Genomic DNA, 254376 nt, shown 5'->3' with positions numbered 1-254376 from the left:
CAGGTGCCGGTCCTCACCTCTGCAGTGCTGCCGTCTCCTGTAGCGCTGCATGGTTCTAAGCTAAGTTTCCTTTCCTTTTCTGTTCTCTCAGATTTGTCCTCAGGTTTGAAGTGTCTGTGTTGTGCAGCTGGTCTGGTCTGTCTCTAGACAGTTCAGGCTTCACCCACTAGTTAAATGGTGGAGGCTCACAGCGACATACTCAACACACAAGTTTCTGAACTCTGCATGAGGGTTTCTCCGACGAAGTGAGGGCCGTGAGGCACAGCTCCCCGTCCCCCGGTGACCCTGCTAGGTCCACCTTCTTAGGGAAACCCTCTGCAGAGGAGCTGACAGAGCCAGGAACTTGTGAGTTGCGTGTGTCCACTCAGGCATCATTCATGCTTGTTCTGTAGGCAGTTCCTGTCAGAAGGAGGAGGCGCGGCAGGAGCGTCGGGGGGCGGAAGACGGTGCCTCAGTGCCTCTCTCCTTCTGACATTGTTAAAGAAAACACAACAAATTTGTAATTATGTAGGTAATTACATGTAGATAATGTCCTCAAGTTCTGTATAACCACTTTTTCCTCTCTCTGTGTTTGTTTCTCGTTCGTTGTTGTGTGTGTGTTTGTGTGCATTTGTCTCTTTCAAACAGGTGCCGGTCCTCACCTCTGCAGTGCTGCCGTCTCCTGTAGCGCTGCATGGTTCTAAGCTAAGTTTCCTTTCCTTTTTCTGTTCTCTCAGATTTGTCCTCAGGTTTGAAGTGTCTGTGTTGTGCAGCTGGTCTGGTCTGTCTCTAGACAGTTCAGGCTTCACCCACTAGTTAAATGGTGGAGGCTCACAGCGACATACTCAACACACAAGTTTCTGAACTCTGCATGAGGGTTTCTCCGACGAAGTGAGGGCCGTGAGGCACAGCTCCCCGCCCCCGGTGACCCTGCTAGGTCCACCTTCTTAGGGAAACCCTCTGCAGAGGAGCTGACAGAGCCAGGAACTTGTGAGTTGCGTGTGTCCACTCAGGCATCATTCATGCTTGTTCTGTAGGCAGTTCCTGTCAGAAGGAGGAGGCGCGGCAGGAGCGTCGGGGGGCGGAAGACGGTGCCTCAGTGCCTCTCTCCTTCTGACATTGTTAAAGAAAACACAACAAATTTGTAATTATGTAGATAATTACATGTAGATAATGTCCTCAAGTTCTGTATAACCACTTTTTCCTCTCTCCTCTCTGTGTTTGTTTCTCGTTCGTTGTTGTGTGTGTGTTTGTGTGCATTTGTCTCTTTCAAACAGGTGCCGGTCCTCACCTCTGCAGTGCTGCCGTCTCCTGTAGCGCTGCATGGTTCTAAGCTAAGTTTCCTTTCCTTTTTCTGTTCTCTCAGATTTGTCCTCAGGTTTGAAGTGTCTGTGTTGTGCAGCTGGTCTGGTCTGTCTCTAGACAGTTCAGGCTTCACCCACTAGTTAAATGGTGGAGGCTCACAGCGACATACTCAACACACAAGTTTCTGAACTCTGCATGAGGGTTTCTCCGACGAAGTGAGGGCCGTGAGGCACAGCTCCCCGTCCCCCGGTGACCCTGCTAGGTCCACCTTCTTAGGGAAACCCTCTGCAGAGGAGCTGACAGAGCCAGGAACTTGTGAGTTGCGTGTGTCCACTCAGGCATCATTCATGCTTGTTCTGTAGGCAGTTCCTGTCAGAAGGAGGAGGCGCGGCAGGAGCGTCGGGGGGCGGAAGACGGTGCCTCAGTGCCTCTCTCCTTCTGACATTGTTAAAGAAAACACAACAAATTTGTAATTATGTAGGTAATTACATGTAGATAATGTCCTCAAGTTCTGTATAACCACTTTTTCCTCTCTCTGTGTTTGTTTCTCGTTCGTTGTTGTGTGTGTGTTTGTGTGCATTTGTCTCTTTCAAACAGGTGCCGGTCCTCACCTCTGCAGTGCTGCCGTCTCCTGTAGCGCTGCATGGTTCTAAGCTAAGTTTCCTTTCCTTTTTCTGTTCTCTCAGATTTGTCCTCAGGTTTGAAGTGTCTGTGTTGTGCAGCTGGTCTGGTCTGTCTCTAGACAGTTCAGGCTTCACCCACTAGTTAAATGGTGGAGGCTCACAGCGACATACTCAACACACAAGTTTCTGAACTCTGCATGAGGGTTTCTCCGACGAAGTGAGGGCCGTGAGGCACAGCTCCCCGTCCCCCGGTGACCCTGCTAGGTCCACCTTCTTAGGGAAACCCTCTGCAGAGGAGCTGACAGAGCCAGGAACTTGTGAGTTGCGTGTGTCCACTCAGGCATCATTCATGCTTGTTCTGTAGGCAGTTCCTGTCAGAAGGAGGAGGCGCGGCAGGAGCGTCGGGGGGCGGAAGACGGTGCCTCAGTGCCTCTCTCCTTCTGACATTGTTAAAGAAAACACAACAAATTTGTAATTATGTAGGTAATTACATGTAGATAATGTCCTCAAGTTCTGTATAACCACTTTTTCCTCTCTCTGTGTTTGTTTCTCGTTCGTTGTTGTGTGTGTGTTTGTGTGCATTTGTCTCTTTCAAACAGGTGCCGGTCCTCACCTCTGCAGTGCTGCCGTCTCCTGTAGCGCTGCATGGTTCTAAGCTAAGTTTCCTTTCCTTTTTCTGTTCTCTCAGATTTGTCCTCAGGTTTGAAGTGTCTGTGTTGTGCAGCTGGTCTGGTCTGTCTCTAGACAGTTCAGGCTTCACCCACTAGTTAAATGGTGGAGGCTCACAGCGACATACTCAACACACAAGTTTCTGAACTCTGCATGAGGGTTTCTCCGACGAAGTGAGGGCCGTGAGGCACAGCTCCCCGTCCCCCGGTGACCCTGCTAGGTCCACCTTCTTAGGGAAACCCTCTGCAGAGGAGCTGACAGAGCCAGGAACTTGTGAGTTGCGTGTGTCCACTCAGGCATCATTCATGCTTGTTCTGTAGGCAGTTCCTGTCAGAAGGAGGAGGCGCGGCAGGAGCGTCGGGGGGCGGAAGACGGTGCCTCAGTGCCTCTCTCCTTCTGACATTGTTAAAGAAAACACAACAAATTTGTAATTATGTAGGTAATTACATGTAGATAATGTCCTCAAGTTCTGTATAACCACTTTTTCCTCTCTCTGTGTTTGTTTCTCGTTCGTTGTTGTGTGTGTGTTTGTGTGCATTTGTCTCTTTCAAACAGGTGCCGGTCCTCACCTCTGCAGTGCTGCCGTCTCCTGTAGCGCTGCATGGTTCTAAGCTAAGTTTCCTTTCCTTTTTCTGTTCTCTCAGATTTGTCCTCAGGTTTGAAGTGTCTGTGTTGTGCAGCTGGTCTGGTCTGTCTCTAGACAGTTCAGGCTTCACCCACTAGTTAAATGGTGGAGGCTCACAGCGACATACTCAACACACAAGTTTCTGAACTCTGCATGAGGGTTTCTCCGACGAAGTGAGGGCCGTGAGGCACAGCTCCCCGTCCCCCGGTGACCCTGCTAGGTCCACCTTCTTAGGGAAACCCTCTGCAGAGGAGCTGACAGAGCCAGGAACTTGTGAGTTGCGTGTGTCCACTCAGGCATCATTCATGCTTGTTCTGTAGGCAGTTCCTGTCAGAAGGAGGAGGCGCGGCAGGAGCGTCGGGGGGCGGAAGACGGTGCCTCAGTGCCTCTCTCCTTCTGACATTGTTAAAGAAAACACAACAAATTTGTAATTATGTAGGTAATTACATGTAGATAATGTCCTCAAGTTCTGTATAACCACTTTTTCCTCTCTCTGTGTTTGTTTCTCGTTCGTTGTTGTGTGTGTGTTTGTGTGCATTTGTCTCTTTCAAACAGGTGCCGGTCCTCACCTCTGCAGTGCTGCCGTCTCCTGTAGCGCTGCATGGTTCTAAGCTAAGTTTCCTTTCCTTTTTCTGTTCTCTCAGATTTGTCCTCAGGTTTGAAGTGTCTGTGTTGTGCAGCTGGTCTGGTCTGTCTCTAGACAGTTCAGGCTTCACCCACTAGTTAAATGGTGGAGGCTCACAGCGACATACTCAACACACAAGTTTCTGAACTCTGCATGAGGGTTTCTCCGACGAAGTGAGGGCCGTGAGGCACAGCTCCCCGTCCCCCGGTGACCCTGCTAGGTCCACCTTCTTAGGGAAACCCTCTGCAGAGGAGCTGACAGAGCCAGGAACTTGTGAGTTGCGTGTGTCCACTCAGGCATCATTCATGCTTGTTCTGTAGGCAGTTCCTGTCAGAAGGAGGAGGCGCGGCAGGAGCGTCGGGGGGCGGAAGACGGTGCCTCAGTGCCTCTCTCCTTCTGACATTGTTAAAGAAAACACAACAAATTTGTAATTATGTAGGTAATTACATGTAGATAATGTCCTCAAGTTCTGTATAACCACTTTTTCCTCTCTCTGTGTTTGTTTCTCGTTCGTTGTTGTGTGTGTGTTTGTGTGCATTTGTCTCTTTCAAACAGGTGCCGGTCCTCACCTCTGCAGTGCTGCCGTCTCCTGTAGCGCTGCATGGTTCTAAGCATGTATCATCTACTGGTTCGGTTGCATATTGCTTGTCCTCAGGTTTGAAGTGTCTGTGTTGTGCAGCTGGTCTGGTCTGTCTCTAGACAGTTCGGCTTCACCCACTAGTTAAATGGTGGAGGCTCACAGCGACATACTCAACACACAAGTTTCTGAACTCTGCATGAGGGTTTCTCCGACGAAGTGAGGGCCGTGAGGCACAGCTCCCCGTCCCCCGGTGACCCTGCTAGGTCCACCTTCTTAGGGAAACCCTCTGCAGAGGAGCTGACAGAGCCAGGAACTTGTGAGTTGCGTGTGTCCACTCAGGCATCATTCATGCTTGTTCTGTAGGCAGTTCCTGTCAGAAGGAGGAGGCGCGGCAGGAGCGTCGGGGGGCGGAAGACGGTGCCTCAGTGCCTCTCTCCTTCTGACATTGTTAAAGAAAACACAACAAATTTGTAATTATGTAGGTAATTACATGTAGATAATGTCCTCAAGTTCTGTATAACCACTTTTTCCTCTCTCTGTGTTTGTTTCTCGTTCGTTGTTGTGTGTGTGTTTGTGTGCATTTGTCTCTTTCAAACAGGTGCCGGTCCTCACCTCTGCAGTGCTGCCGTCTCCTGTAGCGCTGCATGGTTCTAAGCTAAGTTTCCTTTCCTTTTTCTGTTCTCTCAGATTTGTCCTCAGGTTTGAAGTGTCTGTGTTGTGCAGCTGGTCTGGTCTGTCTCTAGACAGTTCAGGCTTCACCCACTAGTTAAATGGTGGAGGCTCACAGCGACATACTCAACACACAAGTTTCTGAACTCTGCATGAGGGTTTCTCCGACGAAGTGAGGGCCGTGAGGCACAGCTCCCCGTCCCCCGGTGACCCTGCTAGGTCCACCTTCTTAGGGAAACCCTCTGCAGAGGAGCTGACAGAGCCAGGAACTTGTGAGTTGCGTGTGTCCACTCAGGCATCATTCATGCTTGTTCTGTAGGCAGTTCCTGTCAGAAGGAGGAGGCGCGGCAGGAGCGTCGGGGGGCGGAAGACGGTGCCTCAGTGCCTCTCTCCTTCTGACATTGTTAAAGAAAACACAACAAATTTGTAATTATGTAGGTAATTACATGTAGATAATGTCCTCAAGTTCTGTATAACCACTTTTTCCTCTCTCTGTGTTTGTTTCTCGTTCGTTGTTGTGTGTGTGTTTGTGTGCATTTGTCTCTTTCAAACAGGTGCCGGTCCTCACCTCTGCAGTGCTGCCGTCTCCTGTAGCGCTGCATGGTTCTAAGCTAAGTTTCCTTTCCTTTTTCTGTTCTCTCAGATTTGTCCTCAGGTTTGAAGTGTCTGTGTTGTGCAGCTGGTCTGGTCTGTCTCTAGACAGTTCAGGCTTCACCCACTAGTTAAATGGTGGAGGCTCACAGCGACATACTCAACACACAAGTTTCTGAACTCTGCATGAGGGTTTCTCCGACGAAGTGAGGGCCGTGAGGCACAGCTCCCCGTCCCCCGGTGACCCTGCTAGGTCCACCTTCTTAGGGAAACCCTCTGCAGAGGAGCTGACAGAGCCAGGAACTTGTGAGTTGCGTGTGTCCACTCAGGCATCATTCATGCTTGTTCTGTAGGCAGTTCCTGTCAGAAGGAGGAGGCGCGGCAGGAGCGTCGGGGGGCGGAAGACGGTGCCTCAGTGCCTCTCTCCTTCTGACATTGTTAAAGAAAACACAACAAATTTGTAATTATGTAGGTAATTACATGTAGATAATGTCCTCAAGTTCTGTATAACCACTTTTTCCTCTCTCTGTGTTTGTTTCTCGTTCGTTGTTGTGTGTGTGTTTGTGTGCATTTGTCTCTTTCAAACAGGTGCCGGTCCTCACCTCTGCAGTGCTGCCGTCTCCTGTAGCGCTGCATGGTTCTAAGCTAAGTTTCCTTTCCTTTTTCTGTTCTCTCAGATTTGTCCTCAGGTTTGAAGTGTCTGTGTTGTGCAGCTGGTCTGGTCTGTCTCTAGACAGTTCAGGCTTCACCCACTAGTTAAATGGTGGAGGCTCACAGCGACATACTCAACACACAAGTTTCTGAACTCTGCATGAGGGTTTCTCCGACGAAGTGAGGGCCGTGAGGCACAGCTCCCCGTCCCCCGGTGACCCTGCTAGGTCCACCTTCTTAGGGAAACCCTCTGCAGAGGAGCTGACAGAGCCAGGAACTTGTGAGTTGCGTGTGTCCACTCAGGCATCATTCATGCTTGTTCTGTAGGCAGTTCCTGTCAGAAGGAGGAGGCGCGGCAGGAGCGTCGGGGGGCGGAAGACGGTGCCTCAGTGCCTCTCTCCTTCTGACATTGTTAAAGAAAACACAACAAATTTGTAATTATGTAGGTAATTACATGTAGATAATGTCCTCAAGTTCTGTATAACCACTTTTTCCTCTCTCTGTGTTTGTTTCTCGTTCGTTGTTGTGTGTGTGTTTGTGTGCATTTGTCTCTTTCAAACAGGTGCCGGTCCTCACCTCTGCAGTGCTGCCGTCTCCTGTAGCGCTGCATGGTTCTAAGCTAAGTTTCCTTTCCTTTTTCTGTTCTCTCAGATTTGTCCTCAGGTTTGAAGTGTCTGTGTTGTGCAGCTGGTCTGGTCTGTCTCTAGACAGTTCAGGCTTCACCCACTAGTTAAATGGTGGAGGCTCACAGCGACATACTCAACACACAAGTTTCTGAACTCTGCATGAGGGTTTCTCCGACGAAGTGAGGGCCGTGAGGCACAGCTCCCCGTCCCCCGGTGACCCTGCTAGGTCCACCTTCTTAGGGAAACCCTCTGCAGAGGAGCTGACAGAGCCAGGAACTTGTGAGTTGCGTGTGTCCACTCAGGCATCATTCATGCTTGTTCTGTAGGCAGTTCCTGTCAGAAGGAGGAGGCGCGGCAGGAGCGTCGGGGGGCGGAAGACGGTGCCTCAGTGCCTCTCTCCTTCTGACATTGTTAAAGAAAACACAACAAATTTGTAATTATGTAGGTAATTACATGTAGATAATGTCCTCAAGTTCTGTATAACCACTTTTTCCTCTCTCTGTGTTTGTTTCTCGTTCGTTGTTGTGTGTGTGTTTGTGTGCATTTGTCTCTTTCAAACAGGTGCCGGTCCTCACCTCTGCAGTGCTGCCGTCTCCTGTAGCGCTGCATGGTTCTAAGCTAAGTTTCCTTTCCTTTTTCTGTTCTCTCAGATTTGTCCTCAGGTTTGAAGTGTCTGTGTTGTGCAGCTGGTCTGGTCTGTCTCTAGACAGTTCAGGCTTCACCCACTAGTTAAATGGTGGAGGCTCACAGCGACATACTCAACACACAAGTTTCTGAACTCTGCATGAGGGTTTCTCCGACGAAGTGAGGGCCGTGAGGCACAGCTCCCCGTCCCCCGGTGACCCTGCTAGGTCCACCTTCTTAGGGAAACCCTCTGCAGAGGAGCTGACAGAGCCAGGAACTTGTGAGTTGCGTGTGTCCACTCAGGCATCATTCATGCTTGTTCTGTAGGCAGTTCCTGTCAGAAGGAGGAGGCGCGGCAGGAGCGTCGGGGGGCGGAAGACGGTGCCTCAGTGCCTCTCTCCTTCTGACATTGTTAAAGAAAACACAACAAATTTGTAATTATGTAGGTAATTACATGTAGATAATGTCCTCAAGTTCTGTATAACCACTTTTTCCTCTCTCTGTGTTTGTTTCTCGTTCGTTATTGTGTGTGTGTTTGTGTGCATTTGTCTCTTTCAAACAGGTGCCGGTCCTCACCTCTGCAGTGCTGCCGTCTCCTGTAGCGCTGCATGGTTCTAAGCTAAGTTTCCTTTCCTTTTTCTGTTCTCTCAGATTTGTCCTCAGGTTTGAAGTGTCTGTGTTGTGCAGCTGGTCTGGTCTGTCTCTAGACAGTTCAGGCTTCACCCACTAGTTAAATGGTGGAGGCTCACAGCGACATACTCAACACACAAGTTTCTGAACTCTGCATGAGGGTTTCTCCGACGAAGTGAGGGCCGTGAGGCACAGCTCCCCGTCCCCCGGTGACCCTGCTAGGTCCACCTTCTTAGGGAAACCCTCTGCAGAGGAGCTGACAGAGCCAGGAACTTGTGAGTTGCGTGTGTCCACTCAGGCATCATTCATGCTTGTTCTGTAGGCAGTTCCTGTCAGAAGGAGGAGGCGCGGCAGGAGCGTCGGGGGGCGGAAGACGGTGCCTCAGTGCCTCTCTCCTTCTGACATTGTTAAAGAAAACACAACAAATTTGTAATTATGTAGGTAATTACATGTAGATAATGTCCTCAAGTTCTGTATAACCACTTTTTCCTCTCTCTGTGTTTGTTTCTCGTTCGTTGTTGTGTGTGTGTTTGTGTGCATTTGTCTCTTTCAAACAGGTGCCGGTCCTCACCTCTGCAGTGCTGCCGTCTCCTGTAGCGCTGCATGGTTCTAAGCTAAGTTTCCTTTCCTTTTTCTGTTCTCTCAGATTTGTCCTCAGGTTTGAAGTGTCTGTGTTGTGCAGCTGGTCTGGTCTGTCTCTAGACAGTTCAGGCTTCACCCACTAGTTAAATGGTGGAGGCTCACAGCGACATACTCAACACACAAGTTTCTGAACTCTGCATGAGGGTTTCTCCGACGAAGTGAGGGCCGTGAGGCACAGCTCCCCGTCCCCCGGTGACCCTGCTAGGTCCACCTTCTTAGGGAAACCCTCTGCAGAGGAGCTGACAGAGCCAGGAACTTGTGAGTTGCGTGTGTCCACTCAGGCATCATTCATGCTTGTTCTGTAGGCAGTTCCTGTCAGAAGGAGGAGGCGCGGCAGGAGCGTCGGGGGGCGGAAGACGGTGCCTCAGTGCCTCTCTCCTTCTGACATTGTTAAAGAAAACACAACAAATTTGTAATTATGTAGGTAATTACATGTAGATAATGTCCTCAAGTTCTGTATAACCACTTTTTCCTCTCTCTGTGTTTGTTTCTCGTTCGTTGTTGTGTGTGTGTTTGTGTGCATTTGTCTCTTTCAAACAGGTGCCGGTCCTCACCTCTGCAGTGCTGCCGTCTCCTGTAGCGCTGCATGGTTCTAAGCTAAGTTTCCTTTCCTTTTTCTGTTCTCTCAGATTTGTCCTCAGGTTTGAAGTGTCTGTGTTGTGCAGCTGGTCTGGTCTGTCTCTAGACAGTTCAGGCTTCACCCACTAGTTAAATGGTGGAGGCTCACAGCGACATACTCAACACACAAGTTTCTGAACTCTGCATGAGGGTTTCTCCGACGAAGTGAGGGCCGTGAGGCACAGCTCCCCGTCCCCCGGTGACCCTGCTAGGTCCACCTTCTTAGGGAAACCCTCTGCAGAGGAGCTGACAGAGCCAGGAACTTGTGAGTTGCGTGTGTCCACTCAGGCATCATTCATGCTTGTTCTGTAGGCAGTTCCTGTCAGAAGGAGGAGGCGCGGCAGGAGCGTCGGGGGGCGGAAGACGGTGCCTCAGTGCCTCTCTCCTTCTGACATTGTTAAAGAAAACACAACAAATTTGTAATTATGTAGGTAATTACATGTAGATAATGTCCTCAAGTTCTGTATAACCACTTTTTCCTCTCTCTGTGTTTGTTTCTCGTTCGTTGTTGTGTGTGTGTTTGTGTGCATTTGTCTCTTTCAAACAGGTGCCGGTCCTCACCTCTGCAGTGCTGCCGTCTCCTGTAGCGCTGCATGGTTCTAAGCTAAGTTTCCTTTCCTTTTTCTGTTCTCTCAGATTTGTCCTCAGGTTTGAAGTGTCTGTGTTGTGCAGCTGGTCTGGTCTGTCTCTAGACAGTTCAGGCTTCACCCACTAGTTAAATGGTGGAGGCTCACAGCGACATACTCAACACACAAGTTTCTGAACTCTGCATGAGGGTTTCTCCGACGAAGTGAGGGCCGTGAGGCACAGCTCCCCGTCCCCCGGTGACCCTGCTAGGTCCACCTTCTTAGGGAAACCCTCTGCAGAGGAGCTGACAGAGCCAGGAACTTGTGAGTTGCGTGTGTCCACTCAGGCATCATTCATGCTTGTTCTGTAGGCAGTTCCTGTCAGAAGGAGGAGGCGCGGCAGGAGCGTCGGGGGGCGGAAGACGGTGCCTCAGTGCCTCTCTCCTTCTGACATTGTTAAAGAAAACACAACAAATTTGTAATTATGTAGGTAATTACATGTAGATAATGTCCTCAAGTTCTGTATAACCACTTTTTCCTCTCTCTGTGTTTGTTTCTCGTTCGTTGTTGTGTGTGTGTTTGTGTGCATTTGTCTCTTTCAAACAGGTGCCGGTCCTCACCTCTGCAGTGCTGCCGTCTCCTGTAGCGCTGCATGGTTCTAAGCTAAGTTTCCTTTCCTTTTTCTGTTCTCTCAGATTTGTCCTCAGGTTTGAAGTGTCTGTGTTGTGCAGCTGGTCTGGTCTGTCTCTAGACAGTTCAGGCTTCACCCACTAGTTAAATGGTGGAGGCTCACAGCGACATACTCAACACACAAGTTTCTGAACTCTGCATGAGGGTTTCTCCGACGAAGTGAGGGCCGTGAGGCACAGCTCCCCGTCCCCCGGTGACCCTGCTAGGTCCACCTTCTTAGGGAAACCCTCTGCAGAGGAGCTGACAGAGCCAGGAACTTGTGAGTTGCGTGTGTCCACTCAGGCATCATTCATGCTTGTTCTGTAGGCAGTTCCTGTCAGAAGGAGGAGGCGCGGCAGGAGCGTCGGGGGGCGGAAGACGGTGCCTCAGTGCCTCTCTCCTTCTGACATTGTTAAAGAAAACACAACAAATTTGTAATTATGTAGGTAATTACATGTAGATAATGTCCTCAAGTTCTGTATAACCACTTTTTCCTCTCTCTGTGTTTGTTTCTCGTTCGTTGTTGTGTGTGTGTTTGTGTGCATTTGTCTCTTTCAAACAGGTGCCGGTCCTCACCTCTGCAGTGCTGCCGTCTCCTGTAGCGCTGCATGGTTCTAAGCTAAGTTTCCTTTCCTTTTTCTGTTCTCTCAGATTTGTCCTCAGGTTTGAAGTGTCTGTGTTGTGCAGCTGGTCTGGTCTGTCTCTAGACAGTTCAGGCTTCACCCACTAGTTAAATGGTGGAGGCTCACAGCGACATACTCAACACACAAGTTTCTGAACTCTGCATGAGGGTTTCTCCGACGAAGTGAGGGCCGTGAGGCACAGCTCCCCGTCCCCCGGTGACCCTGCTAGGTCCACCTTCTTAGGGAAACCCTCTGCAGAGGAGCTGACAGAGCCAGGAACTTGTGAGTTGCGTGTGTCCACTCAGGCATCATTCATGCTTGTTCTGTAGGCAGTTCCTGTCAGAAGGAGGAGGCGCGGCAGGAGCGTCGGGGGGCGGAAGACGGTGCCTCAGTGCCTCTCTCCTTCTGACATTGTTAAAGAAAACACAACAAATTTGTAATTATGTAGGTAATTACATGTAGATAATGTCCTCAAGTTCTGTATAACCACTTTTTCCTCTCTCTGTGTTTGTTTCTCGTTCGTTGTTGTGTGTGTGTTTGTGTGCATTTGTCTCTTTCAAACAGGTGCCGGTCCTCACCTCTGCAGTGCTGCCGTCTCCTGTAGCGCTGCATGGTTCTAAGCTAAGTTTCCTTTCCTTTTTCTGTTCTCTCAGATTTGTCCTCAGGTTTGAAGTGTCTGTGTTGTGCAGCTGGTCTGGTCTGTCTCTAGACAGTTCAGGCTTCACCCACTAGTTAAATGGTGGAGGCTCACAGCGACATACTCAACACACAAGTTTCTGAACTCTGCATGAGGGTTTCTCCGACGAAGTGAGGGCCGTGAGGCACAGCTCCCCGTCCCCCGGTGACCCTGCTAGGTCCACCTTCTTAGGGAAACCCTCTGCAGAGGAGCTGACAGAGCCAGGAACTTGTGAGTTGCGTGTGTCCACTCAGGCATCATTCATGCTTGTTCTGTAGGCAGTTCCTGTCAGAAGGAGGAGGCGCGGCAGGAGCGTCGGGGGGCGGAAGACGGTGCCTCAGTGCCTCTCTCCTTCTGACATTGTTAAAGAAAACACAACAAATTTGTAATTATGTAGGTAATTACATGTAGATAATGTCCTCAAGTTCTGTATAACCACTTTTTCCTCTCTCTGTGTTTGTTTCTCGTTCGTTGTTGTGTGTGTGTTTGTGTGCATTTGTCTCTTTCAAACAGGTGCCGGTCCTCACCTCTGCAGTGCTGCCGTCTCCTGTAGCGCTGCATGGTTCTAAGCTAAGTTTCCTTTCCTTTTTCTGTTCTCTCAGATTTGTCCTCAGGTTTGAAGTGTCTGTGTTGTGCAGCTGGTCTGGTCTGTCTCTAGACAGTTCAGGCTTCACCCACTAGTTAAATGGTGGAGGCTCACAGCGACATACTCAACACACAAGTTTCTGAACTCTGCATGAGGGTTTCTCCGACGAAGTGAGGGCCGTGAGGCACAGCTCCCCGTCCCCCGGTGACCCTGCTAGGTCCACCTTCTTAGGGAAACCCTCTGCAGAGGAGCTGACAGAGCCAGGAACTTGTGAGTTGCGTGTGTCCACTCAGGCATCATTCATGCTTGTTCTGTAGGCAGTTCCTGTCAGAAGGAGGAGGCGCGGCAGGAGCGTCGGGGGGCGGAAGACGGTGCCTCAGTGCCTCTCTCCTTCTGACATTGTTAAAGAAAACACAACAAATTTGTAATTATGTAGGTAATTACATGTAGATAATGTCCTCAAGTTCTGTATAACCACTTTTTCCTCTCTCTGTGTTTGTTTCTCGTTCGTTGTTGTGTGTGTGTTTGTGTGCATTTGTCTCTTTCAAACAGGTGCCGGTCCTCACCTCTGCAGTGCTGCCGTCTCCTGTAGCGCTGCATGGTTCTAAGCTAAGTTTCCTTTCCTTTTTCTGTTCTCTCAGATTTGTCCTCAGGTTTGAAGTGTCTGTGTTGTGCAGCTGGTCTGGTCTGTCTCTAGACAGTTCAGGCTTCACCCACTAGTTAAATGGTGGAGGCTCACAGCGACATACTCAACACACAAGTTTCTGAACTCTGCATGAGGGTTTCTCCGACGAAGTGAGGGCCGTGAGGCACAGCTCCCCGTCCCCCGGTGACCCTGCTAGGTCCACCTTCTTAGGGAAACCCTCTGCAGAGGAGCTGACAGAGCCAGGAACTTGTGAGTTGCGTGTGTCCACTCAGGCATCATTCATGCTTGTTCTGTAGGCAGTTCCTGTCAGAAGGAGGAGGCGCGGCAGGAGCGTCGGGGGGCGGAAGACGGTGCCTCAGTGCCTCTCTCCTTCTGACATTGTTAAAGAAAACACAACAAATTTGTAATTATGTAGGTAATTACATGTAGATAATGTCCTCAAGTTCTGTATAACCACTTTTTCCTCTCTCTGTGTTTGTTTCTCGTTCGTTGTTGTGTGTGTGTTTGTGTGCATTTGTCTCTTTCAAACAGGTGCCGGTCCTCACCTCTGCAGTGCTGCCGTCTCCTGTAGCGCTGCATGGTTCTAAGCTAAGTTTCCTTTCCTTTTTCTGTTCTCTCAGATTTGTCCTCAGGTTTGAAGTGTCTGTGTTGTGCAGCTGGTCTGGTCTGTCTCTAGACAGTTCAGGCTTCACCCACTAGTTAAATGGTGGAGGCTCACAGCGACATACTCAACACACAAGTTTCTGAACTCTGCATGAGGGTTTCTCCGACGAAGTGAGGGCCGTGAGGCACAGCTCCCCGTCCCCCGGTGACCCTGCTAGGTCCACCTTCTTAGGGAAACCCTCTGCAGAGGAGCTGACAGAGCCAGGAACTTGTGAGTTGCGTGTGTCCACTCAGGCATCATTCATGCTTGTTCTGTAGGCAGTTCCTGTCAGAAGGAGGAGGCGCGGCAGGAGCGTCGGGGGGCGGAAGACGGTGCCTCAGTGCCTCTCTCCTTCTGACATTGTTAAAGAAAACACAACAAATTTGTAATTATGTAGGTAATTACATGTAGATAATGTCCTCAAGTTCTGTATAACCACTTTTTCCTCTCTCTGTGTTTGTTTCTCGTTCGTTGTTGTGTGTGTGTTTGTGTGCATTTGTCTCTTTCAAACAGGTGCCGGTCCTCACCTCTGCAGTGCTGCCGTCTCCTGTAGCGCTGCATGGTTCTAAGCTAAGTTTCCTTTCCTTTTTCTGTTCTCTCAGATTTGTCCTCAGGTTTGAAGTGTCTGTGTTGTGCAGCTGGTCTGGTCTGTCTCTAGACAGTTCAGGCTTCACCCACTAGTTAAATGGTGGAGGCTCACAGCGACATACTCAACACACAAGTTTCTGAACTCTGCATGAGGGTTTCTCCGACGAAGTGAGGGCCGTGAGGCACAGCTCCCCGTCCCCCGGTGACCCTGCTAGGTCCACCTTCTTAGGGAAACCCTCTGCAGAGGAGCTGACAGAGCCAGGAACTTGTGAGTTGCGTGTGTCCACTCAGGCATCATTCATGCTTGTTCTGTAGGCAGTTCCTGTCAGAAGGAGGAGGCGCGGCAGGAGCGTCGGGGGGCGGAAGACGGTGCCTCAGTGCCTCTCTCCTTCTGACATTGTTAAAGAAAACACAACAAATTTGTAATTATGTAGGTAATTACATGTAGATAATGTCCTCAAGTTCTGTATAACCACTTTTTCCTCTCTCTGTGTTTGTTTCTCGTTCGTTGTTGTGTGTGTGTTTGTGTGCATTTGTCTCTTTCAAACAGGTGCCGGTCCTCACCTCTGCAGTGCTGCCGTCTCCTGTAGCGCTGCATGGTTCTAAGCTAAGTTTCCTTTCCTTTTTCTGTTCTCTCAGATTTGTCCTCAGGTTTGAAGTGTCTGTGTTGTGCAGCTGGTCTGGTCTGTCTCTAGACAGTTCAGGCTTCACCCACTAGTTAAATGGTGGAGGCTCACAGCGACATACTCAACACACAAGTTTCTGAACTCTGCATGAGGGTTTCTCCGGCGAAGTGAGGGCCGTGAGGCACAGCTCCCCGTCCCCCGGTGACCCTGCTAGGTCCACCTTCTTAGGGAAACCCTCTGCAGAGGAGCTGACAGAGCCAGGAACTTGTGAGTTGCGTGTGTCCACTCAGGCATCATTCATGCTTGTTCTGTAGGCAGTTCCTGTCAGAAGGAGGAGGCGCGGCAGGAGCGTCGGGGGGCGGAAGACGGTGCCTCAGTGCCTCTCTCCTTCTGACATTGTTAAAGAAAACACAACAAATTTGTAATTATGTAGGTAATTACATGTAGATAATGTCCTCAAGTTCTGTATAACCACTTTTTCCTCTCTCTGTGTTTGTTTCTCGTTCGTTGTTGTGTGTGTGTTTGTGTGCATTTGTCTCTTTCAAACAGGTGCCGGTCCTCACCTCTGCAGTGCTGCCGTCTCCTGTAGCGCTGCATGGTTCTAAGCTAAGTTTCCTTTCCTTTTTCTGTTCTCTCAGATTTGTCCTCAGGTTTGAAGTGTCTGTGTTGTGCAGCTGGTCTGGTCTGTCTCTAGACAGTTCAGGCTTCACCCACTAGTTAAATGGTGGAGGCTCACAGCGACATACTCAACACACAAGTTTCTGAACTCTGCATGAGGGTTTCTCCGACGAAGTGAGGGCCGTGAGGCACAGCTCCCCGTCCCCCGGTGACCCTGCTAGGTCCACCTTCTTAGGGAAACCCTCTGCAGAGGAGCTGACAGAGCCAGGAACTTGTGAGTTGCGTGTGTCCACTCAGGCATCATTCATGCTTGTTCTGTAGGCAGTTCCTGTCAGAAGGAGGAGGCGCGGCAGGAGCGTCGGGGGGCGGAAGACGGTGCCTCAGTGCCTCTCTCCTTCTGACATTGTTAAAGAAAACACAACAAATTTGTAATTATGTAGGTAATTACATGTAGATAATGTCCTCAAGTTCTGTATAACCACTTTTTCCTCTCTCTGTGTTTGTTTCTCGTTCGTTGTTGTGTGTGTGTTTGTGTGCATTTGTCTCTTTCAAACAGGTGCCGGTCCTCACCTCTGCAGTGCTGCCGTCTCCTGTAGCGCTGCATGGTTCTAAGCTAAGTTTCCTTTCCTTTTTCTGTTCTCTCAGATTTGTCCTCAGGTTTGAAGTGTCTGTGTTGTGCAGCTGGTCTGGTCTGTCTCTAGACAGTTCAGGCTTCACCCACTAGTTAAATGGTGGAGGCTCACAGCGACATACTCAACACACAAGTTTCTGAACTCTGCATGAGGGTTTCTCCGGCGAAGTGAGGGCCGTGAGGCACAGCTCCCCGTCCCCCGGTGACCCTGCTAGGTCCACCTTCTTAGGGAAACCCTCTGCAGAGGAGCTGACAGAGCCAGGAACTTGTGAGTTGCGTGTGTCCACTCAGGCATCATTCATGCTTGTTCTGTAGGCAGTTCCTGTCAGAAGGAGGAGGCGCGGCAGGAGCGTCGGGGGGCGGAAGACGGTGCCTCAGTGCCTCTCTCCTTCTGACATTGTTAAAGAAAACACAACAAATTTGTAATTATGTAGATAATTACATGTAGATAATGTCCTCAAGTTCTGTATAACCACTTTTTCCTCTCTCTGTGTTTGTTTCTCGTTCGTTGTTGTGTGTGTGTTTGTGTGCATTTGTCTCTTTCAAACAGGTGCCGGTCCTCACCTCTGCAGTGCTGCCGTCTCCTGTAGCGCTGCATGGTTCTAAGCTAAGTTTCCTTTCCTTTTTCTGTTCTCTCAGATTTGTCCTCAGGTTTGAAGTGTCTGTGTTGTGCAGCTGGTCTGGTCTGTCTCTAGACAGTTCAGGCTTCACCCACTAGTTAAATGGTGGAGGCTCACAGCGACATACTCAACACACAAGTTTCTGAACTCTGCATGAGGGTTTCTCCGACGAAGTGAGGGCCGTGAGGCACAGCTCCCCGTCCCCCGGTGACCCTGCTAGGTCCACCTTCTTAGGGAAACCCTCTGCAGAGGAGCTGACAGAGCCAGGAACTTGTGAGTTGCGTGTGTCCACTCAGGCATCATTCATGCTTGTTCTGTAGGCAGTTCCTGTCAGAAGGAGGAGGCGCGGCAGGAGCGTCGGGGGGCGGAAGACGGTGCCTCAGTGCCTCTCTCCTTCTGACATTGTTAAAGAAAACACAACAAATTTGTAATTATGTAGATAATTACATGTAGATAATGTCCTCAAGTTCTGTATAACCACTTTTTCCTCTCTCTGTGTTTGTTTCTCGTTCGTTGTTGTGTGTGTGTTTGTGTGCATTTGTCTCTTTCAAACAGGTGCCGGTCCTCACCTCTGCAGTGCTGCCGTCTCCTGTAGCGCTGCATGGTTCTAAGCTAAGTTTCCTTTCCTTTTTCTGTTCTCTCAGATTTGTCCTCAGGTTTGAAGTGTCTGTGTTGTGCAGCTGGTCTGGTCTGTCTCTAGACAGTTCAGGCTTCACCCACTAGTTAAATGGTGGAGGCTCACAGCGACATACTCAACACACAAGTTTCTGAACTCTGCATGAGGGTTTCTCCGACGAAGTGAGGGCCGTGAGGCACAGCTCCCCGTCCCCCGGTGACCCTGCTAGGTCCACCTTCTTAGGGAAACCCTCTGCAGAGGAGCTGACAGAGCCAGGAACTTGTGAGTTGCGTGTGTCCACTCAGGCATCATTCATGCTTGTTCTGTAGGCAGTTCCTGTCAGAAGGAGGAGGCGCGGCAGGAGCGTCGGGGGGCGGAAGACGGTGCCTCAGTGCCTCTCTCCTTCTGACATTGTTAAAGAAAACACAACAAATTTGTAATTATGTAGATAATTACATGTAGATAATGTCCTCAAGTTCTGTATAACCACTTTTTCCTCTCTCTGTGTTTGTTTCTCGTTCGTTGTTGTGTGTGTGTTTGTGTGCATTTGTCTCTTTCAAACAGGTGCCGGTCCTCACCTCTGCAGTGCTGCCGTCTCCTGTAGCGCTGCATGGTTCTAAGCTAAGTTTCCTTTCCTTTTTCTGTTCTCTCAGATTTGTCCTCAGGTTTGAAGTGTCTGTGTTGTGCAGCTGGTCTGGTCTGTCTCTAGACAGTTCAGGCTTCACCCACTAGTTAAATGGTGGAGGCTCACAGCGACATACTCAACACACAAGTTTCTGAACTCTGCATGAGGGTTTCTCCGACGAAGTGAGGGCCGTGAGGCACAGCTCCCCGTCCCCCGGTGACCCTGCTAGGTCCACCTTCTTAGGGAAACCCTCTGCAGAGGAGCTGACAGAGCCAGGAACTTGTGAGTTGCGTGTGTCCACTCAGGCATCATTCATGCTTGTTCTGTAGGCAGTTCCTGTCAGAAGGAGGAGGCGCGGCAGGAGCGTCGGGGGGCGGAAGACGGTGCCTCAGTGCCTCTCTCCTTCTGACATTGTTAAAGAAAACACAACAAATTTGTAATTATGTAGATAATTACATGTAGATAATGTCCTCAAGTTCTGTATAACCACTTTTTCCTCTCTCTGTGTTTGTTTCTCGTTCGTTGTTGTGTGTGTGTTTGTGTGCATTTGTCTCTTTCAAACAGGTGCCGGTCCTCACCTCTGCAGTGCTGCCGTCTCCTGTAGCGCTGCATGGTTCTAAGCTAAGTTTCCTTTCCTTTTTCTGTTCTCTCAGATTTGTCCTCAGGTTTGAAGTGTCTGTGTTGTGCAGCTGGTCTGGTCTGTCTCTAGACAGTTCAGGCTTCACCCACTAGTTAAATGGTGGAGGCTCACAGCGACATACTCAACACACAAGTTTCTGAACTCTGCATGAGGGTTTCTCCGACGAAGTGAGGGCCGTGAGGCACAGCTCCCCGTCCCCCGGTGACCCTGCTAGGTCCACCTTCTTAGGGAAACCCTCTGCAGAGGAGCTGACAGAGCCAGGAACTTGTGAGTTGCGTGTGTCCACTCAGGCATCATTCATGCTTGTTCTGTAGGCAGTTCCTGTCAGAAGGAGGAGGCGCGGCAGGAGCGTCGGGGGGCGGAAGACGGTGCCTCAGTGCCTCTCTCCTTCTGACATTGTTAAAGAAAACACAACAAATTTGTAATTATGTAGATAATTACATGTAGATAATGTCCTCAAGTTCTGTATAACCACTTTTTCCTCTCTCTGTGTTTGTTTCTCGTTCGTTGTTGTGTGTGTGTTTGTGTGCATTTGTCTCTTTCAAACAGGTGCCGGTCCTCACCTCTGCAGTGCTGCCGTCTCCTGTAGCGCTGCATGGTTCTAAGCTAAGTTTCCTTTCCTTTTTCTGTTCTCTCAGATTTGTCCTCAGGTTTGAAGTGTCTGTGTTGTGCAGCTGGTCTGGTCTGTCTCTAGACAGTTCAGGCTTCACCCACTAGTTAAATGGTGGAGGCTCACAGCGACATACTCAACACACAAGTTTCTGAACTCTGCATGAGGGTTTCTCCGACGAAGTGAGGGCCGTGAGGCACAGCTCCCCGTCCCCCGGTGACCCTGCTAGGTCCACCTTCTTAGGGAAACCCTCTGCAGAGGAGCTGACAGAGCCAGGAACTTGTGAGTTGCGTGTGTCCACTCAGGCATCATTCATGCTTGTTCTGTAGGCAGTTCCTGTCAGAAGGAGGAGGCGCGGCAGGAGCGTCGGGGGGCGGAAGACGGTGCCTCAGTGCCTCTCTCCTTCTGACATTGTTAAAGAAAACACAACAAATTTGTAATTATGTAGATAATTACATGTAGATAATGTCCTCAAGTTCTGTATAACCACTTTTTCCTCTCTCTGTGTTTGTTTCTCGTTCGTTGTTGTGTGTGTGTTTGTGTGCATTTGTCTCTTTCAAACAGGTGCCGGTCCTCACCTCTGCAGTGCTGCCGTCTCCTGTAGCGCTGCATGGTTCTAAGCTAAGTTTCCTTTCCTTTTTCTGTTCTCTCAGATTTGTCCTCAGGTTTGAAGTGTCTGTGTTGTGCAGCTGGTCTGGTCTGTCTCTAGACAGTTCAGGCTTCACCCACTAGTTAAATGGTGGAGGCTCACAGCGACATACTCAACACACAAGTTTCTGAACTCTGCATGAGGGTTTCTCCGACGAAGTGAGGGCCGTGAGGCACAGCTCCCCGTCCCCCGGTGACCCTGCTAGGTCCACCTTCTTAGGGAAACCCTCTGCAGAGGAGCTGACAGAGCCAGGAACTTGTGAGTTGCGTGTGTCCACTCAGGCATCATTCATGCTTGTTCTGTAGGCAGTTCCTGTCAGAAGGAGGAGGCGCGGCAGGAGCGTCGGGGGGCGGAAGACGGTGCCTCAGTGCCTCTCTCCTTCTGACATTGTTAAAGAAAACACAACAAATTTGTAATTATGTAGATAATTACATGTAGATAATGTCCTCAAGTTCTGTATAACCACTTTTTCCTCTCTCTGTGTTTGTTTCTCGTTCGTTGTTGTGTGTGTGTTTGTGTGCATTTGTCTCTTTCAAACAGGTGCCGGTCCTCACCTCTGCAGTGCTGCCGTCTCCTGTAGCGCTGCATGGTTCTAAGCTAAGTTTCCTTTCCTTTTTCTGTTCTCTCAGATTTGTCCTCAGGTTTGAAGTGTCTGTGTTGTGCAGCTGGTCTGGTCTGTCTCTAGACAGTTCAGGCTTCACCCACTAGTTAAATGGTGGAGGCTCACAGCGACATACTCAACACACAAGTTTCTGAACTCTGCATGAGGGTTTCTCCGACGAAGTGAGGGCCGTGAGGCACAGCTCCCCGTCCCCCGGTGACCCTGCTAGGTCCGACTTCTTAGGGAAACCCTCTGCAGAGGAGCTGACAGAGCCAGGAACTTGTGAGTTGCGTGTGTCCACTCAGGCATCATTCATGCTTGTTCTGTAGGCAGTTCCTGTCAGAAGGAGGAGGCGCGGCAGGAGCGTCGGGGGGCGGAAGACGGTGCCTCAGTGCCTCTCTCCTTCTGACATTGTTAAAGAAAACACAACAAATTTGTAATTATGTAGATAATTACATGTAGATAATGTCCTCAAGTTCTGTATAACCACTTTTTCCTCTCTCTGTGTTTGTTTCTCGTTCGTTGTTGTGTGTGTGTTTGTGTGCATTTGTCTCTTTCAAACAGGTGCCGGTCCTCACCTCTGCAGTGCTGCCGTCTCCTGTAGCGCTGCATGGTTCTAAGCTAAGTTTCCTTTCCTTTTTCTGTTCTCTCAGATTTGTCCTCAGGTTTGAAGTGTCTGTGTTGTGCAGCTGGTCTGGTCTGTCTCTAGACAGTTCAGGCTTCACCCACTAGTTAAATGGTGGAGGCTCACAGCGACATACTCAACACACAAGTTTCTGAACTCTGCATGAGGGTTTCTCCGACGAAGTGAGGGCCGTGAGGCACAGCTCCCCGTCCCCCGGTGACCCTGCTAGGTCCACCTTCTTAGGGAAACCCTCTGCAGAGGAGCTGACAGAGCCAGGAACTTGTGAGTTGCGTGTGTCCACTCAGGCATCATTCATGCTTGTTCTGTAGGCAGTTCCTGTCAGAAGGAGGAGGCGCGGCAGGAGCGTCGGGGGGCGGAAGACGGTGCCTCAGTGCCTCTCTCCTTCTGACATTGTTAAAGAAAACACAACAAATTTGTAATTATGTAGATAATTACATGTAGATAATGTCCTCAAGTTCTGTATAACCACTTTTTCCTCTCTCTGTGTTTGTTTCTCGTTCGTTGTTGTGTGTGTGTTTGTGTGCATTTGTCTCTTTCAAACAGGTGCCGGTCCTCACCTCTGCAGTGCTGCCGTCTCCTGTAGCGCTGCATGGTTCTAAGCTAAGTTTCCTTTCCTTTTTCTGTTCTCTCAGATTTGTCCTCAGGTTTGAAGTGTCTGTGTTGTGCAGCTGGTCTGGTCTGTCTCTAGACAGTTCAGGCTTCACCCACTAGTTAAATGGTGGAGGCTCACAGCGACATACTCAACACACAAGTTTCTGAACTCTGCATGAGGGTTTCTCCGACGAAGTGAGGGCCGTGAGGCACAGCTCCCCGTCCCCCGGTGACCCTGCTAGGTCCACCTTCTTAGGGAAACCCTCTGCAGAGGAGCTGACAGAGCCAGGAACTTGTGAGTTGCGTGTGTCCACTCAGGCATCATTCATGCTTGTTCTGTAGGCAGTTCCTGTCAGAAGGAGGAGGCGCGGCAGGAGCGTCGGGGGGCGGAAGACGGTGCCTCAGTGCCTCTCTCCTTCTGACATTGTTAAAGAAAACACAACAAATTTGTAATTATGTAGGTAATTACATGTAGATAATGTCCTCAAGTTCTGTATAACCACTTTTTCCTCTCTCTGTGTTTGTTTCTCGTTCGTTGTTGTGTGTGTGTTTGTGTGCATTTGTCTCTTTCAAACAGGTGCCGGTCCTCACCTCTGCAGTGCTGCCGTCTCCTGTAGCGCTGCATGGTTCTAAGCTAAGTTTCCTTTCCTTTTTCTGTTCTCTCAGATTTGTCCTCAGGTTTGAAGTGTCTGTCTTGTGCAGCTGGTCTGGTCTGTCTCTAGACAGTTCAGGCTTCACCCACTAGTTAAATGGTGGAGGCTCACAGCGACATACTCAACACACAAGTTTCTGAACTCTGCATGAGGGTTTCTCCGGCGAAGTGAGGGCCGTGAGGCACAGCTCCCCGTCCCCCGGTGACCCTGCTAGGTCCACCTTCTTAGGGAAACCCTCTGCAGAGGAGCTGACAGAGCCAGGAACTTGTGAGTTGCGTGTGTCCACTCAGGCATCATTCATGCTTGTTCTGTAGGCAGTTCCTGTCAGAAGGAGGAGGCGCGGCAGGAGCGTCGGGGGGCGGAAGACGGTGCCTCAGTGCCTCTCTCCTTCTGACATTGTTAAAGAAAACACAACAAATTTGTAATTATGTAGATAATTACATGTAGATAATGTCCTCAAGTTCTGTATAACCACTTTTTCCTCTCTCTGTGTTTGTTTCTCGTTCGTTGTTGTGTGTGTGTGTTTGTGTGCATTTGTCTCTTTCAAACAGGTGCCGGTCCTCACCTCTGCAGTGCTGCCGTCTCCTGTAGCGCTGCATGGTTCTAAGCTAAGTTTCCTTTCCTTTTTCTGTTCTCTCAGATTTGTCCTCAGGTTTGAAGTGTCTGTCTTGTGCAGCTGGTCTGGTCTGTCTCTAGACAGTTCAGGCTTCACCCACTAGTTAAATGGTGGAGGCTCACAGCGACATACTCAACACACAAGTTTCTGAACTCTGCATGAGGGTTTCTCCGGCGAAGTGAGGGCCGTGAGGCACAGCTCCCCGTCCCCCGGTGACCCTGCTAGGTCCACCTTCTTAGGGAAACCCTCTGCAGAGGAGCTGACAGAGCCAGGAACTTGTGAGTTGCGTGTGTCCACTCAGGCATCATTCATGCTTGTTCTGTAGGCAGTTCCTGTCAGAAGGAGGAGGCGCGGCAGGAGCGTCGGGGGGCGGAAGACGGTGCCTCAGTGCCTCTCTCCTTCTGACATTGTTAAAGAAAACACAACAAATTTGTAATTATGTAGATAATTACATGTAGATAATGTCCTCAAGTTCTGTATAACCACTTTTTCCTCTCTCTGTGTTTGTTTCTCGTTCGTTGTTGTGTGTGTGTGTTTGTGTGCATTTGTCTCTTTCAAACAGGTGCCGGTCCTCACCTCTGCAGTGCTGCCGTCTCCTGTAGCGCTGCATGGTTCTAAGCTAAGTTTCCTTTCCTTTTTCTGTTCTCTCAGATTTGTCCTCAGGTTTGAAGTGTCTGTGTTGTGCAGCTGGTCTGGTCTGTCTCTAGACAGTTCAGGCTTCACCCACTAGTTAAATGGTGGAGGCTCACAGCGACATACTCAACACACAAGTTTCTGAACTCTGCATGAGGGTTTCTCCGACGAAGTGAGGGCCGTGAGGCACAGCTCCCCGTCCCCCGGTGACCCTGCTAGGTCCACCTTCTTAGGGAAACCCTCTGCAGAGGAGCTGACAGAGCCAGGAACTTGTGAGTTGTGTGTGTCCACTCAGGCATCATTCATGCTTGTTCTGTAGGCAGTTCCTGTCAGAAGGAGGAGGCGCGGCAGGAGCGTCGGGGGGCGGAAGACGGTGCCTCAGTGCCTCTCTCCTTCTGACATTGTTAAAGAAAACACAACAAATTTGTAATTATGTAGATAATTACATGTAGATAATGTCCTCAAGTTCTGTATAACCACTTTTTCCTCTCTCTGTGTTTGTTTCTCGTTCGTTGTTGTGTGTGTGTTTGTGTGCATTTGTCTCTTTCAAACAGGTGCCGGTCCTCACCTCTGCAGTGCTGCCGTCTCCTGTAGCGCTGCATGGTTCTAAGCTAAGTTTCCTTTCCTTTTTCTGTTCTCTCAGATTTGTCCTCAGGTTTGAAGTGTCTGTGTTGTGCAGCTGGTCTGGTCTGTCTCTAGACAGTTCAGGCTTCACCCACTAGTTAAATGGTGGAGGCTCACAGCGACATACTCAACACACAAGTTTCTGAACTCTGCATGAGGGTTTCTCCGACGAAGTGAGGGCCGTGAGGCACAGCTCCCCGTCCCCCGGTGACCCTGCTAGGTCCACCTTCTTAGGGAAACCCTCTGCAGAGGAGCTGACAGAGCCAGGAACTTGTGAGTTGCGTGTGTCCACTCAGGCATCATTCATGCTTGTTCTGTAGGCAGTTCCTGTCAGAAGGAGGAGGCGCGGCAGGAGCGTCGGGGGGCGGAAGACGGTGCCTCAGTGCCTCTCTCCTTCTGACATTGTTAAAGAAAACACAACAAATTTGTAATTATGTAGATAATTACATGTAGATAATGTCCTCAAGTTCTGTATAACCACTTTTTCCTCTCTCTGTGTTTGTTTCTCGTTCGTTGTTGTGTGTGTGTTTGTGTGCATTTGTCTCTTTCAAACAGGTGCCGGTCCTCACCTCTGCAGTGCTGCCGTCTCCTGTAGCGCTGCATGGTTCTAAGCTAAGTTTCCTTTCCTTTTTCTGTTCTCTCAGATTTGTCCTCAGGTTTGAAGTGTCTGTGTTGTGCAGCTGGTCTGGTCTGTCTCTAGACAGTTCAGGCTTCACCCACTAGTTAAATGGTGGAGGCTCACAGCGACATACTCAACACACAAGTTTCTGAACTCTGCATGAGGGTTTCTCCGACGAAGTGAGGGCCGTGAGGCACAGCTCCCCGTCCCCCGGTGACCCTGCTAGGTCCACCTTCTTAGGGAAACCCTCTGCAGAGGAGCTGACAGAGCCAGGAACTTGTGAGTTGCGTGTGTCCACTCAGGCATCATTCATGCTTGTTCTGTAGGCAGTTCCTGTCAGAAGGAGGAGGCGCGGCAGGAGCGTCGGGGGGCGGAAGACGGTGCCTCAGTGCCTCTCTCCTTCTGACATTGTTAAAGAAAACACAACAAATTTGTAATTATGTAGATAATTACATGTAGATAATGTCCTCAAGTTCTGTATAACCACTTTTTCCTCTCTCTGTGTTTGTTTCTCGTTCGTTGTTGTGTGTGTGTTTGTGTGCATTTGTCTCTTTCAAACAGGTGCCGGTCCTCACCTCTGCAGTGCTGCCGTCTCCTGTAGCGCTGCATGGTTCTAAGCTAAGTTTCCTTTCCTTTTTCTGTTCTCTCAGATTTGTCCTCAGGTTTGAAGTGTCTGTGTTGTGCAGCTGGTCTGGTCTGTCTCTAGACAGTTCAGGCTTCACCCACTAGTTAAATGGTGGAGGCTCACAGCGACATACTCAACACACAAGTTTCTGAACTCTGCATGAGGGTTTCTCCGACGAAGTGAGGGCCGTGAGGCACAGCTCCCCGTCCCCCGGTGACCCTGCTAGGTCCACCTTCTTAGGGAAACCCTCTGCAGAGGAGCTGACAGAGCCAGGAACTTGTGAGTTGCGTGTGTCCACTCAGGCATCATTCATGCTTGTTCTGTAGGCAGTTCCTGTCAGAAGGAGGAGGCGCGGCAGGAGCGTCGGGGGGCGGAAGACGGTGCCTCAGTGCCTCTCTCCTTCTGACATTGTTAAAGAAAACACAACAAATTTGTAATTATGTAGATAATTACATGTAGATAATGTCCTCAAGTTCTGTATAACCACTTTTTCCTCTCTCTGTGTTTGTTTCTCGTTCGTTGCTGTGTGTGTTTGTGTGCATTTGTCTCTTTCAAACAGGTGCCGGTCCTCACCTCTGCAGTGCTGCCGTCTCCTGTAGCGCTGCATGGTTCTAAGCTAAGTTTCCTTTCCTTTTTCTGTTCTCTCAGATTTGTCCTCAGGTTTGAAGTGTCTGTGTTGTGCAGCTGGTCTGGTCTGTCTCTAGACAGTTCAGGCTTCACCCACTAGTTAAATGGTGGAGGCTCACAGCGACATACTCAACACACAAGTTTCTGAACTCTGCATGAGGGTTTCTCCGGCGAAGTGAGGGCCGTGAGGCACAGCTCCCCGTCCCCCGGTGACCCTGCTAGGTCCACCTTCTTAGGGAAACCCTCTGCAGAGGAGCTGACAGAGCCAGGAACTTGTGAGTTGCGTGTGTCCACTCAGGCATCATTCATGCTTGTTCTGTAGGCAGTTCCTGTCAGAAGGAGGAGGCGCAGCAGGAGCGTCGGGGGGCGGAAGATGGTGCCTCAGTGCCTCTCTCCTTCTGACATTGTTAAAGAAAACACAACAAATTTATAATTATGTAGATAATTACATGTAGATAATGTCCTCAAGTTCTGTATAACCACTTTGTCCTCTCTCTGTGTTTGTTTCTCGTTCGTTGCTGTGTGTGTTTGTGTGCATTTGTCTCTTTCAAACAGGTGCCGGTCCTCACCTCTGCAGTGCTGCCGTCTCCTGTAGCGCTGCATGGTTCTAAGCTAAGTTTCCTTTCCTTTTTCTGTTCTCTCAGATTTGTCCTCAGGTTTGAAGTGTCTGTGTTGTGCAGCTGGTCTGGTCTGTCTCTAGACAGTTCAGGCTTCACCCACTAGTTAAATGGTGGAGGCTCACAGCGACATACTCAACACACAAGTTTCTGAACTCTGCATGAGGGTTTCTCCGGCGAAGTGAGGGCCGTGAGGCACAGCTCCCCGTCCCCCGGTGACCCTGCTAGGTCCACCTTCTTAGGGAAACCCTCTGCAGAGGAGCTGACAGAGCCAGGAACTTGTGAGTTGCGTGTGTCCACTCAGGCATCATTCATGCTTGTTCTGTAGGCAGTTCCTGTCAGAAGGAGGAGGCGCGGCAGGAGCGTCGGGGGGCGGAAGACGGTGCCTCAGTGCCTCTCTCCTTCTGACATTGTTAAAGAAAACACAACAAATTTGTAATTATGTAGATAATTACATGTAGATAATGTCCTCAAGTTCTGTATAACCACTTTTTCCTCTCTCTGTGTTTGTTTCTCGTTCGTTGTTGTGTGTGTGTTTGTGTGCATTTGTCTCTTTCAAACAGGTGCCGGTCCTCACCTCTGCAGTGCTGCTGTCTCCTGTAGCGCTGCATGGTTCTAAGCTAAGTTTCCTTTCCTTTTTCTGTTCTCTCAGATTTGTCCTCAGGTTTGAAGTGTCTGTGTTGTGCAGCTGGTCTGGTCTGTCTCTAGACAGTTCAGGCTTCACCCACTAGTTAAATGGTGGAGGCTCACAGCGACATACTCAACACACAAGTTTCTGAACTCTGCATGAGGGTTTCTCCGGCGAAGTGAGGGCCGTGAGGCACAGCTCCCCGTCCCCCGGTGACCCTGCTAGGTCCACCTTCTTAGGGAAACCCTCTGCAGAGGAGCTGACAGAGCCAGGAACTTGTGAGTTGCGTGTGTCCACTCAGGCATCATTCATGCTTGTTCTGTAGGCAGTTCCTGTCAGAAGGAGGAGGCGCAGCAGGAGCGCCGGGGGGCGGAAGACGGTGCCTCAGTGCCTCTCTCCTTCTGACATTGTTAAAGAAAACACAACAAATTTATAATTATGTAGATAATTACATGTAGATAATGTCCTCAAGTTCTGTATAACCACTTTGTCCTCTCTCTGTGTTTGTTTCTCGTTCGTTGTTGTGTGTGTTTGTGTGCATTTGTCTCTTTCAAACAGGTGCCGGTCCTCACCTCTGCAGTGCTGCCGTCTCCTGTAGCGCTGCATGGTTCTAAGCTAAGTTTCCTTTCCTTTTTCTGTTCTCTTAGATTTGTCCTCAGGTTTGAAATACAAGGCAAAAAAAAAGGCTGCAGGGTAGCTTTTGAAAGCAAGAAAGTTTAACAACTGGCCAAATGGCTGAGTCATCGGCATTGATTCATGACCCTTTCAGCACTCACAGGTACATTATGATCAATTTGTGCTCTGCAGCAGAAACACTTAAAAACAGTCACATCATCCCTTTTGACTAGCCAAAACAGAAGGGCTTCACTGACTCATCTTGAACAGGTAATACAGGTCAAAAATAAATAAATAAATAAATAATTATATATATATGTCACACAGTGGAAATTTGTATTTATCTTGTATATTGTTTTTATTCTGATTTTTAGTGTTTATTTATGAGTGTCGTTTTATTTGCATGGTTTTATTCTGTTTCTATTGCATGGTTTTTAGTAGTGATGGTCCGCTTGAAGCTGAAGCTCCGGTGCGTGTGTCAAAAAAATCAACACACTGCTTCAGAAGCACTGTGTCGAAGCTTGATTCGTTTGGCCAGAGTCACGTGATCAGTGACGTCCGAAGCTTCATTTAGAACCTAACTGCTTCGGTGTCTGATTCAATGGTTTATAAGGAAGCGAATCATTCGCGGGATTTGTGGTGTTTTGATGGTGACAGATAGCAAACCACTGATCATTCCATTGAGAGATTTGGAGCCAGCGAGGAATAGAGGAGGTTCTGTTGTGTGGGAGAATTTTTAGTTGATTTTGGTCAGTTGGGTGGGTTTTCCAGCTTTGTGTTCTGGCCGTTTGCTTTTGTTTTGTGCGTGTTTATTATATCTTATAATGGGAAAAAACTTAAAATGTCAAAAAAAAATCTGCTTTCATAGTATAAATATCATTAAATAACTTTAGAAAAACTTCCACTTGACTCTTTACATGTAATGTTATAAAAATATATATTTTATTGTTTAATTAATCTGAAAATGTTAGTCTGCCAAATGTGCAGCAATGTAATCTATTTATTCTCTTCAGCTGATAGTTTGTGGGGCCCAGGTAGACTGTATAACTGCATCTCTACCAGTTTCTCTGCATTCCAGCCTCCTCTGTTCCATGTGAAGGGATTTGCCTTAAGGCAGGAGAAATGATCTCCACGAAAAGGAACAGGTTCGGCCATCGCACAGTGGAACAAATTCTCTTCTTAAATAAAAATGAGAAAGAGCTACTTTAAATGCATCATGTTTTTGTTCATAAGCATTTTCCCTTTCCATTTCACAATCAATTCTACCTCCAGGTCAAAAATATGTCTAGGAAAATTTCCCTAATATATAATATTATATATATTATATATGCTCACAGCAGAAGCATACTCCACAATGTGTTGTACATTATCATATGTATATTATATGTAACGTGGTATTTTTCAATTATTGTATTTACCAACATCAAGAAGTCACAAGCAAAGAAAGACCACGCCATGGTGCATGTTTAAACAAGAAGAGTTTACTGGTCAAAATTATTTATTAAACAAATAAACCACATTTTCTTAACCTCCCAAAAATAAACTTTCAAAGCAACGGCGGCCCAATATCAGTCATAATGAAGCAGTTGGTTTTATTTTGTGGATTCAAGCTGCTCTTCGTATTTTTGGCCACCAGATGTCACCAGAAAGGACTGTGTTGAAAAGCTTCGAGTAATGAACCGTTTTTCAATACAAGCTTCAGTGCTTCAGAAAGCTTCATTTGGCCATCATTAGTTTTTAGTGTTTTATGTGACATGGTTCCCTTTCAGTCGATTCACTCGGTACAACACATAAGTATGGGATATCACGCCCTCGCGTGTCCTGGCTGAAGAAACCTTTATTCACGCCTTTACGGCAGATGACGTGTGATGACACGCGCAAGGCCCCGCCCGCACATATAGCCGCTGCCATCACCGTCATCCCTCAGTTCTTACGCTCTTCACCTCGCTGAGAACACCTCTGCTGAGTTGGGCTAGCTAGCTACTGCTAGTTAGCTCCGTTGTCTGCCAACTTGAACCTAGCTTAACTGCCCCTGTTGGTGTTAGCCTCCACCGCCCAGCTGGTGCGTAGGCTGCCCGCGGAGCGCTATTTTCAAGTTTTTCTTGTGCAGCGTTTCGCTTTGCGTTTTGGGAATGGACTCCAAACCGAAGCGAGCAAAGCAGAAATCTTCTGTTCGCCCCTGTCCTCAGGGATGTGGTTTCTCTTTGCACGACAGCGACCAGCACGATGCCTGCCCTGTCTGCCTGGGGATCGTCCACGCTAGGAGAGCGTTGACGGAGCCCGAAGCTTGTGCGTTTTGTCGCCAGCTCCGACGCTCGACCCTGGAAAGACGGGTGACGTTTGTGGAAAGAGTGCTGGGACGCTCGGCTGTCGCACGGCATGACCCTCTTCTTTCCGAGTCTGGAGCCCCGGCTTCGTCCGAGTCCGAAGACGAAAATTTTCAGGTCGATGTCCCCGCGATTAGCTGGGCTGACCACATGGAATACGTTGACGGGTTAGCCGATGACGGACCGGAACCATGCAGGAGCGCTGACGGGCTTCAGCCTGGGTTGAAGCCCGCCAGCGCTCCCCAGGAAGACGATGACGTGCTGGACATCGGCCTGGACATCCATGGTTTGTCGGAGGATGAGCAGGAGAGCTCATTGTCGACCCAATATGCCGCCGCTGCTGCGCCGGTCGGCCACGATGACACCTCTCTTTTCTCCCTGTTTCGCCGTGCCGCTGAGAAGCTGCAGGTGGACTGGCCCTCTCCTCCACCAGCTTGGAAGCCGTCGCGGTTTGCGGGTTTTTTCCTTCCACCGGAGCCCGCAACGGCCAAAAACTGCCTCCCCATGTTCCCAGACTTTCTCTGCGAGCTAACAGCGTCATGGGACAAACCTCTGTCTACCCGCGTCACTGTGCCCGGCTATGGACAGTACATGGAATTGGACGGCGCCGAGGGAGCTGGTTTAGCTAACCCACCCCCTATGGAGCCGTCTCTGGCTGCTTATCTGGCCCCGTCCCATAACCATGGTGTCGGTGGCCCCGCAACTCTGCCGTCCAAGCACTGCAGATTCTCGGCCTCGCAGCTGGAGAAGATTTATCGGGCTCAGGCCGGCACCGCTCGAGCCATGAGCTCCGTCACCATGCTCCAGACGTACCAAGCAATGTGCCTGGCGGAGCTTGGATCGCTGGTTCCGGAGGACAGCCCGCTGTCACCTCTTCTTAACGAGGTTAGAGTCACCACGGATTACATCCTCCGTGCGTCTCGCTGTGCAGCGCTCTCCCTGGGCAGAGGGATGGCTTCGACAGTGGTGGCGCAGAGGCACCTGTGGCTGACCCTCTCCGACGTCCCTGATAGAGACAGAGCTGTGTATCTGGACGCACCAGTGTCTGCGGCTGGGTTATTCGGACATTCACTTGAAGCCATTCAGGCTAGATTCGATCTGAGGAAGAAGCAGACGGAAGCTCTGCGCGACATCATCCCCAGACGCCAGCCCCAGCCCAAGCCCACTGCTAGCTCTCACAGGCCCGCCGCTCCTCTGACAGCTGGCAAGAGACCGGCGCCCACTGCTGGAGTGGGAGGGCCGCCGGCGAGAGCACGTACTCCGGCCCGAGCTCCACGCCAGTCGGCCTGGGGCAAAGGCCCTCCCCCGGGCCCCCGACGGGACCCGACGCCCAGGAGGAAGAAGCCTCAGCCCTCCTAGCTGTGATTGCGAGTGGGGAAGGGATCCGGCAGCAGGGAGACGCTGCTCTTACCCCTCTGTTGCCGCACAAGAGGTGCCGCTTAAGTTCTGTTCAGGTTGTCAGCCCCAGAAGGCGCTGCACTTCCCTATCGCGGTCTCCCAAGCACATAACCCCTGCACACGGTTCAGATGTGTTGAATGTTCAAGCGACCACATCGAGTGTTCCCGCTGTTTTTCATTGTTATGCCCCGGAAAAGGTGCACCCAACAAAATGTATAAATGTACATGTTCCCATGTTGCAATCAATAAAGAGTGTTGTTTACTCTCAAACAATCTCAAATGCTCAACCTGCAGGCGAAATGAGCCAGGTCAGGCAGGGGATGCAGTCCCCTGCAGACACACTGGGGGGCGACGGCGCCCCGCCGTCAGTGCTGCAGGCCAGCCGGCTGGCTGCTCACTTCCCTCAGTGGCGCGCTTGCGCCCCCTCTCCGTGGGTGCTGCAAACCGTTGCCATGGGTTACCGGTTGCAGTTCCGGGTCAAGCCGCCTCGTTTCCAAAGAGTCGTGAACACGATTGTCAACCCCGAGGCAGCCTTGGTACTCAGAGAGGAAATACAGGCGCTATTACAGAAGAGAGCAATACGGGTGGTCCCCGCTTCGGAGACGGACAAAGGTTGGTACAGCCGTTATTTTGTCATTCCGAAGAAAGGGGGAGGGCTTCGTCCCATCCTCGACCTGCGAGTCTTGAACACGTACCTGCGAACGTACAGGTTCAAGATGCTAACACTCAGACAGCTCCTGAGTGCAGTCGGCCCGGGAGATTGGTTTGCGACAATCGATCTAACAGATGCTTATTTTCATGTCGCTATACACCCGAAACACAGGCAGTTTCTGAGGTTTGCATTCGAGGGCGTAGCCTACGAATACCTAGTGCTGCCGTTCGGGCTGTCGCTCGCTCCCCGCACCTTTACGAAATGTGCCGAGGCAGCGCTAGCGCCCCTCAGGAAGAGGGGCATCCGCATCTTGGCCTACCTGGACGACTGGGCTCTCGTGGCTTGCTCCAGAGAACAGGCGGAGACGCAGCTGTCGCGGGTTCTGTCACACATTCAGACACTGGGGTTCTCTGTGAACTTTCAGAAGAGCTCGCTAATCCCAGGTCAACAGATCGCTTTTCTCGGTCTGGAAATATGCTCTCTTTCCAGCCGCGCACGGTTGTCAGAGCACAGAGTGGCCGCGTTTCATCGCTGCCTCGCTCAATTTCAGCTGGGACGCAGACTGCGTTTCCAGACGATATTGCGCTTGTTGGGCATGATGGCATCTATGATCGCCGTAGTGCCGCTTGGGCTGTTGAAAATGAGAGCGTTTCAACGCTGGACTCTCTCTCACCGTTTGTGTGCTTCGCGTCACCTCCGGAGGAGGCTGCCGGTAACTGCGTCTTGCATGCTAGCTCTCCGTCCTTGGAGGGAGCCCGGGCTACTGCACCAGGGCTCTCGGATTGGGAGGGTGTTGTTTCGCAAGGTGGTGTCCACAGATGCTTCCCTAAGTGGGTGGGGAGCGCTGTGCGAGGGTGCGTCAGTGAGAGGGATCTGGTCCGCGGCTCAGCGCCAGCTGCACATCAACCACTTAGAGCTGTTAGCAGTGTTCTTAGCTCTAAAGCGTTTCCGTCCAGTCCTGCAGGGCCAGCATGTCTTAGTCAGGACGGACAATTCAACAGTGGTGTCTTATATAAACAGGCAGGGAGGAACACGCTCTCTTCCCCTGTTGCAGCTGTCTCGCTCTCTGCTGTTATGGTGCAGTGTTCATTTTCTGACTCTAAGAGCCACCCATGTCCCGGGCCACCTGAACCTGGGGCCGGACCTTCTCTCCAGGGGGGGTCCTCTGGTGAGAGAATGGAGGTTACACCCTTCAATAGTGGCTCAGATTTGGGATCTATTTGGCGAGGCGCAAATAGATCTTTTTGCTTCCAGGGTGAATGCTCACTGCCCCCTGTACTTCTCCATAATCGACCACGATGCACCCTTGGGCTTGGACGCGCTAGCGCACCAATGGCCAGACGTGCTCCTGTATGCATTTCCCCCAGTGGAAATGATATCTCCAATTCTGGAGAGGGTGCGTCGGCATTCCCTCTCTCTGATCCTGGTGGCCCCTTGGTGGCCCGCGAAGTCGTGGTATGCAGAAATAATCAGCCTGCTTGCAGCAAGTCCTTGGCAGCTTCCTCTCCGCAGGGATCTCCTCTCTCAGGCGGGGGGGGAAGTGTTTCATCCGCGCCCGGATCTGTGGCACCTTCATGCTTACCTGCTGAGAGGTTAAACTTGGTTGCTAAGGGTCTGCCACCTAGTGTGGTAGCGACGATTCAGAGCGCCAGGGCCTCGTCTACTAGAGGCTTGTACGCTTACAAATGGCGAGCCTTCGAGCGATGGTGCCAGGACCGCCACACTCTCCCATTTCAGTGCTCTATTGTGGATGTTTTGACATTCCTGCAGGAGCTGTTGGATAAAGGCCTTTCGTTTTCGACGATCAAGGTTTATTTAGCGGCTATATCTGCTTGTCATATCGGTTTTGACGGGGTGACACCAGGTGCGCATCCCCTCGCCGTGCGTTTTCTGAAAGGGGTTCGCCGGCTGAGGCCCGTGCTTAAGTCCAGTGTCCCGGCTTGGGACTTGTCTTTGGTGCTGGAGGCCCTTTGTGGCCCTCCGTTTGAACCCGTTGAGTCGGTAGATATGAAACTTCTTTCGTATAAGACCGCATTACTTCTCGCTTTGGCCTCGGCGAAGCGAGTGGGGGACCTTCATGCGCTGTCTGTGCATCCTGCCTGCACACAGTTTTCTCCTGATGGCCGCAAGGTCGTATTGCGTCCGAATGCCGCCTATCTTCCCAAGGTCATGCCTGCATCTTATAGTTCAATGGAGTTTGAGTTGCTGAGCTTTTGCTCCCCTCCTTTTGAATCTGAGGAGCAGAGGAGGGTGCATTCTCTTTGTCCGGTGCGTGCGCTACGCACCTACATTGAGCGCACTCGGGATGTGCGTTTGTGTGACCAGTTGTTTGTCTGCTTCGCTAATCCGAATAGAGGTAGAGCTCTGTCCAGACAGAGGCTGTCCCACTGGATTGTAGAGGCTATCTCGCTGGCATACAGCACCGGAGGTTTTGCGTTGCCCCACGGGGTGGGAGCTCATTCCACCAGGGGGATGGCGACCTCATGGGCTCTTTTTAGAGGGGTGCCTGTGGCTGATATTTGTGCAGCGGCTAATTGGGCGTCGCCGCACACTTTTGTGCGGTTTTATCGGTTGGACGTTACAGCCCCTTCGGTGGCTCATGCTGTCCTTTCTGCTGGGTCTACCACTCACTAAGGATGTGGTGGTCCCGTTCCGGTTCGGTGGCTGCTCTGCGGGGCGTGTATATAGGTCCCATACTTATGTGTTGTACCGAGTGAATCGACTGAAAGGGAACGATTAGTTATGTCTATAACTTCTGTTCCCTGAAGGAGAGGAACGAGGTACAACACAGGGTGGCCCCACTGAGCAGTTGGCTCGGTGAAGAGCGGCTATCGAACTGAGGGATGACGGTGATGGCAGCGGCTATATGTGCGGGCGGGGCCTTGCGCGTGTCATCACACGTCATCTGCCGTAAAGGCGTGAATAAAGGTTTCTTCAGCCAGGACACGCGAGGGCGTGATATCCCATACTTATGTGTTGTACCTCGTTCCTCTCCTTCAGGGAACAGAAGTTATAGACATAACTAATCGTTTTTATCCACTGTGGACTGGCTGCACATGGGACAAATTAGCTGATAGGGACCACCTGCTGAGGCAGGGGTGTGTCCAGAGGTGGCCTATCAGCTGTGTAAAGATCTTTTAAAAACAGGCTAACTGAGCACTGAAGGAGAGAGGTCCCAGACTGGAAGGTTAATGCGAGATGGCCAGCGTGATGCGGCGGCCTAGTCCTGACCTCATGGAATGGCAACAGTAAGAGAACGTGTGTGATTGGCAGCAGGGCAGAGGTTGTGAGTAGGGTCTGTACTGTTGTTTACTGGGTGCAGCTGGATTGGGAGAGGGTCGCCATGGCCATGAGCCAGGGCCGCTTCTGGGACCATTGTTCTGGCCCCTATTTGTTATTTTACAGGACACCGATGCAATGGGAGCTGTGGCGGTGGTCGCATGATGGATTTGGGAGCAGAACGCAAGCCGGGCTGGGAAGTGATGGGCCAGCGGAAGGACAAGAAGATGGGAGGCTCTTTCTTGTCTGCCGAAGACGAGGCTGGCGTGGACTCTGCTCTAAAGAAGGAATTCCTGGCCTGCTGATGGACCCATAATGAACATGTGGCATAATTATAGCAGGGTGGGTTTTAGTGAATGTAGTAGAATGTAGTTTTATGGGTTTTAGAATTGTTTTATTTAGTTTTAGTAGATTGACAACCTTTTATTACTTACACTTTAAGGGTGTTTTTATTTGTGCTCCCTGGCCTAGTAATAAACTGTTTCTGATCAGACCTGCTTCCTCTCTGTGCCCGTGGTATCTGACTCGCTTGCTCCCCCTTGTATTTTAAAGAATCTTTCTTTTTAGCGTGACATTCTGGCGCGACCGCTTTAGTGTTGCCGTGTTATATCTATCTATCTCACTCATTTGGTTATTCCTGCGATTGTAAAACTAGTTTTAATAACACTTTATTAATAATTTTTTATTAATACTTTGTCTCTCAGTATATCTTTCCCTCATCAGTTCTTTTAAAAAAATTTGATTTATTGAAATTTTCTTTATTGATTTAGAGGTCAAATGCTGATAGTAATATGCAATCAATACTTAAGGAAACTCTAATTTTGTTGGCTAAGTTGTGAAAACTAACACATGTCACTGTAACACACAATTCCCACTCAGAAAGGGAAAACACAGCAGATCCAGCGGTGTAGGGTGCTTTGATGACACCCTACATTTGCAGACTTTAACAGCTCTAATACACAGGTGCTGAAAATCGGGCACAAAGATTTTTATTTTTTAAGTTAAAATGTACATATAGCAGTAACAGGTTATGAATTTTTAAAGCTACAAAACCAACATATTGTATAGAAAGTCAAAATCTCCAGGCTTCGTGTTTTCGTCGATTCCTGTATGTGTGAATGGGGCCTGCTGTAGGCTGTCATGATTCACAAACTTCTGGCAACGTACAGTAATTATTCATGACAAATGACACCTACTGTGCGTGGGTGAGAGTACATCGAGTCATGTCGACATGTTTCAGCACGCAAGCCGTCCGCTCGTCTGATTCTTTACACTGCTAATTTCGTGGTTTTTTAGCAGGTTTTTCAGTTATGTTTCCACACATGGATGGAGGTTTCATTTTTTTCTGATCAAACAGTCTTCTACAAAGCAACGCCTACATCAGGTTATGCTTGTACAGACTAACTAGTTGCTTGCAAACAGATGCCTCATACTGGTACTGAGGGCGCAGTGTAAAGGGCGTCAGAGGATTACACCGGAAGTTGGTTTTTGCTTTCAAAGTAAAGCTTCATTATAAACTATGATCAGATATAATAGTGTAAGATAAAAGTTGAGTCTTAAAAAGAACATTTAACAGTCTGGTTTATCGAGTAGATTGCTTGTATCACAATTAGCAGCCCTGCTGAATTCTTTCTGTTTTTTTTAATGAGCTCTATATAATATATTCAGTCCAGCTGCCTGTTTTATTCTTGCATCCCTCCCACGCAGCGACGGTTGGAAATTATTTTGAAAACTGTTAACGGAAGTGGGATGTGAGGCGTAATAGCTGGTACTTGAACAGTGAGTGTTTTGCTTTACCTTCTGAGCAAGTGACAGGCACACGGGAGGAGGGAGAAGTTTTTTGTAGCTTCGCTTGCTCCTCTTCATCATGGAGACTCGGGCACATTTCACCCGTGAGGAAATTAACAGCACGGTGTGGGAAGTCCAGGAGAAATACACGCACCTGAAACAGATAGGGACCGGGGCTTACGGCTCGGTATGGTGAGTGATTTATCATTTACTGTGCACTGCAAGAAGTGTGTGTCGCATTTGGGGCTCATTCACGTTAGCTACACTGGCTGCACACAGTGTGTAGTGGGCCTGCGTTATATCCTGTACAGTCTAACATAGAGTGGTCGCACAATCAGTCAACTCATGTAGCAAGTAAGCACCTAGTGTCATATTATAGCACGACGACCACACAGCCCGTTATGTGGACCTTACAGTCTTATGTTTACCTGCAGTAGGAGTAGGAGTTATGATTGAAAGTCTGTATTAAAGATGGCCACTTTCCATTTTCATGGCATCATACAGTTACATACAGGACACAGTTAAACACCAGAATAACTGTTTACGTAAAAACGTGCAGCAATTTAAATGTTTTGTTTTCTCTTTTTTTGTTTTGGGTTCTTTTTTTGTTGTTGTTGATTTTTTTTTTAGCAATACAATTATTTTTGCAGGGGGATCGGGTGTCAAACCATTAAGGAAACTAGATACAGCCAACATCACTTATCATTGCATTTTTACAACCTCCCTGGTTTTTATTTGGCTAACTGGATACATACAATCCCTGATTAGGGTTTCTAAAATAATTTCTGTTTGCACAGTTGGAATGCTTCAAGTTTAGTCATGTAGCTGCCTTCATAAAATGTTAATAACTGTAAAGAACCATTTGAGAAGAGCTATTCAGAAAGCTCTAAAGCCTATTATTATATTAATATGTCATGAGGGATAAAATGGCAAATGCTGGAACAGTGGCAGCTGTCAAACACACAAGGCCATTGCTACGTTTCATATTGCTGTCACGTAAGTGCTCTTAAGAATAACCAAAGGTCAATATATTTGAAGAAAAAAGCCAGCCTTTTGCCTTTTATCCATTATTGTGTACATTAACCCTTACATTATTGTTGAAATCACTGATTTTCTTCACTGTCAAATGTGCCTTCCTAATGAACTTTACCACACAGTTGTTCTAACTTATTTTGACTAAAAATATAAACTCGTAAATTATGACAGCACTTAGTTTAAATTAGACTAAATTTAAAGGGCCTTGAGGTGACAGTTGTTGTGATTTGGCACTATATACATACAATTGAAATGAACTGAATTAACGGATAAAGCTTAGTAGGTAAAATTTTGAGAACTCTTTACTGACCTCAAAGCTCCTGTTGTCACAGCAGCAGTGTTCAGGCATGCTGACTAGGCTTTAAGCATAATAGTGTGGGAGTTATGATCTGTTAAAAAGCTCAGACTGGTCGACCTTTAAAAGAAGCAGCATCTCATGAACACCGTGAACATTATCTGAACCTACCTGTAAATGGAGGAGGGAAAGGAAATAACAAACAGAAGCACAGCCTGCAGTTTCGTGTTTTTTTTATTATTTTTTATTGTAGCTATTTGCTTGGCATGCATTAGCTGTTTCATGTAAAGCCGGCTGCAATATTTGACATTACTGCATCAGTGTTGTTCACAGCACACAGTGAAGTGTGCAGTGTGTGTTGGTGGATGCGGCTCCAAATAGCCTAACAAGCCTGTCCTCCTACGATTTGGTGCCCTGTAAACATGCACGTCAAGAGCTGCCAAACATTCACATATTGATAACTCTGTAAACCACAGACCACCACACATTTAGAGAACGAGTCCCACATACAGTATCTCTGTCTCACATCATCTATGCTTTTGCTTTGTGTTTCATGCACAGCCTCTAAGTGTGACTGAAACCCCAAAAATAGACTATTCAGTCGTTTTCAAATGGTGAACATTATAGTGAGACTAAAAGGTCCAAGCAACAGCAGCCAGCTAATGACTTGTTACATTATCATTCCCAACAGCTCAGCACTAAATGAGAAAAATAAAGAAAAGGTGGCCATTAAAAAGCTCCACAGGCCTTTCCAGTCAGAGATCTTTGCTAAGAGGGCCTACCGAGAGCTCCGACTGCTCAAACACATGAAACATGAAAATGTGAGTAGACTATACACTATGCATACTCAGTCGCTTTTAGGAAGTTGTGTTTTTTGCATTGTAACAGCACTGTGATGCAGTAGTATTCTGTAAATGAGCCATTGCTTGTATGTTTTAGTATTTGTCACCTGCTTCTTTCATTCCAACTAGGTGATAGGACTTATCGATGTGTTTACACCTGCCCTAAGCCTGGATGACTTCCAGGACTTGTGAGTATTCTTCATCTTATTAGCAAACCGCTCGGGGAAAGGCAGACAACACTTTAAATGATCTGCAGGTTCAAATGGACTGGTGCTTATACAGCACTTTTCTAGTCTAATTAAGAATTCAAAGCACTTGTTACTACTAAAGCCTCAGTCACACACACACACACACACACACACACACACACACACACACACACACACACACACACACACACACATTTATAAAAGCACTTTTTTCTATCCCTGAGCTCTTTTCTTTTTTATCATCAACAATTTTTATTTATTTCATTTTAAACTTCAATAACAGAACTTAAGGATAAATACATAAATAAATAGTTTAAAAAACAACAACAACAACAAAAACCAAAACAAAGGGAAGTTATCCTATTCTTTCTTCACACACCAATCCCCACACCACCACTCTGTCATTACTCCTCTGTTCTTCAAGTTACAGAAAGCCAGCTTGTAAAGGGGGACCAAATACAATCATATTGATGCAATTTGTCTAATAAACCATAAGTCACTTTTTCGTAAGACGCCAACTTAGCCATTGTCATTAGCCACTCTTCATAGGGAGGGGGGGTTCTTTTTCCGCCAATGCCTTAGCAGGACCCGTTTGGCCGTAGTAAGAGCCAAAATAATCCATCTTTTTGTATAACTGCGAAAATCTCCATCAGAAAGTTCTGTGGTTATACCAAGTATGGACAGTTTTGGTGAGATACCAAATCTCCTTACCCTACCAAATTAGTTGTATTAAGATGATAACTGCACCCATGATATTTTATATTTTATCTAATATTCCATTACACATTCCAGATAAGTATTTCAAAGATCTAGACTTTTTGATCTGGCAGTTTCTTTGGGGTAGCTCACTGCATCGTTTAAGTATTAAGAAACTTCAAGCGAGTGCAAAACAAGGAGGTTTTTCATTGCCTAATTTCCAATGGTAATATTGGGTGATGAACGTGAAACAACTTAGAGTTTGGTTACCTACTGCACCAGTTAAACCCATCTGGTCCCACATAGAGACGGAAGTTGATGGCGGTATTTCTCCCTGGATGGAGCTGTTTGATACCAGTCATATCCCTAAGCTCTTTTCTAACATTTCCGCACACACTCAAATTGCAGTGGCTCCATCAGGGGTAACTGGGGGTTCAGTATCTTGCCCAAGGATACATCAACATACAGACTGGAGAAGGCGGGAATCAAAACACCAACCTTCTAATTGGTGGATGCTCTACTCTGCCTCCTGCCACAGTCGCCACATTAACATGGTGCACATGCTGTCAGAGATCTGTTTTTTCTCTTTAAGCACTCGACACTAAAACTCTTGGAGGAATGCAGTACTTGCAGAAAAAATCTGTGGGGTTTTTCTAGTTTAGAGTGATTAGGGAAAGATTTTATAGTCAGGATCATATAAGATTACTCTGTGAGACATGTTGCGACATCTACTTGTAACGTTAAAGAAAAATATGACAACTTAATTTTTCTTTCACTTTCCAGGAAACATGTGAGCATGCCTGTGAAAGAGCCTTTCCCACACTGAAAGCACACTTTCTGTCTACCTTAAAGAGGACATATTGTCCTTTAATTGTCATGTATTATTCAGTGGGGGGTAATAATTATTTGATTCCCGGCTGAATTTGTAAGTTTGCTCATTTACCAAGAAATGAACAACCTATAATTGTTATGGTAGTTTAATTTTAATGGAGACATTTGCTTTCTCACATGCACAGCTAAGATTTAAGCTGCTGCTGCATCACATGAGGAGACTCTAAAAAAGGTGGAAGAATATTTTATTTGGAAGTTATGTAAACATACGCAAGTCCACCAAGCTCCTTGGTCAAAGGGAGACAGGACAGATTACAGCACAGACAGGGTGTGGAAGTTAAGAGTAGGATGACTTGCTAAGGCAGTGTCGTATATCATGTTTGGACTGTTAGGCTGAGGTAATTACTTTACTCTCTGCCTCAGGGTTGTCTCACTGCACCTCTCTTCCTCTTTTTTCCCCCCCCAGCTACCTGGTAATGCCTTACATGTTTACTGACCTGTCAAAGGTGCGGGGTCAACTCTCAGAAGACAAAGTCCAGTTTCTTGTCTACCAGATGCTTTGTGGACTCAGGGTGAGCCAAAGATGATCTCTACCAAACTTCAGAAATGAACTATATTTATATTCCAATGTAACTGTTTAACAGAGTCATGTCAGAATAATACTGTTGTATATGTTGTTCCAAAATTTATTGGACAAAGACGCGTTTTTTTGTAGTTAGCCTATGTACAACACCACTATGGCACCACCACCTCACCTTCATCTTCAGTTGCTAATTGGTTTATGGGGTCTTCCTATTTATATTCAATAACTTTAAAAAAAGCCTGCTGTGTTGGGTTGATATTAGGTGACTGAGTTAGATGTCTACATTCTTTGCCTTAAGAAACTCCCATTTGTCTGATTAGTTCAGCAGAGTTTGGCTGAATCAGAGCAGAGAACATAGCCCTGTACACTTCAGAATTCATCCTGTTGTTTCTATAAACAGCCACATCATCAATAATCACTAATGGTCCAGTTTCAGTGGCAGACAGACAGAAGGACAGACAGATTGATGCATACTCTGTCAATTTCACAAGGGAAATTGCTATGATACAGCTGCAGGATGAAGACTAAAAATATTATATTCTACAATTAAAAAAAACAACATTGTTAAAAATAAAAGTACCACAGGCCCAGAGTGAATACCCTATAATTTGAGGTAGTGCCAAAAATATATATTTACAACAGTAATTTAAAAAAGGGAAATAAAAAGTTAAGATAAAGCAAAGTTAAATGACAAAAGATTGGGATTGTGCAAAAGTGGAAATGGCATTAATAATTCAGTTCAGTTCATTTTTATTTCAAACATTTCAAACATGTGCCTTCACAATCATTACAAAATATCATTCCATTATTGTTTGAAAAGGAGTAGGCAGAAGTATTCACTTATTTGTCCCTACCCCCTCAAGTTTTACCTCTCATTCATTTAATTTTTTTAAATTTTTTTTATTTTAGTCTTAAATTAAACAGACAACATGTGAAACAAAAGTAAAGCAAAACAAAACAAAACATACATAAATCAAAAACAAGAAAATTAGCAAGCCCCACCACAGTATAGTTTCTTTCATATGAAAAATACAGAATGTGTATATTTGCAGATACACAAGTTATGGAAAAACAAAAAAACCAAAACTAAAAAACTAAAAAACAACCACAACACCATTTACCAGCAACATTACCGTCCTGGGTTAACCCCGTTTTCTTCATTCTTATACTTATTTAAAATTAGGTTTTTATATTTTACTTTAAACTGTTTTATGTTTTTACTGTCTTTTATTTCTTCTGTTAGACTGTTCCATAATTTAACTCCTGCAATTGAGATAGACATAGTTCTTAAAGTTGTTCTAGCACTTTGTATTTTTAAATTCCATTTCCCTCTTAAGTTATACCCACCTTCTCTTTCTATGAACAATTTGCAGATTTCTTTTGGAAGCAATTTATTTCTTACTTTATACATTATTTGCGCTGTTTTAAGCTTCACCAAGTCTTGGAATTTAATAGCTTGCATTTTGACAAAGAGTGCATTTGTATGGTCCCTGTACCCCACATTATTTATTAATCTAATGGCCCTTTTCTGTATTATAGTTATTGTTTGTGTGTTACTTTTGTATGTGTTTCCCCAGACCTCTACACAGTAGCTCATATATGGCAGTAGTAAAGCACAGTATAAAATGTGCAGTGCTTTTTGATCCAACATATGCTTTGCTTTCCCCAGGACGGCAATGCCCCATGCCAATTTCCCCCGAACATAAGTAATGTGTGGCTTCCAACAGAGCTTGTGGTCAATGATCACCCCAAGAAATTTTATTTCATTTAATCTTTCTAAATATACATTGTCAACACATATTTCTACTTTGATGTTTTTCTTTTGGTTTCCAAACAACATAAATTTGGATTTATCTAGATTCAATGATAATTTATTTATATCAAACCACTTCTTTAATATCGTTAATTCCTGTGTGATCATCTCCAAAACCTGTGGCAATTCCACACCTGAACACAGTATATTTGTGTCATCTGCAAATATTACAAACTTTAAAATCTCCGATACTCTGCAGATATCATTTAAGTACATAATAAACATTTTTGGACCCAGTACTGAACCTTGAGGTACTCCACAAGCTATATCCATCAAATTAGATTTATATTCATTTATTTGTACATATTGTTGCCTATTCCCTACATAGCTTTTTAACCAGTCCAAAACCACTCCCCTAAACCTGTACTTTTCCAGTTTTTTTTAATAGAATTTCATGATTAACAATATCAAATGCCTCTTATTATCCATACATTCCGTTATCTTTTCCATTAAATCTATCAGTGCCAAAGCTGTTGATCGGTTGCTTCTGAGCCCATACTGACTATCTGTCATTAATTCATATTTTTCCACAAAACTGTCAAATCTTTTTATGAAGAGTTTTTCCAGTATCTTAGAGAACTGTAGTGTATACAATACAGAAATGTGTGAGTGGAATCTGTCCTGATAGGTGTGTCATTCTGACCCAAAAAATGTTTGTCCAGAATTTTTACAGGCTCTAGATGTTTTCTGGCAAAGTCTAACCTGACACACATGTTCTTAAGTCTAGTGGCGTACAATTTGTTGCAAAATCTCTGTATTTCCAATCATGAGGGATTTTCTTGATTATCCACTTTTAAAAAATGATACAGCTGATTTCTCACAAGTTTTCTTGACTTGGCTCAATGTTGTGAAGCTGTTTTCAGCCTCATGTTGGCCTCTGTCACTTGGGCTATCGTGTTTAAAATGAGAGTGAAAAGCTGTGAAATACAAATTCAACTAAATCAATGTCACATGTTATTTCAAGCCTCACCTGGGATAAAGTTGCTTATGATTCAACTGTCAATTTGGTTTGAGCCTCAGAATATGGAGGACTGTGTATAAACAATGCTTTAATTCCTAAACAGTTAATGCAACACTTCTTTCAAACCCTTTGGATTAAAGCTGAAAGACTGCAATCACATGTTTTGCTATTTATTAATAATAAAAGATATAATAACAGATTATTAATAATTATCATAAATATTTCATGATTAGGATTTACATGACTGTATGTATCATGTAGCACATAACTTACAGAGAAATTACAGGAGAGTTAGCCTTTTTTGCTTTAAATGAGTCAATGAAACACACAATGCAATGGATATAATTATTAACAAGCCTAGTTATTATTTAAAAGGTATTTGCTGTGTGGCCAAACAGTTATTCATCAAACTCCTCTAATAAAACTTTACTTTGAATTTAGCCTAACTAGGCCTGGTAAAAACTGACAACGTAAACTAAAGTGTTCCTGCTCTGTTTATTCCTTTGCAGTACATTCATAAGGCTGGGATTATCCACAGGGTAAGTACAACTCATTGTCCCATTACAGGAAGCTGAGCTGTTTTGGGAGTACCTTTTTTCCTGTTTTATGATAAGTTGACTTTTTCAGGTTATTATCAATAATAATAATGATAACTTTATCTATATAGCACTTTTAAAAATCTGTATCACAATGTGCTTCACCAGTGTAACACAATAAACAAAGCACTGCACAAAATAAAAAAATGAAAAATTTCCGATCAATAATCTGTAGCGAGAAATAGGCGACTTCCTCAGGTCGGAGGAAGTGACTCACTTCTCCGACCTGATTTCCTCAGACTCAGACTGTAATCTGTGCAGGATTTTGTACCGCACAATGTTGTGACTCAGATTGCAGATTTGGTATTCCTCATGTTCTTTGGAAATATATTTTGTAATTCATTTGTTAAGCAGTCAGATGAAAGCGTGCCCAAACAAGTAGGATGACTTAACTCCTCTAATGCGTGTGCATGTCTGGAGCTGTTAGGTCACACCCTTTAACTCCAGTTCCAAGACGTCAAAGACCTGTCGGTAAAGTAAGAGCCACTTTTGGCTTCCTTATTCAGACTGGGTTGCTACAGCAAGTAGCTCCCCATGTTTGGTGCGGCAGATTTTTATGTTCTTCGTGACACAGCCCCAGAGGGATGTGTGTCCACTCCTGAGTTCAAACCAGGGATCTTTGGCTTGTTAGACAAATGTGCAAATCACTACACTGTGAAGTGTTACCCTGCTGTTACTCCTATAACGCTTAAAGCAGATAAATTTTTATCAACCCCTACTGACAGTGATACACTTCTCACACCTTATGTTGCAGCACTAACTGCAGAGTTGAGGCAGTGTGTCTTATAGTCATCTTGTAGTTGAGTCACGATATTGAAGTCCTTGTTTTAAGTCCCCACAACATTCTTGTGTTTGAGTTCAGCTGAGCCATGTGAGACCACAGGAAGCACGTGCACTAAAGCTCTTACTGGCTCTAGTAAGCGCCTGTGGTCCAATCACTGTAATTTCTTCTTAATTACCATTTGGACTAAGTAACCGTCATTCGACTCATTTTCTCTAACAGGATCTTAAGCCTGGAAACTTGGCTGTTAATCAAGACTGTGAACTAAAGGTATGTACTTTCTGCATTACTGCATATGAGAAGCAGTGAGATGATAGGGCAGCACAGGCAGCAGACACAGTAGGACTCAGCAGTCGATGTAATTAACAATATACAGGAGGTAGAAGAAGAAGTTCATTTACATACAGTTGTGCAAACCTACTCGAAATAATCCTGAAACGATAGAATCATTTGTTATTGTTTATATGAGATTGCCATATATATGTATGCAATATTTTATGTGTTTCATTAAAAGTAAACAGCCTGTGAGACACTAAGTACATGTTTGAGATTGTCATCCGTTTCATTGCTGCTGATACAGATCCTGGACTTTGGGCTGGCTCGCAGTACTGATGCTGAAATGACAGGCTACGTGGTGACCCGTTGGTATCGGGCGCCTGAGGTCATTCTGAACTGGATGCACTACACTCAGACTGGCAAGACAATTGTAGCTGTTACATATTCTTTCCCACCGTTCTCTCTGTCGTCTAGAGTTGGCCTCTTGGTGCTGTGACCATTTGTTGTTTGTTACGTGAAAACGTCTCGACACTCCAGCTTTCATTGTTGCATGTATGGTTCTTCAAGGGTCAGCAACTTTTGTAATCCTGTTCCTAGTTCCTGACAAATATTTGAAGTTGCATGGATGTCATCTTGAGAAAAGAAATGTTTGGGGGTTTTTTTCTCCTCTTAATCTGTTGACACAGATGGTCTGACAGTGCTGAGACTCAATGACAGAACTGTCACTGCAAACCCAGGATTTATGTTCCTTTAGGAGATAGTGGTTTTTCATTTTGTACATAGCATCCACAGAGTGGAGTGTAGCTGCGAAAGCAGCTCTGACAAGTTTAGGATAGTATTACTCGCTGAATATTCCCCCTTTCAAAGCACACAACATATTCAGCTCTCTGCTGTGAATAGGAACTGTGCTCTGGCATATAAATGCCACCTTCCTCATTCCTGCTGCACTCAGCTAAACTTATAACCCTCTTGGTGTTATGTATTCTTCATGATTTCTCACTAATGTTACTTTCCTTTGGTGTTTCTTGTAGTGGACATCTGGTCTGTGGGCTGCATAATGGCAGAAATGATCAATGGAAAGACCCTCTTCAAAGGAAAAGATTGTATCTTTTCTTCAGCTTGGTCCATTTACTAAACTTTACCAGCCTGTGTGATAAATAATAAGTTGAATAATGAATGTCAGTATGCAAAGAGAAAGGTATCAAGCACACTTTGTGAAATCCCTTTAAAGCTTTAATATCGCTTTATTAAACCACTGTAATAATATAGGAGATGGAAAGGTGCTTGATGACAAGCTCTATAAAGACACAAAATCAAGCACAAGAGGCAGTTACAGTATATTAATACAGAGTAAAAGCGGCATATTTCCCGAGTCAATTTTTTTCCCCCTACCTTGTTATAAATGCTCCTGCGTTTGTTATATTTCTCTTTTATGTTCTTATTTTGCTTCTGATGCAGCGAACTGATTTATAGCTCTGCTAGGAAATAAAGACATCACAGGTCTTTCTGTGATGTCTTTTTCCTTTATTATTCTGTTTTGCATGCCTGCTTCATATCTCTATGTTCTGCTCACTGAACCACGAATGTAAGAGTAAAAATCCTTGATTCTAATCTGTTTGCTATAAGACATGGACCAGCTGACTCAGATCATGAAAGTAACTGGTGTGCCCGGGCCAGAGTTCATCCAAAAGCTGGACACTCCAGAGGTAGGAAGAACAGTCATAAATATGCAGTTATGCACTAGGAGTACTATCTGCACAGAAAATTTTTACAAATGTCCATTGCCTTTAATGTTAAACATTTTTTTATAAGTGATTTCTCTCAGAGTGAGCATTAAAAAAGCATCATATCTCAGAAAGCATTTGAGCTGTGGTGCACTAGATCCTAAACTGAAACCCATGAAATTAGCATACAAAGTGAAAGTTCCACCGACAGCCCTCTGAGGTAGAAATGTACAGCATACTGCAACCTACAGTGACATACGGGAAATTTTGCCAGACTCTCATGTCCTTTTTTTCTTTACCAGATGTGAGTAGTTAAAATCTAGAAATTGTCCTGAGGGTGGCACTAGAGGAACAGTCAGGGCATTAATAAAAGCCTGTAGTAGGATGCATTAATAGGAAGGAAGTTAAGGCTTTTGGAAAGTCCTGTTTTGCAACTCTATAGGATTTTATAAATGGCCTTAGACTTGTTTCAGCACAATGCTAACAAGATGGCTCACATGCACAAGTGACGAATTGAATATACAGTTCCATCTTTGGAAGTCATATTTGCACAAGGACTATGTAGCTGTATATGAGTATGAAATCAAATATAGTTCTATCTTTGGATTTATTTCATTTTTGCAAGGTGAATAACAAACTATTCAGTTTTACAAAATAACAACATGAAACAATCAGCCTGTCTTTGATAAATGAAGACCTTTTTTATTATTTCATTTTGTAATCACAGTTAAACTAAATCATTGTTGCCATACTTAAAGATTGAATAAAAAATATTCTGTGTCTGGGTATTTGTGTTTGATATCTTAAAACAGGCCAGAAATTATGTCAAGGGCCTTCCTCGATATCCCCGAAAAGACTTCTCAATGTTGTTTCCCAGAGCTAGTGCACATGGTGAGATGCACCTTTTTTCCCCACATTTTTATTCTTTTTTTAAATCACACTTTTTGTTTCTTTCTTTGGTGTTTTTCTTCTTTGTATGGCTATAATTCGAAAAGTCATTCATGATACCCTGTTAATGAAAGCTTTTCCATTTTCTGGCCTGCTAAGTGATAAATATTCACTCACTTTTTCAGTTTCATGGTTTTTGTATTGTAGTAAACTGGTGCATTATTCCACACTGCTGACCTTTTATAGGCGTTGATCTGCTGGAGAAGATGCTTGTTCTGGATGGAGATGAGAGGCCCACAGCGGAACTAGCTCTAGAGCACCCATATTTTGACAACTTGCGGGACCCCGATGATTTCCCCAAACCACTGCCATATGATGACAGTCATGACAACGACACATTGTCCCTAGATGAATGGAAGCGTAAGTGGAAATCTTACTATGATAATCATGTCTCTATGTCTTCTCCCTAACTCCTCCTACATGTGTTAAACAATCTGAATGAAACTTACTGTGTAGACTGCCTTGGGTACCAGGATTATCAACATCTATATAAAACTTTTGGGAATTATTTTCATAACACTCAAATCTTTACAAATCCGTGTGCTGATCTCAAAACGAATGGTGATATTACGTCTATGTTACGTATGTGTTTTTGTTTGTAACTCATTTTTGCTAACCAATTTTTAATGCAGTGGCTCTTGGGGGCCACAGGAATATAGTGCCTGGCAAAATAGTGCCTGTTGTTGGTTTTTGTCTTATACAATGAATACATGGCTTGCAAAGAATAATAATAATAAATATATGTATACATTATGGATTGGGGTTTTTTTTGTTTTCTAACTATACGCGGTGATAATAAAGATAAAAAGATTAATATTAATAAATGAACATAATGCCATCATATATTTTAAATAATGTACTTGATTTAAGTTGACACCCCGTTCCCTCTTTTTATTTTTCTATTTTTACACAGGATTGTGTTTCAGGGAGGTGAAAAGCTTTGTGCCATTCCCACGGCGGGACTCCAAGAGGAAAAACACTCTGACCATGTCTCCATGATCTGATGAATGTCATGTAATTACTGATGCCCCAAACAACAAGCATACAACCAATTGTGCCCTTGTATATTCTAAGCCTGGATTCATCATATATCTTTTACTCAGTTATATAAATATAAAGCGCTATATAAATCCAATCCATTATTATTATTAGTTAATATCCTGAATCAGTGTTCAAAAGAGTAAAACTGTATCATCCCCTTTTTTTACGTAATGTGCAACTGTTTCCTAAATGTAGCTTGTTCATAGTGTTACACATTTCCTGTCAGTGGATTTTGGTGTGGATTTATTGTAACTAAATGCTACAAGGTTTCTTGTAAGATTTACTGCAATGTTGTTTTCCAATTAAAAAATTCAACATGATGTGGCCTTTCTCATTTGCACAGGAGGCAGCTGAGTTGAATCATCTGTGACATTGCTTGAATATACACTGGACAGGGTTGGTACATTAAGAGACTGTATGTGTATTCATGTATTATGAATATTGTTTCACAATGCAAGATAAATATGTATTTTAATACACGTTCTTGACAGTAATTAATGATGGTGCACCTCTGTGCACATGCTTTGTATATCCAAAGTGACTGGACACATGTACGTTAGTAAATCGTCCAAATATTGTTGATACTCGGGTTTAAATGAAAAACTACACTTTTCACTGACCCTGTGATCTCGCGCGCGAAAATCGTGGTCTAGTGACGTCAGGGGGGATGGCTAAACTTGTCTCGTTTGACTGTTGTCAAGGTAGCCCACAGGTTGCTCGAAAAAGGAAGTGAGACAGTTCTCTCTCAAAATAAATGAATGTAATCGCGTTGGAATGCGATATTCCGACTTTTATATCAGACAAGCTCTACAAATGGCATGTGGTACATCTAAATCAGATAACACATAAATAAAGCAATAAGCATTGTAAGTACAAGCATGAGAAAGAGTATCCCAACCCCAGATACTACTATTTTTCCTTAGATTGCAATGCAGTGAAATACTCTTAAAAGGACATGTTAGATGGGGAAAAGGGTAGATGACATAAGTAGGTGTTATTCAGAGTCGTGTTTGTGGCAGAAGAAAATGCACTCGTTCAATCTTGGACATTATTTTGAAATCTAACCGGAAGTCTTATTATGTTGGGTGATGTCGGTTTAGCTTACTCTGGGCTCCAAATTGCTAGCCAACTAGCCGAAGGAGGCTAGTATTCCTCCTTCTCTTAAAATTGGGCCGACAGTAGGGCTTTCTCATATTTTAATGTAGATATATTACTTTTGTTCTCAGTGAGCCGTTGGGATTGACTGCGTGCCTTCCAAGTGCCGTGCTGTGAAGAAACGGAAGCGCTGAAAAATAGCGAAATATACCGGCTATACCAGCAAACTGTGGATTGCTAACGGTAGCTATTAGCTTGGAGAGTATAGCAAGTAAGCCGCCTGGCTAGGCAACCATTACAGCAAAAGCGGCTTCAACCCACCGGGGCTGTCGAGTTACTCCTGTCAGTCAGTTGCCATAATTGGTAAGATGGCATACATTTGCCATTTTACTACCCTTTTGTGATCATTGACAGGCTTAAAAGTTTTAGCTAGTAAGGATTTTTTGTGTCATGCACCTTGTCAATGTTTAAAAATATCAGACAAGCTAACGTTAGTACTACCCAGCTTATAAAGTTAGCAGGCTAGCCTGCTTATAGACTCTCGGCACTTTCATGTTAGTGCCGTTACACTGTTGTTCTTATACCGACACGATGAAATGAAACCCACTGCATCAATCGTACAAAATCAACAACTGTTAAAAATTAAACCGTAGAAAATCTTTGGACAGTGTTTTTAAAACTGTAAATATGGCTGACATTTTTACTCCTGAAATAAGGACACCGCTCTGTTGAGGCTCTAGGATCCTTGAATCTGATTGGCTCTGAGTCGGATCATTTAAGCTTTCCCGAAAGCTGATTGGATTTGACCGCTGTGTTGGGTCAAGCCGTGATAGCAGATGCCAGCAGTTATTAACATATAGTCGAGAATAATCTACACAAGATTTTACTGGCCATGTGTGTTTTGTCAGTAAAGTCTGCTGCTCGGCAGCTAACGTAGTCATTACAGTGGTTTGTTCTGTTAGCTTTTGTTAGCTTTTGTAGGTGACTAAGAGTTTTGAGTTTAGATATGACGGACTGTTTTTACCACAGGTGCTACAGCCTAATATCACCACAGTATTATGTAATGTACGTCGAAGGACTATTTCAATGAGTTAAAATGTAAAGAACTTTAGCCACTTGGGCATTAGTGAAGTATTGAGACAGCAGAACAGAAGTATAGGTAGAAAATAAATGGGTAATGACAGCTAGTACAGCATAGACTCATAATAATAAGAAATGTTATGATTGGGATTGGCATTGGGAATTGAGCTTATGATATATATTTCTTCTGAGTGAGAACGCTGGTGTCGTATTTGAATGTTGCATCCCTAAATGCTAATAGAAATTTGTTTTTATGTTTATTATATTATTATTTTTATTTTATTTCCTTTTCTAACCAACAGGAGGAAAAGTGTGATTGGTGGCCTATGAGGAAGCCACGTCGAAAAGGCCAAGTGGCCGGAGGAGGTGGAGATGTGAGAAAGTCAAATGGGACATTTGGCGGGCGTGGGGGGGCCCGTCAACGATCACCATCCCCCTACAGCCTAAAAGCTTCTCCAAGCAGAGAAACGTTGACATATGCCCAGGCCCAGAAGGTGGTTGAAGTGGAACTAGAAGGTAGGCTTCACCGAATTTCTATTCTGGAGCCTTTGGAAGTCATTACTGAAGATGAGATGATGGCTCAGGACATTAGTGAGTGTAACAGCAACAAGGAGAACAGTGAGCAGTCATCGCCTCCCACCAGCAGTGCCCAAACAGCCCGCAAACCTGTCACACCACGAAGCCGCAGGAAAGACCCCAAATGTTCCTCTAATAAGTCGCCACCATCCTCCAAGAACAGTTGCCCCAATTCTCATCCGCCATCACCGGAAAAGCTAAACAAATCACAGTATCATCACATGACCCTTCCTGAACCTAAGTTTCGAGTGCTGGAAACCTTTACGCCAGTTGAGGCCCCTCCTCTGCCAGCAGCATATTATCGTTATATTGAAACCTCAGCTGAGGAGGAAACTGAGGCAGAATATGACATGGACGAAGAGGACACTGCCTGGCTGGAGATGGTCAACGCTGATCGGACATCAGAGGGTTGCTCAACTGTCTCAGCAGAAACGTTTGAGCGGCTGGTGGACCGATTGGAGGAGGAGGCATATCTGGAAGCCCGAAGCCGAGCGCCTTCTCAAAGCACTATTGATGATGATGCCTTCTGCTGCGTGTGCCTGGATGACGAGTGCCTCAACAGCAACGTCATCCTCTTCTGTGACTCCTGCAACCTGGCTGTGCACCAGGAATGTTACGGAGTGCCCTACATCCCTGAGGGTCAGTGGCTATGCCGCTGCTGCCTTCAGTCCCCTCAGAAACCTGTTGACTGTGTTCTGTGTCCAAACCGTGGCGGCGCATTCAAGCAAACGAGTGATGGCCGCTGGGCACATGTAGTCTGTGCTATATGGATCCCCGAGGTCTGCTTTGCTAACACAGTATTTCTGGAACCAGTGGAAGGAGTTAATAACATTCCCCCAGCACGATGGAAACTGACTTGCTGCCTGTGTAAGCAGAAGGGTCGTGGTGCATCTATTCAGTGTCATAAAGCCAACTGTTACACTGCATTTCATGTTACATGCGCTCAGCGTGCTGGGCTCTTTATGAAGATAGAACCTGTGCGAGAAACAAACATTAACGGGACTATGTTCTCGGTTAAGAAGACTGCTTTCTGTGAGGCCCATTCTCCGCCAGGACAAGAGACTGGGTCAGATGATGAGAGTGAGGGACGAGTGGTGGGCAGCAGAGGGAGGGCGAGCAGAGGACGGAGTGCCTACACTGAGGGTCCGACAACACCGAAAAAAGGCAGAAAGTCTGACGATGATGCCAAGACAGATAAAAAGAAGGGGAAAAAGAATTCAGACTCAACATCCCAACACACAGCATCACCACAAGTGACAGTGCCTCAGATACCCACGAGCAGGTTAGGTTGTTTGTTTTTTTTGTTGTTGTTTTTTTTCCTTTTTTCCCCAAAATAAGATTGTCTTCTGCAGTTAGCTTGAACATCTGATAAAACAAAGTTTATCAAAAGCAGCAAATTGTTGGAGATTTTTTGATCTAGTTGATATTTCAAATAACCATAATTCACACGTTCTACAGTGAGAAGCCTGAATTGATGTTTGCCATATTGATAGTAACATAATACTGCATTTCCTTCTGTTATATAGGCTGAATATCATCTGTAAAGGAATTATTCTGCAGAAGAAAAATCAGTTCATGCAGAGGCTTTATAAATACTGGTTATTAAAGCGACAGTCGAGGAACGGTGTGCCGCTGGTTCGGTGTTTGCACTCTAACATCCAGTCCCAAAGGAATACTGAACAGGTAAGAGCACAGAAATGAAGCCTTAACACTCTGTAGCTGTTTTTCTAAAATCATTGTTTGCCTTTAAATATGTTTTGATGTTTAATATGTTTAACTATAGTTTGTAGAAGCTTTAAAATGAATTGTACTTTATAGCCTGAAGTGGATGAGAAGATTTCTGCAGCAAGAGACGCACTGAGATATTGGCAGAAGCTTCGCCACGACCTTGAAAAAGCCAGACTTCTAGTGGAGCTCATCCGCAAGAGAGAGAAACTCAAACGAGAGCAGGTAACTTACAAAGATGAACCACCCTCACTGGTTTACATGCTTCATATTTAACGCTGTGAGTTCATCGTGTAAATTTTGAATTAAAAAAAAAAAATGTTGGCAAAATGAAGATCTGAAGTACCTTCAAAATGCAGTTACCTAAATAGTTCTCCAGTGTAATCTTTAGTTCTGTTATGTTTAGGTAATCTGCTTTTTCTTGGCCTGTCCTATAGCGTGTATATTGTATGTTGGCATGTCTTTGCCACATGATAATAAACAGGTGGCTGCTATAAACTGATAGGGAGGCAGAGCCGAAAGGAAAGCTATTCATATGAGATACTGGTCACCCAGTTTTGTATGGATCATGAATTGATTGTTGGAAGATTTCTGTTTTGAAAAAAGGTTTATAATGTTTTTATATATAAAAACATTTTCTTGGTTGGTTAACATTAAATCAGATCACTCTGTTTGTCTAGCCTAACCTTTTTTAGATTTGCAATTTCTGCGTAAATATCACATACATGTCTTCTGTCAACTGCAGGTCAAAGTTCACCAGGCAGCTCTGGAAATGCAGTTGACCCCAGTGTTGGCTCTGCTACGCTCTACTCTGGACCAACTACAGGAGAAGGACACAGCCCAGATTTTTACACAGCCTGTGGACATCAAGGAGGTCAGACATTAATTATAACAGATGCGCATGCACACAGTTTACATTGTGTCAGAAAGTGAGAGGAAGTGTGTTCCTCATTCCCCATATAGTTCAATTCCTTGTATCATATTGTCTGAGAATTTAGTAGAATTATACAAAACAGTAACAGTACAGTTTACAAGAATTTACATGTTTTTGTTTGTTTGTTTTTTTGCACAGTGCAGATGTTGTTGTAGTTTAAAACATGCATCCATTCTGATGATAACGTTTGTGCTGTCTTGTCCTCAGGTCCCCGATTACCTTGAGTTTATTAGCCACCCTATGGACTTTTCCACTATGCGCTCTAAACTAGAAAGTCATTCCTACCGCTCAGTGGCTGACCTGGAGGCCGACTTCAACCTGATGGTGTCAAACTGCCTTCTTTACAATGCCAAGGACACTGTCTTTCACCGAGCAGCACTACGTCTTCGAGACCTTGGAGGGGCCATACTACGACATGCACAGCGACAAGCCACCAACACTGGGCTAGACCTAGATACTGGCATGCACTTTCCAGAGTCACCCCAGAAAAGAAACTTTTACAGTTGCACCTGGGAGGATGGTGAGTCAGAGGATCATACTGTGTCTGTCTCTAGTGATTTGGAAGCTGTTGTGTGTGTTCAGTCTGTTATTTCTTCTGTGCCAAAGGATTAGGTTGTTTTTTTGTCAGTATATTCAGATTTTCTAGTTTTGTAACATGTTAATGCTTAAATACCAGTAACACCTTACTAAGAGAACACTGTGTAGAGAGTACACACTATTCTGTGTATACAGTGTACACACTGTGGCTGTTAACCATTATATAACAGTAAATGCTACTGCTACAACAGCAATATTAATACGTACTGCATCTAAGTAATGAAGGTGTAGTTGACAACAGAAATGAGGAGTTATCAGGGTTTTAACCAAAGATTTTGTAATGCCCGAGAGCTGAAAACATCCCGGGTACAAATATATCTTTAGAGTCCGTTAGTTGTTGTTTTTTCTCCTGCATTTTATAATAGGAAAATAAGTTAGTCAGAAAAGTATCCAATCAAAGTCGACTTTGATCACGTTGAAGATATGAATGGTTCAATCTACTTTAATACATGAAAAGTGGACAGATAACTGGCTAAACAACTGAAAGCAAAAAGGTTCGGTAATTGTTTTTTGTTTATTTTTTTTGTAAACATCTTTATAGTGTTATTAAATCTTGAACTGTTTTTATGTGCTAACTGGAATAGTAGGCTAATAAGATTCATTTGCTAAACTTATTGACTGAACTTTATTTCTTCCTAGGCTTAGTAAGTTGCTGGGCTTAAAATACATTTGCTGAAAACCTGGAAATATATTCGCAAAGCTTCATAGTACTTATAATTGCTGAGTAGTTGATGAAGTTCCAGGAAAATAGAGAGCTCTTGGGCTGAGTTTCTTAGAGAGAAAATGGCAGAAAGATGATTTTTTATTTTTTTTTTTTTATTCCTATTTATTCTATTTATCCCCTTTGTATATTTTATTTATATTTGTTTCTGTATTTATATATGTGTGTGTGTGTGTGTGTGTGTGTGTATATATGTGTATATATATATATATATATATATATATATATATATATATATATATATATATATATATATATATATATATATATATATATATATATATATATATATATATAACAATTCTGTAACTGTAACTTCGGTCGTTGCTGTGCTTTTTTTGGAAATCGAATTTCCCAGAGGAACCCACCCGAGGGATTAATAAAGTTCTATCTTATCTTATATCTTAAGTGTAGTGCTGGCAGTGGAAACTGAAACAACTCTTCATAGTAGGATATTTTGTATTTTTTACATTCTGGTTAGTTGGTCTGATTTTTAAGCTTTTGGACGTTTAATAATCCAGTCAATACTAAAATATATGACATGCAAGTGAGCCAAACACAAACTAAATGGTGTGTTTATTAATTTACATTATCAAATAATGGGTTTAGTAACATGCAGGAAAATATTTTCCTTTAAAAGCTGCCGGTACAGTCAGTTTATTCATTTTTTTCAACAGTTTATACATCGACTGATAGAGATGGATATGAGTTTGGAGGAAGAGATGGTTTAATTAGTATTTCTCACATTTTATACTCAGTTGTAGTTGACTCATGTTTAAGCAAATCATAGACCAGGGACTACAGATGAAAAGGAGTTTTGTATTCATTCTATCATGTACAATATATGTGGTGTCCATGCTAAATAATTATTCAGAATAAAATAGAAATAGCACTGCAAAGAGGGGAAATTTTTAACCTTTGAGATCTCTGAGAAAACAAGCCTGGCTGGTCATCTTTGTGAAATGTCAGCATTGAAGTATTATTATCATGTTGTACCTAAGTGTCTGTTTGGGCGCTAACCAAACTCCCTGCTGTGTTCAGTTGACAGCGTGTTGGATCCAGAGAACCGGCTGCATATGACAGTGGAAGAACAACTGAAGGAGCTGCTGGAAAAGCTGGACTTTGTCACATCGATGCGATGCAGCGGTGCTCGAACTCGACGAATCCGCCTGCTTCGTCGCGAAATCAACAGCATCAGGACGGGCAGGCAGGGCCAGTCCCACCGCCACATCCTACACAATGGACATCTCAAAGAAGAGGATGATGATGAGCAAGATGAGGAGGACAACGACAAAGACGCCAAGGCAGATAACGGCCTCACATCTTCAGACAAAGGTGGGCACTGAGAGAGACTTACAGCAATATTAAATTGCCAATTCATGAACCTTTAAAAAGCCACTTTTTTTCAATGAGACCAGTTGTGAACATGAGCTAACGGAACATTGTCCTCAGGTAATTGAGCCAGGGTCCCCCCCACGCACCAACCCCAACCACCCCACTGTCTCCAGTCTAGTAAGTAGGGGCCCACAGAGTCTCGTTAGCCATGGTTGCCTCACAAATCCTCTCTCCCAGTGAACTCTATGTCTGCACCTCTTCTATACATCACTCTCATGGACTCACCACTCTCCATGGCCACATGCAGTCATGCCATATCATCCCACTTTTGACTAAAGGCTAGTCTAGTCAAACAGTCTTGTGTCACCATAGAAGATGGCAGGAGAACTCCTGCTATTTGAGTAAAGAACGAAAGATACTACCATGTTACCATGTTGATGGTGTACAGTTGTGAGAGCAAAGTACTTTTTCACTTGTCTTGATAAGGTCCTCCATATCTAGAGAATCTGTCAATTCCCTCTGGACTGTGGTTAGAGTGTTGGAATGAAGTGTAAATCATTACAGAGTGACACCATTTTCCTGTGTGAATACTGCACCACCGCATCACACTACATACTAAATGGAGATTCATTTAAAACCAATGCTGAGTGAATTGGAATATCATTCGTTTCCTCTCCTTTCAGAGGACCTCAAACCCGCTTCGCCCCCGACACTGGAACCTACAGGGCCGGCTCCTCCTCCACGTCAGGGGGACACACCTCTTGAGCCTCCCACTCTGCGGCCAATCACAGGGGAGCCCCAGTCCCCCAGCTACTCCTGCAAACGCCTTAAGATGGACGGTGACCTCTCAAACGGCACCACAGAGAACATTCATTGCATTAGCGCACAAGAGCGGTCAACTTCGCCACGTCCCAGTTTGCACAGTGAAGGACAGACAGTGACCAACGGTCTGGCAGAGCTAGGCATCACCTCACGGCCCCCGATGGGGGGAGTCGGGCGACGGACCTCCGTGCTGTTTAAGAAGGCAAAAAATGGAGCTAAGTTGTTCAAAGTGCGAGACAATCCTGTGCTGAATGGGAATGGACCACAAGACGAGAATACAAGTAACAACTCTTCAGCACTCAATTCCATAGCCAGCACCCCATCTTCCACACCTTTGACCACTCCAAGCAGAACCCCACAGAAGAGCCCAGGACCCCCCAACCTTAATGAACTATGGACCTCCAGTCGAGACATGTGTTCAGATAGTGAGCCAGAGAAGACACCAAATCACACGCTGGAAAGTGGTGAGAAACTTTGCTTGATTACTGACGTTAAGTTTAAAGTGTTCTGCTCAGAGAGGAGAAGTGACACCTAAAGACTCGCTTGGAAGGGATCACATTTTCTGGATTGGGCTGACTGTACATTTGTTATTAGCTATTAATGCACTGATCACAGCATAGGAATATGTTTTTTTTTCCTAGGTCTACCTGATTGATCAGACAGTTAGCCCTGTATTGTCTAATGGATTTCAATATAACTGAGACAAGAGCAGACATAAGTGCTCCTTATATGTCATCTTTTCTGACTTCCCCTCCTGCTCCTTTGGCTCTTATCTGCTGCTGTTCTGATTGCTCTCGCTCTTACTTTCAGGATTGACCAACGGCTTTAACACGCACAAAGATAGCAGATCCGACTTGGAGTTTAGGTCTTGCCCAGTTCTCCACAAAGAAATGTAAGACATTGTGTGTCTGGTGTTCTTTGTGGTTTGTTTTGCTAACAACTGATAATAAAATTACAATATAATGTATTGTATTACAGCAACTCACCACCCAAACGCAGCCTTGGGAAACCGGCTCTTTCTAAAGTCCCCTTTCTGGAGATCATCAACGGAGACTCGGATTACACCGGTACTTTTTTCCCTCCTGTATCCCAAGTTCTCTTGAAGCTAAGTTGCATTTATGTCCTGATTATTTATTTAGTCGCTGAACTAATTTGAGTGTCACTGTTGTTTGACAGGCAATAGTAGTCAAACATCAGAGGATGAGATGGAGCTGGAACCACTGGACCTGGTTTGGGCCAAGTGTCGGGGATATCCCTCATATCCTGCTCTGGTAATTGCTGATCTGACTTAATATCACTATTTAATATGAGCGTTCAGCTCAGGGTGTAGCTTAAATTCCCTGTTGGGCTGTGTTTGTTTCAGATCATTGACCCCGAGATGCCTGAGGAGGGCCTGCTGCACAATGGGGTGCCGATCCCCGTCCCACCCAAAGATGTCCTGTGTCTGGGGGAGCAGCGGCAGGAGGAGATGAATGAGAAACTTTACCTGGTGCTTTTTTTTGACAACAAGCGGACATGGTGAGTTTAACATAAACATTGCTGTTATGCAATGCTCCATTTATCACATGGAGGTCAGAAGTGTTTGGTTAGTGAAACCTGATACATTTTCCACAGGTGTATCATGTGATGAAAAGACAAATGGTGGAAAGTTTGTTTGTCTTTACAAATAATTTGAAAATTGTTTGTAGATAATTCTTTAGATTTGAATTTTATTTTTAAGATTAAGATTTAAGATTTTATCACTCTTGATAAAAGGCTGTAATAATAATCCTAACCTCTGTCATGGGTGTTGTAGGCAGTGGCTTCCGCGTGACAAGGTGACACCCTTGGGCGTAGATGACACAGCTGACAAGCTGCGCATTATGGAAGGTCGCAAGTCCAGCATCCGCAAATCTGTCCAAGTGGCATACGACCGCGCCATGATTCACCAGAGCCGGGTGAGCCACAGCCACGGCTTTGTGGCTTCCGGGTACCTGTAGGGGGCCTCTGTGAGCACTGTGTACACCCACAGTTGGCCGATATGCATTTTCTCTTTGGTCTTAAAGCAGCAGGTGGAGCTGTTCCTGTTGCCGGTCGAATTCATATTCACACTGTGGTCCGAAAAGAGGTTGCCGTGGCACCGAGTCCTGGACTGTAGTTTATTACCAAACCACTAGTGTCTGACACACAGAGGACTGGTGTTTGCCTCTGTGTCATTGTTGAGGAGGTGGAACTCCTGACGTGAATGAAGTTACCTTTAGGTCCCGTGTTGCTGCAGTAAATTCCCCATTCAGGGTTGTATTGAGGTGTTGCTTACTCCTCCTGGATGTGCTGATGTAAAAGAATTCCCGTCTATTTTGTATAATGCTACTGCTGCCAAGGAATCAAGTAGTCAGAAGAGATTTGATATATTTATATGAGCTGCAGAAGACTAATGAATGCATCACTGCCATCTTTTATACAATAGCTTTTTACATTTAAATCTTTTACAGAGACAATTGTATATTATAAAGGCACACTTTGTGTACATATGTAAGTGTATTATCAAACTGAATTTAATTTAATGTTGCCGTTTTAAAATGCGTATTTCAATCAACCCACAAGGGACAAAGCCAGGCTGTGTATATTTGTGGAGATTTAATAATTCCTGACTTGCTGCAGTTTATTTAGCTTGTCTTTGATGTAATTTCAACTGTGTTGTGTGCGTGTATGTGTGCGTACGTTCTGGGCATACAACACAATGAGCCGTTGTTCTTTATACTTGTATTCTCTTTTTGATACAGAGAGAAATAATTTATTTATGGAAGACAGAACTATAGAAATAAAGCTATATTGGTTAAAGTTGACAAAAATCTTATTTAATGGCGTGAGGATTTAAAACCATGCAGCCAACATTTTTAAATGGATGACATCACATGTTTAGTTTCAGGATTTTACTTTAGACCAACATTTGCTGTCCCCACCTCCCAGAGGATTCTATTTATTACAGAGTTCCCTATTTTATCAAATGGACAAATACACCTTCATAAGCTTGTACTACCTGCATATTTTACCTGCTCACCAAATATTTTGTCTGTAACCAGTATTTCCTTATTTGGGGAAATAAATTCTATATTAAAAAAAGAAAAAAGCTTTTGGGATACTTACCTGGAGTTTTGTGTTCTTCTTATTTAATACTGATCGATAAAGCATTCATTGTTATGTACACCTGTTCAACTGCTTGTTATTGACACTATCTCATTGACCAATCACATGGCAGCCTGCTGAAGTTCAACCATCTCTAGGGTTTACAAAGAATGGCCCTCCAAAAAAAAGAAATCCTCTAGTTCTCTGCAAAAGAACTATAAATCAGAGGAGAAGGGTCAGATTGCTTCGTGCTGATTAGAAGGCAGCAGTTACTCAGATAACCACTTCTAGTGACCTGATATGCAAAAGAGCATCTCTGAACACACAACACGCCAAACTTTGAAGCCGTACAGCAGTAGAAGACCATACTTGGTCCCACTTGTGTCAGTTAAGTACAGAAAACAGAGGCTACAGTTCTCGCCCGGTGGCGCCAGTGTCCGGCAGCCTCGCCTCTGTCAGTGCGCCCCAGGGTGGCTGTGGCTACACTGTAGCTTGCCATCACCAGTGTGTGGATGTGTGTGTGAATGGGTGGATGATTGTGTATAGTGTAAAGCACTTTGGGGTCCTTAGGGCCAAGTAAAGCGCTATACAAATACAGACCATTTTATTTACCATTTACACAGGCTCACCAAAATTAAGAAAAGACCTGAAAAGCACCCCTTCTGATTTGGTGTAAACCCCACAAAAGCATGGATCCATCCTTTCTCCTCAACATGACAGTGAGGTCACTGTACTCGAATAATCTCCAGAGTCACCAGATCTCAGTCCAATAAGGCACCTTTGGGATGTGGTGGAACAGAAGATTCACATCATGGATGTATAGATAAGAAATCTACGTGTATGCTGCTTATCATGTTAATACAGACAAGAAATCTCTGAGGAATGTTTCCAGCACCTTCCTAAATCTTTGATACAAGAAATTAAGGCCGTTCTGAAAGTTGCAGCCTAGTACTAGTAATGTGTGCCTAATAAAGTGACCAGTGAGTGTACGTTCATTACAACTGCATTATCATTACAGCTTTCCTTTTATGCTTTATTTTAACATTGTTCAGCAAAGTGAAAAGTACTGTAAGTGTGAATGTTAAATGTATACAAATATAAAAAAAACACCTATAAAAGTTTCTTTGATGAAACAAACTGCAGCAGCTCACAAGTGCATCTCAGTCCTGTTATAGAGGCTAAAATTCCTAAATGACTCAGGACTGGGGAGAAAACAAAGACAGCTGAGTAACTGTCTCCTACACTGTCCCATTTATACCCAATTAGAACCATTCTAAGACAGTGTTTGTACAAATAAGTCTTTGAATTGAAGTGAAGACATAAAAGACTGAAGATTTTCAGAATTTCTTGCACATCTTCACTGTCAGTGTCCAGACTGCTGTCTTGTCAGGAGGAGGTAGTTGTGGCGGAGGGTTCGCAGCTCCGTCAGTCTGCCCAGCAGGCGGCCAAACCTCTGAGCTCCTCCTCGCGCTGCTCCAGCTTGGGCCCCGCACAACCTGGACAGCAGGTCCAGGATCAGTTCCTGCATTTTCTCAACACAGCTGGCTGCCTGCAGGGATGCGCGGTCTGCAGACAGGGACAGAAAGACAGAGACAGCTTTACAACAGCATCCCAGAAGCTTTGCTTTGCCAATTCTTAACTTGACAGCTGATTTTATTCCTGGTCTGACCTGAGCAGAGCAGCGCTGTGGCTGTAAGTAAGGTGTACTCAGCCTCCGTCACCCGCAGCGCAACCATGCTGTGGAAGAAGTTGAGCACTGGTGCAAAGAGATCCTCACTGCTCTCTGTTCACGCCAGCAAATGTGGAAAAAAAACATCTAATTCATTCATTGTCTGAGCAATTTTTCCACAGCTTGTCAGACTAAGGAGTGTATCTCTGTGTGTGTGTGTGTGTGTGTGTGTGTGTGTGTGTGTGTGTGTGTGTGTGTGTGTGTGTGTGTGTGTGTGTGTGTGCACCCACCTGAACCAATGAGTCCCCTGCTGTGGATGTTTTCCTTTGATTCTACGTCTCTGAGAAAGCTGTGTGTTGACATACTGAAAAGCTGCAGTGCTGATTAATGGAGAGAAAAAAAGAAAGAATGGTTATTTCATACAGTTATCTACTTGTGTCTCATCATCTTCCTCTCTCCTGGTGTTTTTTCACCTGGACTGGGGCTTGTTGGGTTGTGGGAAAACTGCTGGGCAGAGAGCAGGAACATGACGTCCAATGAAGAGATGGATAGCAGAGAAATCTGGTCTGAGAAATCCAGGAGGTCAAAACCTGTGAGAAGATAATTCTTTGTTGCTATTGTTGTTTTAATTCTTTAAATACAGAATCATTTTATATAACTTTGAACTGATATCAAAGTTCCTCCCTGGAGACACTGGCTATAATAATTCAGTAAAAGGACTAGATGTTGTAGTCCCTGATAATGCATTGCTTTAAATGGCGAGAATCTTGAGGGATGGCTGTTATGAGGAAAGGCAGCCCAGAAACTTTACCAGCAGCACACATCGTTGTGTGCCTCAACTTTCAGTCTTTTACCCAAGCTAATCTGCCATTTTTTGGGATTAGAGATTTGATCTAGATTATCATATTAAGATTTGGGACACATCATCAGTAGTGGACCTTGGATTCATCGGGTGTTTCAGCCATTATCACTAGACACCCTCATCCAAGGAGGCCCTGCCAGGGTTGATCAGGCCCCGGAGTGTGTCACTGGTTTATGCTAAATTGTTATTTCTCTTCTTCTTTCTTCTGTTTAGTTTTCTACAGTTTATTTTCTCCTATCTATTCACTGCAACTGAGAAATAATACTTACCTCTTTAGGTAAGTATTATTTATAGAGCCTAACTTCTTCAAAGGGATAGAAAAGGTGATAGAGAGAAGTAAGACAAAAGGGACAAGATAGGAGAGAGCAGAGAGGAGAGCCGGAAGGGGGGCGCCCGATCTGGCTTCCCGCACCTTCCTGCCTGTACGCTCTACCTCCCCACTGCCTCCCAGAAAAGGGAAGAAGAGCAGAGGGGAGAAGAGCGGAATATTTTATTTTCTCTCGCGGTTAGCTGACTGCCTTAGCTGCCCAAGTGATGTCAGCTCTTTTTAACCATAGCCAGTGACTGGTCCTCTCAGCAGTGTTAGCTAGTTCTCTTATAACCTGCTGTTGCGCCTGTCCTCTGATCCCAATCTCTCTAAGTAGTTTTGCTGTTGTACTGGCAACAAAGCCCCTGCACCCCACTTCCACTGACGCATCTTGATCTTCCAGCCTCTGTCCTCTGCCTCAAGTTGGCATACTGCAGCTTCTTACGCTCAAATGCTTCCTCAATTGCTTCCTCCCATGGTACCGTCAGCTCAATGACGTACGCAAGTTTTTGGGAGTTCGACCAAAGGACGAGGTCTGGTCGCAGAGTAGTTGTTACGATCTCTGTGGGAAAAATTAGCCTCTGATCCAAGTCCACTTGCATCTGCCAATCCGTGGCAACCTTTAGTGGGCCCAGGTCCGGGGTTGAGGGGCTTGTCCTCGACTTGGCTCCCGGACAAATGTTGATGACAGCTGACACTCCTCTTGGTTCGTTAAAGGTTGAGCGTTGATGGATTTTCTTTTGCACTCAACTTTCTCGGCTAGACACCTGAGGACCTGGTTGTGTCTCCATGTGTCTGCCCTGAGTAAGGCTAGTCCTAGAACCAACCAAGATGTACTTCAGTGTGGCTGGGACTGTACACAGGGGTCAGGATGGGTCCTTTCCAAACCACAGCTGCAGATTTATTGGGGAAGGTAACACATCATATCGGATGATGAAACTTAGTCTATTAGACTCCATTCCCCAGAATTCACTCCATGAGAGTTTCCTCTTTTCCACACTCTACCAATTCATCCAGCGACCCTGCTTGGCCAGCGCTACGGCTGTGGCATGTCTGGCTGTTTCCTCCTGTCGGCGCACCTCTTCCACCACCATTTTTTGATGTTCGGTTACAGATGCCTGTTGCCACCGAGGTGTTACTGCTCTAAGTCCAAATCCTCCTCTGCCCTGTTGGACATGACCCTCCACGTCACGATGCTGAAGAGCAGATTTGGCCTGTAGCACAGATGTGGCTGGGGTCCACTTCCTCCCCTTCGCTAGTGGGAGCAGTGCTTCTCACTATTGGGTCCCGGGAGTCCGTGAGTGACATCATAAGCCTCACTTTTGCACATTTTAACTCCTCTATCAGACTAGGCATAGGCAATGACAGTATCCCGTCGCGTAGAGTCCAACGCTGCTTAGGCATTTGGGAAGTCCGAGCCACTTCTTAACGTAGAAGCTCACTAGCCTCTCTAGTCGATTGGCATGATTGAGTGAGACCTCGTACATTGTCAAAAGCCACAGTAGTCTGGGTAATAACCCAAACTGGGTTCAGAGCTTCAGTTTCCCTGGGAGTGCAGTGTTGTTAATCCGCTTGAGGTCATTAGCCAAGTTCTGCCTTAGTTGTTCTAGTTGCCACGTATCATTGAGGTCTGCGTTATACTACCGTCCCAGGCTCTTTATGGGCTTCTCTAGGATGGTTGGAATTTGTTCTCCACTGATATAGAATTGCTCGGCTGTTTCCCTGGAGCTTCTGTAGCAATCGCCTAGTACATGGTTTTGTTGTTGTAATGATGGTCATGTCATCCATGTAGGCTCTAATGGGAGGAAGACAAAGGCCACTCATGAGTGTCTCACCTCCCACTACCCACTGAGATGCCCGCATGACCAGCTCCATTGCCATGATAAATGCCAGAGGGGAAAAAATGCAGCCTGCCATCGACTCCAATTTCCAGGTGCTGCCAGGCTGTGGTGGTGTTCTCAGCTGTCACACAAAACTGAAAGTAGGTCTTGACCAGTCCTGTGATGTGGTTCGGTATGCTGAAATAGTTGAAGGTCATCGACAAGATCTCATGCAGAACTGACCCAAAGGCATTGGCAAGGTCTAAAAAGACCACGTGATGGTCTCTTTGTTCTTTCTTGGCAGTTTGAATCTGGTGCCAGATGACGCTGGCATGCTCCAGGCACCCCGAGAAGCCCTGGATGCCGGCCTTCTGCACTGATGTGTCAATGTAGTTGTTTCTTTGCAGGAAAGTAGATATTTTTGGGGCAAAGACACTGAAGAAGATCTTTCCCTCTACGTTCAGCAGGCTGATCTGGCGAAATTGGCTGATGGATGAGGAGTTCTTCTCCTTAGGGATCAGAATACCTCCTGCTCTTCGCCAAGCCTTTGGAATAACTCCTTTCTGCCACATTACCTTCATCAGCTTCCACAGGTATTTGAGGACTCATGGGGTGTTTTTATAGAGCCTATATGAGATGCAATTAGGTCGTGGAGCAAGCATGTAGATGCAAACAATAATCCCCATCCTTCTTTCAACTGAGCTGTGAGATTAGCGCGCTATGGGTTTCGTTTGGTTGGCGGATGTAGATAGTATAAAGAAAATAGATCCAACACGAAACCACTAACAATAAGCTCTATGGATTTTTATTTATTTATTTTTTTTAAGAAACTGGATCATGATTTCTGGAAAGCCATACTGCTGCAAAGCACCAGCAGGAAAGTTTCATTTACTTCTATTATATTCAAGAGAAAGCAGAGATTTCTTCAACCAGTATCTCTTGTGCCAGCAGAAACATACTGATTCAATTTTGAGGACTGAGAAGAGACTGTAGGTAATAAGATTCTGGAAACTTTCTTGAAGCTTGTATTTTTTTTGTCTCATTTGAATGGGAGAACATCTCCCCTCTGATCCTCTTATCCTGCTTCTTTTTCAAGCAAATACATTATAAAGCTGAAACCTTCCCTCTTTCATCTCACCTGGCACTGTCCTGGCAAACTGCAGCAGCCTTTGTAGGCGGGGTGATACTACATCAGACAGGCCTTCCACTTCTTCTGGACACAGCCACTCAAATGCCTGAAGGCACACACAACAAAAGCAAGATGAGAACAAGAAAACTATTTTTGCACTGTATGTTTCTGGACTGGAACCTACCCTAAAATTGTTACTGTCCTGACCTCTGTAGAGCCTATGGGCCTCCACCATCCTGTCCACGATGTATTTCTGTTCTCGGGTTAAACTGGCAGACAAAGCCTGGTGCAGATGGAAATGAGCACAGCACACAGATTTGCAAAGAAGCACTCATGATTACAGAGTGAGAGACTAGACACGGTTTAGATTAATAATGAGGGGAGCCTAAGACTTTTAAAGCTGATACTGAGAGCTGTGTGAATAGCTGGAACACGTTTTATTTCAGTCCGTCTAATGCCTGTTTGAACCTCCTGGTGGCAGCAGAGGAAGAGTCTGTGATATTTCAGCCTTTCTGGGTTTGAAAAAAATATTGAAATAGCAATGCAACCAGAAATCATTGACTAAATAACCGAATAAATACAAGTAAATGTGATTATATTTATTATATCCTATATATACTATTTCAGTATGAACCAAAGTGGTGCGACTGACCATCAGGCTGATGCTTGAACACCAGCAGTTGCCATGGCAACAGTTGGCTATGATTCGTTCATTAGAAGGCCTTCGGCAGCTGCTGGGCTGGTGGTGGTTGAATTTGAGGATCATGTTTTAAGTCACCTAAATATAAAGGCAGCACTTTATAATGTGGCCTGTGACTAAGGGTGTAATTACCAAAGAATTCAGGAGAGTTTCAATGTGTTTTACCTGAAATTACAATGTAACAATGTGTATCTACAAATGCTTCCCAGTAGATACATCAGAATGAGGAGGTAACAATTCAAGTTTTCACAAGAAAGAAGAACATTTTAACTCTCAGGGAACTGCACCCTTAGTCACTGGCTGTATTATAAAGTGTTACCATTACCAAAAAATCCAGCGCTAGTCCCCCCAAAATTATGCTTTGTTAATGAGCACCATGTTAATGCTTTACTGAAAAGGTCCAGCAAATCATCTTTTTCCACTAAGCATAGTGAAATCTGAGCAGGTTTATTTCACTGAGACAGTGCCTCTTTTTTTAGTTTCACATGACCATTTTGCATTGCTGCTTGTTTCAGAAGCTTTAAAAACATCAGGTGGACTTGGAAGTCTTGTCAGAACAGCCAGTAAGATGTTCAACAGGAATCAGAGCAACCTTTTTGTTATTTACAAAAAGGCTGGATGGCCTTTTTGTAAATAGCAACCGGTTCACTCCCATTGGCTCCTTGGCGGGGTCTGGTGCCCTGGGAGCCCCTTCCAGGGGGTTGGGGGCCCTCAGGCCTCTGGCATCTGGGCCTGTGGCTCGGTTAACTCTGGCGCAGCTGGGTGCCGGCAGAGCCCGCAGGCACATCACTGCAGCCCCCTCTGGCTTCTGCTCCGTGGCTGCTTCACCCAATCACACACTTTCTCTAAACTGAGTGCATCCTAACTACATTCATACACATTCACATTCACACTCTTGACATGCAGACTGGAGGAGCCAGGGATGGAGGGACCACTAACCTTCCGATCAGCAGGTGGCCTGCTCTACCTCCTGAGCTACAGCCACCCACTGGCAAAGATGAGTAAACCGTCACTAGGTTTTGGATAAAGTGTACACTCACAAACCTGTCAAACATGCATTTGAAACATTAGCTACCATAGCAGTATAGTATTGCAACATGGCATTTGGGTCTTCTAACTAAAATAGGAAAATAGAAACATAAATAGTGCCATCATTGCCAGACCTGGCCCACATCTGGTTGACATACACCCTGCCATGACACCGGTCAATCAGAAGTGCCAGCTTGATGCCGGATCCAGGGAAGACCTATTTTCTATGGGCCTTTTTTTTTCTTTTTTCTTCTCTCAACAGGTGATCCAGGAGATTTTTTCTTTTTAAGTGCCCTTTCTCACACTCCCTCTTCCCCTCTGTTTTTCTTTCCTTCCCTCTCTTTCTTTCTTTCTCCTTTTCCTATCCCCCATGTCTGTCCCATGTGTAACAACTGAAAATAAAATGAAATAAAATAAATAATAATAATAACAAAAGTCGATCAAATGGACCAATACGGCAAGGCCGTGATGATCCACTTGGTAAAGTAAATCCATTGGGTATTTTTCTTGGCCTTCAGACAATAATTCTGATGGCTAAAGGACAAACGGGACAGGCAGAAAAAAAAAGGCTAGCAGGTCCTCAGGAGAGCTAATGGCATAGAAAGTTGAGTTAGCATAGAAGGACACCGAAGGATTGCACCACTACACAATCTGAGCCTTAGCAAAATTAACTTATGGTTTAATTCTGGGTTTTCAGGTCTTGTACTACATGCAGGAGGTTAGAATAGCTGGGGAGAATAGTGTCACCCTTCCTGGGTGATCCCTCAGATCTCAGGATGCAGATAGCAAGACATACTATAGATTTAGAGACTGTGCCTGGTGAGCAAAAGTAAGAATTATAGATTCTTAGGAGCAATTTTAGGTTGTTCTTTGTTTTGTTTTGTTTACCACTGGCAGCATGCAATTTCAAGGCAATTTGATGCTTCTATAAGCCTTAATCGAGCAATATATTCCTAGAACAAGTCTCCTTACAGATCTAAATTATGTTTTTAATTTGGTCTGTTTTGTTCTTGGGCACTTAAACAGCACTGGGGTAGCAGGAGAAAGAATAAGACATTTTCCAACGAGCATAAGAGCACCTATACTCTGCAATTCATGGGTTTAACAAAATGCTGTAGTTGGAGTCTGAGCTAGTGCCTTAATCAGGAGACAGTTATACTGATAAGTCTATTAAGATTTTGCCAGCTTTCCTTCCAGGCTTTAAATAAACTTTATTATCACTGTGCACTACTCTGGCACTTTCATTTCCTTATGAATTAGCATACCATGTAATCATTTGTATAATTCACCCATATTGGTGCTGTTAAAGTTGTTCCTGTATATTGTGTTTTATGTGAACTCTTGCTGCTATGCTGAATTTGTTTAGCCCATGTGGCACAATAATCTTGAACCTCGAACTCTGAAGTTAGGAAAGTATCCAATCGAGCACAGGTGTGCCGCACCTGTCCGGGTAGCCTGCTGGTAGAGCTGACTCTCCTGGTGTCTGTGTTCTCCTCTTCCTCTTGCCCTCTGCTTTTACCTCCTTTCCTCAGGCGTTTGGATTGGCACTGCACCTCAGTCAACAGACCTGAAGAGAGGGTAAAAAGTATTATTTTCTGCACAACCACAAAGTGACATATTTGTTTTTTGGAATCTCACTAATCATTTCTCTGATTACATTACAACCTCAGTCAATCAGTTTCTTGTATTTGAGCCTTACATTCAGCCAGCATTCCCACAGCTCGGCACTTCCTCAGACGGCAGTCTTGACACTTCCTCCTCATGTACATATCCATCTCACAGCTACCGCCACTCTTACAGTGATACACAGCTTTCTTGGTGACACTGCGTCTGAAGAATCCTGTAGCGAAAGGTAAAACATGACGCGCTGATGCTAAGAAGTAGAAAAATATGAAGATCAGAAAGCAATCAAATAAATACCTTTGCATCCCTCGCAGGTAAGAGCATTGTAGTGGTATCCTGATGCTTTATCACCACACACCACACACAGCTCATCCTGACCTCTGCTCTTTCCACCCGAGCCCATCCGGGACCTCCGCCCCATTGGCAGTCCTACAGATCCGAGGCCCTGAGCAAAGAGGCCCCCACAGTGGGGCTCGGGGCTCGGATCGCAAGGGGCCTCCAGGCAGTGAGGGCTGTAATGGTATGGTGGGTTACAGAGCTGAGAGGAAGAGGAGGAGGAGGAGGGAGAGGGGGCAGAGGAGGGTGGAGAACCATAGTGGGAGAAGGGCAGGTTGGCAGGACTATACTGTTGTTGGCTGTATGGGAGGAGCTGGAGGTCAGGGTCCTGCAGGGGATAGCCCAGGGGGTCAGCCAGCATATCTGAAATCAAAGTCCAGGGTCAAAAGTTTTAACTGGCTCTGTATGTTGATGAGAGATGACACTGATGTAGGATCACATAAGTCATAGGTCCACGTGTGAACAGAGCAGCTCTGCTTTCTGTTTGTCAAGGTTGGCCAGTTAGAAGAAAGCTGACTGGAGGAAGGGTGGCTTGTTTCAGACAGTATAAGTAAGTATAAGGCAAGTGTGATTCAAAGCTTCTCTAATAGAGTCCAATAACGGAAATATGGAGCTTGAAATGAACACAATGAGGTTTCCTTGAAATACATTACTCGGACAGCTGACTTTTTGATGTGGCCTTGCAGTTTAAACCCACTCTGTCTCCATACATACAAAATTTGTATTCAGATTTTCATTCCCTTGGTTGTGCTAAACTGTGAGAAACGATTCAAGTATAAAACATGACATTTAATGGAAATGGTCACTGGAGTAAAACCTCTATTAATCCACAGTTAAAGAATTATCCACCAGGAGATGAACCATTTATTCCAGTTGGAGTAGCATTTGCTAAAAGCTGCAGTGCTCAGCAGCTGTGACAAATCACTGAACCTTTTGTAAGAATCCCAAATCCAATAAAAGTTGTACACTGTGTAAAATGGAGATAAAAACAGAATGCATTGATCTGCAAAACTCATACACTACTGTTGTATTCACAGCAGAACACAGAAAACATCAAAAGTAAAGAAAAGAATAAAATATTTTTGAATGGCACCAACACGTCTTAAAACAAGTTGGGACAGAGCCTCATTTACGCCTATTTTGTTGTGTTTTTTTTTTCATTATGCAAATTTCCAGAAAAGGAGTTTTGCTCTTTGCCTCAGTTCACTTTAAACGAGCTTCAACCCAAAGAAGACGGCAGACTCTCTGAATCCCGTTCACATGTTGCTTCTGCTTCGCATCACAGAGCTTTAACCTCCATTTGTGGATGGCACAGTAAGTTTTCTTCACAGGCATTGCGCCTGTTATGGCCGAAGACCATATCCACCCAACGCTGACTGTCCCTTGTGCTCAGAGATTTCTCCAAATTCTGTGAATCCTTTGATGATAACATGTACTGAAGATGATTAGATATTCAGAGTTTTTACCAGTTTTATGTTGCTGGTACATATAGATTTATAGATGCAGTTTTTTGTACAACTCTCCCACTCTGAGATTCACGTTTTATACGCAGTCATGTTACTGACTTGTTGCCAGTTAACCAAATTAGCCTCCAGCCGTTTCATTTTAGTACCACATACTAGGGCTGTTCGATATAACGATATATATCGGATGACGATATAAAAACGTCTATCGTTTCATTTTACGCTATCTTTTGTTTCGTGGTGTCGCAAATTAAACTCTTTACGGCAATATTTTTTCATCGTATTGATGGTCACTGTAGTGCCTACATTAATTTATTAAAGTTCTCTCTTTCTCTTATATTTAATATAACCACGCCGGTTTTTATGCATTTGGTTTTATGCGTTTTGGTTAGCAACAACCACGGTAACACCATCGCGTGTCCGCTTGTTTATGTTCCACATAAACTTTTCACATTAAAGCTCAAGATCCTGTTGTGACTTTTCAAAATAAACTGAATCACGTGAAAGAGCAGATTATTTACGGATGAGAATTAAAAAAGAGCCACCAGGTGCTAAAAAATAAACCTTAGACTCAAACGTTAGAACAGGCTTTTCCTGTATTTATTACACGCCGTGTAATAAATACTCACAAAGAAAACGGCGGCTGTTACAACTTATGTCTAAAAATGTATCGTTTCATGCATCGGTTAAAACACTCGACTCAAGACGAGCTGCCCAAGATTCACAGAATTTACAGAAAATGTTACATTTTTGTGATTTATATCGTTATCGGGACGATACAATTCTTATATCGGGATATGAAATTTTGGTCATATGGCACAACCCTACCACATACTTTTGTTGACCCAATCCCACTGACACATGTTGCTGCCATCATTTTCAAAATGAGATCATATTTTCCCTAAAATGGTTATTTTTCTCAATTTAAACTTTGAATATGTTTTCTGTGTTCTACTGTAAATAGAATAACAGTTTATGAGATTTTCAAAGGATTGCATTCCATTTTTATTGATTTCTAACTTTTTTGGAATTGGCGTTATACAAACTGAGCTAACATAGATCACCCACAATGCTAGTGTTAGCGGCGCTAACGGCTGCAGACAGGAAGATACTGCCAGCACCGGAAACGTGCTCGCCATCTCCGAGCATGAAGTAAGGAGAGCCTTCAAGAGAGTGAACACCAGGAAAGCAGCAGGACCAGACGGCATCCCAGGTCGTATCCTCAGAGACTGCGCATACCAGCTAGCTCCTGTGTTCACTGAGATATTCAACATCTCTTTATCTCAGTCGGTGATCCCCACATGCTTCAAAGAGTCCATCATTGTTCCTGTCCCGAAGAAACCCCACCCTGCTTCTCTCAATGACTATCGCCCTGTAGCCCTCACCTCAGTAGTGATGAAGTGCTTTGTACGCCTGGTCAGAGACTTCATCATTTCTTCACTACCAGACACACTGGACCCACTACAGTTCGCTTACCGTCCAAATCGTTCCACAGACGATGCCATCTCTCATCTCCTCCACACATCACTCACTCACTTGGACACTAGAAGGGGGAATTATGTTAAAATGCTCTTCATAGACTACAGCTCTGCATTTAACACCATAATTCCCTCCACACTCACCACCAAGCTGGAGCATCTGGGACTCAGCTCATCTATGTGTCAGTGGATCTCCAACTTCCTAACTGGCAGACCACAGGCAGTAAGGATGGGCGGACATGTCTCAGCCTCCACCACTCTCAGCACTGGAGCCCCCCAGGGGTGTGTTCTGAGCCCCCTGCTGTACTCTTTGTACACATATGACTGTGTGGCCACTACCAGCTCCACCACCATCATCAAGTTTGCTGACGACACCGTCGTGGTGGGCCTGATCTCTGATAACAACGAGACGGCCTACCTGAAGGAGATTAGGAATCTGGAGAACTGGTGCCAGAGGAACAACCTCCTTCTAAACGTCAGTAAGACAAAGGAGCTGATAGTGGACTTCAGCACTAAGCAGGAGAGGAACTACCAGACCCCCGTCATCAACGAGTGCCCAGTGGAGAGAGTGGACAGCTTCAAATACCTCGGAGTTCACATCACGCAGGACCTGTCATGGTCCTGTCACATCAACACTGTGGTGAAAAAGGCCCGACAGCGTCTCTACCACCTCAGACGCTTGAGAGACTTCCAACTGCCCTCCAAGGTGCTCAGGAACTTTTACTCGTGCACCATAGAGAGCATCCTGGCGGGAAACATCTTAACCTGGTTCGGGAACAGCACCATGCAGGACAGACGAGCTCTAGAGAGGGTTGTGCGGTCAGCTGAGCGCACCATCCGCTCCGAGCTCCCTGACCTGCACTCAATCTACAGCAGGCGGTGCTGGACCAAGGCCAGGAAGATGGTGAAGGACCTCAGCCATCCCAACAACAGACTGTTCTCTCTGTTGAGGTCAGGAAAGCGATTCCGCTCCCTGAAGACCAACACAGAGAGACTGAGGAGGAACTTCTTCCCGCAGGCGATACGGTCTCTCAATCACACCACCACACAGTACTGACCCACACATATGGTTCTTACACACACACTGGACTTTCTGGACTTTGGTTTTGCACAACACTGGTCACTATATTCTTCATTTCCGGTTAATGCTTGTACAGCTGCTGTTATTGTGTATATATTTATTTATATTTAGATTTCTTCATACATTCTTATATAGTTCTATATTGTGTATTGTGTATTTTGTTGTACAGTTATTTTATTTTCAACTTTAATTTATATATTTATCTTTATCTTATTCTTCCCAGTTAAATTTACCCTTCATTCTAATTTGTGTTGTACAGTTATTTCATTTTTAACCTTAATTTATATTCTATTCCTTCCTAGTTAAATTTACCCTTTTTAATTTTTCATATTTATTTCCTATCTTATTCATAGCCTTTTCCTTTTTTGTTTTCTTTAGGTCACGAGCAGTTGTCCAAGCATTTCACTACATATCGTACTGTGTATGACTGTGTACGTGACAAATAAAAATTTGAATTTGAATTTGAATTTGAATTTAAAGATCGCTATCTTTAACCAGGAGCAAATGAACTTTTATCTGGAGTCACGATGATGAAATGATGAGAGACAAACAGCTGGTTTTAAGTGAAATACAGGATCATGCTTAAGGTAATCTTATAGTATCACACACCTGTGCTGCAACCTGTCCTCACAATTCATAACACTCCATCATTTTTTTTCCTTCTTCTTCTTCTTTCCTTCCTGCGTCACCACATTGGACCATCCCTAGCATCTCCTTATGTCACTACAGCCTCCTGACTGTATGTAGGATATTGTTATGATTACATCAGGCTGTGATCCACTTAAATAGCGCTCAAGTGCCATGGTGTAAGATTTATGACTTTAGGTGTAGCAAATATTCTTTCCAAATTGAAAATCTTGTCAGTATTGTAAATCTTTCACACACATACAGCATCTAACCTACAGGGAATAAGTGATTACACTAGCGTGACTGAAACATGAATGAACGTTTAAGGAAACTCTGTGACGCTGGTCGAAGTCAAAAAGCGTTCAGAGGAATGTGAATTTACGTGAGTCGTGACTGCTTTAATGGGTCTTATGGGATACAATAAAAAGCTGAGAGTGAGACCCTGTGAACTTGTTCAGACTGCTGAAACAGGATGCAGCTGAGAACTCCCAGTGCCATTTAGGATTTTTCTTTTTATTATTATTTTTCTTTTATTTTTTTATCCCCTTTTTCTGGATTCTTCATTTAGTCCATCATTCATTCAGTTCGTTGTTGGGATGACCTAAAACATGTCAGAGTGTGGGTCAGCTGCTTGTGTTTTGCAAGCACTGACTCCACTGAGAAAACATGTGTGACCACTGGCAGCCTCTTAAAGTACAGCTGGACTGTTCGACTGGGACTGCTGTGGGATCTGTTATGCACTGATTAAACAGAGAGCCCACCCAACCTTCAGGAGTTTCAGGAAATGGGAACTTTCGGGCTAAAACATGTTGGATGAAGATTAGGAAGGACTAGTTCATTGATTTTAATGTGTGTAAACCGTGTATATGTACACATGATAGTAAAATGAGTATATGTATATATAGTAATTTTACTACTATATGAACATATGTCTGTGAAGGTTCTCAGTCATCCAGGTCATCGTAGTCTAAGGAGCTTGGAAAGAAAAGCGTCTGGACTTCTTTAAGTTGCTTGAAGACCATTTTACCTCTCATCTGAGAAGCTTCTTCAGTTCTAAGATCAAATAGTGAAGAGCCCTGTGGGAGTGTCCCCCTAAGAGGGACAATGGACCCCCCTAATGATCCTCTACCTAATCACGTGAGCCAAGGTGTGAAAACAGGTGTAGGTCACATTCAGCCAAAGTTTTGGGTGAACTCATTGTGAAACCTAGCCCCACCCTATCATGTGATTTCCTGAGGTCAGAAGGCCCAGGATGTGAGTGGGCGTTAAGGCGTCTGAAGAAGCTTCTCGGATGAGAGGTGAAACGTCTTCAAGCAACTTAAAGAAGTCCAGACGCTTTTCTTTCCAAGCTCCTTAGACTACGATGACCTAGATGACTGAGAACCTTCACAGACATGTGTATACAGTATATAGTAGTAAAATGTGTATCACTATATACAGTACTGTGCAGAAGTCTTGAGCCACACCTCATTTCTCTACATTTTGCTTGTAATTGTATTAAAGTGGCCTTAGCCAATAGCTCTAAAGGCTTTCTAAGTCTTTCAAAGTGCTTTGGATATTGGCTGCTTTTTCACTCATTTTCAGTCCAGTAACTGCATTGTTTTTTCTTCAATTGCAAAGCCAAATACACTGACTTATAAACCATTCAAGCATAAAAAAGCACCTTCCTCAAGGAATGAACCAGACTTGTTTCTACACATAACAGACAATTTAGCAAATAACCGATTTTTAAGAGCAGCCTTTCACAAAAATCTACAAAATCTACAATAACTGTCCAACAAGGTGATTCCCAAAGAGCTGTTAGCTGAAAAAGTAGCATATTATGGCATGATGCATGCAGGGTGCCCTTAAAAATATGGAACTGGCCAAGTGGAGCAGAAAAAAAAAGAGTATACCTCAGAGGTCAGAAGGGAGGTACAACAGTGAGTATGTACAGCCATCTGTGAAACATGGTGGAGGCTGGGTCATGGTTTGGGGTGGCATTTCAGCCAGTTGTGTTGGATATCTTCTCAAAATGAATGGAATTATGAAAGCAAAAATGATCGTCAGACTTTCGTCCAAATCAAGTAAATGCATATTGGGGATTTTTTTTTTAAACATAAAATGGGACATTATAAGTCACGGTGTCCCCAAAGTCTCTATTAATAGACATCTCTATTATTGAAGCAGTGTGGGAATCACCTTAACAGAGAACAGAACAAAAGGCAGCTAACATCCAACAAAGCACTTTGAACGTCCCCAAAGAAGCTTGGAGAACTATTACTGACGTCTACTTAAAGAAAGCTGCCTAAGAGAGTTCAGGCTGCATCAAAGAACAAAAGATGATCATACTAAATATTAACTTTAGAGGTACGCAAAATTGTACAAACTCTATTTTTGCCTTATATACTGCATTACATACTGTATTTAAATGTGTCTGCAAATGTTTTCTTCCCCTTTTCTGACCAAAATATAAACAAATGAAGAATGGCTTGAGACTTGCACAGTACTGTGCAGAGAGTGAGGTACGTCTTCGAGCTCTGACAGAAAATCGGGCATCCTGCAGTGGTGCTGTAGCACATGCACATAAAGAGGAATTTCCAGGAGACAATATTCAAAAAATAAATAAATAAATCAAAGCAGCAAAGGTCGCCATATCCTGCCTTTTAACACTCAGTGTGGTTTGACAAGTGTTAAACCCTTTCACAATGCATGGAGTGAGCAACAGATTAAGTTAGTTTAGAACAAAGACAGGATGAAAGGAAACAGAGAGTGACTGTAGAGCCGCATGAATGAGAGCCTTTTCTGTGCGTGTCAGATAACAACCGAGCAGTCCCAACCATGCTGGCGACTCCACTTGAGTCACATTTTCAGAGTTGACTTCCCATTTTGAGTAAATTGATCATCACACATAAAATTGTTAGAGCTACCTTTGTTTCAGGAAGTAATTCAACTTATATCTTTGGCAAATAGACAAATCTGAATAGTTATATCATGGTTATGTGAAATCCATTCCTATTCCCAACTCTCTCTTTTAGTAACCTCAAAAATAAGCAACATAAAAACGCCACCCTGCGTGTGGTCAGTTTCTCCTCAGAGACCCCATGCGTGTCATCAATCATCAGTTGTGACTGAGGCTTCCTCAAAAGCATCCCGAGGAGTTCTGAGCCTAAATTACAAGCGTGTTTGATGATAAATGACAGAACATGTTGAGAGCTGCTGCAGCTCACATTTAGTGGACTAATGTCCCTGCTCTGATCAGCTGAAAGCCTACTAATGAACTCTTCTCTGTGCTTAATTTCCCCTCCTCGCTTTCATTCTCCCTGCAGATGTTTCCTGTCTTTACCCGACTAGGCGATGGGTTGGCTTGGTGGGGGGTGGAGGGGGAACTGGGGAGTTGGTGGGGGGGTGGTCCTTGCTTTCTCACTGTGTGACTGAGCTGCTGTTTGCAATGTTTGTAAACCATTTGAACGCTGTCTAAACACTCCTCAGCCTCCCTTCCATCCCACGCACGCTAGGGAGCCAAACAACACCAGCAAAGCACCTCCCGCAGCTCCCCCTCCTCCTCCCTTTCTCCTCCTTCTTCTTCTCCAAAGGGCAGGAGGGGAGACAACAGGGAGACTTTGTTGATGATACATGTCAGTATAAATAGATCCTCCGATGCACGCTCAGCCTCTCTGCATGTCGCGAACGCGGTGAGCCGGCTGATCCCCCTCAAGAACTGTTTTTTCCATGTCACTGAGTTCTCAAACGCCGTAAATAAAGGCTTAGCGTTCATTCATCAGCTGTCAGAGTGAATGAGGCTGCACTGCACACAGAAGGCAGTCGTATATCAGCGTGTAACAATATAAGCTATTTATGACCCACTTACTTAATGTCAATCTGTGTGACCAGTACACAGTGTCAAATCTGTAGACATAATAAAGCAGCAGAAGAGTCATCAAGTCTCGAGTGTCTTATGCAGCATGGATGCTCATTTTGCTGCCTAGAAATTGTGAAATTCTGCTCTCTCTTTGATTTAAATGTTCATTTCAAGCCAGCGAGGTTTAGATCAGCAGATTGAAAAATGCTAAAGTGTCCAAAACCTTCAAGGAAGTTCAGAACCTCTCAAAGTACAAATGGAAATTTATACAAAGGGGGATTTGGTTAGAGCAGAAGTGACAGCAGAAACCACATTTTCTTTCTTAATACTTGTCGCACTAAATTTTGTACTTTGTTTGGATTTCATCTGCTCAGGTGAGAAGAAAATCCTGTGAACAGTGTCCATAGTAACTGCTTTCTCCTGAAGAAATAATCCCATTTATTCTGTGGATTACAGGTTGATATGGAGACTGGCTCTGAAAAACGATGTCTCCCATTGAGCTCTTTACAGTAGCACTGACTGATCATTTAGAGAGTTTTTTGTAAAGCAAATGTCTGCACACATTCAAGTTGCATAAGGTATTAAATGCTTAAAGTCAGTTTTTCCTTTTTCCAGTGTCAATTTAGATATATTAATGCCCCACGAATGAGATTTAGCTTAGAATAAGAATCAAAAATCCCATCAGGCAGTGTTTAATATTTCAATTTCGTGGTTCTTTTAAGAGAAGCTGGAGAGAAAACAGAAGTAAAAGTAGATGAAGACACCAAAGAGAAAGAAGCAGGAGCACGAGCATGACTGTGGACTCACCGTAGTACTGGAGCTGCTCAGCGGAGCAGTAACCATCTGAGGTGCTGAGAAACCCCCCTGCCGTGAAGCTCATCTCCAGCTCGGTCCACTCTCTCATCTGGACAGAAAATCCTCTCTCTTTAACTAGTAATACAGGATCTATCTTCATACACACACACACACATACACCCAGAAACACACAGAGACAATTACTCAGAGAATTCTCGCAGATATCAAGGCTCTGGGAAGTGTGGAGACATTCCTCAATCCCCAGGATGCGTCCAGGTCTCTTAGCTGATATCCCAGCCTATTTTTAAAAAGCAGAGAGCAGCAGTGCAGCTGATCCTCTTGGTCGGTGGTGGATGATGTGCTGGAGGAGGGATTACACATCCCAGGGGGATAGACAAAAGGGAAAGTGGGGGGACACCGAGGAGGGACAGGGATGGGACTGTGTGTCCAAACAGCTGGACCTGACTGGGACGTCATAGATCAGAAAACGCTGGGGAAAGATGATGGCTTTATTCCTTGCATGTTGAGGTTTGTGTAACAAGAGTGCAACAGCTGGACTGGGCGAAAGAAACATTTTCCATTAATCTCACGTTTCAAATAAAAGAAATCTTCCTTAAAGTTTCCCTTCAGAATAAACAAACCTTGCTTCTTTTATTTAAGTTGTACCTAACTGTGCGCTGTGAACGTAACTGTCCATATTTGTCCTAAAGGCCTTGGGGAGTGTGTTTACTCTTCCTTTTGTTTACCACTGTTCTGTTTGTGCTGTGGTTAATATTGGACAACAGATTAGATTTAAGGCTCTCGGGGTCCTCCGCCTCCCCACAAATAGTTAACCAGACCAGGGCAGAGCAAAAGAAGTCGAGGCCTGCACCACCCGGAGAAGACGGAAGAGTGACCCCCATTACAGGCCTGTAAATCTCCAAGCAGGGCCGGTTGACACGCAACATGCTTACTGAGGATTAATAGTGTCCTCCCACCCGCCTATCATCTCTTTCGCTGGCTCATTATGGGAATCAGGACTGACTTATGCACAGCAGAGGGCTAAGGGAGAGCCAATCATTCTCAATGAAACTGTAGCCTTCACTGGTGCAATCACGATCAGTCTCACTGACAAATGAAACAGGAATGTAGCTGCTGGCTACACAGTGTGGTTTTTTTGTAAGTGGATGTCTAAAGGGTAAATTGATACATATGTGGTCACAACACTGTGGAAAAGTACAAACTAAGGCCTAAAGAAAAAGTACATAAAACAAAAGATGTGTCACACTTTTGAAAACTCTGACTTACCCTGATTAACTATAAATAAGGACAAACCGATTAACCCGCTGTGAGATTTGTCACAAAACTTTCCAGGGGGTCAAAGTGTGTTTCAACAGGGCAAGGGATTTTCATTGGAGCATTTCTAAGCATATTAGTTTTCTTTAGAAAGCAGCCTGGAGATTTTTGTTTAGAAACAAAAATGACCAGGATCAATAAAAAAACTGACCTTTATACCGAGCCATTGCACAAACCGCTGCTGTGCAATGTGTTATAACGCTGTGATGCTCGAAGTTTGTAAAATCAAATTAAAACTGAGGGTTATCTTCTAATTTACACACAGTATAATAACTTCAGCGAGTGCTTGAGCCGTCGCTTGAGAAATCAAGTGCCAAAAACGAAAGAAATCGCTTTAGACTTGAGAAAAAGAATCGCTGTTGCTCACAGAGCAGGAGATGGATATACAAAGTTACCCAAGCATTTCCAAAGTGTCAAGAACTGGAGAGAGAAGTATCATCAAGAACTTCAAAGACAGCCACAAAACACAGAACAAACCTGGGAAGGTAGGAAGAGAAAGAAGGGAAAGACTCTAGAAATAAAACTACCGGGAGATGTTTCTAAAAACTAACAGTAATAATTACATTCAAATTGACTTTTTCCGATAGATTTAAACAAGCAAGTAGCTGTTTAAAGCTGTTGGAGAAGTGTTTACTCACATAAATACACGTGTCAGTGATTCGCTCTTGCTTACAGGAAGTCTTGTTTTTTAACTCTCTGATATCCAGGGTCTGGTGTCATTCAACCAGGATCTAAAGAGCTCTACAAGGGCTTCAGAGTAAAGTTTGTGAATGCCTATGAGGCTGGTAATGGATTTTAAAAACTGTCAAAATATCCTAGAATTCATACTAGTACTTGAAAAAAAAATCCACAATTTATGTAAAAGATTTGCATGTGTACTTTGTGAAAAGAAAAATCTATAAGGCACCAAATTTCATAACAGGATCTCCGGGTAACTCAACCCCCTGCTGCTATCAAAGTGCAAGAAACAGAGGCTACACAAATCTGACCATGCTTGGCCAAAGGCTTTTCCTATGAAAATGATGATCCGAGCAAACCAGCTTTTCAGGAAAAGAACCTGATACCAGCTGTGAAACTTGGTGGTTGAAATGTTACACTGTGGTTTTGTTGTACCTCTTCTCAAGGACTAGGTAGCCTCATCTATGAATCCCATATCACAGTAGAGAGCGCAAAAAAAGAAAAAGGCCAGTTGAAGAGCCATACCTGAACCTACGCACGTTAGCAAATCCTCGGTGGAATGACTCAGTCAAAGTCTGAGAGATTTGAAATGGACATCATGAAAAGCCACAAACATCTTGCAGTAGAAGAGTGCACGTTGATGTCTAGTGAGTCTGTGGACACTTTTTTCACACTTTCTATTTTTCTTCCTTAAATTTCCTTGTGTTGTTGTTAATGTATATGACTTTTATCGGCATTGTTCCAAATTAAATCCAGTGTGATTTAATCAATATTGTTATTTTGGTTCATTTAAAAATCAGACTTACACAGAGCGCAAAAGGTAGTTCTGTGACCATGCTAGCTGTTCTCTGAAAATGTACTTCACAGTGTGAATATCGTGTCGCCAATCGCTGTTTAGAATCAAAGTTTACATGATGCCGATGAGGATTGTTTTGCAGGGTTTCGGCTGTATACAGAAGAAATGTATAAACTAAAAGGTGGAGACGATGAATCATGGAGGGAACATGAATGTCTGCAACCGATGTAACTTGCACATGGTGTTAAAACTATCCATTAAAAAGCCAGACAACTCCCAGGGTCAATGGGCTTCAATTATATCTTGATGTCATACATGCAGTGCTGTGCAAAAGTCTCATTACTTTGGAACTGAGTGGGCTTACATCGATCAGAGAGTTAGAAGTAAAAGGAACTTAGATTAACCTGAAAGGAACTAATACGGGCTAACTGGTAGTCGATACAATTCAGGAATTAAAACCAAAACTGACCTGGGGGAAAAAAAAGAAATATATTTTCGTTTTATTTTTTTATTTGTCTTATTCTTTTTCCTTCAGGGATTTGGATACAACAAGTATAGCATGCATATTATACACAAAAACACACTATTACCCGTTTCTTTTTTTTATCATTAAGATGAATTATTCTTGAATGAAGACATTGATCTGACACGTCAAATGTAGCCAATTGTGTTTATTGTTCCACCCCCATCTCTCTACCATGTGTTCTCAAAAGTGAACACAAGGTCAGGAGATGATGGAGGAAATCAAAGGTGGGGGGGAGTTGTAAAGAAGTGATTAAAGGACAGGTAGAAGGGGGAAAAGAAGGAATAGATAGAAAGGAGGAAAGAGACAGGGCAGAGAAAACCCCAGCAATCCCCTCTGAGCAAGCACCAGTGGGAAGGAAGAACTGCCTTTAAACGGGCAAAAACCTGCAGAACCAGGCTCAGGAGGCGGCAGTCAACCGCTGGGACTGGTAGGGGGGTGAGGAAGGGAGAGAGGGGAGAAAGAGGGCAGAGGAGAGGTGAAAATTAAGATGGAACAGAGGTGGAGGAAGAAGGTGTTACGACCTGGCTCAAAGGCCGCAACATAAAAAAGGAGACGAACACCAGGGCCCGTATCCCTAAAGAATCTTTGTGCAAAAAGTGGCTCCTAGCGGCCAAATTCTAAGAAAATTCTCAGAGTCATGACGTTTTCTTAGAATTTCCCCTAAAAGTGACACGACAATCCCAGTTAATATAAAAGCTATTCCTCAAGATTCCTAACGCTTAAAAGGGCTCCTAAGGCGAGATCTGCTAAGAGCAGGGAAGAGGACTTTTAGTGGCTTAGGAGTTCCCCTAAGCAGCTGCACAAAATGGCCAACAGAAGAGGCAGGAGAGATGTCCTGCAAACACTGGATGACAGGGAATTATTGAGATGCTACAGATTGGATCGTGCAGGAATCATGTTTGTGGTGGATCTCCTTAGAGATGCAATTACTTCACCAACTCGACGCCACAACGCTATTACACCGGAGACGAAAGTAATCACAACCCCGAGGTATTTGGCAACCGGGAAAATGCAACAATGCAGCAGTGATGACTTGGGTCTGCAATCACAGACATTGCTAAAAGCTGAGCCGTGTTACCCTCGTTAAGACCACACTGGACTTGTAACGTTGTGATTTCTACTTCATTAAGGACAGCCTCTTGAGATAGGCCATCTTGTTTTCAACGGGGTCCATATGGGAGTGAAAGTACAAAATATGCCAGCTAGGATATTAATATGAGCAAATAAGACACGAATCATTATTTGAACAGGGTGTAATGAGTTTAAGTTTTCACATATTTTAGATTCTAATGGCTATAACCCCTACAGATTACTATTCATTTTCCAGATATTTTCTTGAATGTGAAATATTATTTACAATTACAGTCAGCATAAGATTAGAGTATATAATATGTTTATTGATTTGAGGGTACATCCTTTGCTCATTATCACCAAAAGCTCATTTCCATCAAACTTGTAGGATCAACCAATCACGGCTTTTGAAATGATGACTCATACCTAGCAACGGGGTCAACCACACCTCCTCACTAACATAGGATTTTCCATCCATTCCTTGCTCAGAGTTCACTGAAAATGTTCTGGAATCACTTCTAAGCTAAAACTCCTGGCAAGGAATTTTTAGGTTAAGTTAGGAGCTCTCTGAGAGGATTCTCAGAATCTTTAGGGATACGGGCCCAGATTGTTAGTGAGAAGAGGTTTTATCTTAAAATGGAATACCAGGTTGGCTAAAATAGCTAGTGCCACCAAGGCAAAGACAAGTGAGCCTCAGGTATGCTTTTATCCACACCTGACTAGGTGTGGCCAATTAGCACCAGCTGAACACATTGAGATGATTAGGGGCTGCAGAGGGACGTAACACAAGGCTACAGCAGGTGGGGAAGCATGCCTTCCAACTGCTCATTTCTTCTCTGGATTTCTTGAAGCGTATGCTGCAGGTCTTCATGTATTTTCTCTTGTTGTTGCTTTTGCGCCTGCATTTCAGTGTTTTCGTGCTTCAAGTTGCTGAAGTTCAACATAATCCCCTTAATGAGCTCTGAGTTGTTTTTCGCCATTCCATTGATCCTATGCTGCATCTCTGAGCTTCGCTTTTCCACTTTTTCCTTTTCTCATTCTAGTTCGGTTGTTTTGTCCTTCAAAGTCACCGTTCCATCCATTCATGATGATGAATGGAGGGAACATGAATGTCTGCTAAAATAAAGAACACACTGTTTCTTTAAGAACAAAAAAGACAGCATAAACCGAATACTGTCAGTGTAGAGCACAGGTGTCCTGCAGGTTTTAGATGTGTCCTTGAACCAACACAGCTGATGTAAATGGCTAAATTACCTCCTCAACATGTCTTGAAGTTCTCCAGAGGCTGGTAATGAACTGATCATTGATTCAGGTGTGTTGACGCCCTCGAGGCCTGGAGTTCGACACCCCTGGTGTAGAGGATCGACATAAAGGACAACTCATGGCCATCTGCTGACATCTTCTTGAATTCAGTTGTGTACATCCACACAGAGCAGCAGGTCAGCTGATCACAGCCTGCACATTAATAAAATCTACTGAGTTCTCAATAGAAATTATTTTTGCGTTGTCATTCTTTTCCCCACGCTGAGCCATTGCAACCCATTTTAGGATTTCCCCACCTGCTCCATCCTACTTTAGCCCCTGACTGTGCACATTTTCCCGTTTAGAGGCAAACTCACTCTATGCAATGTAGGCAACAGAAAATAAAGAGATTGTTTTTCATTTTCATTTTTCTTTAGATTCAAGCTAAGTATAATCAGAATAATAAAATACTATACTAAAGTTTGTATTCCCATCTGCTGATTTTATTTTATCATTAGGTAATATAGCACAAGGTTCAGTTAGCTCTGGACAAAAATAGAAACGTCCTTCAAAGAGCTATTTTCACTTTCTTACTTTAAGTATATTTCACTGTACTTTTTTTTTTAAAATTTGAGTAGAGAAGTAGACTATTACTGGAGTATTTTTTAACAGTAGTATCTGTTCTTGTACCTAAGTACCAAATGTTTGCCATCTCTCTGACCAGAATCAACTTTTTGGGATTTCTTTACCTGGATGATTGAGCATGCATCGGGACAGCGTTTCACAGTGTTTTTCTATCTACAGTGGAACACTGCTGTGGAGGATGCTTTTACTGCATTGGCAGTGTCTTTGCAATCACCCTCATAATGAAAAATAAAGCTGTTGCCAATCAGCTTCTTTCCAGTTGATATGTACGGTGCATCAATTTTAAAATTCTTTTCTACATAAAACATGTTGCTGCTGATTTTTGGTCCAGTTCTTGTGTAACTTGGCATCTTTCATCTTTTGCTCCTTGTTTTCTGTTCTTATGAATGGCTTCTTGACAGCTGTCCTTCCACTGAGACCATTTCCGTAGAGGCTTCAGTGAACAGTGGATGGATCAACTGAAGGCCAGATGCATATCTCAGGTCCTGTATCGGATCTTTCCTGTTTCTTAAGGACACAACTTTAAGATGCTGTTCATTTGCTGTAAATATTTTATGCAGCCCTGTCACTTTTTCCTTTGTCTTCCACTTAGCCAGTTTCCAAACACTTTTGTTACTTTTCATATATTCAGCTAAAGAAATGAGAGTAAGTGATGTTTTTTTCTGCCTTTTCAAAATACTTTTTAGCCAGTTTGCAATTTGCACTAAAACAACTAAAAAGCATCTCAGTGGTGGGTTGCTGATGGATTCTGGCGTGAGAAGAAGTGAGTTACAGCTATTTCATTGTCAAAGGCAGTGTGTCGCATCTCAACATGCTAGTGTATGTCGAAATAAAAACCATGATAACAAACCATCCCTCTGACTCCCTCTGACCCCTGAAGAACGGAAGAGGAACAGGGAGCAGGCAGCGGCACTGAGAGTGACTCTAAATGATGGGGACAATATCTGAGAGCGTGTAAATGTCACCATGGATCTTCTGGAGGTGTCAGACTGTTGAACACAGGCCCCCACGGGAGTATCATAAAAAAATAAAATGAAAATAGGAAAATGGCAGGGTAAGGAGGGAAAGAGTTTTAGGTCACATTCACATCAAGTGTGGTTAGTTCAGTTGGATTCTGGAGTGAACTTTTTTGGGGGGATTTTGTGCAGCAACATGGCTCCAACCACATGAGAAGGGAGTAAACGGTTGTCTGGCATGTCTAAATAAGCACGAGCACAGCAAACTACAATTAACGCAGCGTTCCCTCCAGACCAACAACTCATTAGTCCTGAATCACTCACACAGTATAAGCCCAGAGATAAATTCAGCACATAATAAATCGTGTTCGGCACGTACTCTCCGTGCGATCGGCTCCCGTCTCTATCAGACAGCTGCTGGCTGGTAGCTGCAGCTCGATAACAGCCCGGACTGTTTACTGATCCTCGCAGGAAGCTGACACTCATACAAGAGTGGCCTCTGGATTTTGTGAGTAAAGTCCATAGCTTACGCCTCAGCATATGTAAGTGAGAGTGGCTGGGGGAGATTTAGCTATCACAAGGAGGAATGTAAATTGTCAAACATTAGTTATGTCTGCTCGGAGCATTTGTTTGAAACCGTATTCTCTACTCTGTGAAAGCTGCTGGTCCTCTAGTGTGTTCTATTTGCATTATTTTTCAATTCAGTTCACTTTTAATTTTTTATGGCGAAAATTCCCAACAGCAGTCGCCTCAAGGTGCTTTATATTGTCAAGTCAAACGACCCCATTTGAGCAAGCATTTGGTGACAGTGGGAAGGAAAAACACAAGGGTCAGGGAGGGGCAGCCATCTGCCTCAACCGGTTAGGGGTCCCCATTATAATTTTTCCTTATGTTCCACCTCTGAAATAAAAGACCACTAAAAAAGTCAAAGTTTTCTATCCATCCTCTTCTTCTCTTCGGGGGGTGATGGAGCCGATCCTAGCCACAAACAAAATTTTATTTAAAAAAAGAAAAAAAAAATAGGCCAGTATCCATAAAAGTCAAAAGATCGGGGTACAGACTGCCCGAAATGGTCCGCTTTACATTGTTGTTTTTTCCCTCCTGACTCTGTCTGACGTCAGTGAGAGTAGAAACGAGGCCCCCCTCGCCCACTGCTCAAACCTATTGCCAAACCTGCTTAAAGGGAGAGTGCAGTGAGCTGAAACGTCTTGTTTTAGACAGTGGATGAACTGAGAGGGTACACCCGGGTGCTAACTAAGGTAAATAGCTTAATAGTGAAGCATGCAAAACCATTTTAGCAGAGCCCAAGAATAAAAATGCAGCTAGAATTGCACATGATAGCTCACCTTTTCATGCAGCACTTTAAAATATAGTTGCTGGATACAGGCAATGAGCAATAATCTGTTGCAGCAACTCGTAGCCCTACACTTGGAAAAATGTTTTTCCTTTTGTTTCCAGATTTTTACAAGATCCAAAAGACAATTTAGTGCACGACAGCATCCACATTTGATCACTTATTTCATTGTTCAAGTTTCCTCTTTTACACGAACCCACAAAATCCATATTGGCTCTAATGAAACAATGAGGTATGAAATCTAGATTTGCTACATGAAAACACTGCTGTAGTTGGGAAGCTCTTTGTTAGGGTTTAGTTTGGTTACTTTTGCAGATAGTTAGAGGTTGGGGACTCACCACTGAGTTTTCCTGCTGTGCCAACTGTTTCACCGTCCTGTCACTTTGTCCAGCTTTTCCCATTTGTAATGTTGACAGCAGCCCAGCCTCTCTCTCCCTCACACACAGAGTAAACAGAACCTTTCACGTGAGATGTTTTTTCTGCACATGCTGATCAAAGATCTTTAGTGTCAAGCAGGATTCATAAGCTTTATTTTTTTCTTCGAGGAACACCAGGATAAATAAATGCATTTTTAAAAAGGGGCAACGTTTCAATTTAAACCTAATGTTTTAGTTATTGTAGTGTGACAGATGAAAAAAAACTAACTTTGCTTAATATTTCCCATAAGTGGCCTGTTTTTTGGTTGCACTCGGGACTTGAACTGGAAACAAAAAGCCACAAAGCTCCCTCCCCACTCGTCTCCCCTGCTCATACGAACTGGAATCGTCTCATTAAGAAATTCCCAGTATGTCGTGTTTATAAACAGCCTCTTGTTCGTGTCTGGTGATGGATGGATGCGCCCTATCACTGACTCTTCCTGCTAACTCCCCAACATGTTTAACAATCTCTCTGCCACTGTTTCACAATCGCACACTATTCACCCCCCAACCCCACACACACACACACACACACACACACACACTTACTGAACCCTTGATATGTTTTGTTCTGACCTTACTTCCTCTGTGGGTGGGCCCTTAGTGTTTTCAGTGGATTATATATGTTTAATAGTAAGAGAAAATGTGTGGGTACGCGTGGGTGTGCAACTCAGGGGTCAGTGTGAATCTGCTAATGAAGAAAAACAACAAAGCTGTCGAGGCCTCCCAGAAGCAGGTCAAACGCGGTCGCACTGGGGGTTCAGGTCAGCAGAGGCAAAGGCCGAAAGGTCATAATTAAAGCCAAGTGCAGACCTTGCCCTCTACTGGGTGGAAAAAAAAGAAAGAAAAAAGAAAATGTGCGTTGTCAAGAAAGTAAACTGTTAGAGACGGAGAACCCCAGAGAGTTTTTTTTTCTCCTTTCTCATCCTAAATGACTCAATAAAAAACAGAGACTTTACTCAAAGTGAAAGCAGCAGAGCAAATATGGTCTGGATGAGTTTAATCTTTTCAGTACTCTATCCCAAAGTTACATTTACCAGACCTGCAGGTACATACTTTTGTGCAAAACACTGAAGATGAAAATGTAAAACATGAAGGTACTGAAAATCTGTGCTAAGCGATGTGACTTCATCACCAGTGCAATAAAAACTGATCCAGACAAACAAATAAGCATGGCACTTGGTGCGACCACCAATTAAAACTGACCAAATACAAGTGACTCTTTTGTTCAGTTAGACATCACTACAGTCATGTGTACCCTCCCCGGAAAACACCGGATTCAAGTTACAGGAGGTATCAATTACAGAGATCAGGGCTTCATGCAGTGGTTAGCTAGCTGACAAATGGTTTGGCAACTTAAAGCACCAGAATAAAAGAGAAACCTCTCAGTGACATCATCACTCCAGGCAGCAAGTTTATAATATCACATGAGCGTTGGCATCATATTGAGAGCTCAGGGGCCATGTTCACCTAACTTCTTAGTAAACAAGTGGCTCCTGCTGACAAAAGACATCTGGGCTTGTTATAATCCTTAGATTTATCACGTTTTAAAAATTTAAAGTGACTGAAGTTCTTTCCACGGTATCGTTATGAAAGCACCGGGGCACACAAAGGCTCACAAAAGGCCATTACTAAAACAGGCGTCCCTGCTGTTGTTGGGAAGCCAATTACAGGAAGTTGAAAAATGTCCCCCCCGTTATAATAAAACTGATTAAACAGTAAAATTGTCATAATGGTAATCAAAGCAAATACAGGCTGATCACCTTTTCTGAAAGGATGTGTTATACTTTGCTACAGGTCCACCAAGCCTGCTTGATAGGAGATGGGTTTCAGTCCCTTGCTTGCTCACATGCAGCCGAGATGTTTTTACTAGAAATTTCAAGTCTGAGCTTGGAGACTTCAGTCTCAGGATGACGGGGATATTTTCATCCACGTCTGACACCCGAAACCTTTAACCGTCCCTTTAACGCTAAAAGTAAAACTCACTAAAAGTGAAGAACTTCAATTGCTGCTGTACTAATCACATACAAAACTTGATTGTAAACATTAAAGAGGCTGACAGCATAATAAATACATCTATAACACCAAGTCTCCAGTTCAGATCCTGATGGCGTCAGAAAGATGATTGTAAAGATCCGACTGACAGCGAGCATTCGGTCGATCACCACCGATGAGCTCTGGCTGTTCTGGTTTAGCTCCTGATAAGAGGTGCTGTCTCATCGTGGTTGACTTCCACCCGTGGCCGAGCGTTACGGTACATCAGGAACTGGACAGAGATCTGGATCACAGCGTTAAAGAACATAAAAATGTTTCGGTTTTGTTTGTTTTTAAATACAAAAGCAGACAGTACCAGAGGATTTCACTCAGAAGAGTACAGACTCCAGCTGCTTCCTTAATTACTCATTTCAGTGAATATTTGACCGCAAAGTAATGAAAGACAAACACCATAATTCATAGTACAAAAAATACAGTCTACTATTCAGCAAACACTGACTCCAAACTGGGCTGAAGCGATCAACCAGCGTTCACAGAAACACGTCCACTATACCTTCCCATGTCCCAGTGCCGATTATGGGCTAGCTTTAAATAAGCTGCATAAGACAGTGACAGCAGAGATGTACCCCAAGATAAATATTTACACGCACTACCCACAATTAGGGAACCACACTGATCTGATGTTTGCTAAATGTAAGTCATCATCAGGCTGCTCCCTTCTGCACTGTCACTGTTAACTAAAAACAAAACAGCTTGTGGCTTCATTTCAACGCAGTGCAAAGAAAGAAGTAGCCTACAGGCTTCACTGAGGCAGCTTTAACTGACTTGTTTCTTTCCTAACCATGAACCCGTTTCCCTGCAACTATTAATATGCCATATTGTGTTCAATACACAATCAACTAATCCCCACTAAAGAGCTCTGCTGCCCTTCCAGTCAGAATTTCATAAATATGTGCCACATACATGCAGCAGAGGCATGAGGCCCAGCCTCCCCGTACATGTTTTCGCTTCTCTTAAAAGGATACAATAAGGTCTAAACTGAGGGTGCCGAGGCTGCCGATGAGCCAGGGCACGTGGTGGATCATGTAGCTGCTCTCACCCTGGCCCAGGTCAGGGTTCTTCAAAAGGACGCTTAGACCATATGTAGTGTTTCCCAGGATGACCAGCGCGAACAGGAAGTAAGAAACTCCCTGTGTCGACTTCCTCTTGAACTGCAGGGGAAAACGAGACAGCAGAAAAAGGAAGTGAGGAAAATGTTGTGTTAATTTATTCACTTTTATTTACAAAGGAATGGATGACATTTCAACAGCCAATAAGTACACGGTTAGATGGATAAAGTCGAAACACTTATAGATTTTCTTTTTAGTTTTTGAGCTATCTACCAAAACATGCAAGTTACAGTCTCAGTTTAAGTGGGTGAGCAAGACTATGTGGGTTTACCAACTAAAATGCAACTGAATCAGGCTGACATCAGGTAAGAGACGAAGCAGTAGTAGTATAGCGCTTTTTAGTTTCGTTTTTAGCAAGGGAAACGGGCCGTTTCACTTGCATTTTCTCTTGTTCAGGTACAGCAAATTTCTTCTTTCACTTTAGTAAACATTTGCGAGCATGCTTTAGCTTACATATTGAACTTAACTGGATAATATTCTTTATTTAAAAGATAATTTAAAACTTGGAGCAGTACGTGGTCATGGAAATACTACTCTTGCTTGCCACTAGGACTTAAATAACCTTGAGACAAATTAAAGTAATTTTTCCCTCTTTATAACATTGGATTACTGACTACTGCCTACACTTTGCAGGATGTCGGGCAGAATCCTTTACACATTTATACCAGACCGTACTTTGTCATACTCACATTAGTGTATATCTGTGGACCTCTGGAACAGAGGTAGAGGACTGATGACACTGACCCAATGCAGAAACCAATAATCTCTTTAGTGGTAAAAGGCTGAAGAAACAGAGGGGGAGATGCTACTTTACACACACATACAAAAAAAAGTTTTCTTCAAATCAGTTTAGCAAATAAACAGGACTCACTGTGATAGAGCTAGTGCTAGAGGTTGAGAGCAAGGAGCGACTTCTGAACCCAGAAGAAATGATTTCCTTGTGGGGGCCTACATCTGGGAGTTGGGTGAGGCTTGTGGCAAAGCATAAGAAGCAGGATACGCCAACCACGAGCAAACGTGTCCTGCCTGGTGAAAGGACAACATATAAGTTACTCAATCAATTGACCAGACGACACCTCATCAGATAAATACAGGGTACACAGATTAACCTCTCGTCACGTCGATAGCACACAGGTCTAAAGAGGCTACAACATTCTAGGAGAGGTATTGGTTCTTCTATTGAAAACTGCTGGCAAACCACCCCCCCCAAAAAAAGCTCACCTTGAGAAGCTTTGTTCTTCAGCTTGTAGTACGTGTACATACTCAGCATGATCAAGTCAGCTGCAACGTAATAAATAGCTGTGTATTGCTGAATGAAAAGAAGAGAGACAAACAAAACGACACAGATCAATGGAAAAAAACGACTTTCTTAACACAGATTTAGCTGTTGTCATGGAATTTGCTTTAAAAAAAACAAAACAACAACAACCAAAAAGCAGTCTACAAATGCTGTATGGATCAGTATTTCTATGCAGCCCATTGCGAAACTAAAACAACATGACACAAATTTTACTGATCAAGAAATAGTTAGCTGACATAAACTTGAAAAGATAAGATAACCTTTATTAGTCCCACACGTGGGAAATTTGTTTTGTCACAGCAGGAAGTGGACAGTGCAAACGTTATGAAGCAAAAATTAGAATACTATAAGAATAAAATACTGTACACAGCTGTACAGAATAGAATAAAATACTATATACAGTAGAATAAACAGAATAAAATATACAATAGGATAAAAATAGAATACAAATGCTTAATACAACTGAGTAAAAGTACAACTTTGTCAGATAAAGAGTATCGCACTTAGTGTTATTGCACATGTGTGGATGTGTGTGTTTGATCAGTTTGAGTCTTTGTTGTGGAGTCTGACAGCAGTGGGGAGGAAAGAACTGCGAAATCTCTCCATCAATGACACAAAAATGACACATTTTCGACATTACACTGCAAACCACACAAAGTTGTTTTTTTTTTTTGTTTGTTTTTTTTTTTGGGGTGGGGGGGTGGGGGGGGGGATTAAATAAAAGAAAAAACCAGTGACACATAATTTCTGATGTTTTACAAACACCACTGAGCATCCACCACTGCTTTTGATATTTTCTACATTAAACTCCACTTAAGGATCACATCCCTACAACTTACCTGAAGCGGAAGCTGATCTGCCAAAAATGACCCAATCAGATTACAAGAGTCACCTCCCAACCACAACAGCAAAAACCAAATGGAGAGCGCTTGATCCATATTCCCACTTTTCCACGAGTTGTAATACTGCCTGTAATCAGAGGCAGTATTACAATCAGCATTACTGATCTGACTATTCAGAGAGAGATGAGATGGAAATATACAGGTCACTTAGTTCAGTTAAGGTTTGCTCAGAGTCACAGACACCAACATAAAAACTTACGGAAATGAAGACACCAGGAAGCAGAGGATGGACAGGAGGCCCAGGTAGACGCTGGCCATATCTCTGGCATCTTGGGCACATTCCCCAAGGCCCTCCCAAACCCATTTGGACCCATTAGGACACAGAGAAGTGAAGTTTTCTGAAGTAGTCCATCCAAGGGTGGCGCGTGTGAGGACTCCGTCTGTGGACATTGTTCTTCAAGCTGACCGACGCCTCTGTAAAAACAACACCTTCAGCTTATGAAACCAGATCTTCACTACACAGTCACTATGATAGCACAAGCGCGGAGGACACTACCGACAACATCACATAAGGACCTCAAACTACATGCCGTTCGAAACAAAAATGAAAACAGCCGCTTCACTTCCACATTCAGCTAGCATCGCCCTAAAACTATTTTCAGACGTAATACAAAAACAGATAACAAGAAACGGTCTGTTAGCTTAAGCTGCTAAGCGGCAGCTACCTGATAACCGTTTACTGGATCACGTGCGCGGCTTTTACGTGGATAACATCACCAAACGACCCCACTCATAGTAAACAAAGTGCTAAATTTATCTTGCCTGGGAGGTGTCGGCGGAGTCCTCAGAAGAACAAGTCAGAAATGGCAGGTAAAAACGAAGCAAGCGAGAAACAAACAGGTTCAGTGTGAGCTGATTGGTGGAGCGTCAGAGCCGTGAGTCACGAGTCACGTGATTACATACTCGTCATATGACCTGCGGTGCAAATTAAATGAGCTGGTCCTTTAAAAAACAAATTCAGTTTGACCCAGACGCGTTAACGCATTGATTTTAAACCAATATAATTTATCTGTATTTTGGTTATTTATAATGTCGACAAATTATTATATAATAAATACTTTTCTGATTCACACAATTTAGTTGTGAAAAGTGTATTTAGACGAAGGGACATGCTTACAGTACGTTTTCCCGTTATTGTCACATACCTGCAGAAGTGAGGCTCACACATTTCACATACTCCCATCACATATTGCCAAGTCCTGTTAAAGTGGTTCATTTGCTTACATTAGTTATTCTAGCCTTTGTAGTAGACCACGTCACCAATATTTACTGTATTTGAGTAAGCAGCATACACACGATAATTACATCAATACAAGTTAATCCTGCTGTATGTTAGAAAATAAAATAAAAGGAACTTTAAACTTCGACAGGACAACTAAGGCAATTTTATTAGAGGTGGCAAAATAACCTAATATTATAATAAAAATATTTCTGATCATTTGCATATTCCGCAACTAAATCCTACCTGAAAAGCACGATGAACTCCAACGTCAGATGTTGAACGGGAAAGCAGAGAGAGGACTCATTTCCTATTTTTTTTTTTTTTAAACACTCCACGATAGCGTCAGCTGACTGTCAGATTGGCGACTCAGCATCTAAAGTCTCTGTTGTCAGCTCGCGTGGCTTTTATTAACAGGCTTCCTAAGTTTCCGATGTCACGTGGTCCTCGGAGACCAGTTTAAGCCATGAGGAGACGCTCAAGTTTTATGTGTCAGAGTCATTACAACACGCAGAAACGCTGAGGTCGGTGTAGGACTTCCTCTAAAGGAACACTGCATCAACTCAAAAGAATCTAAGAGGAAATTATTCCTTTTTACTGACTGAAGTCTGTTTAATGCCTTTCAGATACTTTAATGTAGACCTGGAATGATGAAGGTTTTAGGTTAATAGAATAGTTACTCACTCCTTTAGTTAATGAGCCTGCAGCTTTAGTAAGCCTGATGATGTGCCAGAGTAAATTATTGACTGCTGATGTTACAAATGTATCAGATATTGTCTGTATAGTCGCTATTGTTGCCGGTAAACGTCAGGCTTTTTGTGCTTTCCTTGTGACAGGTGTGTAACTGGACTGGAGGCTTTCTATAAAGAAATGTAGCTGTGACTGCTGTGAGCGGCACCATTCTGGACAAAGGAATATCCTGAAATCCAACCCGTAACAGGTCTAAACTAGAATTATCCGTCATCATAATGACAATACAGCAAACTCTGATAACCTCAAATCTATTCCACACAACACATTCTCTTTGTTATATTTCAAGAACAGGTTTTATTGATGACGCACCCAAACATTAATACGGCAGGAACACCTTCAGTGAGCTAGATTCTCTTATTTACACAACGTTTCCACAAAGTCATACAAATACTTGGTAGGCTTCTTGTCAAAGTATATATTTAATACATTAAACAGAACAGGGGGTTTCTTTGTTTTTATAAAGCAATTGTCACAACAAATCTACATATGAAAACGGATGATAGAAAAGAAACAACCTTTTCCTAACTACTGCAAAACAAGTTCTACTTCAAAATCTTTCCAAGCGAATCTGAATGTCCATGAAATAATAAGGGAATGCAGCTCTTCCATCTTTCAGTCCGTAAAGAGTTCTCAGAAAAGCAGATGTCTAGTGTAGTTGAGAGTAATTCTTTCAAAAGCCAAGGATGAAATAAACCAAGCTTCTTTTACAGAATCTCTCATCTGTTTTTTGTGTTTCCTTTCTCCAAAGAGAAGTGTGGGATATGAGGAAGGCAGTTTTTCACTTCTCTCATTTCCTTCGTGATGAGGGTCTCACTTGATGTGGACCACTTTCTCATCCGTTTTCAACCGTTTGCGTCGGGGCTGTATGAAGTCGTCCTCGGAGTCGTCTGTATTGTCGTCCTCCTTTTCTTTTTCTTGCGGAGATTCGGGTTCAGCTGTTTCAGGAAAGCTTTGGCCTGGGAAGATCTCCTGCAACTTCTCCTCAAAGTACAGGCTCACTGCCTTGCCGGATATCGCCATCTCTGATCCCACCTGTCAGAGGAGGAAGAGGAGGAGGTGGGAAAAGGAGTGACATGAAGGAAGATTGTGTGAGAATGCCATTGGGCAGAAAGAATGAATAGGTTGAAGCGGGAAGGGGAAGAGGAGAATGAGGAGACAAATTAGATCTGGTTAAGACTCCTGATGGCGGGGTAACCCCGGCTCAACCTTGATGTACAGAGCAAGGATTTCCTGCCTCCCTGTCCCACTGTGGCTCCCTGAAGCATTCCCACAATAAATGGAAGTTGCAAAGTTTTAGTGATCTAATCAGCCAGTAGGGTCAAATATAGTATCTGACTATTTAAAGGTTGTTGAAATCCTCAGACGCTCACTATATGCACAAGGCACACACGTGCATGTCAAATAGAAACAAAAAAGCCGAAATGTAACAGCCTCCACCCTTTCCAAACAAACAAACAAACAAACAAACAAACAAACAAACAAACAAACAAACAAACAATAAAAAAAAAGTAGTAGATAGGCACTGGATGCTCTATGGCTTACACGATAAAACTAAACAGACTTAAAGCCATCAACAGTCAAACAGAAACACTTTTAAACAGATTTATTTTGATTCTCCAAACACCCTCTCATCTGACATACTTTTCTAAACAGTGCGCAGTCAAAATGACACTTTAATCTTCATACATCATCTAAGGAAATTCTCTTCTCTTTAATAAAGGGGTACAACTTTTCTTGGAGCCTCAGTGGGAGGGGGCAGGAGATCTGCACTCCATTTGAAACGGCTTACCTGTGTATTAATCTGTTTCTCCTCATCATAAACCTGGATTATTCGAGACATCTAAAAAGGGGCAATAACATTACAACAAAGACAGTGAAGCAGCAGGGGGAAAGAAAAGAGTTCACAGCATAGGCAGGTAACATAATAACAGATCAGAAATCTGTTCGGGCCTTCTGTGCTCGAATACAAAAGTGCGTATCCCCATTACTGCAGAAATTAACAGCAGGTAAAGATCGCACAGGATACAGGAAGCCACACGCAGCTAGTGATAACTTTAGTGAATACAAGTTTAGCTCTCTGGCATCTTTTTTCCTGTATCAACAACAGTCACATTTCTTGTTTTAAAGCCCCAATTTCAATGTAAGTTTACATTAAAATGTAAATCGTACAGAATGCAATGAGAGTTATTTGTAAATCTCATAAACACAAACAGTGAAACACAGAAAACATCAAATGTTCAAACTGAGGCATTTTACTGTTCCACAAAACAATATTAGCTCAATTTGAATTTGATGGTAGCAACACATCTTTTTTTTTTTAAAAAAAGAAAAAAGAAAAAAAGAAAGTTAGGACAGGACCATGTTTACCACTGTCTAGCATCCCCTCGTGTTTCAACAAGAATCTGCAAACATATGAGAACTGAGGAGAGCTGCTGCTGGATGTTGGGGAGAGGAATGGGAGAGGAATAAGACCTGTTGCTGACACCAAATTGAAAATGAGAAAATAAGTCCCAGTTTAAACATTTTATGTTTTCTATGTTCCATTGTGAATGAAACATGGGTTTATGAGATTTACAAATAAATGCATTTTGTTTTGGTTTTTTTGTTACACAGCATCCCATACATTTTTTAAACTGGTGTTCTTTCTCTAACAGAAGCGCATCTCTGATGTCTCAACCACTGGTATGTAATAAATGTATCTTTGGAAGCGACCACAGCATTTAACATGGGCACATATGCCATCAAGCAGCAGTGAATTCCTAGCTGGTCACACCTTTACCATTTTCCTCTTTCCTGACTCTCCCCGTTTCCCAGCTCACTTCTATCCAAATGAAGACAAAAAAAAAATGCCAAAAACGATAAACTATAAATGAATGACCTAACTTTATATTTTGCGACTATCATAATCACTGGAATGACTCACTGATATTTGGCAACTCTCACTGAAAACCAGAAAGTATTACATTCCAGCTAATCACATGATGTTTTGACCAACATCCTTCACAGATGAGAACCATACTTGCTGTTAATTTCAGTCACATTATATTACACTGCATCTATATAGTGAAGCCATGCTACAAGGCTCAGTGTTCACAGTCAATATTAGCCAGAACTGTAGTCCAGACTTCCTGATAAACCACCAGCATTTCAGTGCCACGAAACAACAAAAATAAATACATCCATGTGTAAAAATGCATTATTTCTCCTAAGGAGAATGTAGATGAACATTATGTGAACTGTATTAAAAATAAACAGGTAATCACAGCCATCCATTAAAAAACAAAAATGTGGGGTTTCATTATAACGCAGACGGTGTTAACAGTCACACGGTGTTCTTGCAGCCAGTGTAAAAAGAGCACAGTGACACTCACTCCATCCTTCAACAGCCAGTGTAAAAAGAGCACAGTGACACTCACTCCATCCTTCAACAGCCAGTGTTAGTGTACGAAACTGAACACACTCTACCTAAACACCCAATTTCCCCTCGAAATACCAGGCAGTGTTCATAATCAGGTTAGACAAATATGACGGTTTGCCTTTTATTGTTTGACCATGAAAATGGTCAAATAATTCAATTTTTTGAATCGGCAGGCAATTCAAATATCAAACCATATCAGTCTAACCCACGTCTGCATGCACACACAAGCAGATGCCATTCCCTGAAGCAGTCTCAAGACTCATGCTGCTCACCTCGTTGTATTTCGCACAGTTTTTGAAGACCAGGCGCATATTGGACACAAACTCCTGGACAGACTGGTAGTACTGGGAATTCCGCAGCTGCAGCTTCTTCTTCACCTTCTTTAGGTCCATGGGCTGCTTGATTATCTTGTAATAGTTGGGTACCTAAAAAAGCAGGTCAGATAACATCTCAAATTATTTCACATGACTCCAAATATTTTTCTTTTGGTGAGACGTAAACAACGTTTTTAGATTGTAAAGATTTTAGAATTTAGAGATTTCCCCAAACCCCAACAGCAGATCAGACGTTTAGAAACAAAGATGCATTTAAACACTGTCATAACCCACAACTGTGGTAGCAGTAAATTGCAGCCATGCTATAGTGCAGTCCAATATAAATGGGCATACAGCAAAATGAAACCCATTATTAGCACAGCATGTTTGAGTAACTTATACCGAATACATGCCAAAGAACATGTGAAATAATACGGTACAAATACATTACTTTACACAAACTTGTGTGGATTTTGATATCTGTCGCAGGAGATCATACCCTTTGGACCTAGTGTCGTAACTTCTAAATTTCTAAAATTCTAAGGACAAGAAAGAGCAATGAGAGGACAACCTCAGTTTTTAGATGGCCTCTGGCCATGAAAATCAAAATACCACTTCACTTTTAAAATGTTAAACTTTTTCTTTCAGCATTTCTGCCTGTATTTGCAGCTTGACAGTAAGGACAGGTAAGAAATGTGAGGCGAAAGCAAAGAGGAAGACCTGCAAAAGGCAGGTGGCTGGGACATATAAATGCTGTGGTCACATTGGCATGTGCTGCAAACCACCAGAACACAGGAAGATCCCTCCCGAAGAATCAGTTAAAAATATAAAAGGTGGTTCTATATGTGGTAATAAGAGCCTGACAAGAACAGAAATTTTTCAATACATCAGAAAAAAAAATTGTAAGAAAAAAAAATTTTAAGCAAAAAAGTGGGGTAAGTGTATCCACTGAGACCACAAGCTACCGTCAGTTCTACAGTAATCGTATGGGCTCAAAATGTGGTCATAAATATTTTGTACTTGTAAAAAAGATTTGTATGTGTAAAAAAAAAAAAAATTGTGCGTGCGTAAAAAAAGATTTGTATTTGTAAAAAAAATTTGTGCGTGCGTAAAAAAGATTTGTGTGCGTAAAAAAGATTTGTATGCGTAAAAAAGATTTGTATGCGTAAAAAAGATTTGTGTGTGGACTTAGCCCAAAAAAACCCCTGCAAGTTACAACTACGAATTTTGACCCTATTTTTCTTCCTTTAAGCTGATTGGTCAATGTCATGTCAATCACAAATTAAACAATCCAATCAGAGAACAGATGGGTTTGGCTGTCGGAGGGGCACTTTTTTGAACTGCAGGTCCTTGAAGGGTAATCTCTATATAAATATCCGATAGCAGTTAGGTCCCCTTACTTTCAGCAGCTGTTGAAAGGAAAAAGTTGTGGTATATCAGTGGTTAGAAATACATTATTACTTTAGGATTAGTTTAACACAACGCCAGGGCTGACCCGGGACCATTGCTGTGAGTCACAGCGCGCAGCATAAAAGTACTTTCACATCGGACGCAGGATGTGCTGCTAATGCTAACTGCTAACTAAAAGCAAAGGATCCAGAATTTGCTGCTGGCTGCTGAGCTCTGAGTTTTTACAGCAGCTCTACCTGTGCTAGATGCACCTGCTCCTTGTCGTTTTTATCTCTGACTTTATGTGAACTACAATAGTTTGTGGTGTTTTTTTGCTAGTTCTTTAAATGTTCAATAAAAACATGTATGCTAATTCATAACGAAGAAAGCTTTGTAATGAAGACTGTCATTTCCAAAACACTGCCCGCCCCCACCCCGCGGTCCGCAGCGCTGTTGAAAAGGCTGTGGAAGTCCCTGTATTAAACACGTAGTCCTGTGACACAAAAATCACCAAACTCGGACGACCACACTTTTTTCCTTCGTGGTGATGAAGGAAAACGCTGGGTTGGCATGTAAAAGGGCATTTATTCCCTTCAAAGACCTGCAGTTCAAAAAAAGCGCCCCTCCGACAGCCAAACCCATCTGTTCTCTGATTGGATTGTTACATTTGTGATTGACATGACATTCACCAATCAGATGAAAGGAAGAAAAATAGGGTCAAAATTCGTAGTTGTAACTTGCAGGGTTTTTTTGGCTAAGTCCACGCACAAATCTTTTTTACACACGCACAAATTTTTTTTTTTTTCACATACAAATCTTTTTTACAAGTACAAAACCGATTTACAAGTACAAAATATTTATGACCACATTTTGAGCCCATATAATCGGACATTTATTAATTTTGGAAGAAAAACAGAAAATACAGGAGTTAATGTCAAACAACACACGAAATGAGGAACAATTAAATTTTGCTAACAACACAAGGAAGTAGAATCTTCACAGCAGCAATGGTGGTGCAGCACAGCTGACACAGTGCTACTTACAGAGCTAGGAACAGGTTCCCTAAAGCCCACGCTGAGCTCATGACAGAAGATGTACAGCAGGAGGCGTTCACATTTCTGAGGACGTAAGAAGAGAGAATTAGTTGCCTTGTATCAGTCACATCAATGTGGATTACTGTGGTTGTTTTACTGACCCTTTGGTCCTCAGCACTCAGGCCCGGCTCTCCTTTGCCCTTCCTGCTATCATCACAGTACTCTATTTCAGGGTTGGTTATACTCCGACAAAACGTGCAGAGAAAGTCGCCCCTGTGACACACAAATAACACACAGCACATTCAGAATCGCATGGAAGTGTGTTTGGGGGTTTAAAGAGATCAACGCGTCTGCTGGTATCACAGCCTGTGACTATTATTCGGCTATTATATTACTAATGTCTTTCTTTTTTCTGTTGCATCTGTGACTTCCTGAAATCCACCCAACTACTTTTTATTTTAATTTATTGTGCTTTTGAAGTTTTATTGCATCTATGTTTCACAGAGTGACCTTGTAAAAATAAGATTTTAATCTAAAGCATTTGGGAGATCTGTAATCTTTTTTTAGGGGACGTCCAATCAATAAAATAAAATAAAACTCCATTGTAATCACTTACTTTGGAAATATTTTTATGGTGGGTACATGGCATTTCATGTGAAACACTTTGGGGCACCGGTCACAGCACAGCAGATCACCGCCATTGATACAAACAGCACACCAGTCTTCATTTGGGTCATCCTCTTTCCCTTCAACATTCCCGGTTCCAGTAGAAGCCTCACTCCTTTTGGTTTCTCCCCCCTTATTTGAGTTTCCATTAGTGAGTGGAGCGACTGTCGTGGTGCTGCTGCTCTCTGTGGCTGACGAGGTAGTGGAGGTCATTGTGGTTGTGGAAGAAGATGACGCGGCTGTACTGGAGTCATTGAGTCCAGAACAAGGTGTCTCAGACTGAGGTTCCGTTTTGATGCGCTCGCCTAGAGCCTTGAGAGCGTCTTGGCCTGCAGATACAGCTCCCACTACAGGATGGGGGCTGTTCTCTGGACTGCTCATCTTCAGGGGAAAAGCACACACAAAGCAGTGTTTTAATGCAAAACGACAATATTTGACAAAATAAAGACACTACTCTAACTAAATACAGCTTTGTCAACAGTGTTATCATATCACTTTTCTGTTGAATTTGCAGTGCTGTACTGCAATATGATATTATCACATTACAACTGTATATATCATACCATGCAGGCACTCCTTCCAGCATCTTTCCCCCGCTCTGTCTTCAGAGAAGAAGCTGGACAGCTATAGCTGTCATCTGTACCAGGCTCCTGCTTCACCGTCACCTGCTCCACTGCTGCTCCACCTCCTGGCCCTCCCCTTCCTGCAGAACTACAGCTGAAACAGATAAAAACAAACCAAATTTTATCATGCTTCCTCATTTATATATAATTGACTTATGAATAAACCTGCATAACTGGAAAAGAACATGAATTTTGTTCTGACCCAGTCGTTTTTGTAAAGCATTATTTTTAAATAGATAGGCTAGAGAGGGTTATTTCATTTGAAATAACTTTTATTTGTTCTGCACTCTTATTTTCTCTGTCCAAACAAACCTTTCTATTAATAAATGCAGAACAAAAACGCACGATTTCTGAATCAGAAGAATGGAGATACAAGAAGGAAAATGCAAAGTTGTCTGACTCCCGTTCCAGACCACATACAGTTCTCATGTTAAGATGTAAATAACATAGCAAAGATTAAAATTACAGTTGCCAAATTTAACATCACATTTAACAGTGAAAACACTGTGAAATAGAGCACCTTTAATACATCTTGCCTAGGAGAAGCAAAGACTTCCTGAAACCCTGGATCTACAGAGGAGACACTATTTGTTTTCTGGTGATGCTCTGATAGGAGCATCATCTTATATCAAGTTGAGTGCAGCTCAGACTTTCAACAGGTGACTAAATCAGCCAGTAAGATGTATTTGTTTTAATGTGGTTGTGTTGTCAGCATTTCAAAGATGCTAAAGAGTCCTTCAATTAGTTTTAATACATTTGTCTGAATCTCAGCACACAGCAGACTCCTGTACACTCATCCTGTGCATTCATCCTGTTGCCTCCATCGGCACTAAAATCATCAGTGTGCGAGCATTTCCACTGATTGCCCAAACTATAACAGAAACACCGCTTATCTTGAAAGATGAGATGGTACAAAGAGTAGTTGCTATTTATCCTCCACAGTTTTCTTTGTCCATCATTTTTACAGAGGTAGCTTTTTTATTGCATCAGCCAAAATCCACAATTCTACTTCACATCTTTGTACAAACAACAACTCATCAAGCATTGTTGACTGTTCTGTTCAGTCATTTTCTTTACAAAGCAATTTATCACACCCATTTATCAGGACATTTTCTCCTGAGTGAATGATTTTGCCATAAAACAGAAACAATAGTCAATACATCCACAGCAGATTTTTACTTAAGCTCCTCACAGCATCAGGATTCAATCTTAATCTAAACGACCCCTTTTTGTACCTAAGCTGGACCGGTTTAGTGTCGATTAGTCCAATTACTTTTGAGCTGATTACTGCACATATAAAAAGCATTTTCCCACACAGTTCTTTCAATATTAAAATAATACCACAATATATTCATATTGTAGATCTTATATGATTATATTATCGCTACAGATGTAAATGATATAAATGAAAAATTTTACATTATTATGGACCCAACACTATGCTAAAGGTCATGGAAACACTTGTAAATCCTTTCTCCTTGCTAATAAAATTTTGACTTATGTTGTCTTACCTGCCCCTGCTGCCTGTGCTGGAGTTGCTGGAAGGCCGTGCTGGCGTATGGGAATTAGACACACCTGCAGACATAAATGAAACAAGGAACAAAACATCCATGATCACCTCTTTCTCTGGGTACACATTAAAGCTCTTCAACATGTACACAGCACTTAAGCAGGGAAAGAAAAGAAAGAAGAAGAAGAAAAAAAAAAAATCAGTGTCATTTAGATCAAAGGCTAAAAATCCAAAGCTATTAATGCCGCCCGAATATCCCATAGACTGTATGTGATTTAAAACTGCAACAACGTTACAAATAAAACATTAAATGATATTTTAAAAAGACATGCGGATACCTGAAGATCCAGGAGAGTGTGTGGATAGTCCGGGTGAGGGGTTCATGTCCACTGAACCCAGCTGAAGCTTGCTGGCTGTGATCCCGCGATACATAAGGTCTCCAAGGTAGTTGGTACCTGCATCCTCCAACTACAAAAAAAGTAGAGCGATAGAGAAAAGTTAGTGAAGAGGCCAAAAATAAAAATAAACAAATAATGAAATAGTGATATCCAACCAAGGTAAACACCACCAGCTACAGACACATGTAATCGCAACTAACTTTACCATTCCTGGTCACATGACACATTTTATGTAACTATACAAATTCACACATTGCTCATCATGTTTTCAAATATCTAATTTATGAGTTTTTTTAATCTAAGCTTCACAGATATTAAACATCTTTCAGTGCTAGTGATTATTGTTGGGTCTGTGTTTCCACAAGCCCCGCTGGTTTAGAGACTTATTCATCATGAAGAAAACAAAACAGTCAGCGATCGATCGATGTACTTGCAAGGGAGGCCTCGTTGGCGTCTACCACAAAATGACCCCAACGATGGCCTCCGCTTGCTGCCTTTTATTGGGAAAACAGTTCACACAATACACATCACAGCAAAAGCACCACCCACGTAAAACCCCCAAATGGTTACAAAGACAAGGCACTATGCGTGTGTATGTGTAAACATCTGTGTGCGTGTGTGTGTGTGAGATACCTCCTGCTGACCAAAAGGGTCATAAAAGCAGGAAGCAACATCACAAGAAACAGATCTTCCAGATAGGATGTGCCTGTGATAAAACACTACAGCCCCCGCCCAGAACCTCGAGAATCTGGGTGAATGAATTCCTTTCATCACAGAGTTAAAACAATGTAGAGATGGTAAGCATAAAAATGACAACATTTAACAATTCACTCTAACAATTATACAACCAGAAAACAACATATACAAACTTTATACATTTTAATATTTATTGCGCAACTATTTGCGTTTTTTTTAGTGCTGCGATACACAATTTCCTAACAAAGAGTTAACACACACTCCTCAGCCTCCCTGGGAAAGTCTATGCCAGGGTGCTGGAAAGGAGAGTTCGTCCGTTAGTCGAACCTCGGATACAGGAGGAACAATGCGGTTTTCGTCCTGGTCGTGGAACACTGGACCAGCTCTTTATCCTCTCGAGGATACTCGAGGGTGCATGGGAGTTTGCCCAACCAGTCTACATGTGTTTTGTGGGCTTGGAGAAGGCATTCGACCGTGTCCCTCGGGGTGTCCTGTGGGAGGTGTTGCGGGAATATGGGGTGTCTGGCCCATTGCTACGGGCCATTCGATCCCTATACGACCGTTGCAAGAGCTTGGTTCGCATTGCCGGCAATAAGTCGGACTCGTTCCCGTTCCTGGGCTCCGCCAGGGCTGCCCTTTGTCTCCGGTTCTGTTCATAATTTTTATGGACAGGATTTCTAGGCGCAGCCAAGTGGCGGAGGGCTTTCGCTTCGGTGGCCTCAGAATCTCATCTCTGATTTTTGCGGATGATGTGGTTCTGTTGGCTTCATCGGGTGAGGGCCTCCAGCTCGCACTGGAACGGTTCGCAGCAGAGTGTGAAGCAGCGGGAATGAGGATCAGCACCTCCAAATCTGAGGCCATGGTTCTCAGCCGGAAAAGGGTGGAGTGCCCACTCCGGGTCGGGGATGAGTTCCTGCCCCAAGTGGAGGAGTTCAAGTATCTCGGGGTCTTGTTCACGAGTGATGGGAGAAGGGAGCCGGAGATCGACAGACGGATTGGGGCTGCAGCTGCAGTAATGCGGATGCTGCACCGGTCCATCGTGGTGAAGAGGGAGCTGAGTGTAAAAGCGAAGCTCTCAATTTACCGGTCGATCTACGTCCCTACCCTCACCTATGGCCACGAGCTGTGGGTAGTGACCGAAAGAACGAGATCGCGGATACAAGCGGCAGAAATGAGCTTCCTCCGAAGGGTGGCTGGCCTCTCCCTTAGAGATAGGGTGAGAAGTTCGGCCATCCGGGAGGGGCTCAGAGTAGAGCAGCTGCTGCTCCACATCGAAAGGAGCCAGCTGAGGTGGTTCGGGCATCTGACAAGGATGCCCCCTGGGCGCCTCCTGGGTGAGGTGTTCCAGGCATGTCCCACCGGGAGGAGGCCCCGGGGCAGACCCAGGACACGCTGGAGAGATTATATCTCTCGGCTGGCCTGGGAACGCCTTGGTATTCCCCCGGATAAGCTGGAGGAGGTGGCTGGGGAGAGAGCGGTCTGGGCCTCTTTGCTTAGGCTGCTGCCCCCGCGACCCGGCCTCGGATAAAGCGGATGAAGATGGATGGATGGATGGATGGAGTTAACACATTTTATATAATTTATACTGATTAAAAAAAAAAAAAAACAATGTAATGAAATGTAATGTAAAGAAATGTTGATTGTTAATCAACTTTATTTTGAAAACTGAACAACAATAAAATGTGCTTACCTGAATGGGAGGGATCTCAGGTACGCAGGGCAGGTTCTCGGGATTGGTGACGGATGGGATGAGCTCAATAGGACCCATGGCAGGGTTTACAGGGCTACGGTGTGCGTGGGCGCCGGCCATACTAGCACTGGTGGGACTCGTGGGATTGGCATTATGCAGGGATGCAACCGGAAAAGGTCCTGCATGCCCTGGATTAGAATGCTACATGGAAAAAGAGAAGGGAAAGTATAGAGGAAAAGGAGGGAGGAGAGGAGGGAAGCAGGTCACTCACTGAGGTTTAAATAAGAAAAAAAGAAATCTTTGTTGTGCAAACAACATTGCTGCATCATCATGCATTTGAATGACCACACATGCTGCACAAGACAAATTAATGACAAAGTAAGAAAAAAGTGCCAAACCCCTGATTGTAGTAAGAAACGAAACCTTTGGTGGCTCATCTCAGATTCTATAGACATCTGGACACAAAGAAAAAGGGGCTGGATATAGTGGAGCTTCTCTTACCTAGTCGTGCATGCAGGCAGCAAATGTACATTTTTATATTGTAAATGGTATTTTATACAGTAAATGGTATTCAAGAAAATTAATGTGTACAGATACACTGGAGAGGTAGTGTTAAGCAGAGCTGAGGAAGTCCTTTGCAGCCTTCTCTGGAACAACAGTTTCAGATTTCCTTTTCAAGGAATCATTAATGGTGTGTTTGGATGTTATACTTCATCAAATTTAATTATCATTTGTGTGTAGAAAATTGAATTTAAAAATTCATTTTTCCATAATAGCACAGCTAAATTTGAAATTAAAACCTGAATGACAAACAGTTTTAAATGGACTTTATATAATAACCCTGGCTTAATTATTCTAAAAATCAATTAACTGCATTCATTTCAGGACAAAAAAAATGTTTCGCTGCTTTTCTGAATGAATAAGACTGTTAAATTTACGAGAAAAGGTTTTTACATGTGTATCTGTTAAAAATCTAACGTGTTCCTTTCCTTTAACAGTGGCTTTTCAACCTTCTCTAAAAACCCAGTTATACCCTGCAATGCATGCATCATATAGAATTCAATTTACAGGCTTTTTTGAGTTTTATTATTTATATTTTTATATTCAATTTTATTTTCAGTTCAAGGAAATCTACTGTTAAAGAGCAGTTCATTGCTCATTGTTCATTGCAGGGAGGCTGCAGGTAGAGAGGCAGGGTACACGCTGGACAGGTCTGTGACAAGCTAATACAGAGGGACAGGTGATCTTTTACTCACATCACACCTACTGCAATTTAGAATCGCCAATTAACCTAATATGCATGTGGGAGGAAGCATGAGTGCGCAGAGGAAACCCAAATTGACACAAGGAGAACATGAAAACTCAAAGTGCTAACCACAATGCTACACTAGTAGCATCTCTTAAAGCCAAAGTCAAAGAAGAGACTCAATAATTGCCTTACTTATTCATGGTCTTAACATCGACCACAATAACCACGATTTTGGTCACAATCCAGCAGCTCTACTCACAACTAAATAAGTATTTATGTAGGGCTTTATATCCAACATCATCCAACAGCAGATTTCTTATTTTAAGGAGACAATAATCTTTTAATGCACGAAAATTGACGAAAATAAATGTCAATTTTCTCCTGAAGGTGAATTCCTTGTGCTTCTATAAAATACGTTATGCATTTTAGCAAAAAAAGAAAATAAATATTACATTTAATAGTGCACACATATATACACAACACTTGCTTTTGAATTTTGCTAAAACCTTAACATTTACAGAGTTTACATTTCTTAAATTAACGCCACTATTCACCCAGATAAGCTTTAGTGATTCTGTTACAGTCATACATGAAAGCAGATGGCAGAAAATACACATCTAACAGCCCGTTTCCCTCACAGGAACCTTTGTTGAGACTTCAATCTTGTTTCCAGTGTTAACTGCATGACTAAAAGGTGTCATCACATCACAAATCGGCCAAGTACACAATATATCAAGTCTGGTGTCTGAAACCATTGAAGTAAGAATGCAAGAAAGGGATGAAGTGAATTTGGATTCAAAAAGAGAAAAGGAAAAAGTGGTCCGCTCTCTTTGGGCTCATCTGGTTAAATGATGATTATACAAAAAATAAAAATAAAAATCTGACATTCACAGATATTATCCTTATTTTCTATATGGCTTGCATATAATTTGATAGATTACAGAAACTTTTGTTTGCCCCACAATAAAAAAAAAAGAAGTAGCATCTGTGAAATTATGTCCATTTTTATATTAGTGGGTGACATAAAAATGAAGAGATTTCTATGTAATGTGATCAGTGGATATTGCAGTGTAATTAGATTATTAATATTTTATATTCTTACATGAAAATGGTAGTTACATTTTTCTATTTCAGTTTCTTCTTGCACATACTGCAAATTGAACTTCAGCTTTGATTAAATGATGTAATTTAACCATGCTACTATTAGAAGAGTGAAGATAGACGGCTGCACCATCGGCTGTTAATTTAAAATGAATATCCATCTATGAATCAATGACTTTTACAAAAATACTGGCGGTTGCCAGTGGTACCCCTCAGACTTCTATGAACTTCAAAATCTTACGTCAGCTTGTTCTCAAGTTATTGCATTCATGAGATTTGGTGACTCGCTGATCTAGAGGCCCAGGTCAATGATATTCAAACTAGTCAGAGATTTTTAGTAGATACACCTTTGGCATCAATTTGAAACTCATATGTCATTTCGTTCTGGAGTTATCACATTAACTAACTTGGGAGTTCATGAGGCAGACCCGCCAGGGTGACAACAATAACCCATTAGCTTAACGAATCAGAGGTACAAAGACACCCATCAAGATCAGTCTAAACTCAGACTGATAAAGGTGGGGCTGATGTTTTCTTTGGTAAAGGTTGAATCTGGACAAACATCCATAATTGTATTGTTTAGGAAGTCCTGATAGTGTCTTATAGAAAAAACGGTGAGGTTAATAATGTTTGAGAATATTAAAAATTATTAACCTCAAAAATGCCTTTATTTCTTTAATACTAGACTTTCTTACTTACACTCCTACACTACATACACACACTCCAATTTATTAGATGCTCAGGCAAGCAGACCTGACCACCTGGTAGATAGGTTGCAACAGCAGAGCACACTGGATGCCACTCCTGTCATGTCCTTGCAGGGGCTCCCCCCCAAATAATATACTGGATATTGTTCAAACTACTTTCTTAAGTCAGCTATCAGGCTGCTTAATATCAGCCTTGCTCTGTCTATCTATACACGAACGGTATTAAGAATGGCATTTTTGGTCAAACAGCTGTTTACCAGTCACATTTAATAAATTAATCTAAATGTGCCTTACATAATAAAATTACACCTGTTCAGCTATTTCCATGTAGTGAAACTAGAGTGTGTTTTGTACTGACCTGTCTCTGTAGCTGCGGCTGCATCATCGTAGGATACTGCTGTCCATTATGTCTCGGCTGACTGGTGGGCATTCGACCCGGCGATGGGCCAGGTAGACGCATATGGTGTGAGGAAGGGTACAATGGGGGGCCCGGCCCCCCATTCATACCCCCAGGCCCTCGTGGTATCTGCTGCATGCTGATGAGTCTTGGGGGCTGGTGGAAAACAAAAACAAACCTTACAGACATATTCGACTCCTGTTCTAGCAAACATGGTCGCCAGAGACATGTCAATGATGATGATTAATGCTCATATGGCAATCACTTCAATCATTTATTCTACGGAGACACTTCAACTACTACAGCTTCTCAAACTTCTAGAATTCTACTTATTCCCAACAGGAAACATGTTTTTAAATTAAGTCTCACTGAACTTTTTTGTCTAAGTAAATGTTTTTTGCCAGATTTGAAGCCAATAAAAGTATTTAAGAGGTATTGCAGCATCCATCCACACTGCTGACACAGAGGTTTAGTAACACATTATTTTTTGCTACACTAGATTTACAGTTTATTCCAAAATGGCCCCTTAGCTGGGAATGATTTCATACCTGCTGCTGAACCATGGATGGGCCTGCCTGCCTGGATGCAATGCGCATCTGTTGCTGTATTTGCTGCTGGTGTTGCTGCTGTTGTTGTTGGTGCTGCTGCTTCTGGTGTGCATAAGCTGCCTGCTGCATGTGTTGCAGTCTGAGTTGTGCCAGGTTGATCTGTCCTGGGTGTTTGCTGGGGAGACCTTGAACTGGGGATATAGGTGGTCCGCTTACCATCACGGCGCCGGGCGGCTGTGCAGGTGGAGGTGGTTTCTCAATAACCAAATTACCTAAAACAAGAGGATGGAGGCCAGTGAGCTGAATTTAAAGAAGCACACGGAATAAACGATCCCTTTATTTACTTAGAGCAGTGTCTGTCACATAGAAATAAACAGCTTGTAAGAACATTAGACGAAATATTCACTAGAACAAATCAATACTTAATGCACTGACATGGTAGTTGATGAGGTATAATTTGGGTATACATTTCTCTCACCTAGATTAACCACATTTTTGGCCCAGAAGGTGGGGTCACAGAAGAAGCGCACAACTCCGTTGGCCTGGGGTGCTGGCTCCAGTCTAACTTTGAAGAGCTGGCGTAGCTGATACAGGATCTGCATGCATTCATGCACACACAGAGAATAATGTTCTTCAGTTACAGAGCCTGGCTAAGCAAGCAACAAATATTATGTTTATCAGCAGGCCCTTTGGGAGCATTACTCAACAATCCCACAACAAATTTATCTCAATTATCACATTTGCTGGCTATCTTGTGCTAGGCGGTTAAATTCACATGGCAGAGCCATCCATCCACATACAAGGGGATTAATTTTGCAACTATATCAATACAGCTTGGCCAGCAGGGTACAACAGGGACAAAAATACTCTTCTTAAATTGCTCCATTACATAGAACCACAGGCAATAAAAACACTAACATATAAGCTACCCTACCTCCTTATATTAATTGCAATTCACACGTGATCACGATCATTAGGTCATGTGACTAAAATATTCATTAAAAGAAGATCAAACACTTTATATAGTATGATTCTTTGGATGTACGGGGCTTTGGCATCCGCTTAAAGCCAAATCCAATGCTTTTTCAAGTCTGCTTTGTTCAGGCCATACAGTTAGCTCCACCATCTCCACTGCTGATCATCTGGAGCTCTTGAGAAACATACCAGCCTCTTGCTGTAGAGCAGTGCTGTGCTGCTGCCAGTAGTGATGGCCCAGTGGCAGAAGTTGAGCACATGATGAATCTGTTGTGCCAGTTGGGTAGTGTCTTTATGCTGAGCCACAAGCCTCATACTGCGTTCTTTGGTCACACTCTAAGACAAAAAGAGAGATTATATTGGTTAAGAAATTGCTACTCAAAGAGTCTAAACACTCCAGCTGAATGAATAAGTCATGATCAAGCCAAATCTCCCTCAAGGCAAAAATAAAGCACATGCATGGAAAAGGATTAGATCCTTAGATTTGATTAGATTAAAATCTAACAATCCCTGCAGGTTGCCTGGGTTACTGCGGTAGAGTTTAACAGAAAATAGCAAAGAAAAAAAATAAGAAAATAGGCACAATACATGAAGTGTAGAAACACAATGTGAAAAAGGTTCGGCTAACAAAATGCTTGCATCTATGAGCCGGGCTCCAGACATAAAAACTCTCGAAAAGCCTTTTGCCAACCACACGTCTTTAACTGTGCAATTTCAGTGAAATTACTATGTTTCAACGCTGTTACAGTGAGTCGCCTGGCACAGCCTGAGCTCTCATAAATTCGTTCAAGTACTGCTGCTGTAATTTCAATCCATTCCACCAAACCAATTATGAATTTGCAGCAAATTATTAAGTTCTGATCCAGACTAGCTTCCACTAATATTCTCTTACCTCCAACTGCTGCAGCAGAGACTTTCCCTTTTTGTTGATTTCATTTATAAGAGTAAAAACTGCAATTTTGATCTCATGCTCCACCTTCCTGTGTGTCTCATTAAGTTCTTTTAACCTGGGTTAAGGTAAGCAAAAAGAGGACACAAATGATTTACATAGAAATACCAGCCAGAAGTATATACATCCCCCAACTGTGTCAACAGGTAGCACTGGTTATGAAAAAGTCGCACCTGCTTTGCACCTGAGAGACAGAATAATGGACAAAGTTCTTCTTTTCCTGTAATTTGGCCATAGTGGTGTCAATGATGCTTTTATGGTTCTGGAAAGCCTCTTCCAGAAACTGGTACCTGGGAGTTGAAAGATAACATCAGGAAAAAAAATATAAGAACAAATGACACAGTACTCAAAGAACACCAAATCATACACGCACAAAATAAGGGTTCATGGCAGGTTGAATCACCATGAACCATGTTTACTTGTCGTTCTTCTTGGCTTATTGCACCCTTAAAGTGAATTAGCAAGACATGTGCTCAGAGCTCATCAGAAGAAGCCAGAGACGCTGACTGTTTTATATTGTGGATTGTCATTTATGCTTAGAAATATATACTCATACATGCTTAGAGTTATATAATCAATTGCATATTGATAGGATGTCTGATCCTTAGTAGTCTGCAAAGACTGTGTGTGCCTTCCACAGGGTTCTGGCATGCACACACATCCTAAGGTCATGAGAGAGGTCGTACCTTCTCTTACTGATTTATGGTATAGGAGGGACACCTACTCTGTATATGTTTAAGTATAAGAGCCCTTTGTTTAGGTGGACCGCTGGACTCCTGGCACCAGCTTTGGGGAGCATGCTACACATGCTTGGATTTCCCCTTGTGGGGAAAATTAATTTATTAATTAAGTTATTCTATTCCTGTTTTCATGTCCTGTTTTATGACCACTGACATTAAAAGTATCGCTCCTCATTCATTTTCACAGTTGCTTCAAAATAAGTGTGTAGATAAATACCTGGGGGGTTGCTAAGATAGCTGCTGAGTGGGAACGGTTGTTCTAGATAGACTTTGATACCATCAAGTTGCAAACAACTTTCAATTAGAGGGCAGACGATTTATTAGTTTTGTGCAGATAATGGAAAAAAGGGTTGATGTTCCTAAAGGTGAGTCTCTCTTTGGAATAATTGAAACTGATAAGCATAATTTGATACAAAAACAATATTCTCATTATATTACTACTGAATCCTAACCTGCTAACCTGTAAACAAAACATTTTAAAGCCTCATGGCAGTATGTACATTAAATTTGGTGTGTCAATATGAAAGAGGTGCAAAATGCCCAGACACCAGTGGCTGCCAGCAAAGTAGGCAATCATTCTTAAACCTTAGTGTGCTGGGTTACTGCAGTAGCCCAATGTTAGGATTATTGGGGTAAAAACAAAAACACACTGTGCAATTAGTCACACAAGATAGAGACACTTTACCACATAAGAAAGCTGAAAGACAAGCAGCTGACAGATGAAAAAGGCATGTGCATGCTGAGCTACCTGTGCTCCTTGTGCTCCAGCAGCTGGCAGTCCCTACAGGTTAAAGTGTCACATGTCTCACAGAAAAGCTTCAGTGGCTCCTGCTTGTGGATGGGGCAAAAAACGGGCCTCTGTTCTGAGGTGCTGACAGACTCTGTAAATACACACCAGAAGAAGACATCATGAACACTCAGGAAAATAGTGATACTGGCAAGGAGTGAAAATGACCACAAGGAAAAAAAACAAACAAAACAACACAAGTCAATGGAAGATCAAACAAGACTGCAAAGAAAGAGAAAATAAGACAGAAGCTATAAGAAAACTAGAGATTGGATCCTCTCTCCAGCCTGAGGGGTTCCATCGAATCCATGAGATCTGCAGCACTATTACCATGGCAACAACCAATCAGCTTTACCACAGACACTGCATGTCAACTACTGTTTGCCTCATTCAGTCTTTTGTAATGTTAGCCTCACTAAGTAGCAGCCAAAACTTCACTGTAAGAGTCGGAGTCTTACCAGACGCAGCATCAGCATCCTCCTTTGTACGAATTTTGTGGTCCTTTGTGATTTTCACCCTCTGGTGGGCCTCCACACAGGTTTTACACAGCCACTCTCCACACTCCACACAAAACCCTATAGTTCCTGCATTGTCCTCACAACTTGTGCACACCTTGGAAAGACAACACCAATTAGCACCTAAAACAAAGTATCAAAATGTGGTGATATCATACCAACATCATAATCTAGTCTTCTTTTTTTTTTTAAACACCATTTTTGGGACAATGTAACATTTTGTGCTACCAAAAAAAAAAAAAAAAAAGTAATAATCCACCATTATAAAACATATTTTGACAAAGCATGAACTATCAAATTCTCGCTCTATGGCGCAAATACACCAAAGATATATTAATACAGAATTATTCTCACAGTAACTCTGTTTTGTAGGTAACTTGTTAAAACTGACAATAGTTTACAATTTATTTTTCTAACACTAACATTAAAAATAAGTGAAGGTTTAATCTTGGAAAAGTGTGAACTATACACAACTCTAAAAGGTGTTGGGGTATTTAATTCTGAAATGTTGTGGGTCATTTTAGTGGGTCACGAGGTGCAGGAGTGTGGTTTTACTTGCAGCAGTAAAAGAAAACCAATGAATTCAAACAATATTCAGCTTCTTCACTGCAACATAAATCTGCATTTTTAAGTTTTAAGGATGATCTGGTAGTCAATTTTGTGTCATCACTGAAAGATACTCATTTGTTTTGACAAATAACTGAAAATTAAAATAATATGATTACAACTAACTAAGTCTTCCACATTAAGATACTGGCAAAATTCCTGTTTGAAGAATCTAAATGACTCTTCAAGACTTGTTTTGGGAGACTGAACTAATGCCATTTTCATATGTTTTTAACGGCACGAGGATGGAAAGCCGGAGTGAAATTAGAACCTGAAAAGGTATAATCCAGATAAAAATTACCTCGTTTTGGTAAGCTGTTTGCACTTCCACAGATCATGTAATGCGCCTCAGTTTTGTCACTTGCCAGTTTTAAACAAGAACTAAATAGGATCATTCTGATTCATGTACGGACTTTTAAATATTACCAAACCCAGATTACAAGTACTTTAACTTGAACGCATCTACTTTGAATTATTGTATTTATATCATGACAAGTTGAAAATATTGAGGAGAACAACATGTAGCATGGTGTAATATTGCTAAAAGAAATTTTATGTAAAAAAAAAAATTATTTTTTTTTTGGGGGGGGGGGGGGGGGCTGTGTAGGTGTCCTTTAAATTTTGCATTTAAAGGACATGTATCAGTTTGACAGTCTTGTAACACTGTTTAAGAGTTCTAGTTTTCTTTCTTGACAACCTTTTGATTTTGACTTTGGTTTATTTTTTCCATTGTAATCCAGTCTGAATCAGGGATTATGGTAATCCTTGATATTCTGGATCACAATAATCATTATCCTGTTCAAACTAGAGATTTGATATGGATTAAAAAAAATTAGCTGGGTCACCTGATCCTATCTGATTACATGATTCTGTTGTTCCTTTGAACTAGATTTCAGGATTTGATCCTGTCTGATTGGATTAATACTACCAGATTACTTTTGAAAAACTGGACCCTGGTAGGGGAAATTTAAAATCCAGCTGATATTTACAACTTCCCTAACATCTAAAGATAAAGCTTCTGAAAGGAGCCTTGGTGTTTTTACTTGGCTTTTATCATGTCACAGGTCACAGTGTGGAGTTTGCATGTGCCTGCTTGGCTTTCCTCGAATTTCTTGCCACCGTCCAAAAACACGTGTGTTAAGTTAACTGGAGATTCTGAAATGGTTGCAAGTGTGAATGTGAGCATGGATGATTGAATGATCTCTCTCTATTAGTGATGTGATAGACTGATAACCTCTCTAGGGTAAATCCCGCCTCACACCCAGTGCCAGCTGGGACAAGTTCAAGCTCCCCCACTTACAACCCCAAATTGGATAAGTGCTAAAGCAGATGAACATTCACAAAGGATTTAAAATAAAAGCATACTAGAAGGTACCATCGCAGCCCACAGTTCTTCAGGAACAGGTTTACTGTCTCACAAAAACTGGTTTGAAAAACAAAAACAAAAAAGAAAAGAAAAAAAAAAAATCACCATAGTGGGTAACAGACGGTTGAACATTAACTAGAACCAGAAGAACAGGTGTCAATTAGGGCTGTGCAATATGACCAAAATCTCATATCCCCATATAAACATTTCTTATCCCGATAATGATATATATCATAAAGATTTCCCATTTTCTGTAAATTCAGTGAATCTTCGGCATCTTGACTTGTGTTTTCAGCTGGGTGTCATGTTCCTGGAGTTGAGTGTTTTGACCGATGCATGAAACTATATATTTTTAGACGTAAGTTCTAACGGCCGCCATTTTCTTTGTGAGAATTTATTACACGGCGTGTTGCGGGGAAAAGCTTGTTCTAACATTTGAGTCTAAGGTTTATTTTTTTACCACCTGATAGCTCTTTTTTGCTTCTCATTCGTAAACTCTCTCCATGCTCTTTCAACTGATACTTTCGTAGGTGGTTGAAGAAGTTTGCCGTGTTTGAGTCTGTGGTGGGGACCGGTTTGTGGCATCATTTGCATAGTACAGTTTTCTGGTCCGTGTCAGACTTTTCATTACCAAACCAGGTTCTCGATTTGTTTTGACTGGTCCTTCTGTTTGGAGCTACCCGGTTCTTCCTCATCATTACTGGCCATGCTGGTATTCTCATGGTGACTATAAGTGCCATTTATAGTTACTTCATGTTTTTATTTGAGGTAATTTGTCCTGAAATTTGATGTTTGAGAATATTGTATTTTGTCATCATTTCAGTTTATTTGGAAAAATCTCAACAGGATCATGAGCTTTATTGTGAAAACAGACGCATAAAACAGTCACGTATCTGTCCATAGTGTGGTTATTTTAAATATAAGAGAAAGAGAGAACTTTGATAAATTAGCCACTACAGTGACCATCAAAATGATGAAAAAATATTGCTGTAAACAGTGAATTTTGCGACACCACAAAATAAACAATAGCGTATAATATGAAACAATAGAAGTTTAATATTGTCATATCGAACAGCCCTAGTGTCAATGTATACAACTTGAATGAACCTTAACTATCCTTCTAGTCACAAGAATTTTTTAAAGCCATGCCATTTACTGCACAACAGCAATCAGATGAACTCATCTGATTTTGGTAAATGACAGCAACCTGAAGTGGATATGCTAGCCTGGAGATTTAAAGTTGCAACTCTTAAACAGTGCACGTCTTGATCTGTGTGACTGTTGCTTGGCAGCCACCTCAGGACTGTTTACAGCTACTTATGTGACATTTCCAACTATTTATTGATAAACATCAATGAGCAACTTGTTTAGAAACTGCAGCTTAGAAAAAGATCGAACATTTTCATACACGAAAAACTGAATATGTGCATCCAGTATAGTGCGTGAAGGAGGACTGTACTTGGGACAGTGAGGGGCATGACGTGCGACTGTGACAACATGGGTAATAGGTCGGATAGGAGGGACCTGCAAAAGGAAGAAATCTGTAACTAGTTGGCCCAAATTATTGCTGCAGTGGCAAATGGCTGCCTATGGATAACTTTTGAATCACGATTCATAGGCAATGGGACAGTGGAACCTGTGGTGGATGTGAAAATGGTTGAACGATACTGAGTTATTTCTGTTATTTTGTTTATCCAAATGCAGACAACAGGAATGAGTTGGTGTAACAAAGGCAACTCTGCATAATCAGATGAAAGTTTTTAACTAGTTGTTGAATATGTATTCTTACTCAGACGAACTTGTGGCACAGAATGAGCAAAATATAACATGTTGAATATGGGTCTGAGATACAACCCATTAATGAGTAATGTGTAATGAGTCTATATTATCCATGTTTACCAACTCACTTGAGTTAGTGTTACTGTATGTGCGTGATGTAATTTTCAGTTTTTATATGTTCACAACAAAAAGGACTGGATCCTTTTTGAGATTATTTTAAAGAAATTAAAAATTTCAACCTCAGTTGAGATCTTGCCAAACAGCAGACAAAAGTCTTCAAGCACTGGTCCAAATACAAACAAACCAACCATGTCTACATACCTGTGCAGCCTTTTCATCTGATGTGCTGGTGGCCTCTGTAGTATCTTTGACAAAGTAGTTGTCAATAATATCACTTTGCTTGTAGTCCTGGTGGCAAACCGAACACCGCATGACATTAACTAAAGACAGAAGAGAGAAAACAAGGAGAGACTGGGGTCAAAGAAAGTCAAACGTTCAAACACTGGACTGCAGATCAGGTCTTAAGCAAAACAAGTGATACTGGCTGATATTTAGGAAAAAAAATGGAAACAAGCCAAAGCAGCAGTCACCATCAAGGACAGGCCCATATCCAATTTATGACCTGGCTTATTAAGCTAAGAAAAGTCCTGTTTCAAATAAAAGGGAATAATAACCGTCCTTCAGCAGACTGTCTTATAATTTCTTTTAGGTGAATTCCTGTTGTTATTATGAATTCTTGGCACACTGGAACATCCATGCCTATTCATGGAAGCTAATTGATTTAGTGCTTGTCTGCAGAAGATTCAATCTCATCAGTCTTGGCATTTTATTAGCATATTAAATCACATGGTCAGAAAACAACGACTGTTCCACTTAATCATTTTATCTGGTTTTGTTAATGGAATTACTGCTATAATCAGATGCCAACAAATAATTAGTTCAGCACTTTCCCACACAATTTCTAAATCTAATATTAGTCACAAAATGAAACTTAAAATTAATTGGTGTAACAGAATACCCCTCCTCTACCTCATAAACCTATAAATCCCCCCACCCTCCCTCAAGCCAGCTGAGGTATAACCAGTGTAAACCGGTTTGAGCTGGTCTACACTGACTTGAACAGCATACGGCCGGTTTGTGTGAGCTCCAGCTGCATGAGTTGTTGTGTGATTGGTTGTGAGAACAGATGGACTAGAACTGTGTTGAGAAACCCACACAACCATACACAAAAGTACACACACAAAAACAAATGCACCACACTGATGTCACTTTGAACTGGACCTCAGCTCCACAACTCTATATATGCATAAACAAGTAGAAGCTTATTTTAAACTGGACAGGGCTCTCTGTCAAAAAAAAAAAAAAAGAAAAGAAAAAGAAAAAGAAAATGCGAGGGGAAAATAAAGCTACAGCATGCTAAAACACACACAGGTTGATTCAACTAATTAAATTAATTATCCAAATCCAAAATTATCCTGCAGAAGTAACTTGCATTAGTAGACAACAACAGGTTAACCACAAGTGATCCAGGCAAAACAGATCCATACCAAGAAGATTAAGTCTGGGTATGAAGCAAAGCTGAGCTTAAAAGTCCACATCTAACTTTGTACATCAGATAAAGCATTACTCAGTAACACCGTCAGCTACTTTTGGATATTTCAGTAATTACATCTGCAAGAACCACTACAGCACAGTTCACAACTGTACTGCAGCCCTGACCCTCTGTCAGACTGCAGGTGCTAGCATGTTTTGGCAATGGTGCCATGCAGAGAGCATCGTCTACATGTGCACTGTCAGCAGGGGGCAGTGTTAAAAAAATATTTTGGAACAACTTTTAATGTTGGCTCGTCTTGTGGTTTTGCTCAGAAGAGCAACAGAGAAGTCATAATGCACCAAGAACTTCTTTGCAGTGAAATGAAACCGAGCAAGAAAAAACACAGTCCACTGTAACCACTTTCTGATATGTGACTTTTGGCATTTTGGACCTCTTTAATATGAACTTTGCCATCATCGTTTTTCCTGGTTGTTTATTTTGTGTTATTTATTTTGAAGACTGCACTCAAGCACATTTGCATTGGCTGCATCCATCACTCTGGAGAGCCAAACACCTACAGACACAAATATAGTTCAGGTCAATTTACCCAACAAGGGTCTGAAATGCAAATGTCTGAAATTATTGGGTCTCATTACTGGGTTTGCCAGCTAACTAGTACATAGTCTGTATTGATATGAGACAACACTCCAGCACAGCCACCATCCTGTGTCCTGCCTCTTTAAAGCTGTATCCAGGCAGCTCACTCACCTAAACCGAGTATTTCCAGTAATGTGTGACCACATTTGAAACAGACCAGACTTTCTTGCTTTGTGCTGGATATGAGAGAGGAAAACTGTGGATACTATCCCAATCTGATTCTCCCAAACTTGTCTTATGTTCATGTGTGAAAAAAATTCATAATAAATTACAACAGCTATTACAGCCAACATTATAAATAAGAAGTATAAAGGTTCAGACACAAGAATGAATGAATGAATTCATCAGCATACTTATCTATTAACTTTCCCCACATTAGTGAATGTGACTTCGGAAATAAAATAAGAAGAAGACATGCCAAACCAATTACTCTTTTCTTTTACCCATTGCTTTGAATGAAACCAACCTCACCATTAAGCAAACTGGTGTTGACACTTATTACTATTGTTATTATAATAACAAATTCATAATAGATTTTGAAACTTTATGTTTAGGTTAACTGTATCAGACTGGAAGCATCTGTTTTCTTCCTGTATGCGTAATTTACTACAGCTACAGTTAAACTTGTAAAAACAAGGTGATCTGTTTTAAGCAAGTTTTGTCATTTAACAATATCTTGTACCACCGATTCTGAACTTTTAAAATCTCTACCCCTGCATATACTGTAACCTCTACATACAAGAGTGTTTGGACAGCATAACTACCCCTAAAAAGCAATGCCTAAATTAAAACTTTGATGTTTTATGACGTTTTTATAACAACACTCTTTTATTACAATACACTGATGTCAGCCTGCTAAATGTAAAAATAGTCATATTCATGAATCAGGCCCTATGGGTAACCCTGCGCACAAAAAGAGCAGATCTTAACAAATCACTGTGATAACAATAGACAACTGATTCATACAGATTCTGCATGACCTTTCATATGAGATAGTTTACTGATTACTTAATATGGTTTCTTGAAATTTTCTTTCAAGTTCAACTTTGACCTTCTGCGCAGACAATTAAGGTCAAATCCTTAGCTAACCTAGATACTCATGTCCCCCAAGGCTTAGTATATTCTTGTGAAGTTTGAAGGCGATCCATCAAGAACACTGGGTAAGAAATTTAACCAATTTTCACATTTGGTGTGATCTTGACCCAATTTAAATTAGCTCACGCTCTTATTGGCATCTACCATCAGACAAAATTTGAAAGTGAGTGGAAAAAAGAGGAAAACTGTATTCTTGACGGACTCACAGATGAACACTAAAAAAATAAAAATAAAACTAAAACTAAAAATCAATAAATAAAAAAAACCCACTACAACAACAAAAAACCCTCTTCAGCTTTGATCTCTTTAAAAAACTGTTTTGATGCAATGTAATAATCTCAAAGTTTATAAAATATTTGGTTGTAGTAGTAAGAATTTTCCCTGTAACCACTGAGAGCAGAGAGTTTATTATCCATCACTGAACCTGGCTCAGTGCTGTAACTGGGGCTGAGGGGACATTTGTCAAATCAAATCAAATCAAATCACTTTTTATTGTCACATCACATGTGCAGGCACACTGGCACAGCACATGCGAGTGAAATTCTTGTGTGCGAGCCCCACAAGCAACAGAGATGTGCAAACACAACAACACAAACGAGCAAAATACAAGAATGGCCAACCTGAAACTACTAAATATATGTACAATATATAATAGTGTATGCATTTCTGGATGTGTATACTAAATATTTTCCTACGTGTGTGTGTGTGTGTGTGTGTATACACATTTTTACAAATTAAATAGTAAAAAAATAAAATAAAATAATAATAATAATAAAATATATAAAATATACAGAGTTGAATATGTGCAAAACAAGTGGCATTTATATACAGTATGGAGTGCATAATGTTAAAGTTCCAGTAGTGAAGCTGAGGTGTCTATGTTTTGTAATGTTTTATATATTAATATCACATGAATCAATGATTAAAATCTGGTTACTAAGAAACTTTTTACAGGATGCACCTCTTAAAGTGACAGTCGTCACTCTGAGACGTGCCTATACTGCACCACTGAACATGCACTTAAATCTCTCAATAGTTCCTCCAGCAGAAAGACAGCAGAAGGAGCTAAAATAGGACCTCCCCCTAACAAAAAGGGTTCTAAGAACTGTAACCATTCCTAGTTCCTCCAATGCACAGACACAGAAATTTATGTGTGTGTGTGTGTGTGTGTGTGTGGGGGGGGGGGGGGGGGCACTTCCTCCACATGCTATAAAACCTTTTCTTAACACAAGGTCTAAAAGGCACCATATGTTAACAAGGGGAAGCAACCCTGCTTTGTTTTCCTAAACACCAGCCCAGGTATGACTGAGTGTGGCAGCTAGAGTCACAAAAGGAACATTCAAGACTGAAAATATAGAAGTCCCACTGAACAACAGTATATTCCCTGATGAGTGAGAGGCCATGTGATACAGAAGGCAATATTAGGGTCACTCCTAAAAACAGAACTTAGACAATGTGATATTAAAAATGACTCAAGAAAAAAAAAAAAAAAAAAGAGCTTGGTGACAGGTATTGTAAGAGATAAAACTGTGCTCACATAGCTAAAGATAAATGAAGAATTATATGAGTATAACTTGTAAGGTCTTTTGGATGAAGCAAGAAATACAACACTTGTCTAGCGTAGACTGACAGGAAAGTGATTGGTTTAGTTATACACTCTATCGACAAAGGTATTGGACAACACCGTCGCCATAGGTTTGAATTTAGGTGTTTCAATCCCATTACCATGTATGTGTAAACTCATGGACCTAGCCAAGCAGTCTGGCTTTACAAGCATTTGTAAAAGAATGGGTCATTAAAAACATCACAGTGAGTTAAAGTGTGGTACTGTGTAGGGCTGCCACGATTAGTCGACTAGTCACGATTACGTCGACTATCAAAATCGTGACGACTGATTTAATAGTCGACGCGTCGTTTGAAGCTTTGTAAGATCACAAAAGACGCAGGAATGAGTAGTAGGATTTAAGAGTGTAATAACGGACTGAAACAGAAGAGGGCAGCACTGCATGTACAAGGATGCCAGCTGCCGTTAAACCCTGAAGAAGAAGAAGAAGAAGCAGCTGTGTCCAAGAATTCATAGCGCAGCCCAGCTCAGTTTCCAACGACGGCGGCAGCTAGTTAGTTTTAAAATTACTCTTATTATTCTTTCTGGGTCACAAAATAAACGTTGAACATATTTCCAGGCGAGAATGTAACTGTATAAACCTCAAATATCTGCTCAGTTTATCAAGACACCACATATTTTCAAAAACGCGCCGACGTTTTCGGAGACGTCAGTTACCCACTAGCTCGATAGCGAGCCAGGGGCTAGGCTCACTAGAGCCCGTGAGAACACCGGACTCCCGGCAAATTGTTTTCAAACCCACCGCCTCTTTCGCTACTGAGGTTAAACATACATAAGTCACTTAGATAACTTAAACATGTTATTGTTTGGCTTTTTTTAGTATTTTATTTGTTCCTGAGTAAATCGGTTTGGCTGAGATTAAAGTTATAGTTTTTACACAGCTGAATAAACGTCAAGCAGACAGCTGATTATCAGAAGTGTGAGATGTTCGAGAATATACTCCAGTGTCCCGTTATATTTTAGATAACAAGGAGTTTATTAAACTTCATCGAAACAATCTGTAAATTTCATTAAAATTTAATAAACTATCATCTTGTCTTTATTTTTAGTTAAGACATACCTTAAACACATAAAGCTGTAAGCTAATGATAGTTATATAAGAGCAGATGCATGCTGGTGCAATATGCTGTACGTTTTACGTCCAATGGATGCATGATCTGATTAGTCGACTAATCGCAAAAATAATCGGTGACTAGTAGACTATCAAAATAATCGTTTGTGGCAGCCCTAGTACTGTGTGTTGATACTACCACTGCAACAGGTCAGTTTGTGACATTTCTTCCCTCCTAGACATTCCATAATCAGCTGTAAATGATATTATTGCAGAGTGGCAGGTTTTAGGAACCATGTTAACTTAACCAAAAAGAGAAAGGGGAAGACTGTAAAGTTACAGAGCAGGGTCATACAGTGCTGTGGTGCAAAGAAATCGCTACTCCTAAAGATTTGAACTGGCAGACTTTTAAACCTTGTCAGGCATTAACATCAGTACAAAAACTCTGCACTGGAGCTTCACAGCAAGGGCTTCCATGGCTGAGCAGCACTGGAGCTTCACAGCAAGGGATTCCATGGCTGAGCAGCACTGTGGGTGGCTCAATAGTTTTTTTCCACACAGTGTATTTTGTTGCACAGTAAACTTCGGTAATTAGAGTAACTCATGGATGACCTTCAAATTCATATAAAAATCAGTCCAATCCAATAGGGTACCAGATAATCCATCCAACAAAATGTCATACAATGACAGAAAAGTCACACAGTTGTTAAATTCTTGACAGCCTGTGTATAGTTTGCTGTAGTAGCATGTTTACAGCTGTATACCAGCATATGGTGAGTTGTTAAAGTGTTAGTCTGGGAAGACCAGCCAACCCAGAGCCCTTGCACCAAGGAAACTGTGTCTGAAGATTATTTCACTGCCATCCTCACATGCTGATTCGTGATTTTGGATAAAACCCAGCAGATGAAAAGCGAGTCTTGTCCATCAAGGTATCATTAGCCAGAGTCTACCAACACAAAGCCTGGTCTGCTTTCCTGTTTTCACTAAGCAGACATGGCACAGCTGCAGTTTTGATCAAAAGTCTAACTCTGCTCTCAGGATAAAGCTTTTGGTACACCAGCTGAAACGATCAGCCCAGGGGTGCTCTTGCTAAGCATCTGACAATCAGGCTTACCAAAAATCTATCAGAACCCAGGAGCCTACATTAGTCAGACTTTAGGATGTGTCCACTCTTACAGCTACAAAGGTAGCAAATATGGTGACAAGAAACACCTTCACTGCATCATTATGTTGCACCGCATTTACAGGACCTTATCTTGGAATTATGATTTTTACATCACATACTAAGTGAGCTAATCAGGGAAGATAAGGGAAAATAGCATTATCAAGAGAGCTAAATACATGAAAAGATAAATTCCACTTTATAGCAGTCCCTGCAGTTGCATTTCAATGACAACTTAGCACTCACATGTCTATTAAGTGCTGTACACACGACAAACATTTGGGTTTCTAGAAATCAGAATACACGCGTATAAACATTTTCAACTCAATCTCTCTGCAGATGAATGCTTCTTTGTTACAAGTTGTAACCGAAGCCTCGATTATACTCGGATGCGGACACAGACACGGACATATGAAGACACCACGGTAGAGTAGTCATTCCTGTTATGCTTCTTATGCACAGAGTATGCAGTGGTGCATGAGAAGCAGCAGCCCACAGTATTGTGATCAGCATCCATCCTATGTTTTAGCTGCTGTCTACTGATAAGTATAGAAAGGAGCCTGCTGAAAGGAAGCGAGACCCCTGCATAGCCGCCGCCTTCTTGTAATTCAAGCGGTTTTAATTCGTGTTGCTTACTGCTGTTTCCCATGTTTGTTACGGTGGACATTATTAATTCGTGGCACTTAGGATTCTCACCACGGACAGACAGACTACCTACCCAACAACAAGCTCGTCGTTTTGAAAGGTCAAGAGTCAAAATAAGCAAACAGGTGCCACATGGTCCACTTCAATCGCGATCGTTTACCCTTCCAGGTGCTGAATCCCAAACTTCCGATGAACAGCGTTAACTGAGAACAGATGAGCGACCCAAAAAGCGGCGAGGCCTGCTTACTTGGGGATAAACTCACCTATGTGCGTGTCCGTTTGTCCGTGTGGTCCAGGAACCTGTACGCTTATCTGTCTGTCTGGTTGCGGGATACATTTCAGGCAAAAGGAATGCAGACAAGGAAGAAGTTTTGGTTCACAGTCTCGGCTCTGAAGACTTTGTTTACACACTGCGCACGTATCCAGTAAATTAATAGGAGTGGATACCGGCGTGGCCGCAGAAGCCGCGGGAGGGGGGGACATTTTAGCGGCGAGTCCACCGACAGGAGCATCCCCGACAGCTTCAGCCGCAGTCGGCTCTGCATTAGTGCTACTGGTCCCAGCCGGGCTAGCGCTACCGTTGGTTTCTCCTCCCGCACCAGCAGCCCCGCTGCTGCCGCTGCTACTGCTGCTGCTGCTAACGTCTCCACCTTCACTGCTGGGTGTAGGAGCCTCGTTTGCGTTCTCACGGGGCTCGCCTTCTTCGTCCCCCTTTGTATTTGTTTCTATGACTATTACTGCATTATCGGTTTTCGTCTCTGGCGGCTCAGTATCTTGAAGTGAAGGCACGGAGTCCGACTTAGCAGACGTTTCCATATCCTCTTCGCCTTTGTTATCCGCCATCTTCCTTCCTCTTAGAACCGCTGCACATCCTGCGTAACTTCTCGAATCAGGAGTACGTGTGGACGTCATGACGTCGACGCCCCTTTGATTTTCTGCACACGTGATGCAATCTGGGATCTGTGCATGGGCTGAAACACTTTCCGAAAGAACTAAAAAGGCGTTAGTAGAGAAATACTATAAAGTAAATTAACAAACAAATGTAACAAATGTAAGTTTGTTGACAGCCGATATATATATATATATATATATATATATATATATATATATATATATATATATATATATATATATATATATATATATATATATATATATATATATATATATATTCAATTCAATTCAATCTTTATTGGCAGACTACATGTCCATAAAAACAAGACAAGAAACACACACACACAACTCCCCCCCCCCCCACACACACACACACAACACAAGGTATACCATTAAATATATGTATATAAATAAGTATATAAAGCATTTGTAAAAATATAAAACCATAATATACATAAAACACAATTACTTAAAATAAATCAATAAATACACAAACACTTTAACCAGTGCTTTCTGAGACTGGATGAGTAACGGGAACCACTCACTGTCGGATCTGTAAGTGCTAAAATTATACTGTTACTCGAACCATCCAGTCGTTCTCTAAAACTGAACATTAACTTTCTTAAAAGTGCTTTAAAAGTCCAGACACCCACAGCTACAAACATCTGACTGGCACTACCACTTCTAGGTATCCTGCAAAGGATTCTCATCGCATCATTATGCAACATGCAGCTTCTGCATGCTACATTGTTTGTAGGATGACCACAAGGGGGCAGTATATAGCGGTGTGCAATACGCTTTAAACAAAGCCACTTTAACTGGAAGTATATATATATATATAAAAAAAAAACACCCAGCACGCCCCTGCGGGCGGTTTATCCTTCAAGCTCGGGTCCTCTACCAGAGGCCTGGGAGCTTGAGGGTCCTGCGCAGTATCTTAGCTGTTCCCAGGACTGCGCTCTTCTGGACAGAGATCTCCGATGTTGTTCCTGGGATCTGCTGGAGCCACTCGCCTAGCTTGGGAGTCACCGCACCTAGTGCTCCGATTACCACGGGGACCACCGTTACCTTCACCCTCCACATCCTCTCGAGCTCTTCTCTGAGCCCTTGGTATTTCTCCAGCTTCTCGTGTTCCTTCTTCCTGATATTGCTGTCATTCGGAACCGCTACATCGATCAGTACGGCCGTCTTCTTCTGTTTGTCTACCACCACTATGTCCGGTTGGTTAGCCACCACCATTTTGTCCGTCTGTATCTGGAAGTCCCACAGGATCTTAGCTCGGTCATTCTCCACCACCCTTGGGGGCATCTCCCATTTTGACCTCGGGACTTCCAGGTTATACTCGGCACAGATGTTCCTGTACACTATGCCGGCCACTTGGTTATGGCGTTCCATGTATGCCTTGCCTGCTAGCATCTTGCACCCTGCTGTTATGTGCTGGATTGTCTCTGGGGCATCTTTACACAGCCTGCACCTGGGGTCTTGCCTGGTGTGATAGACCCCAGCCTCTATGGATCTTGTGCTCAGAGCTTGTTCTTGTGCTGCCATGATTAGTGCCTCTGTGCTGTCTTTCAGTCCAGCTTTGTCCAGCCACTGGTAGGATTTCTGGATATCAGCCACCTCCTCTATCTGCCGGTGGTACATACCGTGCAGGGGCCTGTCCTTCCATGATGGTTCCTCGTCTCCCTCCTCTTTCTTGGGTTTCTGCTGCCTGAGGTATTCACTGAGCACTCGGTCAGTTGGGGCCATCTTCCTAATGTATTCTTGGATGTTCGTTGTCTCATCCTGGACTGTGGTGCTGACACTCACCAGTCCCCGGCCCCCTTCCTTCCGCTTAGCGTACAGCCTCAGGGTGCTGGATTTGGGGTGAAACCCTCCATGCATGGTAAGGAGCTTTCTTGTCTTTATGTCAGTGGCTTCTATATCCTCCTTTGGCCAGCCTATTACCCCAGCAGGGTACCTGATCACGGGCAGGGCGTACGTGTTGATGGCCCGGATCTTGTTCTTACCATTCAGCTGACTCCTCAGGACTCGCCTGACCCTCTGCAGGTACTTGGTGGTTGCAGCTTTTCTAGCGGCCTCTTCATGGTTCCCATTTGCCTGTGGGATCCCCAAGTACTTGTAACTGTCCTCTATGTCTGCAATGTTGCCTTCTGGTAGTTCAATCCCCTCAGTTCTGACTACCTTCCCTCTCTTTGTTACCATCCGACTACACTTCTCCAGTCCGAACGACATTCCAATGTCATTGCTGTATAGCCTGGTAGTGTGGATCAGTGAATCGATGTCTCGTTCACTCTTGGCATACAGCTTGATGTCATCCATGTACAGGAGGTGGCTGACAACTGCTCCGTTCTGTAGTCGGTATCCGTAGCCAGTCTTGTTAATGATCTCACTGAGGGGGTTTAGGCCTATGCAGAACAGCAGTGGGGACAGAGCATCTCCTTGGTAGATCCCGCACTTGATGGTGACTTGTGCTATGGGCTTGGAGTTGGCCTCTAGTGTTGTACGCCACATCCCCATTGAGTTCCTGATGAAGGCTCTTAGGGTCCCATTGATCTTGTACAATTCTAGGCATTCCAGTATCCAGCTGTGGGGCATTGAGTCATAGGCCTTCTTGTAATCAATCCAGGCAGTGCACAGGTTGGTCAGTCTGGTCTTGCAGTCTCGGCTGATTGTTCTGTCTACAGTAGCTGGTGTTTTGCGCCTCTGGTATTCTTGCCAATTCCTTTCTGTGTCCCGCTCATGTATTGACCCATGTGCCTGTTCATCTTAGCCGATATGATGCCTGACAGGAGCTTCCATGTAGTACTGAGGCAGGTTATTGGTCGGTAGTTGGAGGGGACCGGTCCCTTCTTGGGGTCCTTGGGGATCAGGACCGTCCGGCCTTCAGTTAGCCATTCCGGGTGTCTCTCGTTAACTAGCAGCTGGTTCATTTGTGCTGCCAGACGCTCGTGGAGTGCAGTCAGCTTCTTCAGCCAGTAGGCGTGAACCATGTCGGGCCCTGGTGCTGTCCAACTCTTCATACTGGAGACCCTTTCTTGGATATCTGCCACTGTGATGGTTACTGGACCCTGTTCAGGGAGGTCGCTGTGGTCAGCCCTCAGATCCTCTAGCCACTGAGCATTGCCGTTATGGGTTGCATCCTTCTCCCATATGCTCTTCCAGTATTGCTCCGTCTCCAGCCTTGGTGGTGCTGTTCTCTTATTGTTCCCTTGCCACTGAGAGTACACCTTTGCTGGTTCTGTGGAGAACAGCTGGTTTATTCTCCTGCCTTCTATCTCTCTGGTGTACCTCCTCAAGCGGCTGGCCAAGGCTGTGAGTCTTTGCTTGGCAGTTTCCAAGGCCTCAGGTATGGACAGCTTGCTGTATTTCTTATGCGCCTTCTTTGTCGCACCTTTCTGCAACTCCGTTAGTTGGCTAACCTCCCTCCGTGCTACTTTGATCTTGCCCTCTAGCCTCCTTCTCCATGGAGGGTACTGCCCCTTGTCGCTGTTCAACTTGTAGCCAAGCATCTCACTGATCACTGTTGCCGTATTGTAGATCAGCTTGTTAGTGTCGGTAATCGTGGTTGTAGGTATTGCCCGTAGTGCTGCATTAACATCATCTAGCAGACCTTCTGAGGGAACTTCACGTAATCTTGGTAACCGGCTACGCGGGATCCAGGTTTCAAGCTTGGCCATGATCCTATTTTTCAGGTCAGTTCCTCTCGCACTCAACGATCCTTCTCCTATCGCACTTGGGGCTATGTACCCAATCTCGGGTGGGGGTGATGATATCTCCCCCCTGACCTGGCGTCCTGACTCCTCCTTGCCGTAGCATTTGTGTTGTACCTCGTCAATCTCTAGCTGTGAGAGCAGTCCCTTCTTTCGAATGTTATGTTGGAACACTGAGCTACTAGTTGTTTCACCGTCATTGTGGATGTTGGGTATCGAAGAATCCATAGGTCCCTCATCCTATTCATGTAGCCCCTTCCGCCGGGGTTACTTGCATAGTAGCATTCCAACAACGCCCTGTTTTCGTCTCTTGCCCACCGATGCCTTCTTGTTCCAGTAGCCCACTTTTCGTCAGGGTTCCCTGGTTCCTCAACATCTGACGCGGACCTTGTTGATCCGGGTGACGTCCGAGCCGGCATGCCTTCATATTTATCTGTCTCGCTCATGTCTGCGGTAGGCTTGCTTAGCATAGGGGGGTCTAGCCTTAGGACCCTTACTGGATACAGACGCCCCAGGCAGGAATCGAACTTGCGATCCTGGTTCCTTGCGATCCTCTGTTCCAAAGGCGTGTAGTCTAACCACTACGCTATCCATATATATATATATATATATATATATGGACGATCTGATTTCCTCGTGTCAGCATTGTTCCCACATCATCATAATTAATGTTGTTCCAGGTTCAACATTGCAAGTGACCAATCACCTTCTTGTGACGTCATTCCTTTGCGACTTCGAAATACCCGCCTTCGAGTATTTCGAAATACAAGTGAAGAAGCGAAAAACCGCCGCCTGTCCGCCGAATTTGAAGTCAATTTAGGATACTTTCCTTTAATAAACGGTAAGCATTATACATATGTTCCTCACTTGGCTTGCTGTTTGTTTGCTAGCGATAGGCTACTTGACGACAGCATTAGCTAACCAGTGTTCTCTAGACCAGCGTTCCCCAACTTTTTGGGTGTTTCGTGGCCCGGGGGTTGGGTCAGGCAAAATTGCAGTAGCTTCCCTGATCATTTTACAAACATAAGTGAAGAGAATCTGGACTAAAAGGCCTAGACTTATGGTTGTGTGCTGAATCTATGAATCAAACTATCACCTGGAAACATAATTAACTGGTCCATAGCTGTGAAACTGGACATGAGTTCTTGATTCTATGGAGATTAACAGTAATCCAGAAATTTACAAATTTGTCCCAGGGACATCGCGTAGATGTTGTCCCTGGGACATCGCGTAAATGTTGTCCCTGGGACATCGCGTAAATGTTGTCCCTGGGACATCGCGTAAATGTTGTCCCTGGGACATCGCGTAAATGTTGTCCCTGGAACATCATGTAGAAGTTGCCCTGGGACATCGTGTAGATTTTGTCCCTGGGACATCATGTTAAAGTTGCCAGAGACATACCATATGAAAGTTTAGCTTCTTTTAGCCCCTGTTTGTTTTATATTATTTTATATATATATATTTTTAATATTATATTTAATATTTACATTGTATTGCAAAAAACCCCACAACAAGTTAAAATGAATTAATGAATATTGACTAATTAAACCTTCGTTATTTTTCCACCAGAAATGGACGACATAATTAGAAGAAGTGTTCTGAATGACGAAAAAAAAAGAACTGGAAAAGACACACAACTTTGGTTGCATGTGTCACAATGCCAGGAGGACCCATTCAGTGTTGTGTTAGAAAAATTGAACTCATTAACCCTTCATGGACATTATAAATGTTTAAATGTTGCCTCAGGTAAAGACAGGAAAAGAGACTATTACAAATTCAACTGCATCAGAGCTGGGAAAAAAAGTCGAAACAGCTACAGAGCAGTGGGCTGTAAGGCCTATGTTTCATTTAAAGTACTCAAATGTTGGAAAGACCACACAGTCATCGTGCAGCGTACATATGATAAGCATGATGGGCATGATCCTTCGGACCCAAAAGACGCACATTTCAACAATATTTCCAGTGATTTGAGGAGGAAGATTGAGGAACTGCTTTCCCTTGGAACTAAGCCAGCCATCATACTAACCGAATGTCATAAATGGGCCAAAGAACATGGACACAGAGATCTTCACAACAGAGAGCATTTTGTCACACCACGTGACATTGACAGTGTTAGAACCTGCATGATGAGGAAGAAGCACTTTAACTGTGGAGACAGTCAAAGTGTACATACCTTACTTAATGGAAAACATCAAGAACATGTTCTCTTCTATCAACCATACACATCTGACCAAGAACTAATGATTGTTTTGCAGACACCTGTAATGAAATCAAACATGGAGAACTATGCAAAACAGTTAGTATTTGTTGACACCACGCACTGCGTTAACCAGTATTCATTTCCCTTATTCACACTTGTTGTAAGAGATGATCATGGGCATGGAGTCCCTGTGGCCTATGCTATTGTCAGCAACGAAAGTCAGAAAACCCTGGAAACTGTTCTTGGAATAGTTTGTGAGCATTTCCCAACTTCCCCGAGGTAAATAATACATTGACAGCTATTGATTTTGAAATAATTCCTTTTCAAAAAAGTTATAACATGCCAGAATCTAATGCTATAGCTGCAGCATGGGCTGCAAAAAACTTTCCTTTCCAGTTGTTAAAGTTATTCCTATAGGCTGTATGCAGTATTTTATATATCTACTTGTGAGTTGAAATGTTTAATTTGGCATTGAAGTGGTGCTTTGAGATAGCAAAAACATTTTCATACTGTTTAATCTCATTTAGTGTTTTCTTTTTTTCTGTAGAGCATTTATGGTTGACAAAGACTTTGCGGAAATAAATGCTTTGCAGAAGGTTTTTCCAGAGTCAGCTATCCTTCTATGCTGATACCATGTCTTGCAGGTAAACCACATTGTTTTCTTTTCACGTTGTCTAAGATGCACCTGAAACACATTTTTACAACAGGGTCCTGTTGTCATGATTTGCCTCATTGTGATATTCACCTACTCAGGTTAATGAATATAAAGGGATAAAATGTTGAGTGACTATGTCCATCCATTTAAGACCACAGTGCACTCATCTTCTGGTGGCTGCTTCCCAAAGCTCTTTTTGACATTTAAAAATATGTTTGCCTGGTTGATTTCTGTAATGCACAGGTCCTCTTGTCCAGTGAGTGACAAAGTTATTTTTGGACGTCAGCTTTCTTTTATGCTTTTTGTACAGCTGCTCCTCTGTCTCTCTCTCCAGATTAACTTTTTTTCTCTTACATTCACAGGCTGTTAATCGATGGCTTTCAAAATCAGAGTCCGGGGTCCATGGGCTTTCTAACACCCAAAAGAGAAATGAAATCATTTCTTTCTTTTGTAAGCTGAAAGCTTGCACATCTGTAAGTGTAATTTGTCTATTTCACATTTTGATTTCTTGATTACACTAAGAGCATAATAACTTTCAGTTGCTAAAAAAAGTTACAGAGAGATACAAAATAGATTTTTGAAACAATTTCTAAAACTGGCTTCTTATCTTGCTTATCAAAACAAGTACTTAAGCTGTGCAGAACATCATTGTGTCACCCACTGTGCAGTAGAACTTGTGAGTGGGATTCTTTCACAGACAGATGCTGAAACCAAATATGCTTATAGGTTTAGTGTTCCTTCTTAGCCATTGTAAGGGAAGAAATAATTGCTTCTTAATACAAAAACACGACATATTATTAATAACTTAAAATTCTTAATGTTATTCAATAAAAGGAAAAGGGCTTCAATACATAATATTAAAGATTTCAATAGGTCTGTTAAATGGATTGAAATATATTCTGTTGCATCCAATTCTCTTAGGAGGACGACTTTAAAGCCACATCAGCAGAGTTCTGCCAGACATTTAAGCAATACCCTTTGGTGTGCCAGTATTTTCAGAAGCACTGGGAAGGCATTGGCCACATGTGGTGTGACTACGGCCGTCGCTTCAGTCACGCTCGTTCTGAAACAAACAATGTGATTGAAAGGTATGATTTATTATTTTGACCTCATTCAATTGTATTGCTGAAAAAAAAATATTATGCTTTAATCCAAGAGGCTAAACTGAGTAGGTTCGTCATGTCATTGCCAGAACAGGTTTTAGGCAAATCCTTTAAATTCTAGCAGCGTTTTTTATGTTATCACAACAAAAAACAGAGTAGGTGGATTCAGCATCGACATTCCAACAGTCTGTGAAAATGAATGTGAACAGTCGATAACCACTGAAAGAGAGACATCCTCTGGAGAAAATGAAAACCTTTTGGAATACAAAACAAAAAAGAGAAGAGTTAAAGCTAAGTATATGCACAAGTAGACTTTTGTGTGACATTTCAAAGGGACTGCATCCATTACTTCTGTTTATTGAAACCTAAAGCTGAATAGCTGTCTTAACTTTCTGCCAAGGAACAGTTGAAAAGAAATTGTTTGGTCTCTCAAGCAGTTGTTATTTATGTGTGTTATTCATTACTTTGGCTTGGTTGCTGTTTTTGATACAAATTCATCTGTGCCCATTGTAATATTTTCATATGTTACTATTTTTATATTGCTATGCATTATAAATAAAGGATTACTTATTACTATTAAAGGTCTGCATTTGTAATTGTTGGTATTATTTATAAAATATGCGCTCTTAAGTTTTTTGCTCCATAAAATGATACCTGTCACTTTTTGGACATAGAGTATCAGCTGTTGAGAATCCTGGCTCATACAAAATAGAAGTAAAAGGTTTCAACATCCAGCCTTTTTATGATTAAATACAAAGTGTAATAACAGAGTTATTGGGGTGTGATTTTGTTAATAGTTAGTCTTAAGTATAAGTTTAATAGTAATGAGTAAGAAAATATAGCCAGAATAATGGAATGAGACTAACATCTGACCTCACACTGAGATTTGGTATGAAGTGGCATGTTTGTGCTAATGCTGACATTGGGGCTCAGAGTTCCTCTGTGTGTAAATATTTGTGAACATTAACTTGGCTAATGTCCAAGGGTTTGACTGCTTTCCTGTTGGATTGTATCACAAAGAACAGGGATAAGAGCACCAGTGGCCGTGCACACCCTCATCTCTCTCCTTCACCCGATCATTAGTGTTGGAAACCGGCATTAGCTCAGAGTAGATTAGACTTCAGTATAGTGCAAGTGATTTGATTTTATGATTATTTGATTCAGTTTTTTCTGTGTTCAAGCTCAATTACTTTAATAAAATATGTTGAATTCAAACAAATAAATAAACAAATAAACTGTGGACATTACCCTTTTAAACCTTTCTGAAACAAGACAGGTAAAAACCAGTGTATAAAAGTTTACATAGGTATAAATAGCTCTAACACTTTACTCCAGCCTGGCGTCCACACATGTGGACATCACATTTTGGGTTATTTAGACCAAAATACTAAATCTTGATCAACAAGTGCCTGATATACAGTTATGAGGACATTATACTGCAACTGTTCTATCGAAATTTCAAATTAATGTCCTCATATGTGGCTCTCATTTTTCTCAGAAACAAAAATTAGGTAAAAAAACCAAAACCTGGTAATTCTTTCTTTTTACATTCATCGGGTTCCAATCGGCCCAAATATCAAAGAGAAATTAAAAATGCATGCCATGGAAGATTTCGGGTCTTAGGGGGTTAAAATGACCAGACCCCTCCGGCCTGTTTTCCAGGCCACTAAATTAAACCCAGTCAATTACCAATTGAACAGAATAAAAACCTACGAGGTCCACTAATAGTCCAAAAGTCCAAATCTTTAATAGAAAAGACAGGCAGAACTCAAACAAACAATAATCCAAACGAGGAGCATATATAAACACTGGAAAGTAAATAATTATAAGTTATTAAATCAGACTAATTAAATACAGTAAAACTAATAAGGGAAGACGAACACACGGGAAATAAAAATAACAGTGTAAACATACCAAAACTCAAAATAAAACAGGAAAGCTACTACAAACCGAGTGTGACACAATTACATTCATATTGAAACATATGTGATAATTTTCTTTCTTTGTAGCATTTTTAAGATATGTGTTAGAACAGTCATTATGCTGTTTGGATTAGGAACCAATCATTTTTGCCAAATAGTTAACACAAACTTAGAACAACAATGAACAATTTTCAAGATTCTGATTTACAGAACAAACAAAAGTCACAAAAGGTTTCATTATTTAAGAGACAAGATCAAGTTTTTCACAAAGGAATGAAATGACAGAATCTAGTGCAGCGGGGCCAAAGGTGTGTGTCAGCAAACTGAAGGTTGAGGAATCAGTCAGCTCATGTTTAAGATTGTGTTGGATTTTGAGAAGAGTCTGTCTGTTATTAGAAAGTAAGATTAACAATGTTACACCAATAACCCAAATACGGGGAAATGACAAATAATACCAAAAAAGATACAACTTTCATATTGTTTTACTAACTTACTTTGTCATATCAGCACTTGAATGGTCGATGCCTTTACAGACCATGTCTGTTGTGACATCGCAGGCCAATCTTCCGGCAAACCCGAGGGCTAGCTCCCCAGCCTCCTCTTCACTCAGAACACTAAACACTGTTACTTTAGTTTTGGCCTTCTTAGGCCTGTCAAGAATCATTGCGGGCAGTTTGGCTTTACGGCCCTAAAAAAGAAAAAGTGCAAACACCAAAAGAGCAGAGAGAGACACACACACGCGCACAAAGTTAAATGTTTTTGTTTACATGGTGTAATTGTGTATGTGTTGCAGCAAATGCACAATTTCCAGCCACATTGTCACTTCATTGATACGAGTAACCCGGATTTATTTCAGGTGACATCAAAATCACGAAATGTATACCTACCCCAATCAAACCTCTGAAAACATGAACTGACATGTTCTCTGCGTTGATTCTGCGCTTGATCTCGTCTTCTGTTATTGTGTAGGTTTTCTTTTTTGAGCTTGGTACAGATAAGCGACCATGCACTCTGTAAACTGTACTAGTTCCTCCTGAATCAGTTTGGAATTCTGTATCTGCATCGATCCTGTCAACAGCAGCAGCATTATCTGTACTCAGACTTGTGCCGTATACTTCTGTTTCTTTTTCTTTGTCTTCAGTCTGTGTACCTTCATCTCTGACTGTCAGTCTTCCTATCTCACTGTTACTTGTCGATTTGCTGCAGATGTTCTCTCCCTTAGGAACTTTTCCTTTGTCATTCGCTGCCTGATGCTTTCCCTGATGACATTCTTCACTGGCTACTTCTATTGCTCCTCCTGTATAGCCACCCACTATGCTGCACAACTCCTTTCCCTCTGCTGTGCTGCACTGTGCTGTTACATAAAGAAGAATGATATAAACAGCACTATATCAATTTAATTGTGAAGAGAAATCCCCACAATACGACACAGTTATGTCTAAAATAGTTTTGTGTAAAAACTGGATCTTGAAACGTCCACTTTAATTACACAGTCCTGGTGTGCAAAGGCAAAATTACGAAAAAAAAATTCACTTTAAACATTTTTGGACGTTGTTTAGTTATATTGTGACTTACTCTCACAGAAGATACAGATGCCACAAACAGACTTTGAACAACGCATGTGCTTGTATGCACCACATTTCTGGCACTGCACCTGTGAATTAAAAAAAAAAAAAAGAAGAAGAAATAAACAAACAAAAAACAAATGAACAAAGTCCATTAAATAAACAATCTATATGGCTAAGGACATGTCATAGTGTACCCGGTCTTTGGCTGCAATCACACACCAGCACTGACTGCACTTCCTAGTTCGATCTGCAAAATATAATTTGTTTAAGTACAAGTTACATTTTCCAATGTTAGAGAAAAAGAAGGCAGCTAATTTTATCTTTACCTATTGAGGAAAATAAGTAGTGGCAAAGTCGGGACCTGAGCTTTGTGATTTCAGTGTTGTACTCCTCCACTTGTGTTTTACCGTCAATGAGAGATTGGGCAAACTAATAATTGACGAAGAAAAAAAAAAAAAAAGAACAAAAAGAATTAGATTAACAAAGAAATGTTTGTTTGTTTTTAACCCCCCCCCCCCGAGAAAAAAAAAAAAACAGAGCAACCAAAGCAAAGCATTACTGCTGAAATGGTTCAATCTACAAAAAAAATTGAGATTTTACCATCCTGCCTCTAAGGCTTTAAAAACTGAATAGGCAAAAATGTAAACATTACTTATATAGGTTAAAGCTATAGTTTTCAGTACCATTATGACATGCACTCCACATGAGTTCCCATCCTGTTGATGTGGGTGGCTCACATGTGACAAGGTCCACTCTCCAGCGCAGCCTCTTGCTGAAGCTAATGAGCTGAGAGATCGCAGTTATTACAAATAAAAAGCATATAGAGAAATCAATAACCACGTTCGGTAATGCTTTCAATTAAATTAAATATGTTATGTTAATTATGTTAATTAATTACCTCCAGTTTTTCAACACCGCACTTTTTCTGACCTCCGACTCGCCAAATGAATTCATATAGACTATGGTCCTCTTGGGTATGTCACAAAACTGTTTTGTAAAAAGATGGATATGGTAGGCTTGGGCCTTGAGAATTCCTAATGAGGGACACTGAAAAGTATCATGCACTAGAGAGAGTGCAAAATCTGTGCAACTTACAAACAAGGTCCAGTGGCTGCCGTTTTCCAGACAGGCTCCAATCAATTTCTCATACATCTGAAAGATGTTTTTCTGGAAATAATGTGACAAGTATGTTTTTCTGTCAAGAATGACACTGCAAAACTGCAAAAGCTTGTCAGGTGAGACTTGTAATTAATTCTGCAGATACACAAACATATAGAAAGTGTCATTTTTGGTTTACATTAATTAATTTCTATAGTGTGTACAAAACAAATCAAGACCACAGACTCAACACGCACCACTCAATTTTTGGTGTTCTTTATCAGTTGGCCAAGACAGAAATGTTTTAATCTGTGTGCATTGCTTTTGAACAAGTCTTTACACAGAAAAGGTTTCAGAAAGGTATTTTTCAGGTTCTTCTGACAAGGCTTCAATTTTGGAAAATGCTGTTTGTTTATAGTGGCAACTTATAAACCCTTTGTGATAAGAACATAGTTACCACAGTCCAAGTCATACCTTCAAAAAGTATGCACTTTGTGCTCTTGTGGACCCATCCAAAATTTTTCCAGTGATTTGGCTTGGTATTGGATAAATGTGAGGGAAATTCTATAAAAATAACATAAATACACCTATGTTTTCAAATACATTACAAAAAACGTAAACATGCTATGTCATTATGATCACACAAGCTTTTCAACATACCTCACACTGCAAATAGATTAGGCCATCTATTACCTTATAAAACAAATAAATAAATACATATAAATAAAAACAGAACTAAGGAACACGATTCATTAAGTAAATTGTACAATAAAGTGTATTTAAAGCAGAATTTAACATTAGTTTTATGACAACATAAAAGGATTTTTATGTCAAGAGGTACCTCATCTGAAATGTTAGTCTGGTCAAACAGGGATTTCAAACTTGAAATACCAATAGAGTTTGGTCCAGCTACTCCCACAAGGTAATCTGTGAGAAAGCATATGCTGTAGTCAACAGATATCATTTTCTTTTTGCATGCTGCAACCATCATCCATTTCAGTCTTCTAGGAGCTTTGTCTGGTTGTAGTTCTTTTTTCTCCTCCTCTCCCCTCATCTATTAATTAAATTGTTTTCTGACCTTCCTAACTGTTTCCGACCTGTCTTCCCAATGTGATGTTTAAGCAATATATGTATGGTCAGAAGGGGGTGAAATTTTCATTGCAGTTGTACGTGTAACATTGCATGTGATAATAAAAGGCTTGATTGGTTGATTATTCAACATGAGTTGACATTTACCTGACATTGTGAAGGAGTCACAGTTTCTGTAAGGGTGTAAGAACATAACATGTGGATTTGTTACACTTCTTTTTCACAAGTTAATAACAATCAATAATTTTCATTCCATTATTTACAAGCTATCACACGATGTCCCTGGGACAACATTTACACGATGTCCCAGGGACAACATTTACACGATGTCCCAGGGACAACATTTACGCAATGTCCCAGGGACAACATTTACGCAATGTCCCTGGGACAACATTTACGCAATGTCCCTGGGACAACATTTACGCGATGTACCAGGACAAATTTGTAAATTTCTGGATTACTGTTAATCTCCATAGAATCAAGAACTCATGTCCAGTTTCACAGCTATGGACCAGTTAATTATGTTTCCAGGTGATAGTTTGATTCATAGATTCAGCACACACTTCTTCACTTGTATTTCGAAATAATCGAAGGCGGGTATTTCGAAGTCGCAAAGGAATGACGTCACAAGAAGGTGATTGGTCACTTGCAATGTTGAACCTGGAACAACATTAATTATGATGATGTGGGAATATGTATATGTATACATCTTATTTGACTGTTGGAATACAGCTGAATGATTCAGCAATCACTGACACTGATGCTAAGGCTGTAGGGGTCTGATTTGTCTCCTCTCCTATGAATGTGTGAAATGAGACCTTTACACCAGATGTTAGGACAATATCCTGACTGGAGGATCTTACTGATCAGCTTCTGCATCAACTAGATGAATATCTGCAAACAAGACAGGAACATGACATCCTGCCATGTTCTGTGTTTCTGTGTTTCTGGATGTTTGCCTTTTCCATGTGCTTCCCTGCCTGTGCCTTCCTGTTTGTCAGTGTGAGTGAGTTCTGTCTCTCTTTTCAGTTACATCCTGTCTTATTGTGGAAGTCATTGCCTTTGTATCTCATCTTGTGTTTCTCTTCCTGTCTTTGTTCTTAACCCACCTTTGTTATTATTTGTCAGGGCCTAATTGTGTCTACCTATTCCTTGTTATCTTCCTTGCATGTCTGTGTGTTTTTCTGTCTTTTTTAAATTTGTTTTATTTGTTGTTAGTTTTGAACTTCCTCTTAACACTTGACACCATGACGTAACATTTAACTTAGCAGTGTGTTGTAATATTCTTCTTTTTAAAAATTGATTAACATAGCTTTGTTTTGAAAACCAAGTAACTTGGTTCATTTGTTGTCTTATTGTCTTATCTTTCTGTGACCTGACTTTAATATTGACCACAAAGTTCTGACAATCTCCAAAATCATAAATAATCTGCCTTTATCTTGCAGAGTCATTAATGTCAGTAAAAACACGTTTGACGTGGAGCTGGAGTATCTGCATTAGCAGGCTAATAGCACACCACAAATTTACACCTATCTTCATTAAATGACATTCTGTCTCCACCATCTTCTCCACCACTCATCCAGTTTCCTCACTGTGTCCAGTTTATGAGTCTGTAAGACTATTATGGCTTAAAGAACAATACACATTTAAACAATCCACGTGTACCACTGAGAAATTCTGCAGTACTATTATTTATGATGTGAATCCCAAATGAAAACACCATTCGCACTGGAGGACTAATGGGTCGCTTAGATTCCATCTCGAGATTTAATAAAAAAAAAAATCATGATTTCATAAATCCTCAGTCAGATGAAATTGCCTAAAAGAACAGAGTTATTTAGCTCCTTACTTTTGTCACCTAAGCTTCAAAGTAAATTATTTACTTCAAAGTCTTTATATTACCAATAACAAGGTGGGGTCTGCTCATGTGAGAAGGAGAATGAGGAAACAGGCGTTTTAAGAAAGTATGGTTTTATGAAGGGTTTTAAAGGGCTTAGGGGCAATAAATGTGTCATTTGTTTATTATAATAGAAACATTTATAGTTAAATTCTGGCCAATAGTGTGATACAGAAAGAATGATAACCAAACATTAATGATTAAGCCATGTTAGGTATCAAAGACTGGATGGAAGGCATTTCTTTAAGCAGACGACTTAAGCAAGTCTGAATAAGCAAAAAGTATGGAAGAAATTGTTTTTTGAAAATTAAACATCGCAAGGAATCTCTATTACTTGTCTCAATAATTTAAAAGGGAACAGGATGCAGTTTCTGCTTTGGTGGATGATAGGGCCCTTTGGATCAAACAAATACATTTTAAATTCAGTGTTAAGAAACTGCACTGGGGTAGAAGAACAGTCAGAATGATGTCTTTAAGTTTACCAAATTTAAGGGAACATGAGTGATAAAAGGAAAGCTATGATTAAAAATACAGGAGAAATAATAGACTAATTTACAGATTTGGACATACTGAACTAAATAGTATAATATTCAAAATGTGTTAAACTTTACAAATAGATGTGACCCACATGGACAAGAAACAGTAGAGAATGTTGCCTCACTGTCAGAAATATGAGGCATCTGATAGATATTTTACACTCAAGTACTCAAGAAATGAGTAATAGTAAGTCAGAATCTTAGACAAGCTAATTCGGCTAATAGAACATTGGGACTATTTCATAGAGCACCAGGAGGGTCACACACACAGAATTATAGCATTTCATGAATTAATAATTAACTGCCCAATAAAATATTCATCAGTAAATGAATTTTCAAATGAATTTTTAATGTATTCTATTTATTAAGACATCAATAAAACAATTAATTATTTGATAATTCAATGCTCAATAAAAAGAGGAGTTAAATCACTCTTTAAAATGTTAAAAACAGATTTTCAAAATGTCTTATGAAATAAAATTTAAAGATAGAAATAAATAAATGGATTCCTAAATTAAATTAGGAATCCAAACTTTTCTGAAATCTAAAATAATGCTTGTTTCCCTTTTCGATTCATTCTCGTTTCCCATTAGCTATTGGACTACCCTCTCCGATGAGGCGTCAAAGGTTTGGTAAAATAATATGAGCACTAACAAGTTGTGTAGGGTCATGTTAAGATTGCACAACTGGGATGTGACATTGTACCATGACTAATTTGCTTTGTTTTATTCACAAAGACCAAAAGAGTCATGGAAAGGTCACACGGAGAAGGTAATCAAATAGATAATCCTGTAATAATAAGATCATTGATTTATTGTTTAGACTCAACATACTGCTGAGGAGGTCAGGGTTTCCAAAATGGAGAATCCAATAGCTATGGAAAGGAAATTGAATTAAAAAGGAGGGATGGTATCATCATTTTAAATGTCAGAAAAGTTTTTAACTCCATTTACCCATTTCTCTTATTAAATCGTATTTTTTTTCAACTATTTTGAAAATCTGTTTTTAAATTTTTAATTTCAGGCTACTTTTTAAATTATGTTTTAACAAGCATTTCATATATTTTTCTTTAAACCCCTTTTCAGGTTGAGATATTTCATAATGGATTAATAGTTTGTAGAAATATGTATTTTTAATCCCTATCGATTGATCAAATAATGAATTACTTTGTTAATGACAAAATAAAAAGAGGACATTGAAAACGTGATTTACTAATTAATGTTTTATTGCACATTTAACTATGAATTCATGGCACGCTTCAAAGAAGAAACATCAAGATAAACACTCCATACCATGCGGTGGCGCTAAAGTGCCAATTCGAAGAAGACGCGAAATTAAAGAAGAAGAAAGGGGACACTTGGATTTTGAGTTTATTTAGCAGAAAGCGAGACAGTTCAACAACTGAACGATATATAGACTGATTAAAAATGGCCGGGACGGCTTCAGTAGCTGGAGAAGTGTTTGTAGATGCTCTGCCGTATTTCGACCAAGGTTACGATGCGGCAGGTGTGAGAGAAGCGGTGAGTAAGCGGGCAGTTCGAACACAGCGTGTTAGCTAACCATGCTACATGGCACACTGCAATGTTTCAGCGGACACTGTAAGTTTGATATCTGAAGCTGGTTCATTTGCTCTGTTAACCAGACTCGTGTCAGGACAGTGTCTTTATTATATAGATTAAATGAAGTCTTGAAAAACCCATTTTTTATATATTTTATGTTATAAAAAAGCGAAATAGATGTGTCGATTAATTGAATAGTTTTTCCCTTTTCCCATTTTTAAGAATCGGTTCTTGACAGCCACCCTTCGACTGAGATAATTTCTCATGAAGTGAACAGTAGATTGGTCAAGTGATGGCCCAGATGTATCTCTCAGGTCCGGTGTCAGGTCTTTGCTATATTTTTCTAATTTCTTAAAGACATGACTTTCAGACTCACTAGATAGTTCTTAGGTCTGCCACTTCTTGTTTTGTTCAATTTCTTCAAATTTCAGAACAGGCAGAGAAATACCAAATCTCCATTTAACAGCTCTTTGGCAATCAACTTGTTGACCCAAAACAATATTTTATGAATTCCTTCGGGGTTTTTCTTTTAATTTCTTTTTATTTTGTAGATTTAACAAAAGAAATGGGGGGAAAAAATTAGATGTTATCGTAAGAGGCTGCTGGTGACAAAGTATTTAAACATACAATTTAAGTTGGGTTTTCTCACTGAAAACAAGTGAGAAAGCAGCCCGTGTCCAAAGAAAACTTTTGAAGGATCTTCACAAAGCCTAATATATATTGGTGTCAGTGTTTTCAATAATTTCTTCGTGGTCACTACTAAACACTTCCCTGATCAAGACATTTCCCCTGGATCCTCCATTGGCTCTCATCACATCTAAGGTACACAGATTACTGCTGTTTGTGTCATGCAGCTCTACAGGGAGTGCAGAATTATTAGGCAAGTTGTATTTTTGAGGAATAATTTTATTATTGAACAACAACCATGTTCTCAATGAACCCAAAAAACTCATTAATATCAAAGCTGAATGTTTTTGGAAGTAGTTTTTAGTTTGTTTTTAGTTTTAGCTATTTTAGGGGGATATCTGTGTGTGCAGGTGACTATTACTGTGCATAATTATTAGGCAACTTAACAAAAAACAAATATATACCCATTTCAATTATTTATTTTTACCAGTGAAACCAATATAACATCTCCACATTCACAAATATACATTTCTGACATTCAAAAACAAAACAAAAACAAATCAGCGACCAATATAGCCACCTTTCTTTGCAAGGACACTCAAAAGCCTGCCATCCATGGATTCTGTCAGTGTTTTGATCTGTTCACCATCAACATTGCGTGCAGCAGCAACCACAGCCTCCCAGACACTGTTCAGAGAGGTGTACTGTTTTCCCTCCTTGTAAAGCTCCCATTTGATGATGGACCACAGGTTCTCAATGGGGTTCAGATCAGGTGAACAAGGAGGCCATGTCATTAGTTTTTCTTCTTTTATACCCTTTCTTGCCAGCCACGCTGTGGAGTACTTGGACGCGTGTAATGGAGCATTGTCCTGCATGAAAATCATGTTTTTCTTGAAGGATGCAGACTTCTTCCTGTACCACTGCTTGAAGAAGGTGTCTTCCAGAAACTGGCAGTAGGACTGGGAGTTGAGCTTGACTCCATCCTCAACCCGAAAAGGCCCCACAAGCTCATCTTTGATGATACCAGCCCAAACCAGTACTCCACCTCCACCTTGCTGGCGTCTGAGTCGGACTGGAGCTCTCTGCCCTTTACCAATCCAGCCACGGGCCCATCCATCTGGCCCATCAAGACTCACTCTCATTTCATCAGTCCATAAAACCTTAGAAAAATCAGTCTTGAGATATTTCTTGGCCCAGTCTTGACGTTTCAGCTTGTGTGTCTTGTTCTGTGGTGGTCGTCTTTCAGCCTTTCTTACCTTGGCCATGTCTCTGAGTATTGCACACCTTGTGCTTTTGGGCACTCCAGTGATGTTGCAGCTCTGAAATATGGCCAAACTGGTGGCAAGTGGCATCTTGGCAGCTGCACGCTTGACTTTTCTCAGTTCATGGGCAGTTATTTTGTGCCTTGGTTTTTCCACACGCTTCTTGACTATTTTGAATGAAACGCTTGATTGTTCAATTTTGAGACTGCTGCATCCCTCTGCAAGATATCTCACTATTTTTGACTTTTCTGAGCCTGTCAAGTCCTTCTTTTGACCCATTTTGCCAAAGGAAAGGATGTTGCCTAATAATTATGCACACCTGATATAGGGTGTTGATGTCATTAGACCACACCCCTTCTCATTACAGACATGCACATCACCTAATATGCTTAATTGGTAGTAGGCTTTCGAGCCTATACAGCTTGGAGTAAGACAACATGCATGAAGAGGATGATGTGGACAAAATACTAATTTGCCTAATAATTCTGCACTCCCTGTACAGTCTGTAGTAAGAGCAGTGCCATAACAGGAGAGCTGACAACAGAAAAGCACTCTGACACTCCCACGGCATTGTGTGCAACACCATTTGGCAAAAAACAGTTACTCATTCAGCACTTAAAGATTTTTCTTAAATCTTACAAAAATATGAAGGTATCTATCTATTGCATATGTTTGGATTTGATTCTCTTAGTATGTGAGCAGTATTTAATGTTTTCTTGATTTGCTGTAAGTCGGAGTCCATTAGACTAGTACAGTTTTACAGCAACATTTATCTTTCTTCTCATATTTTTCTCAACTTGGAGCTCAATGACTCAATGACTGTACTTGTCCAGTCATTGATCTCCTTCATGCTCAAGAATAAGATTGCATCTGTCTTTAGATCAACAAGACAAACATTTGGATAACACTCAAAAGGGACATCAAATCCTGTACATATTGTTGCAGTAGAATATTTGAATATGGCAGCAATGGGAATGTTTGATTTTCCACTAGTCTGTTATCAGAAGTTATGTTCTCTAAGGGTCTGATTCATTTTTCCATGTGTATGAAAAAAAGAGAAGTGTACCTTTTAACCAATAAGTATTACCCCACAGTTTCAAAACTGATGAATTCCTAATTAAAAGGCTACACCTCAAAGAGTTTCAGTTGTCGAATAACAAGAAGTGAATTGTGCAACTCTAATGCAATTCATTTCAAGTGAATTTCCCAGTGGCTGCAAAATATTCCCCGTGCCAAACACGAATCGTGTTTCTTCCTTCAGGCAGCAGCGTTGGTCGAAGAAGAGACCAGAAGATACCGACCTACAAAAAACTACCTGAGTTACCTGCCTACTCCTGATTTCTCTGCTTTTGAGGTGATGAACTCATCAGAAGTTTAAAACCTTCTTAGTGGTTTCAGCTGCTGACAAGGAAATAATGGTGCTTCTTCTTTGTTCTCACCCCCTTCAGACAGAAATAATGAGGAATGAATTTGAGCGGTTGGCAGCTCGGCAGCCGATGGAACTCCTGAGTATGAAGAGGTAAATCCTGCCAGCTGTAAGAGCCTGATGGTAGCTTAGCTGCAAGTTGAGCTTTTTGCTTATTTGCCACAGAGGAAGAGAGATGCATTCATATAGTCAACCTACTACACTGCTTCTAAGTTCTTTCTAGGCTGTTCACCCATTCACTGATTTACACTGTAAAGTTGTGTTTTTAATGCAGTGTAGTCTCGGGGCCCAAAGATCACAACCATTCATTTAAAGTTTGTCAAGGATGATGCAAAATATGGTCCTTAAATTGTTGATCTGCTGTTGTGCAGTCCTGTGAGTTTTTGTCCAAAGCTTCAGCTGTTGGTCACATTTGACTTAAGAATATTTTCGTATACAGAGGGTTCATGGTCAACTCAGTGACTGCAAGCTGCCCAGGCCCTGTGGCTGCAAAACAAGCACAAATCCACCGTGCTTGATAGTTGATGTGAGGCACTTGTGCTGATGTGCTGTGTTTGGTTTTTCCTTTGTTACAGAAGTGTTTTGGTTTGTTCAAATGCAACTTTTTCTAATTTTACTGTCATAAACTTTAACATTTAACATGCTAATCTAGGATTGTAGCATCGTTTTAACAAACAGTCAAAACTTCAGCTCTTATAGAGGTGCTCACAGGTGCTGATGAGTAGTTACTAAATTACATTTGAGTGGCATGATACAGTCATAATTCATATGCAAGCATGATGGATGTACTTAGTTTTTCACAGGATTTCATAGATTCTTGTGAAAAAACTGTTTTTATACAACTTGACTTGCTTTTCCAGTAGTAGCTGTATCCCTCCCCTTCTTTAATTACACAACTGTTCAAGTCACATGCCGTATCATACATGATTCTGGCACCACATTAAAAGAAAAAGAAAAAGAAATTCAACATTTTATGTAGCACTTAAATGATTTCCACATTTTCAGACAGGTCGGTTAACTCAGCTTTTGTTGTTGTTGTTTTTTTTTTAATGTACGTTGTTGATAGTATTCCAAAATCTTTGGAAAACGGGGTAGTAACAGATGTGAGTGAAGTTGGCCCCCCACCTTCTTCAAATCCAGCAAAAGTGGTGTCACATGTTTGTGCTGGTTTGTGTTGCAAAAATGTTTGTTTGTGCCACTATCATTTCAAAGATATTAATAAAAGTTTCTAGAAGTCATCTAAGGTCAGGAGGTAGATGACTTCTTTGGTACAGTAATGATGGTGGAGGCTTCAATACATGTGGGAACGACAGCCTGACCCTAATGATGTGTTCAAGATGTCTGTGAAGACCTTTGTGAGTTCCACAGCATAGTCCGTCAGTGCTCGTCCAAGGATGTTATCAGGACCTGGAGCTTTGCTTGTATTGATTTTGGCAAGAGATCTCCACACACTGTCTGGGGATTGTATCACCACGGTCTGCAGAGTGGGCTTGTAGTCTGTGATGGTTTGTATTCCTTGTCACTGCCTCTGAGTATCTCTGCTATCGCTGAAGCTTTGCAAAATCCTCCTGGATTACTGCCTTTTCATCTCTGATGCCACGTGACAGGTTTGCCCTTGCTGTTCTTAGGCTCACCTAATCCTCGGCTCTGAAGGCTGCATTTCTCAACCTTAGGAGCCTTGGACCTCACCTGTGAGCCATGGTTTCTGATTGGCCCGGACAGTGATAGCTCTGGTCTCTGTGACATCATCGATGCATTTTGGGATGTAGGCAATGACAGTTTCAGTATATTCCTGAAAGTCTGTGGTGTTGTCGTGTGTGGCAGCCTTTTTAAAGATCTCCCAGTCTCTGGTGGAAAAGCAGTCTTGCAGTGCCATCAATTTTGTCTGATTTGGGTAATGTGGGGGGGCTGGTTGACCTTCTGGCCTTTAAATTTTCTTTAATATCTTTAAAATGATAGCGGCACAAACAAAAATTTTAGCAGCACAAACGTTTGATACCACTTTTGTTGGTTTTGAAGAAGGTGGGGGGGGGCAATTTCACTCACATGTAACTTAGTATTTTTCTGCTATTTTTTTTATTTTTTATTTTTTGCCTTCATTTCTGTTTGTTTCACACGTTAAAGTTTAACCCTCTGCTGTAAAAGGCTGTTGGGGTATTATCATCACTAAGTTTGTTAATGCAATAACTAAAGAAAGAAAGCAACATAGCAGCTACAGACGCTATCATAGGTGCATCTACTAAAAATCTCATGAGTTCTCGGTGACCGCAACCTCAAGTTCAGAGGTCAAGTTTTCTGAAAACCTTGTGAGAGCGATAATTGAAGAACCCAGCGATGTAGGATTTTCAAGTTGATGCCATCGGCGTGTCTACTAGGCAGAGGAGTAGCACTGGTGATCACCAGTATTTTAATAAATGTTTTCCTCATTGAGGTATGAGTTGCCGGCGCCCTCATCAGGACAGAAGAATGACATTACAGCGTGGCAGGAGTGCGTGAACAACTCGATGGCCCAGCTGGAGCACCAGGCGGTCCGTATCGAGAACCTGGAGCTCATGTCGCATTATGGAACCAACGCATGGAAGGCCTACAACGAGTGCGTACAGTCTCCAGATCCAGTCTGCACAGTGTTGATGTCTGTGGGGAAATACTGCTAACACGTGTCGTGTTTGATTTTTTTTTTTTCTTCAGCAACTTGGCCTTCATGATCGAGATGGCACAAAAGGAACTTCACAAATTCAGGTGAGTTCATTGCCTCAAACCTTTTGCACCAAAACACGGTGTTTAATGTGTTTTAATATTTATCTGTTGGTGTGTTTGTTCTGCCACACAGGAAGCAAATTCAGGATTTGAACTGGCAGCGTAAGAATGATCAGTTGGCAGCAGGAGCCAAACTCAGAGAGCTGGAGTCTAAGTATGTTGTTGGAAGAGTTTACGTTTGTATCATTGACGCACAGAAGTTTTCCGTCTGTTTTAACATCTGTATTTGTGCCCTCAACAGCTGGGTGTCACTCGTCAGTAAGAACTATGAGATCGAGCGGGCAATCGTTCAGCTGGAAAACGAAGTCGCTCAACTCCGGCAACAGCAGGGAGACGAAAACAAGGAGAACATCCGACAGGACTTTTAGGAGCTACTGATCCCGCGGTCGGATTCCATCTTGGCTTGTGAGGCTAACAGGACTAAGAAGCAACCTTAGGACTGAAGTTTTTTTGCCGCGTTCCAAATGCGCCCATGAATCTCAATTTGCAGCACACAGTTTACCACTGTACACCTTATTCCAGTGTAAAAACACGACACAATACATCATCTTTTCACAAACGGAAAGTCGAACACAATAAAACGGCTTTTGTTGCCTCACGTGGTTTGGTAGGACAGGCAGATGAAATATCACATGTGACATTATTTAGTCTGTTGGCTGTAAATGCTAATGATATTATAGCATTAGCGTTTAGTGTTTTGTCACATGAGCTCATTTCGGAAGTTTACATCGACCTGATTCTTCAAGCTCTCTTCCAGCTCAACAGTGTGTTTGGAAAAATGTACATAGTTTGTTGTTTGAAGCCAGACTCATCTTTATGAGCTCCAGCATGACTTCAATTAATGTAATTTTTTAAAGCGGTTTTAATAAATTGAACTTTTCTTATATTGTAGTGTGAATTTGATTGAACTCTTAATATTTCCCTTTCTTTTTTAAACTTGGTCTGATATCCATTATATTTTATTCTAATTTAAAATCATAAAACACACCAGTTTCTTCTTTCCTGTGAGGCACAGCAGCCTTGGTTAGCTATATCCTCCTACAAGGGGGCCTTGGTGTGCTCTTTTACACAATACTCTTACAGTTCAGTCTTTCAGTTCATGTACTGTTCAGCTGAAGCTAGTAGCTTTAGCACTTCTCCTGTTAAACCAGCTTCCATCTGATTGGCTGCCGCTCACAAACAGAAGAACATCAGGTGAGTTGAGCTGTCTGCCTCAGATGACAATTTTAAGGGGATCTCCACTCACCAATATCACACAGGTAATAGAAAAAAGCTGAAACAGAAACAAATGCAGTCTAAATCTGACCTTTAGGCTCTCAGGGAATACTTGAGTTCATGACAGGAAGTAATTTAATAGCTTCCCTTTTTAAACAGTCAGTGTACACAAGGTTGAAGGAATATTAAACATGAGATTAGGCTAGTTAGTATCCATAATAACATATCAACACGTGCATGTCCCTGTATACTAGACTCGTTTATTGGCAGCAGCTTTACTGAGTGCAAGATCATTTATTACACCTAAGTGCACAAATATCCGGTGACAGACTGTTGTTGGCTAACTAAATTACAGCACTATGCACAAATTAGTGGGATCCTTGACAGTGACACGGGGTGGGAAAATGTCAAGAAACCAAATTAAATACAGGAATTCTGCATTTGCTTTATAATATCGAGAAGCTTCTGTAAAGGCTTCACAGTGTAGTGGTTTACACATTTTGTTAAGAAGCAAACAATCTTCAGTATGCTTCTTGGAGGAGAGACAAATGTTGAGGCATCCCTCAGGAAGATATTGGACCCCCTGTGTCCTCTGATGCACCCGTGTGAGGGTTACACAAAGTAAAGAGAAAAACTACGCTTGTAGTAAAAAGCTCAGAGTAGAAAGGTGATGTATAAGTGCAGCACATTTTCTACCCGCTGTGGTGAATAAGGGAGCAGCTGTCAGCATCCTTCCTTTGTCTGTTAAAATGATGTAATCATTTCTCTTAATGCCATATTAATTAAAAAAAAAAAAAAGAAATTCAATACTACCTTTAAACACATTACTTAATGAAAATGTCAGGAACTTACTTTGACTCATAAACCTTTAATTTAAACAGCTCGTCACCCTGGATAGTACATAGCGTACTACTGGGTTCACACAGGAATAAAAAAAAGGTAAATCTGATTTATTATTATTTATTGCCACGTTCCTCACACACACACTGTGTATAACAATCCTTTCGTCTGCCCCACCCCCCCCAATACTGAATTTATTCTTCGATCACAGACAGAACGAACATCAGAATAAATTCAAGTCTGTGGCAAATCAAAAAGCCTGGCTGTGCAAGATTGTCTGTAGTCATGAAAAGCCCGATGTCCAGCATAGAAAGGAGCTAGATAACGTAGTGCTTAAACCACATATGAGCAGCTTCTACATACACCAACACCTGGAATGGATGGAACTAAAGAAAAATCCCAACAGAAATACTGATACTCATGCGTTTTCGCTTGTCTCTTACAACATTCACCCATCTCTCACACACACACACCAGTTTGCAGGCACCGTTAAACTCTTTGCAAAGATGCTAGAGGGTTCTCCTTAGGAAAAGTTATCCAATGTGACTGAAATTTTGACTATGTGCAAAACTTTGTGGACAGCCACCGGTAGCAAGAGTAGCAGAAGGTATTTTTGGCCATGCTCCAGTCTATATGCTGAGAGTGTTCAGAGCTGGTACTAAAGTAACAGCGTCTGGCAGGTTTTGGTTCTGGTCCTGGCTTCCTTTACTCTGGAGGAACTTCTGTCGATGCCGCTCCTCCTGACGCTTCTTTTTCTCGAGCCGCTGCTGATCTTTCCTCTGCTTGTTGGAGACCTAGGGGTGAGCGAAAAAAAAAGAAAAAGTCAGTTATCCTCATTGAGTAAAGTTTAAAACTGCTAAAGCATGACCAATGCTGCAAAAAGATATTTCACAAGTTAGGAACACCAATGTGAATCAATTTCATGTATAATGTGAAGTATAAAATATTGATTTAGCTAGACAGGCTCCTTTATAATGCAAATAATTAGCAGGAAATTTGTGTCCACAACCTTGGATTTTTGAACGTTGCTGCCCTCTGCTGTCTGGATGGGATCACTGCAGTGAGCGGCTGCAGCTCTGCAGGCTGAACAGGATCCAGAGGCACACTGGCCCTGGCAGGACTGGCCCACCGCAGAGCCAACAAGCCACTCGGCGTTGATTGTCGCTGCACTCAGTTGGAGTAAGTTTTCCTCATCACCTGAGGCAAAAAAGATATAAACATGCAAATACAATCAGATCTGTTTCTGTTAGTGTCATACTAAGAGTCTTAGTTCAATGCTGGGATGTTTATGTGATCAACACAACTAGCTGTGAAAAAAAATCCAAAGCATTCATGATTCTGATGATTATGTTGCTTTCCCTCACAGAAGTCTACTTGTTCCAACAGCTAATAATTTAAATGTAACTTCTAACCCTGGATCCCTCGATTCTTGATGGAGCTCAGGATCACGTTGTCCTCCTCTGACGCTGAAGGAGAAGACTTTTTGTGCCTGTCTCTCTGACCGTCCCCAAACTCACGCTGCTGTCCATGTGAATTCTGCATATTCTGGGAACAACAATGATAAGAAAAACATCAGAAAAAATCTAGTAGAAGACGGCTCATTGGGTGCAGTGTTGACATATAAAGACGCATGCTAGATGAGAGCTAACTGTTCTTTAAGTACTGGTCTGGTAGGACACCACACCTCTATGCGGAGCTGAGCAGGACTCTCAGAGTTGTCTCCTATCCGTCTCACGCTGTCATAATGGTCTCCATAGCGGTAGGCAATGTGCAGCTCTCGGCACACCTGCTTCTCTGAACCGTTGATCTGCAACAAAAACACAACATATAAACAGCGTGGTGTGCCACAGAGACATCATATAACAAATTATATTAGCGCACAAGATCAGGAGACATAATTTGAAAGTGTCTGCTCCTACCTCCCACAGTGGAGTGTTGAGCTGATGGATAACCACTTTCACCTGTTGACTGCGAGCAAACGCCACAATGGCATCGTTTCCAGCAAAAGTACCAGGCTGAGAAAGATTGGCCACTGCAAGGAAAAGAAGCACAGAGTTGTTACTGCCACAACTGCTCTCTTGAACTTTCAACACATGACTCTTAAAGTCTGTCTGTTAAAATGACTAAAGCTGTCCTATTGTATATATTACTATTTCCACATTTTTACACTAAAAAAAAAGTAAACTAAGAGATCGTATATTTATTTTGTGACACCCCGTCCCTCCCACAGGCCACTTACATACATCTGTCACTCAGAAGCAATAACCACCAGAGGTCACTGCAAAGTTTCTGGTCAAAACTGCATCCCACTGAACTCAGCTGTCTGTCTGTGCAACTATATTGCCAAAAATATTCCCTCACCTACTGAAATCATGGAATTCAGTTGTTTCAATCACTTCCATGGCCACAGGGTATAATATTCAAGCATGAAGACATGCAGACTGCTTTTACAAAGATTTGTGAAAGAATGGGTTGCTCTCAGGTACTCAGTAAATTTCAGTGTGGTACCGTGATAGGACCTGTGTAACAAGTCCAATCGTGAAATTTCCTCGCTACTAAATATTCCACAGTCGGCGGATGCTGAGGTGCATAGTGCACAGAGGTTGCCAATTTCCTGCAGAGTCAAGCACTACAGACCTCCAAACTTCATGTGGCCTTCAGATTAGCTCAAGAACCATGTGTAGAGTGCTTCATGGAATGGGCCTTCATGGCAGAGCAGCTGGATTCAAGCACAATACACAGTGTTGGATTAAGTGGTGTAAATTGAGCCATCATTGGACTGTGAAGCATTGGAAACAGTTCTCTGGAGTGACGAATCACACTTCTCCATCTGGAAATTTGGTGGATGAGTCTGGGTTTGGCAGTTACCATCAGAACGGTATTTGTCTGACTGCATTACGACAAGTGTAACGTTTGTTGGCGGGGGGGTTATGGTGTGGAGTTGTTTTTCAGAAGTTGGGCTTGGCTCTTTACTTACAGTGAAGGGAACTCTTAATGATTCAGCATACCAAGATATTTTGGACAAACTTTGTGGGAACAATTTGGGGATGTTCCATCGTGACTATATAACAATGCATAAAGCAAAGTGCACACAGACGTGGACCTTGCCATGTGTTTTCTTTCTTCCAAGTTTCTCTTCCAAGTTTGGGTTGAAAGAACTTGACTGGCCTGTACAGAGTCCTGATCTCAACTCAACAGAAAACCTCTGGGATGAATTAGAGTGGAGACTGTGAGCCAGGCCTTCTCGTCCAACATCAGTGTCTGACCTGACAAATGTACTTCTGGAAGAATGGTCAAAAACTGCCGTAAACACTTCTAAACTCTTCCCAGAAGAGTTGAAGCTGTTACAGCTGTAAAGGATGTGCTGACACCATTTTAAACACTATGGATTAAGAGTGGGATGTCAGTCAAGTTTGTATAGGTGTGAAGGCAAATACTTTTAGCAATATAGCGTAGGTACCGTTATAGATTGTGGATTGCAAGTTAGAGTAAGTCTAGCTAATCACATTGTTTTCTTGGCATATGTAGCCAATGTTACCCGCTTGCTTGTTTTTTTCTTACAGTGCTGTGCAAAGGGAACGTCATCCTCAACAAAGGGCTCAAAGTCTTGTCGATGGGATGTCATATAATCAACAGTTTCCTGGCGAAGACGCAGGTGGCCCCGGGAGTGACCCTCTAACTGGTCGCCTAGAGCTCTGAACAGACAATTCCTAAAGAACAAAAGGAAATGACAAATGACTGCCTGTGGTTGAAGGGTTTAATATACAATCTTTACCAAAATGAAGTTAAAAGTTGTTCGAATTTTTAAATCAAAGAGAGCTGCTCAGCCTTATTTTTTTCCAAGCATTTTTGAGCCCTCATAACTGATTATGTAAAGGATAAAGACAGGGCATTTTTAGAACAGATTAAATACATTTAAGCTCTTTTAAAAACTGCATCCAAAAAAATTAAAAACAAATCCAGGTGCTCCGATCTAAAGCCAGAACTGTTTTTTAAGATATCACCATATGGGATGTGGTGGGCCAAGTTATAGGATATGAACAATCTCCTATTTACCTACATTGTGATACTAAGCCTCATTAACTTGACACGATTCCCTCTGAGTCAAAACTATTTTTAATACCGCAATAAGCTAATGCAACCTACAGACTCAACACTGGTGTTCACATGTTCACAAAATAAGTTCACATAATATTTTGATCACTTTGAAATAAATGAGAAATCAGTTTAAGCAGGACCACACAGAGAGAGCAGGTCTGATATTCTGGCTCTTACCCATCTCCAGGGACTTCTCTCAGCTTGAGCCCCAGTGCTTGCAGCTGATTGGAGAAACTGACAAACTCTGCACCTTCATCGCCATCCTGAGGGCGGTTCTTGCGGTCTTTTGCGATGGCCCGGCGCACTGCCCTTTCATCCCTCTTGCGCTCCAATTCACTCTTTTTATTGCTCCGCAAAGATTTGTGCGTCTGTTTCCTCGACATGTTGACTGCACTCGTGTCTGCAGGCCTACAACACCACAGTGCGTCTCCCTGTGGCAGCGAGCAGGCGCTTCATGAAAGACTACCACACGTCTGTAACTTTCTTTTTTTAATGACAGAGAAATAGTAGATTTTTTAAATATTTCAACCAGACGGCATATTAGATCATTCTAGATTTTATATATATATATATATATATATATATATATATATATAGTTTCTTGAAGGACATTCAAAGCTCTTCTTTGGGGTTTGTGATCCCACACTGCTTCAATAATGTCCAGGTCTGGGCTCTGGGGAGGCCAGTCCATGATTAATAGTGTTCCCCTATGTGTTTTTCTATTGACGTATGCTTTTACAGTGCGGCAATATGTTTGGGACCAAAATCTATCGGTTCTGTTATGTGACTGACAAACTTTCAGACAGTCTGACTGTATGAAAGCAAAATAGAAAGAAATGAGGGGTGGCTCAAGACATTTTCACAGTAGTGTACCTTTACTTCAAAAAGGCAGCATAAACTTTTTATTTTCATTTCTTTAATATATATATATATATATATATATATATATATATATATATATATATATATATATATATATATCTGTCAGTATTATCTCAGGTAATTTATGACGTTTTGTGACTTTAATTCTGCCAAATAATATTTTGTTTTTTCTTGAAAATTAACAATTCCAATTTCGAAACTTTCTGGATTTTTCTTTGAAGGATATCCCCTAACCCGGCTTTGTATTTTTTTTTAATTTTATATAATTGTTTATTTTTCTTGGCCTGTAAACATAAGCCGTGATACACTTTAGAGAAAACGCACCACGTCTAAAACGTGGTACGTTTTAGATATAAACGTCCAATAGTTTTTTTTTACTTCCTTTGTTTGTACTGAAGCTAAATCATTTTACTTTGCTTTCTTAAATGTAGCCAATTAGTCAGCAGTATGGAAGCTAACTAATAAACACTTAGAAACTTAAGTGGGTACGGAGTCACTCGCTATCTACTTAGCTCAAACGAAGCGTTTTCGGCAACAGCTTAGCTGTTAGCTAGCATTAGCGGCTAGGTGCAGAGTACTCAACAGCTGGAGAGATTACATAACAAATCACCTCTTGTCTTTATCACTACATCATGACACACCGAGTAACTTAACATAGTTGACGTGCTGACACTTACCTTTAAAAAAAACTCTGATTGACGAGATAACCAGTTTTTGTTTTTATTATGTTCTAGCTCAGAATAGGAAAGTTGTGATTGTCCGTTTTTGTTTACAACTGAGGTTCCGCGTACGTATATCCGTGTACGTCAAAACGTACGGAAGGAGAAATGGGCCAAACCGTAAATGCGATTAAAAAGGCTTGCAGTAGCAGCAAATTTTCTTCATTTAAACAAAGTAAACAAACAACAAGGAAAAAAATGACAAGACTCCAGTATATATCTCTCTTTCTTTCTATCTATCTCGTGGTCTTTAAATTCACCACCTTCCGCCTTCTTAATGTCTTCTAAGGCTACTCACAACCTACTCATTTTAATGACTCCATGCAGTTGATGAATATAAGGCGGAGTGGGCTGAAAAGTAATAAACAGGATGTTTGCAACGTTAAGAAAAACAACATCAACAAAAACAGACACAGATAAAGAAAATAATCTCAAGAGATAAAACTGCATAAAACTTTTTTTATTTCCAAAAAACGAGACAAGAAAAAACATAAAGGAGCCATACGGCTCTGTGTGTGTGGGGGTTATCATGGGTAAGTGCTGGCATTGTGTGAACAGATGTAATGGCCTACAGGCTATCCGCGTGCTTGTACGTGTGCAGCACTCAGCGCCCGTTACCTGAGTGAAACATAGGAGCCGTCAGCCACGTTTGACTCAAAGGACAACAACTCTGTACTGTATGTGCACGAGCAGTGTGTGTGTGTGTGTGTGTGTGTGTGTGTGTGTGTGTGTGTGTGTCAGTCAGCAAGGCACATCATGTTTTATGATAAGAGTTTCTATTTTTGAGTTGATATCAGAACATCATGTGAAAAAAAAGGCCATTTTTAGCTGACTTCACAATTTTACATTTATGACTAAGATAAGATAAGATAAGATAATCTTTATTAATTTGTTGGGTTAAGGCTGCCGACCTTTGCCAGCACCATCTTACCCTTCGACCATACATACATTACAACATCACATGGGGAAGTCAGGTCAGAGAGGTATAACAATGGAAAATGCACAACATGAGGAAAGACGAGGAGAAAAAATAACTCCCCCCAGACTGAGCTCCAACAGGGAGATCAGTTTGAGAAAAGAAAGAAAAACACCTCAGCACATAGGACATGAATCAGCATATCTCACAACATAGAAGACATAAGCATCGAAGGCGTTTGGAGGGGGTGGGGGGTGAGTGTAGGTCTGTGTCAGTGTACATGCGTATGTGTGCGTGTGTGTTCCGTGTTCAACCGAGAGAAAGTGTCCCTTCACCCAGTTAAGCAAAAGTCAACAGTCTTCGGTCGACGCGGGTGGCCTTGAATGAGGAGGGAGAGAGTCACAACACAGTCTTGTTAGCTAAGGGAGAATTTGTTATTCCCGTCAGCTTTTGCCTTGAGCATCCAGCTGGCGCCAGGGGGGCCGCATGAGATGAAGATGGTAGCTGTTTTGGATGGTGCGAACAAACTGAATCCAATTTTACAGTTGGTCTAATGTCCATCACTGGTCACCAGGTCTCTCAATTCCCGTTGTTCTTCTTCAAGATCTTATCCATATAGCAGAGCCATGAGCTTCTCCAAGATCTTGTCCATATTGCGTTCAAAAACACAGTCTGAGTACTCACAGCCCTGCTCATCATCTATCATGTCGGCCAGACTTGTGGGATTTTGAACAGCTGTAGCCGCTTCTTGTTCTTCGATAAGCCATCATCATCATCATCATCGTTTATTTATATAGCACTTTAAAAACACACAAGGCTGACTAAAGTGCTGACCAACAGAAACATAATAGATACCATAAGAATAATAAATACGATAAAATAATAAACATAGCGAAAACAATAAAATACAAGTCAGTCAACCACTGAATCAAAAGCCAGTGAATAAAAATGCGTTTTCAATCCGGATTTAAAAACCATCACTGATGTCGATTGCCTAATGTGAAGAGGAAGATTATTCCAAAGCTTAGGAGCCATGATAGAGAACGCTCGGTCTCCTCTCAGTTTCAACCGTGATTTGGTGACTGAGAGCAACAGCTGCTCAGCTGACCGGAGCGAACGAGTGGGGACATAGGGCTTCAGCAAATCAGACAGATACGCAGGTGCCAGACCATTTAAAGATTTAAAAACCAATAAAAGAACTTTAAAATGAATCCTAAATTCAATTGGGCGCCAGTGCAGGGAGGCCAGAACCGGAGTAATGTGCTCAAATTTCCTTTTACCAGATAAAAAGCCAGGTCCGAGCCAGATAAAAAGCCAGGTCCGAGCCAGCTCCAATCAGCCAGAACTCTGTTATTGTGGTTCCGAATTGGTAGATGTCGTTCAATCTCCATCGTTGTATTAACAGACCTCTCTGCATTGAATCATATCTGTTATTAACCTCTGTCTCTCTTCCACAGCATGTCTTTTATCCTGTCTTCCTTCTCTCACCCCAACCGGTCGCAGCAGATGGCCGCCCCTCCCTGAGCCTGGTTCTGCCGGAGGTTTCTTCCTGTTAAAAGGGAGTTTTTCCTTCCCACTGTCGCCAAAGTGCTTGCTCATAGGGGGTCATATGATTGTTGGGTTTTTCTCTGTACCTATGAAGCGCCTTGAGGCGACTTTTGTTGTGATTTGGCGCTATATAAATAAAATTGAATTGAATTGAATTGAATCATCGAGAGTGTTGCCAGACACACGACGCAACCGAAAATCGAGTATCCAGCAGCAAACGTCTCCGCAGGACAATCAGGCTCTCCCAAGCCTAGGAGTTGTCGGTTTCGTTAAGGGACCAGTTGATCAAATCCACAATTCTTCTTTAGGTTTTTAGAGAACAAGTCTGGGAGACTCTCTTAGGGTTAGAGAATAAGCAAGACTATACAAAAGACATGAGAAGCCAAGCAGGAAAGATAAGGGAGAGGGAGAAGGAGAAAGTGTGACCGCCTCCACCAGGAGCCAAGAGAAGAAGTCTTTTAGAGAGCATACCATCTCTGTCAGCTTCACTGCCTTGCTCAAAGGCTTTTTTGACATGACATGGTTGTTTGTATAGATAACATCTGCAAACCATGGCTATGACCCACAAGCCACCACTTCTTCGTCTTTGTAGTTTGTTGAATTTAAACTTGATCACCACAGCATCCACTGGTACAAAATCGGGAGCTTTATTATATTATCATTATAGTTGTGTCCTTTTATTTTAATCCAGTTGAAGGTTGATTTACTTGTCTGACAATGGATGGGATGGCCACTTAAATATTTTTCAGTTTTAGTAAATTTGCATTCAGCTTCATGTTTGAAGCTGCACTCATAATCATGACCATTCAGGCTTCAAGTCCTTTTTTTTTTTTAACAGTTAAATGTTTACATTACCCCCATTCTACCCCCTGTAGATTTTAATTAGAGCCTACTACACTGGTGCCCATCTTGGCTGCAGTTTCTTCACGAGGGGCGAGGTTGAAATGAAGTAATACTAGCAGGAGTGTGCCTGTGGGTGACAACAGCAGATGTTTTTAAAATCTGCTCCACCAGAGACAAAGGGTATGAGTACAGTGGTTAGTGATTATTTTCTTACAGTATTTGTATTTTAGATTTTATTTGGGCATGCATAGAAAATTGGAATACTGTACAACAGTTCAGTCTGTTTCACTACTTTATTTGGGATGATTGCTGTCCATGGTGCTGAAACAGCCACCCTTCCCTGGAGTGATTACTTGGTTTTTATGACACATTTTCCTGTCAGTTTGTTGTTTCTCTGGTACCTAGGTTGGCAATACAGACTATACTTGAGGGATACAGGAAATCTGGATATACATATTTGAGCTGCAGGCTGGGATATGACAGTTATATATTTCCTTTGATTTGATGGTTTGCATACTTGCAAGGTCCACCTCTCATTTCTGTATTCTATATAGCAACTTGAAACTTTTACCATGGAGACAATAAGAGCAGATGCTTTCAAATAATACATCAAACAGGATGTTTACTCAGTGAGCTCAATGAGCCATGGTACAGATGTCATGCCACACCAGAACTAGTCTTTGAAACCACTGGCCTTTATTATTTCCACCAGTAGAATATTATCACTATTTTGCAGAAGTTTCGACGTTTTCTGAATTTCCACACTTTCCACTGTAGCCTAAACAAGTAATCCAAATGACACCCCAAAACAAGTTTTAACCTTAGGCTCATTTTGGAAATGTAACAAGCGGCATGTTGTGAGCAGAAATGGTGCAGAGTCAGAAACAGAGGAGCAGCAGTGTCTGGGGGAGAAGTAGAACACAAGGCAGGCGTGTGTGTGTGTGTGTGTGTGTGTGTGTGTTAGGGTTGGGGGGGGGGGGTTACTGTGGGGATAAAGCAGGTTAAATCATGATGACGAGTGCCATCGGTGCCTCTGCCGGTGTCCTGTAAATAACGAGCCTACAGGCCTTTGCCTTAAAGCGGGCTTGCAGTTCTTTCTTCTCACACCGCCCACTATACACAGATTCTCTCGCGCGCATAGAAGCGCGAACGCGAAAGCGTGCGTGCGCGCATGCACTAGAGGTGGGAGTGGATGCTCGTGTAGCTGCTGGAAGCCAGGATGGGATAATCCTGGCTCCGGGCGTTGATGCAGCTGCCGTTGCTGGATACGGAGTGGACTCGGGGCGCAGGGTGGGTCTAGTTCCCGACTGGAGCTGTGTGGACCCCGTGTCGATGTTGTCAAGCGTTCCGAGAAAGACGAGGGCGATGGCCGTGAGAGGAGTTGGTGCAGCTCTTTGAAACGTCCAGGCAAAAGAAATCGACCGTCTTCTCCCATGGAGGACACCGGCATTAATCTGAAGCGCAGAACCGGTGTGGAATAACTTAGGAAAGGAGGGAGAGAGGATACCGGGGCACTCCGTAGAGGATATCAGGGGAATCCTTCATTCATTTTCTTTATGGTTTCTTTAAACTGGGATACAGCTAGAGACGCGAGTGAAGGAACGGATCACTTTTGCCTCGGTGATTAGGAGAAGACTGCCTCCTTGGATCGAGCGGCAGCCGCATCCGACCTACCGTGGGGGGGTGGGGGGAGATCAGGATACTTGGATGGAGAGGGCGCAGTGAAGGCTAGCGGCTTGCCGTGTGTAGGAGGGGACGGAGGGAGACCGGGCAGTTTGAAGGGACGGGGAGCCAGGAGCGGCGGCGGCGGCTCCATGAGCTGCTCCTGCCGGGACAGAGCGCCCAGAGCCCAGCCGGAGCGTCTCCACCGCCGCGGGTAGAACCCCGGGCAACAGGACGGCGGCCAGTTTGGAAGTTTTGATGCATATGATCACAACCACCATGATTTTTATGATTCTTGGTGCTTCAGTTGTAATGGTAAGACACCTTCACCTCCCTCGGCCACGATCTTATTTCCTCACTGGGCTGAGAGCCTCCCGATTTGACAGAAATGCCTCAAAAATGTAGGCCTATCACATTTTCAAGAAACTACAGCAGGCCTATCACTGACACGAGGAAGTAGGTTAGCCTACCTATAATTACCTGCCGTCATAAATAAATAATCTAAGTCCGTTTGAGGCAAGAGTCCCCCCTCTTAGAATCGGGAGGATCTGCCAAGACTATTTTCACTCATGTCTCTGTGGTCTTTATAGCCTGCTGTTATTTATCCTAATAGCACCTAATGAAAAGAATTATTCGCTGTCTGTGGTAATAGCCTAGCCTATTGCTTGACATGTCCCAGCTGACTGGAATGGTTCTTTGCAGGCGATAGCCTGTTTAATGGACATGAACGCACTACTGGATCGCTTTCACAACTACATCTTACCGCATCTACGAGGGGAGGACCGCGTCTGTCATTGCAACTGTGGAAGGTAAATGCCATCATCCAGCACGATATTCGGGTTAAACATGGTGTGCTTCATGGTGTGTGTGCACGCGTGTGTGTTCTCTTCTTTAGTCGTCCATTCTTAATTGCTGAAGAGGCCTCGAAGATTTCCGGCGGTGAAGCCAAACCTGTCGGCGCTCTCACAGGCTACACGACTGTCAGACCCGTTATTATTCGCTCGATCTCACGTTTGATCGCCGTGTGCTGCTTTTTTCTTTTTCTTTTTTTTATACCACCGGTGGCGGTGAGGATTTCTGATTTTGCTCCATACACGAAGGTGTATGTCGGAGCCATAAATAGGTAATGAACTACGAGCGATGTGAGGCCGTTTCAAAAACAATCTGAGCATCAAGTGCGCCGTGCTATTCACACGCAGGCCTACACGGCAAGAATATAACCTGCTGGGGCCAATTATGATCCTAAGTGCCGAAGTGAGGTGGTTATGGCTTAGGAAGTGCTACAGGGCTGAGGGAGCTGGCTGCTCACCAGCCTACCTGTTTGCTGTCACGGTGAGAGCGGGGATTGAAGTGTGGAAAAACAACAGCATGACACTCATTAATGTATTAATTTGGATTTAATGAGCATTATTACGTGTTTTCCATCATCATTAAGCACTTAATATGACACAGGCTAGATATATGGGTGAGCCATGGCACAAGTGGGCCTCTGTGTTGTGTTTTTTTCTTCTTCCTCCTAACTCTCCTCAGTGCCTGAGGGTATGGCAACAATATTAGAGCAGGATTTAAAGTAAGACTCCTATTTTACAAACGGGTGCACACCTATAGTGTCCTCATGTTGGATCCTGATTGGTCTGTGCTCTGCAGACAAGCAGCTAGAAGAACACACAGAGGCTTTAGAGGGAAGAATTTTCACTATTCATATTGGTGCAAGCTGAACAGATGCACACTCAAAGAAAACAGCAGCCCATAGTGTTCATGCTGCAGTGAGGGGGCTGATGTGTTAGCAGTTCATTAGCAGCATTAAGAGGGCAGTTCCACAGTGTGTGTGTGTGTGTGTGTGTTTTCTTAGCCTCTAAATCCAGAAATGGGTCACCATCAATCATAGGCAATTATATTATGCTTGTCCAAGTCAAAGTTTTGAAAGGCGTCTAATACATGTGATGTGATATAGTTTACTCAAGGCCAAAAATAAAATAAAATAAATTGCATGTTTGGGTACAGCTCTGAGATGAGATGATGCATCACTGATGGGCTTTTTTTCCTGGAATATTTAGACAGGCATGTCATGTTTGCTACTGCTGAGAGGCCAAAGGGATTTCTTTCAGTAAGTAATGCAAAAAGACTAATGATTAAAAAAACCCTTCTCATATAAGTGATCAAATAAACCTCCATGCTAATGAACAGTATGCACAGTAAAACCTCTGCTCCTCCTGCTAGTGCTCAGGTAACCACAGTGTCTTTCACTGACCTGGAAATACTCCTGAATGAGAGCCAGTCATCTGTTTTCACACAAACAGCAGAAACGTGGGATACGTGGATGAATAGAGCAGAGCGTTGACTTCGCCTGCCTGCCCTTCCATCCATGAGGCGTGGAGGTGTCGGGACGCCCACAGTGCTCACCTTATCAGGCTTGAGGACACAGCCAGTGTCATTTTATTTGGCAGTGCTCATGCTCTGTTTTGGATGTGGTTGTAGGATCTATGATGGGCTCAAGCCTGGCCTTAGAACAGCTGTATCCGTGATGGGGAAGATACAGGAGTGGACTGCGTGTGTTACACAAAATTCTTGACCTGATTTTTTTTATATTGGGGGAGGGAAAAAAGGTGCACAAGAAAACTTATGTGCTACAAGAAACTTATAAGTATTTCAGCAAGGTCCTTCTTCAGGGGAAATAAATGAATCTGGATAGACATTTTGGGTTATCATTACACATTGCTTAGCTTTTTTTTTTTTTTTTTAGATGTTTCCCTGTTAATGGACTTCAGAGGCTGCTTTGATCCCCCATGTGGTCATACTTCTTTAGCAAGATGCTTCAGGTGCTCATCTGCAAGATCTATTTGTGTTTTAAAGTGCTGTAGAGTTCCTGCAGCTCAGTGTCCAGAGATTATCTGTCAGTCACGCAGCGTGGGTGGAATTTACATTAATGAAGTTCAAATTTGTGCTTGTCTGTAGCTGCTCATGATACAGAGAACAGAGTCATACCTTAACTTTTAACGCACTTTTAACAGTCTTAACTACAGTAATGTCAGAGACAGAGAAATCTAATCAAACAGTTGCAAGCCATTCAGATTTACAGAAGTTAGAAGCTATTTTAAATTGCTGCAGCATGTCTTTAGTCTAGCAGGTCTTCACAAACCTCCTTCGGTCCAATCCTGCTATCAAAGTAATGTCCCAAAGAGCGTGAGTGCATCTGGACTCACTTCCAACAGGTAAATCTCTCAGCTCCCACTGCGTTCCCTCACCGTGTTTGTCAGACAGCTGCCTGTGTTGTTATATTGAAAACGCCTTCATCCCCTCCCAGGAGGCCAGGCAATACCTGTATAGTGAGGCTTTCACATCAAGTGAATCTATTTTACAGTAGCGGGGAGGGCAGTTCTGGACAATGAGGCAATGTGATAGCCATAGCTAGTTACTTGCTACAGTAGTGGATGTACAGAGCTTTATGGATGTTCTTTTATTCTTTATTCAGATCCTACTGTGTGTATCTGTATATATATATATATATATATATATATATATATATATATATATATATATATATATATATATATATATATATATATATATATATATATATATATATATATATATATGTATACTCTCTCTCTGTCTCTCTCTATACACATGTATATATACACATATGCACTGGTATCTGTCTATGTATCTCTCTCTCTATTTCTCCATCTACCTCTCTCTCTATATATATTTACTTGTAATGCAGCATAAGCTGTCCTCTTCCTCTCTGTGCATTATGGGTGGAACATTTCCATGCGTTCCCCTGTGAGATGTGAACACCTGTTTAGTAGCAATCAGGCACCCTGTGAATTTGTGGTAAAGGTATAAAATTGCCTTCTTTCTTGCTTCTCTTATTTGGAGCAAATTAAAGAGACTTTCTAACAGGAGCTAGTTTGGCTTTAAATTACACTTTTAATTCTAAAGTAAAGTGAAAAAACAAACAAACTGATGTTTACAAGATCACACCAGAGCACCCAGTACAGTTTGCATTATATACATGTCCTATTTGCTCAGGAAGGCATTTATTGAGCTGGTAGAATATGGGAGTAAATGCCTTGCTTAGAGGCACTTCAACTATCGTCACTGAGAGAGGCAGAAACCCTTCTGTGTTCAGTCCTTGAGCTGCTTCTCCAAATTTAAAAATCACAACTCCGCCGTGAATTTTTCTGCCTAAAGTGCAGCCCGGAGATACCCATGGGTTCCCTGAGAAGGCTTCTGGGGTTAACAGCAAAGTGCGGATTTGTGCAATCTTATCATAATTTAGAAATCTCCAGACACCCCCCTAGTTAGAAGGGTTATATAAGATGCAAACATAGAGCATAATTAACTCTTCCATCACTTTGCCCTGTCTGCCCTCGCCCCCAGGCATCATGTCCACTATGTAATCCCATACGATGGGGACCATTCCTTGGTGGACTCTTCAGAGAACTACTTTGTGAGTGACAGTGTGACCAAGCAGGAGATGGACTTAATGCTGGGACTGCTACTGGGCTTCTGCATCAGCTGGTTGCTGCTGTGGTTGGATGGAGTCCTACACTGTGCCGTCAGGGCCTGGAGGGCGAGCCGATACTACGGTAAGATGGACGCTGCCTGCTGTTTATCTGCTGCTTATACGCAAGCTCAGCAATACTTTAACATCATATAAGTTTTTATTCATTTTAGTTGAACATCCTGAGGCACAAATGCTTGAAAGACTGGAAAAAATGTAATATGTAATGAAATAACGTGTATTTTATTGCAGGGTATTAGCAAAAACGCAGAAAGATCTTTTCGTGTAACTATCCGCAATGTATCTGGATCTCTAAGTGCTTGCCAGGTTAACGCAGCAGTTGGTAGAGCTCTGGAAAATGACCTTACCCCCATTGCTTGGCCCACTTTTGGCTCTTCTTGCTGATTTTTTTCTCAGTTTACTGCGACCTCTTGGAAAAAAAATCACAGCGAAACCTTCCAACTGCGATGATTCAGACGTAGGCACATCAGACAAACCAGCTGAGCTGAAGCTAAATTTAAACGGCTGTCCTCTTTTTCTTCTTTTTTTTGGACAGTCCACATATCTCACACCTTATTTCACTAATAATACTTAATTTGTTTGCAGGAAACAGCAGTCATATGCTCATGTAATGGCACTGTCATTAAGTGTAATTTCTATGCTCGGGATGTATTCAGCTCATTACTTGATAGGACAACATAAAATCACTCTTTAATGTTGTCTTTCCCAAACTGCTGACTCACATTAAACTCCCTGCAGGTATGTCATTTTTAAATACATTAGTGCAATCACTTGTGTCTATTGCTGCACGCTGGTATGTTATTCAGCATCGGCCTCTGAGCCCGAATGTTGTGTTAGCATTAAGCCAAACTGAACAGCTGACATCTTCGCTTGGATTAAAGTTCACATATTTAAGCTCAGTTTACCTGAGAAGAATTAAGCCTAGTTCTAGACTTAAACTTACTTATTTTTGCATTGGAAGATGTGTGTCCTTTTAGCCTAGGGCTAGGTTTACATCAAGTGTTTGGATAAACGGCTCACCCAGAAAAGTTCTGTTTAGGGTCTGTGATAAGTTAGAGCTTTAATGATCTCATTGGGGATGCTATAAGAGCAAAATTGCAATGCAAGTAAAACAGAATATTAATGGGATTTTAAATATGTAATATAGATGATGCAACCTCCAATTAAAACCTCCATTCGGTTGAACTTAATTGGGACGACTAGACAAAGTGGCTTTGCAGGGTCCGACTTAGCAAATTAACAATTATGATTATGACATTCGTGGCTAGATAACTTCCTTGTTTGAAAGTTCAGCCAAGCATAAGTGTAGACTAATAATAAATAATGAACATGCGTAACACTTTTCCAAAACAAGTAAACAGCGCAAGAGGAAATGAAAAACAAAACTTTGGGGAAAATGTATGGCAGTGCTAAAGATAAAGCTGAGTGTTCAGAGTGGATCTATAGGAAAACCCTAACTTTGCAAGCCTGAGATGCATTGACTTTGTCCTTTAAAAGGTTCCAATCTCAACAGGGATTTTCCAAGCAGCAGTCATGGGGTTAACCAGTCACACCACATCAGTTGTTCAATTTCCAGGTAGGCTCTAAATGGAGATGAGGATTTAGGTAATATGGTAGATTTGATTGATTGGCCTGAGAGCAGTGCTCTGAAACAACTGTAATATGTTGAAGTCTCTTCTACAATGACTGCAGATCTAGAGCAACGTGACATTTATGGAGGCTCCAAAAGAGAGAAAAAGAAATCTCAGCTTAATAAACCCCTCTTCTTAAATAAAACTTTATTCCTTCAATAAAACGTTTAATGACAGGCCTGCATTTTTGGTTGTGTTACATGACATCGTTAATAATGCTATGTGGAGATTTGTGCATTGTGAGAAATTTTTCTGTGCTGACATTTTCACTTTGCTTTACAGTTTGGTTGAGTTACATAAAAATGGAATCTCACAGTCATACATCCCAAGTCTAGCTTCTTATTACAGAACAATCAGGGACCGAGGATAGACACGTGAGGAACTCCAGAAAAAGTAAAGACCGTTTTATCTTTTTGTGCATTTTGCACCACATCTATGGTGCTAAAAATATTCAGATAACTGGTTTAAATACTTACAAAGGTGTAAAAGGCAAAGGTGTACTAAAATAACTTTAGTTGTACTGACTTTCCAGAGTTTCTGGTAGTGGAGTAGTATCCACTGACAGCTTTAAAGCGGCTCCAGCATTTAACTCGTTAAAGAATGACAATTAGACACTAAAATTCAAAAGATTTTGATGACAGCTCCATAGCAAATCTGTAAAGGTGCATGATGCATCAACACTTCTTGTTTATGTCCAAAAGTGAAGCCAACTTATCTCAGAAATAAGAGCTGCCATCTTGCACTTGTGAGTGTCTGCGCTGTAGTAACTGGGGACATTGTGCCGATGCCCCACTTAACACAGGATTTAATGGAAGTTGATGTCAGCAGCACAGAAATATTTTGGCTTCACTTTTGGGAAGCTGTTGTGACCTCCATAGTGGTATTTATTTTCTCATATAACTTTCATTTATTCCAACATGTATTATGTTTGCCAATAACAATGAAAAACAGTTCATAAAATCTACATCTGCTATTGGAACATCTTTGTGATCAAGTAGTTGTGTTTTCCCAGCTACACTGACAGAAAACATGAATCTGGGCTCTTAATTATGAGTCTTTCATAGTAGACATATCAGCCAACGCCATCAACAGATCCTCTGTTCTGTTCATCTCTCCCACTTAGCCATGTGAGTGTGATATTAAGCCAGCACGTTCAAGATCAGAGCCCAGAAACCAAAGCAGCTGAAGCAAATTCAGCCATCATTATACTTCCATGTTATTTTGGTTGTGACATATTAAAAAATGTCAAAAAAAAAACCAACCTCCACTGAAGGTATTTCCAGTAATATGCTGATTGGACCTCCTCTTCAGCTGAAGGTGGGTGGAGCTGTCCTAGGATTTACGTGAGGTCACCAGACTAAATGAACTACAAAGAATGGCTGCGCTCCATTTGGCTGTGACGCTTATTAAGCAGTTGCAAGGTTGGAAAACCTTTTTAAATGGAGTCCAGGCGTGATATGAGGTGGCCAGTTCAATTTAAATCAATATCAGTCAGTTAAAGCAATCTTTTCAGAGGCAGTACCTTTTTCCACATGAATTCAGACATTCACTCACACACACACACATAGCAACATGAAATATGTGTTTACTGAGATGCTTTTAACACGGACACACAGACTAATCAGTTCACGTTAGCGTGTGTCATTCTGTATCTGTAATAGAGCTGCCGTGTACACCACACACTATACAACACCGTGCACTTGAGAAAGCTAACAAGAGAGGCATTTCAGTGGAAGGTGTAACTGGAGGTTGTAACTTTGTGAGTTGGATTACATGGATACTCTAATAGTCTTTCTAGCAGCAAGTTTTGCCACTTGGAAGCAACATTGAAATGGGCTGTTATTTGGAAAGTTACTTTGAAGCATTGCCTAAATAAGCTTTAATCACAGTGGTCACTAAGACATAAAAACTGCATGTATAGAGTCACTAATCCAATCTGATAAAAATGCTTATAAAGTTTCTGACTTTGCTCCAAATGATGGTTTTAAAGAGCTCTTTCCCCTTTGGAAATGATACTTCTACTACCATCTTTGCTCATCAAGTGCCATATCTCCGGCTCTCCAAGATCTTTGCTTAAAAGTATAATAATGAAGCGCGTGGGAGCATCAGCGCAGTGGATGACAAAAAGGAAAACTGTCACCGCTGATATTACACTGAATGAATGCGGTGGAAGTCCTGGAAGTTAACTGATTAATGAGGGAAATCTGACCAAACCATTTTTTATTTTAAAGCAAACACTGCTGTGGTGTGATCATCAGTGTGATACACAGTGATGAGTGACAAATCAAAGAAAAAGCCTGAATCTGTGAGCCCTACAATGAAGGGATCCAGTGCCTCTGTGATGCTCCGTTGTATCCACTTAGCACGACGGGTCACTGCAAATCAATTCAGAGATATCCCAGATTTTCAACCTTCAAGAAAGCAATCCACAGGGCAGGAGATGTTGCTAAAGGGATTCACAGGTATTAAAGCGAGTCTTTATTGTCGGTTATTCTTTTAATTTGTCACCCATATGTGTAAGAATACACACACAGCAATCACCAAGACTGGTTTAAACCAGGCTTGAAAAACAGAGAGTGAGATGACTTCACTCCCACCATCTGCTGCGCTGTAGAGAATGCTACATTCCCACATACCGTGTGTTTAAATCCAACTGAGTGTGATAGTTGCCTCTTTATTTCCCTCTGTCGGCACGCTCCCTCCCTGAAATATCCGTCTCATTTCTCTCCCCATCTCCTCGTGACAGATGAAGGATGCATGTTACTTTTGCAAAAGAAAGCAAACGCGGCAGATTTAATGAGACAGAGCATGTGCTGTACAGCTCGCCGGCACCGTTAGGCCTATGCGCCTGTGCGGGCTCGAGCAAAGAAATGAAAAAGCTTTCAGTGGTGCCAAAGTTAAACAGCCACTAGACGCACGTGTGAAATCATGACATGACAGCATGAAGTCCCTCACAGCTCACGATCATGGTGGGTTCTCAGCCTTTTCCCACCCCGCCAGGATTGAAGTCATGTTTGGAAACGCTCATGAACATTTAGCAATTCTTTTGCTGCAATTCAGCCGAGTTTGGAGGCACCGAATGTTGAAACATGGAGAAAACTGCACTATCCTGTTGTCTCTATGCTGTAGCGGGTACAGAGAGTTTGGGGCAGGCCCCACGATGAGGAGGTGGCCTGGATCTTCAGTTTTCAGGATAAAGTAGATGATATGTGACCTGGATACTGGGACCGCCATGGAAAAGCTCCCCAGGCGGGATGGGAATCTGTCAAGAGCTGATCAAAGAGTGACAGTGATTTTAAAATGCACTAATATGGGGCTTTAGGATGGAGGTTTTACCATTCGTTTGCAGCTATAATGAACAACGTGCTCGAATAGTAAAACCTTTGATGTTTGCTGGCTGCTGCTGCTTTGCACAGTCATGGAATTGAGAACAATGCTGGTTTTCTGCAGTGCATTAGTACAACAGTGCAAAAATCATCATAAAAAACACCCAGGGAAAGAAGAACATCCATATTCATTAGCAGCACTTATAGAATGGGGAGAATAGTTAGGGCTTTTTTGGCACTTGGAGGGAATACCCCTCATTTCTCTGTATGTGCCAGTGCTAGGTCACACTCGTTTAGCCTCCCCGAGATGAGGAGCGAAGGTGAGGCTGACAGAGCGGGGAGGAGAGTGTGTGTGATGGTGGGGAGCAGGATGGAGATGCTGTCACATCCCCACCCCCACTTCACACACACACACACACACACACACACACACACACACACACACACACACACACACACACACACACACACACACACACAAACTCCCCTCCAAAGCTAAAAATAGAACGAGGGGAAGAGCAGCTGGAATAGCAAGTGAGAAACGCGCACACACACATGCGCACACACACATGCGCACAAACACATGCGCGCACACGCACTCACGCATACACAGCGCACTCAGATGCACACTGTTCCCTTTTTTCCTCCTCCTAATTCCTCGTCTAGCTCCTCCCTCTCTCCCCCTCTTCTTCACTTATTGAATCTACTCCTGTCTGTTTCCTTTACAGTGCTTCCTGCTGCAAATACATTTCCTGTTATTGCTGCCTTGCCGTGAACGCCTAACTCGAAAGGCCAAACGGAAAAAACGCAACAACGATCACACAAATTGAGAAAACGATGACTTAGCACCCCCCCCCCGCTCTAAATTTAAAGCATAACAATTGTATCTCTGCCTCCCTCTTCTCCTGCCATGCCATTATCATTCCTCCGGACTCAATCTCCACCTCCATCCTTTTATTCAAATGAGAGAAACCTGTCTTGGTTGCCCCTTTTCCTTTGGATACCCTTCAGAGCAGTCCTTGTGGACAGCATACCCATTCACAGCTATAAATAACTCTCCCTTTCTCTCCCTCTCCTCCTCACCTCCTCTCATCCACAGAACACTTCCCCCCCCACCAGCTCTTGCCTAACTTCACCACCACCCCCTCTTTTCTTGCTCATCCTCTAGCAGGGCCATTTGCTATACTGGGTTTGCTGTCTGGGGCTCTCCCCTCCTTCTCTCTCTCTGCTGTCTCTGTGGACCTCGCGCCGCCTCGCCGGCTCCAGTTTATAACCTGACAAGCACAAACGTCTGCCCCGCCACTCCCCTCCTCACATTATGCACCTCGCATTTGCAAAAAAAAAATAAAAATGAAAAAAATAAATTCTACTTTGTTTCCAGGCACAGACACAAATTTCACGCCAGGTCGGCCTTTGAGACGCGTATTCTGTACGTGTGATGTGATGGCTGCTAATTGGGTGGAGTCAGATGGATCCGTTGTGTCTTAAATATGTATAATGTCATATGTGAAATCCATTTTGGTGTATGGCAGCGATGCCAGGACACAGTCACCGATGCAACAGTCGAAGCACAAATGTGAACGCTCAAGGGCAATGCCGCGGCGCGCGTGAAGAGTGACGCCATTTACAGTTCACATGCAATATTTCAAACTTTCTTCTTCTTCTTCTTTTTTTTTAATTCTCGTCTCGGTTTCTCCGTCGTAAACAGCTCGCTTCTGCTCCACAGAATAAAAAGCTACGTTTGTTGTGAAGACAAAATAAAAATGTAACATCGTTGTGCAAAATTCACAGACATAAACTGACTTTTATTTTATTTTATGTGTAATGAAATGTGATATATATAAATTTCCTTTCTTTTCATTACGCTTATACCAGGCAAAAGAGGAACATTACTCGTCTGATTCTCTTTTTGTTTGTTTGTTTGTTACATTCAGCTCGTCCATCTTTGAGACTGTTACACACAGTAAGTTTACCCGTTTGGCCATCGAAACATTTAGCCCAGAAATTTGTTCATTTCAGAGCAGAAAAGTGACGCGTGAGCCATCACGGTTCTCGTCATCTTATCTCCAAGGATGAAAAATAGAAACTATTAAAGGACAAATCGACGCGCAAACCTTTGCTTTTAAAGCCAGTGTGAGTCAGGCCAAAATGTATTTATATTTTCAGTCAGTTTCCAACTGCACAGTTTGCTCATTTCAAGTCCCCCCCCCCCCACACACACAAATATCTTTACTGAATTAATGCAATTAATGCACAGATGTCTATAAAGAGAACAAACAAGCAAACAAAAAGTCGACTGAGGATCATCTTGATAAATGATTCTCCATTGCAACATGTTTATCGTGCACAACTGCTTTAGAACACGTCTGGAAATCACAAAAATGTACTAACAGATAGATCATCAGATATCACTGACACTGACGTCACATCAATTTTAGCAGCTGGATTGTAGATAATTCAGGAAGAGCCCCAAATACATTGGAAGAGTGAATGTTTCCTCCTGATAAGTAGCCTATTTGTCTTATTTAATTCTTCTAATAAGGAGGGTATTTGTCGGCAGATATTACAGTGCAAACAACACCTCGTGGAGGAGGTTGACTCACACTCATGTAAATATCCTAATAAACAGACACACCAAAGCGTCATCATGCAGGTTGTATTGGCAAATTTCACCAGTATAAACTAATGGCATTTACCACAAAGGGTTTTTTAATTTTTTTTAATTTCAGTTGGTTTTGTAAATACAGATTCTTGATTTTTTTTCTTCTTTCTAGTTCATAAAAGTTTAAGAAAGAAAGATCATGACGTTAAGGTCAAATAAAAGGAGGTTCATGGGTCTGAGATCAGTCCAGCTTGTGTGTCTGGTTGCTGATATGCCTTGTATACTCTAACTGGATTTAGAACCAGAAAACCAGGCTAAGAAGGATTTTAGGATTTTACACTATTGTGTGTGTTGAGCTCATGAGTGTGTCGTCTAGCTGCTCGGCTTTGGTGTCTTTAAACGCTTGCATTCAGCTTCTTACATCGACACAACTGCATGTGCGAATGACAGTGCAGCTTAATAAACCACATACTCACGTCCCCATACTTTGTGTTAACATCATCGCTGAGGCATTTTCTTTAGTTCCACTGTCTAGCAGCTCAGTCTTTTGGCTATTTTTATATGAAATATTGACATTTTCATGTTTTTGGGTCTTTTAAAAGGCTCAAACTCTGAGTTCCTCCATTACATATAGAAACGACACAGAAAAAAATGTTTTCACATTTAATTTCTCATTCCCATTGAACATTTCCTATTTATGTTTCATATAAGACTTGAATACTCCCCCTCCTCCCCCTCCTCCTCCTCCTCCTACTACTACTACTACTAATAAAAATATTTATCTTGAAACACTTAAGTGTACAACCTGAAAGTTGAAGAAAGAGGGTTAAATGATTTTTTAAACTGAATCTAGGGCAAAATTCATACAATACTACTACCACTACTACTACTACTACTACTACTAATAATAATACTAATAATAATTATTATTATTATTTTATTTATAGGCGCCTTTAAGACCCTCAAGGTCACCTTACAATAGCACAGAACAGTAGCAACAATACAATATAATAAAACATGGAAAAATACAATTTAAACATAAGGTAAACAAGAAAGAGAGGGGGAAAAACAAGCATGAAAGTATAAAAGCTGAGCAGGGTAAAAATGGACTAAGATGTATAATGACGTGTATGCAGTTCTGAATAGATGGATTTTGAAACGTGATTTAAAAGTAGAGAGAGAGAGTTTGTAGTCCGGAGATCTGGTGGAATACTAACATGTTACATATAGGAATTCGGGGATCTATGTGTTGCTATAGTTTTATCTCGATTAGTGGTTCAGCTAAAAGTACTTTGAATGAACTTTGTTAGTATCCTACTGTACTATAATCAATGACTGGCAACTGATGCAGAACCTCGGTGTAATTTCATTAAAAGTACTGCCCTAATTCTGACTTGAAAGCGTCACACAGTTGGTGCACATTTGTTGCCTGTACTTCCATGATGTGACTCTCCCGTTTTACCGCATCCCAGGTGCTTCATTGGATTAAGATGTGGAGGCTGTTTGAGTGCAGTGACCTCATTGTCGTGTTTAAGAAACCAGTTTGCAATGATTCGAGCTTCATGAAATGGCATTATTTGTGACATGGCATTATTTTGGTGGAAAGCAGCCATCAGAAGATGGGTACACTGTTCAAAAAGGGAGAAACTTTGTCATTACACCACCAGCGGTGTCAAGGCAGGATGGATCCATGCTTTGATTTTGTTCACACCAAATTGTGACCCTACCATTAAATTTGTCGCAACAGACATCAAGACTCATCTAACCAGACGACGTTTGGTGAGGCTATGGTAATTGTAGCTGACAGGTGTGGTCTTCTGCTGTTGCAGCTGGTTTGCTTCAAAATTTTATATATGTTGTGCATTCAGGGTGCATGCATGGCTACACGTGGTTATTTGAGCTACTTAAGTTTTGCTACCAGTTCAGAGTAGTCTGCCTATTCTCCTCTAACACCAAGACATTTTTGAGAGCTACTCACTGGATATTTTCCCCTTTTCAGACCATTATCTGTAAACCTTAGAGATGGTTGTGCAGGAAAGTCTCAATAGATCAGCAGTTTGTGAAATACTCAGACCAGTCTGTCGGGTACCAACCACCGTACCCTGTTCAGAATGACTTAAATCACCTTTCTTCCCCATTCTGATGCTCAGTTTGAACTTCAGCAAGGTGTCTTGACCGTGGCTAAATGCATTGACTAGCTGCCATGTGATTGGCTGATTAGATATTAACAATTCTCAACAATCAGATGAAGAAAGGGATAAGGTTATTAACGACCCACAACATTTTTGCTTTTTTTGTATTTTCAGCTTGATGTATGAGCAGGTAAATCGGCCCGTGTGATTCCATATCCTCTGCACTTTTGCAAACAAATTAAATTATGACTTCCAATAAAAAATAAATGACTTACTCAGTCACACGTAACTTCTTTTCATCTTTCTTCTTCAGATACTCCATCCTGGTCATGGCTGCCCCAGTTCTGCAACCTTCGAGACCTCCGTCGCCGAGCCCAGCTCAGACAGCTGGAAGACTCCAGTGGCAACATGGTCCACATCAAGCAGAAGCTCTACCACAACGGCCACCCAAGTCCCCGCCACCTCTGACTTTAAAACAAAACAAAAAAAAGAATAAACTAAACAAAAATAATATAGACGACCCCTGCCCCTCCCCTTGTACCCCTCTTCTCCTCCCTTCTAAAACACCTGTGACCCTTCCCAGCTGCCCCAAGGCCAACTGTTGCCTAAGAGACCCTGAAAACTACCCTCCCACTATTCATAACATGGCCCCCAAAAACCCCAATGACAGGACTTTCTTTTGACTAAAACCAGTCCCTGTCAGCACCTAAAAAAATTAATTTATCAATTAATTAATTACAAAAAAAATCCCAAAATGGAGCAAGATGACGATTATTTGTTGCCACTAAAATCTTGTCTTACGTCCATGTCCACCATTGTGGGAGGAAGAAGAAAAAAAAACATTTTTAAGGGTGTTTTTTTCTGTATAGAGACATTTTCTGTGTTCATTGTTAAACTTGGCATGCTCTTTTAGAACAGGGTAAGATGTGGGTAGTGTATGGAACGGGGCGGCAAGACAGGTGTCATTATATATACATATACACATATATATATATATATATATATATATATATATATATATATATATATATATATATATATATATATATATATATATATATATATATATATATATATATATATATATATATATATAATTTTTTTTTTCTCTATTGGGTGGGACCAGGATTTTGTTGGCACAGGGTAGGGTGAGTGAGGCTGGCGGGTGGGTGGGTTTTTGTGACGGTTAGAATGCTGCTTCTGTAAATAGTTATAAAAACAGGCAAGTGGGATCTGACAGTGTTTAAAAAGGGGGGTGGGAGGTGGGAGAGGGGTGTTGGGGGGTTCTGTGTGAGTCTTTCATCAGTAGAAAAATTAATGATGGGACTGTGGGTAAAGTTTGTAGGAATGGGAAAAGCAACACGAGTCTGTTTGGAAAACTGGATGTGAAACCATGTGATTTCTGCTAAAAACACACACACACACACACACACACACACACACACACACACACACACACACACACACACACACATTAATTAGCTTTGTTACTTAGTGAATTAACTGAATGTATTAATTTTTCCTGTAAATATGTGAGGGAGAGGGGAGCGAGCATGGTTGTGATCCGGGTTCTCTTTGCTACATTATTGTTGTTTAGTAGACACTGGAGGAGAAATAAATGCCAGCCAAGATGAGTCAGTTCAACACATTTACGCACACACACACACACACACACACACACACACACACACACACACACACACACACACACACACACACACACACACACACACACACACATGCACACACGCCTGCTCATGTTCCGCTCACTGTGGGGAGCACAGTTCAATTTTCTTTATCCAATTCCCTCTCACTTATCAGGAGCAACCAGCCTATCAGCAGAGGGAACCCTCACCCAGCCCCCCCTCCCCTCACCCTCTCTGTCCAGACATTGCTGTTGTGAGGATGAAATGTCTGTTTTATTAAAAGTGCCATTGAAGCACAACAGTGACCTCTGATGTTTGATTGTGTCATTCCAATCATATGAGCGCAGATGAGGACGCGTTCTCATAGCGAGGGGTGATTTCAGAGCACCACCAACAGACTGATTATACAGAGAGGTCCTGCTGACAACTTCAGTTTGGTTTAATATTATTCAAATAGAAATTTCTAAAGCACTGACTAACATCACTTCTGCTGTGACTAACAATGCCAGTGACACCTGGATGCAACTGAGAAAAGCCCTCCATCATTATCCAGTGGAGCATAATGACAGCTTGTGGAGGCAGCGAGGACATTTAGAAGAATACTTTGGCCCTAATGTATATGCTACCAGATACATGTCCTTCGGTCGTCATCGACAGATGCTGGCTCCACGTGCACTCACAGTGTCTAATTGTGCATAAGTTGACATATTTTAAACGAATGCTTCATTTCAGTCTGGAAGCCAAAAATATGTTTTATGAGAAGACGGAAAATCTCCACTTTTGTGACAAATTATTGATTCATTTTGTTCCAGTTATTATTAGGTTAAACGCTGTTTTAAAGTGTACACACAGTCAGACTTTGGAAACAGCACACGAGTATAAGGAAATACAGGAATAAGGAATGCAAAAGTTGGCCTGTGCCAGTTGTTCGAACATACTATAGCCCAGAATCGAAAGATTATTTTTATCTTGTTGTTTACAGCACATGAAATATACCATGTTGGTAAAAGAATATAGTATCGCTATACTTACAGCATGTGATCAAAGTGGTTATTTTGTTGGCTTTAGCTTATGAACTCTGATGTGCTGAAAGAAACTTCCCATCTTCATTGCTGAGAGTCTGAAGGGCAGACTGACAGACTGTACATAAAAGATGGTTACGCCCCCACCTTGACGTCACCCATTGGTTTAGAAAGTCCAGTATAGCCCTCAGACAAGCGTGTTTTCCAGCTGCTTTTGCTCAAATGGAAGCAAATTGCCAATGCAAGGTAGCCATGTGCTAAAACATTTACAAAATGATAATGTTGTACTGAATAAGACTTGAAACTATCAACTGTATCTGTAAACTGTTTCCTGTAAACTCAACAGGAAATTACTTACAGACATCAAAGAGTGGAGAGCGAGACGAGGGAGTTGGCCGATATCCCCATGCTGGTGTTGTCCAGCATCGTGTCTGACCAATCAGTTAGCATTAGCCAAGAATTAGCTAATGCTATCTTACAAATGATCACAAACAAACCAGCATGAGTAACTTAAATTTGGCTGACAGCAAACCTAACTTGATAAAATATTTGTTACATTGAATAAATTAATAAATAAACATTTGAAATCCTTAATATTTGCTCCAGAAGAGAGTTTTAAATAAACAAGGGTATCTTTTTCTTTTTCTTCCTATGACATCACAACAGTGTGACTGGTCAGTAGCAATGCTCATCCTGGACCAACATTATTATGACGATGCAGGAACAATAGCACCAGGGGGACACCAGAGACACCTTGTCCAATAAAAACCTTTTTGCCAGCAGAGGGGTCGTCCCCTCATGGCCATTAGACTACAGGCTTAAGGCACTTCCACACTGACCTTTTTTTTTTAGACTCTGTTTTGAAATCCTTTTTTTGTGAACAGGTTAAAATTCTGACATCATAATCTATTTATATCAACCTCGGTTCTGGAAGAACTGCTGAATTCTTAATCTCCTTCTTCTTCTCCCCACATCTCCTCAGTGAGAGCTGCTACACCATCACCAACCTATACTTATGTACATTCAGGCTTGTTTAAATTTGCCAATGTCTACTCATTCAAGCTACATTGGTATAATATAATCTGCTGTACTGCCAGTTGCTATATACTGTAGTCCAGCTTTAATTGCTTCTCTGTGAGTAGCAGTAGCTACTGACTCACCCCAAGTAAAATCTCCATGTTGGTGTCGTCCCTACATCATCTCTAGAGAGGACAACATCTAAGCCCTCCTCACTGACTATGTCACTGGACTCGGTTTCTTGCATTACATTAGCAGCTGTCTCCCTCTACTCACAACAGATTCTTGTATGCTGGAACCTGGGATAACCTTCAGCATCTATAAGAGCCTCAGTGCATGCAGTATGTCCTTCAGCTTAAGTGCAACAATATCTGGACCAACAGACCAACTTGGCCTACTCAGTCAGATCCTTCACAGGCTCAGCCGCTCTCAGCATTTTGTCCTGTCAACATTTGATTCAGCTGGTTCTGTTTCATGTACGCTTGTTGTTCTAGCAGTTAATGCAGCAACATCTTTGCTCTCTTTAAAGATGGAGTGGCTGCTTCCACCTGAAAACTACTTGTTGTATAGTTGGGGTTCTGTCTTAATTTTGTGCAAGTAAAGCAGCTTGTGCTTGCTCCTTAGCCATTGCCTTGCAGTGTGTAGGTGCATAAATAAACTGCAGTGATGTAGCAACGAGACACAGTTGAAAATGAATGAAAAGAATGAAGCAGTCAGGGTTGCACTAATTTCAGATTCAATGTATATCGTTAATTTTGGAGTGAAAAACTGTAGGACTTGTACAAAGTGTGACCAAGCAATGAGCAAACCATGCATCACATGTGCCGGAGTACACTTGCCATGCCAAACCTGACACCTGCTTCCATCAGAGGTTGTTTTCTCTGAACACTGCGCTGCTTGATGGCATCATCATTGTAAAGGTAAGTCAAAACTCCTTGCAGGAAACACATTTGTTGCCAGGCTGGTTTTGAATTAGTGAGGCTAGGTTTTTACAATTAGATGTGCTGCCTCTGTGCTTTGAAATGTCTGAACCCTCCTGCCCTTTGTTCATCTAGATCAGCTTTAAATTCCTGGCAAAAACAGTCTGCACAATAGTCACTTTTGAGCTTTAACCCTATCTGACCTTTAACTCCATCTAACCATACCTAAAACTTGGTATTTTCACAGAGCAAAGTAATCTGCTTGTGTTGCTGGGGACATAAACATCATTTCATAAAGGCTGTAAACGTGATACTGCACCACTGTGGTTTCACAATTGAAAGCATTATACACACTACAATGCAACTCGAGCTAGCAAAGAAGTGTCTGGGGACTATTACTTCCCTTTGCGGTGGTAAATCACCTCAGCCATCCAGAACCAAGACAAGCACTAACTGTCTCTCTGCAGTTAGGGGGCCAATGCAAATTTGTCAAGTACAGCTAAACCATTTTTTAAAAAAGTTTGAAATCCCATCCACGTTGGCATTAAAGGCCCAGTCATTACCCACTTCATGACCTTTTTAGTCACAGCGGTGACCTTTTCATGGCCAACAGTGTAAACGGTAAATAAAGCACCAATAAAACGCCAATGTGTCGCTTTGCTCCCAGTGCAGTACAGGAATGCACTGAGGGTGCCATCGAAGTCCTCACTACTTCACTCCCGCAATGCAAAAATCATGACTCATAAATATATGATCAAAAAAACAGGGCATCATCACCATGCATATGGCACTGCAGCTGAACTCACTGTGGCTCGCTTACACAAGAACGCGTTAGCTTCATCTGCGAACAGCAAGACGCTGCAGAAGAGAACATCAAGGAGAATGAAGATTAAAAACAACATTTACTTAATTAGCCAGTAAAAAATAAATAAATAAATAAACCCCATACCATTTCCACATATACCACTATAACAGTCTATCATATTCAACCCTATTCAAGAGTCAGTATTTAACAGCTGATTCGCATGATCTAATTCATTGATTGTTAATGGAGCACAATAAAGTGCTTCCCCCTCTCCTGCTGGTGTTGGCTCGCTCAAACACCTTGTGGCAGTGACTCCATTGCTCCCCATGGGTGCCACGTCCCCACCTGTCACAGTGGCACAGTCCATGCTTGAATGGAGAGCCAGTTTCTGAGAGGAAATGGAAAAAGAGGGAAAAAATAGAACAGAATTTCACTGCCATCTTAAAGATATAAAGTAAATATTTATTTATTGTTATAAGCATTATAAATGACCGATTACATTGTTTTTTTTATATAATTTGTATATGCCAAGGAAATATTTATTCATAACCTGTGCTTTACAGTATTGTGATACCATCACTCATCATGGTAACCTTTTTTATTTTCTTCATGGAGTCATTTTGAACTAGAAATAAAATGCATAGCATTACATAGATTTATCCCTGACAAAACCAAACGCAGTGTTAATCAACACTACATAAATTGACAGCAACAAAAAAAACTTTTAATTATTCAAAAGACAGACAGAGCCATACCTTTGTGAGGAGAGTTGCTTCCTGTCCAGATGTACTAGGATGTATTCTTACAGGACTTTGTTCTGCTCAGGGATTCAAGTCGTCACAGGTAATTCCTCTCGTTTCTTTCAAAGTTGCTTGTGTGAACTAGATAAAAGTGGAGTCAAGTTAGCTTTATTTGTGTGGTACATTTCATACACAGGGGAACTTGGTGTGTTTTACAGTAAATGCATAAAGATAAAAGATTTCAGCCTCTTATAACACACGAGAGGAGAGAGAGAAGACTATGGAGTATCTCGGTGGCGTATGTATCGTCACTTCATTTAGTTTTAATTCTCTGTACATTCAGGAGCTGCGTAATCTGATTTTAGCTATAGTGAGAAGGCTGGAACATCTATATATAGACTCGAGTGCAGCATTTGGTATTTTTTGTAACAGCCATTTCATGTGCATGTGAATATGGGCTGAAAAGTACATCAGAATGATAAACCATGTCCACTCAGGCTTTTATGTTTGAACTTGGAGCATAATTATAACTTGCAGAAGTGAAAAATAGTCAAACCAAGCCTGAAGATAACCATAACTTTGCTTTTAGATATACTAAAATTAATGTAGTCATTCATTCTTAACAACACATTGGTATTTCAAAGCATCTCTGAAAGCGTTTGCTTCTTTTTTTTTATGTTACATTCAAGAAATCCTCTCAGAGTCGGCCTGTTTGGCAGAATCAACAGGATGCATTACACATGGCACATGAATAGACAACTGAAAGCATTTATTTTATTTTGAAATTTTATGCACTTCCAAGTTGATGTTGGAAAACCCACGGAAAGGCTATAGATTTCTTAAATTCAGTTTTATTTATATAGCGCCAAATCTCGACAACACTCACCTCCGGGTGCTTGATATAAGAGAAAGACCCTGGAATTATAGTATAGAAAACCCTAACAATCAAACGACTGCCTCTAAGTAAGTGGAAAAGAAAAACTCCCTTTTAACAGGAAGAAACCTCCAACAGCGCCTGGCTTAGGGAGAAGTGTAAACGTGTCGTAATCGTTTCAGAGCAGTTAAAACTTTCCTTTCTGTCATTTTAAAGCAGTTTACACATTTAATCACTGAGATATTTTAATATAAGCAAAAGAAGCACAATTTCAAATGAACATCTCAGTTTTTCTACATCATAAATAAATGTTGTTTCAGTAAATCAAAGAAGTGACACAAAAAACTCATATTAGTACTCAGTACTTTACTAGTGTAAGCTAATTTATGGAGCCCTAACTCACTAAAATATCCTATTTGGCCACACATCCTGCATGTAATTCCTCCTTGTGATGATAATGATCAGCGACAGTTGGATTTTATTAGCAGTACAAACTAGAGAGCAAATTATTTTTCCTGTTTGGAAAACAGTTAACCTGGAGGTCTTTCAGTCCAAGACGATGCATTCATCACCCACCCACAAATTGTTGCTGCCATCAGGGTCAATCAAGCAACCTATGCTAGAAAAAAATACATTTTTGAACGAATGAGGATCACTGCCTCCCACAAACTCCTACAGTGCTCCTGTGGTGAAAGTGTGACAGAGCCTGACAGGTCAGACAGAGATTAAGCATGGCTGTGAGTTTGTCCCAGACTGAGATGAAGGCCCTGAATCGCTGCCCAAACACTGCTCCTGCAGTCCTGCCAGCAACGCAGCACAATTATCACACTGACTGCTGCCTCGATGGCAGCTCCAGTCACTGCTGCCCTGTGAGATTCCTGCTTAAAGCGCTGCTGAGTGAGATACTAGAAGATAACATAGCAGTCATTCTGAGGATTAAGGAAAGAACAAAGTCATTTCCTCTCTCACCTCATAGACTCAAGGACAGTCTGTCTGTGTTCAGCAGCTTTCAGGTTCATCTGTTCTGTGATCAGATTTCTGGTTCCTGTAGAGCACAGGTTTTGGCCTCTGCTGCCACCTTTTTCTTACAGCTGCATTTTATGTTAAACGTTAGCTGGAAAGAAAAAAAGAAACAGATATTATTTAAATGTATATGTTTTGACCACTCCTGGCATTGACCTACTTTTAATTAGGGTGGATTTGTGTCTTTTGTCCTGTCCTCCTCCCCTCACCCCCAAACCAGTTGTGGCAGGGAACCTGGTTCTGCCACAGGTTTCTTTGTATTAAAAGGAAGTTTTTTCCTTCCCATTGTCACCAAGTGATTGGTAAAAGGCGTTTTTATATAATTTTAGTATAATTTAGCATGGAAAGTATTTCAGTGGAAACAGTTGCTCTGGTTTGGGGGTAATTTTTGTGGCTGCTTTTATTAAGGCTGTTCCTCATCGAGCATCTCTTGTTGTCTTCCATGAATATCTTGTTGTGGTCGCTGTAAACAAGTGCGTATAGCCAGTCTCTCTCTGAATAAATAAATAATTGGTTTTGTTGTTTTGCCACTTGGGGGCAGTTGAATAACCTGTAAACACAACATATTATTTTCTTATTAAATAATGATGGTGCAAAGGAGAGCAAACAGTTCCCTGTTTGTGTGATATTTAATGGGAGCCCACCTGCTGTATGTAACCTCTGACGCAGTGTACAGTAACAACTTGAAGAAAACACATGGCACTGCTCAGTGCTCTACCGTGTTTCACCAGCTAGTTAGACAATGTGGTCGTGGTGTTGGAAATGGTGTCAGGTCTCTCCTAAAAAACACCTCCTGCTGCCAAAAGCAACACAATTGAGGTTTGGTGATCCCAGCAGCAAGTTAGCTAAAATATCAGCATTGTTTTTCTTTTATCATAGACTTCACTGCAGTGTTATAACTAATGAGGACTGCCCCATTTAGCTGATATTTATTACTGGTGTCCATTTAAAGGGAAAACTGTTGCCTGAGCTCAGCCACACAGACTACCAAGTTGTGCCCTCTAGAGGTGGAACATAATGTAACCATTTACAGTCACATGCATTACTTTTGGCTGAACCTGGTATAAAAGGCCAAAGCGATGGATGGAAAGGAGGTCAAATTCTTGCTTGCTCACGTCCTCTCTTCTACTTTCTTCCTCCACTTTCCATTTTCTCCTTATTTTCTCTTCTTCTGCTGTCCTTCATCAACCTGACTTAGATTTCCTTTGCTTCCTTTTTTATTCTTCTCGTCTTGGCACTCTTTTTGTCACTTTGAGTGCGACATTTTACTTTTTCATTGAGCTATCTCTGTGAGTCATTGTTTGTTTTTTCAAGCTGTCCTTTTAGCTCTGTAGGATATTTGTCTCCATCTGTTTCATCTTGGTCAGGTTCTTCAGCTTTATCCATACCAGCATTATTTCAGTCTTTAATACTGGTAAATGTCTCCAACGTTATCCTTGGGGTTTATTAGATTTTTTTTCATGGCCCCAGTGAGCTGCATGTACAAATAGGTTTTCAGGGTGAGGTTGGCCACTACAGGTTCACTATGATGACCCTCCTCAGTTTTTCGGGACATGTGATTCAGGGTTGGATCTGTCATCAAGGGCTGATTGTGGCCTAGAGTATACAGGGAACTACCCTGGCCACCATTTCTCTCTCTCCTCCTCTCCTCCACATGGCAGACAGGCTTCTGGGCTGATGGCCAGAGGCAGTTTGCTTGCTCATTCAAGTGTACATACCACACCACTGATTTACTGAGTTTACAGTTTTTATCTTTTTGTAAATAAATAGTTCATGCTTAGCGTACTTGCACGAACAATCTCTTTTGTTGCAAGCTGGAGACACTTATGGATTCCTCCCGAATTTAACATCGTAAATTTTTCATGCACTTGAAGTTACACCCAAACACTGATCTGGTTTTAGCACAGAGGTAAAAACAGCACACAGAAAACACACCAACTGTTTAAACAGAGACGTGTTAAAAATATCAGCTCAGCTCAGCAACAGACGTACATTTTCTCTTTAATATTGGTACAGGGACAACAAAAGGCTGGAAAAGTAAGAAGCACTAAAAAGAAACAGCTGAAGTTCAGTTTTGCAACTAAGTAGGTTAATTGCCAACAGATCAGTTACACCATTGGGTGTAAAGAACATATTAGAGCTGCAGAGTTTCTGAGGATTGAAGATGGGCAGAAGTTCATTAGTCAGCAGAAAAACTGGGTCTATAAATTGTGGAAAAATTTCAGAATAATGTTCCTCAATGTAAAATTGTGGAAATGGTGAGTATCTCGTCTTCTACAGTACATGGTATCATCAAAAGATCTTATCTTCTATAATCTGGAGAACTCTCTGTGTGTCATGGTCCCAGGACTTCTGACCTGATGTTTTGAGTTTTGACATTCTGTATTAAGTTCATTTGTATTCTTAAGATCCCTAGGTTTTCTGTTCAGTATTGCTTATTAGATTTCCCCCCTGTGTTGTCCTCTGTGTCTCCCTCTGTGTGACTGTGGATATAGTGATTTGAGTTATTGCGCTTTGCTTCCACACCTTGTGTGTTCTCTCGCTCTCTGCCTCTCTTGGCTATCTCTGTGTACTTTCTGTGTTATGTTTAAGGTCCACGTCTTGGCATCAGCATTTTCACTTAGTGTCCTTCCCACTCTGTCATGTGTAATTGTCCTCAGCTGTGTTCTCCGTGTTCTTCCCCTCACCTCGTTACCTTCTGTGTATTTATGTCAGCGTTCCCCCTCTGTTCCGTGTCGTGTTATCCCTCATGCTGTGTGAGCCTTTGTGTGCCTCTCTGTGAAACTTTAGGTTATATTTTCCCAGTTTAGTTCATCATTAGTTGTATCATTTTCCTGAGTCTACAATAAACTGCCTTTTTGAGTTGATTCACGTGTTGCGAGTCCTGTATTTTGGGTCCAATCTCTTGCCTGCACACAGTGATTCATGACACTCTGAACAAGGGACAAGTGTGAAAATCAATATTAGATGACTGTGATCTTTGAACGTCTTCAGGCAGCACTGCGGCAGCACAGTCGTGACTATTTCATGCAAATCCCTGCATAGGCACAGTTCACTTCATCAACAAGTGCAGGTTAAAGCTGCAATCATGCAAAGAAGAAGCCATATGTGAAAATGATATAGAAATGCTGCTGTGTTCTCTGAATTAAGACTCATTTAATATGGTTTAAGGTAAAGTGGAAAACTGTTCTATTCTCATGGGCACATCTGGAAAGGTGCCATCAGTGCTGAAAGGCTTTAGGCCAAAATTTACTCCCATCCACAGGGAAGGCCTTGCATATTTCAACAAGCCAAACCACACAGTGCACGTGTTCATAGTATAAGAGTCTGGGTGCTAAACTGGCCTGGTTAAATCCTACATCAGACAAGAATGAGACAACATTCCTCTCCTAGAATTCCAGCAGTTCAACTGGTCTCCCCCATTCCCAAACATTTACAAACTATAAGGAAAGGAGATAATACACAGTGGTAAACATGGCCCTCCTGTCCTAACTTTAAATCTGTTTGCTGCTATCAAATTTAGGATGAGCTAAAATTGTACATCTTCTCTGTTTTCTCAGTTTTACTGTAAATAAAATATGTGTTTATGAGATTTGTGAATCATTGCACTCTGTTTTTATTTACATTTTACACAGCATCCCAGCAATTTCAGAATTAGGGGTTTGAAAAGAAGATGCTGTCATCTTGACCCCTGTCAGTCAGCAAAGATGGGCAGTAACGCGTTACTTGTAAAGCGTTACTGTAATCCGATTACTTTTTTCAAGTAACGAGTAAAGTAAGGGATTACTATTGCAAAATCGGTAATTAGATTACCGTTACTTTCCCGTAGGAACGCTGCACTACTGTGTTGATTTTTTTTGCGAGAATGTCTCATGACAGTGACGTAAGCGAGTGCAACATTTGTGACAACAGACGTGTGCAGATAAACAATGGATAATATATCGAGTGCAGAGAGAGTATGAGCGTGCAGCGTTTAAAGCGTGGAAGTACTGACCTTACTTTGAGTTTGATTCCATAAAAAGTGACAAAAACATTAGCGTCCGCTGCTCACTGCGTGGGAAGAAAACTTCTTTTTACAGCGAAAAACCCCCTAAACTTTCAAGCAAGCGCAGAGTGCGCTACAACGTAATGGTAAATTCACAGAGAAACTCGCGGATTCTTCAACTGACCGCTGCGGCTCACCTGCACCAGGGCAAACCTCCGCCTACCCAACTCCTGCTTTACAGGTGAAAATAGAGCAACAGGACCACTAGTCTTTGATTTTATTTATTTTCTGCTGTGTTTTACTTGCATCTATTTGAAAGAGTGAGTGTAAACACAGAAAAAATATTTTATTTTATGTGCTGGAATGTGCAGAAAATAGGTTTAAATGTTAAACAAATTTCTTCCAGTCAGTGAATGTTGCATTTAATTTAATTTTTGCTTGATGCATACAGTTAAAATATTAAAACTAATAAAACAAGTTTTAAAAAGAGACTTTTCCATTTTTTGGGGAAGTAATCGGTGATTAGTTACTGATTACTTTTTTCAAGTAACTTGACCAACACTGGTGGACAGGCAGGGTGTTCCTTGAGATGCTTCATGAAACTGCAACCAGCATGTTGGAGTGACGTTCTGGTGACTCTGCTCTGTATTACGAAAATAAACCATGTAAAAGAACGTAAAACATTTCGGATTAACTTAAATTTTGAAAATATCTTAAAATATGGTGTCTTTATAGATAGATAAATAGTATTAATTTCCTCATATAGCAATGATTAGGGTTTTGGGACAAAGAGACCTGATTACAACCATAACCTAAGATAAATTACTCCAAACAACAACCTTGCATTTTAAAGTATGTAACTGACCCGACAATGAGAGTTGTGAAAGAGTCTCATACATATGCTACTTTCAGGTGCTGTCGGAAAAATATGAATGAGTAATGATTAAACCTACCCCTACGGCCCAGCTAAGTGATTAAGCAGAGTTTCATACATGATTGTTTAAATGTTAAAATGTTCTCGTTTCATGCTTCACGTAATTCTGCACGAGCTTTAGAGCAGACTAATATGCTTGACGAATTTAAAGAAAGAGGGGACGTGAAGGCAACAAAAAAGACGTTCCCTGCGTCAAGCACGTAGGGGGCGTGGTCTCGGCTTACATCAGGAGCACAGACAGCAGCAGCAGTTCACATAAAGTGACCGAGACTATTGTGGCTGTCAGAAATATCCAGGCAGAAACATGTCGGTGGCGTGTCTGAGTAGAAATGTTTTGGCTTTTAGGAATTCTAGTGTGATGGTGGTAAGTAGAAAAAAAAACCCCCAACAAAAAACATCTAATTCGGTATTTGAAGGCTTCACTGACGTAACTATTAATGGCTTTTTTGTTGGTTCGTGCACTGTTTACTTTTTTGCTAGGCTACAGGATATTATCACAAAGTGTTTATGCCTATGTGTAGCATAGGCCTTTTTGTATCCTATGCCTATGTGTAAATCTGACAGTACTTGACAGAGTCAGCTGTCAAGCGAAAACTGTCGGATAACTTTTTCTCCTCGTAAAGACCTCTTTGTTGAGTGGTAGTGCACATAGGTTATACACTTCATAACTTCTAATAAATATATCAGCTATTAATGCATTAAATTGATATTTTATTGTCCTGGAAGAGTCAGTTAGATAACCAAAGTCCGCAAGGTGATGTAACGCTTTCAGTTCAGTTCTTTCAGGCCTCCACTAGGGGGAGACTCCATACTATCTTACACAAAAGGAGCGTACAGTAAGTAACTGTGTTGTGTAAATACACAACGCGACAAAGACTGATCTGAGGGCATCTAAGTGTATTGTCTGTCATTATAACTGTAAATTAAATGCCCTTGTTGCTGTTGTTCATACGAGGGAATGCATTAGCACTCGTACTAGATAGACTCTTGTATTCCAGGATACTCCCAGATTAGTTTTACATGGCACCACCAACAGGAATGTCACATCATGAGGCGTCCCTTTGTACATATCTAATGTTTTTAATCGGACTGTACTGTTGTACTGTTCTTATTCAGATACCTTGGTAATGTTCAGTTCAGTTCATTTGGGATTGTTTGTTTACTATCTGTGGTACAGATGGTGCGCCATGCTCAGACTGCAGCTGCTCCGGCTCCTGAACCCAGGATCAAAAAGTTCCAGGTTTACCGCTGGGACCCCGACAAGTCTGGAGACAAACCACGAATGCAGACGTACGAAATCGATCTCAACACGTAAGTCATGAACTGGTCATTGAACAGAAGGCTGCTGAGCAGTATGTTTACTTTTTACTGCACGTTTTATGCCATTGTCTAATCTACTGACGTGTCCTCATTATTACAGCTGTGGGCCGATGGTTCTGGATGCCCTCATTAAGATCAAGAATGAAATAGACCCCACGCTCACATTCAGACGTTCCTGCCGTGAGGGTAAGAGAGGCCATTTGGATTCTGTTTGCACATAATAATGTGAACAATTTCTGAATGAAAGAAATCAGTGACTTGGTTTCAGACTGACTGTCTGTGAATATCTCAAATATCTTCAGGTATCTGCGGCTCATGTGCCATGAATATAAATGGAGGAAACACTCTGGCGTGCCTTAACAAGATTGACGCCAACACTAGCAAACCCACCAAAATCTACCCGCTTCCACACATGTATGTCGTCAAAGATCTGGTGCCTGTAAGTACTGCTAGTCGAGAGAACCCATCTAAGTTTAAAAACAAGCGACGTGGAAGAAAGTATATTACAGTTTATTACATTCATCATGTGTCTCTCCTTATTACCACCAGGATATGAGCAACTTCTACGCGCAGTACAAATCCATCGAGCCCTACTTGAAAAAGAAAGATGAATCTCAGGAGGGGAAGGAGCAGTATTTCCAGTCAGTGGAGGACAGACAGAAGCTGGTAGAAAAAGAAAAAAACTTATTCTTTTAATCTCTACGTGATTCACATGGTTAACACAAGCAACATTGAAGCCATGTGTCAGTACTGTATAACACGCTGAGAACTGATCGCGTAACCCAGAGATGTCAAACTTATTTTACACTGCTGACCACATACAGCCAACTTTTATATGTAGGCCAGACCAGTGAAACTCCACTTTCTGTCAGTCTTCAGAAGTTTAACTACAGATTTAATCAATGGGATATCTTATTATAAGATGAAGAAGCTTCATTTCAACAGTGTGCCTTGGTTTTTCTACATGATGAAGAAATGCTGCTGTAGTAAATTGAAAGAAATCTGTCAGCCTGACTCTTTCGGCTTAAATTGTAAGAAGTAAATGTGTAAAATTACAGAAATCTATAATGTAATTACTTTGCTGTATTGTGAGATGTCATGGGGGAACCTTTTGTCATTAGGAGAAGCTGTAAAACCTGAGAAATGCAGTTAAAAGTCCAAATTTCTGTCTTTCTTCACACTGGGCCGATTCTGGCCCCCAGGCGTCATGCTTGACACCTCTGGTTTAACCATTAAAATAAATAATTAATTTGGTAGCAACGTTTTAGGAGCTGTTGCTAATTTGATTAAACAGGCAGAATAAGCTGGTATTTGACTGTCTAACATAACAGGATGGCCTGTACGAGTGCATCCTCTGTGCCTGCTGCAGCACCAGCTGTCCCAGCTACTGGTGGAATGGAGACAAATATCTTGGACCTGCTGTCCTCATGCAGGTAGGTAATATATTATATTATTATTATAATGTTAGGGAGATAGCTCTTTTTTTTTTTTTTTAACTGCTGGTGGAGATGCCATTGATACTGAATTTGGTGTCTTTATCCCACAGGCGTACCGGTGGATGATTGACTCCCGTGATGAATTCACAGAGGAGCGCCTGTCTAAACTTCAGGACCCCTTCTCGCTGTACCGCTGCCACACTATCATGAACTGCACTAAGACTTGTCCCAAGGTGCTCCAATGTGACCAAACACACACTTCCTCACAGTTAAGACTTTCAGTTTCTCACTCTGTCTGACTCACTTCTCTACAGGGACTCAACCCGGGAAAGGCCATCGCGGAGATCAAGAAAATGATGGCGACTTACAAAGAGAAGAAAGCAGCAGCTTCATGAGCGTGTGAATATGAAACTGGCTCAAGATCCACTGAGAATACCTCAAACTTAGGAGGCCAGCTGTAAACCTTGCTTAGAACTGTACATTTTGTGCTCTTGATGAGTGTCTTATGTGTTTGAATGAGTCCAAGTGTGTTTAAGTGAACAGGAAGATGGAAATTCTGAGAAAAGGACGCTAGAAATGCCGTACAAGTGTTGCGACATGTTGGACTACAGTTCTGCTTTTTGCATGCTGTACTACATTTGCTTGAAATTGTATCAGCTTGTTAATATTTATATGCATAATCATTAAACTCGAGTAAAGCTTGATATGGAGACCATGCTCGTATGCTGATCACCTTTGTAACTTGCATTCCTAGGGAAGGATAATGAGATGAAAACATATCAAATGTTTTGTCACAGTGACATAATTTTCTGCTCATGGCAAAGAGGAAGAAATAACCTATGGTGAAAAATCTGCACCTGTTGTCATAATGACAACAAACGCTACCCGAATTCTAAATTTTGATGTCCTACACCTACAAGCTGCCCAACAGCTACGGGGCTGCATGTGTTATTGGTCTGTAGTAAGCCGATTTCACTGTGTAAACGAGAACTTTTTTTTCGACCATAAATATTCTTAGCAGAATGAGTAGTGGTAAAATGTTACCAGGTAATATTACACCCATGTTATGCTAAAGCCATTTACACACTGTCTCCATACCAGCCTTTGTGGTGGTGCTCTGTCATACTGCACATTCTGGTATTGATCCAACACTAAGTAAATACAGGGCCAATATTGTCGATACCAGTACCAATACTTTTAATCTTTAAAGGTACCGACGCTCTTATTGGTATTAGATACCAGCTATGCCAGAAAGAGCAGTGTGTCATGAGTTTGCAGATTTTAGACACATTCTAATGACCACTAAAACAGATTTTTTTTTTACCTCCCATAATAATTAGTTAATACAGTAATTCACACCTTTCAGTTTTGCATGTATGTTGAAAATGTGTTTTTTTGAAGACCTGAAATGTGCCTGTCTCTAACCAACTTTAGGTCAGCTTCTCTTGTTTTAATGTGTTGTAGGCTATAAATAAAATAGAGATGACAGTCAATGCAAAAAGATTCAAATATTTTTAGTAGCTCATGTTTCAAGTATATGATTTCATTGGCAAGTAAATAATTTATTTAACACATTTATTAATTTATTATTAATTTATTTAACTGCGTGGTGAACTTGGATAGAAACAAAGTATTGGTCCTTTCGCGCTGGTATCTATACCAATAAGAGCGTCGGTATCGATATTTGGATTGATCCACCCAAGGGCGTAGATTTGGCATGGACGGAAGGGACATGTCCCCACCAATATCCAGCAATTATTGAATTTTCCCCACCAATAATTTGATCTCTTCGAGTACAGAAAAACTCTGTTTAGTTTTAGCAGCGCCAAGCCTGCGCTGCAAGGAGGAGAGGAGGATGGCAGCGCAAAGGAAGAACCTGGATATAAGAAAGTATTTTTCAAAGAAACCTGTAAGTCACTTAAAGTCAAGTTCACTCATAAAATGTGTCCGTCATAATAACGTTACAGGCTATGCTAGGCTTTGGCCCACATCAGTCTAAAATTGTAACCATGAATAACGTGTTTTGGAAACTAACTGCACAACAGGCAGCACTATTAGTTATCTCAGTCTCAGAGCAGCATTTCTAATTTTGATTGAAACTGTCAGAGAAAACGGCAGCCTCGAGCAAGCCAGGATATTAGTTTACAGAGGCTGTTAAAATTATACGTCTAACCTTAAAATTTCATCCTAATGGTACTGAGATATTCATAGGGTTAATTTTGAGACAATATATCATGAAGTAGCCATGATTTTGCAAATATTCCACCTTGTAGTGCAGTTTGCAGAAATTGTTTTAAAAATGCACTCACCCAACAAACATTACTGATGAGTGACTCATCAGTAATGTTTTTATAGTGTGCCTAAAATGTTGCATAATTTTGCTGAGAAATCTTTTACTTTGTGGTAATTTTAGATGAGTAGTTTTATGGACAAAACCCACCAGGTCATTCAGTGTTCCCTTAGTGCTAATGTATATAAGAGATGTTGGTGTAATATAACTGAAGTAATGTTGTTAAGTCCTTAAAGTCATATTCTTTTATTGTCATGACTGTATTTGAAGCTATTTTTTATTTTTGTATGATACCTGATTTATATGGAATATGGCTGAAGTAAAATACATTTAATAGTAATTTAACATTATATAATTAACATATAAAACTATGAATTGCAATTTTAAACGGTTTAAAAGCATGTAGAATAGCATATGTAGGCAAGTATATATTCTCCCTTTTTATCAAGAAGCAAAGACAAAAAGGTGGTTCGGTGGTTGAATCATCCGTCCCCACCAATGCCAAAACAAAATCTACGCCCTTGGATCCACCCGCCTCTACTCTTGGCGATGGCTGAATACGATTGGTTGGTATTTATATTTAATTAAACGGGTTTTCCAATATTAGGTCATAGCATTTTATTTGTTATTTTTGGCCATTTAATAAAAATGTAAACTTTTCTTTTGTGTAAGGCCAAAGTTAATTTGTTGGATGCCAATTTTCATTCTAGGGACATGTAATCATGACGTGTTGTTTTTGTCATGATATGCGTGATCCACATGAACTGCACCTAAAACAACAACTGTTCACGCATATCATGACGGCTTTATTTGGAAAAAGGCGCCACGTGAAAGAAATGAGCAGATATTTGTGGTCCTTACCAAACCAGCAGTAAACATCACCGCTTCGCGTACCACGCTCTTTAACTTAATGCTATTTCTGCGTCGTCACAATTTTGGACGAGGAGGCTATCCGTAGACATGTGTCATTGTAGTTTAGGTCGCTGCATGGTTTGAAAGAAGCTTTTATGACCGGGAGCAGGAAACTGTTTGTCATTAACATTATGATGGTATGAGAGGTATGCGGGATCTGACGACGGGATGAACGGGAGCGGTAAGTGCGGATGCTTTAAAGGGAACGTTTCCTGCAAACATACACACTGTGTTTGCTAACTGTTAGCCACAACTCTGTTATCTCGCCGGCTAGATACGGATAAATGTTGGCCACTGATGGCAAAAACTAACGGTCATCTTCTGTCAGCTTGCGTACTAAGGTCCCACTTTCTTATTTTTTTCATTTGATCGACTGTGTACTATGTCAGTATAGTGTCAACAAAGGACAAAGGGCTGCTAATAAAGATAAGCATCCAGAATTACTGGAAATTCAACTCTAATGTGAAGCGAACCACCTTTCATTTCTTTATATTTTTGTAGAAAAATGGGAAAAAGGTGCAGCGATTTATCGAAAAATGTGCAAACGTAAATGAAAATACAGTATATAAGGCAGCAACCTAGTTTTTACAGTTCTAGCAAGCTAGGAAGTAACCTTTATTCTTCAGCACAGTCTGAACTCTGTTAGGCATCTTTCATAAAAATGTCTTTAAGTAGTCTTCAAGAATAGTTCTCCAGGCTTCTTGAAGAACATTCAAAGCTCTTCTTTGGATGTTGGCTGCTTTTTGTTCTGTTTTCCGTTTAGATGATCCTACATTGCTTTGATAATGTTCAGGTCTGGGCTCTGGGGACAGTCCAGTTCATGACTGATAGTGTTCTACTCTGTGTTTTTCTATAAATGTGTGCTTTTACTGCACTTGCCATTGCCATAAACCCATTGCCAATCAGACATTTTCAATTCTATGCATTGTATGGCAGGTCAAAATCTGATGGTACTTTGCTCCATTTATAATTCTATCAGTTTTGACAAGATCCCAACACCACTAGATGAAATGCAGACCCAACCATAACAGAAGCCTCACCCTGTAGACACTCATTGTTTACCTCTCTTCTCACCTCCTCCATACTTACTGACAACAGTCACTCTATAAGACCTGCTGCCACTGATTTTTCGGTCAAGTTCTTGTGAAATTTCAGCCAATAACATAATACCCTGGAGATGAATTAATGCTTATCCCTTTAGACCTTGGCAATCTAAAGACTTCACCATTGCCCTACTTTTGCTACTTACAAAAGCACTACAGAAACTACTGTTTCCTCAATTTACTGTTACTTATGGTATTGCTGTTGTATCTGCTGCAGCTGCAGATACTAGCACCTTTCAGTTTGTGTGCCCTTTTGCAGTTTCATAAAGTATTGTTTGGGCTCCGAGTCAGTAAATTTCACTGCTGTTGTTGCTAAAACTGTTTCTAAGTTGCTAAGATGTAACAAAGGAATTTACTGGCCATATCAGGATGGCAAGGTTATCCTTTGGGTGTACGGACTCTTGGTCCCGGCAGAAAAGCCCAGTATTGGGTTATTTAATTTCAAGGATTTGTTTTTGCATCCTCAGCTCAGATGACTGTCTTGTGTCTGTCTAGTCTTTTTTTTTTTTGCACACAGGGCATTTCCTTTTTGAGACACTGCAGAAATTTTACTCTGTGTAAGTTCTGTATTATCGTGAAATTGAAAGTCTGGGCTTTCTTAAGTTTTGTAAAGAGATGACACCTTACATGGGTGACATATTTGAATGAGTTGGTGACTCTTAACCGGATGAAATCAAGCACTGATTTTTACAAAGAAAATTGGTAGAAGCTGGTGAGTAGCAACATGTCGTTAAATGAGCCATTCCAAATAGTTAGGTACACAGAAAACCGTGGTGAATGACTTCAAAATCAAGGCCCACTGTGGTGAATGAATAGCTGATACTTTACAGGCTTCTTTTGGTTGAGTATGGCCTAGTTCGACCAAAGTGAGCATGTGATTTGGTCAAATTGCCCAACTTGGATAATCCTCCACATGACTGCAGTACAGGCATGGCAGAACAGATGACTCGGTTGTTTCTTGTGGTCAGGGTAGTGTGCGTGTGTACATGCGTGTGTCGTACATCATATTCTTATTATGAACATGCAGCAGTTATGGTATCATGCACAATACATTGTCTTAATGATAACTTGATATGTGCGTGTGTTTCTTGTTTTTCCAATCAATATCATCTTGGTCTTGAAATGAAATGAGGTAAGCAACTGTAAGTCTTTCTAGAAGCAAACCCTGGTAGTCAGGAGTCATGTTGAAAATTATTTTGACAAAGCACTGTTTTCAGTTTAATTATAATTTTAATAGAAAGACAGAAGTTTGATATAAACCAGTTAAAACATTTGGCTGTAAAAGGCATTTTTCCCCTTAAAAATGTAGATTTTTACCTCCGTAGAGTTTCTCTCTTTTGTTATCTGTTGAAATGTAGTTAAATGTAGCTAAGGTGTACTGGGACATAAACTAGATGGGTAGGTGATCTGGGAAAGGCGCAGATTAGCCCTCTGCTATCTCCACTTTGTCTTTTATCTTAGCAAAGCACACGATCAGAAAGGCAGAGAGCAATCACTGTTTCTCAGCTAGCACTGTCCACAGTGTTGCAGCAACATCCAGTGTATTTTAAGATAGCTGGTGGCGCAAACAAGCACAGAAACGTAATTGTGTTGCTGTGTTTGTGTGTGTGTGTGCGCGCGCGGGTATGAACCAGATTAACTCGTTCTTTTAGTTTTCAAACAAGGGAAAGCAGCAGTGTAATGTCTGTGCCAGAAAACAGCTGTGAGGTATTGAATGGCCCTCATACTGTGCTCAGGTGCGATTTAATTACTGTGCCGTTCCCATGGTTACCTCACCCGGGGCGGTGGGCGGGTTGCACTCTGGCTGTTAGCTACCTTTATAATAATAAGATAAGATTCCCCTTTCCCCAGTACATTTTTTAATGTAACTGTCCTGTCCATTTGTCCGCATGCGTAGTCTCAGATATGATAAAAAAAAAAAAAACTAGATTAAAATAAATAAAAATGAACGTCCTGTCTGCAGTTTTCCGGGTGACGTTTCGTGTGACGGGTTTGTTTCAGAAGCCGGTTAGACTCGTAAGCATGAAGAGCCCGGATCAGTGCAGGCTACAGGGAGCCGAAGCACCACTGCAAGGTGGTCTGATCCGTAACTTTCGGGAAAAGGCTTAATTTTAATCGCGCTTTGAGGGTAAGGTCAGTCTATTCCTAAATTGTGTTTTCAAATTAAAGGAATGTGGTTTTCTTTTCGATACGAGCCAGCTGTTTGGAAGCGGAAGTCTGTTCTGAAAATAGCGTCGTTTATTGTGCTTTTGTTTTGATTTTCGCTGTTATCGGTATGAGTTTATAGCGAGCTTTTCACCTCTTTCGCGCTGTAAAGTTAATGTTTTCGTAAAACCTCAAAGTGTTTCCAGCTTAATGAGATGCGCGGATTGACTTTATTAGAGTTTATGGTGACTCTTGAATCTCCTAAAAATCATATACATTGTGATCTTACTTATTTAGAAGTACACAGATGAACAACTGTGAGATGTTTTTACCCGCACTGTCCTGGACTGGAGAGCTCTCCCTGTTCAGTTTAGACTACATTGCAGAGGCAAAACATTTTTTAATATTTGTATCTGAATTCCTGCTCAGGATGTCTCACATTAAAGAAAGTCTTCTTCAAGTTTGCGGCATGGACCGGACACAAGCTTTGCACTGCGTTTTGTCAATATTGACTTTGAAGGCGCGCGTGTGTGTGTGTGTGTGTTTTATGCTGCTTGGTTCATGTTAATGTTTTAACAGACGCACCATTCACCCTGCATATCCTGTTCTGTAGGTAGTGTGGTGGAGCCGCAGAGCGGACTCCCCTCACCCAGTCCTCGAGACCCCCTACTGAGTCCTGACACACACATGGTAAGAACCTACTCAGTGTTTCTGATTCCTGTTGTGGTGTGTGTTGTTTGTTATCTAGCTGTGAGTTAGATAGATATAGAAAAGAAAAGGTTAAACTGGGAAAATCAAATGCTGTATAAGTGAAAGTGCAGAAACTGATGACTTGATGTTGTGCCCAGCACCTGTCACCTGTAGATGCAGAACTTGCGTTGGTCTCTGTGGCCTTGTTATAAATAACTTCTATCATTTGTGGTTTTTAGTATCACTTCCAAAGACAATACAAGACACAATCTGGCTTCCTACAGTGGCTTTTTAACATGCAATGCCACCAATGATAAGTTGACTAGATTTATGGAAATGAACCGCTGTGTGGATGTGAAAATGAGTCTGATTTTGAACCTGAAATCCTGTTTGGTTCTCTCTCCCACCAGGATGTTCAGGGGTATAAGTGGGTGCGCTGGCGGGTGTGGTTGTGTCGACTGGCTGCCCTGCTGTCCTTAGGGCTCCTCCTGCTTGTGTTTCACTGGCGCCCACGGTTTGGTGTCTTTGCCCGCTGCAAGTCCTGCCCTCCGGCTTTGGCGGATATTCTGCTTCTCAGAGTGAGATAATCAAACAGTTCCTACACTCAAAAAAATGAAACGTTGACTTTAATTAAAATTATTTTGTCAACAGGTTCCACGAAATTGAATTATGTTAGTTTAAAGCAAAAATCTTTAGTTCATCTAATTTAAAAAAACTACTTAAGATTAACAAGACATATTTAAGACTAACTAAATCAAGTTATGTTGTATGAACAAAGATGATATATTTTCAGGTTAGATAGTTTAGATTAGTTACTTCAACACATTTCTTATTTGTGGCAGTAAAATGTTAAATTTAAGTTAGATTAATTCAAATATTATATTTTCAGCCACCTTGTGCTTTATTAATTAGTTTTACATAAATCTATTTTGTCAACAGGTTCCACACAAATGAATTAAGTACATCCAACTTATTTTTTAAAATTTCTTTTATTGCCAACACATTCAGTGAGCATTTGTGTAAACCCAGTCCAAAATAAAACACAACAGCTCATTAGGGTTAGTAATTAACAGTATGTAGACAGATGCAACATCAAGACTTTAAATTAAATGTCTGTATCTACCAGAAATAGAAGAGAGAAAAAAAAACGCATTGAAGATCACATAACACATTGATAAGATGACACTTGAGTTATGCACATGTGATGCTAGTAAGGTCTGTGAGTGTTTTTTTCTTTTAGTGTCTAAAATGGATAGCAAAGTTGCTATTTGCAATGATTGCTTAGGGTCAGTCCAGTAACACAATGCCAATGAAGTGCTTTCCTTTAACAATGCAAAGTGAAGTGTCCACCTCAACAGCCACAATTTTAAAAAAATTTATGTAACAACAATAATAATAATAATAATAATAATAATAATAATAAATAGTCCACTGATATTAGCAATCAAAGAAAATTACATCACCATCCCAAATAAAACTTTAACAAAACATGCCAACATTATGGTCTAACAATAAAACAGCTTGTCAGCGTTCAGTTTTTTTGCAACAGCACAGCAGTAACCATTTAACACTTGCCACTGTCAACATTTATTTTACTAGTGTTTGGGCAAAAAACTTCAGATGTAAACATTTTAACATGGAAACAATTGTTCGTCTTTAAAAGTCCACAAAATATACATTCATCCTGCATTCCCAACTTGGATGATCTGATATCCTCGTGTTGGTGTTGTTCCCAGACCATCATGAAAATGTTGTCACATTGTTGTGACGTTATTCTTTTGCGCGCCAAGCCATTCGTGCATTTATGAAATTCCAATGTTGCAAGGACAATATCAATTCTGCTTACTGTTTATTAAAGGGTTACGGTTAGGGTTAGGGTCAGTTGATCGGCGGACAGAGGCGGTTTCACGCAGCTTAAGTACAGTTTTTTGTTTTACGCCGGTTTTTCCCGAAGTCGCAAAAGTATGACGTCACAACATTCTGATTGGTCACTTGCAATGTTGATCCTGGAACAACATTTAGTATGATGATCTGGGAACAACACCAACACGGGGATATCAGATCAACCTCCTAACTTACCCTTATTTTTAGTATGTATTGCAATTACCTTTACAATGCACACAATGTAACACAAACTGAATATGAACATATTTCCACCTCATAACAATATGCCTTGAACGCTAATATACACACCACCCTTCAACATTTCTGGTGCAGTATCATCTCTCAATTAAATCCTTTAAATCTCAATACTTTTGATTGTCTCTTACTAGCCCCCCACAACAGTAAAATCTCTCAAATTGTAGTAGTTTACAAATTTTTTTAAATGTTCTAAATTTCTCTTAAATGTAATTTTCCCGTTATCTGTCATTTACAAATTACCATTTTATTCCCATTCAGCCTCCGAAAAACTTCTGTCCATCTGACAGAACATTCATCATCCAAATTAAAGGTTGGCTTATTCATTCAGTGTATTCTTGAGCAACTGTACCTTGGTCAAGAGTATGCTGACATACAGATGAAGGAAGAGCTTCTGAAGTACTTCAAAGAAAGCTTTCAGTCTTGAGGTTAACTGAGATTCAGTGCATATATCCCACCCATTAAGAGTGCACATGCAGAGGCCAGGTCTTCCAGGTCATGCAGGACACACTAGATGGTTATACCCACATCGGCTGGAGGAGTGCTGGCATCAGCTCTTTCGATGGTAAAGATAGCAAGGGTAATTTGTTCCAGCTCCCTCTGAACAGCTGTAGCTTAGACACAAAAACATAGAAAAATGGCATCCAGTTTTAAAAAAAGAAAGAAAAAGGGCCAAAGCTACCCTTTAATGACGTAAACACAATATTAGGAACATGCACCCCAGTGTGCCACTATTTCAGACTACAGATTCAACGATAAATATAAATAGTTTGGGTATACAAGAAGATTTCCCAAAACATTTAAACAGGTTCCATGCAAATTACAACAACAACAACATGCAACAACATTAGTTATTCAAAATTTGGTTTAATACAGATAAAAAACTAAACTAAAATTACCAACCAATTATTCTTTGAAGAGGATGCTTGGGTCTTCATTCAGGTAAAAAGGTAGTGCCCTGAGGACACACTCCCTCCCCTTTTCAATACTTTCCTTCTGTAGAGAGTGGCAGAGATACAGGAAGAGAAAACAGATATACTTTAGGATGACAGAAACTCACATTATACGCAAAATGAATGACATATCCACTGCACAGATAGACATGTACACAAGACCAACTAATCATCACATGGACATGAATAGTTAACCTGTTGGGCAGGGTTTCCACCACATTATATATGTCCATAATGGAGGTAAAGACAAACTAATACATCATCTTTTTTGCATTCAAAACATAACATAAAAACATTCACTTCTGGTTTAACCTAAATCAAGGGATCAGATTTTACATATGTTTAGGTAATTTAAATTTTCAACATTTTGAGTACCAAACTTTGTCTTGCTTAATATAAATGTAAGTGCACTGTGCAGCTACCATACACTAGCTGTTTAAATTTGAAAATGATCTTATTAGCCATAATATTTTGCTACCAACAGAATAACGCACCTGTGTGGCTGGGGCCAAAGTTTGTCTAATTTTCTTCCCTGCAACGCCTCCTTTTTTCTTGAAGACTTTTATGAGCTGGTCAGTGTATTGGTCAAGTTGTGTAAAAAGCCTTGGAACATGTGCAGCAGTAGTAATCCTCACATATTCTGCTTCCACCTGAAAATATGTCAACAAACACAACATACTGTACTGTAAATATACATACTATATGTACACATATACAAACTAAAACTAATGTAGTAAGACCTCATTAAAGCAATAATTTTAACACAAACATTTACACAAAATGCTAATGGAGCCATTACAGCTTTTATTGTTATTTATCAAGTTCCAAAAAATATTGATCACAGCTGATCTGAAAAGAATTTCATGCCTCAGGCCCTTGAACTGCAACCTTTACCATGGTTCAGATGTGGAGAAGAAATAACAGGGGCATGGGATGGGTCACAAAAGAAAACTTAACTTATAAAACAGTTTTGTTTTTAAAAGTATAACAGTTCACATACCACATACAAGCTCAGCAATACCACATACACCACATCAGTATAGGAGGGAGCAGGTAAAGGCAGGATCTGAGATTTATAAAGTAAAACAAGAAATTCATTACTTAATTTCAAGAAGCAAATTATTGTTTGAATTACAACTAAATAAAATACTACTCAGAAGAAAAGCAAGAGATTGACACTGCCATGTGCTAACTTTCTATAGAAGCAATTATCACCAGGTCTGTCGACCTCCATTGTCTGTCCACTCATATGTCTTGAATAATTTTATTAAAAAAATTAAGTGTGTACTTTCACAAACTGTAATTTATAACTACATTGATATGTATAACTCCGCTAGGAAACATGCTGTATTTACAGACCATTTTTACATAATACAGATTACTGATAGAGCAGAACAATGGTGTCACAGTGGCTTTCGCCCTTGACTTTTTGGATTTTAAATGTCACTTTATGCTATCCTTGCTATCCTATTCGATATTTCCGACTCTCGGATTACAGAAAAGGAATCCCAAGAAAGCAAATGGAAAAATAACCCCTTGAAAGAATAACCCCATGAACCCCTGTAGCTAATCCCTTAATAAAACAAAAAACAATAAAAATGTTTCTTACACAGTCCACAAAATAAGCATGTCCAGGACCCAGTAAAACTAATGTAAAACAAGCGCACGCAAACGATATAACATGTCTTGTAAGACAAACGCAAAATATAACCATGCTGGACATATAGATACTACACAACATAGTCAAAGAAAAAAAGTGGTCTTACCTCTCAAAGAAACAGTAGCTTGGCGCCAAAACAGCCTTTTTCAGTTAAATTTGAAGTCTTGCGCATGAGCAGGCACAAGCCGTGAAACCTTCTTGTTCTGCGCGGTTTCATTACAACTGTTTTTGCATTACTGCCACCTTGTGGCTATACAAGGTATATCGATCCTAATTGACTTAACTTAAATGTTATGCGATCAAGTAACACATTAGTATTATGTACGTTGAATAATAGACACAATTACGTAGACTTGATTAGAAAAACATATGTTAACTTAACAAAAACATATATTTTAAGTAAAATGAAAATAAATAATTAATATACACTGAACAATCCACCTCATTCATTTTTTTGAGTGTATGCTGAAGTAAACTCAACCTGATGGCTGGCATTATTATCACTGCCTATCACTTTGTTCCACATTGTCCTTGCAGGACTTAATCTAGGCTTCTTATTGCAAAAACTGGCTTGGTCATAGAGTATTAGTATATGTATTATGTATAGTTGTTTACACATTCTCCAACAAAAGATTCCAGGAAGAAACAAAAATCCTTTTGGGGTTGCGTCAGGAAGGGCATCCAGCATACTAGCGTAACTTTACGTAACTTTTAAAAAAAATATATGCTCGCTAATATATGCAATGATAGTTCCATTCCAAAGTTTTAAATAGGGCGTCATCTCCAGCTTTGTATTCCTGGTGTCCTGCATTCACAGTTTGAAACAAGCTTTTTTAGCTCCTCTCTCATTAAGACCAGCTTCCTTTTACGCCAACTGTCTTCAGATTGGCTGCCAAATGTAAACAGAAGGTTTGAACAGCAGGTGGGTGAATCACTGAAGTACTGGAACTTTTTAGTGAAATACTCCTGCTTACACTAACCTGAACAGTTATTACTTTACTTTATTTTGTGATGTTCTGATCACCTAGATTGAATGGCAGTTTTCTGTTAGATACTTCCTGTCTTGCTTTAAGAAAGTGTCCAGTTTCCAACTCTAACTGGTGAATTTGTGTAACCTTTTCCTTCAGGACAGTTTTGGCCAGCAGCATGTGGTGGAGGTCCTTACAGAGGAGATGGAGGAGGGAAGGTGAACTACTTGTCTATATATTCACACAACACCCTAAGCCTTTCAACTGTGTACATATATCTAAGAGAACTGTTAAACAAAACTAATCTAACTTGGTTGTTTCTTTCCAGTTTGGAGTTGCTTGGACAGTCAGAGGATACCGAATCCAGAGATACAGTTCAGCTGTACAAAGAGGAGGTAAAGCAGATGTTTCAGCAGAACCTTTTGTCCTGAACGGTACTTCTCCAAGATCTGACAGCTTTATTGTGTTGCAGAAAACACTGCTGCGGTACTACCTGTTTGAAGGACTGCGTTATGTCTGGGTGGATAGGAAAGGCGCGTTCTGTCGCGTTAGGTACGGAAAAAACTATAATGCAGTGGGATTCAACTAAACTAGACTCATGAGTTTGTGTGTCTTAAATAAAAAGAAGAACATACCCCCAAAACTCACTCTTTTAATAGTCTAATGCACTCGTTGTGTTGTGGAAAAAAAAAGTGGATTAATTTGTTTTTATAGTGTCCTCAATGAGGACTGGACCTGCAATAACCTGCATGGCTCCCAAAAGGGACTGAGTCCCCTGGAGCAGAGCTTTAGGTAGGAAACACATGGACACAACACATTCCCTAATCTCAGAGGACCATGCTGAATAATCAAATGCACGATTTCTTTCAGGAGAACCATATATGGAACAAATCTTATTGATGTGCCTGTGAAGCCTTACCCAAAGCTGCTGTTTGAGGAGGTGGGATACATGATTACCTTCATACCGATTTCTTTTTCATTTGGCTTTTAAATATTTGATGTAATAATTTATTTAAAAAGCTCACATGATGCATCCAGTTATATATATTTTTTAACATATTTTTTTCACTCTTTTTTTTGTTTCTGTAGATCCTCAACCCATTCTATGTGTTCCAGATGTTCAGCATCATCCTCTGGATGGTTGATCAGTATTATATTTATGCCATATGTATATTTATTATCTCTGTCATCTCCATCGGTATCTCACTTTATGAGACCCGGAAGGTGAGCCTGTTATCAGAAACACTGGAATTGTAACTGACTGTGTTTAAGCACAGAAACGAGAGAATAATGGTATTTATGTTTTTGTGACCAGCAAAGCATCACGCTTCGCAACATGGCCCAGCTAATCACAACCGTCACTATTCGCAGAAAGTCGGGAGGTGAGGGGTATTTTTGTTTGTTTGTTTTTTTAAGCAGATGTTTTATAATATGAATTTACTTTTTTTCCAGAAACACAATTATTTGTGGAATGTTTAACTGATTGATACTTAAAATAACTTTGACAGGAGTCCACTAATGTAATTCATGTGAAGATGGAAGAGCAGTCGATATGCTCAATAAATAATAAATAATATTAAAAAGTTTTAATTGTTAAAGCCAAGACAGTCACTGAGAGGAGCATGTTTATCAGTTAAAAACACTTCGATTTGCTGATGAGATAAAAAAAATAGTGTTCAAACTAAATGAAACTCATTTGTGTCGGTAACAGTTGCTAACTCTTAAACCACAGATGCACCCTGTTAAAACAGAATGTCAGGTCTGATCATTTGGACCAGTTACAGTGTACAAGTAATTTGTTAAACGGTTTAACTGGCACATGCTTGTCCTCCCTTTATGGTCCTCTCTTTATGCACCTACGTGGACAAGGACCTTGACAATGTGCTTTACCGGCTGTAGTTGTGTAACTTTGTTATTCTATCTCATATACAAACATGTTCTACTAAGCATCGCTGAGTGCAAACAGAAAAACTCCCCAGGGAAACTTTAAGCTGTTCCCTTGAGGCAAAAACCAGCTGAGCTTTTTGTTTGTTTAACTAGTTTGCAAAAATATCCAGCAGCTATAGAAATGTAACAAAAAAAGAGAGAGTGAGAAAATATAATTTGGTTCCACATTGCCTATAAGGTTACACATGCAGAAACAGAGAAAAGTACTACATTAAGCACATTAGTGCAGGACTGGTCACGAGGACAAACATTTGCAAAGGAAGTGTGAAATTATCATGTTCAGTAGGTTTTTGATTCTGACCAGTCACTCCAGAAGCCTTCGCATAGACATCTGTACTGGACTGTGTGTTTTCTCAGAGGAGGAGTGTGTGAGTTCAGTGGAATTGGTCCCCGGCGACTGTTTGATCATCCCTCAGGAAGGTATGCTGCTGCCCTGCGATGCTGCCCTGCTGGCTGGGGAGTGTCTTGTCAATGAGAGCATGCTCACAGGTAATTAATTGACCTTAACAGCACCTAAAGACATTTTCAAACAGCCATTTTGAACTTTTCTAAGACATCCTGCAGATGTGCACGTGAGAGCAAATGTTTGGACATTTTATTTGCCAGTCTGTGTAGTGTATGATAGCTCTGTGGCCCATATGATGTTTTAAAACGGGTAATAGTCGGATGAATTCGTAGATCTTGCATCATGCCTTCAGTGTGTTCTAACCAGGTAGCACCCTGGCCTAAACCAAACTGAGTCGTTCCAGTAGTGAGAATAAATGTGAGGCAGACAATTTCCTGCTTTTTGAGAGACGACAGTTTCTAACAATGTCCCTATGTAACTATCATAACCAGGTCCTGACCCGATTCTCCGCATCTGGAGTTAATGTGTGGAAAAACAAAATCGATTGGCTGTGCTCCTCAGTCGTCATGTTATTTGCTCGTCGTGCCCACAAGACTAATTTAAAAGTGTTATCAAGGCTAGAGTCAAGTCACATTTCACAACCTTGAGTGTAACTAAAGCAACAAATTGGCCATCAGAAGGGATTTTCTTCACTTCCAAACTACTTTACATGTCAGTGCTAGTTATTCAATGAATGTTTAGTGTAGGAGTCTGTCCAAAAGAGGGTACATAACTTGCTTCAGACACATTTTTATTATTTGACCAACTAATGGTCGTGGCGCTTGGTCATAAAGGTGTGTTACTAATTCTTATTATAGCCTGACTTTTGAGGAATGTGTGCAGTAATCTGCTCTTGTCATCTGTGTCCAGGCGAAAGTGTCCCCGTGCTCAAGACTCCACTGCAGGCTAGTGATAGGAAGTACAGCTCAGACACTGAGCGCAGACACACCCTGTTCTCCGGTACGCAGCTCATTCAGGCAAAGGGAGGAAGACCAGGAGGCGGTGGGGCTGTTGCTGTTGTTACAAGCACCGGTGAGTAGAGAAACCGATGATGTGACTCGTTCTTTTAGAGTTTATTTTGCAAGTTGAAGGGACCCTGTGATGCTTTGACTCCATGCAGAAATATTTTTCACTGAGGCAAGACGGATCAGATTTTCCTGAAGTGATTAATAAACATGAGTATAAAGAAAATATAAAAGGGTTTACAGTTGCAAATAATTATACATTCAATATATTTTGGCACTTAAACTGTTTATACACCAAGTGAAACCACTTCTGTTTGTATGTGGATTATCCACAGGGTTTTTCACAGCCAAAGGTGACCTGGTCAGCTCCATTTTATATCCTCAGCCAATCGACTTCCGCTTTTACCGAGATGCCGTCAAGTTCCTGCTCATCCTGGCTTCAGTTGGTAAGAGCTTTAACAGCAACCTGGTTATCATTGAGACATGAAGCCTTTTGACCCAATAACAAGTTTTTCCAATATTCCCCATCTCACTGCTGCAGCTCTCATTGGAACCATTTACATTTTTGTGGTCCTCTATAGATCAAATGTAAGTGGCATCTCTAGTGACTGCATGTTTTGCTCGCATAGTAAAATACTATCACTGACATGTGGTTGGATGTGTATCCAGGTGACCTGGGCAGAGCTGGTTATTAGGAGTCTGGATATTGTAACCATTGCGGTGCCTCCCGCTCTGCCTGCTGCCATCACTACTGGCACAATCTACGCTCAGCGAAGGTTGAAGCAACGTGGCATCTTCTGCATCAGTCCACCGCGCATCAACATCTGTGGCAAGGTCTCACTCTTCTGCTTTGACAAGGTGAGGAGGGAGAGTGTTGCTAGAAGTGTGCTGTGTACATAGAGATGAACCACAGCTACTTTACATGTTGCTTTGTACATCTGTTTTCTTAGACAGGAACATTGACAGAGGAGGGTCTGGATGTGTGGGGAGTGTTGGAGGCGGAGCCTGCCGGTTTTTCAGAGCTGGTGCCTGAGCCCAGGCTTTTGCCTCCGGGGCACCTGAGGTCTGGCTTGGCTTGCTGTCACACTGTTGCGCTGCTGCGTGGCCAGCTCCTCGGAGACCCTTTGGAGCTTAAGATGGTCGAGTCCACTGGTTGGGTATGTTACCGTGTTACTTATTTCAAAGTGCTTGAGCTCGTATGCATCTCATTTAAAAATTTGGATTTTTTAAAAATAATTGATGAAAATGTATGCTTGGAGGCTCTTTCAGTTTCACAATCTGAAAACATTAATGGGAATTGGAGTTCATTTTTTTTCTGATTTTGCAGACTCTTCAAGAGCCAGATGGAGATGGCAGTGTGCTAAATGCAGAGTTTGGAGGCCACAAAGTTTTGGCAGTAATGAGACCACCAGATCAACAAGCTTATGGAGCAGTGAGTATCCCTGTTATCACTGATACAGGTTGATCAGTAGGATTTATTAAAGCGAATGCTTACTGACTGTAAAGTTGTTATATGGGCAGCGGTTGTTTTTCAAATAGTTGCTCCTGTGTTTCGGCTGCTGATAATGAAAGATGTACTTGGTTTGTGCCTCTTTTCTAATGCAAGACAGTTGGTAAGCAGATGTAGCCAGGGCAGGTGGATAAATGAAAACGCGTAAGCTTAAGCAGCGTAATTTTTTTTTTGTCTGCTTTGTCTGCCATTTGGAAAGATCAAGAACTTGCCGAAAGTCTTCATTTATTCTTTCATTTTGCTCTCAGTCCACGGATGAGGCGATGGCAATTGTACAAAGGTTTCCCTTCTCCTCAGCCCTGCAGAGGATGAGTGTGGTGACAGTGACCCACGGGGGGCGCTCAGCTCTTGCTTTCATCAAAGGATCTCCAGAGATGGTGGCGAGCCTCTGCCAGACTCAAACAGGTTCAAAATTGACACAAATCATAACTATAGCTTTAGTGACATTTACTCACGTTTTGTTTTTTTGCAGTACGTTTTCCTATTTTATGACATTTGTCCAAAATGGAATGTTTGCATTTCCAGTTCCAGCACAGTTCTCCAGCAAACTGCACAGCTTCTCCAGTGAAGGCCTCAGGGTTCTCGCAGTCGCCTACAAGCCATTAAATGTGAACTCTAACTTAAGCACCATTGAGCGGTAAGAACATAGTCTATATTTCTGGCTTAATTGTGGCACAAAAACTTATCCATTTTTAAAAAAATGATCTATAATAGTTTAATATGTTTGCTGATCAAGCTGTTTGTCCACAGAGGGGAAGTAGAGAAAGACATGCACTTTCTGGGTTTGCTGATGATGAAGAACTTGGTAAAGCCTGAGAGTGCCAAAGTTATCAACATCCTGAGAAAGGCGAACGTTCGCAGCATTATGGTCACTGGTGAGGAATGTTTTTGTATTCATCACTGACCGTGCAACTTATATTTCTTGTTATAAGATAGTAAGTTGCAGGAATCGACACAGATGGGTTTTTTAAAAGTCTTTTTGTCCCATCTTGTGTGTCTTTTTAACCATAGGGGACAATGTTCTAACAGCAGTTAATGTAGCAAAAACCTGTGGGATGGTGGGATCTGACGAGAAGGTGATATTCATCACTGCAACCCCCCACACTGCCCAGTCCATGCCCACCCTGAGGTTCAGCCTGGAGGAGGAAGCGGCTCTTTCTGGCCAAAGTTCAGTAGAGGTCATCACTCAGGTTGGTCTTGCTTAAATGGGACACTCCACTCTGGATTGTACTCTGTTGCTAAAATGTTTGTTACAGTCATACTAGCAGCTATGAAATTATGAAACGGCTACGTTGTGAAAGAGTTCCGGTTGAAGTGTTGCTCACTGATGTCACGCCTGGTTTCTGTGTTTGTGCCTGTGGCCTGCAAACATGGAAGTAAATGACCTCAGTGCTCAAGTAAAGTCGAGGACTCATATTGTTGCCTGGTTATAGTTCATTTTTAATGGAAGCAAATTTGTGCAGCTTTGAAGGCAAATGAAATGGTATGATCTTCATCTCTCTCTCATGTCAACACATTTCTAAACAGCTTGAATGCTTTCTGTTTCTATGACAGTTGTATGCATAACAAGTCCAGCTATGGCCTACTTTTTTTCAACTGGCAGGATTCATTCGAGTTACTGTTACTGATGTCTCTCCTCCTCTCTCAGGGTTTGTATCAGGGTGGTGTTGTCTATCACTTGGCTATCAATGGCAAGTCCTTTGCTGTCCTCTGTGACCACTTCCCTGAGTATCTGCCGAAGGTAATGGAAACTGTGTAAACAGGAATACTTTGACAGTGCACCGCACTTGCACGCTAATGACTTTAACCTGCTGTCACTGCAGGTTTTGATGAGAGCCACGATATTTGCACGCATGGCCCCTGACCAGAAAACCCAGCTAGTGAAGGAGCTGCAAAAACTGAAGTGAGTACAGTTTCTGCAGCATACACAAACTAGAAAGGAGTTGACACATAAGGAGAACAAATGGGAAATAAAACAGAGTAGAAATATAATGAAAGGGAATCATTTTTATAACATTAACTGTGAAATACTGCTACTGTTTCTGAAGCTACCGAGTGGGGATGTGTGGAGACGGGGCCAATGACTGCGGGGCACTAAGAGCTGCTGATGTCGGGGTTTCTCTTTCCGAAGCTGAGGCTTCAGTTGCCTCACCTTTTACTTCCAAAACTGAAAACATCAGCTGTGTGCCCCTGCTTATCAGGTAAAGACTGAGATTAAAAGCCTAGAAAACACAAAGCAGATGGGGGAAGTCTTTTTGAAAACCAACCAAACTTCTCATTTGTGTCTGCAAAAAGAAAAAGATCTGTCCTTTTTTTTTCCCCGTCCTACTCTTTTTCCATTCAGAGAGGGACGATGTTCTCTGGTCACCTCCTTCAGTCTCTTTAGATACATGGCCCTCTACAGCCTCATTCAGTTCTGCTCCGTCATCATCCTCTACACGGTGAGTATCAGCAGATCACAACTCCCTCATCTTTCTCTGCTTTGTCCCCGTAGATCACCTTAAACATGAAGCTGCAATTTATTGCCAGCTTTTCATCCATTGTAGAAATAAACCAAAACATACATTTTATGGATAAAATGACTGAAATAAACTAAAAATGTATGAAAATATGTGTATAAATAACTCATAATAAACGTTACACATGTTTCAGATAAGCAAAGACAAAGATAACACAAAACAGGTGTAATGATACCTGCATTTTGGTAGGTCTGGATAGCCAAAAGCTATCCGGCTATCCAGACCTACCTGGCCCTGTGGGAAATGGTTATTACCCCCTCTTCATCCCACCCTCTATATTAATTATGAATTAATGTGATTAGATGCATTTTTTTTTTTTTAACGATGAGTTCAGTTTCACACCCAGGCCTGATTACTAGCAGATCTGTTGGATAAAGAAATAACGTGACCTGTTTGACAAGGCGAAACAGGCAAAAAGATCTCAAAAAGCAGCTTAAAAACAAATTAATCAACATCTATCAGTCTGGAAAGGGTTAAATATCTGATGGTTTGGGACTCCAGGGATCCACAGAGAGAGACATGATCCACAAATGGTGAAAACTCGGAACAGTGGTGGACCTACAGTGGCAAGCCTACCAAAAATACTCCAAGAGCTCATTGAAGGTCATCCAGGTCACTCATGCTGGAAAACCCTCCGCTTTGGCTGAATGAAAGCAGTTCTCCGAAGAAAAGTTGAGCAAAGTTCCTCCACAGCGATGTGAAACATTCATTGCAAGTTATCACAAGTGCTTGATTGGACTTCTCGCTGCCAAGGGTCAAACCCCCCCCCCCAAAAAACAAAACAGTACAACCTGGTCTACAGGTAGTGAGAAATGAATGTGGCCAAAAACTTTAATAAAACGGCATGAGCGAAAGCACACTGCATTCTGTTCAGCTCTTGTCAAAAAAAGCAGTTTTAACTGTTATTCTTAGAAGCAAATGGAAATGACTATGTGTATGTGGAGCTCCAACTTTAAAATGTGGAAAATGTTCTTTCACTTAATATTGAACACTTTGGTAGCCCATAAAATGTGACCTGTGCAGTCTCTTAACACCAAATGCCAAACAGAACCACAGTCCGGTTGACTTGATCTGCATGAAAACAAAACAAAGTCCTAAATCATACAAGTTTGTTTTGTTTGTTTTTTTCTCCCCTAAATAATCATTCTTGATGTGTGTCCAGGTGAAGACGAGCGTAGCAGACCAGCAGTTCCTGTATTGTGACATTCTTCTGGTGACTCTGCTGGCCATTGTGATGGGAAGAGGAGGCCCTAGTGAAGAGCTGTACCCTTCCAGACCCGCGGCTAGTCTGTTGGCCCTGCCTGTACTGGGCAGCCTCTTCATCCACACCTGCATGATTGCTCTGGGCCAGCTGGCTGCGCTCTTCATCACAACCTCAGAGGAGTGGTCAGCAAAATAGCTTTTATTTCTCATCAGACTGCCCTCAAGAAAACTGTTTACGTTGACTTCTGTGTGTTCAGATGCAGATTTAGAAAAAGAGCATCCCACGTGTTCTGCACTTTAACTCTTATTTGTCTCTTCCTTCATTTTTAGGTATATTCCTCTCAATGCGACTGAGGTCGGAACAGCCAATCTGCCAAACTTCGAAAACACCTGTGTGTTTGACATATCTGGTTTCCAGTACATCATCATGTCAGTGGTGGTCACCAAGAGCTACCCCCACAAGAAACCCCTCTACCACAACAGTGAGTCAACATGTTCAAATGCCAAAGGAGGATGATTTCAGTTTGGGAGGGCGATACATTTGGACAAATTTAGAACTATTCATGAAAGTCATACTGAGTTCAACATTAGTGAAACTTATCACTGATGCAGGACAGTTGAGTCACAAGTGTTTTTTTCTCTCCTTTTCCCAGTGGTTTTCCTTATCCTGCTGTTCGTCCAGTTTGGTGTGACAACCTGGCTGGTGTTGTATCCTGGGGCTGTCTTTAGCCGGTTACTTCAACTGTACAACATCTCTGACATGAATTTTAAATTGCTGCTCGTTAGTCTGGCTGCTCTCAACTTCCTCATTTGTTTTGTCGTGGAGGTGAGTGATTTGTACGGAGCTTCCCAGATTCCCCGTCTGTTAAACTACACAGCAAAATCAACGAAATCAGACATCTTTAAAGTGGCTGTGATAGAAAGCTCGTAATATTCTAAAGTGAACATGTTTGCTAGAATAAGGCCCTACTGTAGACTTTTTTTTTTTTTATTATAGCACATTTTAAAAGCAGCAGTGCTGACCAAAGGAGTGATGTGACCATGCTTTCTGATGCCTGTTAAAAGATGCACAGCAGCATTTTGGACTAACCACACATAGTCCACTCTAGAGGTGTTGAAGGCCTGAATAAAGAAGATGGGATTTTTCTTTAGCGAATTGATGTAACAACTGTGGCCACATTTGTTAAATAAAATAGATAAGCATCTTAAAAAAAATAAAAATAATTAACAGTGAGGGAACAATAAGAAGCAAGAGGGCACACGGTGTCAAGGTTTGTGATACCATCTTGTAGACTGTTAAACGGAGGCTGCAGTGGGACAGAGGGATCAAATTAAATGGGGTAATAGTAATAATGATGCTTTCATTGCGATACGATACTGTGCAAAAGTCTTCACACTTCATTTCCTTATACTTTGCTTTCAAGGAGCCAGGCTTGTTTTGCAAAGTAGGTCTTGAGCAATAGTTCAAGACTCTGAAGTTGTTTCAAAATTTTCTTTGGACACAGACTTGCTTTTTAAAAAAAACAAAAAAAAAGAAAAAAAAACCCCAAACAAACACTTCCCATTATAAAAGAAGTGCTGGGTCTAAAAAGTAACTTATATTAGATGAACATAAAATAAACAGAAATCCAGCCCAGACCTGAGACAGTAATAATTTGTCATTTTCTGAGCAAAATATAAAGTATAGGGGTGCCTCAGTACTGTTGTGCAGTACTGTATATCAACAGATTCCCTGAATTATTCTACCACTTCCATGTTTTTTCCTCCCAGGTGCTGATAGACCTGGGTCTTTTAAACTGCCTTCGACTGCTGCGAGGGAAGCGTCCGTCTAAGAAACAGTATAAACAGCTGGACTCTCTTCTGTCAGACTCTACATCATGGCCGCCTCTCAATCAAACTCTGACCCCCACAGATACAGTTCTGTGCTGTAGCTAGCATCTGCTTGGCCTTCCGTGACTGTAATCTGAGCCAAACTATGCCACAGATGCCCAAACTACATCCCCAACTTGACCAACAATGCAAAGTCTTCAATAATAAACTATTTTTATTTAAGCTGCGTTTTTTTTTTTAACAAGTTATTTCCATGAATTTAATGTGTTTTCCAATGCAAAGCACTGAACGTAAACATTTTTTTTTCCCAAATCATTTTATTAAAGTATTTACAGGCAGTTTGTGTTCGCACTTGGCTAAACCCGTCTCCTGCTCTGTCGTTAGAATTCCTGAACAAAAAAATCGCTTACCAGTACTGTGAACTCACCCTCAGTTTCTTGAAATACAGTAACACAACCAAAAAAAAAACAGGAAGTAAAGATGTGATACAGGAGGCACAAGCTGAATTCAACCACTGTAAGAACTTTTTGTGTTTATGTCACACCATTTAATATGGCTTTGAAATCTCCTCTGTTTCCAAAAAAATAAAAAAAAATAAATCTATTGAACACAATGGTCTTTGAAAGCCACACAGGCAACTGCTCTCTGGATCGCAGCTAGCTGCTCCATTTAAGCAGTGGACCATCACTCACCATTCTTGTGACTAAAATGCTGACGGTGGGAAAAAAAACAAAACACACCCAACATTCATACACCTTGGGGCATAGACATCATTTCAGTTACATTGTAATTTATAGAGCACGGTTTCTAAGTGCCAACCCAAGCTTAAATACGGACATTAGCTGTATGAGCAATCAACCCTGCTGGAAAAATACAATCTTATTCATTCATTCAGCCTCATTCACTTGACCTGAGTTCCTACATGCTGTACTTCAGTGGGGTGTATGAAGAAAAGAAGCACGCCGCCAACAAGGTGGAGTTAAGACAGTGAGGCTCGAGAGGTACAGCAGTAAATTCACCATCTGACCCTTCTTTAAATTGCTGCCAACATCACCTTCAAATAATGATTTTTAGGTTGTTGTTTTATTAGTTTTTGATTTTAAAAAAAAAAGGGCTTTTGGTTCTTTTTTAGTTAAAAAATACTGCTCTGACATTGCTGCCCTCTTCTTAAAGAAAAAACTGCAGGAAAGCTACTTAAAATGGACTTCAATCCAACATCTCATCTTTTTTGCCTTTACTTTTAAATAGAAATGAAATGACAGTCTAAGGAAGACAGCCAGAAAGCTTTAAAAAAAAAAAAAACGTAAACATACCTTGTCAGATATACAACTTCCACATAAATCCTAACCCCTGTTTTAAGAAACAAATGGCAATTTACATATTAGGTTGTGTCCTGATAAATCTAAAATCTCAGTCAAGTACTCATTAGCAGTGTGTGCATTTTAGACACCAGCTGCAGTTCCAGGTGTTTAAACCATACAAAGAACCCAACATGTAATATTGTCAGATTTTGCCACCAAATAAAGGTGGAAAACATATTTCCTATTTCTTAAAAACAGCAAATGCTATGTTTATTTTAAAAAACAAACTCAATATAAAAAGCTGCTCTAAACAGATTCTTGCGGTGTATGTGTGTGAGAGAGACATACTTTTACCTGTTAGATATCAGAACAACCCTAGATTTGATAAAGACAAGCGAGAGAAAGATGAGATTAAAATTTAGTGAGCCAACAACTGAAAATTAAAAACACAAAAAGGTGACGTCTTATTGCTGGGAGAAAGCTGCTGCACAAGTACCAGCTCATCTCATTTTAACATGGCCCCTCATTTTTCCTCCTCTGTTTAAGTCTTTCTGTTTGTCCTTTTGGCATCCTCTGACGAAGCCACTTAGAACCGGAGGGGAGACAGATGGAGGTGAGGGGCTTTTCTTAAAGGGGAACATCACAGTGAGTCCAGAAAATGTCCATAATCACAGTGCCAAACAGATTGAAGTGGGGAGAGATGAGAGCATGTTTTCATTGGACTTCTTCCTGGAGTTCCTCGCTCCCTGTCGGTCCTAGACGGCTGTGAAAGAGGCCGACAGCAAGGATGCTTTACTTATAGATCCCCGTGTACGTAGGGAACTGAAGGAAGACGTTTTTAAGAATACAGTACTGCATTTGCTCTCAAGAGACCCTTTATCTCTCTCCCTCAGGGGCTGGGGGGCCCTCTAGGTGCACTTATCTGTGCTGTCGGAACCCTTGGGTGCCGTCTGGGCCGGTTGGCTGCCGGACAGTGTGACTGTTTGATCTGGTGTCCTCTGAAGGCAGTGTAGAGTTATTGTGCCCTGGTCTGGCATGAAAAAAAAAAGAAAAAAAGAAACAGGAATAAATTAGAGACAGCAGTCTTTTCCATATGCCAACAGCTTGACACAAACTGCACACAACTCACTGCCAGTTGGCAACGTTCAGTCATAGTTTTTGTTTTGAATGGACGTCCTACTCCAGAACTGTCCTACTTAAAGGATTCCTGTCGTGTCACGAGAGACAAGTACCAGCACACGATTTTACAGTTTTGTCTTTAAAAAACAAACTTTCAACTTTTACACCACTGCACTTTGGTTGCATTAACACTGATTCTGGCAAAACCCAAATCAAATGAATAGAACTTCCTCTTTTTTATTCAAATAATGTCACATTAAGTAATGCAAAGGATTAGGAAGCTTTCTGTGATCAGTGTAAGTTTCAACCAAAACCAAAAGATATATTAATTAGCCGTAATCTTCAGAGCGGGAGGACATGAAGTCCACCCATCCTAGTAACCGTGTCCTCAAAGCTCCTGTTTATCCAAGAGTATAGATTACAAGTGTCAAATCAAAACTGTAAATAAAAACAACCCCGTTTTGAAATTGTGATAAGAGACTCCCTTGCATTTTAGACTGAAACACAAACTTCATACTTGTGCCTGTGCATAGGTTGCTGTTCTGTCAAATGACTGCTAAGCTCCCTAAAGTAAGCAAGCATTTTGTTAGGCTGTGATTAAAACGCCTCAGTTATATTTGATGAGTATTACCTGTCTATGTTGGGCTTATCCTGTGGCGTCTCCTCTGGGCAAGCGCTGCCCAGTATTCTCTTCCTGGCCTCGGCATACTCTGCTTCTCTCTGGGCCAGGGATTTGACCTGCGGTGTAGGCCTGTTCTGATTCGGGCCCGAGGTCAGAGAACCGTTACTCGCAGGCCGCTTCAAAATGCGTATCTGGGGTGGAGGTGCAGCTGGTAAGGAGTCGTCCTGTATTACCATGGTTTTCTTCAGAGATCTTGAAGAATTGCTGGAATCCCTGGAAGCAAAACAACAGAGGCCGTCCATGTAAATTTACTTACATGACAGATGGGAAGAGGCCGCTACAAATGAGTGCTAATAAGTTTAGAGGATAGAATTAAAGTCTTTAAAAAAAGTTGTATTAACAAAAGCAGGTATTGCTATAAATGGTACAAGTATAGTGGGAACAGCAAGAAGCATAAGAACACAAATAACATTTTTCTTCAACCTTTAAAATCCTTACTTTTCTTTCTGGCTGATCCTTAGCTTCTCTTCCAACCGTTTTTCCATTTCCTGTGTGGAAAACCAGCATGCATGGGGATACATATAAACAAATGAAACTTTCAAGATAGGAAGAAGTTCAGCAGGCAATAAGTGGGAAAGTGGATTGAAGTTGGGATTCAGTTACAAGCTATTTATACATGTGCACAGCAGCTGCCAAGTCATAACAGAGTGAGTGTTCCGCCTGCTAACATTAGCCGCCTGATGTTGCCAACGAAAACTAAATGTAGATGTTAGCAGAGGTACCGGCGAACCCCCAGCAAGATACGTTAAATCAACCCGCAAGTTCAACCTGAGGAGCTTCTGAAGTTCCGGTGTTGTGCCAAAAAGTGATTGTCTGCCAAAAACTGATTTCCGGTATTTGCCAAAAAACTGATTGCTCGTATTTAAACTGCTATAAGTAACTTGTTGGCCTATAATATGTGAAACATATGTCAAATGCATCCCTCATGGATGACACAAAGTCATATTGAGCCACAAACAACATTCGTGTAACAAGGTAGAAGCCGCAATCAGTTTTTGGCAGCGACTTTTATAGAACCTTTATTTATGCAGTTAAAAAAAATCTCATTAACATTAAAAATGTATTTTGTAAGAGTAAGACAGCAGAAATGGCAGCAAATATTACAATAGTTCTGTAAAAATATTGTAAGTGGGGAAAAAGGACCGGATTGGTTATAATGTGAGTACAATAACACAGAGTTATAAAGATACTTGAAAAAACAGATAATCTTTTAATTCTATATATAACCCCTTTGTAAACGCTGTTCACCGAAGTCTATTTACCAACATACGTAAAGATATTACACATAAAAAATACACGGAAACATTGGAAATCACTTTTTGGCAGGCAATCACTTTTTGGCACAACACCGGCCAACCCCAACCAAGAGCCACGTTCGTGACGTCACCAGCTAACGAGCGTTTGCCAAACTACCGTGACTACAGCTACCTACTGTTAGCTGAGTGATACCAACTGACCAGTTGGGTGACATAACTAGATATCAAACCGGGAACTAGTTGACAACATGGCCGAAATAGTCGAGCAACAGCCTGGCCTTGTGAGGAGAGGGGGAGAACACGCTGAACAATACAACCACTTTCAATCAGGCCCCACGACAATGAACATCAACGTAGCGGTACCTATTTAAAGAAGCTTATATTCACTTTCTGACAAATTTCCTCCTTAAATTGACTTGTCGCCATCCACGGGCTGCTTTGGCTCTGACGTTACCGCGGGGATGTCATTTTTTCCAAGATGTTTTAAGCTTTAAACATGTATGCCGAAATGAATGAGGCAAATTTAGATAGGAATATGGACTCTGGTGCTCTTCTGCGAAGTGCCTATACCTGCCGACAAATAAACTGACTTTATTTTGACACATTTTCTACGCGAGCAGTAAATGGCTAGCTTAGCATTACATTAGCCAACTTGAACCTTAGCATTTCAATTGGAATTCCGGGGTTTAGCTCGCGTCAGAAGCCATAGTGCTTAGCTCGCCAACGTTAGCTAAAAATCTAGCACATTAACGACATTCAACGCGAAATTATTCCAAACAGCTTCAGTCGTTTGCTTGGCAAAGTCCGCGTTAAGCCTGGTTCAGTGTCAAGCTATTGCTACTTGTTCGCCAAGTTTCTTACAGCTAACATTAGCTTTAGCCACATTGTTGGCCCGTAAGACCCGTTAACGTTGAACAGCGTTATGGGAACTTCTTAAAGCTAACCCCTTCGTTAAAAAGAATCGCCTAGAAGCACATGTGTCTTTAACCGAAGCTACATTGAGACATTTGTTATTTACCCCACTATCAGCAGCTTCTTCCCAACTTTCAGCGATCTCCTCATCCATGTTACATTTTGCTCAGACACGCTGTAGAGTTAGGTGAACCGTCCTCCTTCAGGTCCGCCTCCCGGCTGCCTTCACACAGTGACGTCACGATCACGGATTTCCCCAGAGTTTGACGCTGATTTTTTTTTTTAAGGCCACACTACATTTCAGTACAGTCTCGGTAAACAGAGCATTTATATTATGCGTAAAGTTATGTGAACTGTGTTCAACAAAACAGTGACTTCTTCATTGTTAACAGCTTTATGATAACAAAAGGCGCACCGTTTTCAGAGACAGTATAAAGACAGAACTCGGAGGACATTTGCGTATTCTAGTGAAATTTCTTAGCCAAACCCCATATACAGATGTCAGTATTTTTAACCAGTTGTGCTACATGACATCTTTGTCATAAAATGACATGTACTTTTTATGCCCTTGCATTAACATCTGTGGTTTAAATTTTACATTAGAAAGCGAGGTAAAAACGTCCATGTGGCTGCACAAATAATATGGCTCGCTATTTAGTGAGCCTCAGAAATCATGAATTCATTCATTATTTTTCCATCTGTATTCCTTCTCCGTGCTAAGAAGATGTCTAAGAAAAAGTCATCAGTGTTCTTGAATTGAGAGAATAATTTCCTCAGCTTCGAGTCCTTTTTTGTCATATATGGCAGCAAAATTTGCTGGATTAGAGCTCATGTTTATAATCAGACCTTATATATTTATATATAAGCATATATTTTCTCAGTGATGATCGCTTCTTTAATTGCATAAAATAAAGAAGACCCACTGTCATTTGTAGTAGAAAGTCAGACTGATTGATGACACAGCAAGCTGTTAAATTATTGTACTGTACTTGTTATCCAGAGATCTTTATTGCTACCGGAGTTACATCTCCTTCCTCATTATCACAGTTTTGTTCATAGATAAGAAAGACTTTTAAATTGCTCTTAAAGTGATTTACACCGGAACCACCGGAGCTAACCTGGACAAAAAGAACATGAACTCAATAAACTCACTGATGTGCATGTCAGTTATAGTGGCAGTATGTGCCCCATTGCAGCCAGATATATTTCTGTTTTACAATGCAACAGAAATGTGCTGCTGTTTTTTGTTTTTTGTTTTTTACATTTTACTCATTTATTTTTGTAAACAGCAGATTATACTGTACATATTAGGTAGAATATGTCCTACATCTCATTTCAGTGGAGACATTTTTGTAGATTCAATACTTGTAGGATATTAGTGTTCTGAATAAAGACATGAAGGCGATCTGAGTGCAACACTTTGAAATAAACACAGAACTAAAAGTCAAGTGTTTGTTTGTTTTTTCGTTTACCTGGGATCTTTGAGGAAGGATTGGCACACAGCTGTGGCTGTGAGCACAGCCGCCTTCTGTTATGGCAGCCAATCAGAGAATAGCTGCTTTTAAGAAAAGATGGCCTTAAAGGGACAGGAGCTAAAACAGTGGATGTTGTTTGGAAGCTCACTGAGGGCAATTATAGGATACATAAAGATTATATTTAAACCATCCATCCATCAGTTTTTCTACTGTATAAATGGTAGAAACGGATGAACGTATGGAAAAGTGAACCATACAAAAGCTACCCTATAGATAAGGCAGAGTAAAAGAATAAAAATGTAGAGCATTAAATGTGCACTTTCAAATCTTTCATGTCATTTCCTAGTCCAAACAGCCTGTCCACTTTGTTCTCATGTTACAAATAGGTTAATGTCAAAATGTCAGTGAAAGATTAGATGCCCTTATAGTTTAATATTTCAGGCGTAATAAACACAAAGATATGACTATGGTAAATATCTGGAGCAGGTTTTCCAGAGGGTAATCGAATGCATGAAATAAACAACAGACACTGTATGAAAGTAAAAGTTGGATTTATTTGAAACAAAAAGTGAGTTCTCAAAGCAGAGCATTAGAAGAAGGAATGATTATAAAGGAGCTGCAGTGAAACGTCCAGCAAACTGAGTTTAGTTAGACATTATTCAGATTCATTCAGAAATACTACATTAGATGCTGTTGTATTTCTAACCTAAGCATCAGTCAAGGATGCCACAGTTAGTTTTGATTAACTTAATTTCTCTTTTTAAAAGCAGAATTTTATGTGCTACATGAGTGTTAAAAGTCTCCATAATAAGGATAATTCATCATTGCTGCTTTTTCTGCTTTTTAAGATAATTGTAATGCACTAATAACTGGGACATTAAATTCCTGTGTAGTTGCTGGTGAATGTTTGTGGAGAGTGTTTCACAAACTATAACAAGTCAACTGCTGCAGTCACTCCTTTTTAAGAAGCTGTGCAATCAGCCAGTCCTGCACAGTTTAACTGATGATTGTGTTTAGATGCATTTCTGAAAAGTGGAACACTCATCTAGGAGCTGCAAATACCGTTGAATGTACAAATCAGTATGTCTTTGCTACATAATGCTGGAAAACTAATTACGGGCTGGAAAGCCTAATGAAATCAGTGTGCAGCAAAAAAGGAAAAGGCTGTCTAGAGTTCAGAAAATGCTGTCAGTGCTTGATGTCAGTTAAGAGTGAATTTCCTTTGAATGAATGAATTTGGCAAGAAACATTCAGACACAATTGCATTTTAAAATACAGCTGAGAGCTACAGAGTTGATTTGAATTCTGTTCAACACAAAGATTTTCACTGTTAATGTAGCATTGTATAAATTCATGGTTTGTCCATGCACTTTTATCTTGTGATGGCTTCCTTCATTCTACGGGCATCGATGGATGTGGTATCCAGTCACGTATCCTATAATGTAAACAGTCACCAGTGCAGCCACAGCTCCTGCAACCTTCACTGCTATTCCAATGTTGCCGGTGCACATTCTGTTGTAGATCCTGTGAATGGCAGAGAAAGGGAGGAAGAATCAATTATTTAGTGGTCCAGGCTTAAAAGGTTAAAACAATACTTGTGGGTATATTTTTTGTATAATGCTGAATTTGAAACTGAATTTGCAATGCCCCCCATCAAACCTATACATTATATTTTTATGTTTTATCTCATGTGTGTAGTTCTGTTTCTATTCAGTGCATTGTAGCTTTGCTTCTCTATACCACTAGGAAATATGCAACTTTAATGTCATGCATCATTTCAAGTCTCACCTTCGCAGAACAGGCTGTGAAGCCTCCACGTTCATATTGATATTTTCCTCATTCCAGCGGTCGTATTGCACGCTGGGGGTACCGTTGGACTCCATGTGAAAACTTCTCCTTCCTTTCAGAGACTGATCTACTGGAATCACTGCTCACTCACTGCTTCCCTGTACAGGTTCACTGTGCTCTGAAACAGCGAGTTCAGAGAGAGTTGTCTTGGTGTATATAACACAATATCAAGTGTCCATAAAAGACTTTTAGGTCATAATCTTGATCATAATTTTGAGATTTGTGTGCAAATCTGTTTGATTATTACCACTAACTGATGTAATATTCTACACAGGAGATTGCCAAATGTTCAAAAATCAGTTTTCACTTCATATGCTAATGTTTATATAAAGATCTTGCTCACCTGTAGGAGTCTCAAACAGTCACCTCCTTGCTTAGGAATCTCTGCTCTCAGGCACTTTTAAATCCAAGCCTGAGATCAAAAGCCCTGCCTCCTGCTTGGTATGAGACCTTGGCCATAGTACATGTCAGTCTGTCATAAATGCTTTGGCTGTAATCTTGCTCTTCTTTTTTCACCTCATTATATGACTCTTTCTCAGTTATAAAACCTGGTGTGGTTCATTATAGTCTCCGGTTTCATCCTGCACATCCTGTGCAGATAGTAGACTACAGATGAAATAAAAATGTTAATGGTGATGGTCATGATACTCCCCTGTGCCAGAGAAAACTCGATTTGTTGTCTTTTGTTGCCTTTTCCTTGGCTGCACTGCAGAGAGCATTAGTGATCCAGTTTGATGGGGTTGGAATAACAGCACCCTCTGGTGTTTGTAGCATCATGGCCAAGCGAAGCTTGTGTTTAAAAAAGCCGCTCATTACTTCAACGTTCAACACAGTGATCTCTGGTGACATCTAGTGGCCACAAATATGAAGAACAGCTTGAATCTAAAAATTAAATGGCTTCATTATGACTGACCAGTGACCACTGGAGTTCCCAATTCTGTCTAATATTGGGTCACGCTTGTCTTGCTTTGAAAATGGGGGAAAAATATGTCTATTTGTTTCATTAATAAATTTAAACTATAAACTTTTCTTATTTAAACATGTGTCATGGTGTGGTCTTTCTTTGCTTGTGACTACTTGATGTTGGTAAATACAATAGATGAAAGATACATATGATACACATTATGGAATATGGTTCTGCTGTGAGGTCCTGCCTCCATGTACTTATACAATTAATCATGAGACAGGTATGTTTATAAATAAGATTATATTAGGCCAATTTTCTTATACATATTTTTGACCAGGGGAAAGGGAAAATGCTTATGAACTTGTAAAGTAAAAACATGCTGCATTTAGGATTAACCTGTTTGGTTTTATTAATTTAAAACAGAAGAAGCTGGAGTGCAGATACACTGCAATGCAAGTCGGTAGAGATGCAGGTATACGGTCTACCTGGGTCCCACAGGCTATCACCTAAAAAGACTAAACACATTAAATTGCTGCACATTTTGTTGAATAACATTTTAAGATTTTTTTTTTTAAATAAAATATATATTTTATTTTTATTAAAATTTAAAGAGTCAAATGGAAGTCTTTCTAAAGTTTTTAAATGATATTTGTACTATGAAAAGCAGATTTTTGTTTTGTTAAAACATTTTACATTTTCACATTTACAGATAAAAAAAAAGCCCCCCACACAAAACAAAAAGCAAACAACAAGAACAGAAACCTAGCAAACCCACTCGAATGACTAAAATCAACCACCTCCTCCCTTCCTCGCTGGCTCCATATCTCTCAATAAAATGATCAGTGGAATGATCAAACCCCACGAATGATTCATTTCCTTATAAACCACAGAATACAGTGTGTTGTTGTTTTTTTGGACGCACAAGCCGGAGCGTCAGCTTTGAGCGGGCATCACTACTAACAGGTCTCCTTACTTCTCTTACTCACATTTTCTTTGCATCTCTATGAGAGAAAGAAGCACGGTTTAAAGATCAGTTGCTTTTGTAGTGCATTCCTCTCAACTTCAGTAATTTGAAATGATTTATCTCAGATGTGAATTAGGCCTTTGTGCAGTAAAAGCGCTAAAAAAATAACGTGGAAAACTGATAATAATGACAGGGATGAATGAATGGATAAAGAACTCAAAAATAACACAAATTTTGTCACCCAAAACCACAATAAAAAAAGCTTGGCCAATGTCAATAAAATGTCAATAACATAAGATTTCAATTGCAACTCATTTAAAATGTTTTTGTTTTTTTTTTAATTTAAAACAGTGGAATAACAACACATCAAATGTTGTAACTAAGAATTTATTTTCTTTTTCAGGCTTTTACCTTTGATTTAAGTGGATTGATGGAGAATTTGTTTTTTAAATCTTTAAAAGTATTTTATACATTGAGCTTAAATTTCACAGCGATCATGTATGTCCAAACTTAACCAATTTACAAACCTTAAAATTCTTATGAAAATCAGACATGGTCACACTAAAGGCCTTTGCTGATTTGAGATGGCTCTACGAGCTTTGAGCCCAGCAGAGAGATTCTTCTGGGTTCACTGTTACACACGATAGTGAATGAAACTCACTAAATCTTCCCAGCTTTGTTGTATGCCTCCAGAGATGTAGTGGTTAACGTGTCTGCTTAATAAAGAATTGCTAGTTGGATTCCAGCAGCAGATAACTTTGGGGTTATGTCAGAAGGACACTGAGTGTAAAACTCTTCCAAATCAAACATGCAGAGCTACCTGCTGTGACAGGGAACAACCTACAGTAGTTTTTTGGCAACTTGAGGTTGCAAAACTTTGTCAAATGACTGACTACAAGTCTATGCAGTCATTTTTTTGATTAAGCAAACTTTGTTCACTGTGTAGTTCTTTATTTTTAAATGAAGTGATGATTGTAGCCAACAAGGAAGGAGCTTTCTCTACAGTGTATATCCTAATATTTTAAAAATGAGATTAAGGGAGCATTTTTCTTAAATCTCAGCTTTTCTTTTCTAGCCTTTGTAGCAGATTATTGTTGTTTCATAACTCTACAAAAGTTCTCGGTTATCGTCCTTGTTTCGTTGTTTTATTGCGAAAACCTTAGTTTAGAGAGGACACTTTTTGTTTTTTTGACAATTCTGTGCTTTATTGAAATAAAGTCTTGTGAACCACGTTATTTCTGTGCCTCTGCGGAAATTCCGCTAAGAGTCTGTCTAGTGCGGCCCAGTTAAAACACAGCACAGGAAGTCTGATTGGTTAGAATTCATACCACATAGCCAAGAATACTGTGAATTCTACTTACAGTGGGGCAAAAAAGTATTTAGTCAGCCACCGATTGTGCAAGTTCCCCCACCTAAAATGATGACAGAGGTCAGTAATTTGCACCAGAGGTACACTTCAACAGTGAGAGACAGAATGTGAAAAAAAAAAATCCATGAATCCACATGGTAGGATTTGTAAAGAATTTATTCGTAAATCAGGGTGGAAAATAAGTATTTGGTCAATAACAAAAATACAACTCAATACTTTGTAACATAACCTTTGTTGGCAATAACAGAGGTCAAACGTTTACTATAGGTCTCTACCAGGTTTGCACACACAGTAGCTGCTATTTTGGCCCATTCCTCCATGCAGATCTTCTCGAGAGCAGTGATGTTTTGGGGCTGTCGCCGAGCAACACGGACTTTCAACTCCCGCCACAGATTTTCTATGGGGTTGAGGTCTGGAGACTGGCTAGGCCACTCCAGGACTTTCAAATGCTTCTTACGGAGCCACTCCTTTGTTGCTCGGGCGGTGTGTTTTGGATCATTGTCATGTTGGAAGACCCAGCCTCGTTTCATCTTCAAAGTTCTCACTGATGGACAATAACCATATCCAACTTCTTAATAGCAATGAACTGGTCTGCATTGGTGCATCATATCTTTATTCTCTTTCCCCTCCTGCCCCCCCCTCTTTCTTAAATAGATAACTATCATATCTGATATCATATCTCACAGTACAATAATATTGAATGGGTTGCATTGTTGTATTTTGTCATGTTTCTCAGGTCTTTGTCTGAATTTCTACGAACATTATTGCTAAGGATTGTCTTATTGCATTGGAGTCACACTGGGTTAAATATGTACACTTGGGTTTTAATGGGTATTTATTATTTTCTTCTTTTTTTTGGGTTGTATGGAAGCCCCAAACGCAATTTCATTGTTCTTGACAATGACAATAAATAAATAAATACTAAATACTAAATACTGGAAGGAGGTTGTGGCTCAAAATCTCACGATACATGGCCCCATTCATTCTGTCCTTAACACGGATCAGTCGTCCTGTCCCCTTGGCAGAAAAACAGCCCCATAGCATGATGTTTCCACCCCCATGCTTCGCAGTAGGTATGGTGTTCTTGGGATGCAACTCAGTATTCTTCGTCCTCCAAACACGACGAGTTGAGTTTATACCAAAAAGTTCTACTTTGGTTTCATCTGACCATCTGACCCAATCCTCTGCTGTATCATCCACGTGCTCTCTGGCAAACTTCAGACGGGCCTGGACATGCACTGGCTTCAGCAGCGGAACACGTCTGGCACTGCGGGATTTGATTCCCTGCCGTTGTAGTGTGTTACTGATGGTGACCTTTGTTACTTTGGTCCCAGCTCTCTGCAGGTCATTCACCAGGTCCCCCCGTGTGGTTCTGGGATCTTTGCTCACCGTTCTCATGATCATTTTGACCCCACGGGATGAGATCTTGCGTGGAGCCCCAGATCGAGGGAGATTATCAGTGGTCTTGTATGTCTTCCATTTTCTGATGATTGCTCCCACAGTTGATTTTTTCACACCAAGCTGCTTGCCTATTGTAGATTCTCTCTTCCCAGTCTGGTGCAGGTCTACAATACTTTTCCTGGTGTCCTTCGAAAGCTCTTTGGTCTTGGCCATGGCGGAGTTTGGAGTCTGACTGTTTGAGGCTGTGGACAGGTGTCTTTTATACAGATGATGAGTTCAAACAGGTGCCATTCATACAGGTAACGAGTGGGGGACAGAAAAGCTTCTTACAGAAGACGTTACAGGTCTGTGAGAGCCAGAGATTCTCCTTGTTTGAGGTGACCAAAGAAAGACATCTACAGTACGTATACCTCCGACCTGCCCTTTCAACAATCCAACAGATCAAGAAGCGTAAACCTTTCTGAAACTTCCTGCAAGTCTTGTGCAATACTTATTTTCCACCCTGATTTACGAATAAATTCTTTACAAATCCTACCATGTGGATTCATGGATTTTTTTTTCACATTCTGTCTCTCACAGTTGAAGTGTACCTCTGGTGCAAATTACTGACCTCTGTCATCATTTTAAGTGGGGGAACTTGCACAATCGGTGGCTGGCTAAATACTTTTTTGCCCCACTGTAGCTGGACCTTATTTCCCTTTGTAAAGTCTGGATTTTTTTTAAGCTAATAATTATATAATAATTATAGTGAAAATATTTCCCTTACCTTTATGGAGGACCACAAGAGCCACACGCATCGAAATAAAGAATTCTGTAATTAAGTAATAAATTGTAGAATAAATTTGTAAATTCCTTTTTGAATTCCAATTTTTAAAAAAGTGATTTTAAAAATGTTTTTGAAAAACCTCATTTCAAAACCCATTTTTTAAATTGCAATTTAAAAAAGTGATTTTAGCCTCGGGATTTACACTTTGCCCAACATGGATTATGTGACGAATGAAGGGACCCTGCAGTGAAACGAGTGTGTGCCTCTTTATTCAGCCTCACCACCTGTTGAAGGTAATGTGCTAACATGACCAGTGTTGGACAGGTTACTTGATCAGTAACTAATTACTGATTACTTCCCCCAAAAAGTAATTGCGTTACTTTACTGATTAATTATTTTTAAAAGTAATTAGTTACTTAGTTAAAAACTAAGGTCAGTACTTCCACACTTTAAACGCTGTCATACTCTCTCCCGCACTCGATATATTATCCGTTGTTGATCTGCACACAGCTGTTGCCACGAACGTGGCACTCGTTTACGTCATTGTCATGAGACACTCTCGCAAACAAAATCACGGTTTAGCAACACAGTAACGCAGCATGCTTACAGGAAAGTAACAGTAATCTAATTATCTTTTTTGCAATATTTACTTTACTGGTTAAATGGTCGGGTTCCCGGAAGTTTAGCGCACCCAGGTTCCCCTTAGCAGAGAAGTTACAGATATAGGCACACCGAGGGATCAAACCTATGAAATCTCTGTTTCGACTCTGCTAAGAGCCCACCTGTTATTACCTTGCGCTACATGACGGGCTAGTAGAAGCAATACAAAATTCCTATATTTAAAGTGCACGCTCGGGCTCTCTCTTGCTCGCTCGCTGTGTGTGTTTAATGTGTGCATACTTCAAGCGGTATACACGGGGAACAGTGGGGGGAGTATCCCCCCAAAGGAGGGACAAAGGACCCCCTGATGATCCTCTACCTAATCACATGAGCCAAGGTGTGAAAGCGGGTGTGGGTCACAATCAGCCAGGGATTTGGGTGAGCACATTGGGACACCTGGCCCCACCCTATCATGTGATTTCCTGAGGTCAGATGGCCCAGGGTGTGAGTGGGTGTTAAAGCGTCTGGGAAGGGATCTCAAAACTGGATTATAGATGACAGACAGTTTGTATCGTAAACCACCGCCTCTGTTCAAAGATGGTCGCTCACAGTGGACATAAATGGCTTCTTTCACTCCTCTTTCAAACCATCTGTCCTCTCTGTCCAAAATGTGAACACTGGCATCCTCGAAAGAGTGACCTTTGTCCTTTAGATGCAGATGGACCGCTGAGTCTTGTCCCGTGGAGGTGGCTTTTCTATGTTGTGCCATGCGCTTGTGAAGTGGCTTTTTGGTCTCTCCAATGTAGAGTTCTGGGCATTCCTCGCTGCACTGTACAGCATACACCACATTGTTAAGTTTGTGTTTTGGAGTTTTCCAAATGAGTCATCAAGCAAACAGGCATGTGCTTTGACTGTGGGAGAAATTAAGACACGTTTTGTTATGCTTTGTCTTTGAGGGGAACTTAATTTTTTCCCCATTCCGTTTTCGGTGGTGAAGAGTGGGCACTTTCCTGGGAGACAAAGGACTCGCTTCAATTATTGCTACAGGTAATAATTGGTAGCACTACAATCACTCTTAACAAAACGTAATCACAGCAAATCCACACAGAGCACCTCTGTGAGACCAGCTCAGGGACTGCACTTAGCCCGACTAATATTGCACCAGCCCAGTAAAGAAAAACAAACCCAGAATAAAAAAAAAACAGTTTTAAAAGGCGACCCTACTCTAAAACCAACCTGGGAGAAAAATGCAACGAAAAGGAGAAAGAGGAAAAAACTGTGACCAATTCACATGTGCAGCCTGTCCTGCAGGAGGCAATACAATATAAATTACATTGCAGTGCATTAATATCCTGTTTTAATGTCAAATACATTAAATGAACATACCTCCAGCTAACTACTATGTTTGCTGCACAACTTGCTTGTGGTCTTCTAAAATCACTTCTAAAAACATAAAATACAATAAACATCAAATACCTTTCAACAAATTAAAAAAAAACAAAACACTAAAAGAAAAACTGCCTGTACCTTAATTTTCTGCCGTAAAGACATAACCCCAGTATGTGTGAATGGCTACTCAATCATCTCAGGAGCTTCACCTTCACAGCAGCTTGTCAGTGCAAGAGAGTGAAGAAGAGCACCTGCTGCTATTTCCTCTTTTATACCCTCCTTTGGGTCCCCTGGGTCCTAAAGCCTTCCCATTACAGAATTATACCTTATAGACACTTGTTGCTGCTCTCCTGGTTCAGAAATATAAATATGAAAACTTGGTTATTATGCTTCACACGCCCGACTAATCCCAACAAGACAGCTGAAATGAAACTTGCTTCCTGAACAACAGCATGGTTCTATAGAGGTTAAATGACTCCAGCTCTATCTTGTTATGAAAATGCCTATAAGCAGCGTGACCTGGACGAGGGTCATCTTAACTTCCTAAGACCCGAACTCTTCCACGGCATGCATTTTTAATTTCTCTTTGATATAGGCTGATTGGGACCCGATGAATGTAAAAACAACCAGATTTTTTTTTTTTTACCTGATTTTTGTTTCTAAGAATAATGAGAGCCACATATCAGGATATTCGTTTAAAGTTTTGATAGAACAGTGGCAGTATAATGTCCTCGTAAGTGGATATCAGGCCCTTGTAGAGCAAAATTAAGTATTTTGGTCTAAATAACCCAAAATGTGATGTCCACATATGTGGACGCCAGGTCCTAGGAGGTTAAAAGAATAAAATATATTACCCCAAATTGATGACGCAGCCTTTGTAATAACTTGATATTCATTTGCTGTCTTTCATTTCTCTAGTAAATCAAACAAACAGCAAGTGGCATTATTTTAAAGACAGAAACATGTACAGCACAGGTAAACATATGGAATCAAGTACAATGTTGCATATGTTGTTATAAGTAGTAGGTATAAGTTATAAGTATAAATATAAAGCATTTTATTTTGTTGAATACAATATTCTGATTAATATCTGAATGCTTTGTGTACTCAGTTTAACTCTGAAGTGACAATGTAAAGACAGGAGAGCATAAAGGACTTCAAAGACACTGGAATATATTTACTGCTGTTTGAAATCCAATTACTTGTACATCAATCATCGCTGCTGTCTTCAGTTGTGATCTACAGTTAATAGTTAAGATGGCTGTATACATACTTCTCTATTGAAAATATCACTATAATCCCAAAGAAAGAAAGAAATAGATGACTAAGGTGAATCTTTATGGATCCTGAAAACTGCCAGAACAAATCTGACAGTATGTAAAAAGTGAATCTTGTTGCCTGCTATTTTTCCTGGAGTGGAGCTTTATGAAAAATACTGGGGTTTGTTCAATGTCCATGAAGTATGCATGTGCCCAGTAATTCACTTAATAATCTACATGATGAACTTGGTTAGAATACTTATGATCTTGACTTTTAACATCTGCGATCATGAAATAAAACAGTAGGAATAGCAGCTCTAGTATAGTGGACAGATTATGCAGCAATGTCGAAAATTATAGCTTTGAAGTGGGCATGGGTACTTTTGGAAATGCCAGTTGACTCAACTGCTTTGTATTTCCTGTATCAGCTAAAGATTACGTAAAGTAAGGGGGGAGAATTTGACTGAAATACCCTGCTTAGGTTGCTGCCACTTGTTTTGGTTAAGCAGAAGAAAATGAGCGAGCAATAATGTGGGGATTATAAAAAAAAAAGAAGAAGAAGAAAGAGATAGGGCAAGTTGTTTTCTTTCACCCAGCCAGCTTCAATCTGAGGAAATACATTTGAGAACACAGATGTTGGATCATAAGCTGTGGCTGAAAACTTTGGTTTGGTGCATCAAGCAGTTCTAGAGTAACAGTGTAGTTTTCAGAGTGAACAATGAAATGAAAAGACACCTAAGTAGTGTTGTCTTCTTCATCTTCACTGATGTGTGGACTGCTAATGGCAATGTGATGATCCATGAATGAGTGTGTGCTTAGCGCTACGCTCTCCCCCAAGCTGATGTTTTTCTTGGTAGCCATGACAAGAAAGACGTCCCACGAATCCCAGCTTCATAAACACAGGGCCCCAGCACCCAAAAAAAGAAAAGAAAAAAAATTGGGATTCCTTAGGGGGGGAAGACAACCCAGAAATCCCCCTATCAGGGAGAACCTACAGCATGAGCGACTGAGTGAGAACCAAACCGGTGCCCGTCTGTGCTTCAGGCTGCCAGGGGCTGGCCAGGGTTCTCTGCGCCACCTGACAGGCCGAAGAAAGCCATGCAAATTTGATATATTTGATTTCTCTGAGCACAACAAAATTTTTGAAAAGGAAACACAAGAACTGTGATGTGAGGCAATGTATGGTACTCGGTAAAGATTGGGGGGTGTATTAAATCAATGCCAGTGATGTCCATAGTGACGACCAAACCACAGGTAAGTAAAAACCTGAATCTGTAGATCTTTTTCTTTTATTTTTGTAATCTAAAACACAGAAATCCCGAAACTGTCAGCTCACAAAGTTGAAATTTGGTGTCAATTTGGCTTAAATTACCTAAAACGTTTAAGTGCATCTATCTTGCCACACTACATGTTCCTAAGCTAGCTAAATTAGTTTCTGTTAGCCAATCAAGTTCAAGCTCATCACATATCATCATTCAGGGTACGTTCACAGAGAAGTTCGTACTCATGTTTGTTTTTTCCTTTTACTTACTTCCGAAAAGAAAACCTAATTTCTGCCGTTCAATGGGCTACTGAACAAATTGAAACTTTTTAAAATTCAGTCATTATTATTATTATTATTATTATTATTATTATTATTATTATTATTATTATTATTATTATTATTACTGCTCTTGTATTCAAGTTTGTCTCTTAGTGTCAGGTGGGGCACACATTGATTTTAACACTTTACATATGAGTGCGTAGGATGAGCAGTTTATAACAGCCTGTGTGGTTTTTGTTTTTGCAGGAAGGCTAAAAGCTGTTTAATGTCTGATCTAACTGTGTCAGACATTTGCGTTCTCACGTGCATGGATAATATCTAGAAAACCTCAGGTCTGCAGTACATGTGCAAAAGTGGTTAGAAAGCAGTGCATTAACATGTGTTTTGTCTCCTTGCGTAGCTGCTCAGTCCATCCAGACTCCTCTCCATATCCAACAGTGATGCCGGAAACTCAAATACAAGCTCTCTCCAAGTGATTCCTTCATCATCAACATCCACGATCCACCAGCTCAACAGCAACATCTGGCAGCTGTGCATCCAACTCGAGGGCATCGCCTGCTGTGCTCAGGCGCTGGGCCACGATTTCCGTCCCTTGTTGATGACCTCGCTGTATCCTGTGCTGGAGAAAGCTGGTGAGGAGACGCTGCTGGTCAGCCAGGCGGGACTGAGCTCCATGTGGGACATCAGTAAGGCCTGTGGATACGCTTCCCTCAAGGAACTGATCAATGAGAACTCTGACTACCTGCTTAATGACATTTCACTCAACCTTCAGAGGCTCAGCCAGCATCCACAGGTAGTTATGTTTTTAACCCAAAATGGACACAGAAATGACTGCTGGAGGGTTTACCTGATTTCCTCCTTTGTCTGCTTAAGCCTGTGCTGCCCTGAGCTTGTACTGTATTTCATTATAATCCTGTCTTGTTGGCCAGGCTCCACGGGTGTTGACAGTTATGTTGACTCACTCTGACTGCAGCCTGCTGCCGCTGGTCGGGGACATCGTTCAGGATGTGCTGACGGCTCTGGATCTCAGCTACGAGTGCACAGCTGCTCTTTTCTGCTCCGTGCTGCACGCGCTCATGAAGGCACTGGGTAAGATTTCAACAGTGATGTCAGCTTGAGTCTCACATATGCTGGGAGTCAAACAGGACAAGGAAGAAAATGTAACTCGTGGCATGCTCTGCCAAATTTTTTTAATGTTGCTTAACTTTATGTTTTCTGCAGTGCCTTTCAAAGTTTCTACCAAGGGGTACATTTCAGGATGTATAATTTGCTCGTTATCAAATTATCAGTATCTTTGGAAACATTTAATACATCGTGATGGTTTAAATGCTGAGTTGTTTTCTGCTGTAGAATTAATATTCATAATAATACTTATACAGCGGCACTATAGGTGTTTGCAGTTTTACAAGCCCTCACAGTAAAAATGTGTAAATTAAATGTCACTAATGGCTCTTTCCAAAAAACATCAGTGTCTGTGTCACACTGATTTGATCAGCTGACTTATTTTATTGTAACCAAACCTATGTTCATATTGTTGTCTTGTTTTTCCTTTAGCGAGGTGGTTTCCTTCCACTTGTAGCAGGACCAGTAAGTCTACCAGCTACAGGCAACGTTCCAGTGACCAGGAAGACCTCAGCATTCGCCAATTCCTGCTGAATTACTGCAAACAGAAAGAACTGGCAGAGGGCATTGGAATAGAGGATGATTATAACACTGAAGACCAAGGTAATAGGTCTGTCTAAGGGCCAGTGGAATATAAGCTATAGGTTGTAGTGGTGGTGATATTAGATTCAGAGTGTAGAGGAGATGGATCATTGTAATTAAAATTCATAGAAATCTGAACCTCACTGCTAAACTGGTGTAACCAGCATTTCATTGCTGGCCAGCACTCCTGCAGAGACTCACAGCTGATGACCCATTAGCAGTCCTCAGAGCCTTCAGGGTAAATAAAACAAACCTCTCTTTTCATTAAGTGAGTCAAAATTATTCAAGTCGTCTTTAGTTTTAAACTCTTAGTAGTGAAAGAATGAAAGATGCTGCCCAACAACAGGCTTATTTCATTCAGAAATAGTTCTATTATTTTCTTTTTTGGGTTGTAATGTGAAGACTCTTTAAACTAACATTTCTTCTATCAGCACAGAAAGATCACTGTGTGGATGCCTTCTTAGAGGCTGCTTTTCAAACTGTCTCAGAGAATCACAAAGTAGGACTTTGTGATAAATGAAGCTGATAGTTTTTTGTGATCTTTGGTGCAAGTGTCAGCTGATTCAACTTGTCGGTGTAAATTAGGCTACTCGTCAGCTCCTGTCATCAGCTGGAATATTTTTAAATTCGTTATTCATATTTTCATTGATGAACTGACAAATACAGACACGTTAAGTCTGTAAACAGTCATTTATTCACTCAGAGCTGCTGCTGGGAAATTGTTTCATCAGCTTTTGGATATATACGAGTTTTGTAAATGCTATAATTCATCCAGGAGTATACAACGGGAAGGTTTTATTGAATTTTGACAGCTTGCTGCTTTTGTACATTACATTTTTGTGCATTACATGCCAGGTGCTGTGCGTGCTGGGTGAAACATGTGGGGACTTTCTGAGGAGGAGGGTTTCTAAAGAGGTTCTGCCCAAGCTGAGCGCCTCTCTGGCACGGCAGGCTCCAATCAGCGCCAAGGCTGGGCCTGTCTACACACACACCCTGGCCTACAAACTGCAGCTGGCTGTATTGCAGGGGCTGGGCTCACTGTGCCAGAGACTGGATCTGGGTAAGAGAATAGAGACACAGTGCTCACAAACAGCACAGTTTCACCAAGACACAACATAGTGCATCATCCTGTAGAACTGTACTTGGGATCTGGCAATGATCAAAGCAGCCACAACATGGACAAATCAGAGCAAGACAACTATTCTTAGTATGACGCCTCACTTTATGGAGATTGGTGCAACATGAAGCCCATTTATGTAAAACCACAGTGAAGATAGATTACCTCTTTCCAGCTGTAATATTTAACTGAAGCTGAAGCTCCTTCACCACCAGGTGGCAGTCTCGTATAACAATGAAAACCAACCATTGGTGTCCCAGCATAAATCAGGGCATCTCTGTTTTATTATACAAACCTTAAACTGTGAAACAGTTTGACATCCTAAATGCATGACGGTGATGTTATTACTAAAAATGCCTCTTCACTGTGGCAGCTCTGTCATTCAACATATTTTAAACATGACTTTGATGATACGGACCACAGCCAGCTGTGCCAGCAGGATGCTGCTCAGGTCCAAACTGCACACACAGCTACGACTGCAAGCAGCTCTTCTTATACCCAACTGAGAAACGTGATTGTTCAATCAGCGAATCATGAGGTGACAGCGAAGGAGGCCGTTTAATTGATAAGATCAGAGAAGTTGTTGTTTTTGTTTACTTTGTGCTCAACATACTTCCATTAGCATGTTGAAAATATTCAAGTGGCCTGCGGGCTTCTGCCATTACATTACCAATTATGCAATTATGAGCTGCTTGTGTGATTTTTCATCAGTCATTAAGTTCATTAGGCGCTGATGTCCCTGTCACAACATAATGGCTGAGGATTGCTCTAATTTTCCAAAGCTGTTCAGTGTGTGTGTGTGTGTGTGTGCGCGCGCGTGCCCTTTAGTATTCATCCTGTCATTTGTGTGTCCGAGGAGTACTGAGATGATCTCACTCCTAATGTGACATGTTACAATCCGTCACCTAACAGAGAAGACTCCTGGTTGGAACCTGCCGGCCAGGTGGTGCCTTTCAGTGTGGAGGCTAGACTGGTCGGTGTGAATGCGAGTGTGTGTCTCTTCATGTTAGCCCTGTGAGAGGCTGGTGATCTGTCCAGGGTATACCCTGCCTTTCACCCTGTGACATCTGGGAAGAGCCTTCAACACTGCATGACCCTAAACTGGATGCACAGTTAAGTAAGAAGGAGGGATGTGAATTTTGAAGTTTGGGGATTTTTTTCTTGTTTTTTTAATCTACAGTTGGCTGATGGGGTCCAAGTTACAGGGTGGTCTGGATACTTAAACTGGAAATGAAATGCTCATTTTATTTTTTTTAAGCATTATAAAAACAAGTTTCATTCTACAAAACTGGGATTTGATTTTCAATAGTGGTGGCCCCAGGCTGGTCACCTGCGCAGTGTGGAGGTGAACTGAGTGACAGAGTGAACATCACGAATGTCACACCCTCCCACTGAGGTTCATCGCTGACAGATGAAAAGTTAGCAGCTGGTGACACCACATGTCACAAAGGTGACAGAGCTGTCTGCAGCCTTTCCAGAGCCAGCGTTACATCTAACAGTGACAAGGACTGCAGTGTAAAGACAATTGTTTCATTTTGTAAGAAACTGTTCCTTTAAAATAGCTTTCTGTACAGCAAACTCTCTCGTACAGTGCAGTGTGCAGATAAACAGGCACGATACATGTTGTGTGTTTGAGATGCTTAAACGGCTTGTTTTTTGTTAAATCCACGTCACGTTCAGTTTTTGGTCTGCGTTTGAGTCCTCTCTTGCAAACACATACAGTCTGCCTCAGCCAGACTGTGACAACGTGGTATTAAGTGGGAGTGGGCAATTTTGAGAATAAATGCCTGGACGGGCAGAATTATTGTTAGTAAGCGTTAACATTCTAACCTCTCACCATGCAGGGCTCTTCAGTCAGAGTCTGTGCTTTTACTCTTTCTACTTTTAAATGAGCTGCAATTAAAAGGTGAGAAAAGTCATTAAGTAAACCGGCAGAGAGGCCATCTGTACCCGTCTGCAGTAACAGTGAAAGTGCACTGTTTGATCAGCGGACGTCAGAGCGCTTAGCATGTCACTGGTATATTATTTTAGCAACTTAAAAGACGTTAAAACATTGTTCTAATTCTATATTGAGAACTTGTAACTTAGCAACATGATCTACAGATATTTTCTCAGATTGTCTTTAAAATACCACACGTGAAGCTGTTAAAGCCACAGCGAGTGATCCTCGGTTAATATTAAAAACTGATCATGTGGAATATTTGATAAGAACGGGGTCTTTCTTGTGACACACAACCTCACAGAGAATTGCAATTAAACTGTGCAGTTCAGCAGCTGAAGCGCTGCACATAGTCAGGCCCATAAATATTTCTTACAAAGCCTCCCTACAGGCTCCAAACTGTACAAGATAAAATAATTTTAAACCTTGTAAGATTATTTTTAATACTTTTAATGCTTTTTAATCAGTGGTTACCTGAAGCTTGTAGCCATCAAGGATCACCAAACTTCGGTTCCTCACTATAGATGCTCTGACATCATTTACTGCTGCTCGCTGTGGATACTTAGCCTTCAGTCTTGTCTTCATAGGGTGACAAACCTGCTTAGCTGGGTTTAGTTTGGGTGACTGAGTCAGCCATCTGTACTTCACAGTACAGAGGGAAAACAATTCGGCTGTCACATCAATATGTCTATCCCCTCTAGTGACTTCTTGACTTGTACGTTTTTTGTAAGGTTTTTCTTCACCAAGAAAAGATTTCTGTGAGTATCCACTTTAGTCACCCTCCAGGATTTCCCAGTCCTTTTAGTGTTGCTCATCTTGTCACTGTGTTTTACATAAGTGTACAGTATTTAAAGGATGCATTAAATTGTTAATTTGTTAAGTCCATAAACACTCTGCTATCTCTCTCTCTCACTTAGATCATTAACTCTTCGGACTGCATTTTGAGTATTCTCTGAAATGGAAGTTCAACTCTTATAAATTGTCATGAAATAATGAAAAACTCCAGATCATTTATCTGCTTATTTTGTCGTGGAATAACAAGGGAGCGGGTATCAGGAGAAAAAAAATCTGATTGCTAATTTCTTAATAAATAAAATCCATACAAATAGAGTTTTACAACCACAGTTACACCACTATCACTGGAATCATATAGCTGACAGTTTGGTTTAAAATGCCTCACTGGCCTCTTGGTTTGACATTAACTCTGTATTTCAAACAAAATCAGAGTACAGACTGTACTGACTGCAAATCTAAACTGTTTCTCTGAGAGGAAAAAGAATAACTGCAAGTTTCTGTAGGTTTAATGGTTTTGGTGTACACACCTGTAAAGTGAATAATTTCACAGATTAAAAATGTCATTAAAGTATACATACCTGAACTCAAATACAGTGTGATGAGGATTTGTTAGCTTTACCTGAAAGGCGGGGGTTTCTTACACTGACTTGCAGAGAATAAACTATATTGGTCTCTCAGTTAGAAGGCAAAGCTCCGTTACTGTGATTACCTCCTGCTGTCTCTTTCTGCCCTGGCAGAGCTGCCAAATGTATATAACAGCAGACCGTAATTTGAAAAAAGGTCCAATTTTGGCAGCATTCACTTTATCCTCTGTCACAAAGGTAATTTGCTTCTCATGAACTAACTTGCTTAGAAGTCAGTATATGTACTTTTATGTTCTGGGCCCTATGGGTAATTCCTTCTTTTTGGTCTTTATTATATCGTCGTCATCAGATCTTATATGCGGTACTATGCAAAATTCTGCTATTAGCCAAAAATTTGGCACAGGTTGGAATGTAGTGTAGTGATGGCTGTGAGGGTCTAAAGCTGTCTGTAAAACACGGTGGAGGCTCTGTCATGGCTTGGTGCTCTGTTTCAGCATTGGAGATCTTGTCAAAACTGATGGAATTATTAACCCATAAAAGTGCAGGCATACTTAATCACTGTTCCTGTGCTTGATAGTGGAAACTGTTACGATGAAATGATAACTACTGCTCACAGTTGTCTGATGGTTTTAGTGTAAAAACTGTGAGCAGTGTTTGCATATACTGGCTCTGATGCTTCTGTATTTAAACACAGTAAGACTACACCTAACAAAGGAGCCAAAATGCATTTGGGCAACAGTCAAGATAGTGTAAGTTTTGGTTAGACATGTTAGACTGTTTGTTCAACACTAAATAAAATAATTTCTTTATGCACATGTGGCATTTTAATTAATCCAATTGATGTAAATTCATAATGTTTATTTTTCTTAAAGTTGGAAGAGTGCACACAATTTTGAAAGACACTGCAGGACATCATTCATGTTGTCATTTGTACTGGACAGTATTATTAGCTGAAATTATTCCAAGTGTGAGATGGAAACAAAATGAGCCTGATTGGATTTTAGCCATGCTAGCTGCAGGGCTCGTCAGTGCCTCCAAAACAGCTTTTACATATCAGGACATGGGACTTCTTGGGGTGTTCTGTGGTAAAAAAATAAATAAATAAAAAATACCTTGAACTACTTTAAGATATGCAAGCTGAAGCTTTTGGATTAGCTCTTATAGTCTCTTGACCTGATAATTGAAAATCTCTGGTGAGATCTTAAGCATGCTGTGTGTGCAAGACGGTCCGAAAATGTCTCACAGCCTGAGATCTGAGGGTAATTGTGTCCCAGTTACTCCTAGGAGCAAGTTTAAGAAGGTGCTGGTCTGTGTTGGCATCACGCTAAAGCTGCAGATTGTCAGATGACCGTTCATGTTATTAATCTACAGGCTTGACATCTGATAAGTGTTAAGGCTGCTCGAGTACAGTGAATGGTCATTAACATGTTTTTAGTGGAACCAGCTCGAGAAGACTTGGAGATTATTTCAAATATGTTTTTGTTCAAAGGAACATCATAAAGAATCATAAAGAAGATGTGTTGGTTGTGCTGTTAAGTGAATGATCATGGCCAGCAATAGATTTTAAAGAATGGTGAATTAGTTTTAAGGGACATAAAGTCATGGAAAATATCCCCCACCATCACAGCAACACTGCTAGCCTCTTAGATGGCACAACTAATCCATGGATTCACTGTTTTCCTCACCCTACCTTCTGTATATTGCAGAAGGAGGAATGGAGATCTGTTAGGCTAGCTGGAATAGTTTTCCCACAATTTTCAATTTAATATTTGGAGTTTGCTACTGTGGCCTTGTTTTTCTGTTGACAGTTTCTAGCTGCGTTGCGAATGTTGCTGTCACATGATTGGTTGAGCAGATATTTGCACTAATGAGCAGTTGCGGCGTTATCTAATAAATTGGGCAGTGAGCATTTCAGCTCATTTGGTTGCCAAAGCAAGGCTCTGTCTGCTGTGAAGAAGCATGACGCCGGGCTCAGCTCTCACATGTCATAGCTGAAGTCAGGCTCTTTTTCTTGACTCTCAGCCACGGGCAGACTTCTAGCCTCGGTTAGATTCAAGGTCTTTAGTTCTAGAGTTTCTACACACAACCACTAACAGAACACTGGGCACAAGCTGTTATAGATTGTTTAAAAATTCCCAGTGGGATTAATAAATACAATCTCTATCTATATTTACATGCTTCCTGTCTGTGTCAATACATTGTATGGCCTTAAAAAAACAATAGCTTTAAAGGTCACTGAAGGATTTTCTGCTTATCTTGTACTCCATTGCTGGTTAGTACTATCTCAGGCAACCTCTCAGAGGGGTAAAGCAGTGGAAGCATAACCTCTCCTGTCTTTTTAAACCTTGTTTTTTATGAGGAAATTAATCTCTTGAGATTTAGAAATTTGAGTTTTCCTTTTGAATTTTTGCCAAAATGGACAACATTAGCCTAGCACACTATTTGATGGCTGGACAAACCAGAACTCCTGGACACACAGAATCACACGGAGAGCACATAAACACCACAAAATCAGGACCTGTTCTTGTTTTATACCCAGGGCATCTTGCTGCGAGGCAACAGTGCTGACCGCTAAGCCATGATGCCCATGTTGCTTTATTATTAAGATGTACCCATGCTAAAAAGCAAAGGTCTTATTTTTCCCATCAAAGAAGGAGACAATTTTTTTCCTTTATCAATCCTGTGCTTGATTTTCGTTGCTGGCACTTGACGCTGTCCTCCTTTCTATCTGACAGGGGAGAGATTTGGTGTTGGGAGATGGAAGGAATATGAAGGAGCAACAGAGAAACAGTCAGCGGCTGCAGCCTCACTCATGTGAATACCGATTTGGCTACAGCTTACCTCTGGGACGCCTGCAGCAAGCCAATTACCAAGCCTTAGTCACAGAGAGAGAAAGACAGAAACACACATTGACTGAAACAAATAATATGTTTCAGCTCCAGCTTCAGCTCCAATTCCACCCTGTTACTCATTTACTGCAAAATTTACCAGCACCAGGCCCTTTCCTCTTTAGTATTTGTCATTCCTCTCCTTCTATCCGAACACCTTGATTCCACAAAAGACTACAGGCCAAGAGTGTAGCCCCAGAAAGGGAGGAAGAAAGGGGATAAAAGCAGCTGCTAAATAATCCCATTTAACTCTGAAATGTGCACTGCTGCTTTTATTCTTGACACACAGCGAGCAGGCCTGGTTGAAGCCGAGTGTGGGTTGAATTGGCAAATAGAGTAAGCAGAGAGGGAGAGAGACATGTTTTGAAATGAGGCTTGAAAGGCAGCCCAGTTTGCAGCTCAGGGAGTTGCTAAATGTCTGCTGGGAAGGATGGTGAAAGAGAGAGATACAGAGTGTGAGTGAGATAGGAGGAGGAAGATGAAAGAGTGGATGGAGGGAGCAGGAGCTGGCAAGGTTACGAAAGGCGCACCAGGTGAATGGGAGGAAAGGAGAACACAGGGAGCTGGGCCACCAATAGACTCAAGACATAAAGGTGGAGGGAAGTGTAGAGGAAAAAGAGGCGCCCCCTTTTCCCACATACATCCACTCCTTAATGCGAGGAAGAGTGGATCTCCTGGAAATCCAGGGATGTGCAAACAGCCTGCTGTGAAATTCTCCACCTGAACCACCTCAGCACTTTTACTGAGCTCATTAGGAGTTAGCAGAGGTAAAGTCCAGGCTTGGTCTACTTTTTATACTCTTTCATCTTTTTCCTAGTTCCTCTTCTTTCCCTCCTCCTTATCTTTACCCCATATTTTTGGAACCAGTATCATATCTTCAAAGGTGATAGTATGTAATGTGCCCCACTTTCCTCACAACCTACTGCACCACTGCGTGCTGTTTCAGCCCATCCACCACCCCAGCATCCACCTGTGTGCTCCTGGAGTTTTATGAGTAACATATTTACAGGGAGTGATCCACCCGAAGACCAGGCACCGAGCTCAAACTGTATTCTGCTGCTGTGATTAATCCGTGAAATTAACTTGGCTTTGTTGAATTTTATTCTTTTTTATTTTCTTTTACAAGTCGATTTCTGTTGTAATTTCTGGATAAAAGTAAAAAAAAAATCAGATTTTTATATGAATAAAATATAGTAAAAATGTCCTGTGTTTGGTTTTCTCAGCTGAAGCAGACCTCGATGTTTGTGAAGCCTGAATTTGTACTATGTGCAAGGCGGTACTTTTCTTTGGGTATTGAAATTCTAGCATGTCCTGCCTGATAATAATTTAGTATGGTCTGATATTTTTATAAAAGACAAGTTGTTGTTTTTTTTCTTGTTTTGTTTTTTTCAAATCTGCGCTCACATGGCCCTGCAAATGAATCTTCAGTCTGTTTCTAATCAAACCACAACACACAGCTCTGATGAAGCACATTTGGAGTGTTTAACTATTAATCAGTAATAACTAATAGTGTTTTGTTCCTGATACTTTGAATGCTAGTTAATCCTATGAATAGTTAAAGTGCAGATCTCAGAGTTTTCAGTCTTAGTTGATTTGACAACAACTGTATTACTGCTAATAGCAAATGTTTAATATAAAGGCCATACATTGTAGGGCCAGCAAATCAAACTATTGTTGTTTTTTTTAGGAAGGCAATAAGTTAACGCCATCTGACTTTATATTGCAGCGGTACATCAAACTTAGGTACTTTGATGTTGTAAATTTATGTTGCATGTAGCACCTTGGTCCTGGAGGAACGTTGTTTCGCTTCACTGTGTACTAACTGTATATGGTTGAAGTGACAATAAAGCCAACTTGACTTGACCAGTACACATTGAATTCCAAATTCTGGCTGTAATATTCAAATATCTCAGCAGAATTCAGGAGTTCCAATCACTTCAATGGCCACAGGCTTATAAAATCAAGAATTAAACATGCAGACAACAGCATCTCAGCCACGAAGTGGTAAGCCATGTAAAATCACAGCGTGGGGTGAATGGATGCTGGGCACATAGTGTGCAGGTTGCCAACTTTCTGCAGAATCAGTCACTATACAGTGGAGAAGGTCCATAAAGACGTCTAACTTCTGGCATCAACAAGACATTTGCATCAAGAGAACTGCAGCACACAGGGTATTTTCTCTTTATTAGACCATCTATATAAACCTTAAGGATGGTTCTGTTGGAAGAATCCCTGTAGATCAGCATTTTATGAAATACAATCATACGACATTCAAGTCACTAAAACCACATTTCTTCCCCATTCTGATGCTTAGTTTGAACATACATACTGAAATACTAATTGGATGATTAGATAATTGTATTTAATGTCGAACCAAGTGGCTGCCGAGTTTATAAATATTGCAGACACCAGTATTCATGACTTTAAAGTATATTACCTGTAATATAAGACTTTTAACCCTTTGCTGCAATCTTTAGTAAATCAGTTTTTGGGCTTTATTTAAATATCACCCTCACTAATTTTGTCCCTTGAGAAGGTAACTCCCAGAAATATGCAGATGTAGTTCAGCGGTGGTGGCTAAAACCAACAGGAGCAGTTAAGGTAACGTCAGGTTGGCACACAACAGAGCTAACTAGCAATAGCTAGCAAACTTGGCAAAAGTCTTCCTAGCCAGGTAAAGAGCATAAACAGTGAGGAATGACTGTGATGACAAGTTTATATGTGGCATATCATCACAGGTCAGTTGCCTTACTTTAAAGTATATTACCTGTAATATAAGACTTTTGAATAGAATAGAAGTGTCTTCAGGACATGTAGGGCCGTGATCTCCCAATACTGTGTGTACGAATCTGAAAGGGAACTCGTTTCACCATCACACTGGCAAAAACGCAGTATGCAAGCAACCTTTAATAACTCACATCATTCTGAATTATTGATCTAAGTGTTTGGGTAGCAACATAGCAGCCACAAGTAAAAACACACGCTTTAATATATTTAAGTATTTTCCTGCTTGGAGGTGATTTAAAAAACAAAGCTGAAGAGAAAAGCAGTGTTGAGTTAATGAGCTTATAGTTAAACTGTTGGTTTGCATGTTAAAGCCAGCAAAACTCGTTCAGTCTGTCACTTTGGATTATAGGAAGGTGTTTTCCATACAATAGATATTACGTACAAAGTGAACACACAGCTCAGAGCTAATCCTGTTCCCATGTTTTTTCCCTTTCCTGCACAGTGTGTTCCGACACTTAATCCAGGTGGATCCGGACACCTTCTGGTTTACTCTAAATGAGCTGCACTGCCCGTCCTCTTACATCCCACACCACCCCGACCTCCTGCCGGTGCAGCTGAACGGCACGGGCAGGCCGAGAGACGAGTTCTCGGACAACGTGTTCAAACTGCTCAAGGAGGAGTTTGGCTCCGTTACTGAGACAGTTAACCAGCCAGTCAGCTAATGAGCTGCTGCTTGATGAAATTGACTCTTCTCACAAACAGACGACTTATTGAACCACGACTCCAACAGGTCATTTAGCTGAAAGAAAGTCTATCAGCTGTGCCAAAAAAAGCAGCCGTCAGATATGTTTGTGATAAACTTCATGGTGTGCACAGCTCTGATAAACAGCAAGGTATTAAAGAAACCAGGACCACACCTGACACGTCTTCTACATTAGGAAAAGAGCTGCTGATTCTGTTTGATCAGTTTTTATGTTTCACAGGCATGTTAAGGAAATACAAATGTTAGAATTTCTATTTCTTTTCACTCGACAAGTTTGAGCATTTTGAAGCAATTTTGCTTTTGCTGACCCTAATTTTTAAAAAAAATTTCCGTGAACTTCAAAGGTAATCACCAAAGATCACCCGACTCAAAAGGATTTCATTCTGCTGATGTGAAAGCTGCACTTGAGAAGAGGGATTGTGAATGTCCCACATAGTGCTGTGTGCACCTATTAAAATGTGTCTGTAGCTCAGAGGGTTGAAAGGCTGGCTTCAAGTGTTTGTCCAGATAGGAAACAGTATCCTTGATGATATATTTTACCCCCACCCCAAAAAAAGTGTATGCAGATGAAAAAGTGAAGTCTCTTTTTAACCAAATTACCTGCTAAAAATAATAATTTAAATTCTACAGCTTATATCTTCTATTAAATGTTAGTCTATAATATTTAAATTGGCAGCATTTTTTAAAGGTTTCTACCCAAAAAAGCTTCAAATAAATCATGAGTGCAGGTGAGTGCATCATCTTCATAAATATTCTTTTTTCAACCAAAACTGTCATGGTCCTGGGTCGGTGACCCAGCGCTTTAAGTTTATTATTATTATCATTTTCCAATTTATTGGAACCCCGTCTGTTTGTGAATCTGTCTGTTTAGTTCAATGTCTTGTCTGGTTCCATGTGTCTGAGTTTCCTGTTTTATTGTGAAGGTCTGTGTCGTATGTGAGTGTGCTCAGCTTACGTTTCCCCTGTCTCGTCAGCTGTGATTTCTCCCCGGTGTGTTCCCCTCCTGTCTCTCATCCCTTGATTACTGCTATCTGTGTATTTAAGCCCTGTGTTTCTTTGTGTCAGTGTCGTGTCGTACCCTCAACTTGCTGTGTGTTTGTAATGTCCTGTCCTCCAGCACCTCGGTTTAGAGTTTTGTTTTTGTAAGTTTTATTTCGTGAATCTTTCCTCCAGCAATAAAGCTGTGTTTTCAGTTTATTCCCATCTCCAAGAGTCCTGCAATTTTGGGTCCACCACTTCTGCTTGCCTGCCACACAGCCAACCATGACAAAAACCTAAAAGCTTTAAAGTCCAGCTCATCAGTGAGACACACTCACAGTGCTGGATGTATCTGTGATGTCAGGCACTGGGTCAGTGTGGCTACTTCACTGATATATTCATAACAGTGAAGTACTTTATTTATCATCAGTCTTACACATGCTGAATATCACAATACATAGCAGCACATCTAAAATACTGCCCATCAGGTAAACTATTCATTACTATGCACGTCACAGGAAACACATCGTATAGTATGTTACAAATATAATTTTAACATTGACCTTAAAAAAGTCCTGATATGACAGCAGCTATGTCATAAAACTTTCTGTTTTTAAAGCAAAGAAAATATTTAAATATTTGTCAGCCAATTTCATTATGATAGCAGTTTTATTTCCCAGATTCTCTTCTTTCTAATCACCCAGCTCTGTGTAATTAAGAGCTACTCTGTCATTTAGAAAATGTCCCTTAGTCATTACCTTGATTATCTAACCTCCTGGCTTCTGCTAGTCCACAATTAGTACTTACTGTACATTAACATTAGGTGAAAATGAGTTATGTTTGATCAAAAAGAGAAAAAAAAACTACAGTATTGGACAGTTTTTGGCTCTTCCCTTACAGTGGGACAAAAAAGTATTTAGAAAATCTGTGGCGGGAGTTGAAAGTCCGTGTTGCTCGGCGACAGCCCCAAAACATCACTGCTCTCGGGAAGATCTGCATGGAGGAATGGGCCAAAATACCAGCTACTGTGTGTGCAAACCTGGTAAAGACCTATAGTAAACGTTTGACCTCTGTTATTGCCAACAAAGGTTATGTTACAAAGTATTGAGTTGTATTTTTGTTATTGACCAAATACTTATTTTCCACCCTGATTTACGAATAAATTCTTTACAAATCCTACCATGTGGATTCATGGATTTGTTTTTCACATTCTGTCTCTCACAGTTGAAGTGTACCTCTGGTGCAAATTACTGACCTCTGTCATCATTTTAGGTGGGGGAACTTGCACAATCGGTGGCTGACTAAATACTTTTTTGCCCCACTGTATTTTCCCGAGGAGGGAGTCTCAGCAGATGGATCCAAACACATTTTTTACACCATATGACCTTCTTGATGTAATCGTCTCATTTATCCAGGCTTGGGACCAGCAGTACGAGTGTACTACCGGTAGCTTTGGAAGCCCTGAGGGTGGGTGTCTCCTCCACCAAGGAGCCACTAAAAAAATACAAAACATTAAATATATATATATATGAATACGGTTACAGTTGTTTGATTGATTTTTCTTTTCTTTTTAAGCTCTACATTTGTGTCCTACTTTTTGATGGTTGTAGTAAGACAACACGGACAGAGTTTTAATTTTATTTTTTGTTTTTTTTAAATGAGATTTTCAGCAATTAGTAAAGGAAGTGCTTCAAGATCCTTTGGAAACTCTATGGCAAATCTAGCTCTGGTTAGAACAGACTGTGTCCTATTAAGGCAGAGGTTGCTTGACATAGTGACAAGGATGCTGGCCGATCTATCATTGTTATCAGTCAGAGCCCTGCAGGGTTCAAGAGATGTGTAAATGAAGGAAGCAGAATGTCTCTTCCATTATCTCCTCACTGATGGGAGAGCCCGGGACCTCCCCACCTCACCGCTCCATAATGGATGTATGACGCGTTTAGTGTGGGGAAACAAGATCACCACGTTTTGTATTTAGCTGGCCTGGCTTAATGTTAGCGAGCACGGCACAGCGCCTCTTTATCTCATCCGGTGCTGTTGCTATTTATCCTGCTGCCAGTACTGACAATAGCACCATTAGTCATCAGCAGCAATAGGATGAGGGGAATCTGGCAGCACCTATTACACGCAGGCAACTGCCGAACATCGCTGCTCCTTGATGCACATGGACAGGCACACACAGAGCAAGGGGCCGTAAAGGTAAACTGCAACTGGCGAAGAACAGCAAAAAACACCCACTTAGGTAGAAATGTGTAGTGAGTACTCAAACTCCATTGTTTCATATACAATTTATTTCATTTGATAAAGGCATACACTTAGTGAGAGACCAAACATTCTAGAAGAAATGTACATTTCCCTCTTTTTTTCCCACCCCAACAGTAATCTCTTCTTTACAAAACATCAAATCAAATTACTAGTTGAAAAATAATTCTGCTGATCACCGCTTTAAACCATTAAACAAGCCTCCTGAAGGCTGCTCATAGTAACAGCAGCACTGTTGTCCCTCTGGAGAGTAATACACCAAAGACGTGGAACCATTCATGGCCTTTGAAACCCAAGAATATATTTTGAGGCAGAGGATTTCAGTGTTTCACTAACATTTCCTCTTACTTTACCCCCTCACCGCTGAAGGCTTTATCCAAAGTGTTACCCATGTCCACATTGTCCCAATTGATCCCTTCAGAGTAACCTACAGCCCAGAAAGCCTCCCCTTCACCTTTACAGATGAGGTTTCATACAAGCATCTAAGCAAAGAGATTATTCTTGAAAATGGCAGAAGTAAAACGGCCCCTCAGACGTTTTCAGACACACATGTTCAGGCTCATTATTATGTGATTACACTCATGTTTGCTGCCCTGCAAATACAGTAGTTTAAGAAACACTGCTGAAGTACTAAGATACATTAGGGGAGCCCCCCTTTCTGAGCAGCTATGGAGAGAATGTGTCATTCATCTGTCTGTACAGCACTTTTGGAAAGCAGGAAAGCAACAGAAACCTGCTTAAAAACTAAAAGATCTAATTGAAAGGACTTTAAAAGTAAAATATGGATTTGGAACAGAATGATGTTTTGTTTTTTTTTACAATATAAGTAAACTCAGGTAACACTGTTTTTATTGGTTGGCTGCAAAAGTCTTTTTTTTTTTTTAAAGAAAATCACTAAACATGCACTAGCTTTAATTCATATTTTACAGTCATGTACACAGGGTGGGTTTAGAGGCTTGTAGTGGAGAGGATTGAGGCTTTTTTCTTTTAAAATGACTGATAAGAACTGGGCCAGAGCACTGGAATAAAAGATCTAAGCTGGGAGAGG

At 41.7% G+C, this 254376-nt stretch overlaps 14 protein-coding genes and 2 long non-coding RNA genes across 34 annotated transcripts; 8 read left to right on the top strand and 8 right to left on the bottom strand.

The window, feature by feature from the left end:
* Positions 1–37172: 37172 nt before the first annotated feature.
* mapk13 (mitogen-activated protein kinase 13) lies at positions 37173–50579 on the top strand. Of its 2 annotated transcripts, XM_026153544.2 has the most exons (12): positions 37173–37820; positions 39650–39779; positions 39930–39988; positions 42003–42108; positions 45403–45432; positions 46493–46540; positions 46851–46965; positions 47578–47649; positions 48173–48252; positions 49083–49161; positions 49405–49578; positions 50132–50579. In XM_026153544.2, exons 1-12 carry the CDS (start codon positions 37708–37710, stop codon positions 50215–50217), a joined length of 1092 nt encoding a protein of 363 aa, XP_026009329.1. In that variant the 5' UTR covers positions 37173–37707; the 3' UTR covers positions 50218–50579. The 2 variants fall into 2 exon arrangements, with proteins under 2 accessions (XP_026009329.1, XP_080151294.1); XM_080295168.1 differs by lacking the exon at positions 47578–47649.
* Positions 50580–51358: 779 nt separating this feature from the next.
* Positions 51359–62269, top strand: brpf3b (bromodomain and PHD finger containing, 3b). 2 transcript variants are annotated; one of them, XM_026153541.2, is made up of 13 exons: positions 51359–51717; positions 52737–54292; positions 54537–54693; positions 54829–54960; positions 55481–55609; positions 55877–56189; positions 58029–58322; positions 59006–59608; positions 59955–60036; positions 60123–60211; positions 60321–60415; positions 60508–60662; positions 60940–62269. In XM_026153541.2, exons 2-13 carry the CDS (start codon positions 52761–52763, stop codon positions 61121–61123), a joined length of 3765 nt encoding a protein of 1254 aa, XP_026009326.2. In that variant the 5' UTR covers positions 51359–51717; positions 52737–52760; the 3' UTR covers positions 61124–62269. The 2 variants fall into 2 exon arrangements, with proteins under 2 accessions (XP_026009326.2, XP_026009327.2); XM_026153542.2 differs by having other exon boundaries at positions 51366–51597.
* Positions 61850–90055, bottom strand: nr1h5 (nuclear receptor subfamily 1, group H, member 5). Of its 3 annotated transcripts, none has more exons than XM_026153824.2 (11): positions 89951–90055; positions 81022–81118; positions 71686–72087; positions 71465–71605; positions 71208–71332; positions 68221–68319; positions 68046–68142; positions 64392–64508; positions 64209–64298; positions 63919–64032; positions 61850–63815 (listed from the first exon to the last, which is right to left on the bottom strand). In XM_026153824.2, exons 1-11 carry the CDS (start codon positions 90011–90013, stop codon positions 63613–63615), a joined length of 1548 nt encoding a protein of 515 aa, XP_026009609.1. In that variant the 5' UTR covers positions 90014–90055; the 3' UTR covers positions 61850–63612. The 3 variants fall into 3 exon arrangements, with proteins under 3 accessions (XP_026009609.1, XP_080151293.1, XP_026009610.1); XM_080295167.1 differs by lacking the exon at positions 89951–90055 and adding an exon at positions 86670–87881; XM_026153825.2 differs by lacking the exon at positions 89951–90055 and adding an exon at positions 81214–82369.
* Positions 90056–91011: 956 nt separating this feature from the next.
* On the bottom strand, positions 91012–97154 carry slc66a1 (solute carrier family 66 member 1). Of its 4 annotated transcripts, XM_080295169.1 has the most exons (9): positions 96860–97154; positions 96540–96593; positions 95594–95808; positions 95332–95461; positions 94414–94501; positions 94064–94218; positions 93882–93974; positions 93049–93234; positions 91012–92306 (listed from the first exon to the last, which is right to left on the bottom strand). In XM_080295169.1, exons 3-9 carry the CDS (start codon positions 95782–95784, stop codon positions 92220–92222), a joined length of 930 nt encoding a protein of 309 aa, XP_080151295.1. In that variant the 5' UTR covers positions 95785–95808; positions 96540–96593; positions 96860–97154; the 3' UTR covers positions 91012–92219. The 4 variants fall into 4 exon arrangements, with proteins under 4 accessions (XP_080151295.1, XP_026009054.1, XP_026009053.1 ...); XM_026153269.2 differs by lacking the exon at positions 96540–96593 and having other exon boundaries at positions 96860–97153; XM_026153268.2 differs by lacking the exons at positions 96540–96593; positions 96860–97154 and adding an exon at positions 96157–96313.
* A 482-nt stretch (positions 97155–97636) lies between these two features.
* Positions 97637–129518, bottom strand: trim33 (tripartite motif containing 33). 4 transcript variants are annotated; one of them, XM_026153261.2, is made up of 21 exons: positions 128855–129518; positions 121145–121263; positions 117016–117169; positions 116519–116651; positions 115204–115320; positions 114974–115088; positions 114271–114417; positions 113585–113702; positions 113107–113378; positions 112520–112714; positions 109503–109559; positions 109105–109305; positions 106659–106788; positions 106322–106385; positions 104751–104904; positions 104138–104568; positions 103683–103794; positions 103531–103605; positions 101057–101209; positions 99156–99206; positions 97637–98398 (listed from the first exon to the last, which is right to left on the bottom strand). In XM_026153261.2, the coding sequence occupies exons 1-21, from the start codon at positions 129501–129503 to the stop codon at positions 98177–98179; spliced, it is 3669 nt and encodes a 1222-aa protein (XP_026009046.1). In that variant the 5' UTR covers positions 129504–129518; the 3' UTR covers positions 97637–98176. The 4 variants fall into 4 exon arrangements, with proteins under 4 accessions (XP_026009046.1, XP_026009047.1, XP_026009048.1 ...); XM_026153262.2 differs by lacking the exon at positions 99156–99206; XM_026153263.2 differs by lacking the exon at positions 109503–109559.
* Positions 129519–133822: 4304 nt separating this feature from the next.
* Positions 133823–137156, top strand: LOC145423063 (uncharacterized). Its single transcript, XR_013904175.1, has 5 exons — positions 133823–134039; positions 134768–135677; positions 135946–136042; positions 136416–136526; positions 136975–137156. It is a non-coding gene; the product is annotated as an uncharacterized LOC145423063 (long non-coding RNA).
* Positions 137157–138878: 1722 nt separating this feature from the next.
* Positions 138879–143105, bottom strand: LOC113018997 (uncharacterized). 5 transcript variants are annotated; one of them, XM_080294958.1, is made up of 13 exons: positions 142981–143050; positions 142586–142671; positions 142405–142437; positions 142219–142308; positions 141742–141813; positions 141545–141633; positions 141330–141432; positions 140973–141075; positions 140841–140893; positions 140654–140732; positions 139966–140432; positions 139573–139766; positions 138879–139464 (listed from the first exon to the last, which is right to left on the bottom strand). In XM_080294958.1, the coding sequence occupies exons 1-13, from the start codon at positions 143024–143026 to the stop codon at positions 139320–139322; spliced, it is 1560 nt and encodes a 519-aa protein (XP_080151084.1). In that variant the 5' UTR covers positions 143027–143050; the 3' UTR covers positions 138879–139319. The 5 variants fall into 5 exon arrangements, with proteins under 5 accessions (XP_080151084.1, XP_080151085.1, XP_080151083.1 ...); XM_080294959.1 differs by lacking the exon at positions 142586–142671 and having other exon boundaries at positions 142981–143105; XM_080294957.1 differs by lacking the exon at positions 142981–143050 and having other exon boundaries at positions 138879–139491; positions 139636–139766; positions 142586–142974.
* Positions 143106–146566: 3461 nt separating this feature from the next.
* On the top strand, positions 146567–153781 carry bcas2 (BCAS2 pre-mRNA processing factor). The gene is made up of 7 exons (XM_026155076.2): positions 146567–146786; positions 149976–150068; positions 150163–150233; positions 152572–152733; positions 152829–152879; positions 152971–153051; positions 153139–153781. The coding sequence occupies exons 1-7, from the start codon at positions 146694–146696 to the stop codon at positions 153263–153265; spliced, it is 678 nt and encodes a 225-aa protein (XP_026010861.1). The 5' UTR covers positions 146567–146693; the 3' UTR covers positions 153266–153781.
* Positions 153782–154964: 1183 nt separating this feature from the next.
* Positions 154965–160747, bottom strand: otud3 (OTU deubiquitinase 3). 2 transcript variants are annotated; one of them, XM_026154890.2, is made up of 8 exons: positions 160610–160747; positions 159228–159481; positions 158514–158662; positions 156872–156984; positions 156637–156759; positions 156365–156497; positions 155962–156149; positions 154965–155746 (listed from the first exon to the last, which is right to left on the bottom strand). In XM_026154890.2, exons 2-8 carry the CDS (start codon positions 159431–159433, stop codon positions 155582–155584), a joined length of 1077 nt encoding a protein of 358 aa, XP_026010675.1. In that variant the 5' UTR covers positions 159434–159481; positions 160610–160747; the 3' UTR covers positions 154965–155581. The 2 variants fall into 2 exon arrangements, with proteins under 2 accessions (XP_026010675.1, XP_026010674.1); XM_026154889.2 differs by having other exon boundaries at positions 159228–159533; positions 160610–160745.
* Positions 160748–165170: 4423 nt separating this feature from the next.
* Positions 165171–180473, top strand: tmem240a (transmembrane protein 240a). Its single transcript, XM_026154920.2, has 4 exons — positions 165171–165935; positions 166323–166429; positions 170004–170212; positions 180153–180473. The coding sequence occupies exons 1-4, from the start codon at positions 165879–165881 to the stop codon at positions 180305–180307; spliced, it is 528 nt and encodes a 175-aa protein (XP_026010705.1). The 5' UTR covers positions 165171–165878; the 3' UTR covers positions 180308–180473.
* Positions 180474–192999: 12526 nt separating this feature from the next.
* On the top strand, positions 193000–196276 carry LOC113013876 (succinate dehydrogenase [ubiquinone] iron-sulfur subunit, mitochondrial-like). The gene is made up of 8 exons (XM_026155087.2): positions 193000–193169; positions 193983–194116; positions 194226–194311; positions 194428–194564; positions 194675–194791; positions 195457–195558; positions 195672–195794; positions 195876–196276. Exons 1-8 carry the CDS (start codon positions 193110–193112, stop codon positions 195954–195956), a joined length of 840 nt encoding a protein of 279 aa, XP_026010872.1. The 5' UTR covers positions 193000–193109; the 3' UTR covers positions 195957–196276.
* A 2511-nt stretch (positions 196277–198787) lies between these two features.
* On the top strand, positions 198788–219002 carry atp13a2 (ATPase cation transporting 13A2). Of its 3 annotated transcripts, none has more exons than XM_026153760.2 (29): positions 198788–198944; positions 202625–202701; positions 203112–203279; positions 208581–208639; positions 208750–208816; positions 208894–208973; positions 209136–209213; positions 209292–209361; positions 209511–209645; positions 209737–209803; positions 210726–210857; positions 211624–211785; positions 212054–212164; positions 212260–212306; positions 212388–212576; positions 212669–212875; positions 213046–213150; positions 213477–213633; positions 213754–213865; positions 213979–214103; positions 214240–214418; positions 214877–214969; positions 215052–215131; positions 215277–215429; positions 215573–215669; positions 216910–217133; positions 217281–217432; positions 217604–217776; positions 218721–219002. In XM_026153760.2, the coding sequence occupies exons 1-29, from the start codon at positions 198932–198934 to the stop codon at positions 218883–218885; spliced, it is 3477 nt and encodes a 1158-aa protein (XP_026009545.2). In that variant the 5' UTR covers positions 198788–198931; the 3' UTR covers positions 218886–219002. The 3 variants fall into 3 exon arrangements, with proteins under 3 accessions (XP_026009545.2, XP_026009546.2, XP_080151471.1); XM_026153761.2 differs by lacking the exon at positions 198788–198944 and adding an exon at positions 201861–201994; XM_080295345.1 differs by lacking the exon at positions 198788–198944 and adding an exon at positions 201899–201999.
* Positions 205315–207648, bottom strand: LOC145423162 (uncharacterized). Its single transcript, XR_013904271.1, has 5 exons — positions 207560–207648; positions 206794–206859; positions 206288–206443; positions 205744–205836; positions 205315–205454 (listed from the first exon to the last, which is right to left on the bottom strand). It is a non-coding gene; the product is annotated as an uncharacterized LOC145423162 (long non-coding RNA).
* A 75-nt stretch (positions 219003–219077) lies between the features above and the next one.
* szrd1 (SUZ RNA binding domain containing 1) lies at positions 219078–225544 on the bottom strand. Of its 2 annotated transcripts, none has more exons than XM_026153763.2 (4): positions 224157–224293; positions 222321–222370; positions 221832–222095; positions 219078–221111 (listed from the first exon to the last, which is right to left on the bottom strand). In XM_026153763.2, the coding sequence occupies exons 1-4, from the start codon at positions 224202–224204 to the stop codon at positions 221000–221002; spliced, it is 474 nt and encodes a 157-aa protein (XP_026009548.1). In that variant the 5' UTR covers positions 224205–224293; the 3' UTR covers positions 219078–220999. The 2 variants fall into 2 exon arrangements, with proteins under 2 accessions (XP_026009548.1, XP_026009549.1); XM_026153764.2 differs by lacking the exon at positions 224157–224293 and adding an exon at positions 225523–225544 and having other exon boundaries at positions 219885–221111.
* A 1243-nt stretch (positions 225545–226787) lies between these two features.
* smim1 (small integral membrane protein 1) lies at positions 226788–227535 on the bottom strand. Its single transcript, XM_080295347.1, has 2 exons — positions 227320–227535; positions 226788–227049 (listed from the first exon to the last, which is right to left on the bottom strand). The coding sequence occupies exons 1-2, from the start codon at positions 227406–227408 to the stop codon at positions 226923–226925; spliced, it is 216 nt and encodes a 71-aa protein (XP_080151473.1). The 5' UTR covers positions 227409–227535; the 3' UTR covers positions 226788–226922.
* Positions 227536–237255: 9720 nt separating this feature from the next.
* On the top strand, positions 237256–239313 carry LOC145423243 (TELO2-interacting protein 1 homolog). Its single transcript, XM_080295502.1, has 4 exons — positions 237256–237282; positions 237972–238364; positions 238501–238660; positions 239126–239313. Exons 1-4 carry the CDS (start codon positions 237256–237258, stop codon positions 239311–239313), a joined length of 768 nt encoding a protein of 255 aa, XP_080151628.1.
* The last annotated feature ends 15063 nt before the right edge of the window (positions 239314–254376 follow it).

Source organism: Astatotilapia calliptera, chromosome 20, assembly GCF_964374335.1.
Source record: "Astatotilapia calliptera chromosome 20, fAstCal68.1, whole genome shotgun sequence".
Lineage (NCBI taxonomy): Eukaryota > Metazoa > Chordata > Actinopteri > Cichliformes > Cichlidae > Astatotilapia > Astatotilapia calliptera.
The sequence above is the reverse complement of the archived record's forward strand: the minus strand, read 5'-3'. Positions and strand labels throughout refer to the sequence as shown.

Bases quoted from the DNA above. Each gene is read 5' to 3' on its own strand.
- bcas2 (XM_026155076.2), top strand. From the start codon at position 146,694: ATGGCCGGGACGGCTTCAGTAGCTGGAGAAGTGTTTGTAGATGCTCTG. The intron at 150,069-150,162 runs GTGATGAACTCA...CACCCCCTTCAG, and splicing joins CTGATTTCTCTGCTTTTGAG to ACAGAAATAATGAGGAATGA. The intron at 150,234-152,571 runs GTAAATCCTGCC...TTCCTCATTGAG, and splicing joins GAACTCCTGAGTATGAAGAG to GTATGAGTTGCCGGCGCCCT.
- mapk13 (XM_026153544.2), top strand. From the start codon at position 37,708: ATGGAGACTCGGGCACATTTCACCCGTGAGGAAATTAACAGCACGGTG. The intron at 46,966-47,577 runs GCAAGACAATTG...TGTTTCTTGTAG, and splicing joins GATGCACTACACTCAGACTG to TGGACATCTGGTCTGTGGGC. The intron at 49,579-50,131 runs GTAAGTGGAAAT...ATTTTTACACAG, and splicing joins GTCCCTAGATGAATGGAAGC to GATTGTGTTTCAGGGAGGTG.
- szrd1 (XM_026153763.2), bottom strand. From the start codon at position 224,204: ATGGATGAGGAGATCGCTGAAAGTTGGGAAGAAGCTGCTGATAGTGGG. The intron at 222,371-224,156 runs GTAAATAACAAA...TTTTCCACACAG, and splicing joins AAGAAGCTGCTGATAGTGGG to GAAATGGAAAAACGGTTGGA. The intron at 222,096-222,320 runs GTAAGGATTTTA...TTTTGCTTCCAG, and splicing joins AGGATCAGCCAGAAAGAAAA to GGATTCCAGCAATTCTTCAA.
- otud3 (XM_026154890.2), bottom strand. From the start codon at position 159,433: ATGTCGAGGAAACAGACGCACAAATCTTTGCGGAGCAATAAAAAGAGT. The intron at 156,498-156,636 runs GTGTGGTGTCCT...TGTTGTTCCCAG, and splicing joins CTGCTCAGCTCCGCATAGAG to AATATGCAGAATTCACATGG. The intron at 156,150-156,364 runs GTTAGAAGTTAC...TTTTTGCCTCAG, and splicing joins CAAGAATCGAGGGATCCAGG to GTGATGAGGAAAACTTACTC.
- slc66a1 (XM_080295169.1), bottom strand. From the start codon at position 95,784: ATGTCCACAGACGGAGTCCTCACACGCGCCACCCTTGGATGGACTACT. The intron at 94,219-94,413 runs GTGAGCTTTTTT...TCCTTTCACCAG, and splicing joins GAAGAACAAAGCTTCTCAAG to GCAGGACACGTTTGCTCGTG. The intron at 93,235-93,881 runs GTGAGTATGACA...TTTCCCCTGCAG, and splicing joins GTCCACAGATATACACTAAT to TTCAAGAGGAAGTCGACACA.
- trim33 (XM_026153261.2), bottom strand. From the start codon at position 129,503: ATGACGTCCACACGTACTCCTGATTCGAGAAGTTACGCAGGATGTGCA. The intron at 117,170-121,144 runs GTATGTAGACAT...TGTCTTTCCAAG, and splicing joins CAGATGAAAAGGCTGCACAG to GTGTGCACAAGTTGTGAGGA. The intron at 106,789-109,104 runs GTAAGCACATTT...CTTTTTTTGTAG, and splicing joins CTGAGATCCCTCCCATTCAG to TTGGAGGATGCAGGTACCAA.
- nr1h5 (XM_026153824.2), bottom strand. From the start codon at position 90,013: ATGGGAAAAGCTGGACAAAGTGACAGGACGGTGAAACAGTTGGCACAG. The intron at 68,320-71,207 runs GTGCGGCACACC...CATCTGCACCAG, and splicing joins CCAGCAGGCTACCCGGACAG to GCTTTGTCTGCCAGTTTAAC. The intron at 68,143-68,220 runs GTAGGTTCCAGT...GTGTGCCTTCAG, and splicing joins AGGACAGTAACAATTTTAGG to GCATTTGAGTGGCTGTGTCC.
- atp13a2 (XM_026153760.2), top strand. The intron at 213,151-213,476 runs GTGAGTATCCCT...TTTTGCTCTCAG, and splicing joins ATCAACAAGCTTATGGAGCA to TCCACGGATGAGGCGATGGC. The intron at 217,134-217,280 runs GTCAGCAAAATA...CTTCATTTTTAG, and splicing joins ATCACAACCTCAGAGGAGTG to GTATATTCCTCTCAATGCGA.
- LOC145423243 (XM_080295502.1), top strand. From the start codon at position 237,256: ATGTCCATAGTGACGACCAAACCACAG. The intron at 237,283-237,971 runs GTAAGTAAAAAC...CTCCTTGCGTAG, and splicing joins TAGTGACGACCAAACCACAG to CTGCTCAGTCCATCCAGACT. The intron at 238,365-238,500 runs GTAGTTATGTTT...CTTGTTGGCCAG, and splicing joins GGCTCAGCCAGCATCCACAG to GCTCCACGGGTGTTGACAGT.
- tmem240a (XM_026154920.2), top strand. From the start codon at position 165,879: ATGCATATGATCACAACCACCATGATTTTTATGATTCTTGGTGCTTCA. The intron at 165,936-166,322 runs GTAAGACACCTT...GGTTCTTTGCAG, and splicing joins TTGGTGCTTCAGTTGTAATG to GCGATAGCCTGTTTAATGGA. The intron at 170,213-180,152 runs GTAAGATGGACG...TTTCTTCTTCAG, and splicing joins GAGGGCGAGCCGATACTACG to ATACTCCATCCTGGTCATGG.
- LOC113013876 (XM_026155087.2), top strand. From the start codon at position 193,110: ATGTCGGTGGCGTGTCTGAGTAGAAATGTTTTGGCTTTTAGGAATTCT. The intron at 193,170-193,982 runs GTAAGTAGAAAA...TCTGTGGTACAG, and splicing joins GGAATTCTAGTGTGATGGTG to ATGGTGCGCCATGCTCAGAC. The intron at 194,565-194,674 runs GTAAGTACTGCT...TATTACCACCAG, and splicing joins TCGTCAAAGATCTGGTGCCT to GATATGAGCAACTTCTACGC.
- LOC113018997 (XM_080294956.1), bottom strand. From the start codon at position 142,798: ATGAGGGGAGAGGAGGAGAAAAAAGAACTACAACCAGACAAAGCTCCT. The intron at 139,767-139,965 runs GTAGGTATACAT...TTTCTTTTTTAG, and splicing joins TTTTCAGAGGTTTGATTGGG to GGCCGTAAAGCCAAACTGCC. The intron at 139,465-139,572 runs GTAAGTTAGTAA...TTCTAATAACAG, and splicing joins TCAAGTGCTGATATGACAAA to ACAGACTCTTCTCAAAATCC.
- brpf3b (XM_026153541.2), top strand. From the start codon at position 52,761: ATGAGGAAGCCACGTCGAAAAGGCCAAGTGGCCGGAGGAGGTGGAGAT. The intron at 54,293-54,536 runs GTTAGGTTGTTT...TCTGTTATATAG, and splicing joins CCTCAGATACCCACGAGCAG to GCTGAATATCATCTGTAAAG. The intron at 60,212-60,320 runs GTACTTTTTTCC...GTTGTTTGACAG, and splicing joins CGGAGACTCGGATTACACCG to GCAATAGTAGTCAAACATCA.
- smim1 (XM_080295347.1), bottom strand. From the start codon at position 227,408: ATGGAGTCCAACGGTACCCCCAGCGTGCAATACGACCGCTGGAATGAG. The intron at 227,050-227,319 runs GCGAAGGTGAGA...TGCCATTCACAG, and splicing joins GAGGCTTCACAGCCTGTTCT to GATCTACAACAGAATGTGCA.